This window comes from Hippopotamus amphibius, chromosome 5 (assembly GCF_030028045.1).
Source record: "Hippopotamus amphibius kiboko isolate mHipAmp2 chromosome 5, mHipAmp2.hap2, whole genome shotgun sequence".
NCBI lineage: Eukaryota > Metazoa > Chordata > Mammalia > Artiodactyla > Hippopotamidae > Hippopotamus > Hippopotamus amphibius.
In genome coordinates, this window is record NC_080190.1 from 101,794,047 (window position 1) to 102,082,404 (window position 288,358).

At 37.6% G+C, this 288,358-nt stretch overlaps 5 protein-coding genes across 18 annotated transcripts; 2 read left to right on the forward strand and 3 right to left on the reverse strand.

Annotated features, from left to right (window-relative positions):
- Positions 1-22,629: 22,629 nt before the first annotated feature.
- On the forward strand, positions 22,630-32,421 carry CA1 (carbonic anhydrase 1). 3 transcript variants are annotated; one of them, XM_057735916.1, is made up of 7 exons: positions 22,630-22,720; positions 23,213-23,410; positions 24,730-24,848; positions 27,367-27,462; positions 28,207-28,269; positions 30,849-31,004; positions 31,963-32,421. In XM_057735916.1, exons 1-7 carry the CDS (start codon positions 22,684-22,686, stop codon positions 32,077-32,079), a joined length of 786 nt encoding a protein of 261 aa, XP_057591899.1. In that variant the 5' UTR covers positions 22,630-22,683; the 3' UTR covers positions 32,080-32,421. The 3 variants fall into 3 exon arrangements, with proteins under 3 accessions (XP_057591899.1, XP_057591900.1, XP_057591901.1); XM_057735917.1 differs by lacking the exon at positions 23,213-23,410 and having other exon boundaries at positions 22,684-22,720; positions 31,963-32,079; XM_057735918.1 differs by lacking the exons at positions 23,213-23,410; positions 24,730-24,848 and having other exon boundaries at positions 22,706-22,720; positions 31,963-32,079.
- Positions 32,422-85,128: 52,707 nt separating this feature from the next.
- CA13 (carbonic anhydrase 13) lies at positions 85,129-133,881 on the reverse strand. Of its 5 annotated transcripts, XR_009053692.1 has the most exons (9): positions 133,662-133,880; positions 129,141-129,338; positions 122,221-122,339; positions 116,497-116,592; positions 115,173-115,235; positions 108,489-108,644; positions 99,604-99,702; positions 88,034-88,164; positions 85,129-85,540 (listed from the first exon to the last, which is right to left on the reverse strand). XR_009053692.1 is itself a non-coding variant. In XM_057734623.1 (8 exons), exons 1-8 carry the CDS (start codon positions 133,696-133,698, stop codon positions 88,135-88,137), a joined length of 798 nt encoding a protein of 265 aa, XP_057590606.1. In that variant the 5' UTR covers positions 133,699-133,880; the 3' UTR covers positions 88,031-88,134. The 5 variants fall into 5 exon arrangements, 4 of the variants coding, with proteins under 4 accessions (XP_057590606.1, XP_057590604.1, XP_057590605.1 ...); XM_057734623.1 differs by lacking the exon at positions 85,129-85,540 and having other exon boundaries at positions 88,031-88,164; XM_057734621.1 differs by lacking the exons at positions 85,129-85,540; positions 88,034-88,164 and adding an exon at positions 95,261-95,422 and having other exon boundaries at positions 133,662-133,881.
- Positions 133,882-158,972: 25,091 nt separating this feature from the next.
- On the forward strand, positions 158,973-164,042 carry RBIS (ribosomal biogenesis factor). The gene is made up of 4 exons (XM_057736225.1): positions 158,973-159,104; positions 161,212-161,328; positions 163,499-163,615; positions 163,913-164,042. Exons 2-4 carry the CDS (start codon positions 161,215-161,217, stop codon positions 163,982-163,984), a joined length of 303 nt encoding a protein of 100 aa, XP_057592208.1. The 5' UTR covers positions 158,973-159,104; positions 161,212-161,214; the 3' UTR covers positions 163,985-164,042.
- Positions 164,026-202,409, reverse strand: E2F5 (E2F transcription factor 5). The gene is made up of 8 exons (XM_057736224.1): positions 201,963-202,409; positions 173,067-173,176; positions 172,012-172,175; positions 170,656-170,697; positions 169,371-169,435; positions 168,011-168,278; positions 166,142-166,189; positions 164,026-164,800 (listed from the first exon to the last, which is right to left on the reverse strand). Exons 1-8 carry the CDS (start codon positions 202,191-202,193, stop codon positions 164,691-164,693), a joined length of 1,038 nt encoding a protein of 345 aa, XP_057592207.1. The 5' UTR covers positions 202,194-202,409; the 3' UTR covers positions 164,026-164,690.
- A 28,238-nt stretch (positions 202,410-230,647) lies between these two features.
- Positions 230,648-268,337, reverse strand: LRRCC1 (leucine rich repeat and coiled-coil centrosomal protein 1). 8 transcript variants are annotated; one of them, XM_057735207.1, is made up of 19 exons: positions 268,066-268,337; positions 265,543-265,748; positions 265,161-265,226; positions 260,677-260,844; positions 258,549-258,724; positions 258,248-258,457; positions 253,807-254,003; positions 253,393-253,540; positions 252,299-252,447; positions 245,020-245,224; positions 244,347-244,486; positions 241,498-241,699; positions 240,739-240,924; positions 239,829-240,003; positions 238,778-238,941; positions 235,737-235,945; positions 235,504-235,641; positions 232,903-233,038; positions 230,648-231,385 (listed from the first exon to the last, which is right to left on the reverse strand). In XM_057735207.1, exons 1-19 carry the CDS (start codon positions 268,152-268,154, stop codon positions 231,263-231,265), a joined length of 3,087 nt encoding a protein of 1,028 aa, XP_057591190.1. In that variant the 5' UTR covers positions 268,155-268,337; the 3' UTR covers positions 230,648-231,262. The 8 variants fall into 8 exon arrangements, with proteins under 8 accessions (XP_057591190.1, XP_057591184.1, XP_057591185.1 ...); XM_057735203.1 differs by lacking the exon at positions 265,543-265,748 and adding an exon at positions 263,224-263,276 and having other exon boundaries at positions 230,652-231,385; positions 268,066-268,136; XM_057735201.1 differs by lacking the exon at positions 265,543-265,748 and having other exon boundaries at positions 230,651-231,385; positions 268,066-268,297.
- Positions 268,338-288,358: the final 20,021 nt, after the last annotated feature.

Here is a 288,358-nt window from a genome sequence, read left to right on the forward strand (position 1 = left end):
CCTTCAGAGAGGTCAGTATTCTCTGACCATCACCAGTCTTTGGCCTGTTCATTTCCCTTGAGAGTCTTTGCTCAGCAGTAGAGTCAGGTGTTCAGATTCCAGTGGCCCAAGCCTCAGAATTTTCATGGGTTCTCATTATAAGGGCAATGCCACAGCTGTCCCTAAGACCCAGCTCTCAATTTGGAGGTTTTGTTAGAAGAGAGAAACTGCATCTCCTGACGGGATCAATTACCTTTTACATGATCAGCATTTTCTCCAAGAGTGAAATCTCTTCAGGGCCTGGTGGTCCTGCAAGAGAAAACTCATGGCAAAGAGGGAGATGCTATGAAGTCGGGGGACTTAAAATACATTTGAATAGATGGACTTACAATACATTTAAAAGGAAGAAAATATTAAACTTGCTGGTAGGTTGATATACAGGTTTTATGAAAGGAAATACTCAAAAAAGACTCCTAAAGTTCTTCCTCAAGAAATAAGGAAGGGGCTTCCTAGGTGGCGCAGTGGTTGAGAATCTGCCTGCCAATGCAGGGGACATAGGTTCTATCCCTGGTCCAGGAAGATCCCACATGCCGCGGAGCAACAAAGCCTGTACGCCACAACAATTGAGCCTGTGCTTTAGAGCCCATGAGCCACAACTATTGAGCCCATGTGCTGCAACTACTGAAGCTCATGCGCCTATAGCCAGTGCTCTGCAGCAAGAGAAGCCATGGCAATGAGGAGCCCGCACACCACAAAGAAGAGTAGCCCCCACTCACCACAACTAAAAAAAAAAAAGGAAAGCCCGTGCACAGCAAAAAAGACCCAACACAGCCAATAAAATAAATACATACATACATATATACATAAATTTATAAAAAAAGAAGAAAGAAAGAAGCAGGGAAGATAGTAGGGCCACTTATAGGTGAAATATTGGGAGGAAGAGTTGTGAGGGATGCGAGATGGGTTACATTTTAGACATGTTAACTTTGCTAGCTTCTGTTTTCTCCTAAAAATAGCCTTAATGTTGAGTGTACAGGCCAGTTTTTTCAGTTATATATGTTTCAGGTGTACATCATTCTAGTTCAACCCTTGTATACACTACAGAGTGACCATCACCACAGTCTAGTTACTCTCCATCACCACAGAGCTGCCCACCCACTTTGCCCATGCTCCAGGGTTTTCCCCTCTGGTAACCACTAACCCATTCTCTGTATCTATGAGTTTGTTTTTTTTATTTTGTTTATTTGTGGGGTTGTTTAGTTTTGTTTTTAGATTCCACATAGGAGTGAAATCATATAATACTTGTCTTTCTCTTTCTGACTCATTTCACCTACCACAGTATCTTCAAGATCCATTCATGTTGTCACAAATGGCAGGATTTCATTCTTTCATATAGCTGAGTAGTATTTCATTGTGTGTGTGTGTGCATCTGTGAGTGTGTGTATAAATACCACATATTTATATATACTACATCTTTTTCATCCATTCATCCATCTATGGGAACAGGTTGTTTCCTTATTTTGGCTATTTAAATAATGCTGCAGTAAACATAGACGTATATACCCTTTTGAATTATTGTTCTCACATTCTTTGGATAAATACCCAGAAGTGAAATAGCTGGGTCATATGGTAGTTCTATTCTTAATTTTTTGAGGAATCTTCATATTGTTTTCCATAGTGGCTAAACCAATTTACAGTCCCATAAACAATGTACAAGCGTTCCCTCTTCTCCACATCCTCTCCAACATTTGTTATTCCTTGACTTTTTATAATAGCCATTCTAACAAGTGTGAGTTGATATCTCATTATGGTTTTGATTTATATTTCCATGATAGGAATATTGAAGTTTTCAGATGCCTGTTGGAAAAATCTGTTTTCACATCCTCTGCCCATTTTTTAATCAGATTTTTTCAGGGGTTTTGTTGTTGTTGAATTGTATGAATTCTTCATATATTTTTGGATATTAACACCTTATTGAATACATAATTTGCAAGTATCTTCTTTCATTCAGCAGGTTGCCTTTTCATTTTGATGATGTTTTCCTTCACTGTACAAAACTCTTTTAGTTCAATGTAGTCCCAATTATTTATTTTGGCTTTTGTTTCCCTTGCCTTTGGAGTTAGATCCACAAAAACAATACTAAGACTGATGTCAATGAAGTTATCACTTGTGGTTTTGTTTTTTTGTTTGTTTGCTTAGGAATTTTATGGTTTCAGACTTTGCATTCACGTTAATTTTTGTCTATGGTGTAAGATAATTGTCTAGTTTCATTCTTCTGCATGTAGCTGTCCAGTTTTTCCACCACCATTTATTGAAAAGACTGTCTTTTCTCCACTGTATGTTCATTTCTCCTTTGTGTAGATTAATTGTCCGTATTAATTGTCCATGTGTGTTGGGTTTATTTCTGGGCTCTCAATTCTGTTCCATTGATCTATGTGTTTGCTTTTGGGCCAGTAACATACTACTTTGATTACTATAGCTTTGTAGTATGGTTTGAAATCAGGGAACTTGATACCTCCAGATTTGTTCTTCTTCCTCAAGATTGTTTTGGCCATTTGGAATCTTTTGTGTTTTCATACAAACTTTAGAATTATTTGTTCTAGTTCTGTGAAATGTGCCATTGGCATTTTGATAGAGATTGATTTGGGTAGTATGGATGTTTTAGCAATATTAGTTTTTCTTATCCATGAGCACAAAATATCTTTACATTTTTTGATATCTTCTTCAATTTCTTTCATGTGTCATAGTTTTCAGTGTACAATTCTTTCACCTCCTTAGCTAAATTTGTTTCTACTTATTCTATTCTTTTTGATGCAATTGTATGTGGGACTGTTTTCTTAATTTCTCTGTTAGTTCATTATTAGTGTATAGAAACACTACAGATTTCTGTATATTGATTGTGTATCCTGCAACTCTACTGAATTCATTATTTGTTCTAACAATTTTTGGTGAAGTCTTTAGGGTTTTTCATATATGGTATCATGTCACAAATAGTAACAGTTTTGCTTCTTCCTTTCATCTTTGAATGCCTCTTATTTCTTGCCTAATTGCTGTGGCTAGTACTTCTAATATTATGTTGGGTAACAGTGGCAAGAGTGAGAATTTTTATCTTGTCCTTGATTACAAAAGGAAGTTTTCAGCTTTTTGCTGTTGAATATGATGTTAGCTGTGGGTTTGTCATATATGGCCTTTATTATGTTGAGATACATTCCCACTATACCCACTTTATTGACAGTTTTTATCATAAATAGCTATTGAATTTTCTCACAAGCTTTCTCTGCATCTATTGAGATAATAGTACAGTTTTCATCCTTCATTTTGTTAATGTCATGTATCACATTGATTGCTTTGTAAATGTTAAACCATCCTTGCATCCCTGGAATAAATTCCAGTTGATCATGATGTATGATACTTTTAATGGTTTGAATTCAGTTTGCTAATATTTTTGAGGATTTTTTCATCTATGCTTATCAAGAATATTTGTAATTTTCTTTTTTTGTGTTGTCTTTGTCTGCTTTTGGTAATAGGGTAATGCTGGCTTTGTAAAGTGTGTTTGGAAGATTTCCCTCATCTTTAATTTTTTGGAAGAGTTTGAGAAGAATAGGTGTAAAATCTTCTTTGAATGTTTTTTAGAATGTGCTAATGAAGACATCTGGTTCTGGGCTTTTGTTTCTTGTGAGCTTTTTGATTACTATTTCAATCTCCTGATTCATAATTAATCTATTCAGATTTTTTATTTCTTCATGATCCAGTCCTAGAAGACCATATGTTTTTAGAAACTTATCCATTTCTTCTAGGTTGTCCAATTTGTTGGCATATATTTGTTCACAGTAGTCTATTCTGTGGTATCAGTTGTAACTTCTCTTTTGCTTCTGATTTTATTTGAGCCCTCTCATCTTTTCTTGATTAGTCTAACTAATGGCTTTGTTGATTTTTTTTATCATTTCAAAAAATCAGCTCTTAGTTTTATTGATCTTTTATATTGTATTTTTAGCCTCTATTTCACTTATTTCCTCTCTGATATTTATTATTTTCTTCCTTCTCCTAATTTTGGTCTTTGTTCTTTTCCCAGTTCCTTTAGGTATAAAGTTAGATTGTTTATTTGGGATTTTTTATTTGTTTATTTCTTGAGGTAGCCTGTATTGCTATAAAATTCCCTCTTAGAATTGCTTTAATTAAGACTAACATCCCTTAGATTTAGGTATGTTGTATTTCTGTTCTCATTTGTCTATAGGTATTTTTAAAATTTCTTCTTTGACTTTGACTCACTGGTTATTCAGTAGTATGTTATCTAATCTCTATGTTTTTGTAGTTTCTCCCATTTTTTTCCTTGCAATTGATTTCTAGTTTCATACCTTTGTGGTTGGAAAAGATGCTTGATGTGATTTTCTTGAATTTATTGAAACTTGTTTTGTGACCTAACACATGATCTATCCTGGAGAATTTTCCATGTGCACCTGTGAAAAATGTGCATTCTTCTGCTTTTGGGTGGAATATTCTATATCTCTATCTATCTATTTATCTATCTATCTATCTATCTATCTATCTATCTATTTATCTTAAGTGCAGCTGATAATGTGTTGTTTAAGTCTGCTGTTTCCTTATTGATTTTCTGCCTGGATGGCCTATCCATTGATGTAAGTAGGATGTTAAAGTCTACTATTATTGTAATGGACCATTTAGGTCCATTAATATTTGTTTATATATGTTGGTGCCCCTATGTTGCATGTATATATAGTTATAAATGTTATATCTTCTTGCCTATTGACCCCTTTATTATTATGCAATGCTCTTGTTTATCTTTTATTATAGTCTTTAAAGTCTATTTTGTCTAATATGAGTATAGCTACTACAGCTTTCTTTTATTTACATTTGCGTGAAATACCTTTTTTTATCCTTTCACTTTCAGCTGTGTGTGTCCTTACTTCTGAATTTAGTGTCTTGTAGATAGCATATAGATGGGTTTTGTTTTTTTATGCATTCATCCATTCTGTTTCTTTTGATTGGAGAATTTGGTCCATTTACACTTAGAGTATTAATAGGTATGTGCTTATTGCAATCTTGTTAATTGTTTTCTGGCTGTTTTGTGGGATCTCTCTGTTTCTTTCTTCTCTCTTTTTTAAAATTTATTTATTAATTTATTTATTGGCTGTGTTGGCTCTTCATTTCTGGGTGCAGGCTTTTGCTAGTTGTGGCAAGCAAGGGCTACTCTTTGTTGTGGTGAGCGGGCTTCTCATTGTGGTGGCTTCTCATTGTAGAGCACAGGCTCTAGGCACTTAGGCTTCAGTAGTTGTGGCTCACTGAGGTTGGGATATGGTTTTTTCCTCAGCATGACCATATCTTGGTTTTGCCTATGCATCTCAACGATATCCTTTTACCTTTTGTTATGAAGACTCTGTTCATCCACTTTTCCTGTCCCTTTCAGAGGGAATTATTCCATACGTAGTTGTAGATTTCTTTTGTCCATGGGAAAAGATGAGTTCAGGATTTTCCTAGACCACCATCTTGAACCTGCCTCCTGGGCCAATTTTGATATTTAATTTTCACCTTATAGGTTGACAAGTAAAGGTGAGTAGTGTCTTTAAAACACAGGTATGCCTATTTTCAGGGGACTCTGGTATTTCAACTTATAAATAAACTCTGGTTGGCTTGATTTTCTATTTAGTATATGAAAAAGTGACTACTTCAAGCATGTAGGGCTAAAGGCAATTTAAAAAACTACAAAATCTCATATTTTTTATTTTCCTGGAAGGATTTATGGAAAAAGGACTATGTGGTTTGTTCCCAAAGACTGGCTGACAAAGATTTCATGGAGCTTAAACTGGTCTTTCTGTATCTTTATATCTTGTTTTATTTTTTAATTTCTTCCATTTAACCAAATGCTACAACCAGGAAACATAATCTGTCTGGAACATTACCACAAGCTCTCTATGTTCCTCCAAGGAATTTGGTCTCCTCATTGGTATGTCATATATAACACCAGTAAATGGCTTTTTAGCCAGTTGTGCTTACCCTAGAACTTGGTTTTCAGAGAATCTGGATATTCCAGGGTAACTGAAGGAAGCCAATATTCATCATGGGCCATGGAAAAATGAGCTTTATTATAACTTTCACTACGTTTTCAACTAGATGTAAAGTACCATTGCAAGCAGCTTCTGCTGGGTTCTTGCAAAGATGAAGAGAAAAGACAATAACCTTCGACAAAACTGGCCTTCTGTTTCTCCAGCTTCCCTTTTTGCCTCACTTTTATCTCCAGGTCAAGTTTTCTTTTAGTTTGAGTCTCAGGGTTTTTCTCCTTTCAAACCCTCTCCACCAATTAAAATAAAATTAAAAAGGTCCTGATATGATCATTTGCATTTGGTTGAAACTTATTTTCCTTTATGTTAGCTATTCCAGATGTTTCTGTTTTTAAGTGTAACTTATATCTCCCTAGGCCTCACCCACCAACCTATAAGGCAAATTAAGTCACTGATTTCTTGATCTGACCTGCCAGAATAAGATTCTCTACACTCCCACCCCAATCAAAACCTCACCCCAGTTCATCCTCAGAGTCTTTCAGGATGTTTTGTATGTTCAGAGGCAAGTCTGCTAATGTTCTTCCATCTGGCCTTCCTGTTATAGCCTTACCTACCTCAAAAACAATTTGCAAGAGGTGCCATCCCACTACCTTAGCTGCTGATAACCTTTGTGGGAATGCTACTTCCCTGACTAGGGTACAATTCACGCATTTTTTTCCCAACTCCAAACTTCAAGGTATCAAGTTACACTTCACTTGTTTCAGTTCCCACTGTGTTCAATGTACTATGTGGTATTTTGTGAACATTAATGGGTTGAATGTTCCCCAAGTCATTGCAATTTGTCAACTGGGCCCTTAAACAATTTTGCTTTGGCCTCTGATCTTACAAAATCCATTTTAAAGACAGTTCCTTTGGCTCCTACCTGCTATTTTGCTTTCTTTTTTTTTTAAAGAAAATAAGAATTTATTGATACAATTAAAGCCTTTAGTCCACATGCCCCATTCCTTTTCCCTTCTTCCCTTCCCAGAGATTACCATGATAACCTGAAATTCATGGTTACTTTCCTCAAGTATATTGTTTGTTATTAGTACATAGTATAAATCCATAAATTATATGTTGCATTGTTATGAATATTTTACACTTTATGTAATTAGTATTATACTATATCCATTGTTATCCAATTTAACATTTTTTATTTATGTTTTTGAGATTTATCTGTGTTGTTGCATATAGTTCTATTTATACTCCATTGTATGACAATGTCACAATGTATTTGTCTATTTTCCTATTGGATGATATTTATTTTCAGCCTTTAGCTATCAACTACTGCAAACAATGCTTCAATAAGTATTTTGTTCCATCTAAAGAGATCTGAAGCAATTGTAGAATGGAAAGCAGAATAAGGAGATATTCTTCAGAGATTGTGGTCAGAGTCACTGAAGGTCAGAGTACTTGGAGTGGCGTATAGTTTGGGAGAAGGGTGGTAAGAAAAAAAGAGTTGCTTTCCTGGAATATCTCTTCCTTTCCTCTTATCTTCTCCCTGACTCTAACAACTTTTGCCTCTTCTCTTTCTGCCTCCAAGATTCTCCTATATTGCCAATCCAGAGCCCATCTAATCTCTTATAGTAGAAATCATCTACTTTTGGAATTTCTACCTCTATGAAAGTTTAAAACAAAGTGGTATAACCCAACTAAACTTTATTTTTATCATCCGTAAAAATTTAAATAATATTAATGACTTAAGAGTGTTATTGTAAGGAGTGAAAGATAATATCTGGGGCCTTAAGGCAGACTGGACTCTTCCCAAAGGTAGCTGGAGTAGGTCCCCTCCTGTTGAATCTGGGGGGGCTCTGTGACTTAGGGCCTCTTAACATGATAACTTTTTAAATGCAGGCTCACACCTCCAAGTTGTCACTCTCAAGGCCTAAGCCTGGAAATTGGTGAGGAATCTCTTTCACCATATTCCAATAGTCCAAGCAGCAATAGATGACTGGAATAGTCTCCTAACTGATCTTTTCAATCATAAATTCTTTCTTTCCTTCAAATCTATTAATTATTTCACATTGCATTTAATATAAAATAACTTTACACATACAAGGCTCTGAATGATTGTTTCCCTGTATACTTCTCTAACTCATTTCATATCCCTGTCCCTTGCTCACTATGCTTCAGCTTTGTTTCAGTTCTTTTGCAAGTAGCAAACTATCCAAAACCTCCGTGGTTTAAAGCAACTATTTTTTAATCTCACAATTCTGTGGTGTGGGAGTTCAGGGAAATAAGATGGTTGTTCTTCTGGTTTTGACTGGACCCACTCATGCAGCTGCATTTAACCAGAGGATCAGCAGGAAGCTAAGTTCAGTTGGGACTCTGGGGTGACCGGGCTTCGCTCTCCAAGTGGTATTTCCACTTGAAGGAGGAAAGACCAGGCAGGGCTCTCACTCAAGACTCATCTGTGTTCCAAATAAGCACTTGTCAAGCTTATGTTGTTCTTTGACGTCCTATTGGCCAAAGAAATGATGTGGCTAAGCCCAAAGTCAATGTGCGAGGGGGCTTCATAAGGGCATGGATACCAGGAAGCAGGCTTCATTGGGGGCCATTAATGTAACAAGACCCAAAGGCCTGATTTCACTTCCTATAATACACCAAGTTCTTTTCTACCTTAGGGTCTTTGCATAGTTTCTTTTTTTAGCCATTCAACAAATATTTAGATACCCACTGGTACTGGACAAGATGTTCAAGACTCTTATGAAGTTTTCCTTCTAAAAAGGGGAAAATACACAATAAGCAAGTGCAAAAATAAACAAGATAATTTTAAATGGTGATAAGAGCTCTGAAGAAATACATCAGGGTGGTGGGTAGAATGTGACTGGCAAAAGTTGAGAAATTAGGTTTAGTGAGGTCAGGAATATCTGAGCTGATGGCACTGGATTTGAAATCTGAATGAGAAGAAGGAGCCAGCCACAGGCCTTTACAGGCAAGGAGTGTTCTAGGCAGAAGAAACAGCTCCTGCACCTCCACCTCTGCCCCTACTGGTTGCCTCCTGCCTTTCTCTTTACACAGCTGGTGCCTTCTCATCTCAGCTTGAAGATTACTCCTTTTGACAGGCTTTCTCTGTCTGCCTATTCTAAAGTAGGCTATTCTTGCTCTCACCACTCCCTACCTAGTTTATTCTCTCAAAGAATTTACAGTTTTCAGTAATTTGCTTGTTTTCTTATTTATGTCCCCAATAAGCTATAATACCCATGAAAACAGGATAATATCTCAACATTTCTTAAATATTTTCATACAACTATGATCATTCAGCATTCAAAAATAATTGCTAAATGAATAAACAAGTGAATTAACACAGTTCTACTCTGAAAGTGTGACCACAAATGCCTGGAGCGGGACAGTTTCCTATATCTAATTCCTGATGGGTCCAAACTACTGTTGTCCTTCTCATTCCAGGTTGGTTTGGGATCATCCACTTTCTGGGAGTTTCATTTTTCAAGACTCTTTGGCGCTTCCCAGACTCTGAGCTTAGCTTAGCACTGCCCTGTCTACTCCAACAGGTTTCCATAAATTTAAATCCCAGAAAGGAAGCTTTGGGGTATTGATCCTTTTTCCTTAAAGGGCTCTTCTGGGATTCTTATACAAAATTCTTACCTTTCTCTCCTACTACTTTCAGATTCTTCATGAAAAAAAAGATTTTAATTCTATTTCATTAGACACCACCTCCCATGAACAATGATAACAGCTGTCAATCATCTTAGTTTGCTTACCAGGTGCTAGATACTTGAAACATAATATCATTAGCCCTCACTTCATCCTGCAAGGTAGGAATTATTTTCCTCATTTTTCAGATGAGGAAACAGAGGCTTACATAGGTCAAGAAACTCACATAGTATCATTTGAGGTTTAAATGGTAGAGCAGGTATTCAGACCCCTGGTCTGGATCTGACAGATTTCCTACCACCCACGTTGCCATTGCATTGACCCATTCAACACAGGAGAGGAAAATACAGGTCCACTATGACTTGCTTCCAACTCTGAAATCCAAAACTTTCTGAAAACCAAAAGTTTTTCTGCAAAAATCTGACCCTACTTGACCTGAACTCATTTGTGAACAAAACTTGACCTGAGCTGATATGAAGCTAATTATAGTCCTTATTTATTCCACTTATTATGACTATTTATACATTTCGCTCTAAAAATATAATGTGTTAAACTACAGATGCTCCTTCAGGCCCCACTAAGCATATTACTTATATAATATTTACATTGTAATGCTCTTATAAGATTTGAAAAATTTTAAACTCTGAAGCACATGTGGTCCCAGGAATTTCAGATGAGCAACTGGGAATCTGTTATATTTGTGAATGACTCTATAGCCCACAAAGCTTTTTCAAAGCTGAAGTAATTTTATCTTATTTTCCTCCCATACACAAAGAGTAATCTAGGGAATTTTTGGATGTGCCTTATTTTCTTGCTTTCTATACAGCAACTTCATTCTGTGGTTTCAAGGTATTGGTTGTACTTGATCCCAAGAGAAGTTCGGGGTTATTTGTTCAAGCAAAAAGCCATTTAATTTTAAATTTAAATAACATGTCCAGGGCAAAAGGTGAAAGCCAAAAAAGTATACAGAGTAAACTATCTGTATTTTTTGAAGAAGAAAATATATCCAGTTATTCTCATGTATATGCATCAACTAAAAGAGTAGGGGCAAAATTGATAACTTTGGTTCTCTGAGATAATGGGAGGGAGGTTTTTTGTATTTTGCACCCTTTTACACCTTTAAGTTTAGAACCATATGAACTTACTATCCCTTCAAAAAATAAAGTCACAAATAAATGTATCCATGAATGGTTTTTCACAATGTGTGAGAGACTCAAGATACAAATGCTACCCAAGTCAGCTGGTTACAAGTTCATAGTGGGCATTCGTCATTAGTGTGGTACATAATGAATGGCTCATGTTCTTCTTGCTTTCGCCCTTTTCTCACTTAGGCCAGATGTTTTCCCACACATTTTTGACCAACGAAGAGCACACACTGGCCTTTGTTTTTGGCTCATGCTGGCCTGCACTATTCCCTCAGCTGCCTAGGTCCCCGGACAATATTCTTCTCTGGCAAAAACTCTTAGCCTCTCGTCTAAGTGGTCATCTGAGCCTGAACTCAACTAATGGTCACAGAACAGGACAGAATAAGAGGATTCTGGACTGGAGGCTGGGCTAAGCTAGCAGGGACATGAGTCCTGAGGCAGGCAGCAGTCTGTCTATGATGGCCAACCCCAAAGAAAGGCAAGGTCAGAGTCCAGGTGGGAGGACTGGGGCTAAGGTCCAGATAGCAAAGCTGGTCTGGATGGCACCAGATAGAACTGAACCTGGGCATGCAAGTGTAGGTGTGACATTCAAACCAGGCACTAAAAACAGAGTTCAACTTCCAGAAAAGACAGGTTCACACATGTTTACTCAAGAATGGAACTATGACATCTGCTTTGGACTGGTCTTAAGCACTTTTCCTCCTGAGGACAAAAAGAGAGGGGCAGGATTCTATAAGTGCTACTTGTAACAGGTAGTGAATATGATTCTCTCCCCTCCCACACACAGGATTGTCCAGCTCAATTTTATACCCTAAGAAGAAATGGGTCACTGAAATCCCAATAGACTTTCACTGTCCATCCCCTGGAGTTGGGCTGAATGATCTGGGGGCAGCCCTGATGGTTAAGGAGGCAGGCTGGTGACCGTAATGGCAGTGTGTGAGTAATTGTGAGTCACAATCAATACATAGCTTGTTGCAACAACCAGAAGTGGTGGTGCCTGACTGCTATGGTAACATTTGTCTTATGCTTTGTTCATATTATGATGAGGGGATTAAGTTGTGCTTGATTTAGCTTTGTCTAGACACTGCAATTCAAGTCTTCTGTCAGTAGCTGCATTTCAATCCTACTAAATGAAATAGATTTAAGAATCTTTCAGGTGCATCCCTTTATTGTCAATCTTTGCATTGGTTCAAGCAGCCTTACCAGTAACAAAAATAATACATCAGTACCTCACCTCTAGGTTCTCTGAAGAGGTAGTGGAGAGAACTGGATTTTCAAGCTCACTTTGGAAGAGGCAAGTAGGAAGGAGACTGAAAGCAGATCATAAATCAGTTGCTCTAGGCAGGACACCTGCCCTGTCAGTCTCAGCTACATTCAAATGGAAAAATGGATGATCTAGGATTACCCGTGCGCAATGCCAATGGCCAAGGCACTGAAAGGTCACATGTATTATGGTTGGCCTTTCTCTCCCCACTGGGCTGTTTTTTGAGTGGATGTCATACTCATCTCATACAGAAGGCATGTTCATCACGCCAGAACATTGCTGCTAATATTTGATCTAATAAAAGTCACCCTATCTTTTCTTCAAACTTTATGATGTCTAGTCGCTGCCAAATGATGATTCCTTTTTTCCTCACCCCTCCAACTTTATATTTGAAGGACTTGAATCTTTAAGCAAAGTTTTCTTTACCACCTCTTATTTTAAAGTTAGAATGACTCTTTTAAAAACATAATAACTAAAATAAATGGCAAAGTCACCCTTATTTCCAAAAGTGACTTTATGCTGATAATCAATGCTGCTTTGGAAGGAGCCACTGGACGGTACTAATAATATCATGCCCACCAGCAAACAACTTAGCACTATATGTGTAGTATCAGAAGTGGGGGGAAGACTAGAAACACAACCTTACCCCAAAAAAAAAATTAGGATTGAAAAGTGTAGCAACAGCTGGTACCAGCTGCAAGCAACCACACAGTTGAACCCTGTCCAACTCTGCAGGGGGATCTCAGAGAACTCTTGGAGCCTGAGACGGGAGCAACAAAAGATCACGTTGTAAGAACGTCAAACATAAACCAAGCTAGCTAGCACCCCCAGAAATTACCACAGGAGGAACTGATAACATTGCCAGGAATTCATCTTCCCCAGATCAAATCACTGCATAAAAGCAGCCCTATTTGTTCTAGGAAGTCCAAGCTATGAGCTTCATTCTAACTGGAGCTTGGTTCTTAGCCACTAAGGCCCTTAAAGACATCTTTGAGTTCCATGGGTCTCCATTTTAAAAGCATTATTGACATGAACCTAGGGAGGTGTTTTTCCTGGAGTTCTTTCTCACCAGACTGGTTCTGGCTGCCTCCTGGGTGATGATGGAAAACTAAGGCACTGGCCAGCATGTCATTCCCTCATTTTGTAATCCTGAGGCAGTTGCACAAGTATTATGTGGAACTTATCCAAGTAGTTAAAGGCACAGTCTGGGACAGTCTTAAAGGATTTAGGACTGTTACTGCACTGCCCAAATAGTGCATATTAAGGAACTCCACCACAGGCCAGATAAACGAGGTGTAAGGAAATGCAATCAACACCTTTTCACTCTCAACCCTGAAGTTTGGAAACCCAAGGCCTTTCAAGTCACAGTTGAGAACTGTTGCCCAAACAGCCTTTCCAAAGTTTTCTGATTCCAGAAAGGAGCCCTAAGAAACCACAGGAAAAGATCCTGTGCACTCTCACTATGGGAGTCATTGCTAAAGGAGGAGTTATATTTTATTAGAGATCTTTAAGAGTTCATAATATTCTTCACTTACCTACAGCCAAGTCCATCTTAGAGATCAGCTTAGTATAAATTATATATTTATATAGCTCTCATTTTCCTAGAGCAACTTTTTAAAAAGTTTAAAGAAAAGCAGAGAAAATTCAGAATAAGACATATGGCCTGGGACTTCCCTGGTGGCACAGTGGTTGGCAATCTGCCTACCAGTGCAGGGGACATGGGTTTGATCCCTGGTCTGGGAAAATCCCACATGCTGTGGAGCAACTTAGCCCGTGTGCCACAATTACTGAGCCTGTGCTCTAGAGCCTGCAAGCCACAACTACTGAGCCTACATGCTCCAACTACTGAAGCCTGAATGCCTACAGCCCATGCTTCTCAACTAGAGAAGCCACTGCAATGAGAAGCCCATGCACTGCAATGAAGGGTAGCCCTAGCTTGCAACAACTAGAGAAAGCCCACTCGCAGCAACGAAGACCCAACACAGCCAAAAAAAAATAAAATAAAATAAAATTTCTGAAAAAAAAGAAGATATATGGCCTTTAGCAACTAAATTATGCAAGTAATCTATACATAGGAGACAGGATCTGGAGGGACTTTCATTAAAATCTTGCTATTTAGCCTTTAGCTAAAAGAACAAGAATCTTTTTTGAAATCTTGTTATAGGGAATCTAATATAAATTTACTTTTTCTCCCTCCAGCCCTAGAAATATAAGGGAGGAAGATCTGTTCCATTCTGTGCTCTGATCCTTCACCACTAGGACTAGAAGAAATAAGGTAGATGTTTGTGGAAATGTGGAAATATGTGCTCGCCTGGAACCAGGGAGTTGAAATCATGTTCAGATTGGTTTCTCTACAGAAATGTTGGAAGTGTGGGCACTGAAAGAGCATCAGGAAGGATGTGTGATAGTTCTGTGGGCCTGGACAGGCTGGCTGTGGAGATGCAAAAACCCACAGCACCCATCATTCAGGAGAGATGATGGCCCTTATCTCACCCCGAGACCCCATGCACAAAAAAAAAAACAATGTTTATGTTGACATTAAGAAGTCTATTTTAGGGAAAATAAAAAGACTGTTTGGGGGGTTGGGTAATAATTAACCATATCACTGAATTCTTTTTTTAATAATGAAGTACAAAGTGATGAAAGAAATGTTATTTTTAGTTTGATTTCATAATTTGTCACTGTAAAGGATGCTTGAAACAGAGTTTGAAGACACTGTTCTAACACTTACATATGACTTTGGGTAAGTAGCTTAAGTTTCTCATCTGTGAAAGTCTCTTTCTTCATTTTGAAATGGGGATACTAACATTTGTTCTACTCAGCTTACAGTCTTCTTAAAAGTTATAAATAAGATTACATGAGTAAAATCACAGACAGTAAAAGCCCCCATTCTATGGGTCTGTTTTAGAAGAAAGAATTTCTTTCTTGAAAAGAATTTATAATCATTCCATTTGTTTCTTACCCATTTCTTAGGAAAAAACACTAAGGAGGATTTCTTCCCATGGTTTTAAGGCCAATTAGCTAATATACTTCATTAGTCAAAGTCTTGGAAGTTCTGACACAGACGTGTGTCCTCAAATCTCAGGGGCATTTAACTCTCCCATCCAATTTAACGACAACCCATGCAGTTTTCCATTGTTAGTAGTACACACAGTGAAAAAAATAATAGCTATTTTTTACTGTGCATCTGCGATGTGCCTTTATCCCTAACCCTCATAAAAAAGGAAAACCTTCAAGGTGAGTACTATCATTAACCCAGTTCAAAATAAAGAAATAAAATGACTCAGAGAAATTGGGATAGACAGGTAGACATGTTTTAGTTAATGCTAACACCTGAAAATAGCTGTGAAGCAAAAGAAAGTCTTTAGAGACCAAAGGAGCATTGTAGCTATGGCTCCATCCCCATTAGGTATCTGTGTTCACTCTTTTAAGATCAATAAAGGGGCTCTCTGTAATGTACTTCTTCTGTGCACTCTGAGTCATTCTGCAAACCGCTATTTCAATTAGTGGTCTTGCCACTTTGTTTTGGTAGCCTTACTAGGGCAAGGATCAGTTAAGAGTGAATTAAAATGACAGCCTCCTGCATGCAGCCATGGATATTCTGCTACTACAAGGCATTTGATTATTATGCATCTCTTCACTTAATCATGTATCTGACCAGAGAATTTGATTCAAAAACCCCTGCAGAGCAAGTCACCGCCCTGTTATTAGCATATTGACCCAACAGATAAAAAAGCATCAAAAAAAAAAATGAAAGAAAAAAAGATTTTCTCCTCTAAAGCCAGGTACTAGTAAAATCATTAAGGGATTTTTAAAATCTTATTGGGATAAAAACTAGTGAAACAGTCAATATTTTTTCAAGTGGCTGCTATTATTTGTCATTCTTCTTAAAGGAGGAAGACATGTCAGGAATATGACATTCCTCTTAAAAGAGTGTGTGTAAAAGTGTCCAAATGTGTTTTAAAATGTCACCTGGGAATGCTGGTTAAAACTACAGATTCTCAGGCCTCCTGTGCAAGGATTTGGATTCAATAGGTGTTCTTCACTATAAATAATGTATTTGTTAATATAATCTAATGCTTAATAGGAATGCAGAATAGCATCCTCATCAGGACCTAGCATCTTCCGAGATGACTACTTATCATATCTACAGTTAACTCACCACTGAAAAATTTGTTATTTACTATAGAGGATGTTAGAAATAATTTTGTGCTCATGAAATTAATGATATCAAAAGTAATAACTGATGGGAAAATTTGCTAGACCCATAGTTCTGGCATGAACAAGATATATGAGTGGACAAGTCCAACAGCTGAATGCCATTGATGTAGTAATGTAAGTCTAGGCCCCATTGGGCCCCAGGGGAGCCAGCTGCCTGAATCAAAAACAAAGATCACCAGTCCTGATATCATCAAAGCCTGTCTGAAGTGGGTCTTCCATTCAAGGTGCTGGGTGGTGAGCCTCACTTGCAGCCAGCCTTCCTGAAACTGCAGACAAGTCATATGACTATTCTGTGCCCATTTGCTACTAATGAATGTACAACGGAGGGGATTTGATCAGAGACATGCTTTCATTGAAACACATCTTTTGGTAATTAGATTCATATAGCCTCCAGATACATCTAAAGAGGCTACCAGTACTTATTAAAAGAGATTGATATTTGTGAACAATCCAAATTGGCTCAGGTCATCTCACAAAAGCAAGGGATTGGATGAGACATGCATGGGCATTTTAATTCACATATATGTGAATCTCAGGCAGGCGGTCTACAGACTGTACGTTAAGAAACACAGGATTAAGAGAGGAGACAGTCAGTTGCAAATGTGTTTTAGAAATCTAGTCTTTGATAAAAGGGTTTAAGAGCCAACAGAATTATTTGGGGAGTGAGCAGAAAATGTTTTTAAATCTTCAGATAACTTTTAGGTAGGTAGACCCCAACAAGGCTTGCATGAAAGATGTTATGACAAGGTGACTGATGTGGCTGACCTTCACGTCCCTTAATATTTCCATTTGAGAACTTATCTCCTTTCACGTTTATGTGTGGAATTTAGTTTAATCTGTGGCAAGCAGATTTCTGTTATGCAATTATTTGAATTTCAGGCCACATGCAATCACTTGAACTGTTTTAATTTATGTATTTATATTATGTATTTACCTGAGAGTTAAAGTCAAGCTTTTTTTTTTTTTTTTGAGGCTGAAGTTAATCATTTACATTTGTGCAGGATTTTAAGGTTTATAAAGCATTATGCATGTTGTTTTCTTTTTAGATGAAAAATATTTCTTAATTACGTCATTTGTTGTAGAGAGCTCATCAATTCCCTAAACAGTTATAGGAGATGAGACAAATATTATTTTGTCTGTTTTAAAAATAAATATAAAGATGATACAATTAATCTGCTCAAGTTACCAATTCATCCAGTAACAGACTCCTAGCAATTAGCTTAAAAGCGCATAAGCCTGTATTTTCAGCGTATTCCGTATATATCTTTCCAACCAGTAATTTCAATACATATGACAATCAACTAGCTATATTTAAGTGTAATGTTCTCAAAAGCAAGAAATTGTAAGAGATCGAATGCCTCTAGGCTGTGGATTGAAAGAGTTACCTCTGTAGAGTTGACTTGGTTAATAAAATTATTCATTAATGAATTTTAAAACTGCCTTCAAAAATAAAAATAAAAGCTTCCAAGGCAGGAAATATAAGGCTCAAAGTTTTTCTTTAATTACAGTGATAAAATCCATAAGAGCTATGGACTTGTGAAATTTGTATGTCAAAATTTCAAACCACATTTCAAGAGTTAAGTTTTGACACTTACAAAGTGTCAAAAAATTTGGCACTTATTAAGACCAACGTTCTCACTCTCCCAGCAATGACTGACAGACACAGACGGGTCACTTCATTCCTCCATTAATAGAACAGATAGAGGAAAGGTTCTTTCTCCTTAGTTCCAAATACGAACATGAGTTCACCTCCAGCAAAGCTCATTCACACCCCCCTAAGTTCAGACCAGTGCATTTGGGTGGGCGCATTCCCTGTTGAGTATTCTCTTCTTCTAAGTCTTTATAAAAATACGGTAATTGAAGTTTAAAATGACCACTTGTAATCTTTCTCTCTAAAGTATTAATTGAACACCACAGTTTTCCATGCAGAAGTTAACACAGTGATTAAAAATAATAATAAAATGGTCCATCAATATCAAGGTGTCATTAAAGAGATGGTTATAGATATTAAGCAAGTAAACACATGAATTTCACAATGCAAAAAAAATAATTTCAGGATTCAATAAATCCTATGAAAGATATAAGACAGAGTGAATTAATAGCGTGACTGAGAAGTGGTGGGTATATTAAATTTGGAGGTCAGGAAACTTGTCTCTGAGGAGGTGGTATTTGAGCCTGTGAAAAGATCTGGATACAGAGGAATCCAAACAGAGGGGACAGCAAGTGCAAAGGTCCTAAAATGGGAACAAACTTGGTATAGATGGAGACTAAGGCATCCACTGGGAAGAATAAAGTTGGTGAGACATCTTGTTACAGGTGCAGAGGAAGACCAGTTGGGAAGAAATAATAGCTGTGAAATCCAGATAAACCATCTTGCCATTTAAATTGATTCAGTAGAATTTCCAGTTGTCTTACTGCAGAAATGTCCAAGATAGCATTACCATTTTCCATGACCCACTTCTCCACTAGAAATAAGCTTTCTCTTGTCACCCTAAACAATATTAATTCTGGAGAAGCAGGGAAATTAGGGAGCAATGTGAGAGTTATGCCAAATTTAATAAACATGGCACTTGATTTTCACTGTGTATATTTCCTTATTTTAGGGAAAATATAGGTCCCAGGGAAGCCACCTGTCCTTATGGAATGCTAAGCACTATAGAACTGCTACTGTCTTTCAGAATTTCTTTTTAGTGCATTTAGTAGATCTCTTCCATAACTAGACACAGTACTCTTACACATTCTTAGTTCCTTCTATACCAAAGAGCTATTTTTAATTAAAAATTTAAATTTGAAAGTCACATAATTTACTTGCCTTCATAAGAGTTCATGTTTTTAATTTTAAAATAGAAATTTAATTTTAAAGTAGAAATTTAATTTTGAAGTAGTAATCAGAGGAAAATGTTCATTTATGAGACTGGAAGAAAAAATTCAAATAAGAAACGCTGAGGCTTTTAAATATAATTTAAAATTGGCTAAACATGGCTTTCAAATTTTATAAAACACTGAGAAATTGTTTCTGCTTTTCTGAAAACATATTAGGGGACTAAAAAATCTTCAGCAAAGTTAATTAATTTATTAATAAATAAATGTAATAAGCTATTAAGTAGCTTTAAAGTGAATGTTTTATAGATAGCCTGTTAAAGATGGAGGTGTGATAAAATAGAAAAGAGGATGCACTTATGGGTTTTAGAGGCAACTGGAAATGGATTCAAATCCTGGCTCTTCCCCTTGAATTTTCTGTCTCAGTTATTCTTCTTTAAATGTGGGGTGAAAGTAACCTCACCCCTAGGTCTACTGTGAGAATTGAAATGTCATTATTTTAAAGGACCTGACAGATGGTAATTATTCAATGAACAATAGTCTTTTCTAGCCTACTCCAACACCTCTAGATGAGTGCATGGTGAAATAGCTCTCCTTAATAATAATAGTAAATCTTTTATCTCTCTTCATAATTATTTTTGCTTGTGTGCTTGTTGTAAGAATGTTATTTATTGTAAAGTAAGGTCAAGAGATAAAATTATAGCATATTATTCAAGGGTAAGATAATATCAACATCTTATCTCTAAATTTTTTTCAGCAAATATTTGGCCTCTAAAATTCCATTTCATGAGGTAAAGGAAGAAATCTTTCTTTTCCCACTACCTTCGGCCCATTAATACATTTTCATTGAATTTTCAAATTAAACCAAATGTAATTATTAAAATTAAACATTCTGCATATCATTTTTTCAACATTTTAAAATATCTAAAGTGCTACAATTGTTTTGTTTTTTTCCATTTTATTGACACAAAATTGACATAACTTCATTTTTTTAAGTGTTACCAATTAATCAATTCTCTATCAAAATTATTTATATAGTTTTGCATTACTTTTTTAAAATATAGGTTTTTCCTTCAATCTACTTGCTCCTGACTCAGTTCCAAGTATGTATGGATTTATCTGGAATATTCTAACAGGGAAAAAAAAAGCCTTCTTCAATATGTGCTTACATACTTGATGGTTCTAGGGAATGAACTGTTTAGATTAGAAGCACAGAGGCTGTGTAGACTGAACTCCTTGGGATGCAAAAGCAACCCAAAGATTACAGGCCTAGAAAAGTATACTGTGAGGAGGCTACAGGTAAAAGTGAAGAAAAAAAATGAGACAGATTGGATTTGGTATAGATATTAAGCTGCAAGAGGCTAAGTTTGTAAGCAGAAAAAGAGGGATAAAAGTAAATGGGAGGAGTGTTAGGACTTAAACCATAGGCGCTCATTAAATTTTACATCCTTTCTCTACATAGTTTTCTGCTTGTAAATGTACACAAACACACCCTGGGTGCATAATGGAATAAAGGGTCATAATGGTTAGGGTTTAAGGTAATTTAGTTTCTAGAACTTTAAATAAACTACCACCCTATATGAATGTTAAAACATTCATGTGATGAATCATCATGTAATCGTATAATGAAAAGGAAGTTGTCTTTTTTCCAAACAGATTGATTAATATAGTAGTTTGATTTAAAGTTACATTTAACAAAGTGGCAATTAGGAGGCAATTTAACTGGCAAAGAGTAGCCTATTTCTATCACTCCGTGAGCTTCTGGCCAACTTGAAACTCTGGGTCTAGAATGAAGTAGCCCAAGGGTCAAATCTGACTACTGGTCATCTTGAGTCAGACCAGACCAGATCAACCAATCCAGTCCTCCAGGAAACAGAATCAAATGGAGGTCAATGGGCATTTTTTGACAGTGGAAGGTTAAGAAAGGGGACAAGCTTTGGAGTTAGATCTAGGTTTAAACCCGAGGCTTATAAGATATAAGCAGCCATTTATAAGCTTTGTATAACCCTGAGGAGTTGTCTTCAATTTCTTCTTATGTGGAATACACATCTTAGTGCCTAATCTGGTTATTGTGAGAATTAAATGAATTAGTGCATATAAACTGTTTAGCCTAGCATTTGAGTCTTACTGGACCTTTAATAAATGGTACCTGTTAAAAAGGTTCTTTTTTAAGTAATAGTTTCTTCTGCCTACTAAAGTGTGGAATGCAAGCTTGGGCCTCTTCCAGCTCTGTTCATAAACCATACGTAACTCATCTGCATCTGAGCCAGTTGGCTACCATCAGCCAAAAGGGACAAAAACTGTGCCTCTGGGCAGCCCTTGCTAGAAATTGTGCCTGATTCCCTTATTTCAGAAAGTCCAGGTAGCTCAGACAATACCAGAGTGTGAATGGAGGTGTGACTCCCAAGGCATGGAAATCAGTTGTTACTATGGAAGCTTATTTTTTCTGATTGTATTTCCTCTGAGCAAATTTAGAGCCATGAAAGTATGGACCTAGCCAGTCTGACAGATACTCATCAGTTTTCTTTGCCTCCTTGAAAAGTCCTGTGGATCTTCTCATCACTCAACAGGTGGCAAGTCTCACGTTGGTCCAAGCTTAAATTGGACAAGAGAATTGTAGGCATAGAAAGAGAATTATGAATCACCCACCTCATAGCTTGCTCAATGTGGCATTCAGCAGAGGCGTAGTAAAGAAAACTGGACTTGGGGGCTGAAGTCTTGGCTTCTTGCTTCTTATTTCTTGCTTCTTGCTAGTTGTAGGGAAGACTCTCACTATCTCTCAGCTACACAATGATAATTCTCACTGTATAGGATTTGTGTGTCATGGTGATGGTAAAATAAAATAACATGAAAGTGTTCTATAAATTGTATAGAACTATACAGATGAAAGGCTTCTATTCCAGTAGATCTATATATGATGTGTAAAATAAATATTGGACCATATTTAATTTCAATATTAATAAAATCTTCTCCATTTTTGAATCCCAATACTGCTCTAAAAATGAAGGACTTTATTCTCATCTTGTGTATCTTTGAAATGTACCATTATGAATAACATATACTACAAATAATTAGTGATTCTATTATCTGAGTTTAAATAAACATCTTGATACTGGTTCTGATCAACCTGTAAACATGTAAATTATTCTCCTTACTAAATTACTATTGCTAGTATTGCTTAAGTGTCCAGCAAGGGTAAAAATTGGAAATCTCAAGTGCACAGTCATTTTTAGTTAGAAATCCAAAGAATCATACATGCGACTACTCAGCCATATCTCCTAGAAACATGAGAGAAACAGGGCTTGGTTTTATAAAAGCTAAGATTTTGATAGTTCTCTTTTATAAGAAAATAAAACAATTGGAACTGACCTTGCCCTTGTGGGCTGTTTTTTTACAATACATTTTTTTACATGCACATACTTCCTGATAGGTAGAGATGATGACATAGTGGCCTATTAAGGGCAGGGATGTTTCTGTAAAAACCCACAAATTGTTGTTTCAGTTGTCTACTGCACATTCAGGTGCAGTCAGTTATTTCAGGTATTATCTTTGTTTTCAGAAAAAGAAAACTAAGTAGAAGATCATGGCAAGTCCTGACTGGGGATATGATGGCGAAAATGGTAAGAGTTCTGTTCATGTAGATCAAATAACAGCTTATTCCCTTTTCCAATAAAGAGGTATTGAGCACTTAAAATACCTATATAGCCATAGATTAATGGCATGATTTGCCTGACTTTGAATTATAATAGTTTTGCATGTATTCTTAGCAGTTGTCCTTTGGGTCACGGTTGTCTACAAAATGTATTCTGTCTCTCTTCCTCGCTCTCTTCTGTCTCTCTCTCTCCATATGTGCATATTAGGAATCTATTGCTATGAAAGTAAAGTATGTATAGTCTGATCCCATAGACTATTACTTGTGTTGACAAATATACTATTTTATAGTATAGCATAGAAAAGGGGTATTCTCAAACATTGAATTTCCAATAAGCTAAACAGAATATCATTTAAGATACCTCATTAAATCCTAAGCTAATAAACAAAGTTATATTCCTAAAACTTGGACTTAAGCATTTGATCAAGTTTTGATTGCAAGCATATGTTTGTCCTGGTAGGTCCTGACCAATGGGGCAAGCTGTACCCCATTGCAAATGGAAATAACCAATCTCCCATTGACATCAAAACCAGTGAAGCCAAACACGATGCCTCTCTCAAACCTATCAGTGTCTCCTACAATCCAGCCACAGCCAAAGAAATTGTCAATGTGGGACATTCCTTCCATGTAAACTTCGAGGACAATGATAACCAATCAGGTGAGTCAAAAGACCCTTCTAATTTTTCTTTGACTTTACTGGGGAAATTAAAACAATAGGGCTTTAAGAAACGCAAATAACCATCTGCAGTCTCTTGTGCACATGTGTAACATTGCTGGAATCTGGTGAGGCATCTTGAACTTCTAGAAAATGTCTAAGTGGTAAAGATGATTTTGGGGACTCCTAGATCTGTCTTTTTTCAGTCTTTCCCCTTTTCAGGGACACTATCCCATCTCTTCTGGTTTCCAATGTCCTTTTGCTCACTTCACACCCTCTGAATAAACAGCAGTTTTTCAAAAAGGTCTATGAACCATCATAAATATAACAACTGAAAAGGCAAATATTTTCTAATTGAGATGAGGGTGGAAGAGCATAGTAGGGAAGAAAAACAGAGGTGAAGAATATATTTATTTTGTGTGACCAGAAAAATGGCCCTGTAACTGTGAAGTTCCAGTAAGAAAACGATGGAGCAATTCTGTGCACAAGTATGTCCCTTCTCCCTACTAGGCCGTAGTGACTTATCTTCACATCCCAGTATCTAGCACATTTCCTGCTACATGTTAAGATTTTCAGAACTCTTTACTGAATAATTTATTAAATGACAATTCCATAAAACAGCTCTACTGAAAAAAGGCAAAATTTGTTTTAGCACTTTCCGACAAGGTCCTGAGGCTAAATTTTAGATACCTTGCAGCTATGTCCATTGCTAATATTGGATTAGGCCTGGTATTATGTGTGTTTTATTAATTATATAATTGGACAGATTTTCTAAAGCAATATGGTCATTCAGTATTAGAATTTTAAAAGTAATTGTATTGTCCCACTGGGACTTTCTTTTGGTCCCTGACTAGGGATTCTTAACAAAGCTGTCAAGATATCCTCTTGTGTCTTGATCAGTTACAAGGATGTGATGAGTAATTTGTAACCAAAAATAAATTACTAAAGATCTTGATGCACACTGCCCATTACTGCCTTTGTTAAAAGAGTGAATGAATGAACTGGCAAATTAAAGCAGATTCAAGGAAAGCCCTGTAATCATATAATTCACTCATTTTCCAATATGTTTTCCAGAAGGCAGAAAAGGTAAAATTACAGCTCATGTGCTGAGAATCACATGTAACTCATGCACTATCTTAGGGCGCACCATATGTATGAAGGCCATCATTGTGGATGTGGGGGAAAAACCAACAAGAGAGAAACTTTGGCACTACTGCTTTTTCATTTCTACCCAACCCCATTTAATGTTAGTTTATATTGAATGCAAAGATAAGCTGGAGTTTATGATTGTAACACTAACAGCGGTTTCCTTTTTCTTCTAGTGCTGAAAGGCGGTCCTCTCTCTGAAACCTATAGGCTCCGTCAGTTCCATTTTCACTGGGGTGTCACAGATGACTATGGTTCTGAGCACTTAGTGGATGGAGTCAAATACGCTGCAGAGGTAATGTAGCTTAGTGAGTGAGAGGGAACTACACTGAGAGTCCTCCCAGAAGCAGCTCCCTTATAACATAAGACACCGTTATAATGGCTCCAAAGGAATAAGCATTCTGGTCTCTGAAAGGGACTTCCAGGCTCCAGTGAAATCAAACACACACACACTGTGTTCGGCAATACAGAGAAATTTTTCATGTGAAAGAAAAGGTGAACTTGGAGTCAAACTCCTGAACCCCAGAATACTCTTTCATTTCAGAATGCCTCAAAAACGTTATCTTGACGTCAGGCTAGCCTCAAGGGGAAATGCTGCTCTCCTTTTAAAGCTCTGACCCCCAAATTGAGTACACCATCATTCTCTTCTTATTTAAATGTTCAAGTTTGGACACACTGGTAGCATAGGTGTGTAACACTTCAGTAAGACTCTACTAAGAGTGCAAGTTTAATCACAGGTGTCACAGGGAGCAGCATAGTCTAGATTGAGGGTTTGAGGTTTCCTGGCTGCAGGCCACTACTCTCTGGCCTCTTGACTTGCCCCCACATGGAAGTTTATGACTCAATTCAAGACATTCTGTCTGTATATCCGTGGGAAAATCAAGAACATTGCCATCAAACTTTCAACAGAGGGTATGGAATGCTGAAAACAAAGAATTTTTGCTCTTTATATGTATGAATATACAATACATTTGTAGCAATATAGACTCGTTGGCTTTTTTATTTTACTTTTATAAAGTGAGTTTGTAACACATACAGTTTTCCAACATGTTTTTTTTTTCACTTGCCAATTTATCATGATCATTTTTCCAAGTCAGTAGGTTAACTGCACCTCTTCTCTCAATGCCTGTACAGTATTTCAGTGTGAGCATATGTCAGAATTCATTAGGTGACCCTCACATATGGACAATCACAATGCCTTCTCCTTTCTGTTCTGTTGGTATTTTGTGCTTTTACCAAAAAATGCTGCAATAAATACATTTGAACATCTTGCACACTAGTGAAAGCAATTATGTAGGGCAGATTTTCGTAAGAGGGCTTGTTAGGTACAGGGTACATGCATTTCTCATTTTGACAGAGGATTTGGGAATAGTATACAAATATAACTTACTTTATGTTAGATTGCAAAGCCAGGTTAATAACTTTCAGTGTTGCAGAAATACATTAAATGTTTTTTTTTTCCTATTTGTCTTTCATAGAATTGAAGGTGGACTAAAATTAAATGGGCTGAAAGCCTAAATTAGTACTAGTAGCATCTTTGGGGGAGGATATTTTGTTGTATATAAGAAATCTAAACCAGTGATTCTCTCATCTAAATTGAGAAAAATAAAAATAATCCAGGGTAGAGATGACAGGAACTTAGCCTCAAAGTTCAACATCTGACAGAGTGTGGGAGGAAGGATGGAAGGGAAAGCAGGAGGGAGAGAGAGGTGGAGAGAAAGAGAGAGAGAAGAGGCGAAGAGACGAAGAGAAGAGAAGAGGAGAGGAGAGGAGAAGAGAAGAAGAGAAGAGAGAAGAAGAGAAGAGAAGAGACGAAGAAGAGAGGAGAGGGGAGGGGAGGGGAGAGATGAGATATGTGGCATGAAGAAAATCGATTTGATTTAGAGTGATATGAGTGACCAGATGATCACTTTACATTGGGTGGTCAGAAAAGGATTCTTTCAGGAGTGGCATTTGAGTTCGGCCCTAATTCAAGTCAAAATCTTGCTGTTGAAAGATTATGGTGAAGGACATCCCAGAAAAAATCAGGAGGTAATGCAAAGACTCAAAGTTGTGAACCAAGTGAAGAGGTATAATCTATGAGTAGTGCTGAAAGATAGATGTTGACAAGTGGAGAAAAGTAAGAAATTAATGATAACTGTTGTATTCTTTGGTTGAGCAATTAGATGGAAGATAGTGCCTTTTCCTAAGAAGGGAAAATGATACAGGTCTGGCAAGGAGGAAATCAAGAGTTCTATTTTGGCCATATTAAGTTTGAGAATCATATTAGACATCCATGTGGAGATAGCAAGAAAATATCAAGAAGACATACACACATAATTGGATACACAAGTCTAGAGTTCCACAGAGAGGTTAGGCTGGAGATGTAGGTTTGAGAGGTGTCTGAATATGCTCAAGAGAATCTGTCCTTGTCCAAGACTCCAGATACTTCAGAAACTCTTTTCATAAAGTTACTAAATACCTCAAGTGAGAGAAAATTATTTCAGTTTTTATCCCCAAACTAGTTAGCCAGAATTCCTGATCTTCTCATATCAAAGAGATTTGAAGAAAGGAGTAATACTGAATAGTTATGATATTGTGGGAAAAGAAATTTTACATACTGGTTCCAGTATTTGCAATTTGCCTACTCTATTCAACACATAGATAACCCTTCTTAAGAGTACATAGCCCTTCTCATGCCCTGGGTAAAGGGTCACATAAGTTTGACCTGTCTAAGTCAAGATATATCTTTATATATTAACATATTTATGTCTAGCTTACTTTTTACCTTCACAATGGTATAAATAACTACTCAACTACATTGTCATTTTTAGCTTCATGTAGTTCACTGGAATTCTGCGAAGTACTCCAGCCTTGCTGAAGCTGCCTCAAAGGCTGATGGTTTGGCAATTATTGCTGTTTTGGTGAAGGTGAGTTATAGAGAGTTTCAGAGCTCTGCTAAGACTATTTCTTACCAGTCAGACCTCAAAATAGGATGAAATAAGGCAAAAGGACATTAGAGTCTCTTTTTTTTTAGAAAGTTCCCCTTATACTAATGTCTGACCATAGGTAAACAAACAGTTCCCTGGTGTGTTGTTAGTTTGTTTTCTCTTAGCTTTCCCTCTTGAAGAGTGAAATAAATTTCAGGTAAAGATGAAATGGGAAGGTGTTGAAGGTAAGACTAATTTTTTTTATTTTTCAGCTCTTCCAAGTTCCCTTTCTTCTAAACTTCCTGCCTTATAGAGTCAGGAGTTTATCAATTTAAAATTTCATCAGGAAAAAATATTAAGAGAATTTTTGTCCCATAAAGAAACTTCAAATGATATTTAAAATGGAAGATTTGCTCAAATCCTCTATAGGAGCATCCCTGAAAAGTTCTATAGGGAAGTTATTATTAACATGGGTATATTTGGGTGACTAACTTTTAGAATTACAGAAATTCTAGTTAATCTTTATTAAACACTTATAACATGCCATTCATTGTAATAATTATAATTAATAGAACAGACCAAAAGCAAGAGGTTTGCTTTTGTTTTACAATTTTGCTAAATTCCTGTATCTTAACTTGCATATTTTTTCTTCAATTACTGTTTTTAATTGAAAAAAAATTAACTAAATAGGATTTGTCTTGATAACAATTTTTACCTTACATTTTATTTTTTTTTAATCTCCAGGTGGGTCAGGCCAACCCAAACTTGCAGAAAGTACTCGATGCCCTAAAAGCAGTTAAAACTAAGGTAAATAAACTAATTAAGTTAGTTTAAATCAGAGAACAAGAATTTACAGAACTACAGAAATCATTTAATTGCATATTTGATGTGAGGAGTAGGAAGGTCGAAGCAAAAACTACCAATCTGAAAATCAAGGTACTTGTTAGACGCTCCTTGCTTCTGAGAAAGTCTCTGACTCAGAGCTTTGTTTTATTTTGGTTTTGTTTTTCATAGTAGTTGCTTATCTACTTCAGCAGGATGAAGCCTATAGAAGAATGGGTTTCACAGATGTTCAAACTTATTTTAAAAATAACCAACTCAAATGTGAAATTTTTTCTATTTCATAGAGAACAATATCTTTATTTTTTAGCAATACAAAAATGCAGAAGTGAAGGGTATTGTTTTGAGATCCCTTTGATGTGCAATGTCTAATAACCATGATTCCCCATTGTCAGCTTAAAAAATAAAAGATGGATTTCCTGATATATTTAAACTTAGCTTTACTGTTTTAATAGTAAATAGTTAAATCATATGTCAGAGATTTGTCACTTTCTTTTACAGTATGGGGAACTGTCATGTTTTTATATAAAATAAGGTTAATTCATGTTGAGTCTAAAAAATTAAACTTCAAAAGGGTGTATTATAAAGTGAGAAAGTCTGAAGATAAATAAGCATTCAGCTCAGGAATATAAGAAATAATATATGAAAAGAAAAAAGGAAATAATTAAAGAAGATGAAGTAAAACATTAATAAAATAAGAAAGAAAATGAATAAATACAAGGTAAAATTTTATTAATAAAATGCAAAAATTGATTCTTTGGAAAAAACAACAAAAAACACACTTTTGGCGAGTATGATGATGGGGAAAAAGGTACATATACAAAAAATTATTAGAAATAAGGAAATAAGACATAATTAAAGATGTAAACATTTTAAAACAAAAAAAGTTTGTACATTTAACCCTTGAATAGCATGGGTTTGAACTGCACAAGTACAATTATTTGTGGATTTTTTTTGATAAATCCATGCTGTAGCACTACACAATTGGCACTTAATTGAATCTGCCAATGCACAACTGTGGTTATAAGAGATGACCACAGAGTTATATGTGGATTTTTGACTGTGCAGGGGGTAAGCACTCCTAACCTCCACATTGTTCAAAGGTCAGCTGTGTAACATTATATCAGTAAATTTGAAAATTTAGATTAAATTGATGAATTTCTAGGAAAATGTGGAGAATGACTCAAAATGTATCAGACCAAGAATCAGACAGACCAAGAATCTAAAAAGAAATTGAAAAAATAGTAAAAAATATATCTAGTGAAAGGAAATTCTAGGTCCAGACCACTTTATGGGGAAGTGTTACACAACTTTTAAGAACTAATCATGCCACTGTTAACTAAACTGCTCAGATGCAGGAACAGAAAACTTTATTTCAACTTAATTTAATGAAACTTAATACCCAAACTGGGTAAGAACACCACAAAAAGGAAATCATAGGCCAATCTTTCTTAGGAATATACCTAAAAGATATATTAAAATTGATTACAGCAAATCATATTCAACAGTATATTAAAAGAGTAATGCTTCCAAACTAGTAGACTTCGTCTCAGGAATGCAAGGAAGGTTTGATATTAGACTATCTCCTAATATAATTCACTACATTAACAAATTAAAGAAAAACCATATTACAAGCTTGTCAGAAGCTTGGAAAGCATTTAATAAAAATTCAATGCCAATTCCTGAAAATAAAAAAAAAAAAGAAAGAACGAAATTCTCTGGAAACTTATTGAACCTAAGAAAAAACATCACATAGAAACTTGGAACAAACATCAAACTTAGTAATGAAATATTTGAAGCATTTACATTTCAATCAAGAACAAGACCAGGTGTCAACTGTGACCACCACAACTGACCATTGCAATGAATGTCTTAATAAATGTAACAAAATAAGGAAAGAAATAAGAGTACATATTAGGATAAATATTAGAAAAACAAAAACACATCTGTCATCAAATGCAGAAGATATAATCATTGGCATCCACCTGGAAAATACAAAACAGGGTAAAAAACAACTAATACACAAGTTTAATTAAGTTGACTACATAAAATATTAGCATACAAATATCACCTCATTTTCTATACACCAAATAACCAATCAGAAAAGAAAATAGGAATAAACAGAATAAAGATAAAACATACCAATATACATGTCTATAAATATCCTTACCACTGGAATAGTATCTGGTATCATTCCTAGAGAAGCAATAAATGTTTTATACTGGAAATTAAATATGTTTTAAAGAATATAGATTATAAAAAATTTTAAAACCTTGTTTATCTTCAACCAAATGAAGGAGGAAGATTGCCCAATCAAAATTCCAGTGTAGAATATTTTCAATCTTCTATTACTTTTACTGTTTATATCCACAAACATACCAGTTGTGAAATACTATATAGTAGAAAAATTTACTAAATTCTTAGCTAAGATCTATCTATCTGTCTATCTATCTACCTATCTACCAAATAATGTAACATATATGTCATATAGTAATGATGTAAATATTTTATATTATGATATAATAACATATTACTTTTTCATTCAGGGAAAACAAGCCCCATTCACAAATTTTGACCCCTCTGCTCTCCTTCCTTCATCCCTGGATTACTGGACCTACTTTGGCTCTCTGACGCATCCTCCTCTATACGAGAGTGTAATCTGGATCATCTTTAAGGAGAACATCAGTGTCAGCTCAGAACAGGTAGAGTATCAAAGGCAAATGAGTGAGAATTGGACGTGCAAAGCAGGAATATCATTTCAATTCACAGTATTATTGGGGGAAATTATTTCAACTAGATTTTGCAGAGTTCATGTTCCCTTCCAACTGGAAAAGATTTATTTGTGACATAAGGTCTATAGAATAATCAAAAAGAAAAGTATATTTACAAACACTTTTTTTTTTACTTTATGCAGAAAGAATATATGAGATTTAGAACTCCTGCTATTCTTTTTGCCTTAATAAGGAAAAATCCAATCTTGTTAAATATCTTCCTAAGAGTTTCAAAAACAAGGAAAAACTGTCACTGAGAGTGCTATTAAGACTTTAGGGAATTGTGATTCTCAGGTGGCATACCTTGATAGTTGACATGATTTTTTGGGTTTTTTTTTTTTTTTTTTTTTTGAAGCTTAAGCTTTTAAATGTTCAACAAAATATCTCATTAATTATTGCTTACAATTTGAAAATAATAACTACCGTTGATTGAGCAACTACTTTTATTCGGTGCCTTACATATGTTTTGTCAGCCAATTCTCATAACAAACCTTTAGGACAGGCAGTGTGACCTATTGGTAACTAACACTTCTTGAACCTATGCCATATGCAAAACACCATTTTAAGAACTTTACATATATTGACCCATTAAGTCCTCACAACAATAAAATGAAATAGTACTATGTGGAAACTGAGGCACCAAGCAGATAAATCTCTTACCCAAGAGTGAGAAAGCTGATATTCTAATCCAGTTCATCATCAATAATTTAAGGCAAATGCCCAGTGCAAAGAAATGTGAAGGAATTTTTGACTTCCTCCCTTCCCATCTGTGAAACCATTGCAATCTTCAATCCAATTTTCTAAATATCAGTGCATCAATTATACTAGAAGAAAAGTTTTGTGTAACTTTACTAGCTTTTGACTCTAAATATTTTATCCTTCCTCCAAGCTGGCACAGTTCCGCAGTCTTCTATCAAATGCTGAAGGTGACAAAGAAGTCCCCATTAAGCACAACAACCGACCACCCCAGCCTCTGAAGGGCAGAACAGTGAAAGCTTCATTCTGATGGGCCCGGGAAGAAATTTATCCTCCTCAAGGAATACTGCTCTGCTTCTGATGTAATCAAATAAAACAAGTTTTAAGAAACAAGTTCATTTCAACACTAACAAGACAGCCTACTTGCAAATTTAGAACTAAAACTAAACGAGAACTAAAAAACTTCAATTTTTGTTCTTAATGCTTAACTCAAATAGTAATCTGTAAGTTTACAAAACTTGGGCTTAAATTCAAGTCTACTTTGTTGAGTTCTTTATAATCACAATTAAGGTGTACTTAATTTCTTAGTGATTTGTATCTCTTTCCATTTTATTCAGTTTAATTGAACCAATAAAATAATTGTATCCCTCTCTTCTTGTCTACTATGTACTCTGTTTTTAAAAACCATTACATTCAAGAATCTTAAATGCTTTAATTGCAACATTATTTTGCCTCAAATGCAATAAGCTAAGAGCAGCTTGAGATGAAGTGTTGAGAATCCATTTGCTTACTCTTGAAGACAAAGACAGCTAAGATGACAATTGGATTTAATATTGTTATGCTGGCCCAATGTTGCTACCTTTTGTGTACTCTATAATAAAAATGATATATTTCATACAGGAAATGATGCTTCTGGTTACTGCTTCCACTTTCCCACCCCCATTAGCAAGGTCAGTGGGGTTTTTTTCCATTATCATAACTAGTCAGCTTGCATGGAGAATCTGTACTTCAAATCTGGAAGAAAAGTCACCAGAGAATTGTTTATAAAAATGATGAAGGAATCATTTGGCTTAGAATGATGTAGAAACATCAGATACTTTTAGTCAAATCTGTTCTTAACCTGAAGCCAGTTCTTTATGAAGCCATATCTAAGTTCAGAATTCTACAAATCTTGTGTCCAGTGTTTAGTCTTGTGATTTACTTATTTTCTCTTCTCTGAGAAATTATATTACAGACCAAAGCCCACATCTATTCCAATGTTCTAGTCTTGTCTAATGTCATAGAATCAGTCAAAACCTCTCAATAACTGTACTCTTAGTTAAAAAGACAGACAAAGCAGATTTTTTGTTGCTCTGAGGGAGCTTTTGTGTAAAGGCTGTGTTTATTTTGAACCTAAAAATCATAGGAGTTATCTTTTGAAATTTTTATTTGGGCCCCAGAATTTAAATGAATCTCTTTTTAAAAATGTAATGGACCAAGTAACACTTCATTTACCTCAGCTCCAGTAAGCGTAATATAAAAGTAAAATATAATCTTTGCAAAAGTACTTTGATTGTGCATATTAATATATATTTTCCAGATATTGAGAAAGCCTGAAACAGTTACACCTGTCCTATGACTGTCTTATTTCACTTGTTACATTGATAGGATTTTAATCTAAAGTTATCAATGGTCATCATGAAGGCCAAAGAAAGAGGAGTAAGAGTTTAAATTTAAGAAATATATTTGCAGAAGATGCTGTGGACCTACAGTGTTTGAAAGTATTTTGTGAAAAGAAATTGAGCAATTTAAAAATAAAAATAAATAAGTAAATAAATAAAATAAATCTCATGGCAAGGACCTGAAAAGTTCTTGACTTGATGACCTATATTTTTTAAGAAGGTTAAAATGGATTCCAGGATTTAAATATGTCTGTAAGTTTTATTATGGAAAGGGCAAAGAAGTGGCAGAAGATATATGATGGTCATCACACTTTATCCCTAATCCAAATGCCAACTGAGAAGCATGGTTCCCCTTACTTGCTTGTGCAAGAATTTCACATATTTGGCAGAATTCACAGGGTGCATTATGGGAGCTTTCCACATTTCTCTGAAGTATCCAATAAAAGCAGCTGTTGAGAGGAGGTACGTGGACAAGGCGTTGGATCATCTGAGAATGCAACTCATATGTTTCTTTGACTCACCCTCCTGCCGTGTGTCCTCTTCCCTTGCCAACTTAGGTAGAGAATTTGAACGTCCTGCAAGGATTCTCTGTCTCTTCCATGATGCTTGGCAGCTGGCTTTCTTTATGCCAAATCTATTGGGCTTCTAATCATCCAGAATGACAGTGCCAGCTGGTGGGGCTCAGCAGCAGGCTCAAGGGTAGAAGAGTGCTCTTACTCCCTGCTGTTTTTGTCTTATTTACCATCCCCCTCTTCATAAATATCATGCTGAGCACTGATGAAACCCTTTAGCTAATTTTGTGAGTCCAGATAGCTCAAGATATTTTCTAAATTATTCATTTCTGTAAGCTTTAGCAAAATAACTCTAAAAATTTTAAATTCATCAGAGAGAGTTAAGGCAAAGGAAAGGAAGGGAGAAAAATGTTGATTTAATTTCCTGAAAGAACTCGATAAAATTTTCATTTATTATAATTCTGGTTATCTATATCAATGGTTCATTACCTTTTTGTGATCACAGATTCCTATAAATATGTGATTAAAGCTATGAAAATTTTCCCTACCTCTCAAAATATAAATAATTACATACAGCTGAAGTTTTACACTGAGTTTTACAGTATTTAGGGACTCATTCCTTTCCTTCCTTCCTCATAACAAAGTCAGTACTGGACCCCAGGATAAGATCCTTACTCTAAACTATAAAAAACTGAGCTGCAATGGACTCCATGTCTCTCTTGATCTCGCTTCTAATTAACACTTATTTTTGCTTTTCTACCTCATTCTTTATAACAGGTCCCTAGAGATGGAATGACAGTATATTTCCAGTATAGCTCATTAATTATTTTTTTGTTGTTTTTCTATTTTCCAAATATTATTTTGAGTTGGTAAAAGGTCTCGCTGTAAAAGAGATATAAAAAAATAAAAAATAAAAAGAAAGATAATCCAAACTTTAGTGAACTGGTTCACTTATTAGTGGGTAGACTTACAAAGAGTTACAAATGAGGGTAAAGAGGCTTAAAAGAAAAAAATTCTTTGAGGAAGATATCATCAGATAATAATGGGCTCAAATCACTATGAAAGCCATCAACACATTTTGTATCTAAAACCATGAAAGCATAAGGAAATACTTATTTTCTGAGCATTAGTTTCATGATTATCTATAAATACCAAATATTTACCCACTGTTCTCTATGAGATACTGTACTAGGATTCCATTATTGCTCCTACTAGATTTGACTATTTTAAATCTCACTAGATAGACAAAGAGACAGATAGACAGGTATAAATTAGATATAAATGAATAGATAATTGCATTTATTCCAGGACTGCTCTATTTGACAAAATGGAAACATAAATGTGGGTATTTAACCTACCACAAGAAGATAGTGGATTTCACATTCCTAGGCTTATGTGGACATATTTATAAAGCTAAGGGGAAAATACATGAAATAAAAAAGATCTTAACAGAAATATAACATGCTTGAAAGAAGTTAGGAGAAATACTTCAAGCATTCCTGGTTACAAACCTCACTTTCAATAAAGAAGTAACTCATAGGAGTAACCTAGAGTCGTAAAGAAATGTGCATACCCCCTTCTTGTATCTTTACAAGTATCTGTAGTATCTTTATCCTAAAAGTAAACTGATGGACAAGGGGCAATGTTTGCAGACATTAGAATTCTCAGAGGGCAAGTGCACTTACTAGAGGTTTCTCAGAATGGCATCTGGCAAGAATAAAGATGCAAATGTAGGGACATCCTAGGTGGTTCAGTGAATAAGATGCAGATGTAGAGAATGGACTTGACATGGGGTGGGGGGGCGAAGGGGAAGCTGGGACAAAGTGAGAGAGTGGCATTGACATATATACAATACCAAATGTAAAATATATAGCTAGTGGGAAACGGTTGCATAACACAGGGAGATCAACTTGATGATGGGTGATGACCTAGAGGGCTGGGACAGGGAGAGTGGGAAGGAGTTATGGGAGGGAGGGGAGATGGGGATATATGTATAAATACAGCTGATTCACTTTGTTGTACAGCAAAAACTGACACAACAGTGTAAAGCAATTATATTCCAATAAAGACCTTAAAAAAATAAAAAAAAAAAAAAACAGAAAAAGAATGGCATCGAGACTAATCCCCTTACCATGAGAAGGTAGAAATAGCAATCACGTCAGAGGAAAATCAAGTTTAAGTGGCCTTATTTTCTTCCCTCAAAGACTAGAGAATATAACTCCCTGAAATCATCAACAAATATTTTAATACCCTTTAGAAACGAACACATGCCAAGCTATTTGGATATGTTATTTTCCATCATGTTATTAAATTACCTAAACTGCCAGCAAAAGCAAACAAGCATACCATGCAGGAATAATGTTTAGCTACTTAGAAAAAAATAGTTAGACCCTTATCTCATTCATACACCAAAATAAATCTGAGATGGCTTAGATTTTTCAATGAAATAATTAATATACTATAAAAGTAAATAAATATTTAAATATATGGTTGGAGAAGAACTTTTTCTCAAACACCAAATGCACAAACCAAGAAATAACAGCATAATTGATTGAACTATGAAAAATGTAAATATGTAGGTCCAGCAACAGTAATAAAAAAATTTAATGAAAAGGAAAGTGATAACTAGGGGAAAGTTTTCAATATAATTGACATCCACAGGAACAAGGTCCTTGCTGTAGAGAAAGTTTTCACTAGTTATTAACATAAAAATTGAATTCCCAAAAGAAAATGGCAAGAAGATATGAACAAGCAACTCTGTAAAGAAGAAAGATTGATAAACATATAAAAAATGCTCAGTCTTAATAATCAGAGAAGTACAGCTTTAAACAATGTTCTCCGATTCTTTGCATATAATATTGGTAAATATTTTTTAAATAATACACAGTGCTGTCAGTGATGTAAAGAAATAAAACTGTCATATGTTGCTGGAAAGAGCGTAAAGTATCAATAGTACAACCTGCTCATGAATAATGAAGAAGTTGTGTTCCAGAAGAAATTTTATTATCAAAAATTAAGTATTGTAAACCATAGATTCAATGTAAGAAAGGAAATTTAAATTGTAGAATTTTAGACTTATTATAATGTGATTAACTTATCTATTACCCTGGTTCCAAAGGCTATATAAACCTTATTTATTTACATTTATGATCCTCAAATTTATATTTTCATCTGAGATCAAATTTCAAGTGCCCTCATCCAGTTGACTGTTTGATGTCTCCACTTAGTTGTCACAAGGACATCTCAACCTATTCAAAACACAACTCATGGAGCCCACCTGGACCTGATGCCTACCAGCCCCAGTGGGCACAGAGATGATAGGAGGGTTTGTTTGCAGTCCAGGGGCCAATTGCAGGATGGAAACAAATAAAATATGGCCCTAACTGATGCCACCACTGAGCTTGAAGTTATTCCTTTGGTTCTAACTTTTCAAACATAACCTTCCCTTTATCACCATAACCCTCTTTATTCCAAAAAACTAATGAAATGGAAACCTCAATGAAATGGAGTCAGGAGTCCAGAAGGGGGAGCTCTCATGACCTGTGACAATAGCAGAACCCAACAAGAAGAAGCCCCAAAAACTTACCTCCCCTGACAAGGACTTGATCAATGAAGAGCCATGGATTTTGCTTACAGTAGCCTCCCAACTTCCTCCCCCCACCCCCAAAAGCCTTCTTCATTTGCCGTGCAGGGACTTAAATGTAGCTCACCATGGTTGCAGCCCCCAGATTGCAATTCTCTGCTGATCTTGAATAAATCATTTTTTCCCCTGGGGAAATAATTGCCAGTCTATTTGGTTTAGGTCAACATTTTGATGGCCCATACAGGGACCAGAAAAGACCCCCATAGACTCTGGGGCTGATGAACACACAGAAGGGGTACCCACAATTGAGCTCACTGTTTGAAGGATTGCTTTTTCCTGGAACCAAGTTTACACCATTCCTGTATTTGAAGCTCTCCAGGCTTTATCCATGATCTATTTTATGGTTTCATCTTTTCTGGTTAAGGCTTTGTTCTACATGTGACTACTCATTTGGCACTTTGGTCTGATTTTGAGATAAGACTGTTTCAATGGAAACTGTGCTGATTAAACCATCAGCTCACTCCTTTGAAATAGAGGCTATCCTATGGGAACTGGCTGAAAATCCTTTGCTCTGGCTCCTACGGGACCAAGCTGTTCCATTAGAACTGACTGGTATTAGGTCTGCAGGCTGTTTGAAGTGCAAGATCTTTGAATTGAGTTGTTTGAGCTATAAACTGTCTGAGCTATTGAAGGTTTTGAAAATACTTATTTTCCTTGAGCAAAAAAAAAACCTCTGAGAAGTAGAATCACAGTTATCTAAATATTTTGAGGGTGCACCCCCCCCACAGACACTCCAGCTGACTTTATGTTTAAAAACTGATGTTCTGGGACTTCCCTGGTGGCACAGCAGTTAAGAATCTGCCTGCCAATTCAGGGGATGAGCCCTGGTCCAGGAAGACCCCACATGCTGCAGAGCAACTAAGCCTGTGTGCCACAACTACAGAGCCTGTGCTCTAGGGACAGCGAACCACAACTACAGAAGCCTGCATGTGTAGAGGCGGTGCACCACAACAAGAGAAGCCATCACAATGAGAAGCCCCCCACTTGTCACAACTAGAGAAAGCCCAAGTGCAGCAAAGAAGACCCAACACAGCCATAAATAAATAAGTAAATAAATAAATAAATAAATAAATAAATAAATAAAATTTTTAAAAAACCAAAACTGATGTCCTTCTTCATGTGCATTTCTAGCTAAATGGACCCATCTGACCAAAGGCAATTTAGAATATCAATGGCCATTATGGGAAACTTTTGAAATCCCCAAGCTTAACTTTCTTAGAACTACATTAGACTACAATAGTGTTAAAATTTCCAGAACTGAACAGAATGCTTATTTTAATTGGTATTTGGAGGCATCCAAACATTATCAAGAGCCTAAATTTGCCTCTCTGCAGAATAAGATTTTAAGAATAACTGAGGCAGGAGCTGCCCTCCAGTGCTGGTTGTGAGCGCCGAGCCAGAGTAGAAGGAAGTGCAGCTGCAGCACTGCTGGAAGGGTTTCACCAGTTGCCTTCTACAGTCACGTCTCCATCAGCTCCCCTCACCATCACTGGGACACTGTGCAGCTCCAGTCCACGGCAGAGGCTACAGCCATCACAGGTGGCCGAATCCATGTCCTGCCTCAGTGCCCAGAGGATATGCAGGAGAGAGAATGAGCCAGAGGGATACACTGGTGCATTTGTTTGCTGGAGGATTCTTTTCCATTATAGTTTATTACAAGATATTGAATATAACTTGGAGGTGCCTCACATGCTCTCCTGTCTTGGATTGGATGTCTGCCCATCATTCCCTCAGTGAGAGCTGCTCCAAGGATGCAGCCTTGTGAAAATAAGATGTTGAGACCATCAGGACTGAATATGTAACTGAACCTGCCACATGTATGGCACAGGCACCGGTCTCTACCAACAGGAAGCCTATGCAAGCCTTAACCAACCTCACCCACCAGGGGGCAGACAAGAAAAACAAGAGGAACTATGACCCTGCAGCTTGTGGAAAGGAGACCTCAAACACAGTAAGTTAGACAAAATGAGAAGACAGAGAAATATATTGCAGATGATGGAGCAAGGTAAAAATCTCACAATACCAAATAAAAGAAGATGAAACAGGCAGTCTACCTAAAAAAGAATTCAAAGTAATGATAGTAAAGATGATCTAAGATCTCAGAATTAGAACAGAGGCATGGATTGAGAAGATACAAGAAATGTTTAACAAGGACTTAGAAGAACTAAAGAAGGAACAGTCAGTGATGAACAACACAATAACTGAAATGAAAAATGCACTAGAAGGAATCAATAGCAGAATAACTGAGGCAGAAAAATAGATAAGTGAGCTGGAAGATAGAATGGTGGAAATAAGTGCAGTGGAACAGAATAAAGAAAAGACAATGAAAAGAAATAAGGACAGTCTCAGAGACACCTGGGGCAACATTAAATGAACCAACATTCAAATTACAGGGGTCCCAAAAGAAGAAGAGAAAGAGAAAGTGTCTGAGAAAGTATTTGAAGAGATAATAGTCAAAAACTTCCCAAGCATGGGAAAGGAAATAGTCAACCAAGTCCAGGAGGTGCAGAGTCCCATACAAGATAAACCCAAGGAGAACAAGCCAAGACACATATTAATAAAACTAACAAAAATTAAGCACAAAAACAAAATATTAGAAGCAGCAAGGGAAAAGCAACAAATAATATACAAGGGAATCCCCATATCAGCTGATTTTTCAGCAGAAACTCTGCAGGCCAGAAGGGAGTGGCAGGATATATTTAAAGTTATGAAAGGGAAAAACCTACAACCAAGATTACTCTAGCTAGCAAGAATTTCATTCAGATTTGACAGAGAAATCAAAAGCTTTACAGATAAGCAAAAGCTAAGAGAATTCAGCACCACCAAACCAGCTTTGCAACAAATACTAAAGGAGCTTCTCTAGGGAAACACAAAAGAAGAAAAAGACCTACAAAAACAAACCCAAAACAATTAAGAAAATGGTAATGGGAACATACATATCAATAATTACCTTAAATGTAAATGGATTAAATGCTCCAACAGAAAGACACAGACTGGCTGAATGTATACAAAAACAAGACCTGTATATATATACACAGGATATATATATATATATATATATATATCCTGTCTACACAGGCCGAAGGACAAATACAGACTAAAAGTGAGGGGATGGAAAAAGATCTTCCATGCAACTGGAAATCAAAAGAAGGCTGGAGTAGCAATACTCACACCAGATGAAATAGACTTTAAAATAAAGATTGTTACAAGAGACAAGGAAGGACACTACATAATGATGAAGGGATCAATCCAAGGAGAAAATATAACAATTGTAAATATTTATGCCCCCAACATAGGAGCACCTCAGTACATAAGGCAAATGCTAACAGCCATAAAAGGGGCAATCTAAAGCAACACAATAATAGTGTGGGACTTTAACACTCCACTTACACTAATGGATAGATCATACAGACAGAAAATTAATAAGGAAACACAAGTGTTAAATGACACATTAGACCAGATAGATTTAATTGATATTTATAGGACATCCCATATGAAAGCAGCAGATTACACTTTCTTCTCAAGTCTACATGGAACATTTTCCAGGATAGATCACATCTTGGGTCAAAAATCAAGCCTTAGTAAATTTAAGATAATTGAAATTGTATCAAACATCTTTTCCAACAACAACGCTATGAGATTAGAAATTAATTACAGGGAAAAAGCTATGAAAAACACAGGCACATGGAGGCTAAACAATTTGCTACTAAACAAGCAAAAATCACTAAAAAAAAAAAAAAAAAAGAAATAAAAAAAAAAAACCTAGAAACAAATGACAATGGAAACACCATGACCCAAAACCTATGGGATGAAACAAAATCAGTTCTAGGAGGGAAGTTTATGGCAATACAATGTTACCTGAAGAAACAAGAAAAGTTTCAAATAAACAACCTAACCATATGCCTAAAGCAACTAGAGAAAGAAGAACAAACAAAACCCAAAGTTAGTAGAAGGAAAGAAACTATAAAGATCAGAGCAGAAATAAATGAAATAGCAAAGATCAATGAAACTAAAAGCAGGTTCTTTGATAAGATAAATAAAACTGATAAACATTTGGCCAGACTCAACAAGAAAAAGACGGAGAGGACTCAAATCAGTAAAATTAGAAGTAAAAAAAGGAGAAGTTACAACTGACACCACAGAAATACAGAAGATCATATGAGACAACTATATGCCAATAAAATGGACAACATGGAAGAAATGGACAAACTCTTAGAAATGTACAATCTTCCAAGACTGAACCAGGAAGACTTAGAAAATATGAACAGACCAATCACAAGTAATGAAATTGAAACTGATTTTAAATCTTTCAACAAACAAAAGTCCAGGGTCAGATGGCTTCACAGGCGAATTCTATCCAATATTTAGAGAAGCACTAACAGATATCCTTCTCAGACTCTTTCAGAATATAGCAGAAGTAGAAACATTCCCAAACTCATCTGACGAGGCCACAATCACCATGATACCAAAACCAAAGATATCACACAAAAAAGAAAATTACAGGACACTAATACTGATGAACATAGATGCAAAATTCCTCAACAAAATACTAGCAAACAGAATCTAACAGCACATTAAAAGGATCATATACCATGAGCAAGTGGGATTTATCCCAGGAATGTAAGGATTCTTCAATATATGCAAATCAATCAATGTGATACACCATGTTACCAAACTGAAGGAAAAACCATATGATCATCTCAATAGATGCATAAAAAGCTTTTGACAAAATTCAACACCCATTTATGATAAAAACTCTCCAGAAAGTGGACATAGAGGGAACATACCTCAACATAAGAAAGGCCATATATGACATGCCCACAGCAAACATCATTCTCAATGGTGAAAAACTGAAAGCATTTCCTCTAAGATCTGGAATAACACAATAGCATCCACTCTTGCCACTTTTATTCAACAAAATTTTGGAAGTCCTAGCCATGGCAGTCTGAGAAGAGAAAGAAATAAAGGTAATCTAGATTGGAAAAGAAGAAGTAAAACTCTCACTGTTTTCAGATTACATGATACTATACACAGAAAAACTAAAAACGCACCAGAAAGCTACTAGAGCTAATCACTGAATTTAGTAAAGTTGCATGATGCAAAATTAATACACAGAAGTCTCTTGCATTCCTATACACTACCAATGAAAGATCAGGAAGACAGATAAAGGAAACAAGCCCATTTACCACTGCATCAAAAAGAATAAAGTACCTCAGAATAAAACTACCTAAGGAAGCAAAAGATCTGTACTCAGAAAACTATAAGATACTGATGGAAGAAATTAAAGATGACACACACAGTGGAGAGATATACCATGTTCATGGATTGGAAGAATCAATATTGTGAAAATGACTATACTACCCAATGCAATCTACAGATTCAACACAATCCCTATCAATTTACCAACAGAATTTTACACAGAATTAGAACAAAAAAATCGTACAATTTGTATGGAAACACAAAAGATCCTAAATAACCAAAGCAATCTTGAGAAAGAAAAACAGAACTGGATGAATCAGTCTCCCTGATTTCAGACTATACTACAAAGCTACAGTAACCAAGACAATACGGTACTGGCACAAAAACAGAAATATAGATTAATGGTACAGGATAGAAAGCCCAGAAATAAACCTTCACACTTATGGTCATCTAATTTGACAAAGGGGGCAAGAATATACAAGGAAGAAAAGACAGTTTCTTCAATAAGTGGTGCTGGGAAAACTGGACAGTTACATGTAAAGGAATGAAATTAGAACACTCCCTAATATCATACACAAAAATAAACTGAAAATGGATTAAGGACCTACATGTAAGGCCAGAAACTATAAAACTCTTAAAGGAAAATATAGGCAGAACATTCTTTGATATAAAATGCAGCAAAATCTTCTCCAATCCACCTCCTAGAGTAATGAAAGTAAAAACAAAAGTAAACAAATGGGACCTAATTATACTTAAAAGCTTTTACACAGCAAAGGAAACCATAAACAAGATGAAAAGATAGCCCTCAGAATGGAAGAAAATATTTGCAAACAAAGCAACTAACAAGGGATTAATCTCAAAAATATAGAGAGCTCACACAGCTCAATATCAAAAAAAAAACAGGGCTTTCCTGGTAGCACAGTGGTTGAGAATCCTCCTGCCAATGCAGGGGACACAGGTTAAATCCCTGGTCTGGGAAGATCCCACATGCCATGGAGCAACTAGCCCATGTGCCACAACTACTGAAGCTTGTGTGCCTAGAGCCTGTGTTTTGCAACAAGAGAAGCCACTGCAATGAGAAGCCCACATGCCACATCCAAGAGTAGCCCCTGCTCACCACAACTAGAGAAAGCCCACGCACAGCAATGAGGACCCAATGCAGCCAATAAACTAATTAATTTTTAAAAATGAAAAAAAAAACAACCCAATCCAAAAATGGGTAGAAGACCAAAATAGACATTCCTCCAAAGAAGACATACAGATGGCCAACAAACACATGAAAAAATGCTCAACATAACTAATGATTAGAGAAATGCAAATCAAAACTCTAAAGAGGAAAGATGGCAGCGAAGTAGAGGGATGTGGAATGCATCCCTCTCCACAGATGCATTGGGAATGCACCAAAAGATGCAATAAATCCCACAGAGAACCAACTGAACACCAACAGATGACCTCGGACACCGAAAAGGACCACAAGGATCCTGACATAACCATTAGGGAGGCATCTATGATGGCTCAAAAAGGGTGAAGCTGTGGAACTCTGGCAGATGGGAGGGAGTGAGAAACACACGGAGGATCTGCACCACAGCTCAGCGTTCCCAGACTGAGATGTCAATTCACAGCTGAACAAAGCGTCTGGGAGCTGGAGCGTGGGAATGGAAGAGCTGGTTCAGGGTGAGAAAAATTGTTGCCAGTAAGGTGACAGACTGAGAGGACAGGAGGGAAGAGGTCCACAGCAAGGAGTGCCTGCCCCTGAGAGCTGCCTGGCCATGATGGCCACTGGATGCTACAGGCTCACAGGCAGCGGGGGGGGGGAAGAGCTACAGGCATTGCCTCTCTCACTCTTTTGGTGCCTGCAGAGGGCAGTGGAGGGACCCCTGTGGGCCACCTAAGGCACTCAAGGATAACAGGGACCCTCAGGCCCTCGGGCAGGGCTAGCTTAAAACCCCTTGGAAAGCCAGCAGCAGGAAGGCTGCCGAGAACAAAGAAGCCCAGAGAGAGGCCCAACTCTGAGACATTCTGTTTACACCTGAGCCACTGGCACCCCTCTGCAACAGGCACCTCGAAGCCCAACTGAAATGACAGAGCACCACTGCTCACTCACTCCCAGGGGAAGGAGCTACTATTGTACCCTCTACCTCCCCACACACCAACACTTATGGAAGAACAATAAAGGAAGCTCTGCTGGTCACAGAATAATACAAAAAACCCAAGGTGAATAGAAGGACACTTACAGGTGAGACTCTAAGGAAACAGAAATATTAGTATCAATTCTATTGAACTGGTCCATTCTGGGATCAGTTCCAGTCTTTTTTTATTATTATTATTAATCATGATCTTAGTCCTAAGGGATCTACAACTTTTATAACATTTTTTATTCTGTTTTTTATTCTGTTTTAATTTTTACCCTTTTTATATACTTCTATTTCTAGCTAAATTTTTGGTAGTATAGACTATAGCTATTCTACCTTCCTTTCATCTCTATCCTTTATACATTTCTATTCCCTTCTTTTTATTTACATATTTCCAGGCACACTACGATCTTCTGTTCCCCTGTCTTCCATCCATTTTTAGTTTATTTTATCCTAACATGTAAGCAACACTATCAATCTGCTCAGACTCCTTGCTCTATTCTCCAAATGACACACTGCCTTGGTATTTAATATTAGGTTTTTGTCATTATCTTAGTTCTTAGCACAATTGGCTAATTTCATTCTGAGAATCTCCATTCTTTCTGCTGGTACTCTAGCTCTTTTTTATATTTGATCCTAGGTTACAAAATCTCCCTGGATTTGTGTTTGTAAGTGTAAGGTGTTATTTGTTTGTTTGTTTCTTTTTGCTTTTGTTTCTGTTGTGTTCTCCTTTGGTTTTCAATTTCTCTTGGATTTCTCTTTGAATATCTGATAGCATATTGGGGTTCTTCTATCAGGTCTTTCCAGAGCCTTATGTCCTAATGGATTCAGTAATTGTGTGTCTTATACATGTATGTGTTTCCTAGACTTAGTATTTGTTTAACCCAACTCTCGGACATTAGTCTGGGGCTTGCACAGTCTTCTATAAACCCCTTTATCGCCACGACAAGCAAGCCCAGAAGTTTGGACTACCATAAGGAAACAAAGAAACACCATGCAGGCAAAGGAGCAGGAAAAAAACCCACAAGACCAAATAAATGAGGAGGAAATAGGAAAAATTCATGAAAAAGAATTCAGAGTGATGATAGTAAAAATGATACAAAATCTCAATAACAAAATAGAGAAAGTACAAGAAACAGTTCATAAGAACTCAGAAGAACTAAAGAACAAACAAACAGCAATGGATAACAAAATAACTGAAATTAAAAGTACTATAGATAGTATAACCAGCGGAATGACTGAGGCAGAAGGACGAATAAGTGAGTTGGAAGATAGAAAGGGGGAAATAACTGTCACAGAGCAGGAAAAAGAAAAAAGAATAAAAAGAATGGAAGACAGTCTCAGAGACCTCAGTGATAACATTAAGCATACCAACCTTCGAATCATAGCCATCCCAGAAGAAGAAGAAAACAAGAAAGGGTCTGAGAAAATATTTGAAGAGGTTCTAGTGGAAAACTTCCCCAACATGGGAAAGGAAATAATTAACCAAGTCCAAGAAGCACAGAGAGTCCCATACAGAATAAACCCAAGGAGAAATACACCAAGACACATATTAATCAAACTAATGACAATTAAATGCAAAGAAAAAATATTAAAAGCAGCAAGAGAAAAGCAACAAATAACATATAAGAGAAAACCCATCAGGATAACAGCTGACCTTTCCACAGAAACTCTGCAGGCCAGAAGGGAATGGCAGGATATATTGAAAGCCCTGAAAGAGAGAAACCTACAGCCAAGAATACTCTACCCAGCAAGAATTTCATTCAGATTCGATGGAGAAGTCAAAAGTTTTCCAGACAAGCAAAAGTTAAGAGAATTCAGCACCACCAAACCAGCCTTACAACAAGTGCTAAAGGACTTCTCTAAGTACGAAACACAAGAAAAGGAAAACACCTACAAATACAAACCCAAAACAATTCAGAAAATGGTAATTGGAACACACATGTCAATAATCACCTTAAATGTAAATGGATTAAATGTTCCAACCAAAAGACACAGACTGGCTGAATGGATACAAAAACAAGACCCTTCTGTATGCTGCCTACAAGAAACCCACTTCAGACCAAGGGATACATATAGACTGAAAGTAAAGGGATGGAAAAAGATCTTTCATGCAAATGGAAGTCAAAAGAAAGCTGGAGTAGAAATACTCATATCAGACAAATTAGATTTCAAAGTAAAGAATATGACAAGAGACAAGGAAGGACACTACCTAATGATCAAGGGATCCATCCAAGAAGAACATATCACAATGGTAAATATCTATGCCCCCAACATAGGAGCACCTCAATACATAAGGCAAATGCTAACAGCCATAAAAGAGGAAATCGATAGTAACACAATAATAGTGGGAGACGTGAACACCCCACTTACATCAATGGACAGATCATCCAAGCAGCAAATAAATAAAGACACACAAGTTTTAAATGACACATTAGACCATCTCGACCTAAATGATATTTTTAGGACATTCCATCCAAAATTGACAGAATACACTTTCTTCTCAAGTGCACAGGGAACATTTTCCAGGATAGATCACATCTTGGGTCACAAATCAAATCTCAGCAAATTCAAGATAATTGAAATCATATCAAGCATCTTCTCAGACCACAGTGCCATGAGAATAGATATCAATTACAGGAAAAAAACTGCAAAAAATACAACCACATGGAGACTAAACAATTCACTATTAAACAACCAAGAAATCACTAAAGAAATCAAAGAGGAAATCAAAAAGTATCTAGAAAAAAATGACAATGAAAACAAAAAAACCTAAAACCTATGGGATGCAGCAAAAGCAGTTCTAAGAGGGAAGTTTATAGCAATACAGTCCTACCTCAAGAAACAAGAAAAATATCAAATAAACAACCTAACCTTACACCTAAAACAATTAGAGAAAGGAACAAAGAAACCCCAAAGTGAGCAGAAGGAAAGAAATCATAAAGATCAGATCAGAAATAAATGAAAAAGAAATGAAGGAAACAATAGCAAAGATCTATAAAACTAAAAGCTGGTTCTTTGAGAAGATAAACAAAATTGATAAACCATTAGCCAGACCCATCAGGAAAAAAAGGGAGAAGACAGAAATCAATAGAATTGGAAATGAAAAAGCAGAAGTAACAACGGACACCACAAAAATATAAAAGATCATGAGAGACTACCACAAGCAACTATATGCCAATAAATTGGATAACCTGGAAGAAATGGATACATTCTTAGAAAAGTTCAATCTTCCAAGACTGAAACAGGAAGAAATAGAAAATATGAATAGACCAATCTCAAGTACTGAACTTGAGACTGTAATTAAAAATCTCCCAACAAACAAAAACCCAGGGCCAGATGGCTTCACAGGCTAATTCTATCAAACATTTAGAGAAGAGCTAACACCTATCCTTCTCAAACTCTTCCAAAATATAGCTGAAAGAGGAACACTCCCAAACTCATTCTATGAGGCCACCATCACCCTGATACCAAAACCAGGCAAAGATGTCACAAAAAAATAAAATTACAGACCAATATCACTGATGAATTTAGATGCAAAAATCCTCAACAAAATACTAGCGAACAGAATCCACAGCACATTAAAAAGATCATACACCATGATCAAGTGGGGTTTATCCCTGGAATGCAAGGGTTCTTCAATATACACAAATCAATCAATGTGATACATCATATTAACAAATTGAAGGGTAAAAACCAAATGATCATCTCAATAGATGCAGAAAAAGATTTTGACAAATTTGACATACATTTATGATAAAATATCTCCAGAAAATGGGTGTAGAAGGAAATTACCTCAACATGATAAAAGCCATATATGACAAACCAACAGCCAACATCACTCTCAATGGTGAAAAATTGAAAGCATTCCCTCTAAGTTCAGGAACAACGCAATGGTGCCCAGTCTCACCATTATAATTCAACATAGTTTTGGAAGTTTTAGCCACAGCAATCAGAGAAAAAAACGAAATAAAAGGAATACAAATTGGAAAAGAAGAAGTAAAATTGTCACTCTTTGCAGATGACATGATATTATACATAGAAAACACTGGATTCTACCAGAAAACTACTAGCACTAATTGATGAGTTTAGTAAAGTAGCAGGATACAAAATTAATGCACAGAAATTCATTGCATTCCTATACACTAACAACAGAAGAGCAGAAAGAGAAATTAAGGAAACACTCCCATTTACCATTGCAGCAAAAAGAATAAAATACCTAGGAATTAACCTGCCTAAGTAGGCAAAAGACCTGTATGTATAAAACTTTAAGACACTGATGAAAGAAATCAAAGACGATACAAACAGATGGTGGGACACACCATGTTCTTGGATTGGAAGAATCAACATTGTGAGAATGACTCTCCTACCCAAAGCAATTACAGATTCAATGCAATCCCTATCAAATTACCAATGGCATTTCCACAGAACTAGAAGAAGAAATTTTACGATTGTATTGAAACTCAAAGACCCTGAATACCCAAAGCAATCTTGAGAAGGAAAGACAGAGTTGGTGGAATCGGGCTTCCTGACTTCAAACCATACTACAAGGCTACAGTGAGCAAGACAGTATGGTACAGGCAAAAAATCAGAACTATAGAGCAATGGAACACAATAGAGAGCCCAGAGATAAATCCACGCAAATATAGGCACCTAATCCTTGACAAAGGAGGCAAGAATATAAAATGGAAAAAACACAGCCTCTTTTACAAGTGGTGCTGGGAGAATTGGACAGCTACATGTCAAAGAATGAAATTGGAACACTTCCTAACACCATACAGAAAAATAAAATCAAAAAGGATTAAAGAGCTAATTGTAAGGTCAGACACTATAAAACTCTTAGAGGAAAACATAGGCAGACACTCTATGACATACATCAAAGTAAGATCCTTTTTGATTCACCTCCTAGAATAATGGAAATAAAACAAAAATAAACAAATGGGACCTGATGAAACTTAGAATCTTTTGCACAGCAAAAGAAACCATAAATAAGACAGGAAGATAACCCTCCAAATGGGAGAAAATATTTGCCAATGAAGCAACTGACAAAAGATTTATCTCCAAAATATACAAGCAGCTCATGCAGCTTAATACCAAAAACCAATAACCCAACCCACAAATGGGCAGAAGACCTAAATAGACATTGCTCCAAAGAAGGCATGCATATGGCTAACAAACACATGAATAGATGCTCAACATCACTAATCATTAGAGAAATGCAAGTCAAAGCCACAATGAGATATCACCTCACTCCGGTCAGAATGGCCATCATCAAGACATCTAGAAATAATAAATGCTGGAGAGGGTGTGGAGAAAAGGGAACCCTCATGCACTGTTGGTGGTAATGTAAGTTGTATAGCCACTATGGAAAACAGTTTGGAGATTCCTTAAAATCTAAAAATGGAACTATCATATGACCCAGCAATCTCACTCCTGGGTATACACCCAGAGAAAACCATAATCCAAAAAGAAACATGTACCATAATGTTCATTGCAGCACTATTTACAATAGCCAGGACATGGAAGCAACCTAAATGCCCTTCAGCAGATGAATGGATAAAGAAGATATGGCACATATATACAGTGGAATATTAGCCATAAAAAGGAATGAAATTGAGTTATTTGTAGTGAGGTGGATGGACACAGAGTCTGTCATACAGAGCAAAGTAAGCCAAAAAGAGAAAAACAAATATGATATGCTAACTTATATGTACAGAATCTAAAAAAATGGTACTGATGAACCCAGTGACAGGGCAAGAATAAAGATGGAGATGTAGAGGACAGACTTGAGGACACGTTGGGGGGGGGGTGAAGGGGAAGCTGGGACAAAGTGAGAGAGTAGCATTGACATATAGACATTACCAAATGTAAAATAGATAGCTAGTTGGAAGTTGCTATATAACATAGGGAGATCAACTCGATGATGTGTAATGATTTAGAGGGCTGTGATAGGGAGAGTTGGAGGGAGTCATGGGAGGGAGGGGATGTGGGGATATATGTATAAATACAGCTGATTCACTTTGGTGTACCTCAAAAACTGAAACAACAGTGTAAAGCAATTATATTCCAATAAAGAGCTTAAAAAACATAATCCACAGCCCACCAACACACACACACACACACACACACACAATTGATAACTATTGAGAACCAACCGTATAGCACAGGGAACTCTACTCAGTGCTCTCTGGTGACTAAATGGGAAAGAAATCCAAAAAAGAGGGGATATATATATATATACACAAATGGCTGATTCACTTTGCTGTGCAGCAGAAACTGACACAGTAGTGTAAAGCAACTGTACTCCAATTTTAAAAAGTAATAACTGAGGCAAACTATTAAAGAAAGATAAAATGGTTTCCAAAACCTTATGACTTCTTCCTTTGTTCCTTTGTCTCAGGCTCTGCTGCTGGCATTAGCTTGTCTTTCTCCCTCTGGTCCATGTGCTCAGGCCCCAGTGCCATCACCAGCGCCATCTTCCTCCTTCCCTTCTGTGCTGCCTATACCCCCTCTACACACTCGGTTCCCCCATACTAATTCTCTCATCGAACTTACCCTTTTCTCTGAAAATCTCCCTACTCTCTTTTTCTCTAAACTTATCAGAGCCTATCTCTTTAAAATTAATCCTTCTGAGGATCCAGAGGCTAAACCCTTAATTTTTTTATATTCCCCGGAATGAAGCTGAACTTCAAGCCATAATCAAAGATTTTCCGAAGTAGCCAAAGAGCCTCACAGATTTGTGGAGGAATTTAATATAGTCATTCAAACTTATCAACCTGGTTTCTCTGACTTGTCAGCTAGTTCCCGTGCTCATTGGTGAAGGCCAGGCATAGCATTGGAAGAAAACTGCTAATTGGAAAATTCCTGAAAGATCTCTAGAATTAAAATTTGGAGATCAGCAGCTAACTTACTATATGATTAGGCATGGGCAATTGCTAAGTGACTTCATCAGACAGCTCTTTAGGCTTTTCCAAAGCCTGTTGATTGGAACAAAATTCATGCCTACACATAAAAATCTGATGAATCTGTTCATGGCTATTACAATTGATTTTGGATTATTTTTAAAGAAAACTCTGGTCTTCCTTCAAGTGTTGATTCCACCTGAGTAAATTTTAACTCTGTATTTATTAATGGGCTGAATTTATTAATTCCCTTCAAGTAAAAAGAACCAGGGCTTCCCTGGAGGTGCATTGGTTAAGAATCCACCTTCTGGGACTTCCTAGGTGGCCAGTGGTTAAGAATCCGCCTGCCAATGCAGGGCACACGGGTTCAATCCCTGCTCCAGGAAGATCCCACATGCCTCAGAGCAGCTAGGCCTGTGTGAGCCTGCACTCTAGAGCCCATAAGCCACAACTATTGAACCCACGTGCTACAACTACTGAAGCCCAAGTACCTAGAGACCATGTTCCGCAACAAGAGAAGCCACCGTAATGAGAAACCCATGCACCACAATGAAGAGTATCCCCTGCTCACCATAACTAGAGAAAGCCCATGTGAAGCAACGAAGACTCAACGCAGCCAATCAATCAGTCAATCAATTAAAAAACAAAAAAAATATCCGCCTGCTAATGTAGGGGACACAGGTTCATTCCCTGGACTGGGAAGATCCTACATGCTGTGGAGCAACTAAGCCTGTGCATCACAACTACTGACCCTCGCTCTAGAAGCAGCAAGCCACAACTACTGAAGCCCACGCACCTAGAGCCCATGCTCTGCAACAAGAGAAGCCACTGCAATGAAGAATAGCCCCTGCTCATCACAACTAGAGAAAGCCCATGTGCAGCAACAAAGACCCAATGCAGCCAAAAATTAAATAAATGAATAAATAAATAATTAAATGATAAAATAAATCTTTTAAAGTAAAAAGGACCAGAATGAAATGGGAAACTACATACACTGCAGATTTAGTTACTCTGGCAAATCAGCTCTCTCATACTCTAGATAAGGCACCTAAAAAGACCACCGAAATTCTTAATCTTCAACTTCAGCAAATGAAAGCCCCTAAACAGAACCAAACTCTCCTAGTTTCTGTTATTGCACAGAGCCAAGACATTGGAAAAGAGATTGCTACAAATTCAAGCACTTCAGATACCTTCTGCCCTCTATCCAGCCTTTCCAATGTCCTCTCAATTCTCAATTATGGGACTTCAAGGAACTACAGGGGCTCTTTCCAATCCTCCCTCTTAATTGGTTTATAGAAAAATCTCCAGATTGGGGATGAATCTCTTCCAATTGTAGTTGACAACGGAGCCACATGCCTGGTGCTCAGACCCACAACTATAAAAGAGCCCCTGCCTTGGAGTACTAAAACAGTTCAAATAGAGGCGTTTTCTAAGAAACTTCAAGTTTCCTGTCTCTGAAACTGTTCCCTTTCGTTTCAGCCCTTTATGAGATAACACATCCTTTTCTCCTTAGTCCTTCTGCCCCTATCCATTTATTAGGTAAAGACTTTTTAGAGAAATATCATGCCAGAATTTCTTTTTCCCAAAAGGGGACAATAACTCTAGAATCTGACAGTAGTCATTAAAGCAACCAACCAAGTGAATTTAAAAACCCTTTGACATCTTTTACTTGCTTTTTTCTGATGGTACTAGACCTGATTCTGGAAACACTGATCATTTGTCCCTACTGAATCAGCTACCACCCTCCTCAGGGGCAAAATCTCCAACTGATATTGGCAAAATTCATAGCTCATCTCCCTTCAAGATTCAAATAAATCCATCAAGACCTCTTCCCAGAATTAATCAATATCCTATAAGTAAAGAAGTTCTTCAAGGAATCAAGCCCATAATAGAAGATTACAAGGCACAGGGCCTCATTATTCCTTGTGCCAGCCCCTGTAATTCTCCCATTTACCAGTGAGAAAACCCAAAGGCCAATGGTAGAGGTTTGTCCAAGACCTCTGAGCAATAAATAACATTGCTATTCCTTAACACCCTGTGGTTCCTAATCCTCTTTCTGCTACTGACATCCCTTCCCACTGGAAATAACACTTTTTCTCTAATTGATTTAAGCAGTGCATTCTTTAGTATTCTAGTTGATAAAGCTAGCCAATACTTTTTTGCTTCTGCCCTTCTCTTGGAAGAAAAACAGTTCACCTGGACAGTAATGTCTCAGTGTTTTACTGAGAATCCTTATTTCTCTCTAACCTGAAGGCTGATCTGGATGATATAAAGGTCCCCTGAGGTTCTACTTCGTTGCAATATGTGGATGATTTGCTTCTTGGTTCTCCTTCTCAAGCCTCCTCACAGGAAGACAGCATCCATTTGCTAAGGCTTTTAGCCTGAAAGGGGCATAAAGTTACCAAAGAAAAGGGCTACATCTAGATCCAGACAGACTTCATGGTGTCCCAAGTTTCACAAAACCCAAAACTAAGTAGCAACTGCAAGATTTTCTTGGGCTGGTTGGATATTGCCAAAATTGGATTCTAAATTTCTCTCTCATGCCCAAATTTCTGTATGTTTTACTAAATAGTAACAATATTGACCAAATTTTGTGCGAAAAAACAGATGACATAACTTTTAAGGCCTTAAAAGAGAGTTTAATGAACCCATCTGCCCTTGGGCATCCCAATTATCAGATTCCCTTCTTACTTTTTGTGTATGAAGAGGAAGGGACTGCCCTTGGATACTCACCTCAAAAATGAGGGGACCACCATTGACCCCTAGTGTATTATAGCCAGGAAATGGACCTTGTGAGATATGGTTACCCCTTTGCTTTATAGCCATATGGCCTCTGCCCTATTAATTAAGGCCACCAAGAAAATCATATTTGGATCCCCCATTTAATCATTTTTATGCCTCATGCTTTAGAAGCTCTCCTGAATTCTCAATTATACTCAACATTTCTCAGTCAGCTGCCTCACCTTCTATAAAGTCCTTTTGTTAACTGCTCCTCGCATAAATCTTTTATACTGTGATGACCTTAATTCTGCTACTCTTTTCCCTTCAATCACTGATGAAGTCCCTCACAGCTGCTTAGAACTGCAAGATCACCTCCTGACTCTTCGTGTTGATCTGCAGGAAATTCTTCTGGGTAATGCTGACTTTTCATGGTTCATTGATGGTTCTTATTTTTAAAATGACAATGGTAAATATTATTCTGGGAATGCTATTGCAACTCCTGATGTTGTTGAGGCAGCATCTTTACCTTTAACTATTTCAGCCCAACAGGCTGAATTATACACTCTTACATGGGCTTGTAGTTTAGCCAAGGACAAAACTGTCAACATTTATACTGATAGTAGATATACTTTTGGAGTATAGCTCATGACTTTGAAATATAGTGGAAGCAACACAGCTTCCTTACTTCCAGTGGAAATAAAATTTTAAATAGCCCCTATATTCAGGAATTCTTAGACGCAATACTTTTACCCACTGCTTTAGCTATTATTAAGATTTGGGGGCATTCTAAACTTGACTCTGGAAGCTAAAGGAAATCACCTCCCTGATAGTTCTGCAAGGAATGCTTCTCTTAGAGGGACCAATAGCAGTCAAACCTCTGTCATGCTCCAAAAGGATATTTTCCCAAAAAATGATTTAGAAAAACTGACTAGAGAAGCCCAACTAGAGGCCTCAGAAAAAAAATGGCAATTCAACAATTGTGGTTTAACAAAAAAAGAAGGCTCTGGTTTGGACCAAATAACAACCTAGTCCTACTGTAGACTCTAAAATTCTCACTCCTCACCACTGTACATGCATCAAACCATTATTCTACTGACAAAGTGATAGCCTTCAGGAATCAATATGGGTGGAAAAACATTAACAAAGCCACAAAAAATGCCTACCTCACTAGACCCACTTGTCCAAACTACAACCCAGGGAAGACTGTTCTTATTGCTTCCGGACATTTTAAACTGCTTAATGAACAATTTGAGGTCTGGCAAATGGATTTTATACAGCTTCTTCTTCTAATGGATATAAATATGTTTTAGTCACAGTCTATGTTTTTACACTGGCCTGAAGCCTTCCCTTAAAGATAGGCTACTGCCTGTTATGTGGCTAAAGTCTTTTGGGAAAAGATTATCCCTCCCTGGGGAAACCCTTTCAAACATCATAGTGATCAAAAAACCATTTTACTGGTCAGATCTTTGACAAGTGTGCACTGTTTGGCCAGTTTTACAACACTTCCACTGTGCTTACCACCCTTAGTCCTTTGGTTTAGTCTAATACACTAACAGCATTACTAAAACAGAATTGGCAAAATTTGTAGAGGTCTTCCAAATACCTCAACCAAAAGCATTGTCAATTGTCTTTATAAGTCTCAGATCCACACCTTTTGGAGTTCATAAGTTCTTAATCCTTGAGACAGTCACAGGATGTCCAGTGCACTTCAATCTTGCTTACTTTGACCCACAACCCATAAAATGAGAGCTATTCCAATTATTGCAAAGGGCCAATTGCTTCTATTAAAAATAACCATGTTTTGGTAGGGAAATCTTTTCACAGTGTGCTCTTAGGAGATGAAGACCTTAAGCATTACACCATGCAATTTGAATATTTTATCTATTGGAAAAGGCACTTCCCGAATGCTCTTCAGTCTCACTAGAGAGGCCCCTATCAGGTACTGCTAACCAACCCTTGTGCCATCATCTCCAAGGAATAGACACTTGGATTCAGGGTGCAAACCTAAAGAAAGCACTGAACCCCAACTGGACCTGCACATCATCTGGTGACCTGAAAGTAAACATTACCCAGGATTGAAGCCATTGACGTCATGATGCCACCACTTTCCCAAGGTATCAAGATCAGCCCTGTTAGAAGTTTGTCACCAATACTTTGATGGTGACATAATGCTTTAGATGATCTCCAATTAGACACCAATCTTTGGTCTTGATTACATATGGATCTTAGATAAAAAGTGCCTAAGAGTTCTCTCTCCTACTCTTCCTTGTTACTCAAATGTGACCTCAACAGGTTTCTAATCTGTGCACTTTCCCTCCAACATGAGACACTACACCCAGGAAAGGTTCTTTTTATTACTGAGGCACAAAAAATTACTGAAACCAGGAATCCTAACACTTGATCAACAATGCATTCAGAGAAAGATCTTGTCAAAGGGGGAAATGTGAAAAATTAATAAATAGAAACCTCAATCAAATAGAGTCAGAAGAACTGAAAGGGGAGCCCAACAAGAAAGAAGAAAGACTCCTTTCTTAGAAAAAACTCAGCCAATGAAAAGGCATGACTATTTTGTTGACTATAGCCCTGCCAGGTTTCTTTTCCACTCTATAAGAGTTCTCCTTCCCTTGCTGTGTGGAACTTGCACATGGCTCGCCATGGTGGCAGACCCTGAATTGTAATTCTCTGCTTATCTCAAATAACCCCCTCCTTTTTTTTCCCTAAAGAAATAACTGACATTCTATTTGTTTTAGATCAACACTGCCATCAAAAGCAAAGTACTCTCAGACTAACCTAACTCTCTGTTTAGTAGTTACTTTCTGCATTTTTCTAGTCCCAGTTCCAGATTCCTAGGCAAAGGACTCCAATTGAGCCAGCTTGGATGAAGCTCAGCCTTGGTCCTCTCAACTCTGGCTGGGCACTGGATAGGAATCCCATTGGATTCACTGGCTTCCAGAAACAGATAAGCTCTGGGAGCAGAGGCAGTTTAGAGAATCATCATGAACCAAATGGAAACCCCAAAATGGGTTACCACTGCCTTGAAGGTGAGAGGGACAAAGAAAAGAAAAGTTGAGATTGGTAGGTAAAGTTTAAACTGGCCTTATTTGATAAAGATATCTCCAACTCTGAAATCTAGATTGTTCCCTAATATATGCAGTGGCAGAAACCTATCATGTCAATTGGGCATCGAAAGCAGCAATTTCCTTCCACTCACTATGTGAGTTGAATATCAGGTCAAGAAATTATTTTTATTTTGTAAGTGCCAGAGCTAATTGTTAAGCCAAGTCCAGGGAAAAATAAGTTGTTATGATCTTCAGAAAACTAACTCAAAGGGAAATCTAAGCTCTCAGATGGAACATAGATTAAACAGGGACCTTTATTAGTTCCATAGAAATTAGGAGCCCAGAAAGTTCTGCAATATAAAGAACAAGTAAAGAAAAAGGAATTGATGTCCTTAGATGGCTAAGACTCAATGAAAGCCAAAGAGAGAAGAGATATCTGGAGAAATATTTCAAAACTGAGAAATCACTTAGCCATTTTTTTCCTTTCCAAAATTGGAAAAAGAATGTATTCCTTTTTTTTTTTTTTTTTTTTGTATTTTTGTAAATCTGCATTGTACAAGAATGATGTGCAAACCCTAAATTCTTTACTCCAGCAGACATGTAGTTTTCTGTCACATGAAAAGAGAAGTTACCAAGGACTTAATTCCAGAGAGCAAAGTCCCAAGTCAAAACTTAAGTGTTCAGACAATGGCATTAATTCTTATTACAAACCTGGCAAAGCTATAGTTCCATCAATAGGTTGGCTCACTTTCTTCTTGTTCATGCCTTTGCCTTTTTTTTTTTTTTTTTTTTGCTTTACCTCCTGGTACTTTCCTTGTAATATTTTTTCCCTTGGTTTCATGGCCAAGCAAATAGAAACTGAAACACATCCAGCCCCTCCTTTACTCTATTTCAGGTCTTTATTGTTTTACCCTGAATTGCTATTGATAAAATGGCTTTCAAACCCTTCCTTTACTTGAGCCCTGAGGTTAACTAAAGTTTTTCCTCCTCAAAGTGGTCTCACCCAGCCAGAGTTGTCAGACCCCCCATTACATGCCCTCATGACACCCTAAACTTCTTGACAGTACTTAATACAGTTATAATTTGTGTAATTATTCATTTAGTGTTGGTTAACCTTGTCAGAGTATAAACCATGAGATCAATGACAGAGTCTATTGACTTCCTTTCTGTATTTCCAGTAATTAGCGCAATGTCTGTTTTACAGTAAACACTCAATAGACTTCCGATAAGTGAATGAATCGAATTTCCTAGCCAGCAATCTATAATCCATAAGTGACTCCCAAACCTGGGAAATTTTAATCATCCAGGGCATTTTTGTTTGTTTTTTAAGAGTTTTCTAAGTCACCCTCGTGTTCTCATTCTACAGACCTGAGGTGATTCAACATCGTTCTCAAAGATCCCCCCAGTGATTATGATGACCTGCTGTGGTTGTAAGTACAAGTTCCCTAAAGCTCATATTACGTCCCGCCCACCCACACCACCACCTTACTTTGTAAGACTTGTCTCCCACTTATTTGCTATTTGCACATTGTGATTCAGCCTGGTAAACACACTTGACATTCTCTAGACATCGTGCTTCCCTGCCACTGCTGATGCTCTTCCCTTTTCCAATGGCTTATTATTCCTTCTACCATTAAATTCCTGCCCATTTTTTCAGATTGATTTCAAATATCACTTGTCAAGAAAGCCTCCTGAGTTGCCACAGCTAGATACAAGTATTCCGAGCATAGAATTCCCCAGAGAACATTACATGAGCATCTCCCTGAGCTCTTCTTTCTTGTCTTGGTTCATAATTCCTGTACACTCCACTTATCTCTTTTTTAAGACTATAAACATCACAGAAAGAACAAGTGAGAGAAAAAAGCAGGAAGGCAGTGATTCATCTTTGTGTCTCCTGAAGAACTCAAAAATTTAGAGCATATCATGAGTATTTAGTGTATTTGACTTATACAGAAAAGTAGTTATTCTGGCTATAAAAAAAGAATAATACATTGCCTATGAAAATTAAGCACAAACAACCAATTTAACAGTGGTTTCTGATTTCTAAGCAGGAAAAATCTCAAACAGTAAAGTATTAACTCAGACATCTGAATAATTGAATTAGAATTCAATACTTTATTTCAACCATTTACAAAGTATTTTAGTATGTACGCTACACTAATGTCGTGGGGGATAAAGGAATGAATAAAACACTGATCCTATTTATTAATAAGCATCTTACAAATTCTAATTTTATATCCGTTTATTTCTTCAGCCATTTACTCTATGTTTACCACTTGGAGAGCTCTATGCTAATGCTTATGCTGGGAAAATACAGAAAAAAATAAAAATAGAACCAGTCACATAGGAGCTTACAGTCTATTGGGGGAGACAGCCATGTAAACAACGGTAAATCAAATTAGGCTTAAATAGATAGTACAGTACAATATAATATAAATGAAAAAAATGCTATGATAAGGAAAAGGAAGAATGATTTGACTTTAACTTCCTATTGTTATTCATCTAGCAAGGTTTCTCCACCATTATATGAGGTAGAGATTTGCCTATCTTTCAAAGCACAACCAACACACTTCAACAAGTTGGACACAATAGAAGAGTCTGGAATCTATTGTCAATCTTGTCTTCTGAGGAATGTGCTAGGAGAGTAGACTTAACTCAGTGAATTGAAGAAAGGTCATCTTGTCATGCAAAGTAAAATATGCAAAAGTAAGACCATAGACAAAAAGTAGTGGACCTATACTAAAAGATCAAACACAAGCTAATGTCATGCCCTGGAGAAAACAAGGACCAATTGGGTAACCCAGAATGTGGTCACAAAGTCAAGAGCACCAGTTAGAAATCTGAGGTTGAGGAACCAGGCTTCAATTCCTGAGTGAAATTAAAAGTGGATTAAAGCAATTATCGTCCGTATCTTAGGAGAATTGGGTTATCATTGCCTGGACTTCACTATACAGAGTCTAGGCAGAAGCAGTAATTTCCAAAGCTGGAGTAACAAGGTCTGTAGCAGAGTTGGCAGATGTGGAGTCCCAGATTACAGCTAGATTTCTCATATCCCTCTATTTAAGGTCAGGATAAGTTTTAGAGAACAGCAGAATTAAATTTGCATCAAGTCGTCCCGTGGTCCCAGCTATGATGAGAAGATATGTAATAAGCATGAATAAGGAAGAATTTTTTAAAAGGGATAAACAGAATAATCCTCATGCCCTGGGCAACTTCCAGCTACAAATGTTATAAAACGGTCCCCAATCAGTTTTGAAAGGTTAGATAAAGCCAAATAAAGCACAACGAAACAACCCAAAAAAGTCATTTGAGGTTAAAGTTGATTTATAAATAAATGATTCAGCACTTTAAAGAACAAAGGAACATTCTGTAAAGTTAGTCTATTCAGAAAACTCAAGAAGTATTCCAACTATATCCCACTGAGCAAAGTAGAAAAAAACTTAACAAAGGTAACTGCAGGGCAATGTACTATGTGCAGAAAACTTTTTGATGAGATGAGCAGCTGTATTATAATCCAATTATCTATGACCTGATGGGCCTATGGGATGAACATCTCCTTGGAACTCAGGGAGACAGCAGCCAAGAAACTGCTCATCGGTTGTGTAACAGCATCAGACCAGTTTCACTGAGAACTTCTTGGCACCAACCCTCCTTGGAGTCAAGTTTTCTTTGGTAAGAATATACCCACTCTGCAATTCATAGTATTAAAACAACATACTCAAATTAATTCACAGTGAAATAAAGGCATGTGATAGTGTACACAGTTAAAATTCTGGAGACACTGGAAACAAGAGCACGTTTCACTTCAACAACCATTTATTAAACCACTCCCATGTGCCAGGCCTACCCGAACATCTGGCATCTTGCCACATTCCAAATCCCTCTCAGCTTCTCTCATCATTTCCATTTTCACCACCACAACCTTGTTAAGGTCGTCATTGTTTCTAGCTGGGATAATTGCCACCCCAGCTGGTACCTCTACCTCTGCTCTGGTCCTTCTCTAACTGTGCTCCGCATCAAAGTTCAATGCAAACAAATTCCTCCCCTGTATAAAACCCTTTAGGGTTCCTCCTTGTTTCGGGATAAACTGTAAGTGGCCATTAAGACCTCTGTAATATGTTCCACTGTGTCCTCCTGCTTCATCTCCCACCACTCCCCCCAGGCCTCCTGTGCTCTAGCCATAATGATATGTCTGCAGTTCCCTGAACAGGCGACACAACTAAATACCTCAGTGCCTTTGCCTATGCCTCCAGCAGCATGCCCCATGGTGCTCTATTTCCTTCAAGATTCAACCAAACATTTGCCTCATCTAAAAAACTCCTTGGTCCCAGAGGTAGTCGTTACACAGTATCACCTTTAGACCCGAGCTAGAAGGACCCTGGGCTGGACCCTGCCCTTTGGAGGGCCTCAGACTTCATAAGCAAAACTAAATTTATGGAAGATCATATGGACACCTCTGCCTCTCGGGGTCTGGTGCTCAGCACTAGCACAGCAAGATCCGTAGCCCTAAATATCTGTCCTCATGACTAATATGATGCTCTCATGACTAACAGTCCCTTAGGAGATCCACCTCCACGTTTCTAACACTACATCCTCGAAACAAAAGGCAACAGTGTCTGAATGTCACACAGGTTTGTGGGCTCTGCCACTGCTTCAGAGTGTGGGGAGGATCGGAGGAGCAACCATGGGCCAGAGGCAAGAGGAAGGCCACAGTAATCATTCTTTTCAGATAACATACGTCCTTGTGACACAAACTGCTGTCCTCAGTAGAGCCAGGTATCCATCCTCTTGTTCACCGGTGGGCTCACATTTATGGTTCCAGAGCAACTCAGAAATTAGTGAGTATTCACAAAAGTGTGCCAATTCCCACAGGCAGCTGGGAACATTTTGCAATTCATATTACTCTTAAATTTGTATATAAATAGGTCTAGAGGTAACATGTGCGATTCATCAACCCAACTGACAACTACGTGGATATTGATTGTTAGAAATGGGATTCCCTTGATTTTTATAAAATATTTAATACAATTTCATTAAATTCTCAAAAAAAGAATAAGAAATTTCAGCTGCAGCTAAATAAAAAATTTCAGTTAATGTTTTTATTTTCTATTTTATTTTTAATACATATATTTGAATACACAAAAATAAATTTTTGAAAAATATGAAAGAATAATTTAAATTTTACGTTTTGTACATTTGTTTAAACACAATTTGATGACAATATGTTCAAATTTTATACACTTTAAACAATGTATAGTTAGACATTTAGGTCATCAACAGTATACAAAGTACGTGAAAATCTCAATTATAAAATTATCATTTGTTATTTTGCTAAAATTAAGTCCAGAAAAATATTTTTGTGAAATATATGAATTTTGTTTATTAATTGTGCTTATTTTTATTTTACTACTCATCCAAATATTGCCAGCCCTCCTGCAGAAGACACAGACATGCCCACTGATATTTAATTCAGTTATCATTGATACTGTGCCAACTTCTAGTAATAAAAAATTCATAGATTTACACATATTTTCAATTTTTTCATTACAAAAACAGCTTTGTGAAACTTGATTTTTAATGTTTAAATATTTGGACATACAGAATGTGGGTCTCCATTTGTGCTTGTTCCCAGCCCCTCAAATGTTACAAGAGGGCCTGGATTAAGCTTTCTCTCCTCTATGCTTGCTCAGCCACTGCACATTTGTCTTCTAGGGATGTGCAACATTGTATTATAATTATTTTTTCACAAACCTTTTTTTAGTGCTAACTGTGGCAGTCTCAGGGGCAGAGACTTCATCTTTGTAACCCAGGTGCCTAGGAAAATTCCTAGCACATGGTAGAAGTTAAATAAATTGGTTGAATTAATACATAAATAAAACAAGGCAGCATTGTCTAAGAACATGAATTATTGAGCCTAATTGCCCAGGTTGCAGTCCTGTTTCTGATATTGTCTATTAATCTAGAGTAGTAACCTCTTAATGTCTCAGCTCCTTGACTTTCTTACCTACAAAATAGAAATAATGAGTGCCTACCTCATAAGGTTGTTATTAGCACTGAAGTATTAAATGCAGTAATAAATGAGTTAATATTTACAAAAACTTAAAATTGTGGCTGCACTTTACATAGTTAGTATGTGCTAAATCAATCTGTAAATTAAATCAGATAATATTTGTTTAAGTTTCACTCGACACGGTATCTCTTCATCATTCCAGCAACGCTATGAATTATATACAGTTATTATCCTCACTTTATAGATGAAGAAATTGAGGCTTGAAGAGCTTTAGATGCTTGTCCAAAGCCACAAAGCAGCAAAACCAGGATTGGAATTCCAATTTTTGTGGCAGCAGAGGCTGAACCCTTAACCACCAAATGAATTTTCTTTCCAGATATGAGCACTTAGAAATGTATGTACATATATATAAATTATGAAAACTTAAGAAAAATGCTCTTTCATAAAGTTAAATTTTATTTAATTTTTTAATTGTCACAATGTTCGAAAAAGATTCCAAGGGGAAAGTTGTTTTAAGTCCAAACAGCAAATCAATAAAAGTTTAGTAGGCAACACGTCAAAAGAAGTAATATATTTTATTGCTAAATGTGAATAGAAGAAATGAGCTTAAATATCTACACATCATTAGCCTTTAGGAATACAGCATGCTCCTCCTAAAAGACTGGATATTGAGGGCTTTTATGAGCACTATTATATTTATTTTACGGTACAGGAAGTATATAAAAATCATGGATACCTTCCTGGTGTAACAAAAAATGAAACAAAATGACCTCTGTCAAGTCATCTTTGGAGCAAAGACAGTGACTTTGATGCTCGTTCCTGAACAAATTAGAATTATCTTAGCACCATAGATCTGTATTACTAAGCAGCTTCACAGGATCTGAAGGTGTTGTCACTGTGTTTTCTGCTATCAAGCTTATAAATTTTTCATGAGACATTACCCTCAAGGACCTTGTAATCTAATAGCCAGGCACAGGTTTTATAAAATGTACCTGCTAACATAGCCAAAAATGGGATTTAAATTTATAAATTTAGGGATATTGCATCATTCTGTGTTCACCCTGGCAGGCTGGAGTCGATAGTATAGTCAGAAAAACATACCAAGAAATAGACCAAAGGGTAGCACAGGAATCACACATAAAAAACATGTCAAGACACTTGCCCTATTGAAGCAAGAACAGTCTACATAAGTGGATTTAGTCAGGATGGTGATGTCATAGTAGAAATGCCACAGATTTGTAGTAATCCATAAAGTAATAATTTACCAACAGAAAAATTGAGGATGCCAGCTAGAATTGAAAGAAGGGTAGATAAAAGGACAGAGAGACATCCAATAGCACAATTCTGGAAATATTGTACAATGTATTCTTCCTGCCTCAGGCTGTTGCTCTTATAGTCTCTGAGCATACTCTATACTATTTACAAGTTCATTATACAGTCTTTAAGAACTCATTTGTTGCAGATAGTGAGTATAGATTCTAGACCACAGAGGCATAAGACACAACATTAACTTTTAATGGAAGTCATTAAAGGAAGAGAAAGAGAGAAAGCCATAGACAGTCCCATATCGCCCTTCTTCCAGCACTCATCACACTTATAATTACGGATTACTGTTTGAGGTTCCCATGAGGTCAGGAGCCTTGTTTATCATTTCACTGCCACATTCCAGCTGCCTGACACATAGTAGGTACTCCTCAAATATTCGTTCATTGATACAGACAATGCATTTGTCAGTTGGTAAGTTTGTTTTTTGTTCTGAGTGAAATTTATTGTTCCTGGGGGAGGAAAAAAAAGCGGATTTGTGAAATTATACAAAAAGAGTCTGCTAGAATTCTAATATGGTAGTTGCAAGGCTTACATAGACAACACACTGGTTTTCTTTATTAACATCCAAAATCTTCCATTTCTTAAACTTCACATATGGAACAAGTCCAATCAAAGAAATACGACCAGCAAGAATAGGATGGATTGCAGTTGGGCAAAACAGGAGGAGGGAAATCCAGTTAGTGGACAGACAAAAGCAGGCCTCTGGACCTCATTTTCTCAAGTGCAAATTGGTGATAATTTTTTGAGACTATTCTGAAACAACAATGATTCTTTAAAGAATATTCTAAGATACCAGGTATTAAAGAATCAGATGCAGAGTCCACATTCAATAAATCTTGTTGAATCTAACAGTAGAAATATTGTCCTTTAGAAGAGCTATTTCCAGGAGAAAGAGAGAAAGTTGTCTCAAGTTTACATTAGAACTAGGACATAAAAAACTTCAAGATCACATTTCAAAGATCTTGCTAAGGGACTTCCCAAATTACTCTACCTGAAGAAAATTCTTCAATCTTTTTTCAGTTTACTGGAATAAAGGTCTTTTCTTGCACACTCTTAACCTGATTAAGAACCTAACTCTTATCTGTGCATAATTTCAGTTTTGAAACATCCTTCTCAATCTGTGACCTGATGGTCTTAGATTTGTTACAGCTCCCTTCAGAACCTTGTTAATGGGAGCCTCTGGAAAAACAGGCTTGGAGACCAAACACTGGCTCAACCCAACCTCTTTCAAGGGACATTTCAGAAATAACTTCAGATATTAATTTTAAAAATATATACATTTCACTCTGTGGTGTAACATTTTAAAAAGTCAGCTTTAATATTTTATTTAGAATAAAATGAATTCTTAAAAATGAATATCAGGTGAACTAAGCAATACTGAGCTCAGTTCTATCACTGCTTCTTACTGACAGCATAAATGGTAATTAGATCATCAGGTCTTGTGTGTCTCCGTGATGCCCACAGACTGTGAGAGCCAAGTATGTAAAGTGTCAGTGTGGAAAAGACAATTTGGACGTTTTAGTAACAAAGCAACTGAAAGATTATACTCCGCTGAAATTGACTCTGAGCAAATGCCTTTGTGGTGCGTTAAAGTCACCAGAGCATTTTTTCTTTACTTCCTGAACAAATACATTACCCATAAGAACGGATTCTGTTGGCAAGAGCTCAGTCCTTATCTAGAAAAGATTTTAAAAGCTGATAGTAATCATACTGAGCTCTGAATCTGAGTGGGCATGCCCTGTTGAATGCTCTGGCGTGGAAACCTTGCTCTGATAATCCATGAGCTAAAAAAACGATGCAGAACACAGAAGGCATCCCGACTACGGGAACTGGCAATGCTTCTCTTTTCTGTAACCAAACCAGTACGATTCGTCATTGCTGAACCATTTTCACTTCTACTCTCCCGATCAGCATTTGCTGCCTTGTAGCATTGTATCTTGCTGGTTTTCTCTAAGAAGAATTTAGAACTCTTTATTTTTTTAAAGGAGACCCAGAATATCACGCTAGTCTTCTGAATACGTGGAGACCAGGAGATATGATGCTATATACATGCACGAGAAGCATCCCCTTTCATAAACAGAACTGTGAAGTTGCCCCCATCTAGCATTTTCTAGGATGTGTGGATAGAGGATGCAGCATTGCAATACAAGTTCATTTTGTAAAATAAAAATCATCTTTATGAATGAATAAAACTTATCCATAATCTTACTACCCAAAGACCACTACTCAGATTTTGGTACACAATCTCTAGATATACAAAATCAACCTGGAGAGAGAGAGAGAGAAGGGAAAGAGAGCAAGGACACTTTATTCTTTTGTGATATGCTTATGTCATTTGTCAATAATTTTTGAATGTTCTTCCATGTCAATGAATACATTTCTACAAGGTAATCTTTAATGACAAAATAGTATTCTAGCAAGTCAGTGTGTCATGATTTATTTCACAAATCCTTTACAGTTAGACATTTGAGTTGTCAACATTTTTTACAGGTGATTTTGTGGTGATCGTATTGCACAACGCGTACCAAATATTTACGCATTGTCTTAGTTTTTTCTTGGCATAAATTTACAAAAGATGAGAGAATAGGCATATTTCAAGCTTTTGGTGCATAATTCCCTTTGAAAGGCACACCTGGTGTCCCGGGGGAGTGAGGAGTCCTCTTCCATATGGGATCACAGTTGCCATTGCTCAGGGACAATCAACCGAATATAGGCTCTAATATTTTGATAAAGAGAATCTCCTTAGGAAAAAATATCAGGTTTTTGCTGTCATTTGAGGGAAAGTTGAGCTTCCCTAAATCTTGCAGACTAGCCTTAGCACCCACAGCAGATCCATTGGGCTATGTCTGATCAACTGTGGCAGTTGAAGGTGGCTTGGGGAAATGAGTTGCCCATCTTTAACGGGGTGTCAGGAACTACCTACCTGCCCTGGGGTAGAAGAAGGGGACATAGTCATTCTTCTTTAAGTGGGATTTAGGAAATCCAAATCCACCCTCTCTCAACAATAAAGCCTCAAGTCATAGACTTGACAACTGTGCCCATGGCTCTTCCAGTTATGACTTATATTCACAGAGTGCATCTGCTTTGCACTTATCATTTTCTCTATCAAGTTTCCATGAATACACCCATGTTTTCTCTCTTACATAAGTTTTATAATCCTTTATAAACTATATACCTCTTTATGTACACTCCCTTCTCACCCTCTTTTATTTACCATCTACACTTCCCTATTGCACAAAATTCCTACATCTATATTTTATTCCCTGTTCCTGAGTCTCCTTCCAGATGACCTGGCTCTTTCTAAGAAAGGGCAAGAGTTAGAGCACTAATGATCTGAGGGTAACTTGGGGAGTAGTAGCAAACATCATGGAAAAACAACATAAACGATTTCTGTTCATTGTAGTTAAATTTTTGAGCAATTGCTTTGACTTTAAAAGTTCATTTCCACAAAGCCACAATGAGACACCACATCACACCTACCAGGGTGTTGTTGATGAGGGTGCAGAGAAATTGGAACCCTTGCACATTACTGGTGGGAATGTGAAGTTGTGCAGCCTCATTGGAAAACAGTTTGGCTGTCCCTCACAAAGCTAAACATACATTACCATATAATCCAGCAATTCCACAACTAGGTATGTACCCAAAGATTTGAGAGCAGGGAGTCAAACAGATACCTATATGCCAATGTTCATTCCTGCATTTTTCACAATTGTCAAAACATGGAAACAACCCAAGTGTTCATCAACAGATGAATGGATAAACAAAATGTGGCATATATATGCAATGAAATATTATTCAGTCATAAAAAGAAATGAAGTTCTGATACATGCTGTAACATGAATAAACCTTGGAAACATTATACTAAGTAAAACAAATCAGACACAAAAGAACTCTACCACATGAACCATCGAAAATAGACAAATTTGGGCTTCCTAGGTGGCGCAGTGGTTAAGAATCTGCCTGCCAATGCAAGGGACACAGGTTCGATCCCTGCTCCAGGAAGATCCCACATGCCACGGAGCAACTAAGCCCGTGTGCCAAAAAAAAAAAAAAAAAAAGAAAAAAGAAAATAGACAAATTTGTAAAAACAGAAAGTAGATTAGAAGTTACAGAGGCTGAGAGGAGGAAGGGATGGGGAGTTATTGCTTCATGGTTACAGAGTTTCTATTTGGGGTGATGAAAATATTTTGGAAATAGTGGTGATGATTGCACAACACTGTGAATGTAATTAATGCCACTGAATTGTACACTTAAAATGACAAATTTTATGTCTATTTTATAGCAATGAAAAAACTCAAAAATGCAATACAACAAAAACCATTGAATTTTACACTTGAAATGAGTAAATTGTATGGTATGTGAACTATAGTCAATAGTGTTTTTTAAGTTCACTTATAGAAATTGTCCCTCTCTGTATCTGAATTACTGTGGTTAAGAAGAAATCACAGGTAAATTTGAAATATGTTTAATACTTTTTCCATTATCTTTCAGTGGCTTATTTTCCTTTTTTCTACCTACAGTCTGTGGTAGTATAGAAAAATGCCTTACCTGCACCATGTTATACTTTGACCATAATTATTTACGAGAGTACACATTTCTCTATTTAGCTGCTTAATTTACATTATCTGAACAAAGCAATACTGATACTAATGGTTTCCATCAGAGCTGGGCTTCCTGCTGTGAAAAGGGTGTAAACCATTCTCAATGTTGCTAAGCAAAAATCACCTAACCTAAGGCTACGATAAATCCAACTTTTTAAATTTTTAAAATAATTTCAAAAACAGTTGCTGCAAAATAACATATATCCATTTTTGCACCATAGGTAGAAAACAAAAAACAAATTTTGGAGGAAATCTTTACTGTGTTTCAATACTCAAGGATATGTAATAAGACTGGGAAAGAGAATGACCTAGTCTTCCAGTAAAAAACATCTGTTTTGAGGATGAGGGAGAATCTGCAGGGCATCATGATGGGCTTTGAATCCTTCTTCCCCCACTTTTTGGATGGAAGCTTTAACATCTTATCTGGAGTTTCACTTAATTTCTTACCTGCAGTTTTTCTTCTATAAAATAGGAATAATACAAATCAGGGTAGTTGTAAAGATCAAATGAAATATTTTGTAAAGTGATCAATAGCATGCTAGTTCTCAGCAATGAACAAGAAACACTACGTAAGAATCAGCTCATGAGAATTTGATCATTTCCAGATTTCCCAAGCAGTGGCTAAAGATTTCATTTTATCCTTTTTCCAACAGAAATTTTTAAATTGTTTTATTGGAGTATAGTTGATTTACAATGTTGTGTTAGTTTCAGGTGTACAGCAAAGTGAATCAGTTATATAAATACATATATCCACCCTTTTTAAGATTCTTTTCCCATATAAGTCATAACAGAGTACTGAGTAGAGTTCCTTGTGCTATACAATAGGTTCTTATTAGCTATCTATTTTATACATAGTAGTGTGTATATGTCAATCCGAACCTCCCAAAATATCCCTGCTGCCATTTTCCCCCTTGGTAACCATATCTTTGGTTTCTACATGTGTGGTGATATTTCTGTTTTGTAAATAAGTTAATGCGTACCATTTTTTTAGATTCCACATATACACAATATCATGTGATATTTGTCTTTCTCTGTCAGACTTACTTCACTCCATATGACGATTTCTAGGTCCATCCATATCACTGCAATGGCATTATTTCATTCTTTTTTTATGACTGAGTACTATTCCATTGTATATATGTAACAAATCTACTTTATCCATTCCCCTGTTGATGGACATTTAGGTTGCTTCCATACCCTGGCTATTGTAAACAGTACTGCAATGAACACTGGGGTGCATGTATCTTTTTGAATTATGGTTTTCACTGGATATATGCCCAGGAGTGGGATTGCTGGATCATATGGTAGCTCTATTTTCAGTTTTATAAGGAACCTCTGTACTGTTCTCCATAGTGGCTGTACCAATTTACATTCCCACCAACAGTGTAGGAGGGTTTCCTTTTCTCCACACCCTCTCCAGCATTTATTATTTGTAGATTTTTTGATGATGGCCATTCTGACCTGTGTAAGGTGATACCCATTGTAGTTTTGATTTGCATTTCTATAATTAATGATGTTGAACATCTTTTCATGTGATTTTTAGCCATCTGTATATCTTCTTTGGAGAAATGTCTATTTAGGTCTTCCACCCATTTTTTTTAAGAACTTTTATTGCGATACAGTTAACATACAATAAACTGCATATATTTAGAGTGTACAATTTGGTATCCCAATAACCCAATTCATTCCCCCCCAACCCTTCCCACTTTCCCCACTTGGTGTCCAGATGTTTGTTCTCTACATCTGGGTCTCTATTTCTGCCTTGCAAACCAGTTGATTTGTACCATTTTTCTATACTCCGCATATATGTGTTAATATATGATATTTGTTTTTCTCTTTCTGACTCACTTCACTCTGTATGACAGTCTTTAGGTCCATCCATGTCTCTACAAATGTCCCAGTTTCATTGCTTTTTACAGCTGAGTAATATTCCATTGTATATATGTACCACATCTTTTTTATCCATTCACCTGTTGATGGACATTTAGGTTGCTTCCATGTCCTGGCTATTGTAAATAGTGCGGCAATGAACATTGGAGTGCATGTGTCTTTTGCCCATCCATTTTTTGATGGGGTTATTTGTTTTTTTGATATTGAGTTGCATGAGCTGTTTGCATATTTTGGAAATCAATCCCTTGTCGGTCACTTCATTGGCAAATATTTTCTCCCATTCTGTGTGTTGTCTTTTTGTTTTGTTTACAGTTTCCTTTGCTGTGCAAAAGCTTTTAAGTTTAATTAGATCCCATTTGTTTATTTCTATTTTTATTTTTATTACTCTAGGAGATGGATCAAAAAATATCTTGCTGTAATTTATTTCAGAGAGTGATACTATACATAGAAAATCCTAAAGATGCTACCAGAAAACTTCTAGACCTCATCAATGAATTTGGTAAAGTTGCAGGATACAAAATTAATACACAGAAATCTCTTGCATTCCTATACACTAACAGCAAAAGATCAGAAATAGAGATTATGAAAACAATCCCATTTATCATCACATCAAAAAGAATAAAATACCTCAGAATAAACCTACCTAAGGAGGCAAAAGACCTGTATACAGAAAACTATAAAAGACTGATGAAAGAAATCAAAGATGACACAGATGGAGAGATATACCATGTTCTTGGATTGGAAGAATCAATATTGTCAAAATGACTATACTACCCAAAGTAATCTACATATTAAATGCAATCCCTATCAAATTATGAATAGCATTTTTCACAGAATTAGAACAAAAAAATTTATAATTTGTATGGAAACACAAAAGACCCTGAATAGCCAAAGCAATCTTGAGAGAGAAAAACGGAGATGGAGGAATCAGTTTCCTTGACTTCAGACTATACTACAAAGCTACAGTAATCAAAACAGTATGGTATTGGCACAAAAATAGAAATATAAATCAATGGAACAGGATTGAAAATCCAGAGATAAACTCACATGCCTAAGGTCACCTAATCTATGACAAAGGCAGCAAGAATATACAATGGAGAAAAGACAGTCTCTTCAATAAACGGTGCTGGAAAAACTGGACAGCTACATGTAAAAGAATGAAATTAGAATATTCTTTCAGGGGCTTCTTAGGTGACACAGTGGTTAAGAATCCACCTGCCAATGCAGGAGACATGGGTTCGATCCCTACTCCAGGAAGATCCCATATGCCACAGAGCAACTAAGCCCATGTGCCACTACTATTGAGCCTGCGCTTTAGAGCCCGTGAGCCACAACTATTGAGGCCATGTACTGCAACTACTGAAGCCCAAGCACCTAGAGCCCGTGCTCCACAACAAGAGAAGCCACTGCAATGAGGAGCCCACGCACCACAACGAAGAGTAGCCCCCACTCACTGCAACTAAAAAGAAAGCCCGCGCACAGCAAAAAAGTCGCAACACAGCCAATAAAATAAATAAGTAATTTTTAAAAGTTATTAAAAAAAAAAGAATATTCTTTCATACCACACAAAAAAAGTAAACTCGAAATGGATTAAAGATCTAAATGTAAGACAAGAAACTATAAAACTCATAAAGAAAAACATAGCCAACAGAACTATTAATCCCCTCCAACTGAGCCACACTACTGAATGAGAACTACCTGCCAACAGATGGCCCCCATGAAGAACCATAATGAGCTGTTCATTGCATCATTCTTGTATGAGTCAGACTCAACTCTTCTTGTCATATAATTATTATCATAATACATTCCTGTGTAAGTTTTCTATGGCTTCCATAACAAATTAACAGAAACTTGGTGGCTTAAAACAACACAAATTTGTTACCTTACAGTCTGTAGGTCAGAAATTCTACATGGGTCTCATTGAACTAAAATCAAATTATTAGAGAGTCTGAGTTCCTTTTTTGGTACCTCGAGGAGTGAACCTATTTCTTTAACATGTTTCTAGTTTCTAGAGTCCCCCTGTATATCTTGGTTCATGGTCCCTTTCCTTCATCTTTAAAGGTTTCAGACAAACAAATGGTCAATGGGTATATGAAAATGTGCTAATCATCAAGGAACTGCAAACTATAATGAGATACCACCTCACCCCTGTTAGGATGGTTATTATCAAAGAGATAAAAGATAACAAGTGTTATCAAGGGTATGGAGAAAAGGGAATCCTTGTGCACTATTGGTATGAATGTTAATTGGTACAGTTACCATGCAAAATAGTATAGGGTATTCTCAGAAAATTAAAAATAGAACTACTATATGACCCAGCAATCCCACTTCTAGGTATGTATCCAAAGGAAATGAAATCAGTATGTCAAAGACATACCTGCACTCCCATATTCATTGCAGTATTATTCATAATAGCCAAGATAATGGACAACTTGTGTCCATCAATGGATGAATAGATAAAGGAAACATGAATATTATTCAACCATAAAAAAGAAAGGAAATTCTGCCATTTGTGACAATGTGGATGAATCTGGAGGACATTATCTTTCAAGGACATTATTTTGTTATACTGAGCAAAAAAGTCCAAACACAGAACAACAAATACTGTATAATCTTGCTTATCTGTGAAATCTTAAAAAGTAAAGCTCAAAGCAATCTACAGATTCAGTGCAATACCTATCAAATTGCCAATGGCATTTTTCACAGAATTAGAACAAAAAAATTTACAGTATGTTATGGAAACAAGAAAGGCCACCAATAGCTAAAGCAATCCTGAGAAAGAAAAACTGAACTGAAGGAACCAGTATCCTTGACTTCAGACTATACTACAAAGCTACAGTGATCAAAACAATATGGTACTGGTACAAAAGCAGAAATATAGATCAATGGAACAGGATAGAAAGTCCAGAGATAAGCCCACACACCTATGGATGGACCTAGAGATTGTCATACTGAGTGAGGTAAGCTGGACACATATAGAAAGACAACTATCATATGATATTGCTTGCATATGGAATCTAAAAAAAAAAAAGGTACAAATAAACTTATCTACAACACAAATAAAGTTACAGATGAAGAAAACAAACTCATGGTTGCTGGGGGTAAGAAGGGAGGGGTAAACTGGGAGATTGGGACTGAAATATACACACTGCTTATATTAAATAGATAACTAATAAGGACCTACCGTATAGCACAAGGAATTCTACTCAGTGGTCTGTAATGGCCTATATAATAAAAGAATCTAAAAAAGGGTAGGTATATGTATATTTATAACATCCATTTTGCTGTACACCTGAAACTAACACAACATTGGAAATCAACTATACTCCATTAAAAATTTTTTAAAAAAGAAACCCACCCACCTATGGTTCACCTAATCTGTGACAAAGGAGGCAAGAATACACAATGGAGAAAAGACAGTGTCTTCAATAAGTGGTGCTGGGAAAACTGGACAGCTACATGTGAAAGAATGAAATTAGAACACTCCCTAATGCCATACACAACAATAAACTCAAAATGGATTAAAGACCTAAATGTAAGGTGAGACATTATAAAACTCTTAGAGGAAAACATAAGAAGAACACTCTGACATAAATCACAGGCAGATCTTTTTTGATCCATCTCTTAGAATAATGGAAATAAAAACAAAAATAAATAGATAGGACCTAATGAAACTTAAAAGCTTCTGCACAGCAAAGGAAACTATAAGCAAGGTGAAAAGACAACCCTCAGAATGGGAGAAAATATTTGCAAACAACACAACAGACAAAGGATTAATCTCCAAAATATATAAACAGTTCATGAAGCTCAATATTAAAAAAAGCAACCAACCCAATCCCAAAATGGGCAGGAGACCTAAATAGGCATTTCTCCAAAGAAGACATACAAATGGCCAAGAGGCACAGGAAAAGCTGTTCAACGTCACTAATTATTAGAGAAATGCAAATCAAAACTACAATGAGGTATCACCTCACACCAGTTAGAATGGGCATCATCAGAAAATCTACATACAGTAAATGCTGGAGACAGTGTGGAGAAAAGGGAACCCTCTTGCACTGTTGGTGGGAATGTAAATTGATACAGCCACTTGGAGAACAGTACGGAGGTTCCTTATAAAACTGAAAATAGAGCTACCATATGATCCAGTAATCCCACTCCTGGGCATATATCCAGTGAAAACCATAATTCAAAAAGATACATGCACCCCAGTGTTCATTGCAGTACTGTTTACAACAGCCAGGGCATGGAAGCAACCCAAATGTCCATCAACAGTGGAATGGATAAAGAAGATGTGGTACATAGATACAATGGAATATTATTCAGCCTTAAAAAAGAACAAAATAATGCCATTTGCGGCAACATGGATGGAAATAAAGACTGTCATACACATGAAGACAAATATCATATGATATAATTTGTGTATGGAATCTAAAAATGGGTACAGGTGAACTTATCTACAAAACAGAAATAGAGTTACAGATGTAGAAAACAAACTTATGGTTACCAGGGGATAAGGGAGGGAGGTATAAATTGGGAGATTGGGATTGACATATGCACATTACTATATATAAAATATCAGTAGATAACTAACAGGGACCTCCTGTACAGTGTAGTGTAAGGGTCTCCAACCCCTGAGGCACAGACTGCTGTACATCCGCGGCCTGTTAGGAATGGGGCCACACGGCAGGAGGTGAGCAGTGGGCAAGCAAGCAAGTGAAGCTTCATCTGCTGCTCCTCATCACTCCCCATCGCTTGCATTACTGCCTGAGCCATCTCCCCACCCCCATCCAAGGAAAAATTGTCTTCCACGAAACCAGTCCCTGATGCCAAAAGGGTTGGGACCACTGGCATAAGGAACTCTACTCAATGGTTTGTAATGGGAAAAGAATCTAAAAAAGAGTGCATATATGTATATGTATATCTGATTCACTTTGCTGTACTCCTGAAACTAACACAGCATTGTAAATCAACTATACTTAGGGGCTGAAGGATTGAGGAAATGGGCAAATGTTGGTCTAAGAGTGTAAGCTTTTTGTTACAGGTTGAATAAGCTCTGGGGATCTAAGGTACAGCATGGTTAATAATAATTTAATTAATAATATTGTATTACAGACTTGAAATTTGCTAAGAGTAAATTTTTAGAGTTCTCCCCACCAAAAAAAAAAAGGTAACTATGTAAGGTGATGGATGGGCTAATTAACTTGAGGGTGGTAATCATTTCACAATGTATGTATATGTGAACTTCAAAACTTAAAGATATATAATTTTTATTTGTCATTTATACTTCAATAAACCTGGGGAAGGGAATTATTTTTAAAAATTTAATTAATATATATAAGTCACAAAATGTAGCATCTCTGTGACCCTGCTTTTGTGGTCACATCTCTTTCTCTAACCACAGCCAGATATGGTTCTCTGTTTATAAGAATTTAAGTGATCAAGGCTTCCTAGGTGGCACAGTGGTTGAGAATCCACCTGCCAATGCAGGGGACACGGGTACGATCCCTGCTCCAGGAAGATCTCACATACCAAGGAGCAACAAAGCCCGTGTGCCACAACTACTGAGCCTGCACTTTAGAGCCCGTGAGCCACAACTATTGAGCCCATGTGCTGCAACTACTGAAGCCTATGCACCTAGAGCCCATGCTCTGCAACAAGAGAAGCCACAGCAATGAGGAGCCGGTGCACCACAACGAAGAGTAGCCCCCACTCACTGCAACTAAAAAGAAAGCCTGCACACAGCAAAAAAGACCCAACACAGCCAATAAAATAAATAAATAAATAAATAAATAAATAAATAAATAAATAAATAAATTTATATAAAAAATTAACTTAAAAGAATCTTTCAAAAAAAATAAGAAAAGAATTTAAATGATCAGACTGCACCCACCCGGATAATCTGGGATAACTTCTCACCTCAATATCTCTTTCATTATTCACATTTGTGACATCCCTGTTGCTATGTGAGCTAACATATCCGCAGCTCTGAGCATTAGGATATGAGCATCTTTCAGGGCCATTTTGTAACAATGAGGGTATACATCTCCACGCGATGCCCGCTCAGGGCATGCCTCTCCCTCCAGCCATCCCATAGAGCGCTCTGATTTGAAACCCAAAACCTGGGTCCAAATAAGCCCTGGTTTAAGTCATAGTCTTCCATTACCAAGCCAAAACTTACCTTATTGTCATTACCCAGGACAATTTTTACAGACTCCTACATCACAGATTGACAGACAATTTCTAATGGGCCTTTTACTCTTCTCTGGAAAATGGTAGCAAAAGGCATAAGACTTTTTTAGAAGCTGTATTAAATTTTGGGAAAGCTGACAAGGGAAAGAAGAAAGACAAAACAAAAATAGTTGAAAATAGCACCACAGAACTGATACTTAATAAATATTATTACTTACACTATGAAGAGCTTATTGTGCCTTTGCAAAAAAAAAAAAAAAAAATCTTCTTAATAGACTTTTCTGTTGCTCCACTAACACTAGGTCTATAGTTTTGCATTTGCAAACCCGGAGTGAATACTCACCCTTCATACCACCAAGGAGATGAGCAGCTCACTTCCTCCTACAGTAGGGCTGATATTTGTTTCTACAGTATCTTCAAGAGTGTGCATCTCACAGCTTTGTATTGTATCACATCCTGATATAATAATAGATGTAACATTTTATTATCTTTATTAATTAAAAAAAGAAAAGCTCACTCTCAAGAGATGAACAAAGAAAACTGATAATACAAGTAAGAAAATTGCAAAATGTCCTAAGAGTTCCTTGCTGTTCTAGAACATCACCTCATATACCATGCAGGTGTTAACTGAGCCGTTTGCTGGAAAAATATTTGGCTTCCAAAAATAGGATCTTGCTTATGGAGCTCATTCTCCTTTCTCTTGGTTTTTTTGAATGATTGAATGTCCTCTTTCTTAGAGGCAAGGGCTGAACCACCTGTCCGCCGGATGTCCCTTCTAGTCTTGTGATTCTCTGAATCTGGGTTTCCCTCCTTGTATAGTAGACAAATGTTTGTTTCCTCTACACAAGTCCTTTGTTTTTAAATTTATTTATTTTTTTTTATTTTCGTGCAACTGTTAAAAGTTACTTTCTATTTACAGTTATTACAAAAGATTGGCTACATTCCCCATGTGATACAATACCTCCCTGAGCCTATCTTACACCCAATAACTTGTGCCTCTCACTGTCCCACTCCTTTATTGCCCCACTCTCTCTCTCCCCACAGGTAACCACTAGTTTGTTCTTTATATCTGCGAGTCTGCTTTTGTTATACTCACTAGTTTGTTATTTTTAGATTCCAAATATAAAAGTGATATCACATAGTATTTGTCTTTTTCTGTCCGACTTATTTCACTCAGCATAATGTCCCCCAGGTTCATTTATGTTGCTGCAAATGACAAAATTTTGTTCTTTTTTATGGCTGAGTAGTATTCCATTGTGTATATACATGTACCACATCTTCTTTATCCGCTCATCTGTTGACGGACACTTAGGTTGATTCCATATCTTCACAGTTATAAATAATTCTGCTATGAACATTGGGGTGCATGTGTCTTTTCAAATTAGTGTTTTTGGTTTTTTCCGATATATACCCAGGAGTGGAATTGCTGAGTCATAAGTCTTTTTATAGTAACCTCTGACCTTTACTAAATGCCAGTTGACTATCTCAACTGTCCTTTTATATGTCATGGTTCATTAATAACTGGGATTCCTTGTCTCACTTGGCCAAACTAGAGGAAGGCTGTAGCAAACCCTCACTCCAAGCTTATGAGGTAGGCTTATGCTGAAATCAAAGACTGATGCAAGAATCTCTTTTGGTTATCTTCTTAAACTCTCACTTTACCAGAAGAAGGCTGAGGATGTTTTTGGAGATACTATTGCTTTGCTGCTAGTATTCCTGGAACAGTAGAGAGTCTCAGCAGGGTTCTGGCAGTGAAGGATGAAATATCTCCCTCTCTCTCTCTCTGTCTCTCTCTCTCTCTCTCTCTGTATTTCTAGCACCACTGCTCTTCTTCCAGGTAGTACAAACACCCAGGACCATGCCATTGCTGGTAAAACAAAGAGGAATTACTCAAAACATATCTTTTCTGAGTAGTACAGACCAGAAATTAAATATAATTTATATGTTTTTGCTACTTACACTCTTAAAATGCCACTACCCACTCTAAATTCATGCAGGAAAAAATCCAAATTTAAGAACCTTTTTCTATTTTACAAATAAATAAATGAATATACTCCACACTAATATGTCTATCTCCCTCACAAGGTTGTGGACCCCTTTCAGATCAGGAGCAATGACTTCATCATCTCCGAATACCAGTGCTCATCACAGTGCCTGGCACGTGGTAGGGACTTAGGAAAGAACAGTTAAATAAATAAGTAACAAATATTGATAAACAACAATTAATTTTTATTAATTCACCAGTAACTATAACCTATATATAAATAAATAAGTTTGTTGAAAAACATTAAGCAAACACTATGTGTCTGATACTGTGTTAGTTCTGGGGATAAAAACACGAAATAGACACACTGCAGAAGAGCTGCAGTCTGCCAGGAGTGGAAGAGGCAAATACAAAGAATTGTATTATAAGGTGGGCAGTGCTACAAACAGAATACATCAAAGCAGAGTTGAAAAAGCTCTTAGTTCTGCCCAGCAGAGAGAGATGGTCAAAGAAGAATTCTGAGAGGAGGCTACATTTGTGCTGGTACTTAAAGGACAAAGGAATAAAGAAAGTGAATTCAATGGAAAAGAAGAAAGCATGAGCACAAGCAAAGGTAGCAACCAAGAGGCTTGCTTAGAGCTTGGCAAGCTGTCTGGAGAGTCCAGACTTTGGGGGGTTGGGGGAGCAGCGCTGGCCAGGGAGTGGCAGGAAATGAGGCTGGAAAAAGGGGCTTGGAGGCAGAGAGAGCGAACTCTTGAAGGCAAAAACAGTTGTTAGGAATTTGCTCTGTTGGCTGTGTAACCCTCATCAAAAGTGTGTGGTCGGGAAAGAACCACCAGCTCTGTGTCATAGGGAGATGATAAGCAGAGCAGTGAGGCATTTGGGCTGAAGGCAAGAGAGTGGGAGGTGATGACAACAAAGGCCTGAACTTGGGCAACGGGTGTTAAGAAGAGTTCCTGCTTCCAAAGACCCTCGCCTTGCACATGATTTCCAGGTTCACAGATCTGTGTGAATGTGTGAAGTAGGGGCATTCCGTGGCCCCCATTCGTCCAATCCCTACTGCATTCCACAGAGCCAAACTGAACATGAATTTCTCTATGCAAAAAGACAAACATATGACTTCTGCCAGTTAAAATCCTGGCATCTCCTTGCACACATATTTAACAAGAAAAAACATATTCTTTCCTTTTTTTGCTCTACCCTTAATCCTGGCATCTTTGTGACACCATAGACTGAATGTCTCTGCTTTATGAGAAGAGAGATTAGCACCGAAGGGCACTGTGTGACATTCCTCACACATTTGCTATCACCCTGCCATGGATGATGTCATGTGGAGGTGAGGAAATAGTACCATTTTTCCTCCCGTCCTCTCTGCTGAGCTTGCAGGCAGAAATGCCAGCTGGAGGGTTTATGTTTGACTGAGGAAAGTAAACCAGTGCTTTTGGATAAAAGAACAGCCTTTATCCTTCCTATTATAAAATACATTGTAACTTACTGCAAATCTGGAATTTACAAGCATGGAGTTACACCCAATTTATCTGGTTCCTTCAATTTTCCACTGCATTATCCAATTTATAAAAAGTAAAACAAATTATCAAAATTTTAGAAAAGCAAGATGCACCAGAGAGTCATAGTTTTAACCCAAAAAAGGCAAAATGCTCAGAGTGCTATTGGTGTGGAAGTAAGAATATGAGTGACTTTTTTCTCTTTTTTTTTTCTAGTCTTCAATAAATGATATTTCAAAGCCACTCTCTGCATTTGTTAAATGCAGTAACATTTTCCAAATAGAGCCTGTGAAGGAGCTGCACCAAGTAAATTCTGCCTGTCTAACTTTCAGAGGCAAGATATCTCCTGGGAAAGTCCTAGGATGGCCCTTCACAATTCTAGGAGGACCAGCGTCTCTTACCTCTTCTATGGTCCCTGAATAACCGTTTGTGAATCGCTCCTGACAGTCTTCTACTTCAACAGACTCCCTATTCAGAGTTACACCATTTTCCCACCGACTCTCTTGGCCACCTGCCACAGCCAATCCAGCTCAACCAGTGTCAACCACGAGTCTGAGGCACAGCCTACCTTTTAAATTAGGTTAATTTAAATACACTAATTTATATTGCTGATTTTTGTATTGCTTGGGGTGTTCTTTGATTTCTCTTGTTTTGTTTTTTAAAGCTGTTACTTTTGGGTTGTGGGGCAAACTGCAGGTGTGCTCACATTGCTGTTGGCAGTATAAATTGTAAACTGCCTTAGACAGGGCAGCTTGGCAATGCTGCCCAAAATGCTTATAAACATCCATGCCCTGGGGGCCTATATCAACTCCTGGAAATTTAAAGTAAGGAAACAATTAAGGAAAAACTGAAAACAGTTAAAAGGAAAAAACTAAAAGAAAAAAAGATGCTCTTAGCAATATTATTTATAACAATAAAAAGTGGAACTAACCTATATGTTCAATAGAGAAATTATATCTTATGATATAGTTCATGATATTTAAACTTGGTTTAGCAACAGGAAACTGTCTTCACTGAAACATTATACATAAGCTAAATAAGCAAGTTAATGTAAAATATTTTATTTTTAAAGAGCAACTGCTCTACGTGAGGCAGGGAGTAGGGATAGGACCCGAGGCCATCCTGTTTGTGCTCCCAACCACCCTCCACGCTGCACGGGGCCCCAAACCACCTCTGAGACATCTGCAGAGCACTGTGGAGCATGGCAGGAAAACTGCTGCTGCACCATTTCTGTTGTCACTAAAAATAAGTGTACAGCAACACAAACAAAATGTTTCTGTGACAGTGCTATAAAGTGATGAAAGTGATGATCTATGAAGAGAACACAGGCACACTATACACACATACCTACATACAACTGTGTTAAAATGTGCATAATTAAGAAAACTGGAAAGATGGTGGAAAGATGAACATAATTGGCCTTATCTTATAAGATTGTTTTAGAAACATACACCTGGAAATTAATGGAAATGTATTTTATCAACATCACTGATTAGCCCTAATGCTTTAGACAATTAACCTGGTCTTCCTCAGCATTCTCGTCTGTAAAATGGCAATAATTACACTACCTGTGTCATGGGGTTACTGTGAGCCTCGAATGGGTTGATTTTTGTGCAGAGTTTAGAGCAGCGCCTCCACAGATATTAGCCATCATTAGTAGTAGTATCAATCCCTTACACTTAATTGTAAAACTTTTGCAGTAAAGTGAGACAGCAAAAGGGAAAAATTCAGATTTAGCCAGCTGCTCATCTGTTTCCTCTTTTGTAAAACACAGTAAATGCCTGCCCACACTGGCTACGGATGGCGGCCCCTAAGCTAAGACTCTCCGCTGCTATAGAGAAACCCCAGGAAACAGTGTTTAGGAGGTTTCTAGATTCCCCTCCCACCCACTTATTAATACTTCATAAAAATAGTATTTCCCGCTCAAACCTCTAATACGATTAACATAATCAGTACAACTTGAAACGCCATTCTTCTTGGGTATACACTGAATTCGGGAATTTTTACTTTAGAATATTTTCACTTAGTCTGATGTTCTATACACATAACAGTTCAGAGAAGGTACTTGAAATAAGGTTTCAATTATTTAAGTACATTGACTAAATATTTAATGGGAAGAAAAAGACGTATGTTTACATGGCGTCATCTGTCATATAAATACAGGGTCAGTAGGATGCTTTACGTCTTATTGTTTTTCTTTCTTCTGTTATTCATCTGTTTCCTAACATTCCGTCTTCATCTTCTCATCCAAGCCTCTAATTTCTGAGGCTGATTCCCTTGTTTTAGGCTTACATCAGAAGCAGCAGCATCTTAAATATAGAATGAGTGTTTATTTTTGTATCAACTTGAATCGGTTAGTCAGCAAACCATAACTGGCTTACCTGATGTCTAAGTATGTTGATTAAAGCCTTATGACTTTTCTAAAGATGACTCACTTTTATCATGATATTTAAAGGAATGTTCCAGGGCTTATGTTCTTAAGCAAGCAATCTCCCCCCACCCCCAACTCTTTTTTTTCCCTTTAGAACTTTTTTTAACCTTCATTGGAAAGTACCAAACATCGGCAGTGACATCTAGTGCCTGAATCTAAAAGGAATCTGGAACTACTACACTGTTCTTATATCTCCCTCATTGACTGACTGTGTTCATTCAAACAATAAGACTTCTTGAGTTTCCCTGTGATGATTCCTTTAAGTGCCTTTTCTTGTCTAGATGCACAGCCATCTTACTATTTTGAAACCCTCCCTTTTTTTGTGGATTAGCAAAGTGAGACCTGAAGAAGTTAAAAAACTCACCCACGCTCACAAGCCATTGTACTAGGTCCGCCCTCCTTTTGATTAGAATCAGTACTCCTAGGCCGCCACTGTCCTTAACCTCAAATCTAAAAATACGCAGAATGAAGTGAGCAGATTGGCCATGGGTGATGAGAGTGTGGGAGGGTAGGGACAGAAACCCTGAAGGCTTTTCAAAACGCTTTATCTTTTTGAGAAAAGATTTTTTTTAAAAATCACTTTTCTTGTATATGAGAAAGCAGTAACCTGATTTCTCTATAATTTTATGGCTAGGAACATCCTAGTTATGCTCCCCTTTTTATGAACATTTTTGTGAATTTTTTTATTTTTTAACAAAAAAAGTTAATTGTAAGAATGGCCTGAACAGAGAGGAGGTGTATGTATGGTGGATGGATATACAGGGATCTAAAAGAAGGAAGCTAGGCTAAGCAAGGCCGTAGACTGCCTTTAATGAAATCTCTGAGCCTTGAAGGCAGGGATGAGGTTTTGACACAACACAGAATGAGGACTGAAGAAAGAATACCAGCTGGTCTCCTAACCCCACCACAAATCTCAACAAGACTGAGGTGGTGCCGAAGAGAAAGACAATATGGTAAAAATGACACAGATCCCTTATAAGTAAGCCTCTAATGAGAAAGCTTTTAGTAAGTAATCTCTTATATCTGCTGATAGATCCTGAGCACGGCTTGAAGACCCCTGACCTAGTCTATCCCTTTTGTGTAGAAAGAGAACAACACTCACAGATGAGACTCTATGCCATTCACAAAAAACACAGGAAAGAATGACATATTAATAACAGTACAGTGAAGAGCCACCCAGCATTAAAGCAGTCTTGACTCCAGGAAAATTTCATGCAAACTTCAGGAAAATTTCATGCAAACCTGAGGCTGCTTCCCCTGATTTTGTGCTAGGAAAGGTAGACCACAGAGGGTAGGTACATTGAATGTTTACTGTTAATGAGCACTTCCTCAGCTTTCTCTCCCTTGGCAGGGACAGTGCAATCTGTATGGTGCCCAAAGGATTAAGAGATACCCAGAGCAGGTGGCAGAGATGCGCCCAGAGGGAATGGTAGCCTGGAGATGCACCTGGGGGAGAAGGCAGAAAAGGAGGTAAGAACCAAAGAGAAAGCATTATAGGACACCAAGTATGAGCTGATTTGACTTATTCATAAGCACCAATGAGACCCTCTCTGTCTCATATTAAAAAGTAAAGAAGAGGGAGCCCTTGGCAGGGACTGGAATCCAGCACCAGCAGACAGAAGTAAAGCACGGGGTTCTGTGTTAAAGGCCCATGGTCTGCAGTCTCCCTGCAGCCTGTCCACTCCCAGGAGAGCGGATCAGCTTTTCTTCTCTAACAGCGCCATCTGTGGGTTAACAAAAGGAACAGATCACTGCTGTCTTACACCTTCATTTTTCACCCTTTTGTGGAGATGACGCTCACCAAAATTTTTCCTCTGAAGGTTTTTTTAATTCCTGTTAAAATACTCTTTTCCTTTCACCATATACTCTCCATTTCAAATATTGACCATTTACTGCAAGAACATCTTGCTCCTCTTCTCATCCTCTCCTGTGCTTCCTTTCTCAGTGTGTCGTTCACACTAGCAGTGTTGTTCTGGAAGATTTGGTGTCCAGAACAAAGTGACCACCTGCGTTTGGAAATACGGCATCCATTACATAAAATTTACACATTTATACATTGCATGAAAATTTATAGAAGCCTTTCAAAGTACTAAGGCACTACTACAAATAGTTTGTGAACATACATGTTTATGCATTGTTGTACTAACGCATATCTTAAAGACTGCAAAATCATGTAAAAGTTTTCTTAAGGAACACTGCACACTCTGTATGATACCAAAGCTGATATATAATTATAGGTCTACACTCAGTCTTCTACAGAAGCGCAAAACTACTGCAGAAAATTAAAGATTATATTGTGAATCTCTATGTTATTTTACGTGTTTTTAAATGAGATATAATGTAATTTTATAGGTGTACAATGTGTTGATTTGATGCATTTGTATATTGCATTAGCTAAGGCCTCTCTCAGGCTACATAATTATCATTCCTTTTTTATGGTGAGAGCATTTTCGGTCTAGTCTTTCAGCAACTTTGAAATATGTAACAGTATCATTGGTTATAATCACTATGCTTTAGATCTTCATAACTTATTCATCTTCTAGTTGCACGTTTGTACCCTTTGACCAACTATGTTTATTTTAAATATGCATGAAAAAATATTCATTTGTTCATTAAATAAATATTTATTGATGTCTATCATGTGCCAAGTACTATTTTGATGCTTGAAACACTGAACCCCTGTTCTTAAGAAGGTTAACATTCTTGTAGATGACATTAGAAATAAACAATATTATGTTATATTAAGTGCTATGAAAAAATAGTCAGGCAGGGGAAGGAGAAAGAGTAACGGGTGCTACTTCAGAGACCGTGGCAGGGAAAGCCTCTTTGAGGAGGTGACCTCTGAACTGATGAGGAAGTGGTCCATGCGGGGATCTAGGGAAGGGCTCTACAGGCAAAGACATTATCAGATGTAAAGTCTCAAAAAGGCCTGTTGGAGGAACCACAGGAGTGTGCAGGTGGTGGGGAGCAGTGGGCGAGAAGGTAGTAGAGAGTGAGGACAAGAGAGGCAGCCAGCACACAGGTCCCGCAGACCTTCCCCCCCTCAACCCCCCAGCCCCCGTGAGGACTTTGGCTTTTATCCTGAGTGAGAGGAAGTCACTGAAGTGTGGAACTCAATGGAATGAAGCACTTTGACCTACTTTTTTAAAAGATTCACTCTGGCTGTTTTGTGGAGAAGACAGTAGGAGGCGAGAATAGAGCAGGGAAACCAGGTAGGAGCTGTCGTTTAAGAGTAGAGAGTCTGGGCTTCCTAGGTGGCGCAGCGGTTAAGAATCTGCCTGCCAATGCAGAGGTCACGGGTTCGATCCTAGCTCCAGGAAGATCCCACATGCCGCGGAGCAAGTAAGCCCGTGTGCAAAAAAATAAAAAAAAAGAGTAGAGAGTCTGCAGGACTTGCTGACAGATGGACGTGGTTTGAGAGGAAGAGAGGAAGAGAAATGGCTGTGAGTCTGGAGCAGCTGGAGGTGCCACTTACTGGGAAGAGGCTCCTGGGAGAGTGAGTGGCTGCGGGAGAGAACATGGTCTGTCTGGACGTGTTCATTGTGAGTGACCATCAGAGAGCCCATGAAGCTGTCCTGTAGGCAGCTGGATACATGAATAAGAAGTTCAGGGGACGTGCTGGAGATATAAATATGGGTAACATCAGTTTATTTAAATGTTGTTTAAAGTCATGGGGCTAGAAAACATCACCTAAGGAGGGAGGGAAGTCAAGAGCAGATCAGATGAGAAGGAAACAGCTGGAAAAGAGGGAGGAAACCAGGAGATGTGACTCAGAAAAGTGAGGAGATGCATACGTGTGTGTAGATGCACGTACATACGTGTGTGTGTGTGTGTATATGTATGTGTGGATATATATACATGCATGTGCATGTGTGTGTGTGTATGTGTGTGTATGTGTATATATATGTCTAGTAGCAAATAATTAAATTCATAATTAGGCACATAGTGTTTCTCAGATTCTGTGCCAAGACTAAAGGAGATTAAAGGAAGGTGGGGGAGAAGGGGCACAGGCAATTCCGGGCATTGATTTATGACTTCATTGCAGAATATTCACATGTAAGCCTAACCTCTATGAAATTATTGCAGAACAACAGCCTATGATTAACTTTTATGAAGCCATTTGTAACATACTCTCTGACCTGGTGATAAACTGACCTGTCTATAATAAACAATAATCAGGTATGGGGTCTAATTCAAGAATTAACTGTTATTGAACATTAGCAGTTCAGAGATATATCTGAAATATTTATTTTCTTAACAATATTAAAACAGAATATATCCTCATAACCTTGTCAATCTTACTAATTTTTAAAAAGAATACATCTTCATTAAATATGGCAGGGATTTTTTGCTTGGGTAGGAATGAAGTGTATTCTCATAATCAAGAAAGAAAGTAGAGCTCTCTGCTCCCTCTCTTAATTCATATTGGTTGGAAAGCCAGATTTGGCTTTGTTTTTTCTAAATAGAATCCTCTATGTAGAAGAACAACTGGGGCTCACATTTCAAACTCTTGGAATAAGGGAGTAAACTAGGCCGAAAGCGTGCTTCTAGGTAGCTACAAAGCATCACAGAAACTTCCATCGTTTAAGGAAGGAGCACTTCAAGCTTGTGTTTGTCCAAGCTCCCATCCCTAAAAGGAAAAACACAGAAAGTATACTGATTACATAGCAAATGAAAAGAGCAAACAGATGTGGGTTTAGGAATTGTTTCCCTGCTTGATCTCAGGATGTCCAGGTCGAGTGGCGGCTGGAATACCCCACACGGCAGAGTCCCTGTGTCAAGAGAAAAAAGGCACGGTGAGGTAAATGATATTTGGGAGATCCCTTGGGATCAGGGCTGTGGGAATTTCCTGGATCCCAGATTTTTATTATATAACAAGCCTGAAAATTGTCTTTAAAAGTCTTCATACATGCAAAAATCTTTACTTAGCCTCAGAATTGTGATTAGTCTGATTCGTGTTTACCACAGTTGATGCCTTCCATCTGCATCCTGATTTTATCCTTCTGTTTCTCATCTCAGCTGGCTAAGAAAACAGCGCATCTACCTTTGTCAAATGTTAAGTTTCCCAACCTAAATGTTCATCTACAGATGAATGGATAAAGAAGATATGGTACATATATACAATAGAATACTACTCAGCCATAAAAAAAGAATAAAATAATGCTATTTACAGCAACATGGATGGACTTAAAGATAATCGTACAAAGTAAAGTCAGTCAGAAAGAGAAAGACCAATGCCATTTGGTATCACTTATATGTGGAATCTAAAACAATGATACAAATGAGCTTATCTAGGAAACAGACATAGAGAACACACTTTTGGTTGCCAAGGGGGAGGAAGGGTGGGAGAGGGATGGATTGAGAGTTTGGGATTAGTAGATGCAAACTATTATGTATAGAATGGATAAACAGCAAAGTCCTACTGTAGAGCACAGCGAACTGTACTCAATACCCTCTGATAAACCATAATGGAAAAGAATATGAAAAAGAATATATATATATATCTGAATCACTTTGCTTAGAAATTAACAAGCATTGTAAATCAACTGATAAAATTGTTTAAGTTAAAAATTATTTCCCTTAGAGGACTTGGGCAGGGAGGGTGGGGGGGACTCGAGGGGGGGAGTCAAGGAAGGGAGGGAATACGGGGATATGTGTATAAAAACAGATGATTGAACTTGGTGTACCCCCAAAAAAGTAATTAAAAAAAAAAAGAAAAAAAAATTATTTCCCTAGAAGAAAATTACCATAAAAATATAATGCAATAAAATGAATAAACAGGCTATATTGAATTATTTTAGGTATGCTGTCTCATTTTTTGTTTTCTTTTTTATCCACTCAATAAATAGATTTAAACGATACCATTGTCAGTCCTTGGGAAATTTACTGAGCCGTTACCAAAAGAAAAAAGAAAACACCCTTGAGAATAAAAATAAGTTTAAAAGTTTAAACACCAACTTAATAGCTCTAAGAGTTGGGTTTTATAATCTACATATTATGAATAAGAGCAGACATTTGAAAACTCTCCTTAAAGGGCAGAGTAAGCTTCAGATTTAAAACTCTTACTTGAGTCACTGTGACATGTCCGAAAAAAGGCTGTGCCAACTAGGGAAAAGTTGATTTGTCACAAAAGAACAGAAAAATGAAAACCACAGAAGTACATATTAATGAAATTTATCCAAGCATGATCCAATGTTGAGAAAATATTAGCCAACAGACCAAGTCCTTCTGCGAAAATTATCCACATTTTAGAGGTAATGCTGTGGAGTTACAGCCGGCAAAATTCTATCATTATGGTCTCATTTTTAAAAGCGCTCTTTTAGTGAGTTGGATGTTTCATATTCTTCCAGGTCCAATGATATAAAACATTTACTGCTTCTGTTTATCTTCTTTGTTCTGAGTTCCATACTTACCAAGCAAATTTTGATTCAGTTTTTCTGTGTATGGTAGCCTTCCTGGTGGAACTCAATAAATGTTCCCTGAATTAATGGTCATGTGGATTTGAATATTCCAGCTAAGATTCATATTACTCTTTCTAAATTAATAACTTTACTTTTGTATGTCAGCCTTGTAAGCTCACCTATGGTGGGTCTGCACCTGAGGAAGGTATTCATTGCTGTGACTAATTAGGTTTCTGATCTTGCAGGGCAGAGGCCGTGTGTCAAGACCTGGGGAGTTCTATCAAGGTATATCAGCTTGTGTGATTCCTTCGGAAATGGCGTGATGGCCAACACCTGGCCACATATCCCCCTTTGGTATTGTTATGACCTAACAAGAAAGCTGAATTGTAACTAATCTGCCAAGATAGATAATTACTCTTTTTGAAGAGAAGAAGCAAGAACTGGAAGGTAGAAGCCCTAGAGAGATAATTCCCTAAGGGTGGAAGAGAAGGAGTTATGGAAAGGAGAAGGTTGATAAATGTGAAAGACGAGGTTAGGAAACGATATGGAAAGGAAATGATATGGAAAAGAACCTTGGAGTTCATAGTCAGAAGCATTCAGAAACACGCAATAAGCAAAAGAGGAAGGGCTGGAAAGAAATTTTTCAAAACTGAGTGCTTAGAACAAGAGGAAGAACAATTTGCTAGGAGCAAAAGATAAGTGGGAAATTTCTATTAGCATAAACCAGGGAACTGCTAGGCCAGGACCTCTAGTGACTATAATAAGTAGTCTTTTCTTCTTCTTCTTTTTTTTTTTTTTTTTGGTTTGGTCTTGAATTCAAGGAGTTAACCTAAACTGAGAGAAAATTATATTATTTCTTCAGCACCTAAATAGGAATTAATGCAAATTTCTTGGCCTTGAATTTGATGTTGAGAAGATTAAATCGTGAAGTATCTGAAATAGACTGACTAATCCCATGTCAAATAATGTGAGACTGTGTGACTACAGTTTAACTTTTTATATGTGAAATATGTGTGTGTGGGTGTGTGTGTGGTTTTATTGCAGCATAAGCAAGTCTGTTCATTAGAACTGATTCCAAGATTCCAACTCTTTTAGAGGAAAGGAGTGCTGAGAAGAACAAGGTGTGGGACACTGATCGTGGTATGGTCTACAAGGGTGGTTCTCAATCCTTTGGTCTCAAGACATTTTACACTCTTAAAAGCTCCTGAAGCCCCCAAAGAGCTTTTGTTTATGCAGGTTCTATCTTATTGATATTTACTGTACTAGAAATTAAAGCAGCAGTATTTATTCATTAATTCATTTAAGGATAATAGATTCATATGATAAATTAACATAGCAGATTTTATTAAAAAACAATATTTTATAAAACAAAAAATGTAAGAAAAAATTGGCACTTAAATTTTTGTAAATCCCTTTAGTATCTGCCTAAATAGAAAACAGCTGGATTCTTATATCTGTTTCTGCATTGAGTCTGTTGTGATCAGCTGTTTTATGTGAACTACAGGAAGCAAATCGAGCCTCACACAGATATGTAGCTAGAAAATGGAGGGGCATATTAATAGCCATTTCCGATAACTGTGGATAGTATTCTCCTTCAGTACTACACCAAAACTTAACAAGTGGTAGTTCCTTAAAATTTATGCATAAATAAACCATATGAATAAACTTTTCATACTCTGTTCCTTTAAAATCTATCGGTCTGTCTCGTATTTTGAATAGATCATTTGCTTGTGCATGATTTTGTAACATTATATACTGTCTGGTTAGAAACTATTGATTCACTGAGTTACACATATATTCAAAATGCTGACATGATTCATTATACAATATCAAAAAATCACATTTGTTAAAATTACTATTGGTTTCATCAGAAATATCTTTAAGCATTGAGAGGCGGGCATGCTCAGAGAGGCAGATGTAAGTTTTCCAAAATTCTAATTTTCTCTTGAAAGTTCTAATTTTAACACTGCTAACAAATGCTTTTTATTGTTTTTGTTGAAGTGACAAGCTCACTTTGTTCACTTACAAGAAAATATTTGCCAGTTACCCAAGTCTGAACATCTGTAGTTTGTCAGTTGCTCTTTCAAGTCAAAATGATGCTCTATGAAAAAAGTGGTTAATTTAGTTTGCAACTCAAACCATCATGTAAGTGCTTTCCCTAAAGAAAACCATCGTACTTTGATGTGCATCAGAAGGTCTTTATGCAGACTTTCCACTATATTACACCAAATATTAAAAGAATATGTCCTCGGGAGTTGAAATTAATCTCAAATTAATTTTAATAATATTAATACAATTAATAATTTTTAATTAAGGACATGGACATTCTTAAGAGACAGCGGTATTTTACAATGATGATTTCATGGTGGTGAAGAAAAAAATAATTACCAATACCATTTACAGTCACAGCCCTGATGCTAAGAAACCAGCAATTTTAAACATCATCGCTTTTGCACCAGCATTGCAAATGTCCAGTAGTGAAGAAGGCAAATAGCATCCTGGGACTATTAGAAAATAGTTTTGACTTCACTGACCCCTTGAAAGTGTTTTAGGACCCTCAGAGGTCTATCAAACCAGACTTTGAGAACCACTGGTCTGTGGTATGGGCTGTGAAAGAAAATTCCCTGGTTGTCCAGATGATGGCAGTAGGAGGTTTTACTCAGAGGAGAGATATGAGGACCTTGGCTTTCACAAGAAGGGAGACACTGGTCTGGAGATGATCTTGGGGAGAGGGTGTACCCATTTAGTTACAACACAACAATGCAAACTACACCCCCTCCCATTTATCTTGGATTAATTTCACAACTGATAAACTAACATTTCCTTAGGGAACAAATTGCTTAGATATTTAGGTCAATAACTTATGGGCACTTGTTATTTTATTGGGGAAGAAAACACTTCAAGATGCGCTAACTTTACACGAATCGGAGCATTTCTTAATCATTTATGTGTTCACTTGCTAATTCTTTCAACAAATGCTTCTTGAACTGCCTGCAAAGACAGGGCACTGTGAATAGTAAGTGTGATAAGTCCACAGCGGTTGCTTAGATAAGTTCAAAGGAGGCTAAAACAGGTGAGGACGAGTTCTAACAAAGACACCCCTATCTCCCTGGAACCTGAGAGAGGCCAGCAGAAGACAGACCACAGTGGTCAGAATCCAGTGTCTACACGTGAGCCCTACGTGGAAGACCCACTGATTGGGTCAACAAGTAGCTCTGTCCCGCTGAAAATGCCAAGTTCCCCGATTTCAGGTTGGATACCTCACTCTGACAATCCCTGTCCTTCCTCATCACTGTGGGAAAGTATCAATTTATCACTTCATCAAAGCATTAGTAGAAAAAAAATGTTTTAATCTTGTGTCCTTCTTGAAATGCTGACCTTACATTTGACTTGAAGGACTTGATTCTCTTTAGATGGATGATAGTGATTTCCTAGAAAAACTGAACTATCTCCTGAGTTTTATTTTTCTAAGGCCTTACTTCAGCCACTCTTTTATTCCAGAGTAGACATTCTTTGTTTTTGCCATGAAGAATTTTTTTTCTATTCTTCAGGTACTAACCCCAGTTTTCCTATACTGCAACCACCACCCCCCAACACACACACACACACACACACACACACACACACACACATAAACACTCTTAGTCTGTGCAATTTGGGAAGAGGCTGACTCCACCTTCCTTCCCCAGGAAGATAGAAAGCCACTGGCCACGATGACTTGATTAAGGATGGGCATGTGACTCAATCTGGGCAAATGAGAATTTAAGATAAAAAATTTTTTGATTCTCCTTTTGTCACTGGTGTGGTTTGCAGGAGATGTTTAAGTATACAGGTGCAGGTTTCCATCTTTCCAATATCAAAGGAGAGTCTGCCTATTGATGGAGACCACAGAGGTGGAAGCAACCAAAAAGGAAAGCAGTCTGAGGTCTGATCTTAACCCCTGGCTCCACATGATGAAAGCCAGCTGTACCCTTGGACTTTTCAATGATGTGAATGAATAAATTCCATTAATTGCTTTAGCGATTTTGCACTGAAGTTTCCATCGCTCTCAAAGGAGACATCTGACACATCTCCCTACCCAGGCACCAGGTACAAAACTACATAGAAAACTACAGAACCCAATTTCCAAATGTATCACACTTGCAAATCTTTATGCCTTTGTTCATTTCTCCAGAATGAATCACTCCATCTTCTCCATCTTCCCTTAGCACTCTACTGATACCTAATTTAAAATATGTAACATTTTGTATGATGCAATTCGTTTTTATACTTGTCTTAGATTTTGAGCTGTTTAAGAGAGGAAATCACATTTCAATCATCTTTATATCTCTAGTACTTAGCACAACATTTAGCACATATAAGATGCCTGATAAACTGTGATAAAATTAAATTTCTGGCGTAGGAGAAAAGTTTGGCAATGGTCTTCCATTTCTGGAGAACTCCGGCCTGGCATCATAGGCTTGACCTGCATAATGGAGGTTCCCAGCCCTTGGTGCTTTGGGTGGTTTTAAGCCCATTTTTTCTCAGATCCTGTTCCCAGACCTTTCCACTGTTTTGGTCTGTAACAGGTCAGATGAGAGGGGATGACCTCTCATGGTTCCATGTTATCTGACTTCTGGCTGGGTTCTACCAGTGGGTACCAGTAGAAGTTTGGAGGATGGAATAAAGGGAGAAGCCAGAATATTTCTCCTCCTCTCTCCACCTCAAGCACGGACTCAGGTAGTGGCTGTGTCTCTCCAAAAAATAACCAGATCCTCCTAGTCAAGACAACATTAGTTTCAACTTTAGCTGGATGGCATGGCTCCTGGGCTTCAGGAACATTTCCTCCTCCTGAGGAGAGTGAGAACTTCCTGCTCTTGCTAATCTCTTGGTTGCCTGTTCTCTTTGGTTTTTCAACATCTTCCAGTACTTGCATAATCAATTCCAAGCATTTAATACCCTCTGTTTGAAACACTGGGTGGTTCTATTTTCCTAATGGAACCTGACTGATACTGTCATTTTTTTTTTAATGCCAACAGCATTGAATTACATGTTTGCGTATGGGGCCCTCCAATACCCTTCAGTACTCGTTGATCATAGATCAGGAATTACCTCCATAAGGGTAGTTATTTTCAGAAGTCCCTGTTAATATACAAGTCCTTCATGTAACCTTTTTTTCTAGGTCATCCCTTCCATAAGGAACTTGGGGTTGAGTTATGTTTCATCTGACCTCATTGAGTCACAAACCCAGAGTTTCTGCAACTCTCACTCCATGAGCACAGCTAAGACAAACTGGTCGCCTCTCCTTCCAAAGGTACTTGTAATAAAAACAGACTCATTTGAATCAAGAAACTTTAATGTACCCAATTTCTTCCACCAAGTGACCTACAGAGGTGGGAGTGGTGAGGCAAGGACAGCTTGGGCACGAAGACTTCTCTCAGCCCGTGACAGGAGTTGGGAGGATCTCTGCTTGTTATAATTCCTCTCTAGGAAGGTAGAGGTGAGTTCCTGACCACATCAGAGAAATCTCCAATTACTTCAGTTCAATAAAGAGTGCATTTCATTCACCGACAATGAGTATTTGCTATACAACAATCATGGTGCAAGGTGTAAGGGTACAGGTAAGAATGAGGCATGTAAGCAAAATTGTGAAGCAGATCAAGTTCATCTTGGTTATCCACTCAGACCACTGACAATTTTGTATCATGTTGACATTCATCTGTCAGTCTTTATTCCCATCAAAACCTGTCATAAAAATCAATTATACTAAAGTGTAAATGACTTAAAAAATTATCCTCTGAGGGGAGTTTACATTTCAGTGGGTATTAAAAACCTGACCATAGGGATTTAGTCTTCTTCAGTAAATATGAAATAAAAACAACTTGTGGTAGTTATCCAAGTGTCTGGATGGCCTCCTAGCCTCTGAAATGAGACCACTATACCTTGATCTACATTCTCTGAAGCCCCACTCAGAGTATTAAAAATCTTTTACAAAATATTCCATTTCATTGCCATCTATGATAAAAAGTGTATAGGCAAAGCCACAGTTTCAATAACCTTGTGTTAGAAATAAAGAACCTACCTGTGAACAGTCCAGTGAGTATTTCAAAATGTAAGCTTGCTTTTCCCCCTCCCCTCTCCTCCCCTCGGGGACAAGGCAGCCCAGTGCAGGACATCACAATCCAAGCTGAGAGAAAAGGGCACCCATGCCTGTGGGGGTGAGAGGTCAGAAGTGGTGATGGGATACTGGTTACACACAGAAGAATTGGCCAAATAAGTAAGTACATTGAGGATAATGGGAGCCAGTTTTCTCACTGTTGAAGAAGGGAATTAGAACTATGGAGATGGAGAACTAGAATCAACCCCATAGAATTGGATTGAAATTACAGATATGAGTGTGAAATTGTGATTTTTTTTAATATAAAAATATAGATACAGAAATGTAGATGTTGTACATGTGAGTACACATTGTGTATGTGTGTGTGTGTACATTCCTGACCTCTGTCCACTGAGGGGATCTAGCAGTGGCAATGCTCCAATAGCCATGCACTCATCTTGTACCCAGATGTTAGTTTTTTCAATACTATTCTCCACTAAAAGAAACCAGGGCTCCGTGGAGAAATGTCAGATTCCAGGGAAGGGGAAGGTACAGAATGAGCTGAGCCAGGAACATCACACTGCTATCAGAAAGTAAGGAAGTGGGCACAATGTGTCAACAGGGCACAGAAGCCAGCTGGGAGGTGCTCCTCGTGGCCAATTAAAAAAATATGCACGTGAGAATAGATGGCAATAGTGATAACAGATTAGAGCCCACTGAACAACACAGGGGTCCTTTAAGTACACAGCGGAAATAAATGAATAAATTGGAGGTCTAATGAGAAACAGGATATTTACATAGTCTCAAAGCACATCCCCACACAAATATGTGTTAATTACAAAGGAAAGAAGAGTAACTTTGCAGTGGAGAAGCCTAGCAGACACCATCTCAATCAAGTTCTGAAGTGAATATTCTCCACTAGAGGACAAATCAATTTGCCTGATAGGATCCAGCATTGCTTTTGTGATCTTCCTGCCAGCAATACAAAAACCTGGATCTAATCACAAGGAAATCTCAAACAAATCCAAATTGAGGGGCATTCTGTCAAATAACTGGCCTATCATCTTCAAAAGTATCAAAATCGTAAAAACCAAAGAGACTGAGGACCAGTGCCCGACCGAAGGAAACACGACAACTAAATGAGCGAGTTACCCTCGAATGGCATAAGCATTGATAATACAGCAAGGTTAATCTCATGGTTGTTTTAGCTGCACTGTGGTTCTGTAGGATAATGTCCTAACTTTGTGAAAATACACGCTGATGCAGTAACAGGTTGGCAATTTACTCTCAAATTGTTCGGGGGAAAAATTGTGTTTGCATTTTTTTCTGTGAGTTTGAAATTGTTTTCTAAATAAAAAACATAAAAATGTAATCTCATTCTGTATCTTTTATATACAAGTTCAAAGTTTCTCTCGTTATCTTTATTGTGGTTGAATCCAGTTTAAGTTAAAATACAAAGTGCTTAACAAATATAAATCCAATATAGGTGGGAAACAAAAGATTATGTATGCTAGTATTTACAACTCTTTGATCTTTTCAAAAGATAACTTTTCTAAGATAACACTTAGACCTTTTGCCTCTGAGATATAAATTAGCAATCTTCAAGGAAATCAGGGCTGTGTTGACTTTTTTAGTGTACTAAAGTCCAATTTGTAGCATGGAACCGATGGAATACTTACCGTAGCAGAAACCATGAATTACAAAGTGGCAACGCTTATACTCAGTAATTAGAACCCCCATTCTGCATGCTACTTATTTTCTCTGAGAAAACAGACTTCTTTCTCTGACTAGGATACTTCACAACATGTTTTCCAAACTAAAGAAATTCATTCAACGCTGATATTTTTAAAGCCATTAGAACTCTGGTTACACAGGTAGATTTAACAAGTATTCCTTTAAAAAGAAAAACAATTTTCAAGACAGAGCTTGCACTTTACTTGTTACATGAACTTACAGTGCATTTGACTGCAAGCAGCAAGATAATGACCAAAGACACAAAATAAAGTTTTTTAAATATTCAATTAATTAAATATTTACTACATGTCAATCTCCTGCAAGGCCTCAAGCTAGATACCATGAAGGGGAAATGAAAACCAAAGGAGCTTTCATCTTCAGGAACTCATCTTAATGCAACCATATCTATCATTATTTCACAATTTATGATAATCGGTGATCCTATCAAGAAGACTATCACAAGGAATTCCCTGGTGGCCCAGTGGTTACGACTCAGTGCTTTCACTGCTATGGGCCCGGGTTTGATCAGTGGCCGGGGAACTAAGATCCCACAAGCCATGGGGTGCGGCAACAAAAAGAAGAAGAAGAAGACTGTCATGGAATACTTCCAAATATTAAAATCTACATTCAGAGGAAGAGAGGTGTCTGAAACAAATCATCAAAATTAAGTAAACTCAATTAAACTTCTCTCAGAAGATGACAGATGTGTAGCATGTGTTCAAGTCTTAAACATGATTATTAAGTGAATGCTTAGTGTCACTGTATTTGTACCAGAAAGAGCAGAAGGACCTCCCCCATCCTCCTTCACCAAAAACAAGAAAAACATACAAGAGACAATAGGTTAAAGTGAATATCAAGAACCAACTTACAAAATTCCTCAAGAGATGGAGGGACACATAAGGGGAAACGGGTGCTGCCATGGAAATGAGTTAAAGGGTTTGTGACTGATTATATCTATGAAACAAGTAATTTTTCCCCATCAATTGACAAAATAATGACCTTCACAGGACTGCTCTGTGCTCTGTTGGCAAAACGCAGGGCAAAATCAGGCAACCTGTTTCTCATGCCCATGGGCAGCTCTGCCTGCACTGGTACCTTGTAATCTTGTTAGTTTCAAACCATGGTAATGCAATACACTGACAACCACTGTATCTGATCAATTATTATCCAGTTTATCATGCACATCACCGAGTGAATAAGATATATGGCATAAGTCACTAAAGTTTAAATAGCCATTTATATCCTGGGAAATTCCTCGCCAAAATTCTATGGACTCTTTCTGAGCTGCGGAAGAGATGCTTTACTATATCCCACCCCCCTATAATTCTCATTTCGCTCATTTTAGTAGAGGTATCCTACAATGAAAATCAGCAACACAATCCAAATGAAATTTCACTTTAAAAGGAAACGGTTTCTCCTTTTATGAATTGGAATGATATCAAGATATTAAGCAGAATTACTTGTTTAGAAAAAGGCACCATAATCCTGTCATTTGGGGAATGAATTTAAATTTTTCACCAAACATCACTGAGAGACGTGACTGATCAGTCTTTATGGCAAGGGAAGATTGTTAATACATTCTGAGGTTTGCGATGCCCACCGTGTTGTCACGCAGGTTGAAGTAGATGTATTCCATGGGTTTTAATACACAACAGTGTGCAGATCTGAGACAGATGACTTAAATTAGTTTGATTAAAAAGATCTGATTTTCTTTGTACTGATGCTGATAGCAAAATGGCACCCCATAAATTAAATTCTAGGAAAAAACTCTTAGTAGCGATTTTTGTGTCTGTTTTGTTTTGCAGACACGTCTGGGGTGGTCTACTGGTGACAACTTTTAATGGAAAGAGGCTCTCACTTTTCTGCCCTTCAGAGGCTGTGGTGGACGGTGATTACTCAACAAAAAAGCTGCTGCTTCGCCTTCCCCTGTACACAAGAGGGTGCGGAATGTGGCCAGCTGTTGAAGGAAAGAAAAGAGTTAGCTTTAGCATAGAAAGTCACACCAATGTTAATGAATTGCCCTGCATAGAAAGTTAAGAAGCGTATAAGCTTTCCTCTACCAGGAACTAAATATATTTCAGTGAAAATTTTCTAAGTTATGGCTCATATATCATAAAGCAACTCTTCTGCTAGATTCTTACCACTATACAAACACCTATTAAGTTTAGATTCAAAAATTAAGTATACAAGCATTCTTCCTTTGAAGATCAAAGTAATAGGAGGAAATAACATTTGGAATGTGGTTTAAAGATTACATATCTAGGAACCAGAGAACGCCACCTATAAAGGCAGAATGGGACAGTGGAAAGGGCTTTCCAAGCTGGGTCCAAGTCCTGGTTCTGTCACTACTGAGCTGTGTGACCTTGGGAAAATCATTTATTGTCTCTAGTTTCCTTATCTGTAAAGTGAAGCACTAGATTAGATTACCTCAGTCGGTGTCATCCAGGTCTTGGAATTACACTGAACACCTACAAGCACTCCAATATAACATGGTCCAAGTTTTCATGGGAACCATGTGGTATTCATTTTACGGAATTTTCATCTTTTATGCACTGTTTTCCTTAAACAGTGATTTTTTTTCTCTCACCATATGTGTACCTTGTAAGCAATTAACTATGGGAGAAGCCTAGGACTCTTTAACCTATGATAATATTTCAATACAATTTAAGTGATATAGACATATTTCTCAACACAAGGGCTTACTTTTTCTTATCACACACGCGCACCAAAAAAAAAAAAATGCTTACTTATCTTACAGACTTCATATAGTACACAAAGTGTCAAGAAGAAAATAGAAATTACGAGAAACCACATCACAAAATATAACCACTGTTAACATTATGGAGTACATCCTTCTCCATGTACAAATACATGCACCAGTGCACACACTTGACATGTTTTATTGCAAAATAAGCTCAACTATACTTACTCTTTTGAAACCTTATTTTATCACTTAATATATATCCTTCGCATGTCAGTAGATATGCCTATGTCACTTTTTAATTGCTGAAAAGTTTTCTATTATAAGCATGTTTTATAAATTATTTAGCAATTCCTTGGTGATTTAATATTATCTTTTAAGACTAAGCACAGGTCTATAGTAGTAAAATGAAGATTGGGCAAATTACCTGAATATTTCTACTGCTTCAAAAACAGTCACTAAAAACACATTGCCACACAAGCAAGTTTTTGGTGTCCGTTTTGCTGTTTTGAGTGAGCACAAATTATTAAATTGTTGAGAATGAAAGCCTTCATTCTCCAAGCTTTGTTAGTCACCCAATCAAAGAGGTAAGGAACCAGGACACATATATTAGGTTTCCATCATCATCATTTACCTGAAGGCTAAAATATTTCTCTAGCCAGGATGGGAGACAGAGGTGATGCAGGTTCTTTGTAACAAACAGGTAATGGCTTACAACCACACACTATGGAGATAAATTCAGGTATCATACACAAGCAGCTGTGTATTTCCACAAGCGATATTTTGAGGTGTCTTTTCAAAGAGTACAGACATGGGAAGAATAAGACAAACATTTACAACTCGCCATCACTCATGTTTCATTAGACCGGATCATTACGGCTAACGCCAGACGAGATGTATATGATACTCTGGTAAAGTCAAGTAGCAGAGGCTAATGAAGTCTAACCTCCTGAGCCACAGAGAAGATGCCCAGCCTTCTGCAGATCATGACGATCCAGGTCTATCCACAGGGGCCACTCCAGGTGACTGTGCAGGAATCCAGAGACCTGAATCAGGGCACTGATTCACCAGCCTCCCCGAGCACAACGAGCCCAGAGAAACTGCCTATTCCTCTAAAGATCTTGGCTTTATTTATCCCCCTACCCCTTTGACTCCTCTGCAAATGGATCATGGCTCCCTATCCCTGCAACACCTTAGACTCATCGGTCTAGAACTAGATCGTTCTCTGACCAGCCTGCTCATGTTGGTAACAGTCTCTGAACCTGTCCTGATGTCTCATCAAACCCCTCCCCTTTTTAGTGCCGGATGGCCCTCCCAGTCCCTTAGCCCAGCTAGGCAGACCCTGCACCTGCCAGGCGCTGCTTACACTGGCCCCTATCCGTCCCACGCCCTTGCCAGGCCTCTGGCTTTGTTTAGGCAAAAAGTCTGTCCCTCTGTCACTAAGGCCGACTCAGCCTTTGTGACATCGACACAGCTCCTGGCAAGAATCTCCCCAGCTCAGCTTGAACGCTGAGGTAGGTATGACCTGTTTTGCTGTTTTCTTTGGCTCTCATACTGAAAGTTTACATTTCTTCTGCAGTAACCCCAGGAAGCAGAAATACCCTTTTCTAATGTTTTGTAAACAGCTTTGACGAGTCACTCTAGTGCTCAGATGTCTTTACCGTCTCTCCACTGCCTGCTGAAGTTGAGTAATAACAAAAATAAGCTTTCTCTTATAGAACATGGTAGGCCAAGTACTATGCTAAGTGTTTTACATTACACATATCACGTTTAATCCCCCAAACAAGCCTATCAATAATATACCATTATCCCCATTTTAAACGTGAAGAACTTGAGGGATAGTTAGGAAATTTCAGTAAATAAGCCATCTGGCAAATAAGCCATGCCCTAACCACAGCACTACACTGTGTCTCTAAGTGTTTTTCTTTCTTTTTTTTGCCCCCTCTTTTTTTTTTTTTTTTTTTTTTGCCATTTTCCCCTAATCTCTTCTTATTTACTTCTTATTATGGCAACTGCCAGATATAGAGGAAAGTAGATAGAGGAACATAATAAACCATCACCCAGCTTCGACAGTCATCAACACATTCCCAATTCTGTTTCATCCACACTCTCACCTATTCTCTCTCTCTACCTCTGAATCCTGCCCATACTGTATTATTTTGAAGCAAATTCCAAATATCATATCATTTCAGTTGCAAATATTTCAAAATCTGTCTCTAAAATATATAACATTTCAAACCCTATTAAGGCCCCCAAACAAAGTTGTTAGCATGGCTTCCAAGACCACCCAGTTCCAACTCATCTTTCTAGATTATTTCCTATGAGTTCCACACACAGGTCTCACTCTAAGCCAGTTGTGTGAAGTGGGGGACCCAGAGCATCTGAATGAAAAGACTTTGGGGTGACTCTTAAAATTTCAGATTCCTGGACCCCACCTCAGACTTCTGAATCAGAGTTTCTAACAAGGCCCAAGGATCCACATTTCAGTAAGCTTCATCAGGTGATTCTTGCATACTATAAATTTTGACAACCACAGGTACAAAGTTGCTCACATATTTTTGGCACTTCTCTTTCTTGCCTTTATTTATGCTGTTCCTTCTTGAAATTCCCCCTTTCCTTCACACCCCCAAACAGTCCCCACTTTTTGAACCAACCCAAATGTTAGCTCTTTCATGAAGTCTTTTTTGATTTCTCCCCTGAAAACTAGTCTCTCCCCTTCTGAACTTCCCTTACACCTCATATTCTCTTACTTACAAGCAAAGCCACAGTGTCATAGTTTTTTTTATTTTATCCCCTCTGCTAGATTACTAAACCACTGGAGGACAGGGCCTTTTTAACACTTGCTTGTATCTCTTCCATCACACCTTGCAAAAATTGGCAATTATTAAATAATTCTAGAATTGACTTGTAGTGTCTTCTAAAATTTAAAACTTTAATTTCAAAGCTAATTACAATTTTATATATTAAGTCAAAATTAATATTCAAGTGAATGAATTCTTTCCTTATTTCACACATAGTCTAAAGATGCAGAAGTTAGGGAAATTTTCCTAGATTGTTAATTATCATTAATTACAAAATATAAAATTTTACTATTAAAAAAGGACATTAGAGTTTTGATTCCAGATATATTGGAGTAAGACTCTGCAGACAACCTTCCTGCAGAAGACAACTCTAAAACCCAGGCACAATACAAAAATAGCAACCAGCTGCAGGTACTAAAGAGTGAACAGAAGCAGAGGGATTCAGATGGGGAGTTCACACGCACTTGGAGAGGTGAAAGCCCACAAGTGAGTTCCTGTCTCTCCAGTGTTTCGTCTGGACAGGGTGGAGTCTGCAAAGTGCACAGAGCTGCAATGAGGGCATACCCGTGTTTCAAGGAAAGAGCCAGAGACAAGATCCCCAAACTCACACCCAAGAACCACACATGTACTGAGACGGAAGCTACTGCAGAAGAAGGAAATTTGTAACTCAAGCCCAGCCAAGAAAATTACCTGCCAACACGAAGGAAAACAATACTCATCAGAGAGAAATAACAGATTCACAATCTCCACAACTTAATGTTTACAACATCTAGAATACAATAGAAAATTACTCAATCTACAAAGAAGAAAATGAAATACATGCTTAAAGAAAGAAGTGAGAATCAAGATGAACCAAATTTGGAATTTACAAGGATTGTAAAGTAGCTACTTTAACTACCCGTGGATTATATGAAGTTAAAGCATATGTTTTAGTGCATGAAAAATCTCAGCAGAGTAATGGGAAGTCTCAGCAGAGAAACAGAAATAGTAAAAAAGAATCAAGTGGAAATTTTAGAACTAAAAAATATAATTTCTAGAACAAAAATTCACCAGATAAAATTAACAGTCAAACTGACATGAGAGAGGAAAGAGCAAATAAACTTGACTATAGATCAATAGAAATTATCCACAATAAAGAACAGAGATTTTAAGAAAGATTTAAAACTAATAGAGCCTCAGGGGGGCCTGTTAGATGCTATTAAAACGTCAAGTGTTTGCCTTAGAATATCATATATGGAAGCAACCTCAGTGTCCATCAACAGATGAACGGATAAAGAAGATGTGGCATGTGTGTGGCATATATAATGGAATATTACTTGGCCATAGAAAAAGAATGAAATTTTGCCATTTGCAAAAACATGAATAGGCCTGGAGGGTATTGGCTTACTAAAATAAGTCAGAGAAAGACAAATATCACGTTTTCACTTATATATGTAATCTACAAAATAAAATAAATGAATAAATATAACAAAACAGAAACAGACTCACAGATAAGAAAACAAACTAGTGGTTACCAGAAGGCAGAAGGGTTGGGCAGGGACAAGATAGGGGTAGGTGATTAGAGGTACAAACTACCAGGTATAAAATAAAGAAGTTACAGGTAAGAGAAGTTATAGCACAGGGGAATATAGCCAATATTTTGTAATAACTTTACATAGAGTATAATCAATAAAAATAACAAAGCACTATGTTGTACACCTGAAACTGATAAAATATTGTGAGTCAACTATACTTCAATTGAAAAAAAGAATATCAGAAGGAAAGGAAAGAAAACAGGACACAGCACACATAGAAATTAACTCATAAATAATAGAAGACTTAAATGTAAGAGCTAAAACTATCACTTAAAGTAGGAAAAAATATTTTGTGGTATACAGTTAGGAAAAGATTTCTTAAACAGGACACCAAAGCACAAACTATAAAAGATAAAACAACCTTCATTAAGATTAAGAACTTTTTTTTCACTTATGCTCTTCAAAAGATACAGTGAAAAAAAAAAAAAAGGCAAACCACAGACTGAGAGAAAACACTCAAGTGTTTTGAATGCTTCCTCATGGAAAAGACCTTTAATTCCAAACCTGAAGGAGGAACAGGAGAGTTATGTACTGTACGATTCAGTTTAAATAAAATTCTAAAAAAAGACGAAATTCTAGTGACAGCGTCTCAGTGGTTGCCTGGGGCCATGGGTGAGGAAGAAGATTCAGTACAAAGGGGCACAAGGAAACTTTTCAGCCAAGGGATCCATTCTGTATCTTGATTGTAATGGTTGTTGCAATAACCAAAATCATCTGCTGTGCACTAAAATTCATGAATTTTATTGTATGCAAATACCATAGTAAATGAAAAAGATAATTTTTTTTTAAAAAGGAGCTCATAATTAAAGCCAAGTATTCTGCACATCAAATTTGAGCGGATGACTAAGCCAATTTATATAATCTGGCATAAACCAAAAAGACCTGGCAAGAGAAGTCAGCCTTCCAAAAACTGACAGATCTGGTATCGGAAGTAGCAAAGAACAGTATTATCTGTTTACTGGCCTGGCAGTTAAATCAAGCATTTTAGTAAATGACTCTGGGGAGAAAAATGGACTTGAAACAAGAAAAAGAAAATGAAAATCATCTGAATTGCCCTTCAGGTCAAACAGTGACTTGGCAAGAAATAGCAGCAGGAAAAAAAACCTAGAAAAAAATTGGCATCAACTTACTAAAAAGAGAATTTAATCTTCACAGATAATGACATTATATGGTGGAATTGAAAAATAAATAACAATAATATTTTCCAGTGGCTTTTAAAATAAGAGCTGCTAAAATTGATACTAAAAATAATCTTTTGAAAAGTAACTCCTAAATCAGTGGTTATAGGCACAAAAGACATTTTCATTTTACTTTATGTAAGAGTTAAGCAACTAAATAATCTTAACCTTCTCATGCTTTGGGTTTTTAAAAATATACTTTTTTATTTCAGAACAGTTTTGGATTTAGAGAATTCTTGCAAAGATAGAATAATTAGTTCCCCTATACTCCACACTCAGTTTCCCCTTTTATTTATTTTTTTCTTTCACTCTTTAAGGACACACACAAAACTTTCCCCTGTTATTAACATCTTGCATTAACATGGTACATTTTTCACAATTAGTGAACCAATATTAATATGTTATCATTAGCTGAAGTCCATCCTTTATTCAGATTTCTTTTGTTTTTACCTAGTATCTTTTTCTGTTTCAGGATCCTATCAGGAAACGGCATCGTACTTAGTTGTCTTGTCTCCTTGAGCATTTCGTGATTATGGCAATTTCTCAGACTTACCTTGTTTTTGATGACCTTGACAGTTTTGAGGACTACTGATAGGTATTTTGAGAATGTCTCTCAATTGGGCATTGTCTGATATTTTTCTCAAGATTAGAATGGAATTGGACTTTTAAAATATCTTTTGCTTCATTCTTTAAATCTTAAAATCACCATAATAATTTGGATTATTAAGATATTACAATCATCATAATAATTGGGATTATTACTCAGATAATTATTTCAGTCTGGTTAAAAATGAAAATGTCTGAAGGTGTTCCTGCTACAGTAGATTTAAGTGAATGCCTCAAAGTGAATTACCACTTACACCGAAGCTCTAAAATACAGCTATTATTTTACAAACTCTGCAAAAAACCACATTAATAATTAATATTAATGAATTGAGCCTCATATAAGATACAGTAGTGAATTCACAGCTAGGCAGTCATTCCTAAACTTGCAGGGAGTTATTTCTGATTAGGTTAACCTAATGTATTTTAAGTAACTAAATATATATTTTGATATATTCTCTTCCAAATCATAGATGGATTGAAAAAAATTATTTTCCAACTGGCTTTAAGGAATAAAGAAGTTCTTGAAATATGAGGAAAAACATGATTCTTTAATATTACTAATTTCATGTTATAATGTATTAACTCTTACTATTCATCTGTTCAAATTTAATAAAAGAATGTAAAAGTAACCAGTTTAGCACATGAAGGGGAGAAAAATGAGCTCCGTTAACAAAGCCACTAAATCCATGACAGGTCATTTTTCTCATGACACAACTCGCTTTATTTATGATGGAAAAAATTCACAGGAATTTCCATGTCAGTCAAGCTCTGGATTTCTACCCAGACTTTTATAAAATGTTTTAATAAGTATGCCCTAATTATTATTTGGCTTTCATCCTAAAGGCAAGGTCGACAGAAGTTGGACGTGTTCAACACCCGAAGGGGATTTACCTGATATGACCTTCGTAAAGGTGAACCAGCTCCAGTCTTTGATTGGAAGAAAGATATAAACAGCTAGGCAGGTGGGCCAGGCCAGGACAGGAGTACTTTATTAGATGCAAAACTTACTAGGCTATGTTCTTGCTAAGATTTCACAGCATATAATTCGAAAAGGAAGACAAAACAAACCCCATTAGGCACAGCATCCCAGAGCACACAGCATCCACCTGGCAGATTACTCAGTCATACGGTGTGTTCACAGCTCAGACCAGAGTTTCTGGGCATCAAAGACATCCCGAGACTGACCGGCCAACTGACCATGGGGGCTCTATAAGCACTTATGAGAAGAACGAGAGAGGAAATACCTTCTCAAGGAGAGCACAGGCAGCCACCCACAGCCTCTTAGCAAATGCTTAAAGCCCCTCAGGCAGCCCCACAATAGTTTTGTCAATAAAACCCAAAAGAACACATGGACTTGTTAAACTGAGCAAGTACACAGCTTCTTAGGGCGCTATGCCCATGGCTGTTCTCACTGTTCCCTTCCTGAATGTGAACTCTGTAGAGGGAACAGGTCCAAGGACTGAGGTCAAAAGGTCAATGGCATCTTTTGAGAGAAGACTTTCTCCTGATTTTCCTGTTTGTATCCCACACTGTTAATATCTCAGACCACACAGAAGAAAATAAAAGCAAACGAGTATAGCCCTCAAAGTGGCACTTCACTTCTGTTCATGTCTGTTCGTACATTACATTTCTGGGAAATGGGAAAGAAATCATCTAATCATAGTAGGTCAAATAAGAAAAGGACATAAATCTCATCTGGTCCAACCACCCATCTGATTAATGAAAGGAAAACAAGCTTCATAACAGCAGAAACTAAGGGCAGGCTTTGAAACACACACACACACACACACACACACACACACACAAACACACAAACACACACACACACGATTCAGCCCAGTTTCCTCTAGTGAATCAGGATCAACATGGAAGAAGCGATGTACCTGTTGAGAGCTGATGTTTATAGGTTGTTTTAAAATAATCCATGTGACGCTCTCCAGAAGAGGTGGGACTGTAAGGGAACCAGGATACGTCCAATAATCCCAGCATGGAGGAAGCAGAGATAACGCATCAAAATTCGTGAATCGAGTTTGTTTACCCTAAGGAAGAAAAGAGAATTACAAAATTCAATGGGAAATTACAATGGGAAAACTTTACACAGACCTCAAAAAATATACATCCATTGAAATATCGTTTCACTCGAATTCTATAATTCACGGAATTATTTAGTATCTGCCTTTTGTATCTTAAAAAATAAGTATCTGCCTTAATCTAAAAATTTAAGATGAAACAGTGCATCACCTAGATTTATTTAAGAAGCACAAGATTTATTTTTTAATGTAAGTAGCCTTTAAAATGTGTTGCAACTAGGAGGAAACCCACGGGAAGCAGAGAATGGAGGAAGGCTGGCTGCACATTAAAGAAATTTACGTGGTCAACATTTGTCTACATCTTTATGAAGAGACCCCTGTGAACATTTAGCAGTGCAGCATCCATTAAAATGTTTAAGAACCACTTGTACTGGAGGAATCAAGATGGCATAATAGAAGGACATGCACTCACTCCCTCTTGCAAGTGCACCGGAATTACAACCAACTGCTGAGCAATCATCGACAGAAAGACACTGGAACTCACCAAAAAAGACACCCCACATCCAGAGACAAAGGAGAAGCTTCAATGAGATGGCAGGAGGGGCGCAAGCAGGTTAAAATAAAATCCCATGAATGCTGGGTGGGTGACTCACAAAATGGAGAACACTTATACCACAGAAGTCCACCCACTAAAGTGAGGGTTCTGAGCCCCATGTCAGGCCTCCCAACCTGGGAGTCCAGCAACGGGAGGAGGAATCCTCAGAGAATCAGACTTTGAAAGCCAGTGGGATTTGATTGCAGGACCTCCACAGGACTGGGAGAAACAGAGACTCCACTCTTGGAGGGCACACAAAAAAGTGTGCTCACCAGGACCCAGGGGGAAGGAGCAGTGACCCCATAGGAGACTGAACCAGACCTACCTGCTGGTGCTGGAGGGTTGCCTGCAGAGGTGGGGGGTAGCTGTGGCTCACCAAGGACACCGGGACACTGGCGGCAGGGGTTCTGGGAAGTGCTCATTGGCGTGAGCCCTCCCAGAGTCCGCCATTAGCCCCACCAAAGAGCCTGTAAGCTCCAGGGCTGGGTAGCCTCAGGCCAACAGCCAACAAGGTGGTAGCACAGTCCCACCCATTGGCAGACAAGCAGATTAAAGTTTTACTGAGCTCCACCCACCCAGCCCAACCCACCATCAGTCCCTCCCATCAGGAAGTACCCACAAGCCTCCTAGACAGCTTCCTCCACAAGAGGGCAGACAGCAGTATCAAGCAGCATCAGCAGTATTTCGTCTTGTGGAACTGAAAACCACAGCCACAGAAGGAGAGAGAAAATGAAAAGGCAGAGACTTTGTATCAGATGAAGGGACAAGATAAAACCCAAGAAAAACAACTAAATGAAGAGAAGAGAGGCATCCTTCCAGGAAAAGAATTCAGAATAATGATGGTAAAGATGATCCAGGACTTTGAAAAAAGACTGGGTGCAAAGATGGAAAAGTTGCAAGAAAAGTTTACCAAAGACCTAGAAGAATTAACGAACCATCAAACAGAGATATGCAACACAATAACTGAAATGAAAAATACACTAGAAGGAACCAATAGCAGATTAACTGAGGCAGAAGGGCAAATAAGTGACCTGGAAGACAGGATGGTGATAATCACTGATGCGGAAAAGAATAAAGAAAAAGAATAAAAAGAACTGAAGACAGCCTAAGAGACCTCTGGGACAACGTTAAATGTACCAACATTCATGTTATAGGGGTCCCAGAAGGAGAAGAGAGAGAGAAAGGACCTGAGAAAATACTGGAAGAGATTATAGTCAAAAACTTCCCTAACATGGGAAAGGAAATAGCTACCCAAGTCCAGGAAGCACAGAAAGTCCCAGGCAGGATAAACCCCAGGAGAAACACACCAAGACATATAGTAGTCAAATTGACAAAAATTAAAGACAGAGAAAAGTTATTAAAAGCAACAAGGGAAAAATGACAAATAATATACAAGGGAACTCCCATAAGGTTAACAGCTGTTTTCTCAGCAGAAACTCTGCAAGCCAGAAGGGAGTGGCATGATATATTTCAAGTGATGAAAGGGAAGAATCCACAACCAAGAATACTCTACCCAGCAAGGATCTCATTCAGATTCGACGGAGAAATCAAAAGCTTTACAGACAAGCAACAGCTATGAGAATTCAGCACCACCAAACCAGCCCTACAACAAATGCTAAAGGAACTTCTCTAAGCGGGAAACATAAGCGAAGACAAGGACCTACAAAAACAAAAACAAGCAATTAAGAAAATGGTAATAGGAACATACATATTGATAATTACCTTGAATGTAAATGGACTAAATGCACCAGCCAAAAGACATAGACTGGCTGAATGGATACAGAAACAAGACTGATATATATGCTGTCTACAAGAGACCCACTTTAGACCTAGGGACACATACAGACTGAAAGTGAGGGGATGGAAAAAGATATTCCATGCAAATGGAAATCAAAAGCTGGAGTAGCGATACTCATATCAGATAAAATAGACTTTAACATAAAAAATGTTACAAGAGACAGAAAGGATACTTCATAAAGATCAAGGGATCCATCCAAGAAGAAGAGATAACAATTATAAATATATATGCACCCAATATAGGAGCAGCTCCATACATAAGACAAATGCTAACAGCCATAAAAGGGGAACTTGATAGTAACACAATACTAGTGGGGGACTTTAACACCCCACTTACACCAATGGACAGATCATCCACACAGAAAATTAATAAGGAAACACAAGCTATAAATGACACAATAAATCAGCTTGATTTAATAGATATCTATAGGACATTACATCCAAAAACAGCAGATTACACATTCTTCTCAAGTGCACATGGAACATTCTCCAGGATAGATCACATTTTGGGTCATAAATCAGGCCTTGGTAAATGTAAGAAAATTGAAATCGTATCAAGCATCTTTTCTAACCACAACGCTATGAGATTAGAAATCAATTACAGGAACAAAACTGTAAAAAACACAAACACATGGAGGCTAACCAATGCGCTACTAAATAACCAAGAGATCACTGAAGAAATCAAATAGGAAATCAAAAAATACCTAGAGACAAATGACAATGAAAACACAATGATCCAAAACCTATGGGATGCAGCAAAGGCAGTTCTAAGAGGGGAGTTTACAGCAATACAATCCTACCTCAAGAAACAAGAAAAATCCCAAATAAACAATCTAACCTTACACCTAAAGAAACTAGAGAAAGAAGAGCAAACAAAACCCAAAGTTAGTAGATGGAGAGAAATCATAAAGATCAGAGCAGAAATAAATGAAATAGAAACAAAGAAAACAACAGCAAAAATTCATAAAACTAAAAGCTGGTTCTTTGAGAAGATAAATAAAATTGATAAACCTCTAGCAAGACTCATCAAGAAAAAGAGGGAGAGGACTCAAATCAATAAAAGTAGAAAGGAAACAGGAGAAGTTACAACGGACACTGCAGAAAGAAAAAGCACCATAAGAGACTACTACAAGCAACTATATGCCGATAAAATGGACAACCTGGATGAAATGGACAGATTCTTAGAAAGGTAAAACCTTCCAAGACTGAATCAGGAAGACATAGAAAATATGAACAGACCAATCACAAGTAATGAAATTGAAACTGTGATTAAAAATCTCCCAACAAACAAAAGTCCAGGACCAGATGGATTCACAGGTAAATTTTATCAAACATTTAGAGAAGATCTAACACCCATCCTTCTCAAGCTCTTCCAAAAAATTGCAGAGGAAGGAACACTCCCAAACTCATTTTATGAGGCCACCAGCACCCTGATACCAAAACCAGACAAAGATACTACAAAAAAAGAAAATTACAGATCAATATCACTGATGAATTTAGATGCAAAAATCCTCAACAAAATACTAGCCAACAGAATTCAACAACACATTAAAAGGATCATACACCATGATCAAGTGGGGTTTATCCCTGGAATGCAAGGATTCTTCAATATGTGCAAATCAATCAATGTGATACACCATATTAACAAACTGAAGGATAAAAACCACATGATCATCTCAACAGATGCAGAAAAAGGTTTTGACAAAATTCAACACCCATTTATGATAAAAACTCTCCAGAAGGTGAGCAAAGAGGGAATCTACCTCAACATAATAAAGGCCATATACAATAAACCTACAGCAAACATCATTCTCAACAGTGAAAAATTGAAAGCATTCCCTCTAAGATCAGGAACAAGACAAGGATGCCCACTCTCGCCACTACTATTTAACATAGTTTTGGAAGTCCTTGCCACAGCAATCAGAGAAGAAAAAGAAATAAAAGGAATACAAACTGGAAAAGAAGAAGTGAAACTGTCACTGTTCGCAGATGATATGATACTATACATAGAAAATCCTAAAGATGCCACTAGAAATCTACCTGAGCTCATCAATGAATGTGGTAAAGTTGCAGGATACAAAATTAACACACAGAAATCTCTTGCATTTCTACACACTAACAATGAAAGATCAGAAAGAGAAATTAAGGAAACAATCCCATTCACCACTGCAACAAAAAAAATAAAATACCTAGGAATAAACCTAACCAAGGAGGTAAAAGACCTGTACTCAGAAAACTGTAAGACACTAATGAAAGAAATCAAAGGAGACACAGACAGATGGAGGGACACACCGTGTTCTTGGATTGGAAGAATCAACACTGTGAAAATGACTATACTACCCAAAGCAATCTACAGATTCAATGCAATTCCTATTAAATTACCAATGGCATTTTTCACAGAACTAGAACAAGAAATTTTACAATTTGTATGGAAATGCAAAAGACCCTGAATAGCCAAAGCAATTTTGAGAAGGAAAGACAGAGTTGGTGGAATCAGGCTTCCTGACTTCAGACTACACTACAAGGCTACAGTGATCAAGACAGGATGGTACTGGCACAAAAACAGAAATATGGATTAATGGACCAGAGATAAACTATGGTCAACTAATCTATGACAAAGGAGGCAAGGATATACAATGGAGAAAAGGCAGCCTCTTCAATTAGTGGTGCTGGGAAAACTGGACAACTACATGTCAAAGAATGAAATTAGAACACTTCCTAACACCATACACAAAAATAAACTCAAAATGGATTAAAGATCTAAATGTAAGGCCAGACACTATAAAACTCCGAGAGGAAAACATAGAAAGAACACTCTTTGACATAAATCACAGCAAGATCTTTTTTGATCCACCCCCTAGAGTAATGGAAATAAAAACAAAAATAAATAAGTGGAACCTAATGAAACTTCAAAGCTTCTGCACAGCAAAGGAAACTATAAGCAAGATGAAAAGACAGCCCTCAGAATGGGAGAAAATATTTGCAAATGAATCAACAGACAAAGGATTAATCTCCAAAATATATAAACAGTTCATCCAGCTCAATATCAAAAAAATAAACCCAATCAAAAAATGGGCAGAAGAACTAAATAGGCATTTCTCCAAAGAAGACATATGGATGGCCAAGAAGCACATGAAAAGCTGCTCAACATCACTAATTATTAGAGAAATGCAAATCAAAACGACAATGAGGTATCACCTCACACCGGTGAGAATGGGCATCATTAGAAAATCTACAAACAGTAAATGCTGGCGAGGGTGTGGAGAAAAAGGAATGCTCTTACACTGTTTGTGGGAATGGAAATTGATACAGCCACTCTGGAGAACAGTATGGAGGTTCCTTGCAAACCTAAAAATAGTGTTACCATATGACCCAGCAATCCCACTGCTGGGCATATACCCAGAGAACACCATAATTCAAAAAGACACCTGCACTCCAATGTTCATTGCAGCACTATTTACAATAGCCAGGACATGGAAGCAACCTAAATGTCTACCAACAGATGAATGGATAAAAAAGATGTGGTACATATATACAATAGAATATTACTCAGCTGTAAAAAGCAATGAAACTGGGACATTTGTAGAGATATGGATGGACCTAGAGACTGTCATACAGAGTGAAGTGAGTCAGAAAGAGAAAAACAAATATCGTATATTAACATATATATGCGGAATATAGAAAAATGGTACAAATCAACAGGTTTGCAAGGCAGAAATAGAGACACAGATGTAGAGAACAAACATCTGGACACCAAGTATGGAAAGCGGGGAGGGTTGGGGCGAATAATTTGGGAGATTGGGATACCAAATTGTACACTCTAAATATATGCAGTTTATTGCATGTTAAATGTATCTCAAGAAAAGTTTTTTTAAAAAATGTGTTGTAACTAAAGGCTTTCTCTGTAAAACTCCAATAAAAGAAACTGTGCAGAAATAGATTAATGATTGTTTCAGATAATTTAAGACCCCTTTATAATTTTCAAGAGATAAGTGGTAATAAGTCACTTCTGCTCTATTGGTCAAGTATGTTCCAAACCAGCTTCCCAGCTGGCAGCATATGCTATGTCGAAGTCTAAATATTTAAAAGAGAAATTCAAGAGATAAGGATTATATTAGTCACTAGTAGATAGCAATTAATTTTACCTTTACTTTAATGGAATCCAAAATGTCAGTAATCTTTTGCAGTTGGGGATTATGCTCACCAATCTGAAAACAGGAAAATTTCAGAAGAAATGATTACTGTAGCATATCAGGTCTGAATCACTCATTTCAGGCACTGAGCCAGCCCAGAACAAACAGTGATTGTTCTATAATGAGGCTCTCTTTCACCTGCCAGCCATATCACGCCAGAAAAATCTAAACAACGAGATAATATTACAGGGCTCCTTGGCTGAACTATAACTTTCATTCCAAAACTAGCAGTAACAGCTTCATATTTTTTCACCTTTATGAATGTTTAGGGTACAGGTTCTCTTGAGAGAAACTTGGCTTAGGAAACTCTTATATAACACCGAACTATTAAACCAAATGTGACATTCAGATCCTAGGACCAAACCGACTATTGGAGACATCAAAACATTAGAGGAAAACATCTCCCACTTTCAGCTTAAAATGACATGAGGTCCCAAATGAAAGGAATATACCATCATGAAGAGAATCCTTCAGAAAAATATATATACTTCTTTTCATTTCTTTGGGGTGTCCTGATCGATCTGAAGGTTTTATGTCCTTCAGGATTCAAGTATAATACCTTGCCCCACTTGGATCTCACTGCCAGCACCAGACTTGGGGACCGAAGAAGGAGCATGCCAGTCTCTACTCTGCCCCATGCTTCCCCCAGTCCCAGCGCGAGTTACAACATCACATACGGAGTCAGTGGCATAACGAAGGTGCACACCCTAAAGAATGTGGTCGCAGTGGGAGCTAAGCAGCCCAACCCACCCACAGGTACTATGACAGTGATACCTGTCTGACCTCCTGTGAACACCAGACAAAGAAAAATACAGCAGAATCTTTTCAAATGGTCGGTGTGTTTGGGACAACAAACCACTGTGGTCAAACTAGTGCTTCAAGAATCAGGAACTTGAACTTTACCCTATCCTGTATCTCCAAATATTGAGCAATCAGGAAGAGCCTGTTATCAAGATTTTCTTCTCAAGATCTCAGTTGTTACTTCTGCTACTATAGTTGCTGCATCTGCATTTGCTATTCACATACAAATGACCAGTGGACAACAAGATGAATCGTAAGACAATCCTCCTAACGTAGTTCTGGGCCCTTAGATGAACCATAAACTAATATATAAAACTTTAATATTCACTTCAAAAGTAAAACGAAACTTCAAAACTTCTAGGAAAACTAGAACTAGTTTACTATTAAAAAAATGGTAGACTATCTACCCCATGGCTAAGACTCTTTATTCAAAGTGGCTGATTTAGTTATTCAAAATGAAACTAGTGATTCTCACCTGTAAAAATACGCCCAAGACAGCGAGTCCATCTGGCTCGTGAGCTGCCTCAACAAAGCTGGGGTATTTGTCTGAATTCCAGTGAACGACATGGAGCTGAAACAGAGGAACACCACATGATTCAAATGTTTTTTTTAAATACCCTTAAAAACATAAATGCAAATAGAACATTTATATAGATCTTCTGGTGCTGTGCACTTAATGTATTCTTCACAAGAACCTTGAACAGAATCCTCCTGTTTACTTTTGTCTGAAAACTAAAGCACACAAGCGAAGGACTATGTCGCTTAGCTGGGCTGTGGGGTACTGTGCTGACGTCCACATCATGCAAAGGCTCTGGAGCCTCTTGCCAAGCCCCTCTAGTCCTCACAATCTCCAACCGTTGCTCCCAAGTGACTCGAGGCTCCTGCATGTCCACAGATGGGTCTGCAATCGTGCAGCCTTGGATGAGACCCCAGCTGGCAGTTGAGTCCAACACACAAGCACAAGCTCACAGGTGAGTGGAGAAGTCAGCCCCATGCAATACGTATTCAGGGACAGTCCTGCTGCTGAGAACAGTGCCAGTTCCCCAAACTGCCCAGTCCAGTGTCCATCACTGCAGCTTAAGACATTTAATGGCTTGAAAATGCAAATATCCCTTAGGGTAATTATCTTAGCAGTATTTACACATTTTCTACCTTCAACGAGTATGTTCAGATCCTCTGTTGAGAACAAGTTTTAATAGGGAAGAGGCTTCAGGGTCTTGTAAACAGAGGCATCGGAGGGAGCAAATGAGAGGCAGCTGGTGCTACTGACGAGCGGAAAAAGGAAAGAAGGGAGAGAGGAAGAGTTGGAGAACCTGGAACTCTAGAAAACAGGCTTCACCCACTTCACAACTCTACCCCACGTGAGTGGCCAACTGTCCTACAATTGTAAACAACTGCCGTGTCCCAAGCTCACAAACAAGTGTGAAGGACTGTAGAATATCAATAAGGCAGAAAACCACGCTTAGAGGTCTTCATTCCCTGTTAAGGGAAGGACAAACTGAGATAGCAGCCAGAGAGCAATAAAGGCACCCAAATGGCTTGGTCAAGATCATGACTTGGCCATATTGTCTAAGGTCCCTCCATGAAGGATGGACTTCAGATAAGATCTCTTTCAAATGAGTCCTTTGGCACCTTGCAGACGAAACACTTATTTATGAAGGGTTTCATACACAAGTCACCTTTCTGGTTGTTACAGAGAGAATTTAGTATATTCAAATGAATGTTGTTACCCTTTCCTTTAAATATAACTTCACATCTTACAGGCAACTAATATAAGAGGATTTCTAGATAAATAAGAGCTATCATAAACTGGGAACTATAAAACTATAAAATAGAGCACCATCCACAAACAATCCAGGAAGAATGTGGAATATCCAGATGGAAAATAAAAAAGCAGACTCTTGTGGTGTCATGTTCTATGCTGATGTCAGCATAGCTGGGAGAGGCACGAAGCTTGAAAACATGGGATGATAAAACAAACTTTTTTGGCTCACATGAGACAGATGAGGGAGGGGTAGGAAAGTACGCTCAAGTTGTTTTAAGTGGCTCCACGCCAACATAGCAGCTCACTTAGGAAGAGATGACACCAACGAGATAGAAAGATGTGAAATGCCCTCTTTAGATTCACAGCCTTAATGGATTAGAAAATGAATGTGTAACTAAAGAGATGTGACTCTATCTATATATCCTCCACTAGTTAAAAAACAATTTTTGAAATATTATGGGAAACTAAAGCAAGAAAAATCTTTTCTTTTTTTAAACAAGTCCTTCTCTCTGCCACACACCTGGTTTAACTGGCAGTGGTACCTTCAGAGGAATGGATGATATCACTTTTATTAGCATTTGTATTTGAACTAGAACTCAAACAGCAAACTCACATTTCCTAACAGTGACAGCCACAGTGATTTGAACTGAATGACAAGAAGTTATAGTAGCCACTGCACAAATGGAAATGATAAGATTCTTCCCTATTGGAAAGCAATTTCTAAGTAATAGTATTATTCAACTTTAGTATTTTTAAATTGCGTACTATTGGTACATAAAATGTGCCCATCATGCCCAAAGTCATCCTTAACGTTGATGTCATAATTTTACTATCAAGTACATATTTAACATGCTTATTATAGAGCTGGCATAAATTGTAATCAGATACAATTCCAAATATGCAGTGGACTATTAGCCTACTTTTTGTAGATATGTAACTCCTGGGATAAAGTCTTTTATGATTTAGATTACTTTAATCTCTGTAATGTCACAAATCATTAGATTAAGGCTCCAAATTAAATTTTTACAGGTTACGGCTTTAAAGGGTTTTTTTCTTTCATTTTTTTTCTTCATATTTTTATTTTAAAGAGGACCAAACTTGATAGTCCTGAGGTTAGGTACAAAAGCAGCTGAAAAAAACTAAACAGCTCCCTGGAATCACCTCTATAGCCAAGCACAAAGGGATTCTTTTGAACCTGAAACCAAATGCAAATGACTCCCAAATGCCTCCATTTCCAGCCCTGACCTCTTCTTTAAACTCCAGATTTGTATCCAGTAGCCTACTTCAACATGAGCCTAGAATATCATCTATAGGCTTCTCCAGCTTAACACGTCCAAACAGACAGTTAATTCCTGTCTGCAACCTGCTCCTCCCGGGACCTTCCCATCTCAGTGAATGGTACAACCATCCTCACGGTTGCTCAAGCTTCCTCTTTTTCCTTGCTTCAATCTTGACATCCTTCTCCTTAGCAAGTCCCATGGATTTTACCTCCCAAATGTATCATGGACTCATCTAGCTCTCTTCATCGCCACTATACCACAGTACAAATCGCCACCACCACTCACGTGAGCTACATTCACAACCTGCTAGTTTGTCTCCCTGCTTCTTCAATGTTTGCCCAAGCTCAGAGCAGCTAGTCATATCTTATAAAATATAAAGCAGATAATGTCATTGCCCTGCTACATGAATATAAACTCCAAACTGCTTACCAAGCCCCCCAAAGCCCAAAGTGGTGTGGCCCCTGCCAGCCTCTCTAGGACGTGGCTTATGATGTCTCCTCTCTCATTAATTTCAATCCTAGAAGCCAATGTCTTACTCTTCTTGACCATGCCAACCCCATTTCTGCCTGAGAGCATCTGTTCCTGCTGTTCCCACTTACTAGAAAAGATTCTCCCCAGATTTCCTCAGAGGGCTTCTTCTAGCCATTCAGTCTCTATTTACAGATCATCTCAAAGAAGCCTTTCTTAAGCACCCAGTCACTCTACCAGATCATACAGTATTGTTCCTATCAAAGAACTTACCACATACGATTTATTTATTTGTTTATTGTTGACCTTGAACACCCACCAACCCTGAGGTCTGATCCAGACTTCTTCTTCCTCCAGTAACATTTCTACCTCTAGCCAGAAACACTGACTCCTCCCCTCCCTCACCCTCACCCCCAATCAGTCACCAAACCCCACCACAGCAGCACTTCCAGCCAGCCAGCCCTCCAACTGCACTATGTTCTGTTACCTGGAACTTCCCCGAAAGCCTCCTGGCTGGCTCCCCTTACCTACTCTGCTTCCACCCAATCTATTCTCAAACTGCAGCTTGAAGGATATTTTTAAAACACAAATATGACCACGTCCCGATTTAAAGCCAATCAGTGGCTTCCTGTTGCGCTTCGAATAAAGTTGCAATCCTTCCATGACTTCCCTTAGTATGATTAGGTCCCTTCAGCCTCCCCAACTTTACCCCGACAAATCTCCCCTGTGTTCATGCTCTAACCACACTGGTCATCCTGTTCTTCAAATATGTGATACGCTTCTCATCCCCAGTCCTCACACACGATTCTATGCAGGTGTCTCTTCCCTTTGCCTGGCTCACTCCTGCTCCTCCTTCAGGTCTGGGGTTAAAGGCCTTTTCGCCAGGAAGCGTTCCCTGACCCATCCCCTCCTTCCCAGCACTCCCTTCAGAATGAGCACGCATAAGCTGGGCCAAGACTGGGGACATGCGAGGACCTCAATGAATGCTAAAAGAATGCATGCATGCATGAAGAAATGAAATAAGAAATAGACTTAAATACACATGAAAGAACAGTGTAAATTCCAGTCAAAGCTTTATCCACTTCAAGGAGGAAACCCAGCAAAGATGGCCTTTGCTCTGCAAGTCAGGACTCTGAGCTCCTGGCAAATTTCAGGATATGAGGGCCCTTTTCAGGAAAGCACTTGCCAACCCAGAGTCAACCTCTCTGAGAGTATACTTTCACGTTTATGAAGCTAGAAGGTGTAACCATAAAGCATTGTGACCAAATTTCCTACGTGGCTTAGGAGAATTACAAGGCAGTGACCCAAAGCCAGCTGTTAATCCCCACAAGCTTCTGAGATTTAGAACATGTCAAATTCAGAACACAAAACTTAAGAAAGCAAACCCAAAAACTATTCAGTAGGTGATATAAACTGAGGCACTGTACAGATTCAGGAGTCCCACTTTTTATATTCTTGGCATTTTTGTGTCCACTTTGGATGTAGATTTCTTTCCTCCACCTGGAGGACTGAGCAGGTCCCTTACTCTAAGCACTTGGCCTCAAACAAAAGTGCATTAGTAGGCAAAAAGGACATTTTGGTTGATAGTCTCAAAGAGCAGATGTACAAATCAATGGAAAAATAAAACTGGAAAGAGGTCTGTTTGCTGAATACCTCTGAACAGCCCGGCTAGAAAAGAGTGTCTCAATGCCACAGCTCGGTAATCACAAGAAAAATGAAGAAAAACTGCACTTGCCTGGTAACAAATTGCTCTGTCTTGCCTAGGCAACTCACAAGCCACATTATATATTTTCATTTAAGTAGCTTTGGTTGAGTCATACAATAATTTACTTTCGTCTCACGGTAAAGCTGAATGTTAGCTATATTTAACTGTACTAAAACAAAGTACATTATACTTTGTCCTTTAACCAGATGATTAGAAAAAGTAGAATATTATTAATGAATATGATTATAAGGAAAAGAAGTAACTCTCCAATGGAAAAAAAAAGTCAATGAACAGTTCATCCTGTTCTGCTTTACCAATGACCTGAATAATGAACAGAGTCTCCATTTTAACACCTGAGGTTGTAGAAGTAATGCGGAGTTTAGGAGAGTTTGTGGCTTTCTTTTTTTCCCTAAGACAAACTTTGCCACTTACTATTAACTCTATAATATGGACTTAACATGATATTAGTTTATATTTGCATCTGGACCAAATGTATACACAGTTGGGCCTAAACCAAATGTTTCTTTCTCTCCCTTCTCACTGGCTTTTCAGGAAATACAACAGAGTTTGTAATTTGGTATCAGACAGACCTGGGTTTTAAGCCATCTCAACTGCTTCCTAGCTGGATAAATTACTTAATCTAAGTCTCCAGTTTACTCATTTCTAAAATGGGCACAATAACTCTAAGCTCTAAGACTCAGAAGGGCCAAACTTGCAGCTTTCATGTTGATAAAATCTCACAGTGACAGAATAAAGCAATTTCAGCCACTGAGAAACCTAATCTGGCATAAAGGCAGGTGCCTTCTATGTCTCTTAAATCCCATCACATAGAAAAACTCTGTGTAAATGTATAACTGAATTACTTTGCTGTACACCTGAAACTAACACAATATTATAAATCAACTACACTCCAATATAAAATAAAAAACAAATTTAAAAAAAGAAAAACTCTGAATCATGAATACAGGTCTGCTGGCTCACCTCTGCGGCATATCTCACGCCATCCACCATGTGTTCAGAGCCGTGATCATCAGTGGACCCCCAGTGAAGATGAAACTGGCGTAACCTGTAGCTTCCGGTGAGAGGACCCCCACGCAGAACTAAATGTCAATATATTTTAAATTGTCAGCGAGGAAAAAAAAATATTTACACATCCTGTCACAAAGCACAGTATCTCCCTGGATCACTCAAACATCTCCAAGTCCTCCAAGGAATTTTTTATGAATGTGTCATTCGGTTTGCTGACAGAAATACAACTTTTAAATATATGAGGAGTAAAAACAAACATTGTCAAAGGTTAGAGAGTCCACAATACAGATTTTTATGGAATATCTGGGAAATCAAAACAGACACACTGGTTAGAAAGTAGCAGAAATTGGGAGTTCATAGAGGTAAAGAATTGCTCTGTTTAATGGAGGATGTCAGCCTCTCGAAATAAGAATGTGATCTGCAAAGAGCTCCACTTTGAACTTGGTAGAACAGGCCAGCATTACCGTCAGAGAAGAGGCTTCAGCATTAGAAGACCTGGGCTCACGCTCTCTTTACCAACTGTGTCATCTTGCACATAACCTTTAACTTTGAAGCCTCAGCTTCCATGTCTATAACCTCAAGAGAGTAACGCTACCTCCTCTTAACACTGTTGTGAAGCTGAATGCAAAACACTTATCATTGCCTGGCAGACAATCAGCAAGCTGGACATGTTAGCTATTATTACTATTTTCTTGCTGTTATGATTACTACAAAAACTGGCAAAGTAAGCATATCTTTTATACTTGAATTCTATCTTGGGGAAACATGAAACACAGGAAAAAAATTAACTCTTTTTAAATAAACCATTATATCTTTGTCACTTTGGCAGAGTACATTTTAGTACTTTGCCTCAACAAATATGATCTCTAAAACCATGGCAATAGAATCATGTCTTAAGTATACAGAAAAGCTTCTTAGCAGAAAACATAGCCCTAAACTGTCTCCTCCCGATTAATCTTTATTGGCACGCTTTAAAGGATACAGGAGGATGAGGAAGCACTTCACGCTGATTTCATCAAAGCCCCTACTAATCTCTCATCAACATCCAATAGGATTAAGTGCTGGATTGGTGCGGTTCAGCCTTAACAATAGTTTGCTTTAAATTACCTTTCTCTACAGAGGAGATATATATATATATATATAAATACGTAAGTATATCTCAAAATTTGTCAAGAATGATCCACCCTACATAAGAAGCAAAAGATGTTAAGAAGTATCACATGCAGTTTTCTATAAACAAGAACACAAAAAAGGACAAGATAATACATTTGCCTAAGGCACACCCCTCTTTGAGCTATAATGTAGGAGAAAGAACGATCCATCCTGCCATCTGTATTGACCGATGCCCCTGGACTCATTTCTGCCTTACTCAGTCTGACTCGGCTAAAGTTGAACATCAGTGATTAAAAGCTGGTGTAGTAGTTGGAATCAGCAGACCTGGGAATAGTCTCAGCTTGGCTGCTAAACTATGCCATCTTTCAAAACTCACTTAAGCCTCTATGGGCTTCAGCTTTCTTGTTTATATTTGTGATTGTTTGCCTATTTCTAATCAGGAGATAGGACTGGATGCTCCTTAACTCCTAGAATTCCCAAAACTGCCTAAGGGAAAAACATTGGGAGCGTCTGGAGTAAAACTTTTTGTAAGGTTGAATGGTTGGGGCTTCCTTTGGATTCATTTGGATCCAGATTTCTTTATGATAAATAAAGATCGCTATGTTCAGAGCTCTCTGAAAAATAAAAAAGAGAGAACCACTTACACCAGACTCTAGGGCTCGCTTTTCTGTTACTCTGTCACAAACATAAAATTGTACTGTTTCTTCTCCCACTGGACAATGTTCATGAGGACAGAGATTGCCTGCTTGGGTCTCTGCTGTACCCAGCACCTAGCATGGTAACCATCACAGAGGAGATGAGCAATAAATATCTGATGAAGGAATGAATCAAATATTTGATTTGTATTTAAACAAACAGTTTCAAAGATGATTCACAGATACATTAATTTAAAAAGGCACATTTCCCTAAGTGACTCCATATAGCATGGATGCAGTGGCATTCCAAACAAAAAGAAATCCACAGCTCTATTGTCTCTTTGTTCCTTTGCTGTTGCATGATAAGACCTGAGCTGAACCATGAAGTCATTCCTTCACAGATAAAAAGCAGATTAGAGAGCCTGAGTGATCGATGTGGAATTGACTTTGGGAGAAGATGCAAACAAGCTGGCTCAGGAGAAAGAAAGTGATACCGAAACACACACACACACAATATTAGGGAAACGTCCAAAAATACTGGTTGATCTCTGAAAAGCCTGCTTTGAATCCAGGGTTTAAAGCCAGATTAGCACAGCTCTGCTTAGTTAAGCAACAGAGATTGCCTTACTCTTTACATATCTGGACTTTGAGTGTTTCAACTGAAATATCCAACCTGGGGCTATGATCAGCAAATGTCTAATCATGAAGACCATTCTGTCAGAGCAGTGTGCTACCAAAGAAACACAGGGTGGGAAAAGATGAGTCCAAATATCAAGGGTAATCATTAACAATGAGATGGTCTGTAATAAAACAGCTAAATAGCTAAGCTATGGTATAAATGAATAATGGTGAAAAAAATTATTTTTAATGAGGATGATTTAGTGTTTTCAAGAGTCAAATTATTCATCTTACTTTCTAACCTAGGAGAATAAATATATTATAAATAAATAATAAATAAATATATTGTTTCCACATTATGTTTGAAAACTAGTCATTATTTCTGCAAAATCACACTTGGCAGATAGATAGATAGATAGATAGATAGATAGATAGATAGATAGATAGATAGACAGATGATAGATAGATATAGACATAGACATAGATATAATTCTTGTATCCCTCCATTAAATTTTTTTAAGATCTATTCCAAATAAAACTCTCATATAAGAGGTCTACAGAGATTAAGAAACCAGAGTTAAATGCCATTTTAAAATTTGGGAACATTTTAATAACAGTAAAAGGATGTCTGTCATTTGCTATATGCTGCAAAGACTACTAGAAATGTATGCATTATTCTAATGAACTTAACTTTTTTTTTAATTGTTAGTAATTCACTTACTCGACTCACTTTCTGAAGCTACACTGTAGTCAGTTGCCTAAAATGATAAGCAAGGCTGGCGAAACAAAATCAGAAAAAAATTAATTTAAAAATCGAAACACTTATCTGTTCACGTATTTACTGTCTATCTCACTAGGATGCAAACTCCTTTAAGGCAGAATTGAACTCATTCTCTTGTATACCCAGTGCCTAGGACAGTGCCCAGATCAATAAATATTACCAACATAAAGTAAGAAAGAAGCACTGCTCCACAAACTTTAGTTTGTAAGGATGCTAGTGAAGTGACCTGGGCATCGCTAAAGAGCATAGTCTTAGGACTTGTGAATCTAATGAAAGTCATGGCCCGATCACTGTGTGGTAAACACTTCTCTGAAGAAAAGCTAAACGAACATCACATCTATGGTGTGCTTGGAATCTAGGAAAAGAGGAAACAAAGAGCACACATCTGCCAGGATTATAGTGAGAGAGAGAGAGAAAGAGAGAGAGAGATACTGGGGCTTGAATTCTTTACCTGGGAGCCAGGATGGTCTTCATTAGTCTGGCTTCTAGCTTCCTTTGCTCTGAGCACATGCACACCAAGTTACTCTCTGATTACTCATTCATTCAAATATTCTTAAGAGCTTACAGTGGACCAGAAACTGTGTTCAATGCTAAGTACACAATGAGCAAGGTCATCCCTATCCTCAAGGAACTTACAGAAGGAAACATAATTACAATAAAGTTTTATAATACACAGTTATCAAAGATTACCAATTTAATTTTCTGTATATCTTGGGTTGGGGGGAAGGGGTGGGAATGACACAGCTAAGGTATGCTTAACACCCCCCTTCTTTTTCTGGTTTGTTTCTTTCTTAATGTAAAATTTAAGATCTTGTACATTTGGTTAACTTCAGGCAGTTACCTAGAACTAGATAATAGGATTATAACTGAGAAAACTGACAGTTTTTGGAGATGAAAATTAAAGAACGATCACTGAATCCATTGAGTTACTGATATTCCTAGGAGGTCTTTCTTAGCAAGAAAGCAGCTTCTTTCCTTCTGATATGTTTTTAAAATTTCAGCGCAACATATCTTATCCATAGAAAGGACACAGACCATTATTATTTATTATTATTTTTATTACTAGTTATTAATAGTTGTTGAGTATTTACTATGTGCCAGGGACTATTTCAGTTATTAAAATTTAAAAGTTAGTACCACAGCCTTTAAAAATTAAACGTTCACACGACGAATAATCCACCAATATTTAAACCATTTAGGTGTCAAAAGGTAAATATTAATTGATTTCTGGTGGTTTGTAATTTTATTGGGACTTCACCTACATATACTAATGCATTCTGTACCCTAACGCCATATCATGGTATTTTCCATATCCTCCAAGAAACATCACACCAAAAAATGGTTTTAACTGAAACATATGCCTACATTTATTGAGTACCCCACTGTATGCCAGGCACTGTACTAGGTAGATGAGTAAGACACAGCTGTTGCTCACAAGGAGCATTTAGCTGAGTGGAAAGAACCAACTGGCAGTCACAGTGCAGTGTGGGGCGTTCTGTAAGAGGACAGGCCTGGGATGCCACCGGGGGTGGGGGTGGGGGGTGGGGCAGGGCGGGGCCAGTCAGGTGTGATTCCCGGAGATGTGGGATCCTGTTTGGGTTCAGAAAAACCAGAAGCTAGGGTGAGAATACCCTTGTCTTTCTTCATCAGATTACTGTTTCCCCTCTACTACAGCCAATACGAGTTCTCTCTTATGAATTTCTTCCTGTGTGAATTTCACATCTACCTGTTGCTTTTTTTTTTAAAAGACAATCTTTTTTTTTTTTTTAATTTATTTTTTGGTTGCGTTGGGTCTTCGTTGCTGTACACGGGCTTTCTCTAGTTGCGGCGAGAGGGGGCTACTCTTCATTGTGGTGTGAGGGCTTCTCATTGCAGTGGCTTCTCTTGTGATGGAGCACCGGCTCTAGGCGCACAGGCTTCAGTAGTTGTGGCACATGGGCTCAATAGTTGTGGTTCACGGGCTCTCGATCACAGGCTTAGTAGCTGTGGCACACGGGTTTAGTTGCTCCACGGCATGTGGGATCTTCCCCGCCCAGGGATCAAACCCATGTTCCCTGTATTGGCAGGCAGATTCTTAACCACTGCACCACCAGGGAAGCCCTACCTGCTGCTTTGTAAAGGACTGTTAAAATTCTGAAGAGTGGCTCCCCACAGGTTAAGCTTTGATTATGCAGCCCTGCCAGGAGCATGAGGAAGGTTTCATGCCTGTGGTCTCTTGACTGGTAGGATTGAGAGTTAACTTTGGTAAGAATGGCTTCTTTACAAAATGGGAACGGTTTTATTCAAGTTAAAATGGCTTATTACAGAAGTATCTTTGTGTTCTTTATGGTTTGTACCAAAGAAAAAGAAAAATCAGCAACAACTTATTTTAGCCATGGTAGTTTCTACCTTTTCATTAATTTAATCCCCCAAATTACCATGAAACATTCTCTTCATTTATCTCAATAAAAAAGAAAGAGAATGGTGACCTATATTTATGCAGCTTCTATCTCAGGGGAATACTAAGTACTTTATGAATATTTTCAATTCATCCTGGTAATTTCATTGTGATCTAAATAGAAATGAGACCTTCGCTTTTGGGAGAGGGCACACATTACCCATCACAGACACAGTGTCAAATCTGGAAACACAGACAAACTGATTAACTCCAAGTAGAGGGAAAATGAGAGGAAGAGAGAAAGAGAGAGGGAAAGAGAGGAAGAGGGAGAGAGAGAAGACCAGGATCATCACTGAGCAAATGAGAGTAAGAATTTTTTATGACTAAGGTTTTTTATGAAAAAGTTTTAAATGAAGTACAATCTAATCATTTCTTATTCTAAAAGTAGGAATGGATAGCCTCAGTTTGTTTGAAAGAGTATAAACAGTATCAAACTACCATTATGGGTAGCATAACTTTGTACTTGGAAACTCTGGACTACTTTTATAATGTACCCATCACATCAACCATATCTATTAATACAAATTCATAAAACTGAGTGCTTGAATGAAAGAAAACTTAATATATATAAAAAGTGAGGTTACTTTTCCACCCAAAAGTTGAAAAATACCATGTGCTCATCTTTCCTTATGCATTTTTTAAATGCTCCAATGAAAGTGAATCACTTTTATGAATTTAACAAATACGAGGCAAAAATGTAATGGGCTTATAACTTTTGCTAACAATATAGTATCACATAAACACAAGATATTATTACTAAACTAAATCTGAGCTAATGAATAAGTGAAGACTTTCTTCCAGTTAAGGATTTTTATAATTTAACTATATTTTTCATTAATAGAGTAAATACAGCATAATCCTAATATTAGACTAAAAATAAAAATGATTTGTCAGAAGCCTTAAAAAAGTGTTCCAAAGTCTGATTCTCTCTAAACTTCTCTTTAATCTTACTTTTCAACTTGATATCATCTATTCTTTGGGCAGGAGGCATACCTGAAGAAGGATTAAATGTTCATTTTAAAAGAAAATGCTCTTTTCTACTTCATTCAGTTTTTACATTAACAAATAAACTAGTTCTGGGTTTTTTTTTGGTTGGTCTATTATTTATTCACAGTGTGAAAGACATTATTCCATGAACTAATCAAACAAAACTTTTATTACAAGTTCTAGCAAAGTACTAATAAGAAACACACAGTGCATAGGTATTTCAAATATGAAAGATAAGAATGTACCGTCCAATCATCCAAGCCCCTCACCCCCAACCAAAAAGAAAAAAAGAAAAGCCAACCTGATTTATCTTCTGTGTCATCAAAGTCAACATTGAAGGAATGGCCACTGTTACTGATGATTTTAGCTGAGCTTGCGTCATACTTGATACTAAGAGGTCGGAGGGAAGTATCGTATTTCACTTCTTTGGTTTTAATCTCAATCGGAGATTGTTGCTCCCCATCAGCAATAGGGAAAAATTCATTCCAATGAATAGGACCTTTAATATATATAGGACCAAAAGAAAAGTGCTGAATAAGTTATATCATTCAACAAATGCTTGTTGAGTGCAATGCACTGTACTTGACATTGAAGAAAATACAAAGATTAATAAAATACGAGCTTTATCCTCAGCACTTTAGCATCTAATGGTTTTGCTTTACAAGACCAATTGCTTTTATTATAGGTATAGAAACTTTCTGGTTTGCCTTAATTTATCTTCAGAATTAAACTCACCCTTGTAAACAAAAGAGTATGTAAGTTTTATAAAGTACTTCGCAAGTGCCTTCTACCAACTAAAAACAACAGTACAATTCATCATTGAAAACAATGAGATTCAGTCTCAGCTCCAAGAATGAACTGTGATAGCTCCACAGGTCAAGTTTATGGGCTGAAAGACCTAACGTAGCTGAGAAAGCTGTGTAGCAAAAAAAGGGTGCAGTTCTTTAAAATGCTCTCCCCACCCACTTCTATCACTCACTGTATCTTCGAGTGTCATGCAGTCCTCATCTCAATTTCCTGTGAATGTGCAACAGGCAAACTAAGGAAATATGTAAAATTTTCACATATAGAGTAATCCATATAAAATGACTGCACCATGTCAGGAAATGTAATATTGTTGGTTTTCTGCAGTAGCGCCAGGTAGCAATTTAATTCTCTCCTTCTATATTTCAGAATGTCCTTCCAGGGTTGCTTTGCCAATATTATATTGGAATGCCAACACAGGGACAATTGTCACCCCGGTCCTCCATTCACAAAGTCAAAACTGCATTAAGTTCCCCAATCAAACGCATGTTTGGTAAATTGAGGTGAACCAATAAACTGGCAATTCCCTGTCTAGTCTCTTCATTTCTCTGGGAGACTCATTCAAGTTCTGCCTCTCAAAATCAACAGCAAGGCTGCAGCTTCAAGTAAGCTCCAAGACTTTACAAGTTAGAGGTTCTTATTACCTCCTCTACTCTGCCTGCAATGGACACAGCCTCCACCAGGTCAGTAGAGCACCACTGCTGACTAAGCTTTTTCCTACTCCGCTAACCAACTAACTTGATTTCTCTAAAGCTCAAGTACTTACTGAAATGACACAGCATGACAATGAACTAAGCATTTGTTACTAACAGATATTTTTTAAAGATAAGATTTAGAATGAAATTTCAAGAAATGCAAATATATCACAATTATCAACAGCTTTGATCTCTAAATCTAAAGCTCCTTGTTACTCTTCTTCTTCGCAAAAGAAAAAGCATAAATTCTTTCCTTCACATATGTTTCAGGTAACAGAAAGTCATAGCATGAATATATTACCACACACATAACTTGGAAATTGTTCTCTTCTGAATCATACATTTTGGACTTGAAAGCAACTTGAAAATCAAAATCCTTGGTTACATCTTATAGAAAAGGCATTGCATTTCCTTATTTACTAAGTACAGTACTTTCATTTACCTTTCTAGTACTCTTTTTGCATACAATCTAGTCCTTTTTTCATGTGAAAAAATGTTCTATTTCACTGCCCACAAGTATGAGTTAACCTAACGAGAATCAGATTTCAAATATGCAATACATATGTCATAATATGCTTTTTCCAGTCAGGAAAGAGCATCTTTCTCCTCTTAATTCCTTTGTGTTCCTATTTCCAGACTTTCAAAACCGGAACTATTTTTAAAAGCAAAGGTAAACCAAAAAAATAAAATAAAAATATCACTTTGCATCAATTAGTCATTATTACCTACTAACCATGATGGTAGTAGGTTCATTTCCCTGCCTCTTACATGCAACTTTAAGCCCATGTAAACATTGCTGTAGAGATATAGGGGAGTTCTTCCATTGATTCAGGAACTTTTGAATATCCACAGAGATAGGTAGTTTTCAGTGATTGTCACATTTCCTAAACTCAATTAATAAAACTGTTGATCGTTCATTGTAGAAGTTCTAAGTTGTTTGTGAAGGTGGTAACCACTTCCAATGCCTCACCTCTTCATGTTCCATTTTATCACTGCTGCTATTCCCAGCTTGTTTCCTTTTATCTGCTTATTCACTGCTCTTGCCAGTCTAAACTGAAAACAAGCAACAAAACTTGCCCAGTCAGGATACAACACATTTCCAGTAGGATTTTGCCAACGTTGATCTACTTAAAGGTGTGGTCCTCACAAAGCTATTGAATCTAAAAGCAGGGAATGGCCCTACAACTCTAAGCAGAAATACAAAATCACTCCTTGTTAATGGCTTTTGTAAGATGGATTTTTTTTTATTTTTCAAATTTTTATTTTTTCTTCAATTTTCTCCAGCTTTATTGAGATATAATTGACCTACAGCACTTGCAAGTTTAAGGTGTACAGCATCAAGATGTGACTTACATACCCCCGCTATGATTACCACAATTAGTTTAGTGAGCGTCAATCATCTTGTACAGATACAAAATCAAAGAAATAGAAAGAAACATTTTTCCCTTGTGATGACAGCTCTTAGGATTTATTCTCTTAACAACTTTTATATGTAACATACAGCAGTGTCTATTGTATGTAGCATGTTGTACATTAAATCCCTAGTAACTGGAAGCATGTACCTTTTGACCACCTTCATCCAATTGTCCCTTCCCACTCACTCTGGTAATCATAAATCGGATCTCTTTTTCTATAAGCTTGCTTGTTTTTGAAGCATAATTTACCTACAACATTATTTTAGTACCTAGTGTACAACACAGTGATTCGATGTTTTTATACACTTCAAATGATTACCACAAGTCTGCTTACCATGTCACCATACAGACATCACATAACTTTTTACTATACTATATTCCCCACTCTGTACCTTGCATCCTTGTAACTCATTTATTTTGTAATTGAAAGTCTGTACCTCTTAATCTCCCTCACATATTTCTAAGACAGATTTTTTAAATTTCTGATGTGCTTCATTGAAGCCAGTATTTCCTGACATTAGGGAATAATCAATACTCATTGATTGAAAATACCCTTCTTCCTAATCATAGTCAGGGCACTGTTAACACTCAGTATCTATTAAATAACAAAAACAAAAATTATTCCAGCAGAAAGAAAAATTAAAAGAAATTTGTTTTGTAGGTTTTTTCCCCCAAACATAAATTGAAAATTAGCAAAATGTAAGATTATAATTGTAGTCTGTCAAAGAGAAATCCACCTAAATTATACCTTTCATTATTAAAACTCTAACTTTCACCTGCTGCCATTTTTTAACTGGCAAGTTAGTCATAGCCTCAAAAAGGCTACAATCAGATATGAAACTTTTCTGCTTTGTGAAAGTAAGCTTTCTATAAAATTAATTATACAGTACTGCTCAATAATATGTATGTTAATCCAAGGAAAGTATGTTACTATTATTATTCACAGACCTAATTTTGACAGATTCACTTTGCAATTATTTCAAATAATGATTATTTGAAATAATCAGTTCAGTTTTAACGTAAAAACAAGAAAAATAGTTTACTTTTGATAATTTAGTATATACATGAAGAAAAGTATACATATTATTATTACGGTTATATGTATACTTTTCTTCATGTATATGCTTTCATCAATAAGCTCATTTTTACCAACGTGTTAAAATTTCCATGATCCTTTACTAAATCCTCAGTCTCTGAAGAGATGCGTGTGGAAGGAGAAGGAGAAAGCGTGGAGAAGTAGCTTAAAATATAACTTCATTTCTCAGACAGAACCTAAAATCTTGCTGAAGTCAGCAGTACCAGTCCACCAACTGTAAAGTTGCTGTGGGAATATTTTACAGTAATGAGTATTAAGAAACCTGCGGTATATTGGTTGCCAAGAAGGCAACTTAAATCCTCAGTGTTGCAATTCAAGTCATTAAAATTTCCTCAGTATGTTTCCAGATATTTCCCATGACTTGTTTCCCCTAAGTGAATAATGAGCTTCAAAGACTGAAGGCAAGCTTGTCCTCGATTCCCTGGGGTATGTCCTCAGATCTCTACACTCCGTGCCTTTGACTGCTAAGCAGTTACTACTAGAGAAAGCTTTCGGCTTTTTAAATGGAAGTGAGTGGACACAGCTGAAGATTTGGGAGTCTAGGGCATCTGGACAGGGCTCACACTCCAGCTGGCCCCCCACTACCTACAGCCTCCCAGACGCTTCCCCCGTCTGCACCGGACGGAGCCCTCCCGCCGCTTCCCGCGTTTGGCTCCGGGGAGCGCGGCTCCTTCGAAAGAAGGACCGAAAAGTTTCCGGCGAATGGGGACGAGCAGAGCGTGGTCTGCGGGCTGGGGGCAGCGGGCGACCCCCCTCGGCCGCCCCCGGGGCAGAGCCCCCCCCCACCCCTCCGATGCGCGGACAGAGCTCACCGTTGTGCTCGCCATATCCCCAGCTGAACCTCGACATGGTCCCTCGGGAGGGCCGGCAACAGCAGAAGCGGCGGGACAGCGAGTGCAGGGAAGGAGGGAGCGGGCCGGGCGCGCGGGCCGGCGTGGGGGCGGGCGGTGGCCCAGCCTAGGGCGGGGACCGCGGGGGACCCGGGCAGCCCTCGAACCCCGGGGCCAGGGCGCTCTCGGCCTCGTCCGCCAGGGGGCGGGGGCGGGCGGGAAAGGCGCCCCGCGAGGGAGGGCGATGGGGGGGGTGGGGGGCGGGGGCGGGACACGAGGAGCCTGGCTGAGTCTTGCGGTGCGAGTCCTTGTCACAGTCAGCATGACCTCGGGAAAGAGACTGCTGGATAGGAAGGCGGAGAGGTGGAGAGGGAGGGAGAGGAGAAGGAGGGAAAGAGAGAAGGGCCTCTTCCGCAGGGTCTCTTCTGCTTTCTCAGAAGTGGTCATCCTAGAGAGAGAAGTGTTGCCTGGAGGACCGTCCAGGGAAATGAATGAATCACCCAGGCCGGGAGCCGCCGGGCTGGGAGGTGCGGGTCCGGCTGGAGACGTGAGGAGGTCGGTGATGGTCGGCGGTGGTGATTGCAAATACAATGCAGAGTAGTAATGGCAATGGTAATAGCCACAGAAAAGAATTTTGCTGCTGTGTATTAAGGGTTTACCACGGGCCAGGGTCTCAGCTAAGAAGTTTACCCACATTTTCCCGTTAGATCCTCACAACATTCTTTTGAGGAAGATACTATAAGTGCCCAGTAGTTAGGACACAAGGGAATGAGGCTTAAAAATTAAGTAACCGGCCCCAGATCACACAGCTAATAGGAGACTAGAGGTCCTTCTTAAAAGAGGAGCCGATCTCTACCCGCCCATTCTCGCTGCCCTCTTCCTCTGACTCTCACCCTCTGTGGCCTGTGGCTTGGGCAGTGAGCTACCCAAGCCTGGATATTGATACTCGGCCCTGAAATTCTGTTGCCCTTTTGACCCTGCAGGGAGGAAAGTGTCCAGGCCATCTTTTCCAGGTTGCTTTGTAGGCTTGCTGCCCTAAAGGGATGGCGCAACTGGCAGCAGAGCCTTGAATTTCTGTCCTGGTGTGGGTGTTCTGGGCTCCCAATGAAAAATAAGGAGAACTGTGTAACCCGCCAGGATTATAATTACTGTTCCAGCTGTGTAAGGGTTTGAGTTAGGTTTTGCGAAATTTCAAATTGAATTGTGCAGTGTTATTTATGGACAAACTAATGCAAAAGCTTCTTAATTGGCATGAGCCTTCCATACAAGACTTAAGAGCGGCTGTTTAAATATCTTTCATTTTCTCCTGCCATCCACAGGGCAGCTGCTTAATGTGGTAATTGCAAGTCCCAGGAGGTCCCTCTTTGGGTAACCATTGCATTGCTCAGGGACCACTAAGTAAGGATCATTTTGAACTGTTCTTCTTCAGACCTGACCTAAATACCCCATAGTGAGCCTGTAGCTCCTTCTGCTTTTATAGATCTTTTTTTTTAATAAATTTATTTATTTATTTATTTATTTATTGGCTGTGTTGGGTTTTAGTTGCTGCGCACGAGCTTTCTCTAGTTGCCACTAGTGGGAGCTACTCTTCATTACAGTACTTAGGCTTCTCATTTCTGTGGCTTTTCTTTCTTTTTTTTTTTTTTAATAAATTTATTTATTTATTTATTTATTTTATTGGCTGTGTTGGGTCTTCGTTGCTGCACACGGGCTTTCTCTAGTTGTGGCAAGCGGGGGCTACTCTTCATTGTGGTGCACAGGCTTCTCATTGCTGTGGCTTCTCTTGTTGTAGAGCACGGGCTCTAGATGTGTGGGCTTCAGTAGTTGCAGCACATGGGCTCAATAGTTGTGGCTCACGGGCTCTAGAGTGCAGGCTCAATAGTTGTGACGCATGGGTTTATTTGCTCCGCGGCATGTGGTATCTTCCTGGGACAGGGATCGAACCCATGTCCCCTGCATTGGCAGGCAGATTCTTACCCACTGCACCACCTAGGAAGTCCCTCTGTGGCTTTTCTTGTTGAGGAGTGCAGGGTCTAGACGAGCGGACTTTAGTAGTGGTGGCATGAGGGCTTCAGTAGTTGTGGCTTGCGGGCTCTAGAGTGCAGGCTCAGTAGTTGTGGCCCATGAGCTTAGTTGCTCTGCGGCATGTGGGATCTTCCCGGACCGCAGCTCGAACCCGTGTCCCATGCATTGGCAGGTGAATTCTTAACCACTGCACCACCAGGGAAGGTCTGCTTATATAGATCTTAATGAGGTTAGAATGCAACAGAAGAAATGTTGTACTTCATATAGCATTAAATATAATAAACTTTATGCTTCTTTGCAGCTAGAAGAAGCCCTAGGCTTCCATATTTCATATTCTGTGGTACAATTGGGTTCATTTATGTCAAGAATATAATAGGAACCAAACTTTTAAGAATAAGGTCTGATCTATATTCATTTTCTCCACAGAAGACAATACGCATATATATATTTATATACACACATATGGTTGTATATAAAATATGTAAGTACATATAAGATATATATGTAGAAGATATAAGTATCTTAAATTTATTTAAGAATGTGATCTTGAAAAGTTAAGTCTAGGTTACCTAGCTAAGTGCCCTAATTCTCCACTGAGTCTATAGATACAGTTGGGAATATATGTATGCATTGTATAAATGCCATGAAAGAGATCGTGAAAGCTCAAAATTCCATGAGCCACTTTCTCATGGTGACTTTATCTCAGATCAACTGTCTCATATTTTATAAACCCAAGGAACTTCTCTGTAATGAGCTTAGTGTACCCATTTTCAGTAACTCAGATGATTTAGCACATCAAGGTGAATAATGCTCTAAGTAAATGTCAGTTCCTAATGCTCAAGAATAGTCCTTGAATGAATGAATGAATGGACCAAAACTGTTAAAGAAGTTCCAATTAGTGGACTTCAAATCCTTCCCAAATTTTTACTTTTACTGCTTGGGTACACAGTTTCCTCTGGCTTGCATGTATTGGGTAGTCTATCCAATTTTCCAACAGAGCAACCTAACTGTTGGAATCAATCAAATTACCATTTATAGGAAATGGTTAGATAATCTGTAGAGCATCCACACAATGGGCTACTATCAAGATTTGAAAAGAATGAAAAAGATCTCTGTGAACAGAGATGAGGTAAGTCCTGGGACAGATTTGGTGAAAAAAAGAGGGGAAAAAAAGCAAAGGTGCGAAAGAGTGTATATAATATGTTACATTTTTTTAATTTTAAAAAAAGAGAAATAAGAATTTGTATACATATCTGCAGATTTTCTCCAAAAAAAATTATGGTGGATAAACCACAAATTAACCAAAATGGTTCCTTATAGAGGATGGTTGGGTGGGGATGGGGTGTAGATATAGGGATGAGAGTGAGATTTCTCAGTATATCTTTTTAATTTTCTAATTATAAATGTTTTCTATTTTCAAAAAAATTAAAGAGGTTAAAAAAAAACTTAAAATTGAATTTAGGCAGAAACAAATGAACTTAACTGTGTATTAATGTGATAATATAACCACACAGGAAAAAAAAATACGTTTTGAACAGATATTCTGGCTGTATCTCCTTAGTAGAGTATATAACATATTAAGAAGATCTGCAAAACAATCTTGAACTCTACTGCTAGATTTAATTTTGGTAGTAATATTAGTGTTGTTATTGTGAAGCCATTTCTGTGTATATTTCTTATATTAAGAAAGAACATTGAGTAAATATATTAATAACCTCTGGAACCAATGATTTTCATTCTGGTTTATACAAATATGAAATGGCAAAAGCTAAGATGAACACTGTGGTACTGGATCTGAATATTCTGTTCACCAAAAGATGCTAAAGCCAATAACATTCCAATGCCAGTGAAGCTAAGAGAACAAACTTTATGGCTCCTTACTTATGGACTCCTTGTAAGGCCCTATACATAATTTTATATTTGTAATTTTGGCTTCCTCTTTAAAAAAAAAAAAGACAGATTCCAAAATTATATTAGCTTCAGGCTCCACACATCTGCATCTACCTCTTGCTATGAGACACCTGGCATCCAGATTTTGATTTCTGAACTCCTTTTCCCTTTACAAGGAATCAGAGCCCCTTGGAGAAGTGGCTTTCAGAAATGGAACAAGGAAAGATCAGGGTGAGCCTAGAACATATTTTTTAGGCCAGAAAGCTAGCAAGTGTTCGAAAAATAATGTCATGAGAATGAGACAACAAGCCACAGAATGGGAGAAAATGCTTTCAAAAGACACATGTAATAAAGGGCTGTTATCCAAGATATACAAAATACTCTTAAAAATTAACAACAAGAAAACAATTTGATTTTTTAAATGTGCCAAAGAGCTTAACAGGCAACTCACAGATGGCAAATAAGTGTACAAAAGATGCTCCACACCATATGTCATCAGAGAAATGCAGATTAAAATGAGATACCACAAATTAGACTTGGTGAAAATCCAGAACACTGACAACACCAAATGCTGGCAACAATCTAGAGCAATAAGGACTCTCATTCATTGCTGGTGGGGATGCAAAATGGTACAGCCATTTTAGAAGACAGTTTGGCAATTTTTATAAAACTAAGCATACTCTTACCAGCCATCACACTACTTGGGAATTACCCAAATGAGTGGAAAACTTGTGTCCACACAAAAACCTGCACATGGATGTTTATAGCAGCTTGATTTATAATTGCCAAAACTTGGAAGCAACCAAGACGTCCTTCAGTAGGTGAATGGAAAATTAAACTATGGTACATCCAGACAACAGAATATTATTTAGTAGTAAAAAGAAATGAGCTAGCATCATGAAAATAAGTGGAGGTAGCTTAATTGCATACTTCTAAGTGAAAGAACCCAATCTGAAATGGCCACATACTGTATGATTCCAACTATATGACATTCTGAAAATGACAAAACTATGGAGACAGTAAAAAGATCAATGGTTGCCGAGGAGGTGCCGAAATGAACAGGCAGAACACAGAGGATTTTCAGAGCAGTGAAACTATTCTGTATTATACTACTATGATGAATACATGTTATTATAAATGTATTCAATTCCATAGAATGTAAAACACCAAGAATGAGCCCTAATGTAAACTATGGACTTTGGGTGATTATGATGTGTCAATGTAGGTTCATCGTTGGTAGCAAAGGTACCCTCTGGTGGGAGAATGTTGATAACGGTTGAGGCTATGCATGTGTGCGGGTAGAGGGTATTTGGAAACTCTCTGTACCTTCCTCTCAATTTTGCTGTGAACCTAAAACTGCCACCCAAAAATAAATTATAAAAAAAAAAATAAACCCATAAAAAGCCTAATGTGGTCATGTAAAACACACACACACACACACCCCACCCCACAGGAGCTAGCTTATAGGAGTTCCCACTGCAAAATTTGGGACAATTTGGCCATCAGAATGAATAATGATAATAATAATACATTAATCCTCTCCATCAGATATCCATGTGTCCATAGTGATACAGAATGAGAGAAAGAATGAGAGAGACTGAACTTCTTTATGGGAGAATGGCAGCTGCTAAACACAGATGAAATGACAGAATATTAAACAACCATTTTTGCAAGGCCAACGTTGTGCCTGTTTCAGGCAACGATCAGTAATGGGCTCTAAAACTTCTGGGTGAAAGGTTTGGTTATTGGTGAATAGAATATTCACACAATCTAGGATTAAGAGACAAAAGATACATAACAACAAAACAAAATGTGTGACCCTTAATTAGATCCTAGATTGGGGTGAAAGGCTGTAATAGATGCTTTGGGGACAATCGGAGAATGTAAGCACAGACAGCACGTGTATTATTGAAATGATATTAATTTTCACAGGTGCGATGATGGTACTGCGAATACTTGAGAAGGTGAATGTTAAACCTATAAGGTCGACGTACCTTGATGTCTGCAACTGACTCTCAAATGTCTCAATAATTGGTGACGCTAGTTGAGGGATGTTTGCGTGTTCATGAGGCCATTCTTAAATTTTTCTTTGGGTTTTAGTTTTATCAAAAGAATTTGGCGGCACAAAAACTTTCTACTTCCTCAAACCAATGAACCTATTAACTTAAAGTAACATTTTATAACTTTGTGTTATAAACCTATTAACTTGCTAAAGTAACCTTTTATAACTTTCTCCTTAACAAGGAGCCTCTGTCTCTGGGGTCATAACCATCAGGTGTAAGCAAGTAAAGCGAGATTAATACTGGCCAGAGAACCCAGGAATTCTGACAGAGGATCTCCACTTCACTCTTGAACCAATTAGATGCAGTACAAGCTTCCTTTGCAGAAAAGCATGCTTAAGTCACCTCTCCTCAATGAATGAGATACTGAATGTGTGAGAGGCACTTGTAAGTTACAACTCTAGCAATACAAATATTTAATTAAGTATAGCAGCATATTAAAGAAATATCAAAGTATGAATTAAAATTCTTTTTTTTTGGTGGGGGGGGGCTGTGGGACATACACAGACTCTTCCTAGGAAATACACATTTTTTTCCAGGGAATCTTTTTAGAAACTCTAAACATGAACTGAAGTGGCTCTTTTCCTATGACTTTTACCCAGCAGGAAACTGACATGAGTAAGTTTCCTCATTCCTCAGTTACCTAGAGAGGCAAGCCTCACAGTCAGGAACACAGCCCCAACCTGCAGAGTCCCAAGTCCAAGGTGCTCTCACTTTGTACCTTTCCTTCATTCAAGTCCTGTGATTTGTGCAGCTGGGACTGATTAACCATGAGACTGTCTTATCATTTGATTCACTTGATGTCTTGTGGAGAGTGTTGATTTTATGGAGCTGATACTATATGCGGTTTCGATTTCTTTAATTTCCTATTCCTAAGGTTATCCTGAGGTTAGAGTTGCACAAGGCAAGCTCTCCGGAGAGATTACATTGAGGTCCAAAGTGCTAAAGGTCTTGCTCAAGGCTCTGAGGTTTCACCCAGGATGAGAATTCTCTGACCAGAATTGGAAAGGTGACTGCAATGAATCACCTCTTAAGTCACTTCTCAGATTATAACTTTTAGAAACTAGAGCAAAACATTTTGTCCCATATTATCAGACAAGAGCACATTGCTAAAACCCTGCCTTCCACATTTTTGTTCTTTTGTTTAACCTTACACTGTTTTCTACAGTGATAGAAATGTATCCATACCCTATTTTATAGTATTTCGTCTTATTCGAACATATTATAAAAGTAGATAAAGTGTGAAAAAGGAGAGAGGTAAGATTATGTAAAAGAAAATAAAATTGATAAACGTCAGAACAGTGTTAAAAAGTCCAGATAATTCATGCCAAAATAATTCTGGTGCCAAGTTAATTGTTCCTTGGCTTGAAATGAATAAATCAGTGTCACTCTATCCCTGTCAACTCTTTGAAATATAATGACAGAGAGAAGTTAGGGTGCTAACAGACATTCTGTCATCATCTCTTCTAAAGTTTCTTTATCCTTTTCTGTCCTCTAGGAAGGGGCAGTCTATTTTTTTTTTCTTTCAATTTATTTGTTTGTTTTTGGCTGTTTTGGGTCTTCATTGCTGCAACTGGCTTTCTCTAGTTGTGGTGAGCAGGGGTTGCTCTGCATTGCGGTGTGGCACACGGGCTTCAGTAGTTGTGGCACTAGGGCTCAGTAATTGTGGCACACGTGCTTAGTTGCTCCATGGCATGTGGGATCTTCTTGGACCAGGGCTCAAACCCATGTCCCTGCATTGGCAGGCAGATTCTTAACCACTGCGAAGGTCAGTCTATTCTATCAAGAATGATACCCATATCTCCATCTCAGCATCAAGCAAGATGATACATCCTCACTCCAAGAATTTTCCCACCTGCATCCCACATTCCACTGCTGAAGGCTTGATGCACTAGCCTTGCACACGTAGCAAAACCTCCCACTGCCACCAAACACATACCATTATATCCTTCATAACCTATGTTACCAACTTCACTTCCTTTTCTTCACTGCAATTTGCATACTAATGTGTTCTAGAATTTTCTCTCTTTATGGGGAAAGTTTCTCCCAGAACATACATCAGCTCCCATTTGCTACCCACCCACCATCCTCTCTGGTGCTCCTTGGGTTTTTCTCTCTATACCAAACTGTATTAGAAAGGTTTCTCCAGAGACATGGGACCACACACTGTGTGTGTGTGTATAGGTGTTATAAAGATATTTATTATAAGGAATTGGCTCCCACAGTTATGGAAGCTGACAAGTCCCCAAATCTGCAGGATGAGCCAACAAGCCGGGGACCCTGGAGATCAGTGGTGCAGGTCCAGCCTGAAGGCCAACAGGCTCAAGACCCAGGAAGAGCCAGCGTTTCATTTCCAGTCCAAGGGCAGTAAAAGCTAATATCACACAGTTCATAGGCAGTCAGGCGGGAGGAATTTTGTTTTACTTGGGAAAGGGGTCGGCCTTTTTATTTCACTCAGGCCCTCAGTTGAAGAATGAGACCCACACACATTAAGCAGGACAGTCTGCTTCACTCAGTCTACTGATTTCAATGCCAATTTCATTCAACCCTCACAGAAACACCCAGGATACTGTTTGACCAAACATCCTGGCACCCTGTGGCCCAGTCGAGTTGACACGTGAAATTAACCATCACACAAACCTTTACATTTGGAGGGGGGTTGGGGCTTTCCACTAGGATCTCTCCTCTCTCTCCACTCTCTTCTTAGGTATTTCTATCAATTTCTAGGATGTAATCTACCTAGCTCAGATATCTATTCCAGAATTATCTGTTTTACTTCAACTATTTACATTAAAAAAATGTAAAATGAAAAGTGAAATTTGTTTAAACGATGGATCTTATTTAACCTGATATATCCAAAACGTTGTTTCAACAAAAATTAATATAAAAAATTATGTGTGCCAATTATCAATTTATTATTAAATTTATTATTAAAATTTTTATATTTATTATTAAATATAAAAAAATAAATCAATTAATATTAAATTAAATATCATTATGAAATTCAGCATTAAATTACCTGTTCTGTGATAAGGAAGCTTTAAGAATTTCTTTGCAGCAAGAACAATGTTAATGGTTTTCCAGTAGAGGGGAGGGGAGACTGGTTTCCACGTTCTGGCATGCTACATTTTTTTATTCTTGCCCCTCTTGGGCTGCTGGCAGGGACACGTGTGGGTGGACCTGCAAGGGCAGGGCACCCTGATCCAGTCTCACCCCAAGAGTGTGCAGTCCCTCGGCAAGCTCACAGCCCCAGCCCCAGCCCAGTGATCATCTCACTGCACTTCCTTAAGCAGACACCACATACCCCAGCTCTCGTGCCACCCTGCTGGCAAGCAGACGCGCCAGCTCCCTGTGCACACCAGCCCACCAGCCTCAGGCGGCCTGCACTATGGACGGCGTCTGCCATGGTGCTCCTGACCCAGACCTGTGCACCCTGGGCTGTGTGTCACCCTGCCAGAGAGTTGGTGCCCCATGCTCTGAGTTCCTTTGCAACCTGCATGCCAGACGTATACCACTGTACCCTGGAGGGGAGTTTTCTGCTTGCCTGGCAACCATGGGCCAGCTCTGATCTGGGCCACTCTTTAAACTGTTTGCCATTCAGTGGGCTGCAACTACACTTCTCCAGAGATCTGAATCCTAACCTTGGAAAGGAGGCCAACTGCCAAGTTTGTCCTTTCTTCGGAGCTCTCCCTTAGCCTAAAGGTATTCCTTCCAATTCTCTTTTACATCTTATTCCTTGTTAGAGTTAATAATTCTTTACAGTAAACTTTTCCTGTTCAAGTTATTGTATGATGTCTGTCTCCTGGTTCGACCTTAACTGACACAATGTATTTTATATTCTTTTCTTCTTACTAAGTCTTCTAAATCTGGTGTGTATTTTACAGAATATCTCAATTCAGGCCAGCCCCATTACAAGTGACTGATGGCCGAATGTGGTCAGTGGCTACTGGATGGGGCAGCACAACTCTAGATCTCCTGAACTGTATTCAACTGCTGCAAATTCAGGTGTCCAGATGGAATTATTTATTTCCCCCCATCCTAATGTCCCTCTCCCAAATTTTTCTGTTTCATTAAGTGGCCCCGCCACACATTCGGTTGCACAAGTCAGAAACAATATTCATACTTCCTGCTTTTCTCTTTCTCCCCTCACCTCTAAGTTTTATCTATTTTGACTCCTGAACTATCAGGAGTTCATATGACAAAAACAGAAAAGGAAGAAAACTACAATTTAAACATAAAATCAAATTCAAAAGATGTATAATTTTATTAAGGTCTTTATGCCATTTCTTCCTAATCAAAATTTCAGTTTCTTAAAATGTATCAACATTCCATATTAATGCAGTGAAGTAGGCATGTTCATACACTGTTGGTAGAAATGTAAAATGTATGATATTTCTGGAAACAATTTGGTAATTTAAATCAAGTATTCTAAGTATTTCTAATCTTAGATCTTATTCCTAGTCATGCTCTCCAAGAAAATATTAGGAGATTGCTCAAAGGTTTATGTAGAAAGATGTGCATTACAATGTATTTATAACAGAAGAAATCTAGAAACAACGGAAACGCTAGTGACAAGAAGACAGTTGAACATCGAACGTCAAAAAGCTGTAACTTTAAAGACATTAAATATATTTTTAAATATACTTAGTAAGTATATATGTTTACATTTATAGATTATAAATTTTTATCAAAAGAAAAATTCCAATTTTTATAAATGACGTAGTATATTTGCTTAGGAAAAAAAAGGACTGCAGAGAAATATATTTTTAAAAATCTAAGTGGTGGAATTCATTCATTGTTCAAAAATATCTTTTGGGGTCCCTTCATGTGCCAGGCAGTGTTTTAGGCACAGGGGATACAGCAGCTGCACTAGCCAGCTTCCAAGATAGTCTTCAATGATCCTCACCTCCTGGTATTCAACTCCTTTTGTAGTCTCCTTCTTCACTGAATAGGACCAGAACGTGTGACTTTAAAAATAAGTGGAAGCGATCGTGTATAACTTCTGAGTCCAGGGCATAAAAGGCAGTGCAGCTTCTCCCTTGCTCTCTTGGATCACTCAGTCTGGGGTGGCCAGCTTCCACAGCCAAGGATATTCACATAGCCCTGCAGAGGTGATGAGAATCTGTGGCGTTCACACACAGCTAGAAAATAGCTTTACACCTGCTCTGCTTCTGTAAAACCCGCTTGCTGCACAAGAGTGAGGACAAAATACTTTAACAATCAATTGGAACCTAAAAGATGATCAGATAAGTATGGAATGTTGTGTTCCTGCCCCTGCTCACCTTTGTTTGAAAACCCTTTGCATATAACCCCTAGCCGCTCCCGCGCTCTGTAATCACCTGTAACCTATGGAAACTGAGTAGCCAATCAATTAATGCCAACTGTAGCCAATCAATTAATGCCAACTGTAGCTATGTGTCTTAACCTATATAAGGAGAGAATTCACCAGGAATGGGGCCCAGAATTTTGGAGCGTTAGCTCATCTGGGTCCGCTGGCTCAATAAACCTGAGTTCTCCAACCCTCCAGGTGTGATGCTTGGTTTCTCGTGGGATCGATTTCTGCAACAGAGAGGTTCTCCTGGAGAGGATTTGGGGCATCCTGGCAATAGCCAGCACCAACCGCAACCACGTGAGTGAGTTGCTTTCCAAGGAAACCCTCCAGCCACAGTCAAGCCTTCAGATGCCTACAGCCTCAGCCAACCTCTGACTGAATCTCATAAAAAACCCTGAGTCAGAACCATCAAGCCAAATCCCTCACAAATTCCATACCCACTGAAATCATGAGAAAATAAATGATGACTGTTATTTTGAACAACTAAATTTTGGGGTGATTTATTATGCATTAGAGAACTAATACAGCAGTAAACAAAACCAGATAAAAATGCTTTGCCTTTATGGAGCTTACATTCTAGCAGGAGAAGACAGATAATAAGCAAAATAAATAAATATATGGGATGCTATATGGTGATAATGGGATAGTGGAGAAGGAGGGCAGGGATGTAGGAGGACTTGGAATTTTTCAGAGGTAAGTCGTGGAAGCCCTCACCGAAAAAATAGCATTTGAGAGAAGACCAGAAAAAAAGTAAGGGAGGAAATCTGCAGATATGTAGAGGGAGACTGCTCCAGGAAGAAGGGTCAAGAAGCAAGAGCACAGCTGGCATGATTACAGAAAACTAAGAAAGCAGTGAGGGCCTGTGAGGGGCGTGGTCAAATAGGGCTTCGCAGGCCATTGTAAGTACTTTGGCTTTTGTTCTGAGTGATGTGCAAAACACTGGAAGTTTTGAGCTAAGGGAATGACACGATCTGATTAACTTCTTAGCAGGATTCCTCTGGCTGCTGGGTTGAATCGAGATGAAAGCAGGGGAACTAGTTAGGAAGCTCTTACAGTAATCCAAATGAGAGAAAGATGGTGGTGAGTTAATGCAATAATTGCTGGTTGTTCACTTTCTTCTTTACACTTTTCTGAATGTGCCAAATTTCTGCAATGACTCTTCATGATTTTTCTAATCCAAAAGGAAAAAAAAATGTTCATGAAATACCTTATAGCCCTCAGTATTTTCTATTGTATTCATCACACTCTAGATGCCCATGTAATTCTTAGTAGGATTTCGGCACAGCACAGTTGCAATAAAACAACACAAAAAAAGAGTCAAAAACTGTCAACTTTAGTCTGTATCGACTCTGAACATAATAATAACTGAAAAACAACTCAAAATCATTGTTGAGCTTTAGACAACTTGAGTGTTTACATTATCATCTAAACTTGATAATTACAAAGCACAGCAGCCTTTAATTTCACTTTAAACACTGTTGAAATTTGGAGTGTCAAAGGGTAATTTAATAGCTCACTGCCTCCTTTGCAGTTACCAATTTTCTGAGTTTTAAACATGCACCTGCTAAACATTTCCCAATTCCTATAATTTTTAACCACTACTTGCATTTTAACCTAGCATGCCAAAAAATGTGAAAGGACTTCAAGTACTCTTCGAATATTTTTATTGCCTTTGTGATATGGATTTGACTGTCCTACACCTTCAATATTTCATATGTAAGCCATCCTTTGTGACTGCAATTAGTTCAGGTTCTGGATTTCTAGGCATTTGGCCAGGAGATTACTCTGGATAAAATCAGTTTAATTAAAAATATATTTGTCAAGTGTCTAACACTTCCAAGGAACAGTACTACAAGAAGATTAAAAAGAAGTGTTCTTCTAGGTATTTTTTACTCATGCTAAAGATGATAGAGCTTTAAAGTCATTTTCAATGCATTGACTACAATCTCTTCCCTGCTTTTTATACTTCAAGAAATTTTATTTCATTCAGCAAATGTTCATGCCACACCTCTCATGCACTGGAAATATGGAATCCTGGACAGAAACACACAGATGAGTGAGTAATGGACCCAGCCCCTGAAGAGTGCATGGGTTAGTTGAGAGACTAGTAATATGATATTTTAATTTAACCTATAGAAAATAAATAATAAAAATATAAAGCCTGTGATCTATGCCCTACAACTTTATAATAACCTAAAGAAGTGTCATTTTTCCTTCACTGCAAAGAGGTAATCATCTCTTCATTTACTGCTTCTTATCTTTCAAATATTTACAAAAATTTGATCTAGACAGAAGGCTGGAAAGTCCTGTTTGCTCTGCTCTACTTTATTATATAGAATATGTTATAAATGCTTATTCTAAGTCTGAAAATAAATGCTTCTCTCACTGAGGGGTTAAAGGAAGAAAAGAATCTCCATGTCTATAGTCAATCATGAAAAATTTCATGATAATTTCAAGAAATACAGATTTCATTGAAGGGTAGCGTTACTATTTTGGGGCCCACAAAGAAACCATAAAGAAATGCAGAATGTATATCATTTTTACTGACTGTTCTTCATGCATTGGATACTCAAAGGAGCCATAGCAGGGACACCAACATCCCAGGTTCTCCATCTCTTCATTACACCACATCATTTATTTCCTGGACCACTGCCTCCCTGCCTAAAACTCTCCCTTCTTCCAATCTACTTTTATGCTGCCAACTGAATTAGTTCCATACAAAAAACCATAATTGTGTGTGTGTGTTGGGGGCGGTGGGGGGGGAGACCCAGAAGGAAAGGGACTCCATTCCCCATAGAAAAAAATCTCAAACTCTGTTATTTGCTTGTCTTCCTTCTTTTTTCTCTTCCTTCCTTCATAATTCAGTCTAAAAGACATTAGGTCTTAATAAAGGAGGGGAGGTGGCAGCAGGCTAGGGAAGGTCAGAGCCTGAACAGGGTGAGGAAACCATATCTTCAGATGTCAGCAGCCAAAGCAAATGATGCAAGCTCAATGGGAGTTAGGAGTGCGCCTGCATGGGGTAGAGATGGGGGAACTGGCAACAGTGAAGGAAGATTTGTTACAAGTAGGAAGATAATGGGAGCCAGGTTTCTCATTGATGGAAAAGGAAATCACAAATATGGAAAGGTAGAAAACTGAAATAAACCCTATGGTATTCAATTGGAGTTGGAGATATTAGAATTGGAGATATTGGCATGAACTCATGGTTTGCACATACAGAAATATAGCTGGTGAGATGTGTGGATGTATATAGATAGGTAGCTAGACAGACAAATGGTATAAACATACTTGCATATATTGCCTAGCTCTGCCCACTGAGAAGACATCCCAGATTTTGGTTTCTAAATATTAATCTCCACTAAAAGGAACCAGCGCTCCATGGAGATATGACTGATTCTAGGACTAGAAAAGTGTAGGTCCTAGATGAACCTGAAATGCTTTGGTGTGTGAGAAAGTAGGGAGGTAGTCAAAGAATGGTGGGGACAAGTGAAAAGTATATACATTAAGGAGCAATCACTAGCCAAATCTGGGGCAATGGGAACATCAAAATAAATTATGATAATAACATCCACTGAAAAATATCCACTGAATAAACTAACATCTCATAAGCCCATAGTTAAATAAATAAATAAATAAATAAATAAATAAATAAATAAATAAAGGAGAAAATTTTTACTTACAATGGAGTGTCAACTGAAAACTGTAGAAGGAATGATGGAAATATAAATTATAGTTTCAGAGTCATCATTAGTTCATCCAAGAAACATTAATGTGTAGCAAAACTAGCATGTACAATTTTGATGAGGAATGGGATACTTACATAATTCCAAACAGCTCTTTACAAAATACTTATTGATTAAAACAGGGAAAATAGTAACTTTATAGTGGAGAAAGAAGCTGGTGGATATCATCTTAATTAAGTGATCAGAAGTTACATCCCCCATAATGGGACAAGTCAAAATCATGTACCACCTTACAGGATGCAATGAGAAGATCACAGTATCACTTCTGCGCTATTTCTCCCCTATCAAAAAAAAGTATGCATTCTGAATCTTATAATAAAGCAAGAACAACAACAACAAAAAAACCCAATTAAGAACATTCTACTTGGGGGAATTCCCTGGCAGTGCAATGGTTAGGACTCTGTGTTCTCACTGCAGAAGGCCCAGGTTCAATCCCTGGTTGGGGAACTGGGATCCTGCAAGCAGTGTGGTGCTGCCAAAAAAAAAGAAAAAGAAAAGAAAAGAAAATTCTACCTAATAACAGGACTATTATTATCAAAAGTATCAAGCCAGGAGAACCAAGGCAAGATTGAGGTGCTGTTTCAGATAAGAGTTGACTAGAGATATGGTAACTACCTGGCAAGGCTATCATTCAGATTTGATGGAGAGGTAAAGAGTTTTGCTGAGAAGCAAAAGCTAAAAGAGTTCAGCATCACTAAAATAGATTTATAAGAAATGTTAAAGGTACTTCTCTGAGCAGAAAAGAAAAGGCCACAACTAGAAATATGAAAATTAAGAAAGGAAAAACCTAATTGATGAAGGCAAATATACAGTAAAGGTAGTAGACCAACCACTTATAAAGCTAGTAGTTAGGTTAAAAGACAAAAGTAGAAAATCATGTTATATCCATAATAAGCACTTAAGGGATACTCAAAACAAAAGATATAAAATATTATGTCAAAAATGTTAAATGTGGTGGGGAATGGAGAAAAATGCAGGGCTGTTAAAATGAGTTGGAACTTAAGAGATCATCAACTTAAAAATAATCATATATGTACATATGACAATACATGGGTATAAATATGTTATATATATATTTCCACATATAAACCCCATGATAAACCAGAAACCAAAAACTATGATAGATGCACACACACAAGAAAAGAGAAAGGAATCCAAACAACACTAAAGATAGTCAACAAATCACAAGGAAAGAGAAAAAAAGAAGAAAGGAACAAAAAAGAACTACACAAACCACCAGTAAACAATTAACAAAATGGCAATAAGCACATGCCTATCAATAATTACTTTAAATGGGAATGGACTAAATTCTCTAATCAAAGGACACAGAGTGGCTGAAAAGATACAAAAACAAGACCCCTATATACGCTGCCTATGAGAGACTCACTTTAGCTCTAAAGACACACACAGACTGGAACTGAGGGGACAGAAAAAATATATTTCATGCAAATGGAAACAAAAAGAAAGCTAGGGTAGCAATACTTATACCAGACAAAACAAACCTTAAAACAAAGACTGTAGTAAGAGACAAAGAAGGACATCATATAATGATAAAGGGATCAATCCCAACAAGAAGATTTAACAACTGTAAATACAGAAGCACCCAACATAGGAGCACCTAAACATATAAAGCAAATATCAACAAACATAAAGGGAGAAACTAACAGTAACAAAATAACTGTAGGGGGCTTTAAACCCCACTTACATCAATAAGAAAATCAATAAGGAAACACCCTAAATGATACATTAGACGAGATGGACTTAATAGACTATAGAATATTCCATCCCAAAGCATCAGAATACACATTTTTTTCAGGTGACATGGAATATTCTCCAGGATAGACCACATGCTAATCCACAAAACATATCTCAATAAATTTAAGAAGATTGATATCAAGCATCTTTTCTGGCTACAATACCATGAGACTAGAAATCAACTACAAGAAAAAAATATTTTAAAAAAATACATGGAGGCTACACAATACGCTACTAAGCAACCAATGGGTCACTGAAGACATCAAGAGGAAATAAAAAATACCTGGAGACAAATGAAAACAAAAACACAATGATCCAAAAACTATGGGATGCAGCAAAAGAAGTTCTAAGAGGGAAGTGTATAGCAATACAAGTCTACCTCAGGACACAAACAAATGAAAAAATCTCAAAGATAGCAGAAGAAAAGAAATAATAAGAATCAGAGTGAAAATAATGAAATAGAGACTGAAAAAAACAATATAAAAATCAATGAAACTAAGAGCGTGTTCTTTAAAAAGATAATCAAAATTGATAAACTAGACTGACAGAGAAAAAGAGAGGTCCCAAATAAATAAAATCAGAAGTGAAAGAAGAGAAATTACAATCAACACCATAGCAATAAGAAGGATCATAAAGAATTAGTATGAACAATTAAATGCCAATAAAATGAACAACCTAGAAGAAATAAAATTCCTAGAAAAGTATAGTATCCTAAGACTGAATCAGGAAGAAATAGAAAATATTAACAGATAAATTACCAGTAATGAAATTGCATCAGTAATTTAAAAAAACAAAGCAAAACAAAACTCCCAAACAAACAAAAGTTCAGGACCAGATAGCTACACAGGTGAATACTACCAAACATTTAAACAAGAGTTAATGCCTATCCTTAAATTATTTCCAAAAACTGCAGAGGAAAAAATGTTTCTGAACTCATTCTATGAGGCCAGCATCATCCTGATACCAAAGTCAGACAAAGACACTACAACAAAAGAAAATTATAGGTCAATATTACTGATGAACATAGGTGCAAAAGTTCTCAACAAAGTATTAGCAAACCGAATTCAACAATATATTAAAAGGATCATATATCATGATCAAGTGGGACTTATTCCAAGGATACAGGATAGTTCAATATTCACAAATCAATGTGATACACCACATTAACAAAATGAAGATTAAAAATCATATGATCATTTCAGTAGATAAAGAAAAAGCTTTTGACAAAATTTGACATCCATTTATCATAAAAAAAAAACTCAATAAAGTGGGTATAGAGAGACCCTATCTCAACATAATAAAGGCCATATGTGACAAGCCCACAGCTTTCATACTCAATGGTGAAAAGCTGAAAGCATTTCCTCTGAGATCAGGAGAAAGACAAGGATGCCCACTCTCTTCACAGTTATTCAACAGTAGTACTGGAAGTCCTAGCCACAGCAATCAGATGAGAAAAAGAAATAAAATGCATCCAAATTGGAAAAGAGGAAGTAAAACTGTCACTGTTTGCAGATGACATGATATTATATATAGAAAATTCTAAAAAAGCCACACTATTAGAACTCATCAATGAAGTCAATAAAAAATTAATATGCAGGAATCTGCTGCATTTCTATATACTAACAATGAACTATAAGAAAGAAAAATTAAGACAAAATCCCATTTACAATTGCATCAAAAAGAATACCTAGGAATAAATCTAACTAAGAAGGTAAAAGACCTATATTCAAAAAACTATAAGACACTGGTGAAATAAACTGAAGAAGACACAAACAAATGGAAAGGTATACCATACTCACAAAATGGAAGAATTGATATTGTTAAAATGACCACAGTACCAAAGGAAATCTGTAGATTCAACGCAATCCCTATCAAAATACCAGGAATTCCCTGGCAGTCCAGTGGTTAGGCCTCTTCACTTCCATGGCACGGGGCATGGGTTCACTCCCTGGTCGGGGGCCTAAGATCCCACATGCCATGTGGCATGGCCAAAAAAGAAAAAAATACCAATGGCATATATAACAAATAATTATATAATTATATAACAAATAATTATATAACAAATAATTATAAAATTTGTATGGAAACACAAAAGACCCCAAATAGACAAAACAATCTTGAGAAATAAGAACAGAGCTAGAGGTATCATACTCCCTGACTTCAGAGTATACTACAAAGCTACAGTAATCAAAATAGTATGGTACTGGCACAAAAAACATAACACACAAATCAATGGAACAGAATAGAGAGCTCAAAAATAAACCCATACTTATATGGGCAATTAGTCCACAACAAAGAAGGCAAGAATATACAATGAAGAAAAGACAGCCTCTTTAATAAATGATGTTGGTAAACTAGACAGCTTCATTCAAAAGAATCAAACTAGACTACTTTCTCAAACCATATACAAAAATAATGTTACAATAAGTTAAAGACTTAAATGTGGGACCAGAAATCATAAAACTCCTAGAAAAAAAATCACAGGCAGGACACTCTTTGACATGGGTCTTAGCAATATTATTTTGGATTTGTCTCCTCAGGCAAGGGATATAAAAGCAAAAATATACAAGTGGGACCATATCAAACTAAAAAGCTTTTGCACAGTGAAGAAAGCTATCAACAAAACAAAAAGGCTGCCTATTGAATGGGATAAAATATTTGCAAACAGTATACCTGATAAGTGTTATCAGATATACTATTTGTACATCAGATATATTATTTGCACATTATGCAAAATACACAAAGAACTCATACAACTCAACATACAAAAAAAAAGCAATCTGATTAAAAAATAGGCAAGTGATCTGAACTGACTTTTTTCCAAAGAAGACATACAAATGACCAACAGGCACATGAAAAGATGCTCAACATCACTAATCATCAGGGAAATGCAAATCAAAACTACAAGATTTCACCTCACACCTGTCAGAATGGCTATTATCAAAAAGACAACAAATAACAAATTTGGGGGAGGATGTGGAGAAAGGGGAGACTTTGTGGACTGTTTCTGGGTGTGTACACTGGCACAGCTACAATAAAAACAGTATGGAGCCTCCACAAAAAAATTTAAAATAGACCTACTATATAATCCAGCCATTCCAATTCTGGGTACTTTTCCAAAGAAAACAAAAACAGTAATTCAAAAAGACACATGCACCCGAATGTTCATAGTAGCACTGTTTACAATAGCCAAGATATAGAAGCAACCTAAGTATCCATCAACAGATGAATGGATAAAGAAGATGTGATATATATACACATACACACACAATGGAATATCACTCAGACATAAAGAAAGAATGAAATTTTGCCATTTGTGACAACATGGATGGACCTAGAGGGTATTATATTACATGAAATAAGCCCAACAGAGAAAGACAAACACCATATAATTTCACTTATATGTGGAATCTAAAAAGCAAAACAAATGAACAAACAAAACAAAACAGAAACAGAGTCAAAGAGAAAAAACAAGTGGTTGCCATAGGGAAGTGTGGGGAGTGGAGGATGAGTAGAATAGGGGAGGGAGAATTGAGAGGTACAAAAATCCAGTTACAAAGTAAATGAGCCATGAGCATGATATGTACAGCATGAAGAATATAGTCAATAATGATGTAATATCTTTGTATGGTGACATGGTAATTAGACATCATGGTGATCATTTCTATAGAGTAATATACAGAAATATAAAATCACTAAGTTGTGCACCAAGAAATAAATAGTGTTGTAGGTCAACTATACTTCAATAAACAAACTTACAGAAAAAGAGACCAGATTTGACCAGAGGCAAGGTGGGGGGAGGGGGAATTGGATGAAGGTGATTAAAAGGTACATACTTCCAGTTATAAAATAAATAAGTACTAGCGTTGTAATATACAGCTCAATTAATATAATTAGCACTGTTGTACATTATATATGAGAGTTGTTAAGGGAGAAAATCCTGAGTTCTCATCATGGAAAAAAAGCTTCTTTTTTCATTTTCTTTTGTATCTATTGAATATATGAGATGATGGATGTTCATTAAGATTACTGTGGTAATCATCTCATAAGGTATGTAAGTAAAATCATTTTGCTGAACCGAACTTATATACCACTATAATGTCATGTATCTGGATAAACTGGAAGAAAAAAAAGGTATGACACTAAACGTAACACTTTATCCTGAATAGGATATTTTTACTATAAAAGACCTTATAGGGATAAATGACAGTTTGAATGGTGAATGTGAACTAGAAGGAATCAGTGTTCATGTCCTGATTTTTGATGGCTGTATTGTTATGTGGGAGAATATCCTTATTTGTAGGAAATACACACTAATGTATGTGGGGTAAAGGGACCTCTTTGTCAGTAATTTACTCTCAAATGGTTCAGAAAAAAAAAAACTTTTTTTATTTTTGTGATTTTTCTATAAGTTTGAAACTCTTCTAAAATCAAAATGAAATAAACCTTTGCTGGTTGTCAAGGCTGTTCATTAGCTCATCTTACCAGCCTCATCTTCAATAGCATCTCTACACCCCACTCCTCCATCCACACTGGACCGCTCCCACTCCTACAGGCATAGCATGTCCATTCTGGGTCTCTGGCTTCTTTTAGCTCCATTTCTGCCTGTTAAAATTCTTGACTGTAAGAAACATCATAACACTTATATGCTTGAGTGTATGCATATCAGAAATATCATAAAGCTTAAATTTTTAAATCAAATTAAATCTGCCTCCAAATTTTCACTCTTTAATTTGGCATAAAAACTCCATCTCAGTCTCAAGTATATGGGAAGCAGGTGGCTTACCCCACACACAGAAAATGAAAACTTTCTCTAGTTTTCAGTCCATCACAATGGCTGCTGTAATGCTTAATATCAAAATCCACATTTCACTTGAAGGCAGAAAGCTCCATCCCTTCTGAGACATTTGCTGGTGTAGGGATCTTATGCCACTACTCCCCAGGCCATGGCGGAATGTGTCAGTCTTGAGTCTCAATCACTTGCACCCTCTCCCCAACCATTTCCTTGGTCTCCAGAAGCTCATCTTCTCCCCGAAGATTAGGTTACTTCCTCTTTCCATTCCCTAAGGAAGATTCAGGTGGGAATGTCTATACATACCTGGAAACTTCCATTTTCAGCCTAGAAACGTAAAAATCATTGATAACCATTAGAGGCAAGGAAACTCAAACCCATTTTGTAAAGGTGTAGCTACCTTAGAATACTGTGAGGAAAAGTGATTTCATTCTTTTAAGCCTCCTATTGTTTTGAGTATAAAACATGAATACTTCAACCAACTACACTGCCACCCTGCTCATCCTCTAAGATGAGTTGATAGTTTTTAAAAGTATTAAGTTGGTCAAGGGCCAGATAGTAAATATTTTAGGCTTTGTAGGCTACGTGGTCTCTGTCACAACTACTCAACTCTGCTGTTGTAGTGTGAAAGCAGCCATAAATAGTATGTAAATGAGTGTGGCTCTGTTTCAATGAAACTGTGCTTACGGACACGGAAATGTGAATTTAATAAAATGTTCATGTATCGCAACATATTGTCCCTATTTTAATTTTTTCCTCCATTTTAAAATGTAAAACCATTCTTGGCTCATGGGTTGTACAAAAATAAGCCGTGGGCCGAATCTGGCCTGTAGGCTGTAGTTTGCCAATTTCTTCTCTAAGACAATCAGATGAGAACTTTAACATGAATGTTTCCAGAATTCTGAATTACTTCCTTCCATAAATAGCACATTTTTGTGCATTTATCATAGTCCTTACCACTTTCTGTCAAAAATGATCATTTCATATGATGATTTGAGTGTATGCATTTCATATGATGCATACATCTATCTGTTTCAGATGACTGCCCTCTTTGCAAGAAAGTACTTCCTTTGAGGTCCCACAGAGCCTACGTGTTCAAACTGTTTTGGTTGAATGAAACTGAGTAGCGGGGCAAATAAGGTTTAATGGAAAGTCTATTACAGAACAAAGGCTGGCTTTGTTCTAGGAGAGGGTTATGAGTTTTGTTGCAGATAATTTGTAATTATTTTTGTGGGCTCTCATTTTCTTCTCCCTAATTATCTTTGTTAACTTGTTGAATTGCTTCCAAGATTGTTCTTTGAGGACTGAACCTATATAGAGGACTCTGCATTGCTGAGTCTCCACAGGAAAGCTAAGGTTTCCCCCTCAAAAAAAAAAAAAAAAAGTTTTTTTTATTTATAATTTTATTCATCTTTAAGGTTTTTAGAAAAACTGGAAGTATGAAATTGGCAAGAATTTTTAAAGATTAGAAAACTTGAAGCTATTTTTATCTTTCTATATATACACAGTTCATTTGGTTCATAGAAAATTAGAAAACTGCCTTTTAGAAAATTACATGCTTCTTTCTTTTGTCTTAGTAATACCTTATGCTTTCATGTTTTGCATTTCACTAACTCCGCACAATAATCCTATGAAGTAGGTTGAACAGGAGTAAAGATTCTTTAAGGTACAAGTAGTTTTAAAAAATAGCCCAACAAAAAAACAATGTTTTAGTTCAGATGACTGAGAAGACAAGGGATGGATCTTTCTGCCATCTGTGGCTAATCCAAGGACTCAAATGCTATCACCAAGGTCCTGTGTTAGGTTGTTCAGCCCTGTGTTCTTCTCTATTGCTCTTATGCTCTCCCACTGCTGACAGACTTCCCTCAAGTTGCACAGCATCCCAGCACAAGGACACTAAAAGCAACACACTGTATTCTCCACTAGCTCTGGTTGGAAAATCTTTAGAAGAGGACTGGGATTATTACCTCAACCAGGATCACTCAATGGGAGAAGAGTGGTTCCCCAGAAAGGGATGCTGAGCAGATAATGAATGTTCTCTGAAGTGGGTATTTACTGAGTGGCCATCTACATCTGGGAAAGGGAGACACGGAAAAATGAAGTAACTTTTCCACAGTCACACTGTTGGCTGGAAACAGAAGTAAACAGAAATTCATGCCTCCTCACTCACACCTCATACAATGCCTCTGCCCTTGCCCGTGTAACCATGTTATGTCCATGGTGTATGTATCTCTATCTCACCGTTTCAAAATTAAAGCTAGGCCCATAAGTTTGCATAAAGACTATAATGTAATTTTATTGCATCTATTTCTTTGTCTTCTGCATATACATCAATAACTTCACATTCAAGGGACCATAATTATATATCGCCTTATTAGCTTCAGTATTGGTGGATAACACTGGTCTTGTGAAAGAATCTAATTGGGTTTCTGTTGCTTTGATGTTGTTTTGTTCTTGCCCTCACACATTATGGGCATTTCATACCGGTATTTTAAGGTGTTTTTAAAAGTCACTCTTTAGAAAAAATACAAAATTTTAATAAAAATACATTGGCAAGAAATTATTCCTCATTTCTTAATGTATTCCCTAATGTTTTGTGGACATAAACAAAATGATTTAGTGTAAAAGCGGCTCATCTTTCTACAAGCAGGCAAGGGGCTGATTTGGCAGGAAGAGGACTTGACCGAGGGCCAGTCCACCTGGATTCTAGATTGGCTTTGTCAATTACTAGCTGTGTGGATACCGAAAATGGCTTAGACTCTGAGCCTTAGTATTCTCAGAAAAGGGAAGTGGTACTTTGGCCAAAATATTTGATACTTAAAGCAGAACTCATGTACGTTACAAAAAATGATATAAAAATGTCAGTACTTCTACGTTTGTTTAAAAGCTGGCTTTTCCTATGACTTTAACAAAATAGGAGAGAACAGGTGAAAACTGTTACCTTTGTTGGAGAGATCCTCTTGGAAGAAGTGAGCCAATTTCCTAGAAAACTTAACCCAGGACACCTTAATTGGGAAATATACACACACAGGCATACAACTGGAAGGCAAACGTTTCTTCTAAGATTTTCTCAGTTCCCTGATTCTTGTTTTACAACTTATTTATATTTTCCTGTGCCTCTGCCATGCTGTCAGAAGTTATTTCGAGGCAAAGAAACTTCAATGAGAAAAGCATCTCAACTTTTGGCTCCTTGCAGCTCGAGATCTGTTCCAGACACTCGGTTCTTTGCACCGCCAACCAAGTCCGGGACGCCGCCCAGAGGTGCGCAGCGCCACCTGCTGGCAGCGCCGGCAGTCAGCCAGCAGTACGCGGCTGAGGGCCGACTACCCCGTGTTACTGTCTGCGTGGCTCTCAGGACTCAGACATGTCGGGTGGTTTCCGTACACGTACGCACGCGAAGAACTCGAGACTTGGCCGCGTCTCGGACGCCTCAGCAGAGTAGAGGTTCTCAACACAGCACCCGGCAAGAGATGGTAATGGGGCGGGACTTCCCACAGGGGGTGGAACTTCGCTCTGTGGGCGGGGCTTCGCTGTGTTTAGGGGCGGGTGCTCCGCGGCTGAGACGGCTCTGTGGGCGGGACCACGTCAGGTGGGCGGGAACCAGCCCGTGGGCGGGACGACACTCGGTGGGCGGGGCTCACCTCGGCCTACAGACCTATCTCAAGGGACCGGACTCCGCGCTGTGGGCGGGGCTTCTGTTGGTGGGCGGGACCACGACCTGCGATCGCACCCTGAACTGGCTCCCTCAGCCCGGAACTTCCTGGAGCCTGCGCGTGCAGATGGCGTCACCTGGAACTTGATCGGCTCCACGAGGGTATCGGAGATCTGGTGAGAGGTTAATACAGAAATTTTCTGGAGCGCTGGCGGGCCAGAAGTTTCCGGGGGTTGGGACAGCATTGGCGGGCCGCGGGCCGCTGCGGGCCAGAGGCTCGGTTCCGTCTCTCGCTGCCTTAGGCAGCCCTACTGGGCCGCAGGCCTGCTGGGTCAGGCCTGAAACCCCCGGTGCCTGATGGGCCTTCAGCCCGTGGCAGGGTACTAGTTTTAGGTTGTTCTCTTGTCATTCATTTACACGTGCTTGTCAGAGAAAACCCCTGTCCCCCCCACTCCCCTTAGCTAGGCTGTCACGTTCTCCACGAACCTTCCTCCAGCCCCCAGCGCTCCTGGATCTTTCCCTCTTGTGACTCCACTTGTATGCTGCCAGTTACAGCACCTGTCTTTCTTTGTCTTGTGTTTCTGTGTGTTTCATATCAGGTCTGTACCACACTTGGCACAGAGTAATTGATTAATGAATACTGGATGAATGATCGGATTTTGGTGACTTACTGGGAGGATTTTAGATTACTTAATTTGGGGGTGGCTTATTTGTATTTTATGCTTCTATAATAATTACGTACTTTCTACTGTGTTCATTTTTTTTAATTAGAAGTGCTGTTGGGATTCAGAGCGATTGCTGTCTCTTAAATTGTTTCCTGAGGCTAGACATTGAAGGAGAAGAGATACAATGTGAGCAAAGGAGGAAAGGAAGAATGTGAGAGGTTTCTTCAGAGAGTAATTAGTAGACGAGGGTGGGTATAGAGAAATAGCAGGAGATACCGTTGACAGATTTATGCTAGAGTCAGGTTTCCAGCAATACGTCAGGACAAAGAATATTGCTCCTTGTGGGTTGGAGGAGCCACTGAGGGATTTTAACATTGGGATGGTTCATTTCGTACCACCATGCAGGACAGACTTGAATGCATGTGGCTTAAGCCAGGGGTTGACAGTCTTTCTGTAAATGGCCAAATAGTAAATATTTTAGGCTTTTCAAGCCACAGTTATAGCAGGAAAGCAGCCACAGACAACACATACATAATCGAATGGACATAGCTGCGTTCTAATAAAATGTCATTTACAAAGACAGGTGCCTGACCTGGCTTGGTCCATGGGTATAGTTTGTCCCAACCCAGAGTCTAACCAAATAGTCTTAGGGACTAAAGTAGTAACCCAGTCCTGAACTAGGCAGCACTCAACCATGTTTTTGTACTGCATTTTTATTTATATATGAGAGGCCATATCACATAATGAAAGCTCAGGATCTAGTCTGCCTGGCTTCAAATCTTGGTATTCCCTGATTACTAACAAAGTAACAATAGGCAAATTAACTTCTCTGCATCAGTTTTATTTGTAAAAAGAGGATAAAATAGTACCTCCCACAAAAAATGTTAGCATAGTGCTTGTATACATAGTAAAAACTTAATAAATCTTAACTATTAATATTTTTTAAGTTGTTCCTTATGTACATTGTTAAAAGACAGGTTTGAGAGATGTTTCTAAAGTAGACTTTATAGGCTTAGTGTGTTTAGCTATATAGAACAAAGATAATATGTAAAGTTTTTAGGCAAGAACCATTCACATAGAGGTGATATGGAAGTCATGAAAGTAATTTAAGGTGGGGGTTAAGAAGTACAGGATTAAGTAATGATGTTGAGGAGATAAACATAGGAGTGAAAATGGGGCAAGTAAAAAGGAATGAAAGCAGAAAGAAGGGAGTCAGTCCTAGAGTCTGAAGGGAACCAGAATGGAATAGCAGTATGTAAACTAGCAGAAGGGTGGATAGTGATGGTTACCCTTGTCAGATGCTGCAGAGAGCTGAAAACAACTGTTGTGTTGATAATATTAGTTAATGAATGTAACTGGCAGAAATTAATGTGGAGCCTCTTATGGGCCAGGTGGTGGAGATGCAGAAAAGAATAAGATACACACTCTGCACCCAAACAGAAAAATCTAGTAGGACCAAAAGATATGCAAATAATTGTAATACAAGCAGCAATTTTAAAAATACTCTTGAGTAAGGTGGAATTTCAATTTAATTGGTACCTTTACTTCTAAAACTTAAATTGATTCATAGTTCACGAATGTGGGCAACTTAATTGAGCTCCTTTTCTTTCTTTCCTAGACAATGGCCAAGAACAAACTAAGAGGGCAGAAGTCCAGGAATGTGTTCCACATAGCCAGCCAAAAAAGCTTTAAGGTTAAAAATAAAGCAAAACCAGTTACCACTAATCTTAAGAAGGTGAGTCTCACTTAAGCACTCTGACTTTATTGTTTACAAGAAAAGCATAATTGTAAAGCTAGTGAAAAACTGAATGCTAATATTTACAACAGGTTCTTAGCCTTTCCTACAAAAGCAAGGTTATTTCAAACATTTGTTTTAAGAAAGAAAAAAAGATAAATAACCTTTCTTGAATCCAAATGTGCAAAAAAAGCATTTTAACTGCAGAGGTATGAGGCTCCAAGTAACAGTTTTAATAGCTTTCCCAGAGCATAGAAATTGTAAAAAACCATAGTATGGAAAAGTAATCTCTGAACTCAAATGTATTCAAGAAGCTCTCAATAGAACCAAGGCATACAATGTCAGCACTCATTCTTTTTCTCCTCAGTAATTCTTATTTCTCTATCTAGAACTCAAATAAAACCTGAAAATAGAAGATAAAATATTTTGTTTCTTAAAATACATAATTTAAAAAGAAAGGAGTTGCTTTATCTTTATTTCAAAATATTTGGGGCATGGGAAATTTCTTCAAGAGTAAGTAGACTCTTTAAGAAGGTTATTCAAGAAAATGTTTTCAGGCTTAAGTAGTAGGTGGAGGCAGCTCTTGAGGACTTAGTAATTATCATAATGGTCCACAGAAATGTAACATTTTATTTTTCAGTCTTCATGAACTAGCTGAGTTAAACTTTTTGGTGGAGCAGTTTCATGACTTTGGAAATGCTAAAAAGGAAATAAAATTGGGTGTTAAGAGTGGAGTTTGGAGGTGACAATTTTAGATAGAATTGTTTTCAAGGTTGACCCTGAAGCCAAGACCTGAGTGATAGGAGCTAGGGATGCAAAGAGCTGGGAAGTGTTGGGGGCAGCATGTTCTAAGCAGAAAGAATAGCAAGTGCAAAGGCCCCAAGCTGGGAAAAAGCTTGGTGTATTTGAGGAAGATTACTTTGTTCAGATAGGAATTCCTAGAACTTTGTGGGTGCTAATGGAAAAGATCTGTGGGTAGGCAGCCTGGCTGGAGAAAGTAGCCTAACTTATTAGGGGGGGTCGTTAAGAATGCCAGGCACTATATAAATGGTAAATTGAAACTGGTGGTCATGAACTTAAAGTGAAGTCAGTCAGCCACGATTTTCTACAGCTTCACTTGTAGGCTGAGAAGGCTGATAGTTGAGTTTAACTAGGTTGCCAAGCAAGTCTGAGGGAGAGAATACAAAGAGTTAGGAGGGTGTAAGAGGCAGTTAAGAGTAACTGATTATTGGTCATGGAATCTATGCAGGCTAAAGGAAAAAGTGGGGATATGAAAATGTGAACATTAATGAACTTGGTGGGAAAACATTTCAGTGAGATTTAAGAATTATTAATAAATTAAGTGAACTAGAAGGACAGGAGGTGGTGCAGTCCCAGGTAATGATGCAGCCTAAGGTAGCACGTGGGAGTGATGGCAAGGTAGGTCGTGGACAAGGTCCCTGGAGATGAGGACCTGAACAGATTAAGAAGCTGGTTGTAGGACAGGTTTTTGTTGAAGCCACTAAGCAGTAATGCCAAGCATGAGAGGGGTCACTGGGCCAAGGTTTGAGATCTTTCACAAAGGAGCAAGTAATTACAGTGTTGATAGGTGACAGTAATGAGGAGAGAGGTGTCAGAATGTCCTAATGCATAAGGTGCAAAGGAGTTGAGAGCTTTGAAGGAGAAATGGTCAGGGAGCAGCAGTGAAGAAGAATACTACCCCCATGTTTTAGACTCAGGTGAGGAGGGCTATAGGGGCCGCTGTTCTCAGGAGACTGCCGGGCACTTCCGTCAAGAAGGATTCAGAGAGGTACTGTTCAAAGGACACTGGAAGCATTCCATGCAGATTCCTCATTTGACAAATGAGAGGTGAGAGTGCTGTAGTCTAGAAAGACTGTGGTCACATATCTTGGTCTGCTTATACAAGGAAAGTCAACGTATGAGGTATATCCACGTAATTCTTATTTTTTAAAAAACAGAACCTTTGTCTAAAATGTCCCAATAAGCCTGTAAGAATTTGGGTGTGAACTGTTTCCACAAATTTGTAGGACTGACAAAAGTTTACAGATTTGGGGTTTAACAAGATTAAATTAAGATTACCTGCATTTTAAGATCATGGATTAAGGTTACCTACATTTTAAGATCATGGTTGTAGGATCATGGATTAATGCTCTTTGTCTTTTTTTAAAAGATAAACATTGTGAATGATGAAAAAATTAACAGAATGAATAAAGCTTTTGTAGATATACAAAAGGAACTTGCAAACTTCTCAAAAGGCCTTTCCCTCGAGCCTCTGCAGAAACAGCTGGTGAGCAGAAATGACTTCTTTTTGTTCTGGCTAATAAATTGAAGGCTAATAAATTAAATTCCAAATTTTCAAAACCTGTATTGATTGTAATTTTTGTAATACATACTTGGCTCTGTAGTATGTATAGCATACTCAGACTTCAAAACATTGAGTCTAAGTATGGGAATTTATTGTTCTACTTCCAAAAGTACAACTAGAAGAAATTGTATTGGATAATAGATTATATGTCAGTAGATTATATGTAATTTCTGTTCGCTATTGTTATCTACCTTTTTAAATGTAATTTTCTCTCTCCAGATTCCTCAGCAGCATCATGAAAACAACCCAGTTAATGTTGATGAAGCTACAAGATTAATGGCTCAGTTGTAATACACTGGTGATGCACCAAATTCCCCAAAAAGACCAATAAATTAAATGTTTTATACAATTTTATTTTAAAAAATCTTGTTAATGTACAGGCATTGGCACATTTTAAAAACAAACTACATAAACAGATCTTTCCTATAATCTAGGAAAGTGGAATGTCAGAAGTCAACAAAATGTGATAAACTTAAAGTGCTAAAACAGAAGGCACTTCACAAAATCTGTTCACTGAAACAGTTAATATATCCTAGTTTACACCCTTCACTTTATAAGTGGCAGTGAATGTCTGGATTGGAGGACACACAGAAATATGGACAGTCTCATGGCAGTAAAAATGTAAGACAAACAAGTGATGAGCCCTTGGCCAACTTTTTTGTTTTTGATGACCGTAAGTCTACTTTAACTTTCCTCGCATCTAAGGAAAAAACAGAAGGATTCAGAATAGGAAGAAAAGTTGAAATTCCAGAAGGTAATTACTTGAGGGTGGGGGGGTTAGTGGATATGAAATCACTTTTTCCCCTGAAGCAATCAGAATCCTTTGTTTTTAGGGTTGAAGTTTTGTGAAGTAAAAAAGAAAGTATTAGGGAAGACCATTTCAGAATCAGTGAACTAAAAAAGGTGTTACATTCATTATTTTAAATACTTAGGTTATTAAGAAGTCTAAAATGTTACACAGTTAGAGGTAGATAAGAGTCCCAAGTTTCCGTGGAATCTAATAATTTAGTATCTGGACATCAAACAGGTCGCAAACTCCTTCACTATCATCTAAATTAAAGTTGTAGTCATCTGCCGGGGTCGGAGAAAGCCGCAGGAGCGGAAACACTGCAAGCAAAAAACAAATTCAGTGTCAAAGAAGGTTTCCACATACAGATCATGATGTCTGACAGAAAATACTATCAAAAACAAGCCAAATTATGTTTCCCATGTTATATAGGAATTTTTAAAAAATCTATACTAGGAAATGTAATGATCAAATTAATGACTTGTATTTTGTGTATATTTTGAAAGACTCTTATTTAAAGACATTTTATGCATTGATTATATAGGTATATAGGTACTAGCTTGAGAAAGAGAAAATTTATATTGGTTGAACTTGTCACCGAAATTTATGATTCAGAAACACGGGTCAGGGACTTCCCTGGTGGTCCAGTGGTAAAGAATCCGTCCTGCAATGCAGGGGACGTGGGTTCAATCTCTAGTCAGGAAAATAAGATCCCACATGCTACGGGGCAACTAAGCCCTCGCACCACAACTACTGAGCCCGCATGCTGCAAACTACAGAGCCCATGCACTCTGGACCTCGCGCGCCACAACTGGAGAAGAGAAAACCCACACACTGCAACTAGAGAGAAGCCCATGCACCAAAGAGAAGAGCCCGCGCACCACAACGGAGATACCGTGTGCTGCAACAAAGACCTGACGCAGCTAAAACAATAAATAAATAAAATTAAAAAAAAAAAAGGAAATACTGGTCAAAGCATTTTCTCTGATCTGCTAAATAAGCTACCACTTTGGAAACAGAAAGGAACTAGATATAAATTAATAAGTATGCTGAAATTCTCTGCATTTACAGAAGTGTCTGATAAATCTCTAAGTGGTTACTTTACCATTTGTGAATTTAACAGCTGTCACTTCTAGGAACCAGGACTCTGAATCTAAGAACTTAACAGAAAGGTGAGGCCTGGAGAGTAACTGTTATGCTAAAGTAACTACAATATTATAGCTAGTTGATTTTTAAGAATTATTTCAGATTAGATGATGACATGGCTAATGCTAGTAATACCAACTTCACGTTGGCAACTTCAAAGTGGCCATGGTGGGAGTATTTACAAAACTATGATTTCAGATTTCCTGTTGACTCACATATATTGTCTAAATCTTCTTGGCCATATTCTTCAGGTGTGAAGAGGGCTCGTAGGCCAACAGTTTAGATGTTTATTCAGTAAAGGTGATACGTATCCCCTTATGAATTCCTTTTGCTCAAAACACAAGCAAAGAAAAATTCTGAAGGATGCCTTTAACTTACTATAAATTTCATGAATCATCATAGTACATTAAGCAGTTAAAAAATGTAGGTTCTTCATTTCTTTTAAATCATGGGCCACTCAAATTCTAGAACAGCATTATTGATGTATAAGGTTACTAAGTTTTTTAACTACTTACCATCAGAAGACATTAACTCATCAATGATATCTCCACTAATAGATCCCGCTGGAAACAGAAATGTGATAGTTTTTTTACACTTCTGTTTATATATTTTAACAGCAAAAAGGCAGTTATATTTAAACAGCATATATCGATATTTAAACATAGTATATATTAAACATGGTTATATTTAAACAGCAGCTTGATTAAAAGTACAAAATTAAAGTATCAGAACTGTATGTAAACAGCATTTTAATAACACTCACTCTGTACTTGACATTTCTTTTAAACTTCTAAACTCAAGATGTAGCACAAAAAGCTCATCATTGTTCTCCCAAAACTGACTCCTCAGTTTTATAAAGTCTTCCTCACAATGACGCAACCTTACAACTGCAACAGTACTTTCCAATCCTCATGTTAACTTTATCTTCAGATCTCACACATCAAATGTTACTTATCTTGCCTAAACAGTATTTCTCAAATCTTCCTTATTTTTCTCTCCAATCCCACTGTCATCACCCCATTTTAGCCTCAGTGTTCTCTCACGGTTAGATAACTGCAAACATCTAATCTTGTGTCTCCATTGCCTCTAATCTCTTCTTCCCAGGGCTAAAAGCCTCTTCTTTCCTAATCATGTTACTTCTGTGCTCACCAGTATACAGTAACATGCCACTTCTCTGGTCACAAAACTTCACTGGTTTATCGGTCTAAGTCCTAACTCAGTCTGATATTCAAGGCCCTCTCTAATCTGGCCCCAAATTATTTTCTATTTCCAAATACAAAATCATGTACAGAAACAAAATTCTCAAAAATTTCTGTAATGCTTTGTGGAAGGCAATGTACTAATTATGTCTGTCTGAGCTAAACCATATGAAGCCTGCTTACTTTATTCATCCCAATTAGATTATAATTAGATATAAGCTTTTGAAAGATGACACTTTGTTGTGCATCCCTATGGCCTACAGTATGGAAATACTTACAGGGGAAGGATAAAGGCAACAAGAAGCTGAAAATTCTCTGTGTCCAATTAGATCTTTTTATTCTCACTCTTAACTACTGTTAACTCCCAGAGGAGGCCACATCCCAAAGTTAAAAATAAACAAACTGGATTATATACAATGTAGTTTTCAAATTATCTGCAATACTACATCTAGATTGCATGGCAGTCATGCATTCAGCAACCAGGGGTCCTTTACTTGGAACCACTAAGGTGCTGTTAAATACCTAGCCATGTAATAACCAAGGGAAAAGACTGGATACATTTAAGAAATGTGGCCCCTATTCCTGATGCCCAGTTTTTAGCCATTTATCATTTCACAGATGAAACAAATTAGGAAAGCAAGATTTCCTAAATAATTGGAGTTGAGACCACTTATCAACTCTATAAAACTAAGCTTGTCAAATAAAAAGTATAACAGAATACAGAGAAACAGGAGACAAAAGTCACTATAGCCTACACTAGTATGATTTTTACTAAAAGTAGAACACATTTCAATTATATATACTAAGAGCTACTAAGAGAGAAAAGAACCTTACAAAGTAAATCTTAGATAAAATGCTGACATATGTAAATAGTGAAAGGAGGGTGGGGGAACAAATTTGGTTTAATTCCAAAGGAAAACTGCAAATATATTTACCCAGTCTATGAAACAAGTAGTAATATAATTAAAGACAGGATCTGTTTTTAAATTTTCCTCATAATATGTTTTCCAGTGCTGGGCACCAGGAGACACAAAACTAATACTTGTTGATTAGGTTTACTATTTTGCCTCTTGTGCTAGATAGAATAACACCATAATTGAGAAATTCAGAAAAGCTCTCCAACTTGTTCAATACAGTATTCATATTTACCCCTCTCTGCTTTTTAAAACAGGGCTCTGAACCCACCTGAAGATAAGTCTGTGGCTGGAGTCTGCTGAAGATCCTGGCTTCTTTCGGAGACGTGTTGCTCAGGCAGGTTCTGAGTTGCCGTGTTGGATTTCTGTGGAGGCACTGGAGTCGAGGGCTGAGAGGAAGGTTGTGTGAGGTCGTCAGGTGGGGGAACAGGAAAAACCACGGGCTTAGCTGAGCTGGACTCTTTATTTATAAGCAGCACGTGGATAGGTCCTGAATGACTCTTTAGATTGATCTGGTATTTCTTTTGTCCATTCTGACCCTTTGAAGTTATCGGGTGTAAACAAATGAATAAAGGTCAATATTTCTAGCTAACTTGAAACATTAAAAATAAGACAGGCAAAGCTATAGGGACTAACTAAATACAACAAAATTAAATCACTAAGTCAAAACATAGAGTAGAGACCAAGAGCAGAAAGAGATACTGAGAGCTATAAACCACTTGCCCCTAAAAGTAAGCTTTTCTCAAATACTGGTCATCAGAAACTCCCAGCTGCGGAACTCTGGAAACCATCTGTTTGTGCTGTGATTACACACGTCAGTGCACAGCCACGCCCCAAGCATCCTCCACATGTATGGAACTCCAACCCCTGGCATCGGCTGCCATGGATGTGGTCATCTCAATGTGTGGTCTTAAATAGCAACTATTTCACACGTCAAAACTTTTTTCCCATTCAGCAAAGCACAAAGACTACTGATGTTTCCTACAGAGATATAAATGTAAAGTCCCTCCATTTCAAAAAGGTAATCTGCATCCTGGGGCTTCAGAAACTAGTAACATAAATGCCTAAATACAAACTTCTAGAATAGCTGGAAGAAGGGAGGGAGGTGATAACAGTCATTTTTTTTCTGCCTTTTTGATTGTTATAGTTTTCAAATCAGTTTGTTTCAGGAAATTTGAATCAGGAAACTACAATCATGAAATTTATATTAGCATAGAGTCAATAACTATCTTTGACTCAATAAGCCAGAAAATGTTTGAGTCCAAATGTAAAGCAATATATTACTGTTGATATTTAAAGTGAACTTTTTCCACAGGATTGTTATATTGGTTATAAATATAGTCAAACTGATCTTTTAAGATTATTGACTCATCCCTTGATGTCTTCTAGCTCAAATAAAATCAAAAATTTTTTAAAAAGTAAAATGTTAAATGTTAAATGATTCAGTCACTTCCATAATTTTACCAAAGTACTGAAGACACCTGGATTCAGATATCAGTACTTTCAAACAGATAACTTACAAGCAGTAACTTGAAAGTGTTTGCAAATAGCTCATGTTCAGCTAAAGAAAATATATTTGTCCCTCTTGAAAGAGTGGATCCATTTTAACAAAAGTTATCTTACATACATACCATTTCTGGGATAGGTACCTCCAGTTGTGTACCAGAAGGTGCCTGAATGGCCAAAAGTGTATCACCTGGTCAAAAAAATTAAGAAATAAAGATTTTTACATTTCAGAAAATACTACTGATCCTGCAATACAGTGGCCAAGAGTGTGGGCTGTGGAGTCAGAATGCTTAAACTTGAATCCCAAGCTAGCTGACCTTGGGCTTTGGTTCTTAATTCTGTAAAATGGAGGCAATATAACTTACTGCACAGGTTTTTTTGAGGATTAAATGAGGTAATATATGTGTAAGTAGACCGGAGAACAGGGTAAATGTGTTAGCTCTATTTTCATTAACGAATTCAGCTCAAGTTAATTTTGCTTTCATCCAGTCTCATGTCAAGTCTGAGATTCTTGAAGTCTTTCAGCCTTAGTTAAATAGCATTGTTTAGGTGAAGTATTTGCACTACTTAAATGACTGGGGATGCTACAGATTAGGTATGATACAGTGAAATCTTGAGCTTACATGAACTTACTTTTGAAGCCAAATTCTACAGCAGTCTCTGCTGAGTTAAAGATTGAGAATACTTCCCCAAACTTTCTTTGAAAGCTTGGGAAATACGATGGGAAAGTAGAGCAATAAGGCCACATATATTACCAGCATAGTCTTAGGTGAAAGTCAGATTCCACTTGGCAGGGTGTTTGGCAGACTTTTTTTGTATGTGTACAAGACTGTCCTTTTAATAGGCCATGCAAAATTAAACATAAATGTGTATGCAAAATTTTATTTTCCTTGTGTTATATGTATTAGGGGACTACAGCCCCCACCCCTCATTTTCGTTATAAATATATTGTCATCTTAAGGGGAAAACATGGAGGCTGTGGATGGACTAGGGTGAGGGGTAATTTTCCTGATTATAAAATGGATAAGTCCTACTCTGTCCTCATGCTTTCTTTGGGTTCCATTTGTGACCAGCACACTTGCTACATATATTTTCATAAACAGTGCCAATGAGAACTGTGTTCTAGTTCAAGTTTAGTCATTGACTCTGTGATTCCGTGACTTTGAGATTGTTGCTTAATCCCTCTCTGACCTAGCTGCCTCTCCCACACACAGTTTATACTGACCAATGTGGGCAATGAAGTGAAAGCAGCCCTATCAACACATGGCACTGTAGAGTGAGACCAAAAAATGGCCCATAAGTCCTGAAAATAATGAGTTAGGGTGAGTGCATGGGGAATTTTGAATCACGTTACACTAAATAGGTTGATCAAAGGAAGGATGTAAGAAAAAATTTACTAATAGTACTTACCATTAAAGCAATTACAGATGTCTTCATGAGTTACATAGGAAAATGTACTGTCACAGAGTTAAGGAACAACATTTATATCAAGGCCTAGACATTTAAATTAAGATAATAAATCTGAAGGCCAAAATAAACAAAATGCCCAAATGCATGAAGGGACTGTCACACATGGTCAGATCAAAAAGAACACAAGTCTTTAGTCTGAAAAGGCAAAGACAATCAAATAAAGGTCCATAAGATAAGTGTCCATCCTTTGCTCTAAGAAGAAGCCACTTCTGATTTCTGTGTCATCTGAGGACTCTTAGGAAAGAGATGGAAAACGTATTCCTCATGGAGACAGGAGATTCTGAGGGAAAGATATTGATGGGGAAAAGGATGCTGTCAGTGGGAGTGAAGAGCAACTATATAAGCTTCTGCATCAAGAATATTCCTGGGTCATGGTTTGGGGAATTGGGAGTGGCCACAGTCTTGGAAAGCAGTGCAGCAAAGTGCATGATCAATTAGTTCAATGCTTTTTGAATCTTGGGGCTCCACAAAGCACAGCTGAAGACCCCCATTATTATAAAACTGTTAAGGAGTTCTGATCATAGAAAGAAAATAACAAATGAGACCACAGACTTGTTCACCAAAGACAAGGCAACATGAAAAATAAACTGTATACATTAGTCAAAAGTTCATGAGAGGTGGTACAAAATAAATGTAGTTAAAATGTTCCATACAAGTACAGGTAAGTTCACAAATCAAGAGTCACAGATATCTAAGAGAACACAGTGATTGTAAGAAACACATGGAGTATATCACTAATGTCTTCCTCCCCAATATAATATGATAGATACACCAGCCTTAGAATGCCGCCCTCCAGTAAGTACTGTCTTTAAAAGGCATAATATATCCTGGACTACTTGTAGGCCCGTGGTATTTCATTTTCAAACCAAAATTAATTTTTCAAAACTTTGAGAGTTGCTGAATTTTTACCACTTCAGAACACTGAATGATTTAAGTACAGAACAATGATTTAAGTATGTCTGTGCACTTAACAATGACTTCCAAATTCGCAGACACCCTAAGCACACTTTAGCTCTCATATTACATCTTAACAATGGGTAGACCGAATGTAAGTAGGTTTGTTTTTCTCAATGCAACACAGGAATGTTGCTAACAGATGTACTATATAACTTAAAAAGGTAAAAATTTTAAAATATTAGTATAAATTATTAGAAGAATATTATAAAATTAAAATGTTATATTCACTTGCAAAACTGAACTCTCTAAAAACATTAGAATAAAGTAACTGATCTTCAGACTGAAAGAATACATTATGTAAATACACAGTATGTATATGTATAGCTTATTTAAAAGGATATCTATTATTAATGGAGTCGTCCATCACATTTTTGATGCTTTGCTGTAGCCACAACTTCTGCTGATCAAGTTCTCTTTCCTTCAGTTCTAGATCTTCAATTTCAGCTTTAAGGTATCTTAATCTATCTATGACTTCTTTAGTATTACAGCCAGCACCTACACCTCTTAAAAACATATGAGAATTAATATCCCCAGTATCAGACCCAAGTTAACACCACATAATTTTTGTAGTAGTAAAACTCACTGAATATATTCAAGACAAAAATCTTTACATTCTTCTAAAAATCAAGCATTAAAATCCTTAGAAAATCTAAACACCATACCTCTGAACATGTCTGCTTAGACAATTTATTGGCAAGAATAACCAAATTACAAAAATTCTCCATATGCTCTAGTATGTTTTTTGTCTAGAAGGTCAGGCTGGTGACTGAGGCACCAAAGGACGTCAAAGTCAAACTGTCACACTGCAGGTCTCACTATGTAGACTGAGATGCTGGTAAAACACATTACAACCTTTTACTACATTTTGGTGGGATTTTTGGCTAAGATAAACCAAGAAACTAAGGCTAAAGGGGACAAATTTGTGGAACAGAAAGTGTTTATCACACTCAAACACACAACAGTTAACAAATGACGACATGCATTTCAACTAACCATTATTTATAAAGTACATATTCCTGTGTACAAGACATAGTTCCTGTTTTCAAGGAGTTTATATTAGGTGGACAGATAAAACACTTAAGACAGAGAGGGATTAATATTAGAAAGCAGTATGCAGCGTGTACCAAATGAGTAGCCTGAGGGAGAAAATAAGATCTGAATTGTAACAGTGTAAATTAAACAGCAGAGTGAGCAAGGGGACATCCCAACATAGGAGTGACACACACAGAAGCCCAGAGAGGTGTGTCCAGGGACACAGGAGGGGGCCTGATGTGACTAGATTAGACGGATGAAATAGAGGACTTAGGAGAGATAAATGGTAGAAAGGTCAGATTTTATAGAGCACTGAGGAGAAAAGCAAAGGTTTTAGAATAGAGTACTGGTTTGTAACTTACTTCCATTGTATACTATTTTTTGACTTTTTTTCAATTAAGTCAATTCCTTCCAAGACATTGGTGATATCATAAATTCTTCTCTTTTGCCTCACAGCCAAAGTATCTGCAGCCTGTTTAAAAAAAAAAAAAAGGAAAGAACAATGAAATAAATTATAGTTCATATTTTAAGGCCAAAAAGGCTTTGGTTGTTAAGGTCACAGCATGAGAGCCCAATCCTAAATTTGACGCAGTCAGTTGCTTGGGAACAATAGCTGGGTATGTGCAAAGCGACCCTCAAACACTGAAAATACCACAGAAATTATTTCATTTAAAAGCCAGCAGATGTTAGAATGGGAAAAAAAATGAGGAGGTCGTGACACAAAGCCCACAAAAATAAAAGAACACAATATGAATACTTCATATCACCTTATGGGCTAATCCTGAAGAGGCGCTGCTAATTGTCTGCCCTTGTCACTTCCTATCTTAATTCTCTGTTCATAAACAGTCTTGCCTAAAGACAGCCTTAATTATTTTTGAACCTTTGAAAAATTATATGTCAGCGATTTTTAAAGAATGAAGTCAAGATACTTGGGGGAAAATTCTGAATTACACACACATTGTAATATCTTGAAATACACAATCTGAATTTTTTAAACTCACAGTGAAAACAGAGGAATGACGCATGCCATCCCAACACAAAGCATAGAATCTACAAGAAATCAAACTCTGCAGCACAAGGTTGCAGTACTAGCAAATACAAAAGCTTGGTAGTCTCACTCACATTAGTTAAGACCAATGAAAATATTTCACGCTGTCATGTCATGAATGAATGGAGGAACGGGCAACGGTTCCTCTAATTAGTTCTCACTCACATTTCTGACATTTGTTCCCCAATAGTACAAACAGAACCTCAAAGAAGAAGTTACCTTACAGTTTTTTTCAGAGTGGATTAGACAAGAGACTATCTTGAATGTGGAGTCACGTTTTAAGATCCATGGTAGTAATGAAAATACACATTTATGTTGTTACTGACAATATTGAGTACATTATCTACAGGATTCCATTTCATATAATTAGTTACCAGCTACCCTAGGGCATCATTACCTTCTTGAGTCTGTTAAAAAGTACCTCCTACAAAAACTCAGGATAGCATTTTGTTTCCTTTCATGGGGAGCATGTGCGACCAACAGCAACTGTTCACTTCACAGGCATGTGGAACCTGCACGTGAAATGTTGGTTCTATCAATCTAGTTACTGTGTTACCAAAAAACACCAGGTTACTGTTGTCCAATCACTCAGGTCTTCAGGAAGGGGATTCATGCCTCAAATAGTGGACCAGGAAGGTAACTAGGAAGTGGCAGAGAGAAGGAAGAACCAGAGTGTGAGGCTGTTTGAATCCCCAACTCTGACCAGAGTTTGCCTCCATGTCTTCTAGAAAATGAAGAAATGAAAAAGAAGACTAGGCATTGTTTCATTGGTATCCTCTCCCTTGTACTTAGCAACTCCCTCTCTGTTTCATCTACCACCGTAGACTTTCTGTTCTTGAGCGTGAGGCTGTCTTTTTGAAGAGCAATCATCTACTGCAGAGCTAACTGTAAAAATCTTAAGTTGTAAGTTCATGTCTCACTTCCCTCTTGAGAAGTAGCCCAGAGCACTCCAAGCTAGCTCTGTGTTATCCGTAGCTACGGACTCACACACAAAAGCCGTCACAACCATAGCAACAGCTCACCGGGTAGGGTATTAAAATATTTTTGTAGGAACCAGACCACAGAGCTATTCTAGGTCACTGGGCAAAGAGCCATGAGATCTCGCTTTTAGCTCAAAATTTATAAAACGTATCTCATTTAACAATTTCTTACTGCTTAACAACTACAAGATGGAACACTTTATTTCCAAAACTAAACATTATTTCTTAAATATCTTTCCATTTAAGTGTATAAATATATAAATGACCAACATTAAAAAGGATCTCCAGGAGGCTTTCAGCCACATCTTCATTCCGAAGTCAGGTTCAGGAGCTAGGCACACTGCCATCCAACCCTAGCCCTGCCACTTCCTGTCTTCAGCTGGCTTCAAACGCATTAAACCTCATTTCGTTTTTGTAAAATGGGATAATAACGCATGTTGAATTATGGGGATTAAAGTGGATAATCTTAGCACGTCTGCTGCATACTTTATACTTATCATCGAATACACGTTGAAATAAGGGATTGTGGGTAAGAGTTAGACTTTGCATTTATCATATTTTATGTAGTGTTTTAAAAAGTTGAGTGTGAATTCTTGAAGTTTTATGAAGCCATCCAAGACCTTTGTACTTAATAAAATCATACAATGAATCACCACCAGCTTCATTCACGCATTCAGCACCCATGCGGTGCCAGGCTCTTTCTGGGTCTTAAGGACACAGTGGTGACAGAAGAAAGTCCCTGCCCTCGAAAGGGGGAGGGAAGTCAACAAATACAAATAATTATGTTAGGAGGAAGGCACGTGGGAAGGTGCTATATTTAAGAGGATTTTCAGAGAAGAGCTCCCTGATAAGGTGACACTTGAACTGAATGAAGTGACCCTTGGGAGCACGTGGCAGTAAGTACAAAGGCTCTGGAGTGGGAAATGCTTAGGTCCTTCAAGGACAGGCAGGCAGGCCAGTGTGGCCAGGATAGTGACTGGGAGGGAGAATTGGGGGGAGGTTATGAAAGGAGGGAGGAAGGGGAGGAGGAAGAGAGACTCACAGAGACAGGGAGACAAAGATAATAACAAGGAAGAGGTAGCGAGGGGTCAGATGACTGGGGTCTTGCAGGCCACTGTAAAGACTTCAGCTTTTACCCCCATGAAACAGAAAGCTACTGGAAGGCTCTGCACACACGGTGGTTTGGCTCCACATTTTAAGAGGTTCTCTTGGGCTACTCTGGGTGGAAGAAAGGAAGCCAGTGAGAAAGCAATGGCAATAATTCATTCAAGAGATGGTCATGGCTTGGGTGAGGGGGTAGCTGTGGAGGTTGTGAGAAATGATGAGATTCAGGATCTATTTTGAAGGTACAGCAAGCAGCCAGCACTGAGAAAGGAATCAAGAGCGACGCTTCAGTTTTTGACATGCACAACTGGAGATGAGGAAGGCTTCAGGAAGAACAGGTTTGGGGCACTGGAAATCAGGAAATTGGCTTTGGACATTTTGACATCCAGTGGGGAGAAATCAAGAAGACCACTGGACATCTGGAGTGTGTGGATTAGCGGAGAAGTCCAAGCTAGAGATACAAATTCAGAAGCCATCAGTAAATAAGACATTTTAGGATACAGGATGGAACCTACTAGATTCACCTAGAAGGTGGGCATAGAGAAGATGTCTAAGGGCCAACACTCGGGCCCGCCAGTGTTTAAGATCCAGGAAATGAGGGGCAACCTGCCACTGAAGTAAGAGAAGTAGGAAGAGTGGGGTCTTGGAAGCCAAGGGAAGAGTGTAAGAGAGAGCGACCATGTTAAATACAGCTGGCAGGCAGACCTGATTCACCAAGACCTGACCCGTGGATTTGACTTTGGAAAGATCACAAGCGACCTTGGTCAACGCTGTTTTGACAGAGTGGTGGAGTTGAAAGCCTTCGTGAAGAGATTCCAAGACACAGTGGAAGGAAAGCGGGAGTGGACAGCTCTTCTGAATATTTCTGCTGCAAAGAGGAACAGAAATGGGGCAGTCGCTATAAGGAACTGTGGGGTCTCCCCAGGAAGTTTTTTTTTTTTTTTCCCGTTCATTTCTCTTTTAAAGATGGAGTGATTTCAACATGTTAGTATGCTGAGAGGAATGACCCAGTAAAGGGGGAAGAGGGATAATTCATGATGTAGGAGAGAGAGGGGACGACCACTAAAGAAACCGCTGTAAGCAGGCAAGGAGGAATGTGAATCAGGTGAACTGAGCATCAGCCTCAGACAATGAGACGGGATATTAATAACAGAAGCTCAGCACAGTGCCCCAAGGGCAGCTGTGGGTACAGCGGTAGTTAAAGTAAGGGGAGAGGTTAGACACTTCCTTCTGGTTGCTTCTTATTTTCTCGTCACTGGAGGTGGAGTGGAGGAGTGAAGGGGGAGGGGGCAGTTAGTGGCTGAGAGAAGACAAAGTGTGGAATCCTCATCTAGGAGAGCCAGAGAATAAGTCTTGCAGAAGGAATGCTGGATGCCACTACGGTCTTGGTGAAGTCAGTGGTCCTGAATTTAAAGTGAGAGCCATCAGCATCCCTGTGCATTTTCCTGTGGCCTGGGTGTTGTCAAGGGGCAGGCGGAGAACATGATGGGTGCATCCTCATCCCGTGCTGGCACTGTGCCTGCTGAAGGCACGTGTATACGCATCACATTTACTTTAAAAGTTTACATTCACTATTTAGGACCTAACATATACAGCTATAAGGGAAGCATCTATTAGGTGCTCATTTTTTCAGGAAAAACAAACATAGCCTTCTGAAACACACAGATCTCCCCTCCAAATATTAAGTTCTTTTCTAAAAATAGTCACCAATAGTGAACAAAGTGATATCCACAGGTGGAACAAAATTAAAGCTTGTGATGCTTTTAATAGGTATACAAGTCAAATAGAACTAGGAAACCTGAAAGAGATCACATATAAGTGCTAAAAAGGGTTTTAGGAATTTTCTGGGCCCACCCCTTCACTTTAACAAATGAGTCTACTAAAACCCAGTGCTAACTCTGGGAGAGAGAGACATTATGTGGTAGCTTTATTTGGGTTAGGATTAGTTGCGGCTCATTTGCTCAAGGATATTCTTCGGAGGAAGCCTGATGCTGCATTCAAAAGGGCTGACGTAAACACAGTAACTATGGAAACGTCCTGTCTTTCAGGTTCTCCATCTGCAAAGCAGGTACTTAACTCTCTTCCAGGACCACAACTGTTGGCACACGTGCACTCAATGTCTTAGCGACTATGCTTCAGAGACTAACATTACATGAGGAGGGCCAGATCCAAAAATCAAAACTGTGCAATAGAAACGCAACAAAACATCAATTAGTTATATACACATGCACACACACATGCACAAGTGATGGGATCCTGAAAATAAGGTGGGAGGATCCCAAGTGATGCACCAAGATTGCCTATAGAATATTTTAATGAGAATTTTTTAAAAACTGAGTAAACTCATTTTCAACTGTGCTCCATGGTATGTTATGTTGATTTATCTCATGGTAACATTGCTAGCTAATTTCAAATACTATTAAAGATAATAAGTAGAACAATTTCAACTCAGTTAAGAATCATTTATAAGCTAGCAATGGGATAATTGTGTAATAGGATCTTTCACAGATGTTATCTAGTTTAATGTTCACAACTGCTATGTAAAGTAGATATCATTCTCCCTGTTTTATAGGAAACAGACTCAGAAGGCTAATGATAATCTGGTGGAATTTGGCATTAATTATATATTCATGAAATAAATTTGTAGCAAAACATTTTCAAGTGGGCTTTTATCGTTTTAAAAGACTTTAAATGCATGTGGTGGACAGTCAAAAGTTCCCAGGCTATAGAACTGCACTGAATAGGATTCAATAGGATTCAATTCAAATACCACCAGTCTGCAGGTGGTTTCATCTGGAGTGTATAAAATGGTCTGAAAAAGCACAAAGATCTTCATTTCCACTTATTTATTCAAAAATAATAACCAGTAACAAAAATACTGTAAACATATCTAAGGCTTCGGGACCACGGCTAACACCTTGCAGAATAAGTTTAAAAAAGTGAAACAGTTCCATGAAGTAGAGATAAAGTGTTATAAGAGACTAAGAAAAAAGAGGTTCCTGAAGGTTGGGGCAAAAGTGAAAGAGTTCCTGGAGGAGGCTGCTGTGTGCTTTCAGTGGGCCTATAGGGGACGTTAAAGCAATAAGGAAATTAAATTCCAAAAAAAAGTAACTTACTTTAAGGATATAAAGGGCTCCCTCCAGAAGCAGCACTAAGCATGCAAGCGTTTTAATTCCTAATCAGTAACCTTCCCCCAAAGGAATCTCTCCTAAAATAAATCTGCATTGTTTTCATTACCCCAAATTAACTGCTACTATATTTGATATTTTTTAGTGTATAGGCTATAAATATGTTCTAATTTTTTAAAAAATTTAATAAACTCTGCATAAGTTTTTAAAAAGAAACTTCCTTTGTAACTGTCTTAGGTCACCAAAGATTTCTCAAAAGAAAAAAGGAGATATTTGATAAAGTATCTATTTAAGCAGGAAAAGCCTGCTGAAACTCATGAAACCATTAAATGCAAGCTCTACAGGTTGTTTGTCTAAGTCCTCAAATGCACGCTTTGGAATTCTCACGTGTTAAAATTTTAAAACAGGAGCAAAATTAAGCGTGCATCTGCTATTCTACCAATGGGATTTGTATCCGCATTTTCTATCACCTTGATAAGAAGTTAGGAACCACAGAAGTGGCACAGAAGTTAGGGACATGGGCTAGCCTATAAGACAACTGCTAAGATGTTGCTGTGAAGATTAAATGAGTACGTGTGAAACACTCAGGAGAGTGCCTGGCACATCACAAGTATTACTTTCATGTTAGCCATTATCACTATCATTGATCCAATTTCTCACCTGAAGTCATAAGAAAACATTGTTCTTTGAAAGGTGTATCACAGAGTATAACAGAGCACCCCTACCTATCTGGTATAACTCACTAACTTTAACACTTCAGAACACAGCACAATGTAGTAGGAAAAAAGGCTTTCTGCAGAAACAAAAATAGATATAAAAAGGCATGTTTTACTATTCCAAGAGTTCACCGCATTTGGATCCTATTTACACCTTCTTTCCTATGATTTCTAACAGTGGGGCTATTTAATTTCAATGTCCTTGAGAGAACTGGAAATACTATCTGGGACACTGGCGAGGTAACTCAGCAGCAATCAAGGGACATGGCAGAAATTCTAGACAGGATAAAAAACTCACAAAGCAGGCAAAACTGAGGCCATTGGACATGACAGTAATCCAACATACTTAGAAAAGCTCTGAGGTTATCACCTTCAAAGAATATAAAAAATAATATTCATCATGACTATTTTGAGTTACAAAAGAGTAAAATCAAACAGTATTTTCAGTTTAAGAAGAGAAAGACATGTGTAATGCATTTTGGAAAATTTTCAAACCAGAATGGTTAAATGTTCTTTTACAAGAAATAATGTTATTAATAGACACAAACCCTTAACTAATCAGAAAACTCAGCTATTGACAAACTCTCATTATCTAAAGGATAAACAATGGTTTCAGAATACCTGGACTTGTTATATTCAAGAAGAATATACCACTCAGGGCTTCCCTGGTGGTGCAGTGGTTAAGAATCCACCTGCCAATGCAGGGGACATGAGTTCAAGCCCTGGTCCGAGAAGATCCCACATGCTGCAGAGCAACTAAGACTGTGCACCACAACTACTGAGCCTGCGCTCTAGAGCCCGCGAGCCATAACTGCTGAGTCTGTGCACTGCTGCTGAAGTCCGTGCACCTAGAGCCCATGCTCCACAAGAGGCCACCGCAATGAGAAGCCCGTGCACCACAACAAAGAGTAGCTCCCGCCGGCCACAACTAGGGAAAGCCCACGTGCAGCAACAATGACCCAATGTAGCCAAAAATAAATAAGTCTTAAAAAAATAAAAGAGAAAAAGCTCTTAAATTATAGACAAGAAAAAGAAAAGAATATACCAGTTAGACATGAATTTTAAAATAAATCTAAAAATCTCAACAGGATTACAATGAATGTGACCAATGACTGAGTTAAACTCAACTTGCATGTCAGCTTCCTTCCTAACTATGACCAGCAGCTTATCCTGAAAACTGATTAACCCTCCCCCAAATAACTGGAGCATCTCTTTCTCAAACACACACACACACACACACACACACACACATTACAATGACAAAAACTTCCTTCTCTAGGAACTTCTAAATATCTTTTATTTAGAAGAAATAAAAATGGAAAGATAAAGATTTGACTATCTCAATAATTAAAACATATATAAAAGAAAGCATGGGGACTTCTCTGGTGGTCCAGTGGTTAAGGCTTCTCGCTCCCAGCGCAGGGGGCCTGGGCTCAGTCCCTGGTCAGCGAAGTAGATCCCACATGCATGCCGCAAGTAAGAGCCCACATGCTGCAACTAAAGAGTCAGCATGCCACAACTAAGAGTCTGCATGCTGCAATGAAGATCCCATGTGCCACAACTTAAAAAAAGGATCCTGCATACCACAACAAAGATCCTACCCAGGGCAACGAAGATCCCATGAGCCACAACTAAGACCCAGTGCAGCCAAATAAATAAATAAATTTTTAAATAAAAGAAAGCATGAAGACCACAAATCAAAAGATGGACAAAAAGATAAATTTCACACCAATAAATTGTTAACATTCTTGAAAAGGTTTTTAAACTTTTAATGAGTTAAAATACTAAAGAAATGCAGATTGAAACAATGAAAACGTACATCTACACAGACTTGTACCTGAATATTCATAATAGCCCAAAATTGGGAGCAGCAGGTGAATGGATAAGCGAAGTGCAGTATTTCCACAAAACAAAATACCAATCAGGGACAGAAAAGAATGAACTATCGGTACAGGTGAGAACAGGCGTGAATTTCCAAATCATGCTGAGTGAAAGAAGCTAAACCCAGAGCACATACTGTATGAGTGTATTACCATGAAATTCTAGAAAAGGTCATTTTAATCCATGGAGAAGAAAACAGAGCAATGGCTGCTTGGGGGGTGAAGAGGTGGGGGTTTGGCTGGGAGAAGGCAAAAGGGAGCTGTTTGGATGCTGGAAATGCTCCACATCTGGCTGTGGTTACAGGTACAAGCATTTGTCAAAACTCACTGAACTGTACGCTTAAAATGGAAGCATTTAATGGGTGGAAATTATATTTTTATAAAGCTGACTAAAAAAACAGACTATTATTCATCACTTTTCAAATGTGCAGAATATGAAAACATCAGAACACCCAATATTGATTCATTCTATCCATCATTTATCTAACAAACACTTGGAAACAGCACTTACTATGTGCTGGCACTACGTGTTTTAAAAGTAAAAACTCACTTTAGCCATTCCTATAATGATAACCACATGAGACAGATACTATTATTGTCACCATTTTTGCAAAAGAGTAACGTGAAGCTCAGTAACTTGCCCAAGGCCACTGAACATGGTAAAGTCAGGATGTAAACCCAGGGTGCACACTTTCAGCCACTGCACTACGCTATTTCTGATGTGGTGAGGTGGCTGGTCATGATTATATGCTGCTAGTGGAGCGTAAGTATCATCTTCTTGTAAAGCAATTTGGCAACATCCATCAAAGGTTTTACATTTTTATTATCCTTTGATTTGGTAATTCTTTAGTATCGATTATCAGAAGCAGAAATAATTCAAGATGTCTAAATGCCAAAAATGTTTCCTGGACCTCTGTTGCTAAATCCAATGGTTACTACAGTCTTGTATCCTCTGCAGCACTTGACTCTGGTTCCCTGCTTCCTAAAACACTGTTCCCTGGTCTTGTTGCCACCGCAACCCACAGCTTTTTCCTCCCAAATCCCGGGCTGTTTCTTCTCACTCTTCTTTTTCTCTGCTGCTCTTGGACTATGAGTGTTTGCCAGAGTTCCATTCTTATTCCTCTTTCCACTCTAAACCTTCTTCCTTCATAAACCAAGCATTTCCAAATTAAACTGGTAGCCCTGGTCTTTTTCTTGGACTCCGGATTCATAATCTCCACAGGTTGCCAAATATCTACTCAAGGATGGCCTGTAGGCATCTCATACATGCCCAGAACTGAACCTCCCTTTCCTCCAAATCTTTTTCCTTTTTTATATCGTTTAAGTGAAAATCACCACCACTCAGCTGACTACGCCATTACTTGGCAGTCACCCAGGATTCCCTTTCCTATAGATTCAGCATCCAAGTTCTGTCACCTCTACAATGTAACATCATCTAATCTCTCCCCTTCTTTATAATTCCACTGCCTCTACCCTAGTTCCAACCTGTAACCTTTCCTGCAATACAATCCTATTCTCCTAATCCAACAGTCATCTGATTTACAGCTTCTCAAATGTACCTTTTCTTTCTCTGGCCTCTTGGCTCTGGCACTTGCTGCCTTGCTGGGAACGCCTTTTCACCTAAATCAAATCTAATCACATCCATTCTATTTGCTGAAAGCTTACAACAGACTGGCTGGATCAGTACTGGTAACACACAAGACATAGTCCCTCACCTCATGGAGCATTTTGGTCTAGAGGGGAACACACGCAAATAAATAAACAATCTCATCTTGTGATAAGGGGTATAAAGGAAAAGAACATAAATGAGAAAGAGCATAAATGGGAACCAACTTTAGCCACTTTAGATTAAGGGGAAGAGTCAGGAAATGATTTGTATCAGTTTCCTATTGCTGCTGCCAAAATTACCACAAATTTAGGGACTTAACACAAATTATTATCTTATAGTTCTGTAAATCATAAGCCCAAAATGAGTCTCACTGAGCCTGAATCAAGGTAAGGCTGTGTTCCTTCTGGATGCTCTAGAGAAGAAACCATCTCCAGCTTCTAGTCTGCAGCATTTCTTGGCTAGTGGCTCCTTTCCTCCAGCAGTGGTCGAGTTGAGTCCTTTCCATGCTTCCATCTCCCTGGCTCCCTCTCTTCTGCTTCCCTCTTCCACTTTTAAAGACACTTGTAATTACCAACGGGATCAGCTACATAATTCAGAAAAATCTCCCCATCTTAACATCAGCTGATTAGCAACTTTAACCTTAATTCCCCTTAACTGAACATATTTCTAGGTCCCAGGAATTAGGCAAAGGGTATCTTTCAGGAGTCATGTTCTACCTACTACAGCACCTAAGACAAGGAAACATTTAAACTGAGACCAGAGGGTTTAGAGAAATGGCCAGTCATGTAAGTGAGAGAGAGAGAGAGAGAGAGAGAGAGTGTGTGTGTGTGTGTATAAATGTGCTCCAGGCAGAACAAAAGCCTGTGCAGCAGCCCTAAGGTGAAGAGCACAGGTGCTAGAACAACTGGAGCCATGGAAGGGGCGAGGGTGCTAGAAGAGGTAGAGGAAGAAGGATGCCCAGAGGAGGCAGGGTCCTTTAGGCACTGGATGTTGTTCTAAGTAGAGGACCAAGATGACCTTAAATTCTAAAATTCTACATATTTCAATGTCACCCAACTTTTTGAGTCCCTTAGTCCCAGTTCAGCTCTAACTGCTCCCTAGAGCCATCAATGACTCTCACGTCACTGGTCCTCAGGGCTCAGTAGGTGTTTCCATACCTCCTCATGGTATGAAGTGTCCAACTCCCATTTCCCTCACTCTTCCCCACAACCACAAGCTGTAAGCTACTAAAGGAAGGGGCTAGGGCACATACTTCTATTTACTGAATGAGATGGAAAAAATCTATAAACAACTTATACACCTACCTATAAGAATGGTGAACTCTGGATAATATGATAGATCTAAGTTGAGGCCCTCACAATTTACGCTTATAATTTGGGAAAATAAAAGTTTGACCTCAGCTATTAAAAGGTATAACAAATTGGGGAAATACTGAAAACTGAAAACAGTGGCTCTCTTGGTGGCATACTGGGTAATTCTTTTTCCCTTTAAGAACTTTTATTGAGATACAGCTGACATACAATAAACTGCATATATTTAAAGTGTACAATTTGATTTTTTTTCTTATTAGTAATGTATACATGGCAATCCCAATCTCCCAATTCATTCATCCCCCAACATTCCCACCCCCCCGCCCTGCTTTCCCCACTTCGTGTCCATATGTTTGTTCTCTACATCTGTGTCTCTATTTCTGCCTTGCAAACCCGTTGATTTGTACCATTTTTCTATATTCCGTATATATATAAATATATGATATTTCTTTTTCTCTTTCTGACTCACTTCACTCTCTATGACAGTCTCTAGGTACATCCATGTCTCTACAAATGTCCCAGTTTCGTTCCTTTTTTACAGCTGAGTAATATTCCATTGTATATGTGTACCAATTCTTTATCCATTCATCTGCTGATGGACATTTAAGGTGCCACGTCCTGGCTATTGTAAATAGTGCTGCAATGAACACTGAAGTGCAAGTGTCTTTTTGAATTATGGTGTTCTCTGGGTATATGCCTAATAGTGGGATTGCTGGGTCATATGGTAACTCTGTTTTTAGTTTTTCAAGGAACCTCCATACTGTTCTCCATAGTGGCTGTATCAATTTACATTCCCACCAACAGTGCAAGAGCATTCCCTTTTCTCCACACCCTCTCCAGCCTTTACTGTTCGTAGATTTTCTGATGATGCCCATTCTAACCGGTGTGAGGTGATACCTCATTGTAGTTCTGATCTGCATTTCTCTAACAATTAGTGATGTTGGGCAGCTTTTCATGTGCCTCTTGGACGTCTGTATGTCTTCTTTGGAGAAATGCCTATTTAGGTCTTCTGCCCATTTTTGGATTGGGTTGTTTGTTTTTTTGATATTGAGCTGCATGAACTGTTTATATATTTTGGAGATTAATCCTTTGTCTGTTGATTCGTTTGCAAATATTTTCTCCCATTCTGAGGGTCGTCTTTTCGTCTTGCTTATAGTTTCCTTTGCTGTGCAGAAGCTTTTAAGTTTCATTAGGTTCATACTGGGTAATTTTTACTCTGGACTCTATTAATTTTTTCTAACTTTTCTACTATTTGTATGTTATTTCAACAGATATATTTTAAGTTTAAAAAGGTAAATCAGAAAAAATACCCTCCCTTGTACAAACATACTAAGTTTAAGACATAAAGGGAGACCCATGGACTAATAATTGGGAACAATCACTCTTAAATGGCAAAATGTAAAAGAAATGTATTTATAAGAAATATTTACCATACCAGTACTTACCATGCTAAAGAAAAGGCCTAACATTATACACACATCCAGACAAATGCATGTGTGATCCACACTGATAGGCACTAAACACTGACTTGTATGATTCATCCTTGGATTATGATCTCACTCTTAAAAACATCAATTTATACCATTGAGTGCACTTGATATTAAGGTAGACTTTCTCTGGAAATTGGTACTTTGACTCCTGATTTCTTTCTCTTTCCCTTTGCCTGGTATACCTCAATTTAAAATTTTTGAGTCCTTTTTCTTGTTGGTGCTTTTTTTGTGCACAGCAGGTTCCTGAATTTTTTTCACCTAAATAACTTTATTAAAAAGAAGAAGGAATTGGATACATTCACAGACTGGAGAAACTAGTAGGTTTCAATTATTACTCATTTGATGTTTTCTGTGTATTATGGTTTCATGCTTTTACCTTTCAATCCTTTTTACAGATTTGTTAAGCTTTCTGTGTTATTTTTTCCCTTTAAGTGAGATAGCAACTTAAAGTGTATTTCTAGTCTGTTAAAAGTTACCTTTAAATTTCTAACAACCTATTCCAAAAAAAAAGAAAAGAATGCATAATATCAGCAAAAGCTTAACTAAAGTACTTGGGAACTCTGCTAATGAAATCTGTCAATTAACTGAGGGTCTCAACTAGACACTCCTTACTCTTACCCTTGTTGAGAATCCTCCTAAAATGTCTACAGTCCTGCCTACATATATTCTTCATTCAAGGAAAGAATCTTTTTCAGGGATGGAGGCCCCTGCATCATTTTGAGCATCATCTCATTCACTGCTCAGTCCCCTGGAACACAAATGATGAAGAGGATTAGCTACAGCTACGCTGTATCTTGCTCTTCTTAAAAATTAAATCCAAAGTTTAAAAATGTTATAATTTTCCTATTCCCCTGTAAGTAAAATAAAATGGAATTTTATTATAAAAGTGGATTTTAATTTATTCCATTATAAATGACTCTCAAAACTTATAAATTTCAACTACAAATTAGGTCCCTTAATTAGTCAGATCTAAATGCCATAAAATGCTGCCATTCAGACATAAGCAGAGACTATTCCAGAGCATATAAGGAATTTCTTCCATCCCCAGCCTCCAACATTTTTCCAACAGTAGCTCTCATCCATCTCAGTGAGCTCCTAAAGGGTCAACTCTGACATTAACTCCTTCTACTACCAGAATAGTTCTTTTGGATTTGTGAATAAGATGACTGAAAAAGAAGAGGCAGCAGAGTTCATTCCATGGTTCTCAGACATCAGTAGGTATCAAAACCACCTAGGGTATGTATTTAAAATGCGGATTCCTAGGCTCCTTCCCTAGCCCTACAGAACCTGAATTCCCAGGTCTGACATTAGAATCTTTTTTTTTTTTTCTCCTTAAAGATCCAGGAGATGCTGAAACATTTGAGCTTTGGTCTACACCCTGAGAAAGCTGGTACAATCCCTTTCAGACCACCCCTTTCTTGAAGTGCCATGGGGGAGGGATTATACTGCTTAGCACAAAGATAAAATCTGCCTGGCGCTTCTCAGTTCACAACTACTGCCACCAGTTACGGGGGCTCATCCCTTCTCCCCCCTTATACTTTAATAATAAGATATAAAGGATATGGGACATGCCCAAGACACACTGCTGATAAGTGGCAGAATCAAGACCAAGAACTCATTAGTACTGTCTTAGCTATAAACCCATTCATCCTGTCCAGAGCTGGAAAATGAGATGGCTGGCTTTTTTGTTTTATTTTTTTGTTCTCTAGAAAAGTCGTTCTTCACATTATACCAAAACTTCAGAGGTAGGTACACTGCTTAGCATGGCATCAATTCTGACACCAGACTATCTGGGCTCTTACCTCCTTCACTGTGGATGTTGGCTGTAACCAGTGAACCTCATTAAGCTTCAATTTCCTAGTCAGCAAAATGGAGATATAATATCTCTTTCATAGTTTTGTCATAAGGATTAAATATGCTAATATAAGTAACGCATCTGGCACAGTGCCAGTCACTTACTATTAGCTACTAGTCATTTTCACCAGTGTTGTAAAGCTTTAGTCTCCTAAGAATTTTCTTTTTCCATTTGGTCATGCATCTTGTACTTAACTGATGTTTACTAATTAGACCCTGTAATAGATGTAACCAGAGCTTTATGTATGCATTTTTAAAATACTTTATTGTTTAGAAGTTCACAGCAAAACTGAGTAAAGATTTCAGAGATTTCCCATATGCCTCCCGCCTCCCACACATGCAGAGCCTCCCCCACTATCAACACCCCTCACCAGGGTGGTACGTTCATTACAACTGATGAACCTACACTGACACATCACAATCACCCAAAGTCCACAGCTTACATTAGGGGTCACTGCTGGTGTTGTGCATTCTGTGGGTTTTAATAAATGTATAATGACATGTGTCCACCATTATAATATCACACAGAATAATTCCACTGCCCTAAAAATCCTCTGTGTTCCACCTGTTCATCTCACTCCCCTAACCCCTGGAAACCACTGATCTTTTACTGTCTCCATGGTTTTGCCTTTTCCAGATGTTATATAGCAGGAGTTACATAGTGTGTAGACTTTTCAGATTGGCTTCTCTCACTGAGTAATATGCATTTAAGCTTCCTCCATGTCTTTTCATGGTAATAACTCACTTTTTTCAGCACTGAACACTATTCCATTGTCTGGATGTACCATAGTTTATTCATTCGTTCACCTATGGAAGGACATCTTGGTTGCTTCCAACTTCGATTGATTCATAACTGTCAAATCAATCATAACTTCTATACACATCCATGTGCAGGTTTTTGTGTAAACATAAGTTTTCAACTCCTTTGGGTAAATACCAAGTAGTGTGATAGCTGAATCGTATGGTAAAAGTATATTCAATTTTCAAAGAAACTTCTGTAACGTTTTGCATTCCCACCAAAGGTGAATGAGAGTTCCTGCTCTTCCACATTCTTGCCAGCATTTGTTTGTTAGTGTTTTGGATTTTTGCCATTCTATTAGGTATGTAGTGGTACTGTTGTTTTACCTATTTTTTAATTGCAGTAAAATACACATAATATAAAATTGGCATCACAGCCATTTTTTAAGTGTACAATTCAGTAGTTTTTAAAGTATCTTCACACTGTTGTGCAACCAATCTCCAGAACTCTTCTCATCTTGCAAAACTGAAACTCCATACACACAGTATTAGTTTGCTGGGGCTGCATAATAAAAATACCACAGACTGGGTGGTTCAAACAACAGAAATTTATTTTGTCACAGTTTTGGAGGCTTGAAGTCCAAGATCAAGGTGATAGCAAGTTTGATTTCTCCTGAAGCCTCTCTCCTTGGCCTGCAGACAGTCTCCCTCACTGTCCTCACATGGGCTCCCCTCTGTAAGCAGGCATCCCTGCGGTCTGCGAATCCAAATTTCCTCTTCTTACCAGTCAGATTGGCTTAGTGCTTATCCTAATGGCCTCATTTTAACTTAATCATCTCTTTGAAGGCTCCATCTCCAAATATAATCACTACTGGGGGTTAAGACTTCAACATACATATTTTGAGGGAACACAGTTCAGCCCAAAACACCCATGAAGCAACAACTTCCCATTCTCCCCTCCCCCAGTAACCACTCTTCTTTCTGTCTCTATGAACTTGACTACTCTGGTTACTTCATGTAAGTGGAATCATACAACATTTGTCTTTTTGTGACTAGCTTAATGTATTCAAGGTTCATCTACGCATGTATCAGAAATTTCTCCCAGGGGCTTCCCTGGTGGCACAGTGGTTAAGAATCCGCCTGCCAATGCAGGGGACACAGGTTTGATCCTTGGGCCAGGAAAATCCCACATGCCGTGGAGCAACTAGGCCCGTGCACCACAACTACTGAGTCTGCGCTCTAGAGCCCATGAGCCACAACTAATGAACCTGAGTTCCACAACTACTGAAGCCCATGCACCTAGAGCCAGTGCTCTGCAACAAGAGAAGCCATCGCAATGAGAAGCCCACACATCGCAACGAAGAGTTGCCCCCACTCGCCACAACTAGAGAAAGCCCGTGTGCAGCAACGAGGACCCAATACAGCCAAAAGTAAATAAATAAATAAATTTATATTAAAAAAAAAAAGATGGAAGTAAAATCAAGAATAAACACATGGGACCTCATGAAACTTAAAAGCTTTTGCACAGCGAAAGAAACCATAAACAAGACTAAAAGGCAACCCTCAGAATGGGAAAAAATAATTGCCTATGAAACAACAGACAAAGGATTAATCTCCAAAATATACAAGCAGCTCATGAAGCTTAATACCAAAAAAGCAAATAACCCAATCCACAAATGGGCAGAAGACCTAAATAGATATTTCTCCAAAGAAGACATACATGGCCAACACACACATGAAAAGATGCTCAACATCACTCATCATCAGAGAAATGCAAGTCAAAGCCACAATGAGGTATCACCTCACACCAATCAGAATGGCCATCATCACAAAATCTGGAAACAACAAATGTTGGAGAGGGTGTGGAGAAAAGGGAACTCTCCTGCACTGTTGGTGGGAATGTAAGTTGGTACAGCCACTATGGAAAACAATTTGGAGGTTCCTTCAAAAACTACAAATAGAACTACCATATGATCCAGTAATCCCACTCCTGGGCACATACCCAAAGAAAACCATAATCCCAAAAGAAACTTGTACCATAATGTTTATTGCAGCACTATTTACAATAGCCAGGCCATGGAAGCAACCTAGATGCCCATCAACAAATGAATGGATACAGAAGATGTGGCATATATATACAATGGAATACTACTCAGCTATAAAAAGGGATGAGATGGAGCTATATGTAATGAGGTGGATAGAACTACAATCTGTCATACAGAGTGAAGTAAGTCAGAAAGAGAAGGACAAATATTGTATGCTAACTCACATATACGGAATCTAAAAAGGGTACTGATGAACTCAGTGACAAGAACAAGGATGCAGATACAGAGTATGGACTGGAGAACTCGAGGTATGGGAGGGGGCGGGGGGTGAAGGGGAAACTGAGGCGAAGTGAGAAAGTAGCACAGACATATATATACTACCAACTGTAAAAAAGTCAGTGGGAAGTTGTTGTATAACAAAGGGAGTCCAACTCGAGGATGGAAGATGCCTTAGAGGACTGGGGCGGAGAGGGTGGGGGGGACTCGAGGCGGGGGAGTCAAGGAAGGGAGGGAATACGGGGATATGTGTATAAAAACAGATGATTGAACCTGGTGTACCCCCAAAAAAATAATTAAAAAAAAAAAGAAAGAAAGAAATCCCTTCCTTTTTAAGGCTGCATGATCTTCCATTAAATGTACATACCACATTTTGCTTATCTACTCATTTGTTGTTGGACCCTTGCGTTGTGTCCACCTTTTAGCTATTGTGAATAATGTTGCTATAAACATAGGTATACAAATATCTGTTCAAGACCCTGTTTTCAATTCTTTGAAGTATATACTCAAAAGGAAAATTGTCCTGAGAATTCTTAAGTATGCATTAAAGCTCTGGCTGTCCAACCCATATCTCTCTCCTTAGGATAATCCTTGCTTTATTCTGTGACATCGCAAACTAAGGCCTTAGATTAAATTATTTATTTCTTCCAGGGTGTGTATTAATCAGCTAATCATAAATGGGTATGAGTCAGGGACCTGTGAGATAAGAAACACCATAAATATTTTATCATATTAATCCAGGTATCATTCAGGCAATTGATAACTTGAACAACTATAATAAACAAGATAAGCAATCTTGAGTATACTTTAAAAAAGTTGAAGATGGCATCAAAATGGCAAATATAGAAATAGTTATAAATCAACAGGAATTTTCAAAACAACATATGGACAGTCATGACTATCCTTATTTAAATTCTTAGTTCTACAAAAATAGAACCCTAGTTTAATTTGTAAAATAACATGGACTTCGTCATCAATATCCTCATCTTCAGTGCAAAAGCTCAATACCTTCTCTTCTATCATGAGCAGAGGTACAAAAATGATCGTACATTTTTCTTTACAAGAAAGATTCCATGACCTTACACAGATGAAAAACTTAAATAAGAAACTAAATTTTTTAGGAATACTGAAAGGCAGCATAGCGCAGACAATAAGAAAAATTGGTCTACTTTCAAGTCATAGCTGTGACTTTCTATTGTGTGACACTGAGCAAGTTACTTAACCTATCAGTTTTCTGACCTGTGAAATGGGGATAAGTTCAATTTTCCACTGTTAGGAGGATAAAATTAATTAATATATGTAAAATGCCTCGCATAGACTAAGCTCAGCAAATGTCAGCTACTAACAGAATAAACTGGCAAGCCACATAACTGGAAAGGACCATGACATTACTTGTCATCTCACTAGAATAAAGAGACAGCAACTACCCCACTCCCACTATTGTAAATGAGGCTAGATAGTGGCAGTGTAGGAGGCACATACTGAACAAAAATTTCTCAAACCACCTCTGAGGTGTTTCCATTCCCTCCTAATTGTTAACATACTAGAACAGCTTCATTAAAATTTGTTTGCTTTGTTAAGCTATGTCTTCAATTAGTTAAACTATTAAGAAGAAATGCATCACTCAGATACAGCATTATGTTCTTATTCTTCAGTAGTATATGTCACAAATTAGAAAAGAAATAGCATGTATATGGTGTGCCTATTTTATGGATATCTAAGATATTTGGATGTGATGGTTGATATAATTTTTTATATTCATGACAGTCACAAGAATGATGTTTCACTAATTGCTTCTTAAAAAATACCAAGTGTAGGAGAGGAAAAAGATGGCGGCGAAGTAGAGAGACGTGGAGTGCATCCCTCTCCACACATGCATTGGGAATGCACGGAAGGACGCAGTCATTCCCACAGAGAACCAGCTGAACACCAGCAGACGGCCTCGGACACCAGAAAGGGCTGCGGAGAGCCTGACATAGCCGGTAGGGAGGCATCTACAACGGCTCAGAGAGGGTGAAGCGGCGGAGCTGTGGCAGACGGGAGGGAGTGAGAAACATACGGAGGGTCCGCAGCGCAGCTCAGCGTTCCCGGACCGAGACATCGATCCGCGGCTGAACGGAGGGTCCAGGAGCGGGAGCGTGGGAACCGGAGAGCTGGTTCAGGGTGAGAAACATTGTTGCCGGTAGGGTGACGGACCGAGAGGACAGGAGGGAGGAGGTCCGCGGAGAGGAGTGCCGGTCCCTGAGAGCTGCCCGGCCATAATGGCAGCTGGAGGCTGCAGGCTCCCGGGCGGGGGGGAGGAGCCGCGCGCATAGCCTCTCCCTCTCTTTCGGTGCCTCTGCAACAGGCAGCGGAGAGACGCCCTGCAGGCCACCTAAGGCGCGCAGGGATAACAACCACCCTCAGGCGCTTGGGCGGGGCTAGATTAAAACTCCTTGCAACGCCAGCAGCAGGGAGGCTGCCGAGAGAAAAAAAAAAAAAAAAAAAAAACCAGCATCAAAAAGAAAAAACCCCGAGAGAGGCCCAACTCTAAGACTTTCTGTGTACGCCTGAGCCACCAGCGCCCTCTGCAACAGGCACCTCCAAGCCTGACTGAAGCAACAGTGCGCCACTGCTCACTCACTCCCAGGAGAAGGAGCCACTATTGCACCCTCTCCCTCCCCACACACCAAGGCTTACAGACGAATAATAAAGGAACCTCTGCTGGTCACAGAATAACGCAAAAAAAAAAAAAACCCAAGGCAAGGAGAAGGACACTTACAGCTGAGACGCTAAGGAAACAGAAATAGTAGTATCAATACCTATGGAACTGGTCCATTCTGGGATCAGTTCTGGAATTTTTTTTTTTTTTTCCTTTCTTTTTTTTTTTTTGATTTATTAAATACGATCTTAGCCCTAAGGGATCTACAAGTTTTACAACATAATTTTTTAAGGATATTTTTTACTTTTTTTTTTTTTTTTTTTTTTTTTTTTTTTTGCCTTTTTATATACTTCTATATCTAGCTAAGTTTTTGGTAGTACGGACAAAATATCTTTCATACTTTCCTTTCATCCCTTTCTTTTATACACTTCTATTCCTTTCTTTTTCTTTGCATATTTCCAACCACATTACGCTCTTCTGTTCCCCTTTCTTCCAGCCATTTTAAGTGTATTTTATCTTAACATACTTATAAGCAACACTATCGGTCTGCTCAGACTCCTTGCTCTATTCTTCAGATGATGCACTGCCTTGGTATTAATATTAGGCTTTTGTCTTTATCTTAGTTCTTAGTACAGTTGTCTAATTACATTCTGAGAATCTCCATTCTCTCTGGTGGTACTCCAGCTCATTTCTATATTTGATCCTAGCTTACAAAATCTCCCTGGATTGATGTTTGTATGTGTAGCGTGTTATTTGTTGTTTGTTTGCTTTTGCTTTTGTCTCTGATTTGTTCTGTTTCAGTTGTCAATTTCTGCTGGGTTTCTCTTTGAATATCTGATAGCACACTGGGGTTCTGTCAGGTCTTTCTAGAGCCTTATGTCCTAACGGATTCAATAATTGTGTGTCATATACATGTATGTGTTTCCTAGACTGAATATTCGTCTACTCCAATACTTGGACATTAGTCTGAGGCTTGGACAGTCTTCTATAAACACCTCTATCACCAGGACAAGCAACCCCAAAAGCTTGGACAACCATGAGGAAACAAAGAAACACCATGCAGGCAAAGGAGCAGGAAAAAAACCCACAAGACCAAATAAATGAGGAGGAAATAGGAAAAATGCCTGAAAAAGAATTTAGAGTCATGATAGTAAAAATGATACAAAATCTCGATAACAAAATAGAGAAAGTACAAGAAACAGTTCATAAGAACTCAGAAAAACAAACAGCAATGGATAACAAAATAACTGAAATTAAAAATACTCTAGATGCTCTAACCAGCAGAATGACTGAGGCAGAAGAACGAATAAGTGAGCTGGAAGATAGAATGGGAGAAATAAACGCCACAGAGCAGGAAAAAGATAAAAAAATAAAAAGACTAGAAGACAGCCTCAGAGACCTCAGTGATAACCTTAAACGTACCAACATTCGAATTATAGGCATCCCAGAAGAAGAAGAAAACAAGAAAGGGTCTGAGAAAATATTTGAAGAGGTTATAGTGGAAAACTTCCCCAACATGGGAAAGGAAATAATTCACCAAGTCCAAGAAGCACAGAGAGTTCCATACAGAATAAACCCAAGGAGAAATACACCAAGACACATATTAATCAAACTAACGACAATTAAACACAAAGAAAAAATATGAAAAGCAGCAAGAGAAAAGCAACAAACAACATATAAGGGAAAACCCATCAGGATAACAGCTGACCTTTCTACAGAAACTCTGCAGGCCAGAAGGGAATGGCAGGATATACTGAAAGTCCTGAAAGAGAGAAACCTACAGCCAAGAATACTCTACCCAGCAAGAATCTCATTCAGATTTGAGGGAGAAATCAAAAGCTTTCCAGACAAGCAAAAGTTAAGAGAATTCAGCACCACCAAACCAGCCTTACAACAAGTGCTAAAGGAACTTCTCTAAGTAGGAAACACAAGAAAAGGAAAACACCTACAAATACAAACTCAAAACAATTAAGAAAATGGTAATTGGAACACACATGTCAATAATCACTTTAAATGTAAATGGACTAAATGCTCCAACCAAAAGACACAGACTGGCTGAATGGATACAAAAACAAGACCCTTCTATATGCTGCCTACAAGAAACCCACTTCAGACCAAGGGATACATATAGACTGAAAGTGAAGGGATGGAAAAAGATATTCCATGCAAATGGAAGTCAAAAGAAAGCTGGAGTAGCAATACTCATATCAGACAAATTAGACTTGAAAGTAAAGACTATTACAAGAGACAAGGAAGGGCACTACATAATGATCAAGGGATCCATCCAAGAAGAACATATCACAATGGTAAATATCTATGCCCCCAATATAGGAGCACCTCAATACATAAGGCAAACGCTAACAGCTATAAAAGGGGACATCGACAGTAACACAATTATAGTGGGAGACTTGAACACCCCACTTACATCAATGGACAGATCATCCAAACAGAAAATAAATAAAGACACACAAGCTTTAAATGACACATTAGACCATCTCGACTTAATTGATATTTATAGGACATTCCATCCAAAAACGACAGACTACACGTTCTTCTCAAGTGCACACGGAACATTTTCCAGGATAGATCACATCTTGGGTCACAAATCAAACCTCAGCAAATTCAAGAAAATTGAAATCATATCAAGCATCTTCTCAGACCACAACGCCATGAGACTAGATATCAACTACAAGAAAAAAACTGCAAAAAATACAAACACATGGAGGCTAAACAATTCACTCTTAAACAACCAAGGAATCACTACAGAAATCAAAGAGGAAATCAAAAAATATCTAGAAACAAATGACAATGAAAACACAACAACCCAAAACCTATGGGACGCAGCAAAAGCAGTTCTAAGAGGGAAGTTTATAGCAATACAGTCCTACCTTAAGAAACAAGAAAATGATCGAATAAACAACCTAACCTTACACCTCAAACAACTAGAGAAAGAAGAACAAAGAAACCCCAAAGTGAGCAGAAGGAAAGAAATCATAAAGATCAGAGCAGAAATAAATGAAAAAGAAAGGAAAGAAACCATAAGAAAAATAAATAAAACTAAAAGCTGGTTCTTTGAGAAGATTAACAAAATTGATAAACCATTAGCCAGACTCATCAAGAAAAAAAGGGAGAAGATGCAAATCAACAGAATTAGAAATGAAAAAGGAGAAGTCACAACAGATACCTCAGAAATACAAAACATCATGAGAGACTACTACAAGCAACTATATGCCAATCAATTGGATAACCTGGAAGAAATGGATACATTCTTAGAAAAATACAATCTTCCAAGACTGAACCAGGAAGAAATAGAAACCATGAACAGAGCAATCACAAGTACAGAAATTGAGGCAGTGATTAAAAATCTCCCAACACACAAAAGCCCAGGACCAGATGGATTCACTGGCGAATTCTATCAAACATTTCGAGAAGAGTTAACACCTATCCTTCTCAAACTCTTCCAAAATATTGCAGAAGGCGGAGCACTCCCAAACTCATTCTACGAGGCTACCATCACCCTGATACCAAAACCAGGCAAAGATGTCACAAAAAAAGAAAACTACAGACCAATATCACTGATGAATATAGATGCAAAAATCCTCAACAAAATACTAGCTAACAGACTGCAACAGCACATTAAAAAAATCATACACCACGATCAAGTGGGGTTTATCCCTGGGATGCAAGGATTCTTCAATATACGCAAATCAATCAACATGATACATCATATCAACAAATTGAAGGATAAAAACCATATGATCATTTCAATAGATGCAGAAAAAGCTTTTGACAAAGTTCAACATCCATTTATGATAAAAGCTCTCCAGAAAATGGGCATAGAAGGAAATTACCTCAACATCATAAAAGCCATATATGACAAACCAAAAGCCAACATTGTTCTCAATGGAGAAAAACTGGAAGAATTCCCTCTAAGAACAGGAACAAGACAAGGGTGTCCACTCTCACCACTGTTATTCAACATAGTTTTGGAAGTGTTAGCCACAGCAATCAGAGAAGAAAAAGAAATTAAAGGAATCCAAATTGGAAAAGAAGAAGTAAAATTATCACTCTTTGCAGATGACATGATACTATATATAGAAAACCCTAAAGACTCTACCAGAAAACTGCTAGCACTCATTGATGAGTTTAGTAAAGTAGCAGGATACAAAATTAATGCACAGAAATCTCTTGCATTCCTATACACTAACAACGGAAGAGCAGAAAGAGAAATTAAGGAAACTCTCCCATTCACCATTGCAACCAAAAGAATAAAATACCTAGGAATAAGCCTGCCTAAGGAGGCAAAAGACCTGTATGCAGAAAACTTTAAGACATTGCTGAAAGAAATCAAAGACGACACAAACAGATGGAGGGACATACCATGTTCCTGGATTGGAAGAATCAACCTTGTGAAAATGACCGTACTACCCAAAGCAATTTACAGATTTAATGCAATCCCGATCAGATTACCAATGGCATTTTTCACAGAACTAGAGCAAGAAATCTTACGATTTGTATGGAAACACAAAAGACCCCGAATAGCCAAAGCAATCTTGAGAAGGAAAAATGGAGTAGGTGGAATCAGGCTTCCTGACTTCAAACTATACTACAAGGCCATAGTGATCAAGACAGTATGGTACTGGCACAAAAATAGAAAGGATGATCAATGGAATAGAATAGAGAACTCAGAAGTAAGCCCAAACACATATGGGCACCTTATCTTTGACAAAGGAGGCACGAGTATACAATGGAAAAAAGACAGCCTCTTCAATAAGTGGTGCTGGGAAAATTGGACAGCAACATGTAAAAGAATGAAATTAGAACACTTCCTAACACCATACACAAAAATAAACTCCAAATGGATTAAAGACCTACATGTAAGGCCAGACACTATAAAACTCCTAGAGGAAAACATAGGCAGAACACTCTTTGACATACATCAAAGCAACATCCTTTTTGACCCACCTCCTAGAATCATGGAAATAAAATCAAGAATAAATGAATGGGACCTCATGAAACTTAAAAGCTTTTGCACAGCAAAAGAAACCGTAAACAAGACTAAAAGGCAGCCCTCAGAATGGGAAAAAATAATTGCCTATGAAACAACGGACAAAGGATTAACCTCCAAAATATACAAGCAGCTCATGAAGCTTAATACCAAAAAAGCAAATAACCCAATCCACAAATGGGCAGAAGACCTAAATAGACATTTCTCCAAAGAAGACATACAGATGGCCAACAAACACATGAAAAGATGCTCAACATCACTAATCATCAGAGAAATGCAAGTCAAAGCCACAATGAGGTATCACCTCACACCAATCAGAATGGCCATCATCACAAAGTCTGGAAACAACAAATGTTGGAGAGGGTGTGGAGAAAAGGGAACTCTCCTGCACTGTTGGTGGGACTGTAAGTTGGTACAGCCACTATGGAAAACAATTTGGAGGTTCCTTCAAAAACTACAAATAGAACTACCATATGATCCAGTCATCCCACTCCTGGGCATATACCCAAAGAAAACCATAATCCCAAAAGAAACTTGTACCATAATGTTTATTGCAGCACTCTTTACAATAGCCAGGACATGGAAGCAACCTAAATGCCCATCAACAAATGAATGGATACAGAAGATGTGGCATATATATACAATGGAATATTACTCAGCTATAAAAAGGGATGAGATGGAGCTATATGTAATGAGGTGGATAGAACTACAATCTGTCATACAGAGTGAAGTAAGTCAGAAAGAGAAGGACAAATATTGTATGGTAACTCACATATACGGAATCTAAAAATGGTACTGATGAACTCAGTGACAAGAACAAGGAAGCAGATACAGAGAATGGACTGGAGAACTCGAGGTATGGGAGGGGGCGGGGGGTGAAGGGGAAACTGAGACGAAGCGAGAGAGTAGCACAGACATATATATACTACCAACTGTAAAATAGTCAGTGGGAAGTTGTTGTATAACAAAGGGAGTCCAACTCGAGGATGGAAGATGCCTTAGAGGACTGGGGCAGGGAGGGTGGGGGGGACTCGAGGGGGGGGGCGTCAAGGAAGGGAGGGAATATGGGCATATGTGTATAAAAACAGTTGATTGAACCTGGTGTACCCCCAAAAAAAATAAAATAAAATAATAAAAAAAAATAAAAAAAAAAAATAAAAAAAAATGACTCTGTAACCTAAAAAAAAAAAAAAAAATACCAAGTGTATAACGCAAAAGTATCAATAACTTATGCTAAAATACACCACCCCCAAGTAAGATTATAAGAAAAAAATGTGACTTTAAAATTTCAACTTAGAAAAACTTAATCCATCTTCAATATGTCAAAAAGTCTTTATGACCTTATACTATGGTGTACAATAAGAAACATCGCTGGAAAGATTTCAATATAAGATTTTTACAATATAAGATTTTACATATATATATAAACATATGTAAATAAGTGAAATATATATTCACATATATGTGAAAAAGAATGATACTCAAACTGTTCTCTACAAGTAAAATGTCAATAATAACGAGACGTAATGTTACTGCAGAAACCTTTGAACTTTTAGGAAAGTTCCAAGAAGAATGAAACAACGCTGTTATGAAATAAACTCCACTTTCCACTAACTGCCTCTGTGACTTCCTGACAGCAAAATCTGGCCAGGATAAAAGAGGAGGAAGCCAAAGAATTTAGGGGAAAGCAAGGGCAAAGTTTCATCATATTCCAAGGCAAGTTGCAGAAGCCCTCACAGTCAGCTCTCACAGTTCAGTTTCATCAGGAAAACCCCAAACTTTCCTGATTTCTTACTAAAGTCACGGGCTACAACTGAAATTCTGGATTTTGAAGAGCAGTTTGCAAGCTGTTTTGTAACATTCCTGACTTTCACTGATGACCTCATGACTTCCTGTGAAATTCTTTAAACAGAATCCAATTTAGTGCACAACAATTTAAATATTATATATGCCATAAGCACTTTCAGGGAGGGAGGGAGGTATGGATGAAAGAGCTGTGGGGAAAAAAAAGAGAACAAGAATTTCCAAAGGTGTGGGAAAATTCTAGGAATAATGCTTGAAAAAGAAGAGAGTAGAAACTACTTCCAAAAATGCAAAATATATGCATCGTGCTTCATTTGTATAAAGTAGAACCATTCAGATAATTCACCAATCACTTACTGAATACATACTACACCCAAGGAAAGGAGAGGGCATTTGAAGCCATACCTCACCTCCCGTGATACGCTGAGAGGAGAGCCCCTAGCAGAGTCCATCAAATTGGCCTCTGTGGGCTCAGATCAGGGAGAACTAGAAGATGCTCTCCTGCTCAGCTGCTGCTTCTACCACTCTAGGCACAGCCTTGATGACTGCAGCCACACTCTCAAGCTAGCTAAGTTGGTCCTGGCACTCCCCTAGGTGCTGGGACCAATCCTCAGTGTAAAACGAAATTTAGGGGCAATGCCTAGGAGCGGTCTGCAGTGACTACTGAATCGTTAGTAATTTCTGTTTATTTGTTTTTAAAGCTTTAGTTCTTACTTAAACTGGATGCGCCAGCTGAATTTTAATTCAAGTGAGCACAGTCTCTTGTTCCTCAGCGCTGTGGAATCCTTCCAAGTCCTGCCTGGAACGGTTAAGTCATTTTGTTTAGCGGAACAGCTTTCCATGCATGTTGTTGTTTGAAAATTCCAAACTGCGTAAAAGACGAAGCGCACGGTCTCGTGAAATAGGAAAAAAGTTTACTGAGCGCTTCCATCCTTTTGGGTGAAAGTGATAAAACATCCCCTTTATGGGTGATGGCAAATCTCACTTTTAGAAACCTATATCAGAGACCGAATTGAGTCACAAATCAAGTATCTCTCTTAACCATCAGGATGATGAAAAGTGCACAAGGAAGAGCTTTCTTAAATTTATTCTTTTCACGGGGAGGGCTGAAGAGTTCACTTTTTTTTTTCCCCCAGAAGAGGTGGCAAAATCGGGTTTTGTTTGCTTGCTTGCTGGTTTTAAACAACCGAAACACGGTCCCAGCAAGAATCGCCTATTAAAGCCATCAATTCCCAACAGCAAAATCAATCCCAAGGGTGTCTCCGGGCAAAGCGCCCGGGGACCCCCTTGCGCCTCGGCCACAGGTGGACGCGGGGCAGCAAGGACACTGTGTCGCCCTCGGGTCCCTGCGCGCAGAGACAGAAGCCACGCGGGCGCGCCCGAGCTCCCGGGCTCTTTGTCGAGAGCCCCGCGCGGCGCCGGGCCCCATTGGCGACGCGGCCACTCCCGGCCGTCCGCGTCCAGCCGCCCCCCCACCCCCATCCCGGCCACGTGGCCCCCGCTCCCGGGTCTCCGGGTGCCCGCGAGGCGCGTCCACTCCGCGCCGCGCCGCCCACGCGGCAAGGGAGTGGGCTTCTCCCCGGACCGCAGGCTCGGAAGCCCGCCCCCTGCCCGCCTCCCGCGCTCACCGCTTTGAGATCCAGGACGCCGTCCTTGGCCTCCTGCAGCAGCGACACGAACTTGGTGGTGAGCAGCCCCAGGCTCTTCTCGTGCCTGCTGCTGCCGCCCCCGCCGCCCCCGAGCTGCTGCGGCGGCGGCGGCGGGGGCTGCGCTTGGGCCGGCGGCGGCTGCGGCCGCTGGCCCTGCCCCTGGCCCTGCGGCGCCGGCTGCCCGGAGCTCGCGGGCTCGGCCGCCGCCATCGCGTCCCCCCGCGGCGCGGCGGTGCGGCCCCCGCGCTCGGCCACCTGCCGGCTCGGCTCCGCGGCGGCCGCCGCCGTCGCCGCCCGCCGAGGGCGGGACGAAGGGTCGCGCGGGCTCCCGCAGGCAACAGGTGCGCGGTGCCCACCCGCCTGGGGGCCGCTCGGCGCGCCGGGCCTCCGCCCCCTCCCCGAGCCCCGGGACGCGAGAAGGAAGCCCGCGACCTAGGGGAGGGGGAGTGGAAGAGTGGAGAGGCGGCGGCGAAGGGTGGGGACCCGAGTTTAAATGGCAGGAAGTGACGCCGCGGCCCGCCGTTGCTTGGAGACGCATTTTTCTGTGGGAAGGAGGGGCGAGCCGGGAGGAGGGCCGCGTCGGGGAGTGGGTTTCGCGCTTGCTCCACTGCTGCTGGCGAGCCGCTCCCGGGGACGGCGACCTCCCGCAGCAACGCCCGCGGGGGTGAAACAGGCCTTAGGGGCGGAGAAAGCCCTGCCTAGTGGCCGTCGATGTCTGAGCTGCTGGGTCCGTGCAGCCGCACGAGATGAGCCTTCGGTCGCTTACCTTCACTGGGCGGTCTCTGCCGTCTGCTCCTTTCGAGCTTTCGCATCTTTTGCAGATGTTTCAGTGACTCGGTCCAAGGACGAGGTTATATTGCATACATCATCTTTTTGGATTCGGAATACAAGAAAAACAGAATCGTGAAGTCTTGTAGGGGGAGGTCCTGAATTGCCCAAAGACTCACCGCTGGACTCCAGATCTGCATTTAGAACAGTATTCTTAATACCTTATTGGAACCAAATTATACTGTACTGTTTAGAATATTAGGCACCCACAGGTTTTTGTGTTTCGCGATATCAGGTTATTGATTGGAAATGAAATAACAGATCTGAGTAAAAGTTTTTACCCATTTGATTACAAACTCTTGACAGGCAGAACTAAATTTTAAATGAGTTGGTGTCACACACAACACTTTGAATATAGTAGATGCTCACTAAATGTTAGGAGAATGAACATTCCATATGTTGGTAATTAATCAAAAAAGTTTCATGCAAGAAATATTTTAAATTTAAAATAGCAGTAAACTAGCAAAAAAAGCTCACTGGAATGAAGTGAACTACTCGGCAGCATTTAGCTAGTAAAACTGGACACACCATTTATAACAAAATATTTATGCTTCCAATTCATAGGTACAGAACTCTATTAATAACAAGATAGCCTTTATTTTAATCAAAGAACTCCATAAGCAATACTTGGAATTAAAACTCTTCAGTAAAACATGAAAAATTCAATTAATAAAACCACACAATTTATCTGAAAATAGGTTTTGCTATGTGATTTGTCATTAACAAAATCATCATTTTGCAGATTAATTTGCAAGTTAGTTTTAATTTATTATTAATAAATAGAATTAATAAACAATAGTGTTTCTTAAGGGGGGTTTAGTTTTTATTTGATGCAGTAGCATTCTGCTATAGATGCTGGGACAGTTGATAAAAATAAAGTTATTTTTAAAAACTTTTTTTATGTGTCTTAGCTGCAGTAACAAAAATACCATAGACAAAGGTAACTTGACAGAAATTTATTTTCTCACAGTTCTGGATCTTGAAAGTCCAAGATCAGGGTGCCAGCATGGTCAGGTTCTGGTGAGGGCTCTCTTCCTGGCTTTCAGACCGCCGCCTTCTCTCTGTGTCCTCACATGTCAGAGAGAGAGAGCAGACAAATTCTCTGATGTCTCTTCTTATAAGGACACTAATCCCATCATGAGGGCCCCCCTCTTGTGACCTTGTGTAAACCTGTAATTGCCAAAGGCTCCCTCTCCAAATGCCATCATATTGGGGGCTAGGGTTTTAACATATGAATTTGGGGGAGACAATTCATTTCATAGAGTGTAGTATTAAATCATAATAACTATTTTTGTAATGTTTTATTGTTTATAATTTATTTTTAATTTCAGTTTTTAAAGGTTTTTTTTTTACAAGGCAATTATATTATTAACGATGCTAGTAGGTCATTTGAAATTTATTTTGCAATATTTTTGTGTTTTTCCCAATGAATTTTTCATTTGTTTAAATTCACTAGGGTTCAACGAAAACACATTCACAAGTTAGCAGCCATTTCAATTAGCCTTCAAAATCCCATGTCTGTCAGAGAACCTACAAATTACTTACACCTATCATTTCCAAACTTTAAGGAGAAAAATTATGGTGTTTGTTAAAGATGTGATTTTTTGTTCCCAATTTCAGAGATTAAATCAGCATTTGATATGAGAATGTGACCTGGGAATCTGCATTTTTTCACAGATAGTTTCAGGTAGTTCTCATGCACACAGTCACCCCTTTAAGAAACACTGAATAACACAATGAAAAATAATAAAAATATAATTTTTCCTACAACTGCTAAAGATCAGAGCCTGATAATGCAAAAGTCTTTTTAATATTGTCTTTTTTGAAATTTCTGCTAATAAATTATTTAAGAATGTGATTTTTAAAAATCAGAATAGAAATAACCTTTAAGAAACTGATATTGGTTACTGTTTGAAATATATCACTCTGAATTTGATTTCTGTATCCTTTTGGCTATAAAGGAAAACTCTCAAAAGGCTATCGATTGCCTACACTAGTTCTTTGTGCCAATTCTGACAAAAGCCTAATAATTCTTTCCATCAAAAGTTAGGAGTCATAGCATATTATCAAGATGTAGGTAAAGTTTTTGTGCACTAGAGCAATTCAGTTAAACTAAACTGTATTGCATTGACCTGTGTAGCACTAGATGCATAACAGTAATCCTTTGTTAAACTCAGACTAATTACACTAGATTAATTGGGCAGTTATTATGATCAACTATAATATGGTTTATATGCTCCTGATTATATTTTCATTATTTTTATACATTTTGAAAGCGCAACTGCTTAGCCGGTTCAGGAGTAGAAGAGAGGACTTAAGTGTTTTGAATTCGACAGAATGATTTATTAGCCCATAGCTCATTGGACTGAGTGTCTAACATTTGTGGAATTTCACATATGCTATTTTCATAGATGTCCAGGATCAGTTTAAAGTATGTACAGTAGTGTCATAATATAGTAGTTAAATAATCAAGAAAACTCAACCAAATTGTATTTTGTTTACTGATGATGACGTACTGATTTTCAAATGCATGAGCCTCTCAGTTGGAAGTGATCAGTTGGAACTTCCAACTCTCAGGTCCCCTTTGAGCTAAGAAAATTCCATCAAAAGGCTGCTTACATCAGCTTTTTTACTCCCTTGTTTAATCTGTTTTAAGTTAATGAAGATAAAATTTGGCTTTCTGTTTTTCCTTCCAAATCTTACAACATACAGACATCTATCTTATTATACATTTTCAAGATTAAAAAAAATTTAGTTAAAAATATATGTTTCAGGGATTATTAATCCTCTCATTATGGTAAACAACATTATTCTTTGCCTACCTATAACCTGCTTGGTACAGTAATATGATAGATAAACCAAAGATCCTGTAAGTAGAAACAGAAAATGCAGATTACATTCAGAGATTTTAAATTTCATTTAGTGACTTTTACTCTACCTTATTGCCCTATCAAGGCAGCTTACAGAAAGAGGGAAGCTTACATTAAAAGGCAGCTTGCATTAAAAAATATGGCATGATATTAAAAGAAACAAAGAAATAGTGGCTTCTAAAGCTTCTTGACCCTTCAAGGGTCATATTGAAAATCCAAATTCTCATCTTCATAAAGTTAAAACTTACTATATGATATTGGGGTTTGAACTTCAACCACACATATTCAATGTAGGAACAAGAGATCCAAGTTTGCTGTAACAAAAATAAACTCAACTGATACACATTAGAAGCTTCTATTTACTAACGCCTGAACAGTCCTCTAACTGTTCTTGTAGATAAAAAGGGAAGGTAAATATGGTCAAACATTTAAAGAAACTGTATGTCACTTAGACCTTCCTGAAAAATTTCAAGTTGCTCAGCAACTTTCCCACTGGAAACACTGTTGATAACACTATTTCTTTGAAATTTAGTTAGATAAAAATGCTTATCACTAAACCACCAAAGCATGATGACATCTTGTCCAATTAATGAGCCATCACATAAAAACCTCCTGTTCACAATATACTGCCCCAATTAAGACACAAACTTAAAAATTGTACCCTCTGATACAAACCCCTTGGTAGCTAAGACCCTGTGTCAACCTAGTGTTGAAAATTTTTTAATTTATCACCAAGAGGGAGTAACTCTAAGTCCAAAGTGGTGTTATCAAAAGAATTTCTCACCAATGAATGGTACCCACACCATTCAATTCCTTGTGCAGTGTCAGATCTATTCTCTAGAATGAAAAAATAAAGCACTCTAAATAATTAAATAAATAAATCCCACAAGATAATGATTATAGGTACCCTAGAATTATCTGACGTTAACAAATGCACCATCCTACCTTGCTCCACTGTAATTGACTATTTTATTTATAAAAATACACATTTATTTAATTGTGTGCCATTTATAAAAATTAAGGAATTCATTCAGCAAAAATTAAATTCAGACTCATCAGTGGATATCTCCCAACTAAGTCATGTTAGCCATGCACATTACAAAATGAAATAACACATGCTTTTAGAATCTCTGGGAAAAAATGCTTTGTAAAATGGGAAAAAATTTACCTTTGGGATCTTTCCTCAGTCAGTAAATTATCCAACAATTTATCTGTCTTTTTAATTGTATAATATACATATTATTAGTGTTAATAGAATGACTGTAGCTGATACATGGTAAATCATTTGTTATTTTAATATTTTCATGATTAATTTAATGTGGATTAGGCAAAAATTAAAAATAAACATGACCAGAACATTAAACTAGTGATTTCATTTATGTTATTTACGTTGTGGCTAAAAGATATTCAATTTGTAAAAGTAAATCCATTTTGGAAAACTGATAAAAATCTAATAGTTTGGGTAGTGTGAAGATACAGCAAAAATCATGAAGGTGAAATTAACAATGATATATCAATTTTTATATGTGTCAGTTTATTCAATGACCACAATCAGTTGAACTTGGTAAACACTTATCTTTTAGCTGACAGGAAGAAAACTGATTAGAAAACTAAAAGTATTCTTGTAGTTTTTAGCCAATTATGCATCACAAAGAATTTTCTCTCAAAGTTCACAATTGTTATGTGGGTTTTATCAGTTGAGAGCAAGTACACAGATTTCATAAGATCAATAATATTTACAAAATAGTAGGTGATGCCTGCTAGTATTGTTAACACTGAGAGTAAGAAGGGCATTTGAAAGTATAAACTAGTGTTCTCTACACCACTGTCCAGAAGAAAATATTTGCTGATCAAGAATTCCCTCTCCACAAAGGTTTAAAAATAATGGAAAGTGGTATAGACCAATCTTCAAAGTCTCTCACTGTGTCCTTACTCTCAGTGGACCATATCCTAAGAAAACAGACTCTAAAATCAAGACAGGAACATTACCAACAAATATAGCAGTATGTATATGGAAGTGAACACTGGCTACCGAAAATAAGAAAATCCATTGAAAGTAGTGGCAGCTACAAGGGCAGCCTTTGGCAATGTGGGACTGGGAAGGTGGGGGAGAATCCTACAGCTATGAAGTGGGTAGAAAGTAATTATCTACTGTGGGCAACACTGCCAGACAGGAGTCAAAATCCTAGAAAGAGAGTGAAAATTCTTATGATATTGAACCTTGGCCCCAAAATCTTAAGATTCTAAGAACAACCATTTCCTTAGGTTTAAGTAAAAGGATATTCCAAGAATTTGATGAAATGGAAAATAAAAATCCAACCTCATTTATAAATCACAGGCTTACTTAGATCCATGTGTATATAAGCAGACTACAGCTTGTATACTTCTTAAAGGAAGTATAAGGAAAAATTTAGTTTACTTACAGATGTAACAACTGTACTTCTAAATTCCCTTCCAGAACCTGGTAGGGGTTGTGGTGGAAAACTGTACAGCAGCCCTTTGGAAATGAGTGGTTTGATTCGCTGAGACTCAGGTTAAGTCCCAGAGGCTGATCATCCTATAATTCCCTCTTAGTATGGACATCAAACCAAAGAGAGTTTCCACATGGCAGGGATGCTTACTCTTTCTTTAAACCCTGAACATATCCTCAACTAGATCCTGGGGTAAGGGTTGAGAGTGGGGATTGGTTCTAGCTTTTGTTTCATAAGTTCTAACAAATGATGTTTGCTTGTTTGTTTTACTTTGTAGATGGCTATCTGTGTGCCTGATTCAACAGACCTTTCAAAGAGTGATAATGGGGTAAGAGATTTGGTAGGGGGCTCTAGAAAGGACAAGGTATGAGCTATCTGATGGGAAGCAATTCAGTCAGACTGTTGACTTATACCCAAGCTGTGCCACAAAGGTAGGGAATAAGAGTGTGACTGAGCTGTAATGAAAGAACTCAACCAGAATCTGGGCACCCTAAAACAACTGTATTAAATTTATGTACTCCAGAGGTGACATTAGGACAAAAACAGTGGTTACATTCACTTAATGTGATCGAGTCAATTATATTAATAAAATGTGTTCAGCTGGTCATATTTCCTTTGATCACTGTGGTTCAAGCCATGAATATTAGGTATGAGAAGCAATATCAGCTCTCCAGAGGAAGTAAAATAATAGTTGTGATAACTGGGGACCATCATTGGTATTTCCACCCTATCTCCTTTCCATCCTCCAGTATGGCCAACCCATAAATCATAAATCAGATGGGATATAAGTATTTCTTGATAAAAGTCTACCAACCGAATTAAGCAATCACAACTTAAACTCCCACCCCTATAAAATCTGGATTCACCTACTATTTGTCACAGATTTATTTACTGGGACTTGAACTGATGAGATCAACCTAAGGACATTACTATCACCCACAGCACTGATGATATTTAAATGTTAGTAGGATTTAATGAAGCAGGATATCAACTTCTTATTCATTAATATCTCAACAAAAAAGGAGAGAGGATAAATTGTTATCCCTCCAAAAAACTTAGGATCTTGCCATGTAAGTGAACATACTAGGATTCCAGTGGATGAGAAAAGATAATTATCCTTTAGAATATTAAACTGAAACCTCTATTCTGTAGCATTCCAACCTTGACAGAGCCAGCAGTCTTGAGATAGCATATCTTGGCTTTGGGAATTTGATGTACTAGCTAAGCTGGAAGTCTAGTAAATTTGGGTTGAGGTACTTTTAAATCAAGATTTTGGATCCACGGATAGTCTTCAGTTGTAATCAACCCTTTCCCACAACCCAGAAAGTCAAATAATTTTTTAACATCTATTCAATCATCGTTAGGCAAAAGGCACATGCGCGCACGCACGTGCACACCCACACACAACACACACACCCACACACACACCCACACACACACCCCCATGGATCAATACAGAGCCCATTTCTGTTTCACACAATGGCCTGAACTACCTGTTATGAACTGAGGTCTTTCAGCTCTTCCTTCCACAGATAGGTGAGCCCAGTACTCTAGCAACTAGTAGAAATGGTATAATCAAGATTAGATAAATGGTAATAACTAAACAAGCTTGATGGAGCCTGTGCTACCTTAGCACACACTGAGGATTCCAGACTCCTCCTGACATGTCCTTCATGTTATATCATCTATTTTAAGAAATTGGGGTCAACCACATGCTGAGCTCATCATCAGGCAGAAAACCTGATGATTTATGAATGGGGCTGACTGGTATTTAGCTGAATGATATCTGTGGATCATAGCTGACTTGTATCCTCACTTTTATTTATCCATGCAATACGAAGGAACCACTCTTTCCTCCGGGAGGTTGAAGTAGACCAAAGTCTCCTTGATAGTTAGCTTGACAGGGACTACTGTGTTCGGGGGACTTTTAAAGGGAAAGCAGTGCACATGGCCATGTACTACCAACAGTATGGTCAGACGTGAGATATCAAGAATCTAGTGGCTCAGAGAAGAAATCCAGGCTGGTCTGCCCATGAAAGCCATTCCTTAAGATTGACACACACATCATAGATGGTACAGATTAGTAGAGACTTACTATAAGTGAGTTTACAATTATTATTTATAATTAATGGCCACCAGAAATTATCAACTTATTACTCGCCACATTGAATGAGTTGAGAACTACTCATTCCTTCTCTTTTTTCTGAAAGACTATGGCTACACACTGATTTTATTTCTTTTTAAAATATTTAATAGAATTCATTGGTTAAACTATTCGAACCTGAGCTTTTCTTTGTAGGAATTCAGTTTCTTTACTTATTATAGATTTTACTATGTTTTTTCTTGAATCAGTTTTGGTAATTTGTAACTTTTCAAATATTTGTTCAACTAAGTCACCTAATTTGTCAGCATAAAGTTGTTAATCATATTTCTTATAATCCTTTTTAGAAACTATAGATTCAGTAATGCTGCCCCCTCTTCATTCTTGATTTTAGTAATTTTTATTCTCTCTTCTTTATTGGCCAGAGTTGTTAAAAGTGCATCGTTTTTTGAAAATATTTTCAAAGAACCAACTTTTGGTTTGATTATTGCTTTTTTGTTTCTTTTCTATTTCATTGATTTCTGCTCTGAGATTTAATATTTTTATTCTTGGGGTTAAGTGAATCTTATTTTTCTGGTTTCTTAAAAAGGAAACAAATTAGATTTGAAACCTCTCTTTCTAACATAGTCATTTAAAGCTATACATTTCTCTCCAAACATTGTTTTGCTGCATCCCATAATTTTTTCTGTGTTCTGTTTTCATTTTCCTTTGATTCAAAATATTTTCTACACTTTGTGATTTTTTTATTGAGATATACTTGATTTACAATATTATATAAGTTTCAGGTGTACAAACATGGTAACTAACAATTTTTTAAAAGGTATATTCCATTTATAGTTATTATAAAATATTGGCTATATTCCCTATGTTGTATAATATATTCTTATAGTTTATTTATTTTATACATTGTAGTTTGTAACTCTTAATCCTCTACCCCTATCTTACCCACAAGTCTTCCATCTCCCCACTGGTTACCACTAGTTTGTTTCCTATAACTGTGATTCTGTTTCTATTATGTTATATTCCTTAGTTTGTTTTATTTTTAGATTCCACATATAAGTGATAACATAATATTTGGCTTTCTCTATCTAACTTATTTCACTAAGCATAATACCCATCAGGTCCAACATGTTATTAAAAATGGCAAAATTTCATTCTTTTTTATGGCTGAGTAGTATTCCACAGCAAATATATTCCATATCTTCTTTATCAGTTCATCTGGTGATAGACACTTAAGTTGCTCCCATATTTTGGCTATTGTAAAAAATGCTGCTCTCAACATTGGAGTGCATGTATCTTTTAAATTAATGTTTTCATTTTCTTTGGATATACACCCAGGAGTGGAATTGCTGGATCATATGGTAGTTTTATGTTTAGATTTTTTTTTAACATTTATTTACTTTTTATTTATTTATTTTGGCTGTGCCAAGTCTTAGTTGTGGCATGTGGCTCTTAGTTGCAGCATGTGGACTTCTTAGTTGCAGCATGCATGTGGGATCTAGTTTCCCAACCAGGGATCAAACCCAGGACCCCTAGCATGGAGTCTTACCCACTGGGCCACCAGGGAAGTCCCTATTTTTAGTTTCTTAAGAAACCTCCATGCTGATTTCAACAGTGCTGCACCAATTTACATTCCCATCAACAGTATGCATGGGTCCCCTTTTCTCTACATTCTTGCCAACATTTGTTATTTGTGATCTTTTTGATGATAGCTATTCTGACAGGTGTGAGATATCTCATTGTAGTTTTGATTTGCATTTCTCTGATGATTGTTGATGTTGAGCATCTTTTCATGTACCTGTTGACCATCTGTATGTCTTCTTTGGAAAAATGTCTATTCAGATCCTCTGCCTATTTTCTAATCAATTGTTTGTTTTTTGATAGTGAGTTGTATGAGCTGTTTATATATTTTGGATATTAACCCCTTATTGGTCTTATCACTTTCAAATATTTTCTCCCATTCAATAGATTGTCTTTTAATTTTGTTGATGGTTTCCTTTGTTGTACAAAACCTTTTAAGTTTAACTAGGTTCTATTTGCTAAATTTTGCTTTTGTTTACTTTGCTTTAGGAGACAGATAAAAAAATTGCTGTGATATATGTAAAAGAGTGTTTTGCCTATGTTTTCTTCTAGGAGTTTTATGGTATCTTGTCTTACATTTAGTTCTTTAATCCATTTTGAGTTTATTTTTGTATGAGAAAATGTTCTAATTTCATTCTTTTGCATATAGCTGTCAAGTTTTCCCAGCACCACTTATTGAAGAGATTGTCTTTTTTTCATTGTATGTTCTTGCCATCTTTGTTGTAGATTAATTGACCATAAGTGTGTGAGTTTATTTCTGGGTTCTCTGATCTGTTCCATTGATCTGTGTGTCTGTTTTTTGTGCCAGTACCATACTGTTTTGATTATTGTGGCTTTGTAGTATAGTCTGAAGTCAGGGAGCATGATTCCTCCAGCTCTATTATTATTTCTTTCTTTTTTTTATGAATTTATTTATTTGTTTATTGGCTGTATTGGGTCTTTGTTGCTGCACATGGGCTTTCTCTAGTTGTGGTGAGTCAGGGATACTCTTCATTGTGGTGCACAGGCTCCTCATTGCGGTGGCCTCTCTTGTGTGGAGCATGGGCTCTAGGAGCATGGGCTTCAGTAGTTGCAGCACATAGGCTCAATCGTTGTGGCTCATGAGCTCTAGAGCATTGGCTCAATAGTTGTGGTACACAGGCTTAGTTGCTCCATGGCATGTGGGATCTTCCCAGAGCAGGGCTCAAACCCATGTCCCCTGCATTGGCAGGCTGATTCTTAACCACTGTGCCACCTAGGGGGTCCCTGTTGTTTTTCCTTAAGATTGTTTTGCCTATTCAGGGTATTTTGTGTTTTCATTCTAATTTTTAAATTATTTGCTCTAGTTCTGTGAAAAATGCCCTTGATATTCTGATAGGGATTGCACTGAATCTGTAGATTGCCTTGAGAAGTATGGCATTCTAACAATATTAATTCTTCCAATCTGTGAACATGATTTATCTTTCCATTTGTTTGTGTTGTCTTCAGTTTCTTTAATTAGTGTCTTGTTTTCTGAGTTCAGTTCTTTTTACCTTTTTATGTCAGTTTATTCCTAGGTATTTTGTTCTTTTTGATACAATGGTAAATATTATTTCCTTAATTTCTCTAATAGCTCACTGTTAGTATATAGAAATGAAACCAATTTCTGTATATTAATTTTGTATCCTCCAACTTTATCAAATTCATTGATGAGCTCTAGTATTTTGGGGGGAGCATCTTAAGGAATTGTATGTATAGAATCATGTTGTCTACAAAAGTGAGTTTTACTTCTTCCTTGCCAACTTGGATTACTTTTATTTCTTTTTCTTGTCTGACTTCTGTGGCTAGGACCTCAATACTATGTTGAATAAAAGTGGTAAGAGTGGGTATCCTTGTCTTGTTCCTGACCTTAGAGGAAATGCTTTCAGCTTTTCACTGTTGAGTACGATGTTAGCTGTGAGCTTATCATATATAGCCTTTATTAATTATGTTGAGGTATGTTCCTTCTATGTCCACTTTCTGGAGAGTTTTTATTATAGACAATGTTGAATTTTATCAAAAGCTTTTTCTGTATCTTTTTAAATCATCATGTGGTTTTTATTCTTCCATTTGTTATTGTGATGTATCACATTGATTGATTTGTGGATATAGACCATCCTTGCATCCCTGGGATAAATCCCATTTGATCATGGTGTATGATCCTTTCAAGGTATTGTTTGAATTAATTTGCTAATATTTTCTTGAGTATTTTTGCATCTATATTCATCAGGGATACTGACCTATAATTTTATTTTTTGTGATATCTTTGTCTGGTTTTGGTATCAGGGTGACACTGGTCTCATAGAATGAGTTTGGAAGCATTTGTTCCTCTGCAATTTTCTTGAATAGTTTGAGGATAGGTGTTACCTCTTCTCTAAATGTTTGGTAGAAGTCACCTGTGAAGCCATCTGCTCTTGGACTTTCGTTTGTTGGGATTTTTTAAATTACTGATTCAATTTCATTACTGGTAATTGGTCTGTTCCTATTTTCTATTTCTTCCTGGTTCAGTCTTGGGAGATTGTACACTTCTAAGAATTTGTCCATTTCTTCTAGTTGTCCATTTTGTTGGCATATAATTGTTCATAATAGTTTCTTATGATCCTTTGTATTTCTGTGGTGTCGGTTGTAACTTCTCCTCTGATTTTATTGATTTGGGCCCTCTCTATTTTTTTCTTGATGGCTAAATGTTTATCAATTTTGTTTATCTTTTCAAAGAACCAGCTCTTAGTTTCATTAATCTTCTCTACTTTTTTATTCTCTGTTTCATTTAGTTCTGCTCTAATCTTTATGCTTTCTTTCCTTCTACTAACTTTGGGTTTTATTTGTTCTATTTCTAGATACTTTAAGTGTATGGTTATGTTGTTTACTTGAGATTTTTTCATTTCCTTGGGTAAGCTTGTGTCACTGTAAACTTCTGTCTTTGATCTTCTCTTACTGCAACCCATAGATTTTGGATCATTATATTTTCATTTTCATTTGTCTTCAGACATTCTTTTGATTTCCTCTTTGATGTCTTCAGTGATCCGTTGGTTGTTTGATAGCATATTGTTTAGCCTCCACATGTTTGTGGTTTTTGTTTTTTTTTTTCTTGTAGTTAATTTCTCATCTCATAGAATTTTGGTTGGAAAAGGTGCTTGATATGATTTCAATTTTCTTAAATTTACTAAAGCTTGTTTTGTGGCCTAGCATGTGGTCTCTCCTGGAGAATGTTCTATGTGTCCTTTGAAAGAATGTGTATTCTGCTGCTTTTAGGTGGAATGTTCAATGTATGTCTATTAAGTTCATCTGATCTAATGTGTCCTCTAAGGTGAGTGTTTCCTTATTGATTTTCTGTCTGTGTGATCCGTCCATTGATGTAAGCAGTGTGATAAAGTCCCCCACTATTATTGTGTCACTGTCAGTTTCTCCCTTTATGTTAGTTATTATTTACTTTATGTATTTAGATGCTTCTATGTTGGATGCATATGCATTTACAGTTGTTATATCTTCTTGGATTGATCCCTTCATCACTGTATAATTTCCTTCTTTGTTTTTTATAACAGTCTGTTTTAAAGTCCACTTTCTATGATATTTGTATTGGTACTCCAGCTTTCTTTTGATTCCCATTTGCATGGAATAACTTCTTCCATCCCCTTACTTTCATTCTATGTGTCTTTAGATCTGAAGTTTGAGTCTCTGGTATGCAGCATATATATGGGTCTTGTTTTTGTATTCATTCAACCACTCTATGTCTTTTGATTGGAGCATTTAGTCCATTTACTTTTAAAGTAATTACTGATATGATGTTCTTATTGCCATTTTGTGAATTGCTGTGGGATTATTTTTGTGGGCTTTTGTTGTTGTTCTATTCTCTTGTGAGTTGGTGCCTATCTTGGGTGTTATACTTGGATTTCTTTCTTTGTGTATGTGTATCTATTATAGATTTTTTGTTTGTGGTTACCATGAGGTTTACATATAGCAATCTCTCTCCCTCTCTCTCTCTCTCTCTCTCTCTCTCTATATATATATATATATATATACACACACACACATGATTGAATTAAGTTGCTGATCTCTTATTTTCAAATGTATTTTGACAACCCTGCAATTGTACTCTCCTCACCTCATGATTACTATTTTTGATATCATTTTGATATCATAAGGGAGATATCATCTCCCTTAACTGCTTATTGTAAATATGGATGATTTTACTACTTATATCTTTCAACCTTCCTACTAGCTTTGTATGTGGATGATTTCCTACATTTAATGTACATTTGCTTTTCTGATGAGCTTTTTCCTTTCATAATTTTTATGTTTCTAGTTGTGGCCTTTTCTTTTTCACTTAGAGAAGTCCTTTATCATTTCTTGTGAGGCTGATTTGGTGGTGCTGAACTCTTTGAGCTTTTGTTTGTCTTTAAAACGTTTGATCTCTCCATCAAATCTGAATGAGAGCCTTGCTGAGTGGAGTCTTCTTCATTGTAGATTTTTCCCTTTCATCACTTTAAATATATTGTGCTACTCTCATGTGGCCTGCAGAATTTCTGCTGAAAAGTCAGCTGAGTGCTTTATGGGAGCTTCCTTGTATGTTACTTGCTGCTTTTCCCTTGCTTCTTTTAAGTCTCTCTTTGGGCTTCCTAGGTGGCTCAGTGGTTAAGAATCCGCTTGCCAATGCAGGGGACACGGGTTTGATCCCTGCTCCAGGAAGATCCCACATGCCGTGGAGCAACTAAGCCTGTGTGCAAAAAAAAAAAAAAAAGTCTCTCTTTATCCTCAGTTTTTCCATTTTAATTACAGTATATCTTGGTGTTGTTCCTCTTTGGATTAGTACTGTTTGGGACTTTTTGTGCTTCCTGGACTTGGATGTCTATTTCTTTTCCTAGGTTAGGACAGTTTTCAGCTATTATGTCTTCAAATATGTTCTCAGTCCCTTTCTCTCTCTCTTCTCCTTCTGAGACCCCAATAATGCAAATGTTAGTAGACTTGATGTTGTCCCAAAAGTCTCTTGAATTGTCTTTATTTCTTCTCATTCTTTTTTCTGTTTGGCATCAGTGATTTCCACTACCCTGTCTTCCAGCTTGCTGTTCTGTTCCTCTGTGTCATTTAGTCTACTGTTGATTTCTTCTAGTGTATTTTTCATTTCAGTTATTGTAGTCTTTGTTTTTGTTTGGTTGTTACTTTTATTTTCTAACTCTTTGTTAAATGCTTCTAACTTCTCACTGTATGCATCTACTCTTCTACTGATTTCTTTGATCATCTTTACAATCATTACCCTGAACTCTCCCAGGTAGATTGCCTAACTCTATTTCACTTGCTTCTTTTTCTGGGGTTTTATCTTGTTCCTTCATTTGGAATGTGTTCCTCTGTCACTTTATTTTGCCTAACTTGTTTTTATTTCTATGTATTTGGTAGGTTGGTTACATTTTCCAGCCTTGCAGCAGTAGCCTTTTGTAGGAGACGTAGCTATGAGTCCCAGCAGTGCACTCCCCTCTTGTCACAAGAGCTATATGCTCTAGGGGTACCCCCTATGTGGGTTGCGTGGGTCCTTCTATTGTGGTGGGATGACTACTGTGGACAGTCTGGTAGGCTTGGTTGGTCCCTGGTCCAGTTGCTTACCAGGCCCTACCTTGTTTGGAGGCCAGTGACAGTAGTTGCCAAGACTGGGTCATGAGGCAGCTGGCTGTGGAAGCCCAGATGGCTAGTACTCACTCACTTGTGGACTAAGTCAGGTTCCAGGAAATCCCAGGGTTGGTCCCTGCCCAGCGGTGGATGAAGCCATGTCCTGGGGCTAGTGCTGACCTACTTGTAGGCAGAGCCACATCCTGAGGTCTGCCTTCAGGGCCCAGGAGGTCCCATAGCTGTTATTGGATGGGATTTGTTCCTGACACCCCTGGCTGTGGGGTCTGAGGTGTTCTGAAGCTTGTGTTGTCCTGCTGGTGGGCAGGGCCAGGGCCCAGCCAGTCTCAGGGCTGGTGCTGGACTGTTGGTGGGTGGGACTGCCATTGTCCTGGGGCTGGTGTCTGCCCTCTTGTCTGTGAGACTGGTCCCAAGTCTAGAGCAGGCTCACTGGTGAGTGGGGCCAGGGGTTTTGGGGTTGGTGCCTGTCCACTGGTACATGGATCTGTGTACTAGCATCTCTGGCTGCAGGGTCCTGTGGTCCCAGGTCTAGTGCCTGCACACTGGTGTGTGGGGGCAAGTTCCTTGGCCCTTTGGTGGAGGGTTATGTCCAGGGGAGGCTGAGGGCTCAGTGAGTCTTAAGGCAGCTTCTATGCTGGTGTGTGTGCATGGGGCTTTGTGTCTGCCTACTGAGTTGTCCCAGTATTGGTGACTATAGGCTGGTGGGTGTGGGCAGGGCTGGGTCCTGAGGCTTATGAGCTAGAGGGAGGGTTCCAAGTTGGCACTTGCCAGCACCAGTGTCCATTTTGTAGAATGAGCTCCCCAAAATGGCTGCTTCCAGTGTCTGTGTCCCTAGGGTGAGCTCCAGTTGCCTCCTGCCTCTCCAGGAAACTCTACAAGATCAGCAGATAGGTCTGACCCATGCTCCTTTCAAACCACTGCTTCTGAACTGGGTCCCAGAGTGTGTGAGATTTTGTGCATACCCTTTAAGAATGGAGCCTTTTTATGTTTCTTGACCTTGGAGAAGTGGCCCTCTGTAGGAGATGTTCTATGTGGCCCAGCAGTGTACTCTCCTCTCATTATCCAAAGGTTAAAGGCCAGCTGGTCCCAGGATAGTGTCTGGCCTGCATTTGTGGACTTAGTCTGCAGGCTGTGGGACTTTAGTTTTCTTGCTTCTGGTGTCTGCCCCCTGGAGGTTGAGGCTGGTCTAGAGGCTTGTGCAGGCTTCCAAGTGGGAGGTGCTGGTGCCTGCCTGCAAAGGGTTGGAGCTGGGTCTTGGTCCTCTGGTGGGAAGAACCATGTCTAGGGGGTGTGTCTAGAGGTGGCTGTGGGCTCAGGAAGTCTTTGGGAGCCTGTTTGCTGATGGGTGGGACTGTGTCCCCACTCAATTTGTTTGGCCTGAGGCATTCCAGCACTAGAGCCTACAGGCTGTTGGGTGGGGCCAGGTCTTTGTGCTAATGACCCAAGCAAGATGTCTGCCTCCAGTGAGAGTTCATATAGATGAACAGTCCCCCATATCTCTGCCATCAGCTTCTATGTCTCCAGGGTGGGCCACAGCTGCCCCTGCTTCTCCAGGAGACACTTTAAGACCAACAGGTAGGTCTGACCCAGGCACCTGTCAAATTACTGCTTTTGCCCTTGGTCCTGGTACTCATGAGATTTTGTGTGTACCCTTTAGGAATGAAGTCTCTATTTCCCCCAATCTGGTGGAGCTCCTACAATCAAGCCCTGCTGACCTGCAAAGCTGAATGCTCTAGGAACTCCTCTTCTCAGTGCCGGACCCCCCAGGCTAGAGGCCCTGATGTGGGGCTCAGAACTCTCAGTCCTGTGGGAGAACCTCTATAATATAATTATTCTCCAGTTTGTGGCTCGCCCACCCTGGGGGTATGAGATTTGGTTATATCATGAATCTGCCCCTCCTACCAGTCTCGTTGTGGTTCCTTCTTTATGACTTTTTCTGTAGAGGATATTTATTAGTAAGTTTCACTCTTTTTAAATGATGGTTGTTCTGCAGATTGTTGTGATTTTGATGTGCTCCTGAAAGGAGGTGAGCTTAAGGTCCTTTTACTCTGTCATCTTGGCTGCTGTCCCTGTGTACCTTTCTAGTAGATTTTTAAATAAGGAAGTGTGAGTATTCCAATTTTTTCAAGATTGTTTTGGCTAGTCTAGGTCTCTTGAATTTCTGTATGAATTTAAGAGACCATGTCCATTTATGTAAATAAGCTAGTGTAGATTTTGGTAGGGATTGCATTTATTTTTTTATTAAAGCTCTTTTTTTTTTATATATATGTGCCACATCTTCTTTTAAAGCTCTTTAATGGAATATAATTGCTTTACACTCTTGTGCCAGCTTTTGAGGTACACCAAAGTGAATCAGCTGTATTTATACATATATCCCCATATCCCCTCCCTCCTGGGACTCCCTTCCACCGTCCCTGTACTGGCCTTCTAAGGCATCATTCATCATTGAGATGCTCTCCCTTTGGTATATGGCAACTTCCCACTAGCTACCTATTTTACAGTTGGTAGTGTATCTGTGTCTATGCTACTCTCTCACTTTGTCCCAGCTTCCCCTTCGCCACCACTCCTGGCAAACCCTTGTCCTCAGGTCCATTCTCTACATCTGCATCTTTATTCTTGCCCTGTCACTGGGTTCATCAGTATCATTTTTTTAGATTCCATATATATGAGTTAGCATACAATATTTGTTTTTCTCTTTCTGGCTTACTTTGCTCTGTATGACAGTGTCTGGGTCTATTCACCTCATTACATATAGCTCCATTTCATTCCTTTTTATGGCTGAGTAATATTCCATTGTATAAACGTGCCACATATTCTTTATCCATTCATCTGTTTATGGACATATAGGTTGCTTCTCCACGTCCTGGCTATTGTAAATAGTACTGCAATGAATATAATGGTACATGTTTCTTTTTGGATTATGATTTTCTCTGGGTAGATGCCCAGTAGTGGGATTACTGAATCATACAGTAGTTCCATCTTTAGTTTTTTAAGGAACCTCCAAACTGTTCTCCACAGTGGCTGTACCAACTTACATTCCCACCAACAGTGCAGGAGAGTTCCCTTTTCTCCACACCATCTCTAACATTTATTGGTTCTAGATGTTCTGATGATGGCCATTTTGACTGGTGTGAGGTGATATCTCATTGTGGCTTTGACTTGCATTTCTCTGATGATTAGTGATGTTGAGCATCTTTTCATGTGTTTGTTAGCCATCTGCATGTCTTCTTTGGAGAAATGTCTATTTAGGTCTTCTGCCCATTTGTGGATTGGGTTATTTGCTTTTTATAGTATTCAGCTGCATGAGCTGCTTGTATATTTTGAAGATTAATCCTTTGTCAGTTGCTTCATTGGCAAATATTTTCTCCCATTCTGAGGGTTGTCCTCTTGTCTTGTTTATGGTTTCTTTTGCTGTGCAAAAGCTTTTAAGTTTCATGAGGTCCCATGTGTTTATTCTTGATTTTATTTCCGTTATTCTAGGACGTGGGTCAAAAAGGATCTTGCTTTGATGGATGTCATAGAGTGTTCTGCCTAGGTTTTCCTCTAGGAGTTTTATATTGTCTGGCCTTCCATTGAGGTCTTTAATCCATTTGGAGTTTATTTTTGTGTATGGTGTTAGGAAGTGTTCTGATTTCATTCTTTTACATGAAGCTGTCCAATTTTCCCAGCACCACTTATTGAAGAGGCTGTCTTTTTTCCATTGTATACTTGTTCCTCCTTTGTCAAAGATAAGGTGCCCATATGTGTGTGTGTTTACTTCTGAATTCTCTATTCTGTTCCATTGATCTTCCTTTCTATTTTTATGCCAGTACCATAATGTCTTGATCACTATGGCTTTGTAGTATAGTTTGAAGTCAGGAAGCCTAATTCCACCAAATCTGTCTTTCCTTCTCAAGATTGCTTTGGCTATTTGGGGTCTTTTGCGTTTCCATACAAATTGTAAGATTTCTTGTCCTAGTTCTGTGAAAAATACCATTGGTAATGTGATAGGGATTGCATTGAATCTGTAAATTGCTTTGGGTAGTACAGTCATTTTCACAATGTTGATTTTTACAAACCAAGAACATGGTATATCTCTCCATCTGTTTGTATCGTCATTTTTTTCTTTCATCAGTGTCTTATAGTTTTCTGTATACTGGTCTTTTGCCTCCTTAGGCCGGTTTATTCCTAGGTATTTTATTCTTTTTGTTGCAGTGGTGAATGGGAGAGTTTCCTTAATTTCTCTTTCTGCTCTTCCGTTGTTAGTGTATAGGAATACAAGAGATTTCTGTGCATTAATTTTGTATCCTGCTACTTTACTAAATTCATGGATTAGTGCTAGCAGTTTTCTGGTAGAGTCTTTATGGTTTTCTATGTATAATATCATGTCATCTGCAAAGAGTGACAATTTTACTTCTTTTCCAATTTGGATTCCTTTTATTTCATTTTCTTCTCTGATTGCTATGGCTAAAACTTCCAAAACTGTATTGAATAATAATGGTCAGAGTGGGCCCCCTTGTCTTGTTCCTGTTCTTAGAGAGAATGCTTTCAGTTTTTCACCATTTAGAACGATGTTGGCTTTTGGTTTCTCATATATGGCTTTTATTATGTTGAGGTAATTTCCTTCTATGCCCATTTTCTGGAGAGTTTTTATTATAAATCGATGTTGAATTTGTCAAAAGCTTTCTCTGCATCTATTGAGATTATCATATGGTTTTTATCCTTCAATTTGTTAATATGATGTATCACATTGATTGATTTGTGTATATTGAAGAATCCTTGCATTCCAGGGATAAACCCCACTTGATCATGGTGTATGATCTTTTTAATGTGCTGTTGGATTTTGTTAGCTAGTATTTTGTTGAGGATTTTTGCATCTATAGTCATCAGTGATATTGGCCTGTAATTTTCTTTTTTTGTGACATCTTTGTATGGCTTTGGTATCAGGGTGATGGTGGCCTCATAGAATGAGTTTGGGAGTGTTCTTCCTTATGCTATATTTTGGAAGACTTTGAGAAGGATAGGTGTTAGCTCTTCTCTAAATGTTTGATAGAATTCACCTGTGAATCTATTTGACCCTGGGCTTTTTAATCACAGTCTCAATTTCCGAATTTGTGATTGGTCTGTTCACATTTTTATTTCTTCCTGGTTCAGTCTTGGAGATTTGTACTTTTCTAAGAATGTATCCATTTCTTCCAGGTTATCCAATTTACTGGCACATAGTTCCCTGTAGTAGTCTCTCATGATCTTTTGTATTTCTGTGGTGTCCATTGTTACTTCTCCTTTTTCATTTCTAATTCTGTTGATTTGCATCTTCTCCTTTTTTTTTTTTATTAATGAGTCTGGCTAATGGTTTATCAATTTTGTTTATATTCTCAAAGAACCAGCTTTTCGTTTTATTGATCTTTGCTATTGTTTCCTTCATTTCATTTTCATTTATTTCTAATCTGATCTTTATGATCTCTTTCCATCTGCTCACTTTGGGGTTTTTTTGTTCTTCTTTCTCTAATTGATTTAGGTGTAACTTTAGGTTGTTTATTCAATATTTTTCTTGTTTCTTGAGGTAGGACTGTATTGCTATAAACTTCCCTCTTAGAACTGCTTTTGATGCATTCCATAGATTTTGGGTTGTTGTGTTTTCATTGTCATTTGTTTCTAGGTATTTTTTGATTTCCTCTTTGATTTCTGCAGTGATTTCTAGGATGTTTAATAGCTTATTTTTTATCTGCATGTGTTTGTATTTTTTACAGTTTTTTTTCCTGTAATTGATATCTAGTCTCATGGTGTTGTGGTCAGAGAAAATGCTTGCTATGATTTCAATTTTCTTGAATTTACTGAAGCTTGATTTGTGACCCAGGATGTGATCTATCCTGGAGAAAGTTCTGTGTGCACTTGAGAGGAAAGTGTTTTCTGTAGTTTTTGGATGGAATGTCCTATAAATGTCAATTAACTCAAGATGGTCTAATGTGTCTTTTAAAGCTTGTGTTTCCCTAGTTATTTTCTGTTTAGATGATCTGTCCATTGATGTAAGTTGGGTATTAAAGTCTCCTACTATTATTGTTTCTGTCAATTTCCCCTTTTATGGCTGTTAGCATTTGCCTTATGTAGTGAGGTGCTTCTATGTTGGGTGCATAGATATTTACAATTGATTCCTTGATCGTTACATAGTGTCCTTCCTTGTCTCTTGTAGTAGTCTTTAAAGTCTAATTTGTCTGATATGAGTTTTGCTACTCCAGCTTTCTTTTGATTTCCATTTGCATGGAATATCTTTTTCTATTTCCTTACTTTCAGTCTCTATGTGTCCCTTGGTCTGAAGTGGGTTTCTTTTAGACAGCATATATAAGCATCTTGTTTTTGTATCCATTCAGGCACTGTATCTTTTGATTGGAGCATTTAATCCATTTAAATTTAAGGTGATTATTGACATGTATGTTCCTATTACCATTTTCTTAATTGTTTTGGGTTTGTTTTTGTAGGTCTTTTCCTTCTCCTGTGTTTCCTGCTTAGAAAAGTTCCTTTAGCATTTGTTGTAAGGTTGGTTTGGTGGTGCTGAATTCCCTTAATTTTTGCTTGTCTGTAAAGCTTTTGATTTCTCCATCAAATCGAATGAGATTCTTGCTGGGTAGAGTATTCTTGGCTGTAGGTTTTTCTCTTTCTGGACTTTCAGTATATCCTGTCACTCCCTTCTGGCCTGCAGTGTTTCTGCAGAAAGATCAGCTCTTTTCCTTATGGATTTTCCCTTATATGTTATTTGGTGCTTTTCTCTTGCTGCTTTTAATTTTTTTTTTTTTTTTTTTTTTTTTTTATATCTTGCTGCTTTTAATTTTTGTTAGTTTGATTAACGACATATGCTCCAGTGTATTTCTCCTTGGGTTTATTCTGTATGTGACTCTGTGCCTCTTGGACTTGATTAATTATTTCCTTTCCCATGTTGGGGAAGTTTTTCATTCTAAACTCTTCAAATATTTGCTCAGACCCTTTCTTTTTTCTTCTTCTTCTGGGATGCCTATGATTTGAATGTTGGTGTGCTTAATATTGTCACCAAGATCTCTGAAACTGTCTTCCATTCTTTCTATTCTTTTTCCTTTTTCCTGCTCTGTGGCCGTTATTTCAACCATTCTATCTTCCAACTCACTTACTCATTCTTCTGCCTCAGTTATTCTGCTGTTTATATCATCTAGAGTATTTTTAATTCCAGTTATTTTGTTGTTCATTACTGTTTGTTTGCTCTTTAGTTGGTCTAGGTCCTTATTAAATGTTTCTTGTATTTTCTGTATTTTGTTTTAGAGATTTTTGATCATCTTTACTATCATTACTATGAATTCTTTTTCAGATGATTTTTCTGTTTCCTCTTCATTTGTTTGATCTTGTGGGTTTTTATCTTGCTCCTTTGCCTGCAAGGTGTTTCAGCTTTTTTCTCATTTTGTCTAATTTATAGAATTTGCTGTCTCCTTTCCCTATGGTGCCCAGTAGTATTTCCTCTTGTTTCTGCTCTCTGCCCCCTGTGGTGGGGGTTGTCCAATGTCTTCAGTAGGCTTCCTGATGGGAGGGTATGGTGCCTGCTTTCCAGTGTGTGGATCTTAGTCATTTCTCTCTGATGAGCAGGGCCACAACAGGTGGTGTGTTTTAGGGTATCTGTGAGCTTAATATGGCTTTAGATAGTCTGTGTGCTGATGGGTGGGTTTGTTTTCCTGTCTTAATTGTAGTTTGGTGTGAGGTATCCAGCACTGGCAGTTGCAGACAGTTGCATGAAGCTGGGTCTTAGACACTGATACTGGGCTCCGTGAGAATTCTCTACAGTTAATCTTCCCTGTGGCTGAGGACTCTCTAGTGTTCTAGCATCCTGGATTCAATGCTCCCTCCTGAGAGCCTCCTACTTGACTTCTGGTCAAGTAGTCCAGACTTCAGAGGTTGCTTGTCCTGGCAATAAAGGGGATTAGAAAAGACTGTCCAAGCCCCAGACAAATGGCAGAGTGTTGAGTCAAACAAATACTAAAGCAAGGAAACACATAATTACACAAGAAACAGAAATACTGATCCCAATAGAACACAAAGCACTAGAAAGACCTTACAGAAGAACCCCAGTATGCAATCAGAGAATCAAGGAGAAAACCAACAAAAATTCAACACCCCCCTGCCACAAAACAAAACAGAACAAAACAAAAAAAACCACACACACCAAACACAAATCCAGGGAAATTTTGAAAGTGAGGATCAAATATAATACAGAGCAAGAGAACAACCAGACTGACTGAAGATTCCCAAAACAAAATCAGACTGTTATAATTAGAACTAAGATAAACACAAAACCTAATAAGAAAAACCAAAGTAGTGTGTCATCTGGAGAATAAAGCAAGGAAACAGAGCAGACCTATAATATTGATTATAAGTATATTAAGATAAAATGAACTCAAAAAGGATAGAAGACAGGGCAACAGAAGAGCATAGTGTGTCTGGAAATATGAAAAGAATAAGAAAAAAATAGAAATGTATAAAAGATAAAGAAGAAGAAAAGGTAGGAGAGATAAAGTCAGCACTACAAAAAACAGCTAGAAATAGAAATATACAAAAAGTCAAAATAAAAATAGAAGAAAAAAGAAAGTAAGAAATATATTATAAAATGTGAGATCCCTTAGGACTAAGATCGTAATTTAAAACAAACAAACAAAAAGCTTGAACTGAACCCAGAATGGACCAGATCAATAGAGTTAATAATAATACTTCTCTTTCCTTGGGGTCTCAGCTGTAAGTGTTCTTCTACCCACCTTGGGAGTTTTGTATTACTCTGTGACCAGCAGGGCTTCCTTTATTGATTGTTTGTAAGTGCCAATGTGTGGTGAGAGAGAGGATACAGTAGTGGCTCCTTCCCCTGGGAGTGAGTGATCATTAGCACCCTGCCTGGGACGTGGGAGCCCGGGCAGTGGTGGTGGTGCCTATTGCAGAGGGAAGCTGGTGGCTCAGGTGTAAACAGGATGTTTCCAGAGCTGGGCCCCTCTGCCGACCTTTGGCTCTCAGCTGCAGGCACTCTAGGGCAGCCCCGCCCAGGGGCCTTTGTTATCCCTTGTCGACTGCAATAGCCTGGCCCAGTTGGGGTCTCCCTTTATTCGTCGCAGGCACCGAGAGAGAGAAAGAGAGAGAGAAAGAGAGGGAGAGAGGAACTACTCCTGTGGCTCCTTGCCCATGCTTGTGAGTCAGCAGTAGTGAGCTGCCACCATGGCCACCCAGCTTTCTGCGGTAGGGATTCTCCGCTGTGGATTTCTTCCCTTCTTTCCTTTCAGTCTGTCTCCCCACTGCCAACAATGTTCTCACCCTGAACTAGTTCTCCAGTTCCCACGTTCCAGCTCCCAGACCTCCTATTCATCTGTGAACCCATGTCTCAGTCCAGACACACTGAGCCATGGTGTGGATCCTCCATGTGTTTCTCACTCTTTCCTGTCTGCCACAGCTCAGCCACTTCACCCTCTTTGAACAGTCCCAAATGCTTCCCTTCTGACCCGATGAAATTCCCCACCGGAGAAGGGGTTTCCCTGACAGATAAGGGATGTTTCCCTGAATTCAGCCATCTCCCCTCTGTTTCAGCTCCCCCTGCCCTAGGGTGTGGGACATGTCCCTTTCCTTTCTTCTCCTCCTCTTTCTCCTCCCCCCCCGCCCCCCGTCCTACCCAGTTATGTTGGGATCTTTGCAGTCCTTTCTGGTGTCCAAGGTCTTCTGCTGTTGTTCAGCTGGTTTTCTGTGGGAATTATTACATCTTTTGATGTATTCCTGATGCATCTGTGGAGAGGGATGCATTCCACATCGTTCTACTTCACCACCATCTTTCTCCTCTCTGGGATTGTATTTAATCTGTAGATGAATTTGGGGAGATTTACCACCTTAACAATATTAAGGCTTGCAATTCATAAATATTGTCTTCTTTGTTTTCCTTTCAACAATGTTTTGTAGTTTTCAGAGTATGAGATTTGCACTTCTTTTGTTAAATTTATAACTAAGAATTTTTTTCTTTTGATTCTATTGCCAATGGGATCTTTTTTCTTTTTCTTTTAAACCGCTTTATTAAAGTATGATTGACATGTAAAAGCTGTACATATTTAATCTGTACAATTTGATGAGTGGAGATGTGTATAAACTCATGAAACTATCACCATCTTAAGGCCATAAACATATTCATCAACAGTCAAACTTTCCTTCATTATTATTGTTGTTATTTTCTTGCACTCATTCCTGATTTTAGTAATTTGAGCCCCTTTTTTACTTAATCTAGCTCAAAGTTTGTCAAATTTGTTGACTTTTCAAAGTCAAAATTTTAGGTGCGTTGATTGTCTATATTTTTTCTATTCTTTCATTGATTTCTGCTCCAATTTTTATTCCCTTCATTCTGTCTGCTTTGGCTTTAGTTTGGTCCACTTTTCCCAGTATTTATAGGTGGAAGGTTAGTATATGAATTTCAGATGTTTCTTCTTTTTTAATGTAGCTGCTTGCAGGTAAAAATTTCCTTCTAACAGCTACTGTAGCTACATCTCATAAATTTTGTTGTATTCTTAGTTCCATTCACCTCAAAGAATTTTTCTAATTTCCCTTGTGATTTATTCTTTGATCCAGTAGTTATTCAGGTGTGTATTGTTTAATTTCCACATGATTGTAAATTTCCCAAATTTGTTATTCCTTCCTAATTTCGGTTCACCGTGGTCAACTAGCATATTTTATGTGATTTCAATACTTCTAAACCCATTGAGGCTTGCTTTTGACCTTGCATCTGATCTATACTGCAGAATGTTCCATGTGACTTCAGAAGAATGTAAAGATTCTGCTGTTGTTGAAAGTGTCCTACAGATGCCTAGTTGGTTTACAATGTTGTTGAAGTTTTCTGTTTTCTTGTTGATTTTATGCCTTATTGTTCTATCCATTATTGAAAGTGAAATACTGAATTCTCTGTTACTGTTGAATTACCTTTTTTTCCCTTCAAGCCTCTCAGTTTTGCTTCATGGATTTTTGGAATATGTTGGTAAGTACATCCATATTAATATACTCCTGATAAATGGACATTTTATCGTCTCTTTTCTTTGAGTACATTTTTTGTTTTAAAGTCGAATTTGTCTGATATTAGTATAGCCACTCCACCTTTATGGTTTTACTTTCAACCTATTTGCATATTTGAATTGAAAGTGTCTTGTAGGCAACATATAATTTGATCTTGTCTACTTACCTAGTCTATTTTTGTCTTTGGATCATTTAATCCAATCACTTAAAAAATAAATTTATTTATTGGCTGCATTGGGTCTTTGTTGCTGCACACAGGCCTTCTCTAGTTGTAATGAGTGGGGGCTACTCTTTGTTGTGGTTCATGGGCTTCTCATTGCAGTGTCTTCTCTCACTGCAGAGCATGGGCTCTAGGCATATGAGCTTCAGTAGCTGTGGCATGTGGGCTCAATAGTTGTGGCTCACAGGCCCTAGAGCACAGGCGCAGTAGTTGTGCATGGGCTTAGCTGCTCTGCAGCATGTGGGATCTTCCCTGCCCAGGGATTGAACCTGTGTCCCCTGCATTGGCAGGTGGAGTCTTAACCACTGTGCTACCAGGGAAGTAACCCAGTCACACTTAACGTAATTATTGCTATAGTTGAATTGTACATGAGTTGAGCTTATTCCATTTCACTTTTTGTCTTCTAAATATTTTGTCTTTTTATTGCATTTAAGATTGCTTCATACATTTTTATTGCTCTACTTCTGCTGCTTCGTGTTACACAAATATTTTCTAGTATAACATTTCAATTCCCTTTAACTATCTTTCAGTTATATATTGAGTTACTTCCTTAATGGTTTCACAAGGGCTTATATATACCTTATCAGAATATACAACAGATGTGTACTAACCCAATTTCATTGAGATACTGAAATGTTTCTCCTGTGTAGCTCTATTCTCTCCCTCTTTTTGTGCTATTTTTGTTATATGTTACATCTATTTTATAAATGCAACTATGTTCATAGTTGTGTTATATAACTTAAAGCCTAAGGAGAGCAAATACATGTTATTATATTAATCTTATTTATCATTTATTGTCACTTGTTCCTATAGTTTCAAGTTACTATCTCCTGTTATTTCCTTGCTTCAATACAGCTGTGCTTCCACCCACCTTTGTGCTATTAAGAAATATTACATTTTATGTTTTACTCTCAACAATTATATAGTTTTATATATTTGCTTTTTAAAGGGATGAATGGAAAAATATATTTATATCCTTTTATAATTACATAATTACCTTTACCAGTGTTTTTTTTTTTTTTCTTCTTCTTCTCACATGTACTCAAATTACTCTCTAGGGTCACCTTCTGAAAGGATCTGAAGCCTTATGAACTTCCTTCAGCCTCTGTTGTAAGGTGGGTCTGGTAGGAACATATTTTCTCAGCTGTTACCTGGGAATGACTTTATTTTGGTTTCATGTTTGAAAGATAGTTTTGCAGGATATAAGATTCTTAACTTTTTTTTTTTCCTTTTGGGTACTTTGTCAGCCCACTGCTTCTAGTCTCCTTTGTTTTGCATTTATTTTGAAGGACAATTTTGTTGGATGTAGAATTCTTGATTTATTGTTCCTTTTCTTCCTGTACTTAAAATATGTCCTTCACTGCCTTCTGGTCTCCATTATTTCTGATGAGAAGTCAACTGTTAGTTATATTGTTCCTTTATATGAAATAAATGATATTTTCTTGCTGCTTTCTAGATTTTCCCAAGAGTTTGACTGTAAAGTGTCTAGGTGTGGTTGTTTATCCTGGGTTTTACTTAAGTTCTTGAATCTGTAGGTTAATTTCTGTCATCAAATTTAGGAAGTTTTCAGCTATGATTTTCCCCAATATTTCTTATGCCCTCCCCTCCCTCCACAGACTCCTATTACATATGTTGATATGCTTGATGTCCCATGGATTTTAGTATAAACCTTGTGTATAACAAAACGGGGCCCTCTCGTTACATTTACATTTTTTCTGTAAATATAAATTTCATTGGCTATTAGTTAAGAATTTAGTATTATATTCTTTCTTTCAGAAATACTAAGGAGAATAGTATTTAGATCTTTGTTCTGTGTATACAAGAACATAAGAGATGACAAAAGTAAAATAGTAATAAGTGAACTGATATGAAATGGAAGAAAACTGTTTCCAATTACAAAATAAGAATTCTCTTCATAAATAGTAAGTAAAAAGGAAAATGAAAGAATGAGGGTGGAACAGCAGTGTTCCTCTTGAGGAACAGACAATGTTTATAAAACCTTAAATAAAATTTTTAATGAAAAAGTCATATGCATTATATAAAAGGGGGTCATTATGAGTGATGTGGAGATGCATACATAAGCATTCTTAAAAATGCCACATCTCTTATACAGACTTAAAATATTTTTTGGCTACATTTATGAGCATTTTAAAAGACTGGAGCTACATCAGCTAAAGGACAGCCAATAAATATAATCAGTTTTTCATCAACACAGTAAGTTTAACAACAATATTAAAATACTTTCCCTCATATAGTCAAAATACTAATCTGAATTTTCATTAACATATTTGTAGGCAAATGTGTAATTACTAAACAATGTATACAGAAACAAGAAAAAGTGTTTTAAATCTAGTTATTTTGATAGGTTTTTCTAATACACATAATTGTCAACAATTTATTATAAAAAACCTACATATACAATTAATAAATACTTGATCAAAAGTCTTTTAAAATATAATCAGGATGAAATGTGTAGAAAGAGACATTTCAAAGTCATAGCAATTACTACTATTACAATATTTAATCATTTTTACAATAGGTCTGCTGGTTCATTTCAATTAAATTCCTTCTCAGAACAATCACATTTCTTGCTGAATTTGATTTAAAGCAAAAGCAAGTTGCTTAATTTTTGTTTCCATTGCCTTTTTGTTCTTGCATGTTTCTTCCAGAAGTCCACGCATTTCTTCTTCAACTTTATGAACCTAAATCGACATATAAATTTTATAACATTTAAATTTCTTAATGAAAACGTTATTTTAAAAAACGCAAAAAGTAAAAAATGTATTCTTATACGTTTTGTAATTTGTGATGTTCATTTAAAACAAAGAGGTTAATAAAATGTTAACTTGTTCAAATACTAATGGGAAAACAATATTATACTATATATAAGGTACTTACATGTGTATTATCCATTTATTTCTCACAGGTTCTTGTGATGAACACATGGTAATTTATTTTAACTCTATTTTATAGTTTAGAAAACTGTTCAAGGTTGTGTAGTTTCTCAGCAGCATATATGGATGAAACCCAGTCTTCTGACTTAATCTTTCCACTGTCCTATGCTGCTTATGAATGCTGAATCATGAATTCGACTTATCCTTAGAAAACTGAAATAACCTCCCTTCCCAAAGAAATTCTTTAAATACTGCATTTCTTTTCTTTTCCTTTTTTTAATATCTATTTATTTATTTGGTTGGAGCGGGTCTTAGTTCTGGTAGGCAGGCTCCTTAGTTGTGGCAGGCAGGCTCCTTAGTTGTGGCAGGCAGGCTCCTTAGTTGTGGCATGCAAATTCTTAGTTGTGGCATGCATGTGGGATTAGTTCCCTGACCAGGGATCAAACCCAGGTCCCCTGCATTGGGAGCGCAGAGTATTATCCACTGTGTTACCAGGGAAGTCCCTAAACACTGCATTTCTAAAACTGCTGGTGGTGGATATAAATTATCATCTGTTTGAGAGATCATTTTATGATTTATTATTAACCTACGTTCTCCTAGGATTCAATGTATTTAATACTATTAATTTTTGCTTGAGACTCTCTCTCCTATCATAAACCATTCCTGAGAGCACTACCAATATGACCATCCCTTTCTGTTTACTTCCCTCCTCTGTTACAGAAGCTCCCACATCAGAATCACCTGTTGAGTTTTAAAAATATCTGGGTCTGATCCCAGTCTCAGTGAATTAAAGTCTGAGGGGGAAGCTCATGCATGTGTATTATTAAAAGCTCTGCAGGTAATTCTGATGTTTGTCTTTGACTTAGTATCATCCTAAACCCATTCCTTTGTCAATGATATTAAAACAAGAAATTTCATAGTTTTGAACCCTAATTAATAATAAAATACTCCTTAAGAACTTATCCAAGGTACTGATGGACTGTATTTAATACATTCACATTCTCACCTTGTCTATGTGTAATCAAAGGGGCTTCCAGATGAAACTGGCTAGGGATATGGAATTTTTTATCCAGAGTTCATGGAGCAGGCACACATCAGGATCAAACTTATAATCTTAGTTTCATTAAAATTATATTCGACAACTAATCTAAGTATTACTGACATTTTGGTCTGTCTTCATTATTGTACTGGCAATTTTCTTCTTATCTATTTGGTTATTAAATCATGCTTCCTTTTCTCTTTCTCTTTTACCACTGTCAAAGATCTGATTTACTTAGCTTCAATAATTTAATACTGATTATCAAAGTGAATTTTACTTACGGTACCTTTAAATTTGCAGAATCAATACATTTCTGCTTTTCACTTGCCAGTTGTATTATTTCAGCTTGATGAGCTTCAACAATTGCATCAACTTGTTTTTTAAAGGCATCATCCATACTATGAAGCTTTTCCATTGCATTCCTTAAAAACAAAAACAAACCCACATATCTAGCTGTGTGTATAAAAATTAGGATATTCTGTCTTTTTAGATGGAAGTTCTTACATTCATATTGCAGTGGAAGCATAACTCCATTAAATAGCAAAGGGCTATCTTGCGTAACTAAAGATATAAGTAGTTCATCATACAACAATCTTTTAGTAACAGAATAGAGTAGGGTAACAGCAATGGAAGTTTGTTACACTGTTATACTCTGAAAGTTAGACTACATTGGTTCTCATTTATTTTGAATCTAAGGATATGGTTTATAAGCACCTTCACAGATGCTACTGTCAATCTTCTTTTCTCCACGTATTCGCAGTGTGATAATAATCTGAGATGTGTATACTAAGGGTATATGTCTGACGCTCCCTATGTTAATGCTTAACACAGAAAACCCTATGTTAATAAACGAACTATAAATAGTATTCACAAAATTGTAGTGCTAAAAGTTTCTTATAGGCAAAATACTCATTCTTTTATATTAAACATCCATAATTTCATTAAAAATGTTAAGTGCATAATGAACAAACTGCCTGGTTTTGGCGAAGCCCATTGTAATAGTGGATTGAACATGGAGACTGAAACCGAGCAGGACCCTGTGGGGCTCCTGGGCATAGAAACCATTCTGTGTTCCCCATTTCTTGCTTATAGGGAATAGACTCCAGCCTCCATGTCCTTCCCTGAGTTCCAAAGGGCAGATTCGAATAGCTGCTACTCAGGAAAGGGAGATGGTGAGGCTAGGGAGAAGACCACCTTAGGCCAGATTAAAGGAACCAGAGAAGCTCATCAGGAGACCACCTGAGGCCAGATTAAAGGACAGCAGACCCTGCACACACCCTGATCGTTATTAGCCACTCTGCCCTGAACCACTGCTATAAAACTCCTTACCAAATTCTCCCAGGTTGGGACACAACTGCTTGAAGCATGAGCTGTTGTGTCCCCCTTTGCCTGGCAAAGCAATAACACTATTCTCTACTTTACCCAAAACTCTGTCTCTGAGACTTAATTCGACACCGGTGCACAGAGATTGAGTTTTCAGCACCAGGACCATGAATCAAAAGCCTTGCTTTTATTCCCAGTTGCAACAGTTGGTAGCTGTGTGACTAAGGGCAAGTCACAAACTCTGCGTTTAAAGTTTGTCAACTATAAAACACAATAATCCTGCCTGTTCAGCCAACCTCACAGAATTATTGCTGGGTCCAAAATAAGATAAGAAAAATATCAATTTATACATTATAAGAAACTACGCAAATAAAATCCATTCTTATGAAAAATTTATTTTATTAAAATTCCATTAAATTAAAAAACATATATACCAATCTTAGTCATAAAAGCATTAGTGTATAAAATCAGGCCTCTTATTTTGCTCTTAAAGACATGATAAACAATGCAATATAAGAGATTCTAAAAACTGTCAGGCCTTATGATTTTTATTAAGTTTAGGAACTGCTAGTTATAGGAAATGATCATTTCTTTTAGGATCGAAAGGACTCCAAATTGCAAAGCTGTGACCAGCAGGAGAGAAAACTGCAATAGGTTCCAAGTCAAGGTCTCTGTATTAGTGCTTACTTGTAAAGCAAAGTGGAACAGGGCCCATTAGCAGACAAACAAATGGCTGTATTATCAATCAAAACTTTCTGGGAAGTATGGTAACACCTTTTCATTTACAAAGAGTTAAAATATGAGAAATCAAATTTCCAGGTTCTATTAGATTTGATATAATGGGAACTTACCTCTATATGAGATTTTTGGGCTACCTACATGCCACATTATTTATGCCATCCTGTATCTTGACATGAGAACTGGTCACTAAAACATGCTACCTATTTTTTAAGGCAGTCAACTTTGTAAATGATTTTAACAAGTCTAGTTATACCGTTTACGAGGTAAAACCCTGATTTCCTCTAGAGTATTTTATAAAATCCACACGACAATGGCATACCCATATACATTTTCTTCCCCTTCTTTAAAATCAGCTCTCATCCTCAGCTGGTGCAGGCCAACTGCTACCTAAATCTGTTTCAGCTTTTTCAGGAGCTCACTGTCCCTGATAGTGATTTCCTCCTCTAAACTTCACATACAACAGCCAAAAACATCACTTGCTGCTTTCATTCAAACAGAGTTTGAAAACAATAATCACAATACAAACAAAATATTTACAACAATTACTATGTGTCAGGTGCTATTCAAATGCTAAATAACCTACAAACCATATATATATATATAAAGGCACATATACACAAAGTTTAAGCCTCACATCAAACATTAGGGTAGGAACTATTATAATATTCATTTTATGGATGGAATGGAAATGCTTGGCAAATATCTATATCCAACATGTCTTTACCCTCCTCACCTCTAGCCCCCACCTTTCTACACATCCCACACACCCCAGTTCAGTTTTATGTTTAAAGATATTGCACATACTTTAGCACTTAATGCTTACTTTTGCAGTTCAATACTTTTGTCTCTTTCTGCTTTAAGTTTCCTTTCTTTGTTTTCAAAGTTTTCTTTCACTTCTTTTACTTGCATTTCAAGATGACATAGAAGTTCTCCTTTATCATGCCACTTCTGATTAAGAGTACTAACATGAGAAGAAATAATTAAAAAAAATAAAATTGGTTATATGAAATTATTAAGCCACATGTTATTTCTCAACAAGAAATACTGTAGTAATACCTGTAAGCTTTTCTAATTTCTTCAAGTTCTAATTCCTTTACTTTCAACTGCTGTTTTAGTTTTTCTTTTCTTTCATTGTGTCTTTCTAGTTTCTCAACTATTTCATCCAGTTGTGAAGATTTTTCATCAAGTTGTTCTTGAGTACATTTTTGTACTTCAGTGATCTTTTCATGTAATATTTTGATTTGTTCCTCTCTTTCCTGTAAACACTTCATTTTTACAGAAAAAAATCATTATTTAAAAAAATAACTATTAAACTTAAATGTCTCATTTCCTAATTAATTCAATATGGTTTAAAACTATTATACAAACTAAAGATTAAAAAATAAATTGAACATTCGATGAACGTTTTAGATTTACAGAACATTTTAAAACTCACAATCAATAAGGAACAGCACTACTACTTTGTTTTTTAACTGCCATTAAGAAAGATACACTGTTTATACTTTTTTATGTCATTAAGTTAGTAACTACCAACAACACAGAGGGAGTACAGGGAAGGAAAAGAGAACAGTACAGTACAATGAAAATTTCAATTAACATGGAATACAGAGAAGACTTATGCTTACCATGCATGTATGACAAATTAAAATGCTATTTCTACTATGTTAAACAAGTGTTTTCTGCATTAGGATGAGCAAATACTTTTAAGTAATGATTTCATCTCTATTACAATGTCACATGAAAACAGGCTCTGTATCCCCCAAAACTTCCTTTTATTATATCTTCCGTACTGTGAGTCAGACTTTATCCTCTATTTGCATACTACAAATCAGAGGATGATGAAAGATCAAAGCCACCTTAGGTACTGTTAAATGTCTGCAGCTATTAGGCCTCATATGGGTTACTTATTACTCCAATGAACATGTTTGCTTTAAGGGGGCACACCCGGACAGCTGGAAGAGCCTTGCTCTAACACCAACTACTGATATCAGTCTCCACAGTGAGAAAAGATGAAATTGGTAGTTCTTGTCTTTACCCTGTGTCCCCTGCCCCACCCTGCCTTTTATCCCTTTTGGGAAGAACATCAAGGCAAGCAAACAAAAACTAAACAAGGTTAATATAGGCATGAATTCATCAGTATTTAAAAAAGTGTGGTTCAGTTCCTCAGTGTGTTATACATCTAAAAATTCTAAGCAAACATATCAGGTAGTCTTCTAGTCTTGAGCAACATTTGCATAAAAGCCATGTTTATTTTCTCCCCACAACTCTGTATTTAAGGGTAAATACTTAAGCAAGTACTTAAGTAAGTAGGGGAGAGCAGTCTTGACACATATTATTAGGAATCCACAAAAGCTACAGAAGATTCTTACGAAATAATCCTATTAATAAAAAGAACATTGTAGCATCGGAGAATCTTGTGATCCATACTTAAAAGTACCAAAATAATACACAGGAAGAAATCAAATCTCAAAAAATTTGTTTCTGATTTCCATAGTTAGAAGCTAACTACAGGATCCACTAAATTGAAGATATCGAACTCCAAGTTTTGCAGATTAGGTCATTATTCCTTTAAGTTATTAGCTATGGTGATAAGCTGATAACTATCACCATAGCTAATGTGACTGCTAAAAGAAATTATGCCTAGCTATCTCTGTACCTTCTGTGATTAGTTGGAATGCACCATTAATGCTCATATCTTTGAGGTTGATACAATGTGTGTGTGTTTTTTTTAAGCTCTATTGGAGTATAATTGCTTTAAACTGCTGTGCCAGTTTCTGCTGTAAAACAAAGTGAATCAGCTTTATTTATACATATATCCTCATATCCCCTCCCTCCTGCGACTCCTTCCCACCCTCCCTAACCCACACCTCTAAGAGGATACTGGATGATACAATGTTTTTTAGAGTAAATGTACTAAATTGTGAAAAGAAAAATGATGAGTTGAAAATCTGAAAACTTTTTTTTAACCAAAGTCTAAAACTAAAAGTCATCTGTTTTTTGGCTCCACTATGTTATTCATTATTAGTCATTTCCTCCTAAACGTCTGCTCAGAGACTGATAAGTAGTAGTCTTACTGTGGAAGTAGTTATGTCAAACACAAATACTATACAAAGTATAAATTTTTAAAACAAGAAAAAATGCTCACTGCTAAAAAATTTAATTTTCAGTGTAGCTTGGCATGTATGACAGATATAACCGAAATTTTCGTTTCATCCAAAGATCAAAAAACCAGTAACTGTTTAGGGTAATACAGTTCAAGCATTCACAGCCTAAACTAGCTATGGATATAGCAACATGGTGATAAATATGTTTCTTTATTTTCTGTACTTAAGTCAAGTTCTCAAGGAGTTTCTTAAAAATGACTAAGCAGGAAAAAAAATCAAAGCTTAGCTAGTTACAGTTACTCTAAAGAATGAGTTCCTAACTTTATGGGTGATAATCTCAGAAGTTTCTTAAAAACTCTTTTCTCACCTATTTTTACTTACTCTAAAGATTAAAGATAATCTTTAGAAGAAAATTTTGGAGTTCAAATTTGATTCACTGTTCAAGCTAACTTTCAGAATACTTCTCTGGAAATTTTCATGTACAATACTTTGAAATAAATGATCCTGTTAGTATTCTCTCTTTTAAGATAGGCCATATTGAAGAAGAGGGTAAAAATGGTTTCCATTAGGAACAAACATGAATCTTTTACATTCTATTCACATACTTTAAAATATAGGATAGTAGTTTTTGTCATAATTTCGAGAAGTGTTTTAGCAATACTGGAAGATACTAAACAATGAAAAGTTTAAATAAAATATTAATATTTTTGTGGTTCCTAACCCTTTATGGACACTATTTCCAGTTATTTCAGAGGGCCATAATACCATTCTCCATGAAATTTTGAGGTAAAAGTAATTTCAAGTTAATAAATAAGTGTCATATATAACTTTTAAAAGCAAAGAGGCAAACATTATAAAAGAAAAAACATGATAATATGTCTTAAATTTCACAACAGCTGGGATGCATTGAGACAAATATTTATTAAATACTTTGATTCACAGATTTTCAAACCTTCCATATCCTCTTTTCCTAACATAAAATGTCAAGCTTACCTCTTTTAATTTTCCAATGGTTTCAGTCTGGTCTTCTATGATTTTGCACTTAATTCTTAATGTGTCATTATCACGTTCACTTGCTTTTCGCAGAGATTCATTCTCCCTACACAAACTTTCAATTTGAGCCTCTAGTCGCCCGTGATTTTGGGCTAGAGAAGATCCTAAGAAACAAACATCATCAGTAAAAAACTTAAAAACACCTTGAAGAATTTTATTTTATGAACATCTAATTTTACAATGTATAATATAGTAAATAAAAAGAAAAGCTGAATAAAGAAACAAAATATATAATAGGACAATATGAAGTGAAAAGGGGAAAAGATCAAAAAAGCCTTTAAACAACTGTGGCTATTTGAGAACCTAAAGCCATATATTATGAACAAGTAACTCAGACATTAAATATTAAAGGGTCATGTTATGCTGTCCAAACAAAATCATATTAGAGATTCCTACATGAAATGGATAAATAAACAACATTCCATTAGGCCAACATCTACTATCCATAATTTATAAAGTCTCTATGAATGCCTTAAAATGGTGTATATCTCTTGCTTTATGGTGACTGGAAAGAGAATGAGACTGAAGGTAAATTTACCTGAATCGAAAGTAATTTTTATTCATAATCGATTTCACATTTCTCCATATATAGCAACATAAATGTTACCAATAGTTTTAGCTAAAAAAAATGAATGCTGCAAATAATTTAAAATCACTAGATAAGAAAGAACTGTTTTCAATGACTTATTCAGTTGTAGCATTGTAAAGGTATACCTGTTCAGAAACATAACCAAATTATAGTGGGAAGAAAACCAACAGCAAAAGAATCAGAGCTATAACTTCGTAACAGGTGTAATAAACTACTTCCCAATTCCTAAGTATAATTTCATTCCTGTTTGACTGGCAAATGACTACTTATCCTTTCATATACAGTGTCACCTTCTTTCTTGGTACGTCCAGGCAGATATGAGCCCTTCCTTTTCTAATACCCAGATTTGCTGGATTAGCAGAATGGGCTATTTTTTTCCCTTTGAAAATTTGAGAATTTTACCCTGTTGTGCCAACTCATGTCCCCACACTTTTCTTTCTGTCCTTAAACCATAAATTAGCGACTCCTTGGCTGCTAGCTCGGAAATAAGCTGCATTTTTTCATGCTTGAGAAGTTCTATTTGAATACTCTTCTGCTTGTCATCTTCAATTAAAATCTCAAGTGTGTTGATCTGATTCTGCATACCACCAAAAAACATTGAAAAAAATGCAAAGTAATTATTATATTTAAGTGCTTCTTTATTTTCTTTTTGCATTTTAAATGTTATTTAAACAAATACAAAGTAAATGTTCCTAAACTTTACATTAGAGAATGTTTTAATTTTATTAACTAAAGATAAATGTAGGTCATGAAATAAAAAGTCATATTTTAACAGGTTACTTCTTTAAACACTCTGAATTTTACTTAATATCTTAAAAGAACTACACATGTAATACTCAGAATTTCTCACCAAGTATTAAATATATCAACAGTCTAAAGGTCACTTACAGAAAGTGAGTCCTTTTGGGCAAAATACCACTAACATTTAAAATTGAGACAACAAAAATAATTAAAAAATTATTATAGTTATTTAGGTATATGTAAAAACAACCACTACCACAAAATTAATGTATCAACAATTCATGTGGTATTTCCCAAACTTGAATCATCCATATCACTATAAAACTGGTACCTTTTACTTACTATGCTTCTTAAAATTAATTCACTTAGTTTACTTAAATATTATTTTAGTGTAAGCAATACAATCTGTGCAATCACAGTTTATCTCCTAATTATATTACTTTTTCCATATGTAAAAATATATCAGTGGTATTATCTAGTTCATAGTTGTGTACTTCCTAAAATCATCACAATATACTTGAGAAAATGACATAAAAAATTAAAAAGGAAATATAATGTTACAATGTCTTACCTGTAAATTTGTTGCTGTTTCCTGTTTCAATTTAGAAACTTCTGCAAGTTTTGTTTTTTGTTCTTTCACCATACTGGTTAGATCTTTAATTAAAGAGGAAGACTCATTTTCTTTTCTTTGAGCCCAAACAAGAGCATGCTTGCTCTTTGCTAATTCGGTTGCAACATTTTCAAAACCATCTTTAACCTGTGTTTCAAAATTGCATTATAAATAGCAGTTCTCCAAATATTTAGAAAATAGCTGTTTCTGGAAACAGCTTACTTCTTTCATTTTTAGAATCAGAGTTTTAGCAAAAGAATAAAATTCAGATAATTGGCTTTGCAGGCCAGCCAGGCTGTATGTGTTTGTGTTGTAAAGTCCTCAACCCTGCTATTGTAACACAAAAGCAGCCACAGACACTATGTAAACAAGTGAGCATGGCTCTGTTCTAATAAAATTTTATTTATAAAAACAGGTAGTGGGCCAAATATAGCCCAGAGACTTTAGTTTGCCAATCCTTGCTCTATAGTAATAGAGAATTCAGGTTTCCTAATTTGTATTCGAGTGCTCTCTTTACTTGACCATTTATAACCGCACTTAATTTTGGCAACAGCACTGAAGATTAGCTATTATTTACGTGAAGAAAAAAGGCTCTAAGAACTTAAGTAATTGGCTTAAGATCAACATGCAAATAGAGCTAGAATTCTAAAATGTAGTCCTCTTATCAAACCATACTTTGCTGATTCTGTTTTCAATAAAAAGCTACATGCAAATTCTTACATCTTTAAATCTTCTGGCTTCAACAGTTAGAGCAATACGGAATTCATTTTCTAAATCCATATACTGTTGGTTTAATCCATCAATTCTGTCTTGGTATTCTTTTATAACTTGCTCATGTTTTCTCTCTTCTTTAGCAATTTCTTTAGCTAACGCTTCCTGGAACTCAGCTTCACTAAAAAACTCCCTTGTTTCAAGGTCTTTCCTGGAATGAAAAACAAATAAAAATCACAGGATGCTGTTTACTTGGAAAGAAAAACCTTAAGGGTCTTTAAATAGTATTTAAATATTCTCTATTCCCTACTGTTAAAGATCAGCTCCTCATTTTCAAACACAGAAAACTAGGGATACAATGGTAGACACAGAAAGAATATGCGTTTTATTTGATTATGCATTCAGTGGTGACAGGGATAAGAGGAGTATGCCAAATCTTAACTTCACTGAGACAGTTCAGAACCATTTTATAGTTTCTAAAATCCTTTAGGTGCATTCATAGGAGTCAGGTTCTGCTTCGCTGCATCTTCTACTTTGGTTGAGTCTTTGACTCAATAAATACAGTCTGACTGGTACTGGTGGTTGGTTAATTGAAAGCAACAGTTATGTGTGAAACTTCTTTTGATACAGGGCCAGTTTTTAAATTTAAATGTGAGTTCATTCTTCAGAGTTCCCCATTATTTTTCTTGGTAAATCAAGCCCATAAAAAAAAAAAATCCATTATCTCCGGTTTTGTTTTCTTTAAACTAGAACAAGTTAAAAGGTATCTGAAAAGGAAATTAAGTGCCAATTTTTACATTTTTGTGATTACTCCCCCCCAAACTTTTATAGTTGTCTTGACCACACATATGATGACAATTTTCCCCAAAACATCAAAATTCAGTTTATACATTAAAATTTAATTTACATAAGACAAAACCAAAACAGGTCTGAGAACAAACACAATTAACCCATGGCAATCATACAATTCAACTGGTAGTAAGCAGATAACTAGCTGAATGTGCTCAAATTACTGTGGACTCTAAAAAGCAGATATTTTGGATTGGGTTGTTGGTTTTTTTTGATATTGAGCTGCATGAGCTGCTTTAATATTTTGGAGATTAATCCTTTGTCAGCTATTTTGTTTGCAAATATTTTCTTCCACTCTGAGGGTTGTCTTTTTGTCTTGTTTATGGTTTCCTTTGCTGTGAGAAAGCTTTTAAGTTTCATTAGGTCCCATTTGTTTACTTTTGTTTTTATTTCCATTATTCTAGGAGGTGGGTCAAAAAGGATCTTGCTTTAATTTATGTCATAGAGTGTTCTGCCTATGTTTTCCTCTAAGAGTTTTATAGACCTAAATAGACACTTCTCCAAAGACATGCAGTGGCCAAGAGGCACATGAAAAGATGCTCAACATCACTTATTATTAAAGAAATGCAAATCAAAACCACAAGGAGGTATCACCTCACACCGGTCAGAATGGCCATCATCGAAACAATAAATGCTGGAGAGGGTGTAGAGAAAAGGGAACCCTCCTGCACTGTTGGTGGGAATGTAAATTGGTACAGCCACTATGGAAAGCAGTTTGGAGGTTCCTTAAAAAACTAAATATAGAGCTACCATATGACCCAGGAATCCCAATACTGGGCATATACCCTGTGAAAACCATAATCCAAAAAGAAACATGTACCACAATGTTCACTGCAGCACTATTTACAATAGCCAAGACATGGAAACAACCTAAATGTTCATTGACAGATGAATGGATAAAGATGTGGCACATATATACAATGGAATTATTATCAGCCATAAAAAGGAACAAAACTGAGTTATCTGTAGTGAGGTGGATGGACCTAGAGTCTGTCATACAGAGTGAAGCAAGTCAGAAAGAGAAAAACAAACACTGTAAGCTAACACATATATATGGAATCTAGGAAAATGGTACTGATGAACCTAGTGACAGGGCAGGAACAAAGATGCAGATGTACAGAACGGACTTGAGGACACAGTGGAGAGAAGGGGAGGCTGGGATGCAGTGAGAGAGTAGCACTGACATAAATACACTACCAAATGTAAAAGAGGTAGCTAATGCGAAGCCACTGCATAGCATAGGGAGATCAGCTTAGTGTTCTGTAATGAACTAGAGGGCTGGGATGCGGAGGGTAGGAGGGAGGCTCAAGAGGGAGGGGATATGGGGATATATGTATAAATATAGCTGATTTACTGTTGTACTACAGAAACTAACAACACTGTAAAGCAATTATATTCCAATAAAGATGTATTAAAAAAATTTAAAAATGCATAAAAAGCAGGTGTTGGCAAACTATAGCCCATGGACCAAATCTGGTCTGCTGCCCTTCTTGTGTAGAAGTAAACTTTTATTGGAATATAGCCACGCCCATTTGTTTACATTCTATCTCTGGTTACTTTTGTGGTACAAAGAGATAGCTAGGCATAATCTGAAAAACCTGAAATATTGATATTTTCTATCTGGACTTTCTCAGAAAAAGTTTGTTGAACCCTACTTCAAAGGAATAAAGAATACTGATAATTTAACAAGTAGTTACTTGGAAGTCAATTAAAACAGCTTTCTCTATATTACAATGATCAACTTTTGCTTGGACTTCGAGAAATACAAAATGAGCTTCATTGCTATAAGCCCATACCTCAACCTCAATAAAGTCACTGATTTGCTTTTAAGCTACTAGTTCTAAGACTGATTCTAAAGCATACATAAACATGTCATTTTACTTGAACTGTGTCAGACTTCACCACTGCTCAATCACTGTCTAGTCTTAGGAGGGGCAGGAGGAGAACCAAGTAACTTTTTCCTATTTTTAAACGTCCATATTTTCCTGATGTATACATACTTCATTTACCTGTGTTCTTGTTCTTTCAATGCAAGAAGTTCATGAAGTTGTTGCACCTGTTCCTTTTCTTGATCAAGAGAAGTTCTAAGTAAGTTTATTTCTCTATCAGCAGCTGCAGCTTTGAGTTCCACCTCCTGGATAAGTCTCATCTGAGTAAAATACACACAATTACGGTATTAAGATAATAATCTCTTCTGCTTCTATATTAATGTCAGTTCCCCAAAGAAAAGTGCCTTCTAAATAACAGGACCTAGTGACTAAGTTGATCTTCAAAATTTATTAAATAATGCTATGGTCACATGATGTGTAATCTTAGAAGCATCAAACACACTAGCATTAACTCTTTTTGCACCACAGACCTTAATGAAAATTTCCATTCAGAAGGCAAGAAAATTAAAAGCCTTCAAGCACTGCAATGAGTTGTTTAAAAACTGGCTCTTAAACACAAGTCTAACAACCTGCAGTATTTCCACCAACTCTTCTTATAACTGCTTTGTAAATGCTGGCAGCCTTAACTGAAGAAATGATTCCACAGGTTAAATTACTGGTGTCTTTAAATTAATTTTGGCATTCAGCCTGACATCTTTTATGTTTACTATGCAATGAATGACATAATTTGTTTCAGGATAGAAGCTATGAATGTGTTAATTCATGGGACTGATATATTAAAATAGAGAAATACCTGTGCTGCTTGCTGTTGCCCTTTTTGCCTCTCCATTTTTTCTAATGCTTTTTCCAGGGTTCTTAAGTGTCTAATGTGATCCTCTTGTTGATCTCTTGCTTTAAGTAATTCAATACTGAGTTTTTTAATTTCATTTTGAAGTCTGTGAACCATAATTTCGAGTTGTAGTTTGGAATTTCTCTCTTTAAAAATAATTTCCTTCAGCCTAAACCATAAATCAAATGTGACTTTAAGTATATTACACATATAAAAGGATAAAAATAGTATTAAACATTAAAGGTTACAGAGAGAAGATTTGAAGTATGTTCTAAATTTTCCTTAGATAAAAAAGGGCTGAAAAACAGTATGCCTTTCGCCCATCCCTGAAACTAGCACTGGGCCAAAGAGGGAAAACATTTTACATAAATTAATGAAACTTTATCTAAGAAGATGTGGTACATATATACAATGGAATATTACTCAGCCATAAAAAGGAATGAAATAGTGCCATTTGCCGAAACATGGAGAGATCCAGAGACTGTCATACAGAGTGAAGTTAAGTCAGAAAAAGAAAAAATATTGTATAATATCGCTTACATGTGGAATCTAGATAAATGGTACAGATGCACTTACTGGCAAAACAGAAACAGAGTCACAAATGTAGAGAACAAACTTACAGTTACCAAGGGGGGAATGGAGGGTGGGATGAATTGGGAGATTGGAATTGACATATATATACTACTGTGTATAAAATAGATTAACTGGGGACTTCCCTGGGGGCACACTGGTAAAGGATCTGCCTGCAATGCAGGATACATGGATTTGGTCCCTGGTTGGGGAAGGTCCCACATGCTGTGGAGCAACTAAGCCCGTGTGCCACAACTACTGAGCCTGTGCTCTAGAGCCTGCAAGCCACAACTATTGAGCCCACATGCCACAACTACTGAGCCTGCGCGCCTCGAGCTTGTGCTCCACAATAGGAGTGGCCACTGCACTGAGAAGCCTGTGCACCACAACAAAGAGCAGCCCCCACTAGCCACAACTAGAGAAAGCCCGTGTGCAGCAATGAAGACCCAATGCAGCCAACAAATAAATAAGTAAATATATTAAAAAAAATAAAATAGATTAACTAACAAGAATCTACTGTTTAGCACAGGGAAACCTACTCAGTGATCTCTGGTGACCTAAATGGGAAGAAAATCTAAAGAAGAGTGGATATATGTATACATATAACTGATTCACTTTTCTGTACAGTGGATATATATATATATATGTATAACTGATTCACTTTGCTGAACGTATAACACATTGTAAAGCAACTATACTCCAATAAAAATTAAAAAAAAAAACAAAGCTACAATAATTAAAACAGTATGGCACAGGCACAAAAACAGACACACTGACCAATGGAATAGAATAGAAAACCTAGAAATAAACCCACATATATATGGTCAACTAATTTTCAACAAAGGCCCTAAGAATACATAGTGGAGAAAGGACAGTCTCTTCAATAAATGGTATGGGGAAAACTGGATATCTACATGAAAAAAAATGAAATTGGGTCTTTATCTTACACCATACACAAAAATCAACACAAACTGGGTTAAGAACATAGACATAAGACCTGAAATCATAAAACTCCTGAAAGAAAACATAGAGGGAAACTCCATGATATTGATCTTGGCAATGATTTTTCCATGGGGATACCAAAGGCATGAACAAGAAAAGCAAAAATAAACAAGTAGGACTAAATAAAAATAAAAAGTTTCCGCACAGTGGGGGAAACAATCAAGAAACTGAAAAGGCAACCTGATGAATGGGAAAAAATATTTGCAAACCATATATATGATAATGGAATAATATCCAAAATATATAAAGAATTCATACAACTCAAAACCAGAAAAACCACAAATAACCCGATTTTAAAACAGGCAAAAACCCCAAATAGACATTTCTCCAAAGAAGATATGCAAATGGCCAAAAAGTATATAAAAACATGTTCAATGGCACTATTCATCAAGAAAATGCAAATCAAAACCACAGTGAGGTATCACCTCACACCCGTTAGGATGGCTATTATCTAAAATTCAAAAGATAAGTCTTGGCAAGGAAATGGAGAAAAGGGAGGCCTTAAACACTGTTGGTGAGAATTTAAACTAGTACAGCTATTATGGAAAACAGCACAGAGGTTCTTCAAAAAATTAAAAACAGAACTACCATAAAAGTGGCAACCAGCAATCCCACTTCTGGGTACATATCCAAAGGAAATGAAATCAGTATCTCAAAGAGATACCTGCATTCCCATCTTCATTGCAGCATTATTTGCAGTACTGAGATACAGAATCAACCTAAATGTCTATTGATGCATGAATGGTTTAAAAGTTATATATATATAAATAAATAGATGCCGTCTGCCATTTGTGACAAAATGGATGACCCTGCAGGAGATTATACTAAGTGAAATAAGCCAGACACAGAAAAACAAATGGTAATATCACTTATATGTGGAATCTAAAGCTGAACTCATGGGACTTCCGTGGTGTCCAGTGGGTAAGATTCCTTGCCCCCAATGATCAGGGAACCAGATCCTGCATGCATACCACAAGAGAGTCCGCATGCTGCAACCAAAGAGCCCATGTGCTGCAACTAAGACTTGGTGCAGCCAAATTAAATAAATATTAAAAAAAAAAAAGTTGAACTCATAGAAACAGAGAGTAGAAGGATGGCTACCAAAGGTCAGGGAGTGGGGGGAATAGAGAGATGTTGGCCAAAGGGTACAAGGTTTCAGTCATAAGATAAATAAGTTCCAGAGACCTAATGAACAACATGGTGACTAAAGTTAAAAGTAATACGTTGTATACTTGAAATTTTCTAAGCAAGTAGATATTAGGTATTGTCAACAGAAAAAAACTATATGAGATGAAGGATATATTAATTAGCTTGATTGTGGTAATGATTTCACAATGTATAACAAACACCACATTGTACACCTTAAATACATACAATTTTTATTTGTCAGCTATACCTCAACAAAGCTGAAAGATAAAATTTTGAGAATGACAAAAAAGTAAGTTAATGAAACTTTGTCTTATGTGAACTTTACTATTCAACAGCAAAGCTTTATAAAATACCTTATTTTTTCAGGGACTGTGCTAGATGTAGGCTTAAAAGCGAGCAAGATGAATAAGATATAGCCTGGCCTTCAAGGAGCTTAATATCTAGCAGAGGGGACCCAGATTCATTCATTCATTCACTTTATTTATTTATTAATTAATACAGCTACAGGAGAGAAGTGATATCTGACCAGATACCTGAAAGTCAACTGTGACTTCCATGTCTCTTCCCCAGATACTAAGTACTATATCCTAGTACTATACTAGCTGTGTTACTTAGAGCCTTTTGACTGAAAACCCTTAACTAGTTTCAGTAAGAAAGAATTTACTGATCCACATAACCAATTCAGAGGCTGTGGTGGCACTATTCCGAGGGACCACTGAAACTAAGGATATGAATACCATCAGGTCTCTCTCTGATTCCCTACAGGCTGGTTTCAATTTTTCCTATGGTAGGCTTCTTTATATAACATATGCTGGGGAGAGGGGGAAGGCTACAAACATCTATAGACTCATATTCTGACAGCAGTGAGAACCAAACAGAAGAGATTCCCTTCCTCTAGCTCAACTTAGAACTGAGCTCTGGGAAAGGCTCTGCTTAGTCCAATTTGGTTCATATGCCCACTCCATGCAGCAGTCACTGTGGCCATGGGCTAAGTAATATATTTACCAAGCTTGGGTCAGGGGCTCACTTCTTAACCATTATTATAGGCAGAGAGGCAGTTCATGATAGAACATAAGTCGAGTGTTTGAAGAGGGGACAAGGAATAGCAAAGACATGGCCTCATGAAAGAATTTCTGAGATAGGTAGCCACTCCAATGTGTATCTACTATTACTGCCAAGCCATAATTGAGAAAAATCCCTATACTCATCAACTTCTATATTATAGTCATTTCTCCAAGTTTTGTCCTTCCCATCTCTCCTCTTGCCTTTGAGATTGGTCTCCAAACTGGTCTTCCTTTGTTTACTCTCTCAACTCATTTGATTTTTGTTTTTTTGGCTGCATTGGGTCTTCGTTGCTGCATGCGGGCTTTCTCTAGTTGCAGTGAGCAGGGGCAACTCTTCATCGTAGTACGTGGGCTTTAGTAGTTGCAGCATGTGGGCTCAGTAGTTGTGGTGCACACGCTTAGTTGCTCCACAGCATGTGCGATCTTCCTGAACCAGGGATCAAACCCACATCCCCTGCACTGCCAGGCAGATTCTCAACCACTGCACCACCAGAGAAGTCCTCCAGTTTGGTATGTTGTATGAAAGAATATTGGACTTTATTCTGTGGACTATATGGTGGAAGGGACAGAGAAGCTACAGATCAGTAGAATTAAGAGCAATCCTCTAAGCAAGAGATAAGGGCCTAAACTAATGTAACTATCTTGGGGATAGGGGATAGAGAGGAGATAGTTCAACACCTTTTAAGTAGAATGAAGAAGGTATCAATACCAACTGGTTATGAAGTCTGAGAAAGAGAAAGGAAGCAAAAAAAAAAATTATTCTGAAATTTTTAGCTTTGGTGGCTGACTCTATGGAACACCATTTATTAGAACAAGGAATACAGAATAACGGCGTAGGATAAGTCAAATGGAACTAAATTAAAATAACAGCTCTTAGAACACTCAGGCTTTGACTTGTACCTTTCTGAATTAAGAGAAAAAAAAGGAATATATATCCTCTCTCTTTCATTATCTGACTGTGACTTATTGAGTCACACTGTCTCTATGAATCTATCACTAAACTATGTTGGCTACCTATGCACCTATTGCAAACAAAAGTGCTGTTTCCTCTGAGGGAGTCAGAGGACTGTTATTTTATCCATTCTGTTCCTTCACCCTTGTCCACCATTTTCTTGTATCAAGGACAGCAATTCCCAAAACAAATAAGTCAAGAAATTGGTGGGTGGTGGTGGATTGGCTAGGAATAGCACAAGGCATCACAGCTTGCATAATTACACAGATTTTCATGGGACACACATTGGGTAATTTTCATGGGACACACATCGTAATTTTCCTCATATTACATAAGTACAAAGAATCAGAGAATCAGGTAGTGAGGGGTAGAAAATACCATATCAGTACTACAAAACTTTACTAGTTAAATGCTTAAAAGAACCTGGGAATTGGGCTGGGAGCTGTGTACATCGACTTACTAATCAATGAAGATTGTAGAAAGGGAATTATCTACTGTATAAGCAGGTAAGAAACAGAACCAAGAGCAACTTCCTAACCCCTATTTGTTGGCAAATACCAATTCTAGAAACCTAGTGCTCATTCAAGGATAAGAGGAGATAAAAACTAAAAGGAACTCCATGGAAAAAATCTTACAATCTTTTGAGGAAAAGCATAACTTCAGAAATAATTGCCTATAGGAAACAGAAGAAAAAAGTTACTGTAATATCATAAAACTGTTTGGTATTCTCACACACTGGAATAAGATAGTCCTGTATTACATAATATGATACAGAAAAAAAGAGATAAAATGAGAAATGGAATAAAATGGAACAAAAATATTAGAATTAAGAAACTTGGGTTATCTGGTACTGAAGCCCATTGTTGAGAAGAATATGCAACAGAGACTGATTATGACCCAGAAAGCCTAAAGAAAAAGTGTGGCAAGCCTTGTCCTTTACAGAAAGTCTGCCAATCCCTGCCCTAGACTCTTTCCGTTTATCACTTATAACACTTTTTTATTGATCTGACATCTCCCAGCTAGAGGGCTCAAATTAATATACTGAATCCTTCATTTACATAATGAGTTGACCAAAAAGTTCATTCGGTTTTCCCCATAAGATGGCTCTAGTAGTGCTTAGTTGTCTTTAACTTCATTCGAAATGATTTTGTTAGATTGTATTGACAGTTGTCATATTAGCGTGCATTAAAAAAATCAAAATTGGTGAATTTTTGTGTAGCCATTTTAATACTGAAGATGGAAGAAAAAAGCAGCATTTTCAGCATATTATACTTTATTATTTCAAGAAAGATGAAAACACAACTGAAATGCAAACAAAGATTTGTGCAGTGTATGGAGAAGGTGTGCGACTGATCAAACGTGTCACAAATGGTTTGCAGGTTTGTGCTGGAGGTGTCTCCCTGGAAGATGCTCCACGGTCGGGTAGACCATTTGAAGTTGATAGCGATCAAATCAAGACATTAATTGAGAACAATCAACATTATACCACGTGGGAGATAGCCGATATATTCAAAACATCCAAATCAAGTGCTGAAAATCATTTGCACCAGCTTGGTTATGTTCATCGCTTTGGTGTTTGGTTCCACATAAGTGAAAAAAACCTTCTTGACTGTAATTCCACATGTAATTCTCTACTGAAATGTAATGAAAACGTTCCGTTTTTAAGACAAATTGTGACAGGTGATGAAAAATGGATACCGCATAACAATGTGGAGTGGTAGAGATCATGGGGCAGGTGAAATGAACCACCACCAACCACACCAAAGGCTGGTCTTCATCCAAAGAAGGTGATATTGCGTATATGGTGGGATTGCAAGGGAGTTCTCTATTATGAGCTCCTTCTGGAAAACGAAATGATTAATTCCAGCAAGTACTGCTTCCAATTAGACCAACTGAAAGCAGCACTCGATGAAAAGCGTCCAGAATTAGTTAAGAGAAAACGCATAACCTTCCATCAGGATAATGCAAGACCGCATGTTTCTTCGATGACCAGGCAAAAACTGCAACAGCTTGGCTGGGAAGCTCTGATTCACCTGCCATATTCACCAGACACTGCACCTTTGCATTTCCATTTATTTCAGTCTCTACAGAATTCTCTTAATGGCAAAAATTTCAATTCCCTGGAAGACTGTAAAAGGTACCTGGAACAGTTCTTTTGCTCAAAAAGATAAAAAGTTTTGGGAAGATGGAATTATGAAGTTGCGTGAAAAATGGCAGAAGGTAGTGGAACAAAGGGTGAATACACTGTTCAATAAAGCTCTTGGTGAAAATGAAAAATGTGTGTTTTATTTTTACTTAAAAACCAAAGGAACTTTTTGGCTAACCCAATAAAAAACTGATAAAGCCATAAATCTTTAAATAAAATTAGTTCAAGTCAAACTAAAACCACATGTATAGTTTTTTTTTTTAATCATACTGCAGCTAGTTTAAACTAAGGCATTCCAGTTCCAAGTTCAGCATTCTTTGTGCTATGAGATAACTTAAGGTTTACAGACCTTCCCCTTACCTATCTGTAGTCAGAAGAGCCAGGCTATGAATATCTTTTTTTTCATTTGCATGTTTATGCAGTTCATCAATATAATCCATAAGTTTCTTTTCAGTTTGTTCAGCTTTCCATCTCTTCTCTCTCTCTTGGTCTAATTCCTCAACAAGTGCCTAAAAGAAAACAATCTTTTTATGTGAACTTGGAAAAGTTACCTAACCTCTAACTGTCTCAGTTTTCTCTTTTATTATGTGGGAATAGTAGTATCTAATTCAAAGGGCTGTGGTGAGAATTAACCAAAAGAATGGAAGTAAAGCATTCAGAACAGTGCCTGGCACAAAACAGCCACTCAATAAGTGTTAGCTGCTATTATTATTGTCATAATGATTTTTATTATTTTCTAAATATTAAGGCCTTCAAACTTGAGAATAAGGGAACAAAAGCAATAGCATGAAAGGTGTGAAATATTTCAAAAAGTAATAATAATACTATTGGAAGAATAGTACACATTCCAATCAAAAGTATAACCCATTTGTTCACAAGTAAAATAAGGGCGAGTTAATGAAAAATATAAAATAAATCAATGTGAGTAAGAAATTCTCAACATGTGAATGATTAAGGAAAATATTGAAGAATTTAAAAATTCTTGAATGCCTCTCAATTTGGAACCCATAGGTCCAAAACTGGATTTCAGAAGAGCCCACGAAAACCTTGAAATTATACACATTTTATGAGCTTCTCTAAGAAAGTTCCTCTGAGAAGACCCATAGATTTCCTTATACATTTAAAAGATTCTGAGACTCATAAGTTAGGAACCACTACTTTAGGAAGAATTTGAAAATTTAGATTTGTTTTCTCCTCCACAAGCATACAGCAAAGTGATTTCACTGAAATCTGATCTTTAATGTGTAATTCCCATTCCTTTAAAAATTACAAAAATAGTAACGTTACACAAAATCTGGAAATTAGGAAGGGGAAAATAACCTAACCTCATCCCCCAGTAAAATTAGACAAAATATTTTTTGCTCATAGAAGCATGCATTATTTTTCTGGGACTAACTTTGTATTTAAAACTAAGATTATTCATATTCAGTTTTTCTTAATCTCTTAAATCATACCCGGTAAGTGGCATTTTCTGAGCTACCGTTGTTTACTTTAATTATTTCAGTCTTCTGCTTTTCTGATTCTTCTAATGTATTACTGTTCACTAAAGATGAGCTTACATATAATTCTTTAAAGAAAGGTTGTTTCATTTTACGATTACAACTGCAAAGAAAAAAACACAGGAAATAACCCAAAGAAATTTATAATACAACTATTTTTCACAACTTAGGTAACGACAATCTAGCATAAAGAGATCCTTTTATATAAATTTATCAAAGTGCTGACAATCTGAGCAGGCAAAGCTGAAAAGTCAAATCTTTTGACATTAGAAAAGTAAAAAAATATGACCATGAGATAGCTTTAAGGAAGAAGCCAGTAGTATTAACTTCTGTGTGCCTTATTTGAATTTCTAGAAGTAAAAGAAATACCTTATAAAAGCACTGTTGTTTTTACTGTGGTGCTTAATAGTTTGAATAGTTTTGGAATAATATGGGATTTTTGATCTTCGAGGAATTTTTCTACTGCATTCTTTTCTGTTTCCATAGTCACTTTCAGATGTCACATCTGTATCTCTTTTTGGTCTGAGATCTTTCTCAGGAACTTTATCTATTAAAGAATTAGAAGTCTAGAATAAAAAAACCAACAAAAATTTTTAAAAGTTCAATTCGGTATAAACAAATATTACTTGACGTTTTCTAAAATGTTATGAACTTTTTACAAGACTAAAGATTTATAAACTAGCTATGTCTGAAATTAAAAGACAAGGGATTCGGCTTCTGGTGTGGACACGTAAGCTCCTATGAGGTTGATGGTCTCAAGAAAACAATTACAAACTGGGGGAAAATACAAACAAAATAACAAACAAAAACTACCTGGGGATCCTAGAAAGTGAACAAAAGCAAGCTTATTCTAGAGAACTGACTCTTGGAAAAATGACCAGAATGGGTTGTTTTTGCTTTATGGCTTTTAGCCTAAGAACATATCACAATCAGTACTACGTACGGAGTCTTAAAACTCAGGTGGAAAAACCACAAACTGTGGGGTCTAAAGAATCAGAGGGCAGTGTGGAGCAGAGTGCAAGAAACCCAGTAAAGGATTTAAAAAAAGCAGCAGTTAAGTCAAAGCAAGTAAATGTTTGCTATAACAAAATTATTAATACTCTTTGGAGGCCTATAGCAGCAACTAGATTCTCCAAAAAACAACAATCACACTCTCTAAGACAAAATCCAAAATTATTTACAGTAGAAAGAACTAGGAAAATATGACCCATGCTCAAGAGAAATGGCAATCGATGGAGCTCTAACCTGAAAGAATCTAAAATGTTCAAATAAGCAGAGAAGTACTTTACAATAGTGATTGCAGTATGCTCAATGATGTAAAAAAAATGCTTACTGTGAATGAAAAGAAAATTCAGCAGAAAGTAAATATTATAAAAAAAAATGGAAATTTTACAACAGAAAAATACAATGTCAAGTTAAAATTGACTGGCTGGACTAATACAGAATGAGGTGATAAAAGAAAGTTCAATGCAATTATTCCATATGAAGAATACAGAGAAAAAAAGCTGATAAAATGTACACAGCATCAGGGGACTGTGGGACACATCAAAAAGTCTAAATGGAATTTGAAAAAAGAGGAAAGGGAATGCGACAGAGAACTATTTGAAGCAATGATGTCCAAAAATTCTGAAATTAAGTAAAGATATAAATTTACATTTCATAATGATAAAAGGGTAAGTTCATTAGGAAGAAAAAGTAGTCATAAATGTGTATGTGCTTAGTAAGAGAGCTTTAAAATATAAAAAGCAAGTGCTGAGAGAATTAAAGGAAGAAACAGACAAATCCACAGTCATAGCTGGAGAATCTAACATCTCATATTCAACCGATAGAACTAGACAAAAAAAAAAAATCAGTAAAATTAAAATTCTTGCTTATCAAAAGACCATTAAGGAAATGGATATGCAAACCACAGACTGGGAGAAAATATATTTGACAAAACATTAGTATTCAAGATATAAAATGAATTCCTATAACCCAGTAATAGACTAACAACTCAATAAAAATATGAGCAAAATTTCTGAACACTTCACAAAAGATTCATAAGCACATAAAAAAGTGCTTACATCACCGATCATTAGTGAAATGCAAATTAGAATCACAATGAATACTGGTATACACTCACTAGAATGGCTAAAATAAAATCAATGGTAACACCAAACATTGGTGAGGATGTGGAACAACTGAAACAGTCAGTTATACATTGTTGGGGGGAATAAAATGGAACCACCACCTTGGGAAAGCTCTGGCAGTTTCTTGCATAACTAAACAAACACCTACCCTATAATTTAGAAATTCCAGTTCTAGCTATTTATTGAAGAGAAATGAAGACATAAGTTTACAAAAAGACTTGTTCTGTAAGGTTCTAGCAGTTTTATTCACAAACCTGGAAAGAACCCAGTGGTATATCAATAGGGATAATGGAACAATAAACTGTGATATAGTCATACAATGGAATACTATATGGCAATAAAAACAAACTATTGACATACATAATAATGGACTGATTTCAAAGTTATGCTGAGTGAAAGAGCCCCCCCACAAAAAAGCATATACTGTATGTTCCATTATATTAGGTTCTGGAAGGAGTATTAAATAATCTATGGTTAAAAAAAAAAGAGAGAAAAGTGATTGTGGGGGTGGGGTGGGGAGCACAGGAGAGGACTGCCTGAGAGAAGCAGCAGGAGGGAACATTATAGGATGACAGTGATGCTTATCTTCATAAAAGTTTGGGTAACAGGCATATGTATTGTCAATGCAGGGAATACACACATCTCTATTTTACATTAAAAGTGAAAAAAAAACCCAGTAAAAGTAAAAAGGCTAAAAAAAAATACTGAACTCTATAATGATATGCAGGCTTAAGTATTTAAGGGAAAGTATGCTGATATATGTAATTCACTTTGAAATGTGTCCTAAATAAGATAGTTTGATAAATGAATAGATGGACAGACATAAGATGAAATAAGTATAGTAAAATGTTGATGGTGGAATCTAGCTGGTGGGTATACTAGTATTCACTAAGAAATTCTCTTAACTTTGCTCTAAGTTTTAACATGCTCATAATAAAATGGTGGGGAAAAATGAAAAGTTAAAGACAAAACAGCCTTTCACACAGATAATTCTAAAAACCAGTGTAATAATTATAAATCCAATAATTAAGAAGAATAACTGAAGATAATGACTGTAACATAATCATATTATAGCATATTCTCAGTAACTTTACGACTTCACTTATAATGTAATGTATTTATCAACTGAAATTCAAAATTGTATGTTTATCCTTTATACCAAGTAAGTTAGCAAACAAGAACTCCTTTTCCTAAATACTTTTTATATGCATAGCTACAAATCATCCTTTTCTCCCTGGGGAGCTAGACTCCTATTCTTAGCTAAAAGTAGGGAAGAATTATCACTAACTGATTAAGAAGCATGACAGTGGAAACAATACCAGACTGGATAGCAGCACATTTGGGTTTGAAGTGCAACTCTGCCTCACTAAAATAAAGGACTCAAATAAACTGAGTTTCTTTCCTATATAACAAGAAAAATGATATATCAATCCCTACATACTTGATTGAGTTGTTGTGAGAATGAAATGAGAATGGCTTAGGAGAAGCTGAAAAGGTCAGTTCAAATTTAGGTTGTTAAGTTTAAATCTAAGTTCTGACACTGAGAAAGAAGACTCAGCCATTAGAAAAGATGGAAGATGAAACCTGAGGAGATGAAGAGTCTAATAGCTCAGTAATATGTTATTAGTGACGTCAAAGAATGTATCTGCTAGCATTCTTGTCCCAGTTCTACCATGATCTAACTCTGTGGCCCAAATTGAAATCTTGAGGGATTTGTGGCACACAATCCTTATAGTCTTATTCACGCACTCACCTAAGGCAGACCTCATGTTTATCAAGACTGCTAGTGTTATAGCTAAGATAATAGTTCAGGATTATTAAAAATCCACTGAACCATAATCATTCCATAAGCAATTTCCACTACTCACCCCCATTTTGAGAAAAAATTTAAGTATTAAAGTTCAGTTACAAATTTCTAGGTCAGACTGATTTTTGATTAATAGCTTCTCAGGCTACACTCTTTCTCCCACACATCCAGTTAGGGGATAAAGGAAAAATTCATTGCATTCTGGGAGGTGTGGCGTTCAAGATAATAACTGTCAGTATAGATCAGAGCAAGAATGCTAGAGAGAAGGTTGGAGACTCAAATAACAGTAAATTCTAAGAACTATAGATCATCCACATAGTTCAAAGATTTTTAAAACCAGAGAACCAGTAGCAGGGGTAAAAAAGGGATTAATATTTCAGGAGAGCAGAGATTATTTGGTGAGGGTCTGCTGTAAACAGGACTTCAAGCAGGAATTATATAAAATAACTTGCCATTTAGCTATAAGTTCTAGAAGTGGTTTTGACCATTAAACAACTGAAGAGAAAGTAGAGGCCAAAAGTAGCTCACATACCCTCTATGTTATTAATAAGCACTAAATCCAAAGAGTTCTATTTACTAGAAATAAAAGGTGGATGGGTGGAAATAATGTGAAGTACAGCAGACGAAAGGAATTCCATAATGAAGATCTGAAAGAGGACACTGAGGAAAATGAGTGAGAAAAGTATGTTACACCTTTCTCTACCACTAATACTACAAAGGATCCTATTTTAAAGAAAAAAATAAACATACACACCAATGCAATAAATATAGATTGTTTCTGGTTGTTCAGCTTGTATGCAATCTTATTGTACATTTTCTTAACTATTTTGTCTTCAACAAACACATTGCTTAGAAAAGTAGGAAAAATACTTACTTCACTGAGAAGCTGTAAAATTTGATCATCTAATTTCTGAAGTTTCATCTCATTCTGAAAATCATTTTCATGATTAACTTTCTCTGGCTCAGAAGAGGGACACACAGATATAAAGGATGTCAAACCAGTATCCGTTGGTGTACTTGTAAACTGATCCAAGGGAGCTATCTCATCAATAGGTGGTGTTACCACTGGCATACCGTCAATGATCTATGACACAGAAACAAACCAAAATCCTTTAAATTTACACTTATTTATTAATTAAAATTTGAAGATATTAGGAAAAAAAACAGTACTATACCTCATCTTCACTTATATTTAGGGGAGAGTCAGAAGAAACTAAATTATCCAAAAGACCTTCAAAGCACTGTAGACCTGATGAGTTTACTTCTGCCACATTTACTGGTTCACCAAAAATGTTCTTACAATCTAGGATTCTAAGCTGTGGCAAAGTCTGGAGCATAATTGCTCTGTACCCTTGGAAACAAATCATTCAAAATGAAAACTCAACCATAAAAAAAAAAGGTTAATTATTTATAGAATAAAGTAAATTTATCAGCTACCAGATATATCACCTGAATGATAAAATTAGTCCTGGAATGCAACTAATAAACTTGTAATAAAAAACTACTTAATTCTTCTCCAGTATATAATCATTAAATAGAAACCAAACAAAACATACCCCCCAATCCCTCCCAAACAACCCTCCCTCCTGATGAAAGTCAGAAAGTTAAAAAATCATCATTTCTAGATCTATGTTTCATAAAATTGCTTTAAAGCTATAACTGCATGAAACCAGTAGCAATTTATTCCAGGCAGGAAGCCAAACATATCTCTTGTTTATTTGTAATATGATTAGTAAACATATAAATCAGGATGATGTAAATAACAATTTTGCCAGTGCAAAAGCATTAACAAACTTAAACACTCCCGCTCTCTCCTCTTAAATTACATATAACTAGGATTAAAACAGGCAATCTATCAAGTATTTAAGAGTATGTTTATTTTCCCTAAGTACAATTACATATGAGAAATCTGGCAAATTAATATTAATTTGGTGTTTAGGCTAACAGAAACACTTTAATTTTGATAAATTTTAAAACCAAGTAAAATAAGGTGGCTGGAAGAACTGAAAAAGAAAGAAAGAAGTCTGGCAAATCAATATTAGAGATTTTGAAAAAAGAAAAGTAATTTCAGTACTAATTCTGGGGGGAGGGCAACTATGTGCAGAGAAATATCTCATCTAGGAAAGAAAGTGAAAAACAAAGACTTAAACTATAGGTACTAAAGGTTCTTGAGATGAGATTATTAGGAAAAAAAATCCAACTTGTGGGTTAGCAAATTAAAGTTGTCTTAGGAATACAGTTTTTTCCCCAAGAAAAGGGTTTCCCCACAAAACAGAAATCTGCCCTGATTTTTAGGGAGACTCTATCATTATCTGGGCTTAGGAAAATAGTTGATCTCAACTCTAATATATTCTTCTGCAAAGTAAAATCATCAAAATAGGTTTCCATTCTGGGAAAAGCCTTCTCATAGCTGCAAATTAACGAGAATAGAGCCTCTGCAGCTAACATCTACCCAAACACATCTTTAGAATGTACATTCATATTCTGTATTTGTATCTTACTGTTGGGTTAAGCAATTTGAGATAAGTGAGTTCTAGAAATGGAGTCTGGTCTGCTTTACCTTTGCCAACCTCAATGATTTTGAATTAGATCAAATGGCATTTCAGCAGCATCTCCTATATATCTCATATCTTAATATATATCAAGTTTAAGCTTTCTTCTTAAAACAATTATTTACTTATTAATAATTTAACATTCATATGGTGCAAAATTCAAAAGGTACTCAGTAAAAAGTTTTCCTAATATTTCCTGATTCCCAGCTGCCCTTTTCACATTTCCTGATCCCTATCTACCCAATACTGAAGTTAGCCATTATTATCAGTTTTTTGTGTATTCTTGTAAATATTTTATATATATATTCAGCAAACACACATACATGTGTTATCCTTTGCACACAAATGGTAGCCTATTATACACTATGTAACCTGCTTGCTTTTCTTTCTCTTAACAGTAGTATATCCTGGAGATAACTGTTTATCAGTAGCTAAAGAGACTCCATATTCTTTTTCTATGGCTGCTTAGTATTGTAAGAATATATCATAAACACAATTTAATTTTGAGGCATTCACTTATCAAATATAAAACTGTCTAAATAGAATTATCTGTTCAGCTTATATTCCTCTTTTAACAGCAATTTAGTTTGTCTTAATAGAATAACTTATTTGCAATTATATTTTTCCAAATACATAATAAAAAGTTGCAAAGCTTAAGACAAACTCAAGGAGGTCATAAATACAAGCTGCAGGAAATAAAGGAGCTTTGACTATCAACTGTTACCAAAAGTACTACATTAATCATTCATACCTGGTAAATGACAGACAGGATTATCTTCTCCATTTTTCTCCAAAATAAGATTAGTCAAGAAGTGCAATCCTACTGTACATTGAAGTAGGTGATGGATACTATCTATACAATTACTATGTAGTTCAATATATCTAAGTTTATGTTTAATTCCATGAAGGGGCATCAAACCTGCAACAGGAAGAAATTTCTTTTGATGTCACAACAGTAATTTTTCTAACAGCTAACTAAAAATAATTTTTATATAGGTTATACTTCAAGAGGCAAAGGAGTGGCATTAATAAGACCCTGCTGCAAACAGCTACACCTAATGAACAGGGTATCAGTAAAGTCAACTCTTGTTTTGAAGAAACAAAGGTTTGGCATCTCTTTGAGGCCTTAGCCCAGAGAACCTGGACCCTGGTTCTCTTTAAACGAGTGGGCCTTACCAGGCCCATGCAGTTTTATGAGAATAAGAGTAAAGCAATGGTTTCAGGCTCTCAATCAACACATCATTTTTAATTAAGAGACATAAGTTAACACTCCAATTTTGCTGGTTTCAGCATAAAATAAATACAAATAGCATGCATCTGATTTATCTTCCTGGTAACATTTCTTGCACAAGCTTACCTAGAGCCTGTTAATATCAGAAACTAGGTTTGTAACAGAGGCTACTGGAGCCTGGCTCATCTCCTTGGCCGGCCTGATCTCAGCTGCAGCTGAGGTGGACAGAGCACATGCCTCAGAATGTTCTTCAAAATGGAGTTTGTTCAGCAAGGGTTCAGCCCAGAAGAGTGAGGGAGTTAACACCTCCAGGAACCCCTTAACAAAAGGAGAATCATCCGTGGCTAAATGCCCTAGCCTTCCTTCTTTTGGAAAGACCATTCTGAGATGTACTCTACACTGTTCCACTGAAGGTCTTATTTTTCAATTTTGCCTAGTTTAGTACTCTTTATATACAAATTCAACTTTACTCACCTTTTTTTTTCTTCAATGTCTTCAACCTGACTGGAATACTCTTCTCTCCTCAAAGATCCTCATCTGGCTAACTTCTACTCATCTTTTTTACAGGGTTGCCTCTTTTATTTTCTTCATAGTCCTTATCACTGACTTCTGTTCACCTGTCACACCCTCAGAGAAGTCTTCTTTGACCACTCACTACAAGATCAGACTTCTTGTCATACATTCTTATGAGTACTCAGCACTTCTTAGTACCACACTTCTAACTTCCGGTTCCATGTTACTGGTTCTTTCCCTTATGTTGCAACTTCATGTCCCTTTTATGTTTCGATTTTAAAGTGCCCCAGTGCTCATTCCTGGTTCCTCTTCTCCATCCATATACTCTCCAGAATCTCCCACAGTGTCACGACAACCGCAGAACTGATGTGCCAAATCTACAACACTAACCATGATGCCCTACCCCAAAACTGCAGATCATACACGTACACACACACAAATATCTAATAGGGGTCTCAAATTTAAGATAGAATCCTTAATTCTTACCCTTTCATTTCTAAACCTGTTCTTCCTTCAATCTTCCCCATGTGAGAAAACAGTACCATTATCCACCTGTTACTACAAAGAAAACTTATCTTTGATTCCTTTTCCTTGCATTTCCTCATCTCAGTCCATCAGCAAGTCCTATGAACTTCACATGCAAAACCTATGTATTTACTCCTCTACACTATTTCCATTCTAGTCCAAGTCTCCATCATCTCTCACCCAGACAATTGAATCGGCTTCCTAACTGGTCACCTGATTTTCACTCCTATCCTATTAAAGTCCATTCTTCACCCACTCAGTAGCCAAAGTGATCCTTTAAACAGATGTATTAAGTCACTTACTTGTTTAAAGCCTTCCAATGGCTTCCTACTGTACTTAGAATAACATGCAAACTTTTTACCCTGTTTTTGAAGCTGAAGCTATGCTGTAGCCACAGCAGGCTTCTTTCTGTTCCTGAATCATGGCAAGCTTGATCACACCTTAGTGTCTTTGCATGTTCTTAATCATATGAACTGTCATTATTTACTTATTGAAGTGTTTCTGAACATATAAAATATCATCATTCTAAACAATTATCTATTAGAACTCATAGGTTTGCTAATTATATTTTCTGTATAGAAAATATACACAGTAGAGCTCAATGTGCTTTAACAAACACGGTTATATAAACCCTGCAATGGAGATACAGAACATTTTCATCATCCAAATCACTGTGTCCCTAGGTAAATCAATCTTCTCTCCTCATCTTCAACCCCTGGCAATTAATGATCTCATTTCTGCCCCTGTATCTTTGCCTTTGTCAGAATGTCATATAATGGAATCACATAGTGTAATTTTTTGTGTCTGGCTCCTTTCACTTAGCATAGTTCTTTTTAGATTTATCTATATTGCTACATATATCCACAGTTCCTTCCTTTTTATTGCCAAGTAGTATTCCACCCTGTAGATGTATCACAATTTGTTTACCCATTTACCAGGTGATAGACAAGTGGGTAGTTTCTATTTTTTGGAGATTATGAATAATAATATAAACATGATTATATTAAAAAGTGATATAATCATATTAACCATCATGTGCAGGTCTTTGATGAGACAGGTTTTCATTTTTTTCAGGTAAACACCTAGGAGTAGAAATGCATGATTATATGCTAAGAGTCTGTTTAACATTATAAGAAACCTTCAAACTGTTTTCCAAAGTAGTTTTACCATTTTGAATTCTACCAGCAATGTATGCAAGTCTAGCTGCTCCACAATCTCACTAGCACTTTGTAAGTTTTTTTTTAATTAATTAATTAATTTATTTTATTGGCTGTGTTGGGTCTTTTTTGCTGTGTGTGGGCTTTATTTTTAGTTGTGGTGAGTGGGGGCTACTCTTCATTGTGGTGCCCAGGTTCTTCACTGCCATGGCTTCTCTTGTTGTGGAGCACGGGCTCTAGGCGCATGGGCTTCAGCAGTTGCAGCACATGGGCTCAATAGTTGTGGTTCACAGGCTCTAAAGCGCAGGCTCAACAGTTATGGCGCTCGGGCTTAGTTGCTCTGTGGCATGTGGGATCTTCCTGGAGCAGGGATCGAACCCGTGTTCCATGCATTGCCAGGCAGATTCTTAACCACTGTGCCACCTAGGAAGCCCCCGTATTTTAAGTTTTTAAAACTACATCTGTTCTTGTAGGTATGAAGTAGATCTCATTATGATTTTAATTTGCATTTCCTTAATTACTAAGGATGCTAAACATTTTTTTTTTTCACGTGCTTGTTTGCCATTTAGATATCCTCTTGGGGAAGGGTCTGCTCAAACCTTTTGCTTATTTTTTGTGGGAGCTGACATCATTTCATTTATTTGTTTTACTTCCCCACTACAATGTAAGCCCTGTGATGAATTTATTTGTTGTTGTTATTTTTTCATCACTACAGAACAGTGTTTGATACAGTGTTATTTTGTTGTTATTTTTTCATCACTACAGAACAGTGTTTGATACAATGATCTTTGATAAATATTTGTTGAGTGAATGAATGAACTATATTATCCACGATTCACATTTTTCAGTTAAGGAAACTGCATCCAAAGAACAATATACTTTGCTCAACATTACACAGCAGAGTGAGAGCTATGGTTAATACTCAACTCTAATGCATTTTGGGGGGAAAAGGTTTTTAAAAATTAAAATACTATTGCTACTTTGGTTAAGGGTAGGCACAAGGTCATTGTATTTTACTTTTTTGTGTACTAAATACCTGACATAGGGTAGTATTTTTCTAGCAGGGGAGAAAAACAAACAAATGAATAAGACTGTTTCAAATACTGATAAGGATTATGATGATAATTAGAGAAATTTTGCTAGTTCTGAAAGCTACTTTTGAGAATAATCAAACTTTGTTCATTTTATCAGTGCATCACTTTAATCAATTAAAAAATTAACAATTTTTAACCTTCTTAGACATGGTAACGTCAAAAAGAAAAAAAACCTCGTTTGACAGTCAATTTGCTATAGCCTTTAGAATGCTATATACCTATACTGTCCAATATGGTAGCACCAGCCACATGTAGCTTTTTAAATTTAAATAAACATTTAATTAAAATTAAATAAAACTACAAATTCAGTTCCTCAGTGTACTGGCCATATTTCAAGTGCTCAAAGGCCACATCTGTCTATTGATTACCATACCAGACAGCACAGATACAGAATATTTTTATCACTGTAAAAAGTTCTATTGGAGATATTCCTCTCTATATAACAGTATATTGATTAATTATCTAAGATTAAAACATTATTCTCTCAAAGTAGGTCCTTTCTAAACAAGTTTTTTTCTGTTATTGATTACTCTAGTTTTTAATTCAGCTGTAGCTTTAGCACTAGCAAAAAATAAATATGACTGAGAAACACTCTCTAGACAAGGTTTTTGGTCAAAAATTGAATTATTCAGTTCTTCAACATGCAGAGCTCAGTGTAACTCACTACATGTGAAGAACACTCAGCATTAAAGAAAACATAGGCATATCTACTTACCACTAAGATCATTTATGTGGTTATAAGATAAATTCAATCTAGTCAGATTAGTTAGTGCTTCAAGTCCTAAAATAAAACAAAGCCATTACAAGATTCAAATAATCAATTAATTAGAGATATATAGTAATTCAATACTATTTCACACTGCTCTAAAGCAAACCCAAAGTCTGATAACAGTGAAATCAATTTTATTGGTATTTTACAAAATAATTTTTTTTAAAACTGATAACTTTTCCATAAGAAAACATTTTATATAGTGAGTTTTAGGCTCAGTTTTCAAAAGTTTATGATAATATTTAGCCCACTCTTTTAGGAAGAAAATGGAAAATGGACTTAAATTATCTCCCTTAAGCAAAGTGTTACATAAAAATTACTTACAAACCTTCTACTCTTGTGATCAAATTGCAGGACAAATTTAAAGTGCGTAGTTTTGTCAGTGTGTTTAGCCCTTCAATTTGACTTATTTGATTAGATGACAGATCTAAATGTTGTAAATTCCAAATGTGATCAATGGCTTTGATCTTCGAGATATTATTGCAATGAAGATTGATGGCATGAAGGGCTGAATCTAAAGATAACTCTGATATGCTACAAAGGAAAATACATATTATCAAAAACAAATAGAAACTGGACTTAAAAATCACGACCAAATAACTAAAATTAACCAAACAGCGTGTAGATAGTAAGTGTGTGTGCTATTCATTCTATAATAAAATCTTTCCTACTTGTGGTAGCCTTGAAATGTCTCATAAGGTACACTGCTTCTTACAATTAACCAGTATTCTGGACCATTATCAAGAGAGGCAAGGGATGCTGGGCATTTTTAGCTTTTATATGCAAACAAAGTCATCAGCATAGAGTGAAAGCAGTATTTGTAAAATCAGTTCCTAGAATCATAACACCCCAAGTGCAAATCTACAGGCTACCACTTTTTCTTCTTGCTGTGTTACTTGAGTAAACGAATTAACCTCTCTAAACCTGTTTCCTTAACCCATTTAATCCTCACAACAGCTCCAAGCAGTAGGTATCTAAGGATGCTATATCTTACAGAAATTAAACAACCTGTCCAAGTTCTTCTAGCTATTACCTAATTGAGCCAATATAAATACAGATCTGGCATTGGAGTTTACAGTCTTATTCTCTTCACTGTCTCTAATGTCTATTTAACCCAAAATGTAGCTGATTTCAAAATAAACCATTAGTTATTGCTATTTGTAGTGAAAATGTCCCTGGCCTCCCTTGCTGAAATGTGGAATGCCTCTCCTCTAAATGCAACTCCCAATTACTGCTCTTTTTAACTGAAACCTCTTCTGAAGACAGGAGTTCTAGGAATATAAACTACAGTGTGCATAATTCAGAGCTGCTTGAACTGAGACACACAATGTCACTGGCATCTATTCTTTGTTCTATAACAGCTACAGTAAAGCTGCAGGAAATCTGGTAACAGGAAAATGAGAAGTTTAGCAGTCAGGGAGTAAAAGGAAAACAAGGAATTCGAGTTTGCTTCCAAATTAGCATTAAGAATCTCAGCTTTAAAATTAAAACACAAAAAGTGTGAACATGTCATAAGGTCATTCAGCTTTATCCTTTAGTCTTCAGACTGAAGTGCATAAGAACCCCTGGCAGCAAAAGATAATATATTTCTAAATTTCAAACTAGCAATCTACAAATGTGAGTGTTTCAAATATTTTCCAATTATCTAGCTTCTGTCACTTACTGAGCTATTATTTATTGCCAGACCTTATGCTATTAACACATGTTCTTAATGACAGCCATTTATTTTCTGAAGCATTTCAGTTTCTGGAAATTAGTATTGTGCAGATAATGTAGTAGGGTGGAAAGACAGTGATATTAGACAGAAATGGTTTTGAATTCAAACTTAATCTGCCAGCTGCATGAAGTTGGGAAAGTTATAAAGATCTTCTGAGTCTCAGATCTGTCCCTCGTAAAATTACTACCTCGCAGAACTGTTGCTGAGTATTGGTGATAGTATATGTAACATGCCCACATAGATAGCATTTGGTAAATGGCAGCTATTATTAAATATAAACGGAAATATTCCTTTGAAAAACACCTTCCCGGGGTTTTCTGGCAAATTTTAAGATCAGGATCCAGAGCAAGTTGCTTTAATTACCAGCAGGGTGCGCGAAGAGGGCAGGCAACAAAGGAACAGTGTGTGGAAAGGCACAGAGGAGCCTACTGTGTACTTGCCCGCCTGCAGCTCCGTGTGGCTAATCACAGGGCCTAACTCGAGAAGGGGTAAGAGGTCAGACGGAAAAGGTAGACAGGGACCAATCAGCAACGCAGAACCAAGAGCCTAGTATAGTGCACAAATTTGGGCTGCATGAAAGAGGGAAACGGTGAACTAGATATGCCATGTTTAGTATTTTCAAAAAATATAACAATATACGTACCACAGTGCTCTACAAAGGAGAAATTAGACTAGGCGCAAAGAGAATCGAGGCAAAACCAACGAAGAACAGCAAACTCTTGCTTCACGGTGGCCAGAGATGCCACGCTGCCACTTTTTGTCATAGAGAAGGAGCAAAGAAAAGAGGACAGAACCTGGGAAGACCAACAATTACATGGCAAGCAAAGAAATAACAGCCGCTAAAGAAGGAAAACCAGCAAAGGGAGGATGGTCAAAGTCTGGTAGGGAACCAGGACAGGGGGCAGTTTCCCAGGTGCTCATAAGTCCCTGGAGGAAAGGGAAAGGGGGCTCACTGGATTCGGATCTGGACCCTCAGCAGTGCAGCTGTGGCGGAGAAGGCAGGCGAAAGCCAGACGCCTTTGTGCGCGGTTTCGGTAAAGCTGCCCCGCGCCTCCGCTCCACCGAGGCCGCCCGCTGCCCTTGGCCCCTTGCCCGGGATGCGTGGGCCGCTCCCGGCCGCGGAGCGCCCTTTACCTCCGCAAGCCTTTGTCCATGAAGCACAAATCCCCGCAGCTGCTGTCGCCGTCCTCATTCTCGACTTCCGCCTCCACCGGCGCCTTCATGGCACCGGCGACGCGGAGCGGGGTCTTAACCGGCGCCCAGCGATGGGGAGCAGAGCCCGGAACACGCCTCCCGGGTGCGCGGAAGTGCGGCCCCGAGGGGGCGGGGCGAGGACCCTCCTTCCAACCGACGGCGGTCACTGTCCTGCCCCGACGGTGTCGCAAAGCCGGAAGCCTGAGCTTCCCCAACAGGGCTTCCCTCCGTTTTACGGTATCTGCGGCGCGACGCTAGAGATTTGCCGTAAAGCGAACATTTTGCCTGGGGTGTTGTTGTTGAGGAATGAGTGGGTTTTACCCGTGTGGCTCTTCTGTATGATTTTTACGTTGTAGGCTACTGACTTCTGAAGGCGATTTCATAGATGTTTGTTTTTAGGGACCTATGGTCTTACGTACCTATAAGTTGTTCCCCCAGGCTATTGCATCTACTGTTGATTCCACAAACTTTTTGTGGGATGCCTTACTTGTGTCAGGCACCTCCCTGTGCAATGAGAAATAAGATGAAGCCCATTCTCCTTCTTGGAAGCATTCACATTTCAAAGGAGGAAACAAAGACTTGCTGCGCAGCAGGGCCAGTACTAGGAATAGCACGGAAGCATTTAAGCCAACTGCATGTTCCTGTGGGTAGTGAGGAAGTTTTCTAAAAGGAAATCATCCATAGATGGCTGAGCAGAGTCTTGCTCGGTCACAGTGTGTTCTGGACAGGATGGCATTCCAGGTAGGAAAACAATACCCACAAAAGATCAAAGAACCCTCCTGGTTAGATTGCTTTCTGAGTCATGGGAATATTTTAAAATGGAGACAAAAGATATGTCTCAACCTTGGACATGTCATTATCCTACACTAAAATCTTCAGTGGTTCCTCACTAGTGATGGAAGAGATTTTCACACATTGAGGCATAGGAAAGTCATTCTGGCTTATATATGGTTTGACTTTATGCTGACTAAAACAGTTTACCTATGTCAAACATGCATTGTACGTCTGCTTTAACCATTAAAGGAAAGAATGAATTTAAAAATCAAAACAGATGAACTGATTCAGGCATTCAAAATGGAGCTGAGTGGCAGTTGTGGATGTGGTTTCAAACACATTCTTGCATCTTTGAGAAGTTGAATTTTCTGAACTATATCAAACTCAAGGGCACCAACCAGCCATTTTCAAAACAATATCTGCTAGCAGCTGCCAGCTGCAACATTATGGTCTCAAAGTCTCCCCTTATAACTATGCAACCATTTCAGACCACAACCAATACTTGCTTAATGAGCACCCTTACTTCTTGACAGCTCCAAGCCTAAGTCTTGACAATTTATATAACTTTGCTGTTTTTGCCTACATAAGCTTTCCCCATTTTGTAGCCCAGCAGAACATAATTCAAGTGCTTCTTGAATCTGTGTCACCTGGGCTATAGTTCTTAGTTTGACTGGAATAAAACTCTTTCCTATTCTTATTACAGATCATTTATTGATTATGTACCAACACTGGCCATCAAATAAAGGCCTAACTTTCTAATCTAATGTTGAAGATATTTCGAGACTTATCAGTGTCCTATTTAGCTGTACCTAATATATTCTAAAACTTGTAGCCACAATTCACTGTTTCCTATAGCTACATGCTTTACTATGTGTCTGCAACTCCTTTTAACAAGAGGTGAAGGTATAAACTCATTACTGGCTCCTTGATTCTGGACTTACATGTTACTTTTTGTTTTGGTCAATAGAATTCATTGGAATTCTAGTGCTAGTCCCAAGACATCTAGTGCTAGGTCTCAAGATATCTTGCATGCTTCTACTCCCTTTCTTGGAAGACTGCCTGAGCTGCCATTTGAGCAAGCCACATGTAGCAGAAACAAGTCACCCCAGCTAAAGATAAACAGATACATGCATGAATGAGCCCAGAAGCACCTAGGTGAACCAGTGCAAATTGTCAAATTACAGAAATAGGAGCTAAATAAAGGGTTTTAAGTCAGTAAATTCTGGAGGAGATAGGATTAGGTGACAGATAAATCACTAACACAATAACTGAATATCAATTAAAATAGAAATTTTTTTCAATAAGGATAAGTGTTATAGTCTAACCTAAAATAAACAATCGATATAAGAAACAAATCATTCTGTAATGATATTAAATGCTATTTCCTCCAAAATTATGTACATTATAATTAATTAAATTAATCAAGATATTTATTATAGTTAGCAGAGTTTAAAAATTGTGGATTGTATTTGGGCTGCCTCAGCACTTAAAGATTGATTGTTTTTTTCAGAATGATAATTTGATGTATTTATATTTCTATTTGCCTGTTAAAATCACAAGTGCTTAGAAACATGTAGTTTTGCTTCTAATTCTTTATCTGCAAAACAAAAATTGTTAAAGTAGTTTCTATAGGAGATCTCAGTTCTAAAATTCAAAAAAATCTATCATTAATGTTGTAAATAATCTGTAATCAACTGTTTTCAGTAACTACCGTCTGCAGTTTTATTTATATTTTATATTTTAAAATTGCACCTCAATCTTCCTTGACTTGCTTTACATGATATCTATGAAGTATTCATGCATGCATAATGGGCAATATATTTAGAATCAATAGGCTGGGGCTGGTGAGGTGGCATTGTTGGGAAGGTAGAGAGAATCTATCTATAAATACTATATCTATCTTATCTATTCTGTAAATGATAAGTTGTTTAGAAAGGCTGATGTGTGCTGAGGGTGTGTGGGTATGCAAGAGAAGGCAAGAGATGAGAATAGAAAGTTAGGCTTGAATCAGATGTTGGAGAACCTACCATGGTCAGTTCAGGAGTTGATATCTGGCCTGAAGGAAGGTGCTGATGGAGTGATGGTGTGGTGATTGCAGCAGCTGTGAGAGCGAGATTGGGAGGAGATGCAAGGAAACAAAATAAAATAGGGGTCCCCCACCTGCGAGTCACATAGCAGGAGATTAGCAGTGGGTGAGCCAAAGAAGCTTCATCTGCCACTTCCCATGCTCCCTTCATCTGCCACACCCCATCCCCCCCCCATTGTTTGCATTGCTGCTTGAATCAGTTCCTGGTGCCAAAAAGGTTGGGGACCGCTGAGATAGGGAATTTAGGGAGGAAAATGACAGGATTAGATTTGTGTTTTATAACATGTCTAGAAACTGAGTGGAAGCTGGATTCAGGGGTGAAGATTGGCAGCGAGCATTAAGATACAGTTGCAGTAAACCAGTGAGAAAAATGAAGGCCTGGACAAAGGCCCTAGAGGTGGGACTTTTGGAAGAGAAAAATACCTGAGAAGATGTTAATAAGATTGATTTTATAAACTTTGTTGACTGATTTGGGTGCAGGATAGATGGCAACTATAGTCGTTAACTTTTTCTTCATCTTGGTAGTTTTTGAATATCCTTTTGTGTTTTACCACATTCCTGTGAGACCAAAATGTAATGGTGGTATTACATCCTATAATTTACACTTGTCTTTTTCTGTTAGAATTAACCAGCACTTTTATGCTAATTTCTCAGACAAGATGCACAAAATACAAGCCATCATTTGGCTTTTTAACCATCTAAAATATATATAAGCTTTTTTCAAAATAAAACCCAAAGCTTTTATTTTTTTATTTTTAATTTTTATCAGAGTATATTTGCTTTACAATGTTGTGTTAAAAACCCCAAAACTTTTAAAATTTTACGATGACTTGATACATTCAGATCCCAGTTCAGAACATCAGTTAACGGCGTGGAAGCATAAGATCAGTCCCCTTTGTGACTTGTGGCCTTGAAAAAATGTGTATCATTAATGAATTCTATTTACTTAGCTGTATACACCACCCTTGCTGAACATCCTGGCCTTTCATGGCGCTGCCATTGGGGCTGGTTTTGGCAGAGTTTACTGGGGAAGCTAAGAACAAAGGAAAAGGGATGAGAGGCTTGCTATGCACCCAGGCTCTGCTAGGTTGGGAGAAGGCCAGGACTTAAGCCAGGAAAGCAGGGAGAGCAGCGGAACTGCCTTCGGACCTGGACCCTAGTTGGTTAGTACAGCAGTCAGACACCAGAGGGAGTAAGAGACTATGGGCTACTGAAGAAAGAGAACTAGACACTAGGAAAAAACCATAGGAAAAATCTACAAAACAGAGTTGGTTTTTTTAAAAGATAAAATGCAGAAACTGTTAGTTAGACTAACAGAAAAAAAAGAGGGAAGGCTCATTAAACTAAAAAAGAGCAAAATATACCCTACATTACTTGATTAAGAAGGCATAATTATTTTAATGAAGCCAAGGGTTATTTAATAGATTCAATATTCTTTCATAATTAAAATCTTAGCAAGTGAAGAGTAGACAATGGTGCCATAACTAAACAGCATTCTCTAAACACCTACAGCAAACATCATACTTAATGTGAAACATTAGAAGTATTCTCGTTAGTCATCACAAATTAAGGGTTCCTGCTCTTCTTTTAAAATGAACTAGAACCAATGCTGTAAGAAAGAAAAATATGTTTTAAGAATTTAAAAAGAAGAGATAAACTGCTTTTATTTGCATAAGATATAATTCTTTTCATAGATTTTCTAAATCAACATAGCAACAAAAATTGTGAGCTGTGGAATAAGTCTAACAGGAAGTATGCAAAATTTTGTGTAGGAAACTGAAGTTTGATTAAAGTTTAATCAAGAGAAGCCTTTAATCATTATTATAAAGATGTCAGTTTTCCCCAAATACACTTCAAATAGAATTCTATCACAAGAATCCCAACTGAATCTTTTACAGAGCTTCACAAAACTATTCTAAAATGTGTATGGTTTCAAAAATTAATTTTGAAGGTGAAAAAGATTTTATATTTGCAATGACCATAAAATTTTATTCAAAACATTTTAATGATGGTCTTTTCAAGTTCTTGATGGTCACCATTAATGAGAAACTTTGCTTACACAAGTTAAAAATAAAATAACTTTACAAAATTAGTTTTTCACAGTCCTCTTTTGCTATACCTTCCCTGGCTCCTATCTGACCTCACTGTTTCCCTACTTGCACTCCATGGACACCTAGAACCTAGCATAGAAGGCTGAATACATGGTGAGAATGGACTAAGATTTGAGCAGCCATTCTTTTCTTTTTTAAGCTCTTTATTGGAGTATAATTACACTGTTGTGCCAGTTTCTGCTGTACAACAAAGTGAATAATATATTTTTATACATATATCCCTATATTCCCTTCCTCCTGCAACTCCTTCCAACCCTCACTATCCCACCCCTCTAAGTCATCACCCATCATCGAATCGATCTCCCTATGTTATGCAGCAGCTTCCCACTAGCTATCTATTTTACATTTGGTGGTGTATATATATGTCAATGCTACTCTCTCACTTCATCCCAGCTTCCCCTTCACACCTCCCCGCCCCCACCCTGTGTCCTCAAGTCCATTCTCTGCATCTGCATCTTTATTCTTGCCCTGCCACTGGGTTCATCAGTACCAATTTTTAGATTTCATATGTATGCATTAGCATAGCATTCTTTTTTTTTTTTTTTTTTTTTTGGGAGCAGAGAAAGATTTATTGCAAGGGCAAGCAAAGATAATAGGTGGCTTGTGCTAAAAAACCCCAAAGTCCCCAATGGTTTTCAGGGAGAAGTTTTTCTAGGCAAAATCTGGTGTAAGGGCTGCAGAGTATGTGACTTTGTTCTGATTGGTTGGTGGTGAGGTAACAGGGTGGTGTTCCAAGGATCTTGTGCTCAGCCTGAAGTTACCATCCTCCACCTGGGCAGGGCCTTAGTTCCTGCAGAACTCAAAGATGTTGTTATGTATATCCCTTGAGGAGGAACCAGGACCCTGCTTTAATCACTTCACTATAGTTTCTCAATTGCTGCTCCTTTGTCTCTGCATCCCCTCACTTCCCTGATTAGCAACTGTTTGAATCTGCCCTTTGGAACTCAGGGAAGGTCTAGGAGGCTGAAGCCTATTTCCTACAGAAAGGATTTGTACCTGGGAGGGCCCCACAGTGTCCTGCTTGGTTTCAGTTCTGACTCAATCTATAATTGTAACATTTTTTTTTAACTTTATCTCTTTGGCTTTTTCTTTTTAATTAATTAATTAATTGGCTGCATTGGGTCTTTATTGCTGCACATAGGCTTTCTCTAGTTGCAAAGAGCAGGGGCTACTCTTTGTTTCAGTGTGTGGGCTTCTCATTGAGGTGGCTTCTCTTATCGTGGAGCATGGGCTCTGGGCACATGGGCTTAAGTAGTTGTGGCACGTCAGCACAATAGTTGTGGCTTGTGGGGTCTAGAGCGCAGGCTCAGTAGTTGTGGTGCACAGGCTTAGTTGCTCTGCGGCACGTGGGATCTTCCTGGACCAGGGCTCAAACCCGTGTCTCCTGCATTGGCAGGCAGATTCTTAAGCACTGCGCCAGGGAAGCCCTCTTTGGTTCCTGAAGGCTATTTTAGTCTTTGTCCTAGTCTGCTTGGCTTCTGAGATGGGCCACATTCTGTCTGTGGGGTGTGTTCTCTCTAAATAAATCCACTTCTTACCTATCACTTTGTCTCTCACTGGATTCTTTCTGCAATGAGACATTAAGAACCTGAGCTTCATTAAATCCCGAAACCAGGTGTGGGATCTCAGTTGGAAGACCCTGGGTTTTGTCTGGGTTTGAGTACCAGCTGTGTGGGTTCAAGTCCCAATCTAAGGTGCACAGTTTCAAAGGTATTGCCAGGAGTGGTGTCTGATAAGAGCTCTCTCTTTGGATTGTAGGTGGCTGCCATCTTGCTGTAGCTCATAGGACCTCTTCACTGAGGGCATTGATGGGGGTAGAGATAGCACAGTATTCTTAACGGATAAAAAGTTTGATCCAAAGACTGAGGAAAGCAACAGAAGATCTAAGAGGTCTTTTGAGGAAATAATACTGTGCTCCACTTCTAGGGAAGGTTGTCCCCAGCTCTGTGTGACTGAGAGAGGAGATCAAGGTCAGCATAGCAGAAGCAGCCCAAATACATTCAGTGAGGAATATTTTAATACCCCTTCAGGAGACACAAAGATTCCTGCCCCTATTGTGGCACTAAACATTAAAATGTTTTCATGGAAGAATCCTATTGCCCTCAGGAGTTGCATGATTTTGCCTTTTTCCTTTTTTTTTAATCCTGAAAAAAAATTTAAAATTTCATATGGATTGCTCTGTTTTTACACTTTCCTTCCATATTCCTGGAAGCCTCCCCAAACAGTAACATTCCCTTAATTTAGCCATCTCATCCTTCCACAAACGTTTTATTATTAAACCTAATTTGATTTTAAAAATGATTAACTTGTGAATTGTTGTACGATGTTGTGACCTCTTTGAAGGCCAGAATTAAATATTTCACATGTTAATTATTTTTTAAAAGTTTCCACTGAACAAGTTAGTCACAGCTAATTAAGCAAGGAAGATTTCAAAAGTTCTGGTTGGAGATGTCTCCACTGGAGGTATAACAATGATATTATTTAACTTTGAAATAATACTTTGTAGATGAGTATCTAGGGAAAAAGTTGTATTTTAATGGAAAGAATGTAAACTTTGCATTCAAGCAAGCAAAGGTTTGAATCCCACTCTGCCATTTACTTGCAGCATGGATTTTAGCAAGTTGTGTTATTTTTTTTGGAAACCCCATTTCCTTACCTATGAAATGAGGATAACAGTTTAATATTGTGGGATCAATTCCATAGTATTGAATGAGATAATATATGTGAAATACCTATTGGATTACCTCACGTACAAGGATTAATTACTCCACAATTAGGATTAATTAGTATATCTGTATTGGCCCTGAGCATATATGCAAACCAGTCTAGTATTAAATTTATGTAAGGTATTTCATAATTTATAGGTATTAATTTACCCAATGTATATTTATTCATTAATTCAAACATTTATTCCTCCACTACTTTGGTAGCAGGATCAGCTATAGAGAAATTAACATGTGTTGATGTTTTGTTCATTTCACACAGGTTATATAAAGGAGCCAAAGATGACCTCTGAATATTGGACTGTATGTTGTTTGCGTCTCCACAGCAGGCTGAGACCCATTAATTCTAGAGCCAGCCAGCACCAAACTCAAGTTTTTACACATTCAATTGTTCTAAACATAGTCCAGATAAGCATATGTTTAGCCATTTAGAACTTGCCTGCTTTGCATACCCTGCAAAACTGTACATAACATCTGTTAGCCACAAGTAAGATAAGCTCAGGGCAATAAAGAGTCCATGCCACTGCTGCCCTTGGGAGTTCTCTGACCCAGAGACTGCCTCCTGTGCTGCTGAGTGACATCCTCTAGACACACAAGCCCCCTGCCTGATTCTCCTTTCCTCCAGGAATTTTCTTGCCTTCCTCCCCTCCTGGACAGTGGCCTGCCATATCCTCTGGGAATTCTCATGCTGTGAGTGACTTGCACTTGCAAACCAAAGTGTTGCCCAAGTAGGGCCTGTGTGTGCTATCACAAGCTGATCTTATCTTTTCTCTTTATCAGCCTCAAAATCTCTGGAACCCCCTAAAATGCAACAAATATTTATCTAGCACCCACTATATGAAGGATCAAACCAGTCAGACTTTTTATATTCTAGTTAGCACAAAGTACTTTTGTATCCTCGTCAGAGGAGAGGTAAGCAAACAAACACACATACAATATGTCAGGTGGTGATGAGTGATGGATGGTGACTGTTGGAGGTACTAGAGGTAGTGGTGGTGGTGTTTGTGTGGAAGGAAAGTGTTAATAGTTGGCAGATAAATATTTCCTCAACTACAGGATGTTTTCACTAGGTATTTCAGCTCTACTGTTAAAAAAAAAAAAACCTAGATGCCAATAACATATAATCTGTGAAAGTGGCTTCATTATAACATATTGTATAAAAGAAAATGACTTTGCAAATACTATGAGTTCACTTGATTATTTTTGTTGAATATTTACCATTCATTCAGAATCTCTGGGAGGTCTGACAGAGGGATTTTTTTATCTCAAAGCCAGTCAATAAAGACAGTGACTGCCTCTTTAAATGCAAAGACAGCAATGCAAGACAAAGGAACATCAACAATCAAGGAAACATGACACTACCAAAGGAATACAATAATCTTCCAGTAATCCAAAGATATGGAGATGTGTAATTTACCAGGTATAGAATTCAAAATAGCTGAAGCTCAGTGAGCTACAAGGAAACACAGAAAGACAATTCAATGAAATAAGGAAAATAATAAAACAATAAATGAATAAAATAAAAAGTTTAATGTAGTGATAGAAATAATAATGAGAACCAAACAGAAATTCTGGAGCTGAAGAATACAGTGAATGAATAGAAAAATGTGGTAGAGAGTATCAACAATAAAATGGATCAATCAGAAGAAATAATCTGTTAAGTACAGGCAGGTTCTTTGAAATTATCTGCTTAGAGGAGAACATAGAATAGAGAATGAAAAAGAGTGAAGAAAACCTATGTGAACTATAGGATACTGTTAGGGACATAATCTATGAACTGTTACATTCCAAGAAGGACAAGAGATGGAGAAGGGGAACAGAAAGCAAATTTATAGAAATAATGGCTGAGAACTTCTTAAATCTGGAGAGATATTTAAACCTCCAAGTTCACAATGCTAATAGTTATTCGACAATTATCTTCTCCAAGATACATTGTAATAAAACTGTCTAAAGTTAAAGACAGAGAATTTTATAAAGCAACAAGAGAAAAGAACACAACATTGTAAAGCAACTATACTCCATAAAAATTAATTAAAAAAATAAAAATCAGGTAGTTTAAAAAAATAAAAAAATAAAAGCAACAAGACAAAAGAAAGATCTCTTGTAAAAGGGAACTCCCATCAATCTATCAGTAGATTTCTCAGCAGAAACCTTCTAGACCAGGAAAGAATGGGATAACATATTGAAAGTGCTGAAAGTAAAAAAATGTAAACCAAGAATACTTTACCTGGCAAAGTTATCTTTCAGAAATGAAAGTGAGATAAAGACTTACTCAAACAAAAGCTGAAGGAGTTTATCACTAAGGCACTAGAACTGCCTTACAAGAAATGCTGAAAGGAATTTATCAAACTGAAAAGAAAGAATACTAATTAGTAACACAAAAGCATGCAACCCCCTGGTAAAGGTAAGTATATAGCCAAATTCAGAATAGTCTGATACTTTAATGTGGTGTACTAACTACTTAACCCTAGTGTAAAGGTTAAAGGACAAAATATTAAAAATAACTATAGCTACAATAATTTCTTAATGGCTATACGATATAAAAAGAAGTAAATTTTGACATCAAAACATAAAAGGTTGGTGGGGGGAGTAAAAGCTTAGTGTTTTTGCATGCAATCAAAGTTAAGCTGTTATTGATATATCAGCCAACATGGTAGAGTAGAAAGAGCCTGAGCTTACCTCCTCTCTGGGCACATCAAAATTACAACTACTACAGAACAGCTACTGATGAAAAGGGCCAGAAAAGATCTTCTGCAACTAAAGATATAAGGAGGAAACCACAATGAGACAGGTGTTAAGTATGGAGTCACAGTATAGTCAAGACCCATACTCCCAGCTGGACCCACACACAGGAGAATTACAATTTCAGAGGTTCTCCCAAAGGAATGAGGGGTCTGAGCCCCACATTGGGCTCCCCAGTCCAGGGGTCCTGCCCTGGGAAGACAAGCCCCTAGAATGTTTGGCTTTGAAGACCAGTGGGCTTACTTTGGGGAGTCTAAGAGTCCCAGGCGCCTGGGGGGCGGGGGGAAAGAAATTCCATTCTTAAAGGGCACACACAAAATTGCACATGCTCCAGAACCCAGGGCAGAAGCAGTAATTTGAAAGCAGCCTGGATCAGACCTGTCTGGTGAGTCTACTGGAGAGGCAGGAGGCAACTGCAGCTCACCCTGGGGACATGGACACTAGTGGCAGCCATTTTGGGGAGTTCTTTCTACCACATGGGCAGTGGTGCTGGCAAGTGTTGATTTGAAATCCTCTCTCTAGTGTATTAGCCTCAGGACCCAGCCCCACCCCCACCCAACAGCCTGATGTCACCAGTACTGGGATGCCTCAGACCACGCAAGTAGCTCGGCAGGGACACAGCCTCACCCATCAGCAGACAGGCTGCCTTAAGACCCTGTGAGGCCACAGTCACCCCTACACACAACCCAGCCCACTAAAGGACCCAGGACATGGCCCCACACACAGTTTGCAAGCACTAGACCTAGAACCCCCAGGGTCCTACACTCAGAGACCACAGACCCAGTTCCACCTACCAGTGGGTAGGCACCAGCTCCAGAATTCTGAACCCACCCACCGGCTAGCTTGCTCTAGCATTGGAGAACAACCTCACTCACCAGCAGGCAGACACCAGCCAAAGGACATCAAAAGCCCACAGCCTACAGACCTAGTCCACCCACCAGCAGGTTATCACCTGCTCTGGGACCATATGGGCTCTGGTCCCATCCACCAATGAGCTTGGTCTAGCCCCAGGACCAGCTTCACCCACCAACAAGGGGACACCAGCCACAGGACAATCACAGCCCCACAGACAGTAGAACTCAGCCCACCTACTAGCAGACCAGCACCAGCCCTGGGACCAGCTGGGCCCTGGTCCTGCCCACCAGTGAGCTTGCTCCAGCCTTGGGACAATCCTCATCCACCAGTGGATGGACACCAACCCCAGGACAACAGCAGCCCTCTAGCCTGCAGACTCAGCCCACCCACCAGCAGGCCAGAACCAGCCCTGGGACTGGCTGAACCTTGGCTCCACCCACCAGCAGGTAAACACAAGCTTCAGAACATCCAAAACCAGCTGTGTCAGAAACAGTTTATTCTTTTAAAATTTTTGAAATTGTTTTTATTGGAAGATATTTGCTTTACACTGCTGTGTCAGTTTCTGTTATACAGCAAAGTGAATGAGCCATACATATATGAGGGTGAGTCAAAAATTGTCTGCATTCTGGCAGCAGAATTTATTTTAATTAACTTTTAGAAAAGATAAATACAACATTTTTAGACATAATCTCCTTGCTTTTCAATACAATTTGTCCATCTGTCAACAAGCTTCTCTATTCCCCCATTAAAAAATGTTTTGGGGGTGGGGGTAAGATGACAGTGAAGTAGAAGGACATGGAATGCATCCCTCTGCACAGATACATCAGGAATACCTCAAAAGATGCAATAATTCCCACAGAAAACTGTCTGAACACCAGCAAAAGACCTTGGACACCAGAAAGGACTGCAAAGATCCCAACATAACTGGGTAGCATGGAGGGGGGAAAAAAAAGGAGAACGAGGAGGAGAAAAAAGGAAAGTGACAGGTCCTACACCCTGGGGTGGGGATAGCTGAAACAGAGGAGAGATTGCCAAATTCGGGGAAACCTCCATTATCTGATGGGGAAACCCCCTCTCCAATGGGGAATTTGATTGGGTCAGAAGGGAGGCATTTGGGACTGTTCAAAGAGGGTGAAGCAGTTGATCTGTGGCAGATGGGAAAGACCGAGAAACACACAGAGGGTCCGCACCACATCTCTGCATGTCCCTGACTGATATGTGGGTTCACAGCTGAACGGGGTTCTGGGAGCTGAAACGTGGGAACTGGAGAACTGGCCCAGGGTGAGAACCATTGTTGGCTGTGGGGAGACAGACTGAGAGGACAGGAGGGAAGAAATCCACAGTGGAGAGTGCCTACTGCGGAAAGCTGGGTGGCCATGGTGGCGGCTGGATACTGCTGACTCACAAGCAGGGGGGAGGAGCCAGTGTTTTAGCCTCTCTCTCTCGGCACCTGCAGTGAACAAAGGGAGGCCCCCCTGGGCCTGGCTGTTGCAGGTGACAAGGGTTAGAAAAAGCTGCCTGACAGGGCTGGCCTGCTGTGTCTGCAGCCAAGAGTCAGAAGAAGCCTGCAGGGTGGCCCAGCTCTGGAGATATTCTGCTTACACCTGAGACTGCTGGCTTCCCTCTGCAATAGGCCCCACCACCGCTGCCAGGGCTCCCGTGACCCAGTCAGGGAGCTACTGCTCACTCACTCCTAGGGGAAGGAGCCACTATTGTACTCTCTCTCTCCACACATGGGCACCTAGAGATGAACAATAAAGGAAACTGCTAGTCACAGAGTAATATAAACAGCCCCCGAGGGCTGCCCATCAGGTACCTTGTGCTGGGGACCAGTAAAAAGCCACACTAAGGCCAGATTTCCTATACCTGCACTGCCTGCATCCCTGCACATTCACCGTCACACCCAGAGCTCCACAATTCAAGCAGGGCACCACTGTTAAGTCACACACAGGGAGAGGAGCCACTATCAAAGCCTCTCTCTCCCCATACACCCCAATCTGCAGATGAACAATAAAGGAAACCCTCCCTGAGGCAGACCCAAAGGCTCCAAGGCAGCCTCAGGACCAGACTCTGGCAGTTGGACCACATGCAGAAGCAGGGACAAAAGCAAAGCTGAACACCAGGGGTGGGGGACTAAGGAAGAGGTTCTAAAATCTTTCCATCATATATACACTCTTCAGACTAAATCCGCATGATCAGCTAGGTAGACCCTATCTTTGGAATATCTGAGTAAACAATGAATATTCCCACAAATGAAAAAGGTCTAGCTCTGCCAGCTGTGGACTGTGAGAGCAAGCACACATAGGAATTGGGCCAGATCAGAGCCTAAGTGGACCCCATAGGACCCACAGCAGGTCCAGAGTCCAACCCAGAGGCAGAAGAGGGCCTCTTGGGGAGGCGAAGGTGGCCTGAGGCCAAAGGTGGGTACAATGACAGCTACATCTGAGACCCCAAGGAAACAGAATTATTATTATTGCTATTGATCTGATCCATTCTGTGGTCAGTTCTAGCTTTTTTTTTTTTTTTAATTACAATCTTAGTTCTAAGGGATCTTCACATTTTATAACATTTTTTATTCTATTTTTTACTTCTATTTTTAGTTTTTAGCATTTTTATATATTTCTATTTCTAGCTAGCTTTTTTTGTGGTGCTGAGTTTATCTCCCCTATCTTCTTTATCTTTTATACATTTATATTTTTTTTCTTTTTATATTTCCAGTCATACCATGCTCTTCTGTTGCTCTGTGTTCTATCCCTTTTCAGTTTATCTTATTATACATTTAATCAATATTATTGATTGCTCTGTTTCCTTGCTTTATTCTTCAGATGACACACTGCTTTAGTTTTTGTTATTAGGTTTTGTCTTTATCTTAGTTCTAATTATAATTGTTTGATTTCATTTTGGGAATCTTCAGTCTGCCTGGTTGTTCTCTTTGTTATATTTGATCCTTGTTTTCACAATTCCCCTGGTTTTGTGTTTTTGTATTTATTTATTTATTTATTTTTGGTTTGAATTTTTGTTGGTTCTCTCTTTGATTGTCTGATTGCATTCTTGGGTTCTTCTGTCAGGTTGTTCTAGTGCTTCATGTTCTATTGGGTTTGATTTTTGTGTGTCTTGTCCATGTATGTGTTTCCTTGATTTAGTGTTTGCTTGACTTAAACTTTTGACATTAGACTGGGGCTTGGATAGTCTTTTTTAATCCTCTTTATTGCCAGGACAAGTGACCTCTGGAGTCTGGATTCCTCAACCGGAAGTCAAGTTGGAGGCTCTGAGGAGGGAACATAAAGTCCAGAATGCTAGACCACTGGAGACTCCTCAGCCACAGGGAAGATTAACCAAGAGAATTCTCATGGAGGCCTCTATCAGAATCTAAGACTTGGCTGTGCCCAACTGCCTGAAACTGCCAGTGCTGGATACCTCATACCAAACTACAATTAAGACAGGAAAACAAACCCACCCATCAGCACACAGACTATCTAAAGCCATATTAAGCTCACAGATACCCTAAAACACACCCCCTGATGTGGCCTTGCTCATCAGAGGGAAAAGACTCAGATCCACACACCAGGAAGCAGGCAGCAGATCCTCCCACCACGAAGCCTACTCAAGACACTGGACCAACCCCACTACAGGGGGCAGAGAGCAGAAACAAGAGGAATTACTACTAGGCAGCATAGGGAAAGGAGACAATAAATACTATAAATTAGACAAAATGAGAAAACAAAGGAACACCTTGCAGGCAAAGAAGCAAGATAAAACCACAAGACCAAATAAATGAAGAGGAAATAGGAAAATTGCCTGAAAAAGAATTCACAGTAATGACAGTGAAGGTGATCCATAATCTTGAAAACAAAATAGAGGAAATACAAGAAACATTTAATAGAGACCTAATAGAACTAAAGAGCAAACAAAGAGTAATGAATGACACAATAACTGAAATTAAAAATACTCTAGATGGTATAATGAGCAGAATAACTGAGGCAGAAGAACGAGTAAGTGAGTTGGAAGACAAAATGGGCAAAATAACTGCCACAGAGCAAGAAAAAGAAAAAAGAATAAAAAGAATGGAAAACAGTCTCAGAGACCTTGGTGACAACATTAAGCACACCAACATTCAAATCATAGGCATCCCAGAAGAAGAAAAAAAGAAACAATCTGAGAAAATATTTGAAGAGGTTAGAATGAAAAACTTCCCCAACATGGGAAAGGAAATAATTAATCAAATCCAAGAAGCACAAAGAGTCCCATACAGAGCAAACTCAAGGAGAAACACACTGAGGCACATATTAATCAAACTAATGAAAATTTAACACAAAGAAAAAATGTTAAAAGCAGTAAGAGAAAAGCAACAAATAACGTATAAGGGAAAATCCACAAGGATAACAGCTGATCTTTCTGCAGCAATTCTGCAGGCCAGAAGGGAGTGGCAGGATATACTGAAAGTCCTGAAAGAGAAAAACCTACAGCCAAGAATACTCAACCCAGCAAGAATCTCATTCAGATTTGATGAAGAAATCAAAAGCCTTACAGACAAGCAAAAGTTAAGGGAATTCAGCACCACCAGACCAGTCTTACAACAATTGCTAAAGGAACTTTTCTAGGCAGGAAACACAGGAGAAGGAAAATACCTACAAAAACAAACCCAAAACAATTAAGAAAATGGTAATAGGAACATACACATCAGTAATTACCTTAAATGTAACTGGATTAAGTGCTACAACCAAAAGACACAGACTGGCTGAATGGATAAAAAAAAATAAGACCCTTCTATATGCTGTCTACAAGAAACCCACTTCAGATCTAGGGACACATACAGACTGAAAGAAAGGGGATGGAAAAAGATACTTCATGCAAATGGAAATTAAAAGAAAGCTGGAGTAGCAATACTCATATCAGACAAATTAGACCTTAAAGTAAAGACTATTACAAGAGACAAAGAAGGACACTATATAATGATCAAGGAATCAGTCCAAGGAGAAGATATAACAATTGTAAATATCTATGTGCTCAACATAGGAGCACCTCAAAACATAAGGCAAACACTAACAGCCATAAAAGGGGAAGTCGAAAGTAACACAATAATTGTAGGATACTTTAACACCATAGGCTAACGCATATATACTCTCTCAATTCATCCCAGCTTCCCCTTCACACTCCCCACCCAATGTCCTCAAGTCCATTCTCTAAAACTGCATCTTTATTCTTGCCCTTTCACTGGGTTCATCAGAACCATTTTTTAGATTCTGTATATATTCTGCACGGTGCTCTTTTTTCATGCAGATCAAAAGTGGGGAATCCATTTTTGCTTGCACTGCAGTTACAAACAAACTGATATAACACATTCACACCTGCACAGCAGTGATGGGGAGACTGTAGCCTTGAACAGAAAGCACTGATAAGACAGTATAGCCAAAAGAAATTTTAATATAACTGGAGTGTAGATAATTTTTGACTCACCCTCATACATATATCCCCTCTTTTTTGGATTTCCTTCCCATTTAGGTAACTATAGTGCAATGAGTAGAATTCTCTGTGCTATATAGTAGGTTCTCATTAGTTATGTATGTATATATGTCAATCCCAATCTCCCAATTCATCCCACCCCCCCTTGTTTCCCCCTTGGTATCCATACATTTATTCTGTACATCTGTGTCTCTCTTTTTGCTTTGCAAATAAGATCATCTAAACCATTTTTCTAGATTCCATATGTATACATTAATATGATATTTGTTTTTCTCTTTCTGACTTACTTCACTCTTTATAAGTCTCTAGTTCTCATTCTTCTCAAGCACACATAGAACATTCTCCAGGATAGATCATATGTCAGGCCACAAAACAAGTCTTAGAAAATTTAAGACTAAAATTTTACCAAGTATATTTTCTAACTGAAATGATATGAAACTAGAAATTAATATATATAATTCACAAATATGTGGAGAATAAACAAATACTGCTCAACAGTTAATGAATCAAAGAAGAACTCAAAATGGAATTTAAAAAATCTGGAAACAAAAATAGAAACACAGCAAACAAAAACTTATGGGATGCAGCAAAAGCAGTTCTAAAAGAGTAGTTTACAGTGATAAATGCCTACATTAAGAAAAAAGAAAGATATCAAATAAACAGCCTTGTTTTTATACCTAAGGAAACTTGAAAAAGAACAAACTTAGTGGAAGCAAGGAAATCACAAAGCAGAAAAAGTGAAATAGAGACTAGAAAAACAATAGAAAAAAATCAGTGAAACTAAGAGCTGGATTTTTAAAAAATTAATTAATTAATCTATTGGCTGTGTTGGGTCTTCATTGCTGGGTGCAGGCTTTCTCTAGCTGTGTTGTGTGGGGGTTACTCTTTGTTGTGGTACATGGGCTTCTCATTGTGGTGGCTTCTCTTGTTGTGGAGCACAGGCTCTAGGCACATGGGCTTCAGTAGTTGTGGCATGTGGGCTCAATACCTGTGGCTCATGGGCTCTAGAGCACAGGCTCAGTAGTTGTGGTGCATGGCCTTAGTTGCTTTGTGGCATGTGAGATCATCCCAGCCAGGGACTGAACCCATGTCCCCTGCATTGGCAGGCAAATTCTTAAGCACTACACCATCAGGGAAGTTCCTAAGAGCTGGATTTTTAAAAAATAAAAATAAAATTGAAAACCTTTAACTTGATTAAGAAAGAGAGAGAAGACTCAAACAAATAAAAAGAGAAATGAAAGAGGAGACATAAAAAATGATACCATAGAAATATAAAGGATCATAAGATAATACTATGAACAATTATATGCCAAAAAACTGGATAACCTAGAAAAAAAGGATAAATTCCTAGAAATACACAGCCTATCAGGTTAAATCCTGAAGAAACAGAAAATATGAAAAGGCCTATAACTAGTATGGAGTTTGAATCAGTAAGCAAAATCCTCCCAACATAGAAAAGCTCAGGACCAGATGGCATCAGTAGCACACTCTACTAAACATTTAAAGAATTAATGCTAATTCTCAAACTCTTACCAAAAGTTGAAGAGGAGGGAACAATTCCAAATTACTTTTGTGAGGCCAGCATTAACCTGATACCAAATCAGACAAGAAAGCACAACAAAAGAAAACTATAGGCCAATATCTCTGATGAACATAGATGTAAATTCTCAACAAAATACAACCAAACTGAATTCAACAGTACATTAAAAGGATCATCCATCTTGACCAAGTGGGATTTATCCTTGGGATGTAATGATGGTTTAACATATGCAAATCAATTAATGTGATACACCACATAAAATAAGAGAGGATAAAAATCACATAATCAATAGATGCAAGAAAGCATTTGATAAAATTCAACACTGTTTATAATAAAAACTAGGAATAGAGTGAAATTATCTCAGTAGCATAAAGGCCATACATGACAAGCTCACATCATACCAAATTATTAAAAGCTAAACAGTTTTCCAGTAAGATCAGGAAGAAGACAAGGATGTCTAATACCACCACTTTTATTCAACATAGTACTGGACATCCTAGCCAGAGCAATTAGCCAAGAAAAATAGTAATAAAAATAATAAGGATTCAAATTAGAAAGGAAGAATTAAAATTGTGTCTGTACCTGACATGATCTTACAGGTAGAAAACCCTAAAGATTCTGCTAAAAAACTGTCAGAACTAATAATTGAATCCAGTAAAGTTTCAGGAGAGAAAATCAACATACAAAAGTCAGTTGTGTATCTATACACTAATAAACAACTAATTTCAAAGGAAATTAGGAAACAATCTTATTTACAACCACATCAAAAACAATAAAATATGTTTAAGCAAGGAAGTGAAGGACTTGCACAGTGAAAACTACAAAACACTGATGGAAGAAATTAAAGAAGACACAAATAAAGGAAGACATATCTTGTGCTTATGGACTGGAAGACAAAATTGTTAAATATTCATACTACCGAAAGCTATCTATAGATTCAGTGCAATCCCTATCAAAATTCCATTAGCATTTTTTACAGAAATACTCATAAAAAAGACAATTTTATAATTTCTTTGGAATCAGAAGACACCTCAAATAACCAAAAGAATTTTGAAAAGGAAGAACAAAGCTGGAGGCATCATATTCCCTGATTTCAAAGTATATTTAAAAGGTACAATATTATAACAGTATAGTACTGGCACAAAACCAGACACATAGACCAATGGAATAAAATAGAGAGCCTAGAAACAAATCCACACATGTATAGTTAGCTGATCTTTGATAAGAATGCCAAGAATATACACTGGGGAGAGATTGGTCTGTTCAACAAATGGTGTTGGGAAAGTTACATATGCACATGCAAAATAATGAAATTGGACCTTTATTCCACACCATATAAAAAACCAGCTCAAAATCGATTAAACAGTTAAATATAAGACCTGAACTGTAAAACTCCTGCAAGAAAATAGGCAATGATTTCATGGATATAACATCAAAAGCACAGACAAAAACAAAAATAGACAAGTGGGACCACAGCAAACTAAAAAGATGTATAGCAAAGAAAATAATCAATAGGGTGAAAAGGACTAAAAGAAAGTATTTATGAACCATCTATTTGATGAGGGGTTAATATCTAAATTATATTAAGGAACTCATACTACTAAATAGTAAAATAAATAGCCCAGTTTCAAAATGGGCAAAGAACCTAAACAGACACTTTTGCAAAGAAGACATAAAAGTGACAAACAGGTATATTAAAATGTACTCAATGTCACTAATCATCAGGGAGGTGCATATAGAAACTACAATGAAATATTACCTCACACCTGTTAGGGTGGCTATTATTAATAAAAAAAAAAGGACAACCAAAGTTGGTGAGGAGATGTGGAGAAATTGGAACACTTGTTCACTGTGGTGGTCTGTAAAATGGTGTATCCACTTTGAAAAGTAGTATGGAGTTTCCTCAAAAAGTTAAGAATAGAGCAATCATATAATCAAG

Coding starts and splice junctions, on each gene's coding strand:
- RBIS (XM_057736225.1), top strand. CDS start 161,215: ATGGCCAAGAACAAACTAAGAGGGCAGAAGTCCAGGAATGTGTTCCAC. Junction 161,329..163,498: donor TTACCACTAATCTTAAGAAG/GTGAGTCTCACT, acceptor TTTTTTTAAAAG/ATAAACATTGTGAATGATGA. Junction 163,616..163,912: donor AGCCTCTGCAGAAACAGCTG/GTGAGCAGAAAT, acceptor TTCTCTCTCCAG/ATTCCTCAGCAGCATCATGA.
- CA1 (XM_057735916.1), top strand. CDS start 22,684: ATGGCAAGTCCTGACTGGGGATATGATGGCGAAAATG. Junction 22,721..23,212: donor GGGATATGATGGCGAAAATG/GTAAGAGTTCTG, acceptor TTGTCCTGGTAG/GTCCTGACCAATGGGGCAAG. Junction 28,270..30,848: donor TAAAAGCAGTTAAAACTAAG/GTAAATAAACTA, acceptor TTTTTCATTCAG/GGAAAACAAGCCCCATTCAC.
- E2F5 (XM_057736224.1), bottom strand. CDS start 202,193: ATGGCGGCGGCCGAGCCCGCGAGCTCCGGGCAGCCGGCGCCGCAGGGC. Junction 173,177..201,962: donor GCGTCCTGGATCTCAAAGCG/GTGAGCGCGGGA, acceptor TTTTTTAAACAG/GCTGCAGATACTTTGGCTGT. Junction 168,279..169,370: donor AGGTACCTATCCCAGAAATG/GTATGTATGTAA, acceptor ATAACTTCAAAG/GGTCAGAATGGACAAAAGAA.
- LRRCC1 (XM_057735207.1), bottom strand. CDS start 268,154: ATGAAGGCGCCGGTGGAGGCGGAAGTCGAGAATGAGGACGGCGACAGC. Junction 252,448..253,392: donor CAGAAAATGCCACTTACCGG/GTATGATTTAAG, acceptor GTTTTCTTTTAG/GCACTTGTTGAGGAATTAGA. Junction 240,925..241,497: donor AAGCCAGAAGATTTAAAGAT/GTAAGAATTTGC, acceptor TTTGAAACACAG/GTTAAAGATGGTTTTGAAAA.
- CA13 (XM_057734621.1), bottom strand. CDS start 133,698: ATGTCGAGGTTCAGCTGGGGATATGGCGAGCACAACG. Junction 129,339..133,661: donor GGGATATGGCGAGCACAACG/GTGAGCTCTGTC, acceptor TATATATTAAAG/GTCCTATTCATTGGAATGAA. Junction 122,340..129,140: donor TGACACAGAAGATAAATCAG/GTTGGCTTTTCT, acceptor ATTGACATTTAG/TTCTGCGTGGGGGTCCTCTC.